At 37.7% G+C, this 288,358-nt stretch overlaps 14 protein-coding genes across 20 annotated transcripts in view; 10 read left to right on the top strand and 4 right to left on the bottom strand.

Annotated features, from left to right (window-relative positions):
* Positions 1-5,513: 5,513 nt before the first annotated feature.
* On the top strand, positions 5,514-18,875 carry LOC133523019 (sialomucin core protein 24-like). The gene is made up of 3 exons (XM_061858520.1): positions 5,514-5,714; positions 16,051-16,438; positions 17,140-18,875. The coding sequence occupies exons 1-3, from the start codon at positions 5,648-5,650 to the stop codon at positions 17,255-17,257; spliced, it is 573 nt and encodes a 190-aa protein (XP_061714504.1). The 5' UTR covers positions 5,514-5,647; the 3' UTR covers positions 17,258-18,875.
* A 678-nt stretch (positions 18,876-19,553) lies between these two features.
* Positions 19,554-22,453, bottom strand: LOC133523018 (crossover junction endonuclease MUS81). 2 transcript variants are annotated; one of them, XM_061858519.1, is made up of 4 exons: positions 22,260-22,453; positions 21,133-22,154; positions 20,356-20,782; positions 19,554-19,895 (listed from the first exon to the last, which is right to left on the bottom strand). In XM_061858519.1, the coding sequence occupies exons 2-4, from the start codon at positions 22,137-22,139 to the stop codon at positions 19,557-19,559; spliced, it is 1,773 nt and encodes a 590-aa protein (XP_061714503.1). In that variant the 5' UTR covers positions 22,140-22,154; positions 22,260-22,453; the 3' UTR covers positions 19,554-19,556. The 2 variants fall into 2 exon arrangements, with proteins under 2 accessions (XP_061714503.1, XP_061714502.1); XM_061858518.1 differs by having other exon boundaries at positions 22,247-22,453.
* A 513-nt stretch (positions 22,454-22,966) lies between these two features.
* LOC133523020 (RNA polymerase-associated protein CTR9 homolog) lies at positions 22,967-43,579 on the top strand. Its single transcript, XM_061858521.1, has 20 exons — positions 22,967-23,141; positions 23,219-23,317; positions 23,615-23,854; positions 24,223-24,491; positions 25,488-25,683; positions 26,253-26,480; positions 27,458-27,664; positions 28,684-28,838; positions 30,231-30,401; positions 31,511-31,725; positions 32,384-32,541; positions 32,892-33,020; positions 34,137-34,399; positions 35,821-36,031; positions 36,294-36,517; positions 37,837-37,948; positions 38,879-39,117; positions 40,363-40,593; positions 41,000-41,077; positions 42,201-43,579. Exons 1-20 carry the CDS (start codon positions 23,109-23,111, stop codon positions 42,352-42,354), a joined length of 3,612 nt encoding a protein of 1,203 aa, XP_061714505.1. The 5' UTR covers positions 22,967-23,108; the 3' UTR covers positions 42,355-43,579.
* A 3,932-nt stretch (positions 43,580-47,511) lies between these two features.
* Positions 47,512-48,776, top strand: LOC133523021 (carbonyl reductase [NADPH] 1-like). The gene has a single exon (XM_061858522.1). It carries the CDS (start codon positions 47,714-47,716, stop codon positions 48,683-48,685), a length of 972 nt encoding a protein of 323 aa, XP_061714506.1. The 5' UTR covers positions 47,512-47,713; the 3' UTR covers positions 48,686-48,776.
* Positions 48,777-49,606: 830 nt separating this feature from the next.
* LOC133523102 (uncharacterized) lies at positions 49,607-64,196 on the bottom strand. Its single transcript, XM_061858612.1, has 15 exons — positions 63,866-64,196; positions 63,598-63,789; positions 61,654-61,711; positions 61,457-61,614; positions 61,180-61,313; positions 61,038-61,145; positions 60,896-61,003; positions 60,754-60,861; positions 60,612-60,719; positions 60,470-60,577; positions 60,350-60,435; positions 60,044-60,287; positions 58,109-58,476; positions 57,661-57,797; positions 49,607-56,449 (listed from the first exon to the last, which is right to left on the bottom strand). Exons 1-15 carry the CDS (start codon positions 63,922-63,924, stop codon positions 56,308-56,310), a joined length of 2,118 nt encoding a protein of 705 aa, XP_061714596.1. The 5' UTR covers positions 63,925-64,196; the 3' UTR covers positions 49,607-56,307.
* A 145-nt stretch (positions 64,197-64,341) lies between these two features.
* Positions 64,342-65,690, top strand: LOC133523022 (THO complex subunit 7 homolog). The gene is made up of 3 exons (XM_061858524.1): positions 64,342-64,454; positions 64,532-64,655; positions 64,757-65,690. The coding sequence occupies exons 1-3, from the start codon at positions 64,445-64,447 to the stop codon at positions 65,226-65,228; spliced, it is 606 nt and encodes a 201-aa protein (XP_061714508.1). The 5' UTR covers positions 64,342-64,444; the 3' UTR covers positions 65,229-65,690.
* A 13,995-nt stretch (positions 65,691-79,685) lies between these two features.
* On the top strand, positions 79,686-153,133 carry LOC133523030 (5'-3' exonuclease PLD3-like). 5 transcript variants are annotated; one of them, XM_061858531.1, is made up of 12 exons: positions 79,686-80,130; positions 122,591-122,703; positions 124,122-124,283; positions 125,799-125,976; positions 127,252-127,386; positions 128,076-128,198; positions 128,632-128,700; positions 135,991-136,122; positions 147,719-147,858; positions 148,206-148,371; positions 149,214-149,375; positions 151,865-153,133. In XM_061858531.1, the coding sequence occupies exons 1-12, from the start codon at positions 79,867-79,869 to the stop codon at positions 151,994-151,996; spliced, it is 1,776 nt and encodes a 591-aa protein (XP_061714515.1). In that variant the 5' UTR covers positions 79,686-79,866; the 3' UTR covers positions 151,997-153,133. The 5 variants fall into 5 exon arrangements, with proteins under 5 accessions (XP_061714515.1, XP_061714520.1, XP_061714518.1 ...); XM_061858536.1 differs by lacking the exon at positions 79,686-80,130 and adding an exon at positions 81,170-81,361; XM_061858534.1 differs by lacking the exon at positions 79,686-80,130 and adding an exon at positions 120,142-120,349.
* Positions 153,134-157,710: 4,577 nt separating this feature from the next.
* LOC133523028 (structural maintenance of chromosomes protein 3) lies at positions 157,711-203,412 on the bottom strand. The gene is made up of 23 exons (XM_061858530.1): positions 203,321-203,412; positions 203,096-203,210; positions 201,501-201,640; positions 200,605-200,763; positions 199,515-199,640; positions 198,014-198,181; positions 196,719-196,964; positions 195,940-196,169; positions 195,282-195,491; positions 194,268-194,367; positions 193,310-193,456; positions 192,429-192,587; positions 191,689-191,847; positions 190,754-190,965; positions 189,361-189,523; positions 188,225-188,388; positions 187,226-187,433; positions 179,207-179,383; positions 168,832-168,968; positions 163,028-163,208; positions 161,374-161,556; positions 159,724-159,864; positions 157,711-158,617 (listed from the first exon to the last, which is right to left on the bottom strand). The coding sequence occupies exons 1-23, from the start codon at positions 203,333-203,335 to the stop codon at positions 158,546-158,548; spliced, it is 3,612 nt and encodes a 1,203-aa protein (XP_061714514.1). The 5' UTR covers positions 203,336-203,412; the 3' UTR covers positions 157,711-158,545.
* On the top strand, positions 166,673-168,317 carry LOC133522553 (lysosomal acid lipase/cholesteryl ester hydrolase-like). The gene is made up of 2 exons (XM_061857907.1): positions 166,673-167,304; positions 167,617-168,317. Exons 1-2 carry the CDS (start codon positions 166,686-166,688, stop codon positions 167,964-167,966), a joined length of 969 nt encoding a protein of 322 aa, XP_061713891.1. The 5' UTR covers positions 166,673-166,685; the 3' UTR covers positions 167,967-168,317.
* On the top strand, positions 171,593-178,512 carry LOC133523023 (uncharacterized). Its single transcript, XM_061858525.1, has 2 exons — positions 171,593-172,033; positions 172,176-178,512. Exon 2 carries the CDS (start codon positions 173,063-173,065, stop codon positions 178,016-178,018), a length of 4,956 nt encoding a protein of 1,651 aa, XP_061714509.1. The 5' UTR covers positions 171,593-172,033; positions 172,176-173,062; the 3' UTR covers positions 178,019-178,512.
* Positions 203,413-203,958: 546 nt separating the features above from the next.
* LOC133523032 (histone-lysine N-trimethyltransferase SMYD5) lies at positions 203,959-215,676 on the top strand. 2 transcript variants are annotated; one of them, XM_061858540.1, is made up of 7 exons: positions 203,959-204,097; positions 204,543-204,670; positions 206,400-206,636; positions 209,469-209,706; positions 210,211-210,388; positions 210,870-211,084; positions 211,839-215,676. In XM_061858540.1, the coding sequence occupies exons 1-7, from the start codon at positions 204,068-204,070 to the stop codon at positions 211,950-211,952; spliced, it is 1,140 nt and encodes a 379-aa protein (XP_061714524.1). In that variant the 5' UTR covers positions 203,959-204,067; the 3' UTR covers positions 211,953-215,676. The 2 variants fall into 2 exon arrangements, with proteins under 2 accessions (XP_061714524.1, XP_061714523.1); XM_061858539.1 differs by lacking the exon at positions 203,959-204,097 and adding an exon at positions 204,104-204,464.
* Positions 215,677-230,450: 14,774 nt separating this feature from the next.
* On the bottom strand, positions 230,451-242,375 carry LOC133523024 (organic cation transporter protein-like). The gene is made up of 7 exons (XM_061858526.1): positions 241,771-242,375; positions 237,084-237,279; positions 234,832-234,932; positions 233,242-233,393; positions 232,178-232,804; positions 231,185-231,366; positions 230,451-230,631 (listed from the first exon to the last, which is right to left on the bottom strand). Exons 1-7 carry the CDS (start codon positions 241,941-241,943, stop codon positions 230,473-230,475), a joined length of 1,590 nt encoding a protein of 529 aa, XP_061714510.1. The 5' UTR covers positions 241,944-242,375; the 3' UTR covers positions 230,451-230,472.
* A 34,726-nt stretch (positions 242,376-277,101) lies between these two features.
* LOC133523025 (organic cation transporter protein-like) lies at positions 277,102-284,147 on the top strand. The gene is made up of 7 exons (XM_061858527.1): positions 277,102-277,725; positions 279,567-279,795; positions 279,975-280,230; positions 280,560-280,882; positions 281,155-281,455; positions 282,186-282,367; positions 283,695-284,147. Exons 1-7 carry the CDS (start codon positions 277,463-277,465, stop codon positions 283,863-283,865), a joined length of 1,725 nt encoding a protein of 574 aa, XP_061714511.1. The 5' UTR covers positions 277,102-277,462; the 3' UTR covers positions 283,866-284,147.
* A 3,971-nt stretch (positions 284,148-288,118) lies between these two features.
* LOC133523026 (organic cation transporter protein-like) overlaps positions 288,119-288,358 on the top strand; it is a 2,978-nt gene continuing 2,738 nt past the window's right edge. Inside the window, exon 1 of the mRNA XM_061858528.1 lies at positions 288,119-288,358. This exon is cut by the window's right edge and continues 887 nt beyond it. The gene's annotated coding sequence lies outside the window, so the exon portion shown is untranslated.

Here is a 288,358-nt window from a genome sequence, read left to right on the forward strand (position 1 = left end):
TTTGTTAACATTAAAATTAAGTTCATACTTATACTCATCCTCATTAATTTAGTTCATAAAATAAATAATAGCTATAAAAAATACACCACCATCTTCATTGACGAGTAACAAATAATATGAAGGTAAACAACCCCATAGAATTAACAATCAATATCCATAGAACACGTAGCTATAGGAATGAGTTCTTCAAAATCTTCACATGGTACGTGTACGTTGTTTATTTCATCAGTCCAGTTGTAAAATGTGTAAATAATTGAGACTTTTTCCATGTTCTCTGGAGTGAAACATGTTCTATGTTGGTCAAAAATCCACTTATGACACGAAAAAGATCTTTCCACATCGACTGAAGTTAAAGTAGCATGTTTTAGAACTTCCTCAAATTGTTGTGAGCTTGCCATCGTTCGTATTTCATTAATATCTGGGTTCCTTTGGAGAACTTTTACAAATTTATCTCTAATCGTGTCAGGGCCGAAACATGTAAAAAATTGTGTAATGTCGTCTATTACTTGAATACACATATACATATACATATACATACACATATACATATTATTACTTTTTTATAATATAACATTTAATTAAATATATGTAAACAGAATTAATTACATATAAGTAGTCTAAGTATTTATAAAACGATTCGGACGAACTTAATTAATGAGGATGAGTATGAGTATGAATTTAATTTTAATGTTAACAAAGACTCCATAGCTCTCCTTAGTCTTACCGTGCTAAAAATACTCCGAGGCCTGTATATAATCTATAAATATGTATAAATAAATACTTAAATACATAGAAAACACCCAGGACTCAGGAACAAAATATCCATGCTCATCACACGAATAAATGCCTTAACAGGATTTGAACCCGGGACCATCGGCTTCATAGGCAGGGTCACTACTAGGGTTGCCAACCTAAATGCACAGTTTTGCGGTACATTTGCGATCAATTTGCGGGACTTGGGTATACAATGCGGGACTCCTTCACCCGGCCTACTGGGAAATGGTAAACCTATTTGCCGTCAACGTATTGAAAGGCATGAAAAGACAAGTTAAAGTCACGCGCTGGTGCAACTTCCGTTTCATTGCTTATAATCCAGTCTAGCCAGAAAACGGGACAATCGGCGACCCGCACGGAACTTTTGTTTTGCGGGACGCATACTTTAGGGCTCCAGAAACGGGACGTCCCGCGTATTGCGGGACGGTTGGCAACCCTAGTCACTACCCACTAAGCCAGACCGATCGTCAAGCCAGATCGGTCGTCAAAATATAATTTCGTAATACAAGATTTACACATCAGTACATCACAAATAAATAAAGTTTTTGCATTTGTTACACTCATTGAGGTGTACGTAGTACATTGTATTATTATATAATTTACAGTACATATTACATATGTCCTGTATAATGTTGTCGATACATGTGCGAATAGGCAATTCGCAACTCGTATCGATTTAAAACACTCCCTTCGGTCGTATTTTATTTTATCTCCACTCGTTGCGAATTTCCTATTTTTCGCAATTGTATTGTAATTGTAACGTACTATTATGTCATTAGTTACACTTGGTTAGGGCTTGTGCACAAATCACGCGAGGTTTTTTCGACTATTTTTTTGGCCCCCCCTCCCCCTTGGTGATATTTGGTGAGATTCTTGGTTAACCCCCCCTCCCCCACATAACCTCACGTGTATTTTTATTTTATTTTTTCATTCGACGTAATAATAATTGTATAGAGCAAATCTTATTTATACTCGCTATTTTGAAGTGCCAAGTGAAGATTTATGTTTAACGAAACCGAGAAAAAGTATGTAGTAGATATTTTATCTTAGTTTCGTTCACTATAAAAAAATACACTTGAGGTCTTCTTGTACCCCCCAACGTAATCTGTCGTGATTTTTTCGTGAACCCCCTCCCCCTTATATCGAACCTCGCGTGATTTGTGCACAAGCCCTTACACTGATGTTCGATTTTGTTATTTTTATTTTTTAGCGTCGAAATTATACTGAAACAGCCAACTTATCAGTAGAAAAAAAAAGGCAAAAGTGCCCAACTGTCAGCTATAAATAATAGTTCCAAATCTCTCTAGAGTAGCGCTAGAGTAGCTAAGAACCTAGGCGTTATTGACGGAGTGAATTGCGCTGTCTATGATTTGATTTTTTTGTTCAAGTATTCTAGGTATTGTAGCGCCACCTATTTAAAGTTTTTTGATGACACTTTTTGGTACATGGAGATTTCGTTCCTTATCTCGACCTTCCGTAATGCAGTGCCTTTCGGCTATTTAGGGTTGTCAAAATTCAAGTCATTCTCATTCGCTTAGGTACGTCCAGAGACATGTCAGTCGCTTCGCTTGACAGACAGATGAAGTGTGCGAAAGGGAAGCCATGACGTATATGAACAAGCCATAAGTGCAAAAGAGGCAGACTACATAACCACTCACATGATTCCGATTTTAACGAAAGGTGCCCTGAATTGCTCTGCCATTTCGCAGATACGACGGCACAGTGTCGTGATATCTTCAAAAATCGATAACTTTGCTTCTGCTTAAGCATTTGGAATAATTCTTTCGGTTTTATAATGGTAAAGAAACAAAGAAATTTATTTTCTTACTTTAGCTATTTGCTGTTATAATAAAAATAATTATTAAAAATTCACGAAGTTTACCCAAAGGAATAATTTCCGAGTTATAGTAGAAAACTATTTTTAATAAAAAATCGAAATCGATAACATATCTTTTTTTTGTATTCAATTTAAAGAAGGCTTAATAAGCTTTTAATTGATACTAAAAACCTTGATAGCTCACCTATAAAATTGCAGAGTAAAACTGATTCAAATTCTGATAAGGAACTTTCGAATTGCTCCACCTGGCGTGTAACTATGTGCTATGTTCGTGATTTTTTTGTGGCTAATTTAGACACTGAAGTACAAAAATATAGTAAAAAACCGTTTAAGACACTAATTACCTTGAAATAAAATACATAATTTATGTAATTATCACAATGATAGTGGCTTTATAACTTAAAATAACAAAAGAGTATTTACATACCTACTAAACTTTGGTGTTTTTAAAACGGCCGATCACCAACAACCGAACTAACTTATAACTACACTAACACGTATAATATATACACCATAACATACACTTTACAACAAATTAAGCACAATAAGCAAATAGGATCTATTAACACATGAAATTATACTGATTACAAACGTAAATAAACAAACAAACTGACCTGCGCCATGTCAAAAACAAAGATGGCTACCTATTTAGGTCGGAGACACAACAGTCGCGCGGTGCAGATGTTCAACAGAAATAGGAACTTTTAACACATTCACTGCCAGACGAAAAACGGCAAGCTACCCCAGGATCCGGGCAATATAGCAAAGAAATATTAGTAAATAGAAATTACAAGTAAGTAGTAACAAACACCCCAAAACGCGTATGCAACGTCTTGTGTACCACATGCCTTACGATGTACAAAAATGCTTTAAGCAACCAGAGTTGCTGTGTTTGTACTTACAATTTTCCGTCACATGGTTTGTTCGCTAATCCTGGATAATACACAGTGATTTAATGCATTTTATTATTTATTAATGTAATTTAATAATCGAACTATTTAATGACTATAGGTTGCTCAAGATATATTTGGTAATCATAGAAATCTAGGGCATTAAAATAGGAAACACGCCAAAAATCTACAGAGTTATTGGTTTGAAGTGAAATTTTATGGTCATCAATATTAAGTAGGTCTAAAATATAGTTTTAATCTAATAGACCAATAAACGCGGAGTAATTTAATATATAATACTAACAGAAATATGTAAATTTGAATACTTACAGCATTTTAAAACACGCAGCAACTTTTAACACACGCACTTTTCCGAACAACTTGCAAAGTGACATAGATAAAAAATACTGTGGTTATGTCTATGTGGTTGAAACATTTTTTAAATATTGTCACGTTGGTATTCTGTGTTTTAATAATTGTTTACACCATATCTGTGCAGCCCTTCACAGATAAGAAATAAAAAAACCGCATACACTCCGTTCGCAACTCGAGTTGCGACGATCATTTTAGAGGTGCGAAATGTTGAAACCTTAGTTGCTGGAATCATGTGAGTGGATAGGAGAAAACGTAACCAATTTTGAGTTCGAAGGCGGCCGAGGCGGCCAAAATCATATTGCCGTATTTTTTAACGTGAAAAATATAAGCGAATCAAAAAGAAAATTATACATTAAGTAATTCAGTGACGATCGTGTCATGTTGTGTCCCGGGTTGTAGTATTTCAGGGCCAAAAAACCCAGGAAAATACTCATTTCACAGGTAATTATGATAATCCTAGCGAAATTTTCGTAACGATATTTTATCAAATTAACAGCATAAAAAGTTTAAAAAACCAATTATAACAGTTCATTATAAGTTTTTCTTCAATTGTGTGTTAATATTTCATCATATTAGTCAATAATTTAGAATATTTTGTGTAAAAACCTAAACTGTTACTTTACGCTAGGGCTTGACAAAATGTTCATATGACTGTATCGATAACTTGTCGGTATATTAGTAGGTATGGAATTAGTTGTTCACAAGACATCATTAAGATATTACCTTTATAACCGACTTAAAATAATAACGATTGTTATAATACCTTTTTTGAACGTGTAGGTACATGTTTAGCGATAAATTTAAACTTCACTTTCCAACACAGTACTTACATTTTAACCACTTTTCCACGGCTTTGCCGCCAACACAAGGAAACACAAGACAGCGTATACTTGTACACAGCGTATACACATCCAACCCAAGTTGTCAGCAGGAAAAGGCGAAATTCAAATTTTCTTTGGTAAGTCAACTCTTTGCGAACACATTTTCAAACAACTTCAACTTTTTCAAACACATTTGAAAAAGTAGTCGATAAAGCAGTTAAACATCGATAGATTATTAATATGTTGTAGCATGACATCACTATTTTTGTTCGCACATAGACAATTTACGCACACACTTGCATTTCATTTTTGGTCACACTTTCCAAGTTTGACAGTCGTTCTATACTATCCTATTTCTATAGGTACGTCAAGTTGTGCCAACCCTAATAATTGCTCGGAGCAATGCTGGGCCAATAGAGCCGAGAATACCCGAAAAGAAGAGTTCGCCCCAGCAAAAATTTAATTTGCGCGCCATCTATTAGATTGCGTAGGAAGCGCTAGCTATTCAAGCTATTCAGGGTATCTTATAATACCAAAAATAATAATTATAATACTTACTTTACTCTTTCATTTTATGTCGTTCATCCTTTGTCACTTAGGAAAGGTTTAAATTTTGACTATATTAAATAATAAAACTAATAAAATAAAATGCGCACAGTTAAATATTATAAGGTTGAAGTATTGAAATTGTTTTTCAATTTTATTTATGCGTATTCAGCGTGCGTATTATATTCAAAGTTTATAAATAAGGCTTGAATAGTCTGTAGTATTACCCAAAGAGCATAACATAATCACTACGTTTTAGTATTACCTACCATCACCAATGCCAACAATCTGGCAAGAGTGGCAACATTGCGTTCTTGGATTCGTCAAGTCAACGCAAAGTGTAGCGTAATTTTGGAATTCTTGAAATAGTCTTGTAAGAAGTAGCTAATAAAAACTCTTTCAAGATGAAGAAAGTAATTTTTGTTTGCTTGTTGACCGTTTCCGTTTGCCTGAGCGAGCCCCCGAAGCCTGGTGAGTAAATCTCAAACAATCAGTTAAATGCCAATCGGTCAATTGCGTTTGATCAGATTCCAACAAACAATATGAGGATAAAACTAGTGTTTGCTGTGCCTGTATTTTCTATGTATTTTTCCTAGCCCATTATTTAGTTTTATTGTCAATTATAAATGTATTAATTACTCCCAATTACATATATGTAACTGTTTTCACAATGTGGGTATTCTAATTTACCTTATTTACGCTTCTTTCTATACGACGTCGTGATTGAATTTTAATCAGCAAAACAGGTTGCTGCAGAAAAAGACAATGTTGTGACGTAAATATTTTTTTATTTTGCGATAAACTTATTTCTGATATTTTTTGACTATGAAATTAAGCATTGCCTATTTCCTATCAAGTATTTCATCACAACCAATTAGTATGGCAGTTGGTCCTTGGATATTATTTATCTCGGTAGCAATGTATTTCTGACAGTAGGACATTTGATGAAAGTAGGGTTGCCATCCGTCCGGGTTTCCCTGGATTTGTCCTAGTTTAGAGGGTGTCTGGGGAGCATCCAGGAGGGGCTTCATTTGTAGTCAGTTTAAAAATTTAAAGTCTCTGGCCGCCCGCGACACATGCACAACCTGATAAAAAAAACCTGTTGACAGGTCCGGGTTCTGGACTCTAAAATCCATAAAAAAACCTGATGACATGTCCGGGTTCTGGACTCTAAAATCCAGGGGTTTTCATGCTTTTTGTCCTGGTTTCCAAATTTTAGAGATGGCAAAGCTAGATGAAAGGCATCATTAATACAAACATTATCTTTCACTCAATGACCTTTAAAACCTCGCTTAATTAATCTCAGTACAGAGGTCAGACACAGGTTTAAATAGCTTATTATAGCCCTGGTTTATCCCAAAGCAGTGCCATATAACAGGGAAACCATTACATATGAATAGATCCTTAACATCTTATAGTGTATGTGCCGAAGTCTAGTCAAAGGTCCCATTTAGATACATAATAAACACACCTAGCATGTGCTTGGCAGTGAATATATTAAACCTATTTTTATATAATTTGTTCCTGTTTTTTGCATTGGAATACTTTTTGCTGGGTTTTCCCAAAATTGTATGATGCTATATTCATTCAATGTATGGGAATTCCCAATGTCACAAATATTTTTGATCATTATGTAAATAGCCACTTAGGGCAGGGTTACAAGATATCGGGAATTTTGGTTGTTTGTCAGGAAAATGTCAGGAACTTTAATCAATGAATAGATTTATATATAATACCATATGCCACTAGGGGCCCGATCTCCAGGGTTTAACTCTACTGTTTAACTCAGAGTTAAAACAGTTAACTCCTAGTTAGTTGGCAAACCCTGAAATGCGCAAGTGTCCCATAACTCTCTTATTTCATCATGTGTTGAAATAATACTAACTTGAATAACATTTGGTGAAATCTTATGTTTTTATAAATGTGCAATACAGTGATAACAAATGTTATTAGCTAATTTACACATGAACCACTTATAGTTTATACCATGTTTTGTTCCTTTTTCAATTTCAATATATTTATTTCTGACTCTGGGTCCATAAAATTGTTAGTATTACAAGTACTTAAATTTATGAGTTAGAGCCTACATGCTACTAATATATACATTCAAATAATAAATAATAATCAAAAGTAACATAAAAAATAATATTAATAATCAAACTACATTCATATGATTGATTATTCATATCCCATACAATTATTCATTCCTATTTAACATTAAAAATGAGAGGTCTGTTGCTTGTATAACATAATTCCAGTGCCTCCTAACAATTTTCAAGTACAAGTTTTTAGTTAGTTAGTTTTGTATAGAAACTTTATTCCTCAGATTGCCAAATTGAGATTGTAATTTGTTGCACAATATTAGTTGAAACCCAAGTTACTAACAAGTTTTTTTGAACATATTACTAAATATTGTTTGAATTATCTGTTGCTTTTTTGTGAAGGAAAAACATTTTGAGGAAACATGCAAAGAATGTCAAAGGTATGTGTCAAGTCCCCAATCTGCACTGCAATGAGCATGGGCAGGTTTCCACAACTCGATGACTGGCTCCAGATAATTTTGTGGTCACCTTAGACATTTGGCCTGAACTGTATGATTTAAGCTGCTTTTATTTATTTTTATTAATAAATTAGGTGTGTTTCATACAGTTGAATTAAACCTAATAGGCGGGGCGCGTTTTCCTCACCCGTGCGCGCCTCCTCGGTCGAGGCACGTCTACACTGGCCGGTTTGTGTGTGAGGAAATTGCCTCGCGCGTATGCTCGCTCTGTGTGGACCCGTCTAATCCTAAATTAAGGGCAACGATTTTACCTTATCAAATGATACGTTGTTTTCAAATGCTTTATGGGATGGCTCTAACGAAGGTTGTTAGATCTTGATCCTTAAATGCTTAAAATTGCTGATGCCTTAAAGCAGCATTTCCCAAACGATAGGATGCTACCCATTGGTGAGTCGGGAGCGAATATTAAGTGGGCCCTGAAACTACTAGAGAATTCAGATAGAGAATCTGCCTAGAGAGCCTAGCCCAATGATAATAAGCGCTACCAATAATATTTTATGCCTCCTTTTTAAGACGGCCAAGAGGTGGGTCTCGAATTTGGCAGTGGTTTAGTTGTTAGGTGGGTCGGCTGGTCGGAGCCCAGTCAACTTTATGGACCACTGCCTTAAAGGATTGCTTCTACTTAACAAGCTACACTGACAGGCGTAACAAATGCAATGTTATGCTGTATATTAAAAATACCTACTATTTTTTTGTATGAAAAATTATACGGATTATTCTGGAACGTAACTGAATATTATCATTTGTGACGTTCATGGCGGCCGGCACTTACGCTATTGCTCTAACTAATGCGGTGCTACGCAACGAAACCACCGACTGCCATAAGGTACCTTTACCGTGTAACGTCACATTTAGAAACCAATGTCATTGACACCCTGCAGGTAACTACAGTTAAGTACATTATTTGAGTTTGTAATCCTTGAAGCTCTTCACATAATGACTGTTCACAACATTTGTCATTTTCTGTAATGTTTTACTTGTTTATTCGTATGATATTAATTAAAACAAAATCTTATAACTTAGTTTGATATTAAACACACTTTTCTGACTACACTTTGTTACTGGAATCTTGCTAGTCAATTAAAAAAAAATCTAATAGAATAGTAATATTAATTATACATAATATACGAGATATTTAGTAACTCTGGCGATAATACAATAATTTAATACCATCAAATCTGATGATGGAGCCAGGGGGCGAAAGGAGTTATTCTGATACCTACAGGTAAACTTCTCGAAATCGGGCATACATTTCAGAATCAATTACTAGGTACTATTGTAAGTATGTAGCTGCAAAGTACAGTCGGCAATAAAAACGTGTTTCAAAACTTATTTTTGCCATAAAACTTCTAACTTGAGTATCAATACACGTTAAACTGTAAATTGATCTCACATATCATTCACACTCATGCTCCTAGCAGTACGTGTATTACAATGATCTTTGACCTACTCCATATTACTGCTATGGTTGGTAATTCGCACACAACTGTACTTAATTGACTTAGGTCGCCTATTGTACAGAAATAGCATGCATATTTTTAAAGCATTCGTTCTTTTGATAAACAACTAGTTAGAAATGTGGTTATTTACTCATTAAGAGGAAACATTAGTGGTTATTTTTCCATGCAATTATCGACATTTTCCTCTCTGGACTTTGGCCCTAGATGTTTTTTTTTTAATTAGGCCAATATTACTAATTCCTGTGTCTGTATCTGTACGTTTTGCTTTTTTTGATATTCTTGTTTTTATGGGCAAATAAACGCACCGTAATCAAACGCCTATTAACATACAAAATCGGCACAATAAACGCAAAAATAAAACGGTCAGTCACAGCCAATTTCTTTCTCATTCCGTTCCTAAAATTTCGTTACGATTGGTTAAGTTTTGGAGGAGGAAAATGTCGAGAACGAAACCTCGATTTCTCCAATTTTAACGCAGGATTTTTCGCCCGAGCTGCAGTTGTCCTTATCGCACTAATTTAAGGAGCCGCTCCCGTCAGCGCGACGGAAATATTTACCTAAAATTCTCGAATCTGAAAAGGGGCTCAGCTGAGTCAGCTGGTATTTCCTCTCAAAAAAGTATAAACTCGCAATAAACATTAATCAATGTGTAACAAGCCCCGATCTGAACGGCTAGCAACAATTACCCCGCAGCCATATTTACCTGTATTGACCTTAAACTTTGATTTGTGTGATTATTGATTATACCCAACCTTATGATAGTCCAAGAGAAGAGTTCACTGTCGAGTTCATTGGCCGAGAATTCGAATTAGACTGTACTTACATCATACATCAAATCTTATGAAAATGATGAATTTCCTTACGTTTCCACTTGATCATCATTCACAAAAACTAGAGAGCCGTGCCTAGTTCTTTTTGATTTCGAAACAAAATAAAATCTACCTTATTTCAAACATTGGTAGGTTTATATTTCAATAAAAAAAAATTATATCGTGGGTGTAACTAAGTAGGATAATATCTTTAGCTGGCGTTAGCTTACATAAAATCTATATAGGTAACATATGTATAGCAAAGAAGTCTCGCCGAGCCAAGACTGACGTTGACCTAAACTAATGCACATTGGTATTTACTCGTACACTATTTACCAACTATATGTGTTGCGTTTTATATTTCACGCGCTTCTACTACAATGATTTGACAAACAAATTATATCGCCGTGGCATAATTAGTGGCGTTCTGTGCCTAAAGGGTCCTAATGCTCCATGTACATAAGGACCCTTCTCTGATAGAACTTCTCTTCATTGAATTAGACGAATTAACCTTGGGAATCTCTAGTAGGTGATTCAGTAGACGCGAATTCAGCAAAATTACAAAGTGATCTTAAGACTAAGTTAACCTCAGGATACTCTTAACCTCGTAAAGTCCACCATGCAATTTTTCTTTTGAACCTTGTTTTATAGTAAATTGGGATATATTTCGTTTGTTTGGGAAAGAAATGCTACTTTCTTTGGTTTATGAAAGATTCTAATGTACGTTGTAACAGCGTAACCCTGTATTTATTTATTGTGAGGGCCCTCATTGAGGGTGTCACTCTAACTTAGACAATCAAGCACTCTCAGCTTTTTAAGATACTCCAAGCTTTCCAACGGTTGTCATTCGCTGTTCTGCTCTTGGGTACCATAGTAAGTATACAAATTTGACACGTGGTTATGGAATTGGATACTGAAGGCCTATTGTCTGCTCTGATTATCTTCATGCACCTTATTATTAACATCCTGCCATTATCAGACGCCCTATGACCAGTATTATGAGCGATATTTATCTTAATAATTAACCACTGTACCGTAGACGTCTTATGCTGTTTATGCTTTTGCAGCTTACTCCTTTGTAATAAGGCGAAAAATATAATCGTGGGTAGTATATCTTTGAAGTGGACTGTATAGTCGATGCCCTAAATAAGTATCTTTCCTATACCTACCTATATCTAGTATGGCAACGTGGGTATACCCTGACCAGTAATTTATGATCACGCGCCATATTGCGGAATTTCATTGGAACTAAATTTTTCATACTAAACTGAACTGTCACATTATACATGAGAATAACAGCGCCCTCTTGACAATGGTCATATATTTCTGGTCGGGCTTTACTTATGTTGATTGTTGGGACACTTATTTTACTACGAGTACACCAACAGCAAGATATTTGTGTGCAGTGATAGTCATCTTTATGCACACCTACAAACTTCCTCATACAAAAACCAGACTGACAAAGCACGTTTTCTGCAACATGACCTTGAAGTTTTTGCCGCGCGTGAGAACTAAATATTACGCAGCTAGTATGCAGACATTTAGAAGTATGTTATGCAGGTAGATATAATAGGCACCGCTAGATTGTATAAAATTATGTTTGCCAACGGCAACGGCCGCACGTGCTTTGTGTTCTGCTACGCTCTAAGACTTCTTATCCGATAGAAACAACTGCATATTGCCTTGTTTTATTTTTCTGTACAAAACAGTTGCCGATTTTTGCGAGGAAGCGGCACGTCAAATGTATTCCATGGATAGCCATGTCAGATAAACGTCAGTCACTCCAGTTGTTAAATCCTCCAAGACGAAAACGGTAACCGAATTGCATTACTGTCTGTCAAATATTTTTTTCTCGGAAAATTTCAGACGAAGCTTAAAGTACTATGTTGATTCTATCGTGAGGTCTTAAAAAATTGGTCTGATGCTCAGGATTAATAAATGTTATCCTAATCTGATACAAATTATGTCTTCACCGGGTGCCCATGGATAACCTTCTAAATACCGACAGATGCCCTTAATAGGCTGGTCCAGATAATGCACTAGTATAGGTCTAGTAAAAGTTTCGTGGATTTCGAGATAATCGAACTTTTCTGTCTTTTTTAATACCTTCGATCACTAAGAAGCGTAGTAAAAGATTTGCTTAAAAACAACATGGTAACATAGTTACTTACACAATTCCATTATCTTGTGTCTGTTCAAATATTTTAATTCATAACTTAAATAACATTGCGAGGCTTATTTTGTTTTGACTAGACAATTGCTTAAAACTAAAAACGGGAAGAAAAATCTCAAGATTAAACACCGCGGTTGACAGTTTGTCGATTTGTTTATTTCTACGTAATCATTTACGTAACATCCGATAGGTCAAAGGCCCCATATACTAGGTATCTGACGAGCGGACGGAAAGGGATGGTAAAACCGATTAGAATGAGAGATAACTATAAATAAATTATAAGTACAATCGTATATTGTAAACTTATTTCGATATGCATTTAAACTCTCAATGAAAAAATGTTTTAAATAGAGTGATATACAAATCTAACCTTTAATAACAACAACAATACGAGTCAAGGCACGCGTCGTGAATGACACGATATATCCCCCTTATTCATAAACGTCTACTAAAGTTGACAAGCCGCTAATAATCGTTTGTCCCTTTCCGACGTATCGGTATGATGGAAAGGGAGAAACGATTATTAGCGGCTTGTCAACTTTAGTAGACGTTTATGAATAAGGGGGTATATCTTTACATTTAAATCAGAGGTACTTAAACTTTTTTTTACCATACAAAAAGTGGGTTTTGTTTATGCTGCGTTCTTTTAACACGAATTTACGTAAATAGATACGTTTTTTAGATACAAGAATATCCGAGAGCTGGAACAAAAAGCAAATTAATTATAAATGCTTGTTTGACGTCACGACTGCACCTTAAGGAGCCGTAGTAAACAGCTTTAAAGCAAGACGTTATTTTGACTGCGATGGGTTGCGCAACCTCACGGTGACAGGTTTTCGACGGTAGACACGCCGGCTTGAAACACTGGCCGGAATACATTTTTTGTATAATTACTTCACCTATCTTGTGTAAACTTTGAATTGGATGTTATAATGAAGCTGCCTATGTGAATTGTGATCTAAGTATGGCGTCATTGCATAGACACTGTATTTATACCATTAGTGGATGAATACATGCATTCAGTCACGGATGTAGGAATAGGACTGTATAGGTACTTCTTCATATTAGAGGATTAGCTATTACCAGTATATATAATATAAACTAGCTACTCGTCCCGGCTTCGGGCGGGTACACAAAACTTTAATTATATCCGCCTAAGGACCACGGGCCTACCCATAAGACTAATTAGTTCAATGCAATAGAAACTTTTTACAGTTGGAACAAAGCTGCATTTCTTTGTTTCATTTCATTTTAAAACAAAAGAAACTCAACCTTATTCCCTACACTATTAATTTCACATTCAAATAGCATATTTTTTCAATGGTGTGCCGCAGGTTAACCTAAACCTTTCTCAAGAATCAGTCTATTGATAGGTAAAAACCGCATGAAAATCCGTTCATAAGTTTTTGAATTTATCGCGAACATACATACAGCAGACAGACGCGGCGGGGGACTTTGTTATATTAAGTCTAGTGATAATATAAAAGCACAAAGCCCATTATAATAATACAATCGACAACATTGTTCTTAGACGTCAGAGGCGCCAAAAATTTGGTCTAACTCGAAACAAACTCCATTTGTTTAAAAGAACGTATGTTATTTATAGAATACGAGTACCTATGTAGAAGTATCACGAATTTCCTGCTGATCTTGACTTGGCGTAGTTATCTAAACGGCCAATATTTAAAGAAATAACATTATATAAGCTTGTGCAGGGTGAATTAAGTACAGTCGCCATCAGATATATCGGGGCGGCCAAGGTGTTCACAAATATCTGAACACGGCTCTTTCACGGCGTTAGAGTGCGTGTTTACATATTTTTTAACATCTCGACAGCTCCGATATAACTGATGGAGACTTTACCGTACCTACAATTGGTGTTTTAGGTCATTTTAGCGCTACTGCAAAACCTAACTTTACTTATAAGTTTTAGACGAAAAATTCATTTTTGGTACAAGCTTTTATCGCTGACTGTAGTTTTCTTACCACAGGCTTCTAATACTCATCGAGAAAATTCTAAAAACCCCAAACACAATTAGGTTGCGTTGTTTCATCCCAGAGTTCCTATGGCCACCTCCTGTCTCCATCATAAGTTCATAAGATCAGCTCAACGGTGCCATAATATTGCATTGTCACCCGAGTTACATATGTATTTATGCAAATTTCCAGCTCAATCGGAAATCCGGAAATGGGTCAAATCAAATTTGGCTTCCGGGATTTGACCCACACTAACATACATACTTACTAACAGGGCAAGTTAAATAAAAGCTTGTAAAAGATACGGAGCATGTCAAATATAGGTATGTTTACATTAATTATCGCTTTACTGCAGTTAAATAAGATGGAAGTGTAAACATTTTGACTTTGTATACTGTACAAACGAAGCGTTCAAAATAATGTACTTATGAATTTTTTTTTACGCTCTTCATTGTGCAATATGACACGATCAACATCATTACCAATCAAGAATCATTTTTTAATCCGATTTGACTACCATTATTATTCTGATTACCATTTTGTTATAAATTATAGATGCCATTACAAAAATAAACTAACGAGATCTCGATAAGTGAAAGGTAGGTACTTATCTACTTATTTACAATTTAAGGCCCGGCGGCCACTATCGAGGCGTCCTCATGCAGGCCGTAGCGTCCGTACCGCAGGCATGCCGAGGTGTATTTGTAAATGCCCAGTCATCCCTCAGGTGTCTTGGACATGCCGAGGCGTCAATAACGATAATTAGTCCAAAATCAATAGAGATAACTAGTTTTTACCTGTGCGGTAATTGATTTCCGTGAAGTAGTAATTTAATGTAAAGAAACTGCAGTTTTGTTGCGAAAACCGATTAAATATGTATTAAGTTCCACTGTCGATAAAGTTAACGAACTAACTAACGTGCTAGTCAATCAGTGCCCGTTATACTTATGTATTTTTGCCTAAAATTATTATTGTTCCCACCTTCCCACCACAAAAATAAATATAACAAGCCTCCACCAAAAGTACAAAACTCGACACCGCAGGCGAACTGCACGTAATTTCATTTGTTCCATGTCACTTCCATGACACTAAGGTGTATTAGTTTAAGTATCCCGCGATACAGGCCTAAGCTAGTACCTGTGCACTGCAGAGTAGGTTTGACTCGTTCTGCCATTGACTGCTGATGTTTTTATGTTTTTTTAGAGTGCTCGGAAATGCCTGCAATTTAATCGTAATGTAAACACGGGAAATACCCAATTTGTCTCTAATTTAAATGGCTAATACGCCGCTTCGCGCAGTTTTTTATATGAATATTTATTTCTAACAGTAAAATAATCCTATGAAAATCATAAATTAAAGTATTCCATTCAGGTGCAGTATGTTTGTGTTATTCTTTCACCCTCACTAAGCGTAAGCGAGATGGAAGCGTGTGCCCGGAAGCGCGGATATCATGTTTATTAATTTAAATTATTTGTGTTCTAAAAATAAAAAAGTAATCGCCGAGTTTCCTCGAGCAATTTTTTTTTATTTTAAATGTTTAGCTTTTGTGCAAAATTAATTGTAATTTTTTAATGCGCATTTTAGACCTAATGTTCGTGATTTTTTTCTATCGGGCGAAAGTCAAAACTCAAGATTAGAGATACTCCTCAAGATTGCAAATTCAATTTATGGGAGCCGTATTGTGATCCGAAAAAACGCTACGTTTGTTTTAATCCGTGTTTTGAACCTACTGCACCTTCGTTGCCAAGCCTCGGCATGGCAACGAAGAACCTCGTTAGCCAATTTCAATGTTTCCGTCCCTCTAATGGTATATTATTTTTGATTACAGCGGAAGCTGCGGCTCCCCCAACTTCTACAGTCCCCACGGCCGCTGCGGGCGCCCCGGCCGCTCCGGGAGCCCCGGCCGCTCCGGCACATGAAGCGGCCGTTCCAGCGGCCGGCGCAGGCCCGACTACTCCAACCATACCCACACAATCCGCTACCGTCCCAACCAGCCCTACCACCGCGACGAACGACACCAAGAACGCTACAGTAACATCGACGACCGTTGCTCCGACGAACACCAGCAACAATACTGACGATAAGAAGAACGCGACTACCGTCAAGCCCGATACGACGGTGACGACGCCGACTGTCCCGCCGACGCAGAAGGCGACGACTACGACGGAGAAGGCTGCTGTCACCACGGAGAAGCCACACGCTTTGCAGGCTAGAGGGTATGTTTCATTTTACCTTAATTTGGTGTTGTGTGTTTGTGCGCGTGTATGTGTGTGTGTGTGTGTGTGTGTGTGTGTGTGTGTGTGCGCGCGCGCGCGTGCGTGCGTGCGTGTGTGTGTGTGTGTGGAGGTCAAAAGTCGTAAGCTGAAACCTCGGCTGAGCTGTATTCGATCACGAACGAATAAAATGCAAAAAAATATTAATTACCGGCAGGATCCTTTCATACATACATAGATACGGTTAAATAATAATAATAATAAAATGCTTTATTGCACACTACAAAAAAAAATGGTACAAAGTATGTAAAGGTATAAATAGATATTATATACAGGATGATTTTTATAGTAGTGGAAGTGGCCAATATTTTCTGTATTATTTGAGACCAAGAATAAAAAAAAACATTCATCTGACAAGTGACAGCTGCCAAATATTCATATTCTTCATTTTCATACCTACACTGTGCGTTGAAGTCGCTTGTCGCTTTCTCCTTTGCCACGCACTTTGCTCAAAACCAATATTTAATATATATACCTATCAGATCGTATACATTGTTGATATAGCAACACAATCACCAATGGTCAATGCAATCCAAATATTGCAACCTTTCTCGCTTTAGGCCTCTATTTATATTTTGGCTGCGAAATCTCAATAACAACTTCCAATCTTAACACCATTTAACACGCCATTTTTTAATTTCCAGTTTTGACGGCGCCAGCTTCGTCGGCGGCATTATCCTCACCCTGGGGCTCCTCGCCATCGGCTTCATGGGCTTCAAGTACTACAAGGCCCAAACTGAAAGAAACTATCATACTCTCTAAGCTTAATGTCTAGCTTCACTTCAATAATCTACGTAAGTGCACCTAACTTTATTTTATTTCACGTACACTTAGAAGTATTTTCATTTGTTTGACACTGAGTGAGTGCCCTAAGCACATGTTCAGGATACAGGGTGATAACTTGAGTTTATCGAATTCATTGGCGGCTGGTCATTAAGTGTTAGTGCTGTATAGCAAGATAGTCAAAATTTGTGAATCTGATACAAGCCACTGATTTTATGTTTTAATGTTAGGTTTAAGTGTATTTGGCATTTATCTTGCGGGTTTTTTTATTTTTGCGTTATTATTGAAGTAGCTTCTTTTGTTTTTAATTTTGGTATTTATATGGCTAAGAATGCACTGGGATTAATAAAATTTCTTGCAGTTTCAGAATTCCAAATGCGTGCGCTTATGGTGCATGCCCTACGTTACCCTATTTGTGGTTCTGAAACCGCAATAAATTTCAATTTTCCTCTCTCTGGATATTAATTAACATTATTAAATATATTTTGACACATTTTGTTGTATATCAACCACAGCTATGCGCCTGTTCGATTATTATTGAATCTTTAATTAATAAGAGTTAGGAGCATTTAAAATGTAGTATGAAATCTGTTTTTCGCTCCTAATTTTGACATGAATAAAAAAATCAAACATACGGGCATAGTTATGGTTAATATACATCAAAATATGTTAAAACATTTTCCATAATATCCATATCCAGAGGCAAATGAAGACTATGTTTGTATGAAGAAGTGGCCGAAGTGTATCCTCTTAATCGCAGTGCGTTCTAAGCCTATGTTTAAAAAATATATGTATAAGGATGCAATCAACATATTTTGTAAATTTTATCTGATGTTAAAAAATGTTATAATAGTCGATGTTTATAAGTATCCACCTTTTCTAAACTAAATCTGGTGTCATGGCCTCTCAAACAACCATAGCACTTTCTACGATCTGCATTTTCTTACTTTCTTGCATTGAAACTTCAAACAATTTTAGTTTTTAATAGAGATATTATTATTGTTAAGTGTAACTTTAAGGAAACGCAATGTGATGATGAAAATAAGGGTCTAAAATATTAGCTATTTTGGTTTGGCACGTGAAAGATGAATCTCCTACGAAATTAATCCTTTTATGAGCGTGGCTCAGCGCATGAACCAATCGTAACTCCTAAGAGTCCTTTGAGTAAATGATTTAATATAAAGTATTACTCGAGATGTAACAACGCAACGCTCTGGGGAAAACAATTCACTCGAATATTGTATTAATCAAAAACATCTCAAAGATGGCGTGACGTCAACATATGTAAAGAAATTGTGGTGTCTTGTTATTACGCGCATTTACTTATCTGCATTTGTATGATGATAACGTAAAGACAAATAACGAATGAATCTCTTCTTTATAGTGTCAAACCAATTCTGTATATTTTGGTTTTGTAATTTTGCACGCTGATATTGTGAACTGGAAAGATTCCATCCTAAAGTGCTCTTAATTGATCTGAACTATTTATGTATATTCTGAAGCTTTACAACCACTAGAAAAGTTTCCTGTCATCTAAACTACTGCTATCAGCTAAATGTCACAGTCAATAGTTATATGAATAAATTTATATACCAAATATTATTGTTTTATTTAGTAAATGGTAGAGTCAGACCACGCTAAGTTTTCATGCTAAGAGCTACGTCAAGTATGAAGCTTATAAGGATATGTATGCATTTTAACTGCCAAGTTTGTTGCAAAGTTAGCGTGGTCAGAGTCTAGGTACCTTTTTAACGTCATAACCCGTATGATAAGTCTCACCACACCATGCCAACCAATCCTATATAATACTGAAAAACTAATTCAAATGGTAGGTACTCTATTGATGATGATGAATATACAGTCGTTACGGCTCCTTTAAACGATGGGCCAGCGAGATGGCCATGCAATAGTTATGGCTCCTCTACACGATGGACCAGCGAGATGGCCATGGGATGGTTATAGCTCCTCTACAGTAAGGCCCAGCGCTGGACCACCAAGATGGCCATGCGATGGATGAGGGCACGAACTATCGATTGGGCCACGTATAAATGCGTACGCACCATCACTGACCCACTACCTTTGATGAGTGGATGAAAAACCGACACCGTGGACATCCCGCCGCACATAAGCCATCGACACCACTAACCTCTACACGCTGGCCCATCTTAGTGGACCAATTTGATGGCCCATCATGAAGACATACAGCTGTATTTTAAATGCACTTGCTGCACCTGTTTCCATTACTTTAAATAGAAATATATCATAAAAAAACATGTTGTCAAGCAAGATTTATATTAGAGAACAAATGGTAGACAGATTTGCTAACCATAGGGCCCACATTCCTGTTCAAATCGCCATACTTCAAATTGGCAAGTAAAAATTCTCCCTCTTTCTGACTACAGTTTTCATATGCCTCAATAAGGGAGTGTGGGGTTTTATATACCTCAGTTATTGCTAAAGCTTTTTCAACAGACGCGCCTTTGAGCTGAAGTAGAAGCTTGATGAAAGTCTCTGTAACCGTTAGAGGCTTCGTTTTTTTAGACGCCTGGTTGAGAAATGAGAATGTCATTAGGTCGTCCCCTTGTGGTTCTCTGTTGTATCCTTTTAAATATTTATCCTGAAACAAAGAGTATATTTCTAAACAAAAGCAGCTGATGTTACTTCCTAAAACCTGTTATTAGATCATAATCAAAATGCTCTCTGTTAAAAATATGAGGGTAGTCAATATTTGACTGGAAATAAATTAATACAAATTTATTTACATAGCAGCTGGCCGTTAACCCTTTGAACGTCATGCCTATGCGCTATAGTTCAAGATGGTGCCAAAAATGGCTCACGAGCAAAATACAGATTTGCTGCGGTCGAACAATGCTCGCGCGGCCGCCGCGCGATATCGTGACACGCTACTATCGGAATACACGGAGATTGATATTGGGCTGTAGCCGCGCGCGTCAGTTGGCGTCATTGGCGGTCAAAAAGTTAAAAATTAGAAAGCATTGCCATTTTTTTCTACAAATCTCTTGCCAACTTTAATTATGCATAGATTGCAAGGGCAGTGAGAAGATATAGAAACTAACCTTATACTCTATAGTCAGTCTTTTTGTCATCATTGCTAAAAACCGTGCAGAGTTCTTCAATGAGTCTGTCTCGTGCACTTTAAAATTATCCTGCACCCTCGTGTTCTGCAAAGCTTGCATCAAAGACTGTATTGGCAGACCCACATGTTTATTAGAACCATAATTCTCAACTAGATAAATAACATTTTTTAATCCAGACTTCCTTAATCTAAACTTCTGCTCATGGAATCTGCCATCCTTGATGCTAGACCCAAGATCATCCATGCGCTTTCTTTCTACAACATATGGAAGAACAAGTTCTTGGTCCTTGTTGACTTTATGCTGAGCCACCCATGTGAAGTCTCCGACTTTTAAACTTCTGTACTCATGTTTTAAGTCTGGGTATTTCTTGAACTGTGTAACTGTTGGATCATGTTTGTTTGACAATCTGAAACACGACATAAAATTTAACTGAGGCGATGGAAAAGAAGTTATGGTCAGTCACCAACTGGTTGAAAGTTAGGCAGCATGAATCTGATTTGTATCATTATAGTAAGTCAACATGTATATTTATTAGTGGCGGCGCGTCACAAATATTCGTAGGGAACCCAGAGATTTCCTTTTCTCCATGAACCGATTGTGAAAGTACTCAATGGGCTGGAATCAGACAAGCCGGTAGGAATCGAGTTCTTTGCACGATCCCCCACTGATATAAACTAGTTTGTCAAAATAACTTCAAGATAATATTACAATATCCTGAAGTTTATCATTTTTTTAATACTTTGGAAGTGTACTTACCCACTTGTTTCACATTTATCAATTAACAAAATGATATCAAAGGATCCAGGAAGCATTTCAATAGCATCCAAATTTTGTATCTCTTCCATGGGAGATTTTACAGCTTCTCTCACAATTTGCCCATCAATGTCTATATCTAATTCTACATCTGGCCTCTTTCTTTGTGGACTGGCACCATTAAAAATAATGTCATTAGCTGTAGGAGTATTGGCATATTCCTTTAAAAGTTCTTGTGCCTTTGAAATTCCTTGGTTTGTTAAAAAATACTCAATTTTCCTACCATTTTTCCTTTTATCAACAAGCCCTTTAGTGACTAATCTTGTCATATTACTCCAGGCTGTGTAGAAAGACTCTGGCTTTGGCCTGGTGAAAGATTCTTCACTGTGTTTTTGTGCTATATCAATTAGATCTTCCTTTTTTAAAGCTGGAGTATTAGGATTCTCTTTTAAATGTTCAAGGAGTCCAACAAGAATAGCATAACTGCCAGACCGGAATGCTGGCTTGTATACACCCCTTTGTTTCTTTTTTGTAGCTTTGGGCTTGCTACTGCCAGAAGCATCACTGCTTTGTTCAAGATTTTCTAGGTTTTCTGACCTCAAATTTGTGTCTACAGAACTGTATGAGTTTGAATTACAGGGTACATTAACTGGTGACTGTGATTCACAGTCAATTCTCACAGGACTATCTAGGTCATAAGTTTCTGTGTCAGAGCTCCTTGGAGAAGATTTATTTGTGAGCAAATTTTTGTTATAATTATGTACTTCCAGCCGCTTATCCAAATAGGCACATAATTTTTTATCAAAACCTTTAAGAATGGCACACTCAGTACCACTCTGCAAAGGTAGGGGATACTTAGAGAGCGCAATCAGGGCTTCCTTCACAACCGGCTCGAAATTACTTTCATTCTCAACGGCTTCTTTATGCAATTCTTCCAACCAACCCTGAAAAAGAGGATTTGGCTTCGCTTGTTTGAAGGTGATTCTGCTTCCTTGAGGTAGTGCGTTCATTTTATCACATTATAACTAAAAATTAAAAGGAACAATGAAAACAAAAGATGAAAATGTAAGTAAACCTGTATATACCTGTAGTATGTGTTGCTTATGAAAATACCTACTACTTTTGTTTACCTTCCTTAAATTAGAAGGATGCAGGCATGGTGTACCTTATCCAACTCGGATTATGATTCATTGATCGCAGCAAACCTTTCTTTCGTACTCATTAAATCTATAATTAAACAATAACATAAGTAAAAATAAAAACAAGCTATTTTTGTCCTAACTTTTTTTCAGCTGCCAGCCTGCCAGTTGAAGTGTCAATGTCATTGTAAACGTTCAAATATGATAACACCTTTTTTAAAACAGACCAAGACGACCAAGAGCCTTTCGTCTCCATGCTAATATTCATGTAATTGGAAATATATATATATAAAACAGTCTTAAATAAATCCTTTTTCAGTGCCAAAGGTAGTAAAATTATTTTCATACACAGTACGGCAGACACTTTACACAACACACCTTTTGTTTTTGAACATCCGTTTAACACACCGCTCAAAAATAATTTCAGAAAAACTTGTTCAACTTTACACAATACTAAATATTAAAATGTATTTTACTAAAAATAAATAATTCATTTATTCATATTAATTCATATATATATATCAATTATTTCGATTATTCAATTGACAATTTGGACTACCATATTTTTTTTTTTTGGTTTTCCCTAGGTGTTTCAATTACCGATTGATTTAACAAAATGGAACGAACAGCGTTTGACGGTAAAGTGACAATTTGCAATAGCCGCCATCGCCCGCCATTCGTCGCGACGAGCCGACGAGTCGATTTGCATCGCATCGACAAACAAAAATGGTTGTTGCGTCGCCTTGGTCGCCTTCGTAAATCGCATTATTAATGGTGATGTGTAACCAGTTGCAGTGTTTGTGATATTCTTGTGACGAGCAGGAAAAAAACAAATGCAAAATGTTGGAAATTCCGTTAATGACAACGGATGAGGTAATTGAATATAGATCAGTGAAACGTAGCTTTCTTTTTACGGTGCAAATGTTTTCAATTCTGTGTTTCGCGTTCAGGTGATTGAATTAGATCCGGAACAGTTACCGGCTGGAGATGAAGTGCTCGGTATTCTGCAGCAAGAGCGCTCGCAGCTCAGTGTTTGGATCAATGTTGCGGTAAGTAAACCTAACCTAAAAGTCATGTAATCAAACTGTTTTTATTGCCCTACGTACACTAAAAATAATCACTCGTTCACTAAAGAACGTTGTATATTTACATTATGGAACTATGCGGTATTTATGAATTGCCTAAATCGTTTATTTATACTAAATAACGAATATTGATAGCATTTAATCTTATACCAAACTAGGTCATAAATATGTACTCATAAAATTTTGTGGTGTATATATTCTATTCCTTAACATTATATTGAAAACATGAATAACACGATGAATGATATCTTATGTGTTCAGCTTGCCTATTACAAACAAAAGAAGATTGATGACTTCCTCAAAATCCTGGAGGCGTCCCGTGTGGACGCCAACATGGAGTACCGGGATGTTGAAAGGGACCAAATGCGAGCTCTCGACATGCTCGCCGCTTACTATGTTCAAGAAGCCAATAAGGAGAAAACCAAAGATAGAAAGAAGGAGCTGTTCACAAAAGCCACTTTACTGTATACCATGGCCGATAAAATCATCATGTATGATCAAGTAAGTATGGCACATAAAAATGCTTACACACCAAAAACCATAGCTCGGACTTGTAACTCAAAAATAGAACAAGATGTTTTAAAGTTGTGTTATTTACAGTGTTTTCTATTTATTTTCATTGGTGCAACAGACAAATGTACAAAAATATATAGAACTTGGCAAAAACAGACCCATAAAGTGGAAAGTAAAAGATTATGTAGTCATTTCAATTAAAATGATTAGATTTCATCAATAGCAGTGCTGTCGCGTAATCACTGATACTGCTTAAATCATCTAAAATGATTATCAAGGCCTGATAAGTGATATACTTATACAAATCTATTGCCAAGTCAATAATTATCTCGTACTGATCTTTTAAAAAATTTCAGAACCATCTCCTTGGCCGAGCCTATTTCTGTCTACTTGAAGGAGACAAAATGGAACAAGCAGACGCTCAATTCAACTTCGTACTTAACCAGTCTCCCAACAATGTTCCCTCTCTTCTCGGCAAAGCCTGCATAGCCTTCAACCGCAAAGATTACAGAGGAGCACTGGCGTTCTATAAGAAGGCACTGAGAACCAACCCTGATAGCCCTGCGGCATTGCGGTTAGGGATGGGGCATTGCTTTATGAAGTTAAATAATCAGGAAAAAGCTAGGTAAGGAGGTTATTTATGTTTTGGTTCTTAATCTTCTTTGATATTACATACAAATATTTTTGTGACTCAATCATTCAAGAAATTAATTTGTTTCTCATAATTAAATTTACGTTAAAAATGTGAAAAACAAGTACTGTCTCATGGAGGGTTTTGGTCTGGTTGGAGGAAGTCTTTGCCAAAGGGCAAGCAGACAAAGAATGCAAAAGTTGAGAGATAATAGAGAGATAATGTGCAAACTGTCTGTTCTGTAAATAAAGGCTATTTTATTTATTTATTTTACTGTTGAATGATAGAGAATGTGTTACTTATAACTTTGTTCTCAAATTTACTTGGCAGGACATCCTACTGCTTTTTTGCAGAGCCAATTAATTATTTATTAAAGTGTACAGTTGCTCCATTCTTGAGAACATGCTTAGTTTTGTATAGGAAATATTCTTACTAGACAATATTTCCTATAGCAAGAATGTTCTTGAGAATGGCACAATTTTAGTAAAGTGGTTGTTGTCTTGTTTTGCCCACATAAGATACATCTTGCTTAGAGCTTTACAGATATATTAAAACATATTGATGATAAACAATACAAGGACTATAAACATGTTAAAAACATTTAAAACCTGCTCCAATAGGGAGTATTACTGCAATGTTCTGCCGTGAGAGAGCAGAACTATCACATATCTAAACCATAGAGTAACTTATACATACTATGCCTGAAACAGTTTTTTGAGATGCTTTTACTATGTCATTGATGCATCAAGGCGGTTTGTTTACAGACGCCTACCGCGAAACGTGATCTTTATTGCTTGAATTAGCAAGAGTTATACAGAGGCAAATAACGAAACTTCGATTTTCGTGTTTCGCGGTAGGGCCTCAGTATATGCTAGAGGCGCAGAGTTTTCGTAATATCCTCTATTGAAAATCCTAGAAACGGAACTAAATTTTATGTTTGTCTCGAGGAGTTCTGTAGTTCATATAACGTATAAATTAATTTATTCACAGGATGGCTTTTGAAAGAGCTCTACAGTTGGACCCACAATGCGTGGGTGCGCTAGTCGGCCTATCCATCCTCAAGCTTAATCTACAAGAGAATGAGTCAAACAAGATGGCTGTGATAATGTTGTCCAAGGCGTACGCCATAGACCCCAAGAACCCCATGGTGTTGAACCATTTGGCGAACCACTTCTTTTTCAAAAAGGTGAGGCTTCATTAACTGGTATCTGGTTGTAATAGTCTACTAAAATCGTATTTAATTATAGGTTTACTCAGCTTTTACTTGTTATTAAGACCTGTTCACCAAAATATATTTGTGGCATAGTTTCTTAGAAAATTACTCACACCTGGAGTTAATTCTAGTTAACATTTAAAACTTTCGCGTTTTTAAATTTTGTTACCTTTACATATTTCCGAGGTTTCGACGCAGAATAAATAAATTTGCGACAGACCCGGTTTTAAATGGTTTAAAATTCTAGTTACTAATTCCATGGCATGATAAAATGAATGATTCATTAAAGCAAGATACAAAATAAACACAATTAAATTATAAAATGTAGTTAATTATTATTATAAAAAATGCCTAGCATTTCGATTTTTTCTTTTACCCTTTGAATGGCAACCCTTTAGTGCGCAGCGCGTCTTCGTGAAACTTGTCGGAATGCACGAATGTTGTTATTGGGGTGAAGCCGTGCGCGTCAGTTGACGTCTTTGACGGTCAAAGGTTAAGAATTTTTTTGCCTACTTTATTGTTAAATCCATTTTTTTAACCAGGACTACAGCAAAGTGCAACACTTGGCTCTTCACGCGTTCCACAACACGGAGAACGAGGCCATGCGCGCAGAGTCGTGCCACCACCTGGCGCGGGCGTTCCACGCGCAGGGCGACTGCGACCAGGCCTTCCAGTACTACTACCAGGCCACGCAGTTCGCGCCGCCCAACTTCGTGCTGCCGCACTACGGCCTGGGCCAGATGTACATCTATAGAGGAGACACTGAGAATGTAAGCAAACAGAATTTGAAATAGAGCTGGATTGTCAAATAAAATTTACTGTCATATTTCGACGCATGATTAATACTTTTAGAATGTCAGTTTTATCCTTATTCTTTCACTGATATGTGTTAAATTTCTTAAATATCAAAAAGTGGCATGGCGCCATCTTACCGGGCATCGGTTAAAGTTGTGGCGCCGACGCTCAAAACGATGCCGCCATACCTTTGGCCTTTGATCTATTAGATGGCGCCACTTTTTGATATTCAACAAATTTAACACATGAGTGAAAGAAGAAGGATCAAAGTCAAATGGCGTTCTAAATGTTTTAATCATGTGTCGTAAGCTGACAGTAAATTTACTGTGGCTACAAAGTTTTTTTTGGAAATCCACCTCTATTTCAAATTCTCTTTGATGTAAGTGACATTGTCTGGGGTAAGGTAGCTTAATCCATAAAACATTGAATATTATGTCAGCCGAAAGACTCTCCTAAACGAGACCTAGCTTTCCAACAACACAACATTTCAAACGACATTTCCATCTTCACCACTTAGATGGCTGGCAGTCCTCAACTGTGTGTTTCTCCAGAAACTTCCTACCTCGCACATATAAACGGTGGAATGAACTGCGGCATTCAAACCTTGAATAAAACAGCGTACTCCCATTTTTAATGCCGCGCAAAACACTTGCATCTCCTCTGGTGTTGCAGGTGTCCATGGGCGATGGAAATTCCTTACAATCTGGCGATTCGTATAAAAAAAGACACGATTCGGAAACTTCTACTTACTAACCAAAAAAAGTGGTAATCAAAGCATAACACATTAAATAAATGTTGCTCTCAACGCTAGTTTTACGCTATTGATTTATTTCATGGAACATCACTTGTCTCATCATAGCGTATTCGTATACACTAAAGATCTTTGATTTAATTTTCTACCTTAGATTGTTAGCCATTAAGCCTTAACTACAATAATCACTTTTCAAAACAGGCTGCCCAATGCTTTGAGAAAGTCCTCAAAGTTCAGCCCGGCAACTACGAGACCATGAAGATCCTCGGGTCGCTGTACGCCAATTCAGCCTCGCAGTCCAAGAGGGACATAGCCCGGCAGCATTTGAAGAAGGTCACCGAACAGTTTCCTGATGATGTGGAAGCGTGGATAGAATTGGCGCAGATATTGGAGCAGAATGACTTACAGGTATCTCGTTCTCTCTCTCTCTCTCTCTCTAGTCATTCATTATCGTGGCTCACAGCCTATTTGAATGCGTAACACCAAAGTGCTGTTAATGTTTGTTTTTGGAATAAAATACCGTGCTGCTGATACTCAAATGCCGCCCGTATTAAAAAAAAACCAGCCAAGTGCGAGTCGGACTCGCGCACGAAGGGTTCCGTATCAATAATAAAAACTGCAAAAAAATCACATTTGTTGTATGAGAGCTCCCTTAAATATTTATTACAGTACATATGGGGCTACTTTATAGCACTAGTGCGAGAAGTAGCATATTACGTTACTGTGTCGAACATTTAAAGGGCCATATGTACTGTAAAACGTTGTACGATACATGTGCGAATAGGTAATTCGCAACTCGTGTCGATTTAAAACACTCCCTTCGGTCGTGTTTTAATTTATCGCCACTCGTTTCGAATTTCCTATTTTTCGCACTTGTATCGTAATGTACTATTTTATACTATTTGTTGTTACAGCGGCAACATAAATACATCAACTGTGAAAATCTCAACTATCTAATTATCACAGTTCATGAGATACAGCGTGATGACAGACGGACAAACCAACAGACAGACGGACGGTCAGCGAGTCTTAGTAATGAGGGTCCCGTTTTACCCTTTGGGTACGGAACCGGTTGGTTTTCACCAAACAAATAAAAATATGCATAACAGTCAGGTTAAACTGGTTACGTACATACGTAAGGTTATTTGTAAGAGCTGCAACTGGACCCATGCTGAATACGCATCTGGTCTTTGGTAGCCTTAAAAACAAAAATATATATAAAATAATAAATAAAAACCGTTTATTTCAGATCACTGATCCATAACGACTATTAGTATAAACTTAAAACTATGTTAACTGGGTACTAAGAGAAATATAAAAATAAAATGTATATCATACCTATAGTTATATTAAGTTTAGGTCGTCTATTTTGTCGTATTTGTGGCTTGTAAAGTTCTCGTTGCTAACATTTTATAAAATGTTTCCAGGGATCCCTGAATGCATACAGCACCGCAATGAAGATCCTGAAAGAGAAGGTGAACGCAGACATCCCTGCGGAGATATTAAACAACGTAGCAGCCCTGCACTACCGGCTGGGCAATCTACATGAGGCCAAAACTTACCTCGAGGAAGCGCTAGAAAGGTACTTGATTGTTTGGGTCAAAATTTTCGTTGTTTTTATTATATTGTATTGTTCAATACACTAGCAGCTGAAAGCGGATGCGTGTATATCACTGCACTTTTTTTTTGTACGATTAATGTTCATATTGATAATTTTAAATGTTTGTCAAGTCTGTTTTTAAAACTATTCACTGAAAGAGCATTCATCACTGCTTCTGGTAGTTTGTTCCACTCGCGCACGACGCGGTTCTATAGAAAGTGCTTTCTTGGATTGCTTGTGTTGGGAACGCGAGTAATCTTTAAGCTGTGGCCTCTTAGACGATGTTTCGTGTTTTGTTTTATGTCCCCAGAAATGTGACGGGAGTGTAACGTTTTGTATGGGATGATTTTTACTTTTTAATTTTTCTCAAGTAAAATATAATCTACACTGAAAGAAATGTTTGCATAACTGTAACAAAATTTTGGTTACTGTTTACACAAAAATTGGGACTTGCGAACTATGTGTTATATGTTACAAAACCGTGTTTGGCTATCAGTGTTCAGGTACTGGGTATACACTACAAAATAAGTTTGTAAATTTATGCAAAGTTTATTTTCTTATAACCGTAGTTTAGTTATTTAGTAAAGTTACAAAACCAGTTCGGCTATCTATTTTTTTCAGTGTACAGCTATAAAGACATGCACTACTTGTTTATTTACTTCATAAAAGACACCAATACGTGACAGGTCAGAAACACGAACGAAAAGAATTTTGAACCGTTAACCGATAGCAGTAACTGGACTTCTCTCTATGTTCAATTTATGTATCAAATTTTAATAAGTTTTTGGCAAAGTAAAATTTTTGGTACAAGGTTTTATCGCTGACTACTTTTTCTTCCACAGGCAACTACACATCGAGATAATTCTAACATTCCTAAACACAATTAGTTTGCGTTATTTTATCACGGAGTTCTCATGGCCACCTCCTGTCCCCATCATCAGATCATCATCATATTGCATTGTCATCTGATTTACATATATATGCCAAATTTCTGCTATATCTGAAATCGGGAAGTGGGTCAAATTTAGCTTGCAAGATTTAACCCACACGTATTAACAGGGCAAGCAAATAAAAGCTTGTTAAAAATCTTAGTGCTTATTGGCTATAAGAGGCTGGGAGAAATGAAAACGTAGCTGAATGCTGGGTGGATCTGTGCCTTCGATGCCTAACCTGTCAAAAATGACAAAATGGCGGATTAATGTTTGAAATGTCACCGTATTTAAGAATTATTTCGCTTAAAATTTAGTTTTTTACTCAAAAGTGTGATGAAAAACGTTGTGTGTGCCATGGGCGGTACAAGAATTACGAACTAGTGTTAAGTAAGCCCTTAGGGCTTAACTATGTACTAACAATTTAATCTAATTTTGTTTTCAGGGAGAAAGTAGACGCGGAAACTCTAGACGCCCAGTACTACAAGTCCATAGCTGTGACCACCACGTACAACCTGGCCAGGCTCAACGAAGCGCTGTGCATGTACAACAAGGCCGAGAAACTGTATAAGGATATCCTGAAAGAGCATCCCAATTATATTGATTGTTATTTGAGGTAAGATTGTCAAACAAATGTTTAGTATACTATATTTTATTGGCACCTTTTTCGATAATCTTCTTCTTTTCGTGTCGAGGTTCCTTTTTTTTTATACGATGGAAGCCCAATAGGCAGCGGTGTTGACAGCCCTGGCTGTCGCGTCCCACAGATCCAGCTCCCAGCAGTGATGCGGGCATGTGGGGCACGCCAGTAGATGTGCCATGGTTTGCGTTGCTGTGTCGCAGGTACATTGAGTCGAGGAACATTTCGCAAATTCATCAAAACACAACAACAATATTTAAATCATATTCTAATTCGGAAAGAGGTTTGTGTTCTTGCTACCTCTAAACAAGTAGCTAAATATAAATGAGAAAAATGCTTTAAAGGAAAAGAAAAGGTGTCACTTTCATCTGCCTACTCCAAAGCCAAAATTCCTGTTGGTTTATGTGGTGTTAATTATTTTTAATGTAATGGCCTACCAAAAAGTACTAGAAGCCTAGGATTTAATTTGAAAAAATCTATACTCTGAACATACATCGGGGTTTTCGGTGCGGGAATGTTTTCGTGTATTTATAACTTTGTTTATTGTAAAATAATTACCAAACTATGAATTAAAAATAGACAGTAAGCTCGAAATGCGCTTAGAAATATTAAAATAGTATCGGTTTTTATAGGTTTTACCTATTTTTTTGGCTAGTGTAAAACATTCCATGTTGAGTTATAATAGGGAGTATTACTGCAATGTTTTGTGACCAGAGTGCAGCTCTAGCGCACATCCTAAACCATGGAGTAACTTATACATACTACGCCTTAAACAGTTTTTTGACAAGTTTTCACAAATAATTTGTTGCGAATAAAATATGACATTGATGCAACAAGGCGGTTTGTTTACAGCTGCAGTTCTCTCGCTCCCCCTACGCCGAGTTTTGCGTAATATTCCCTATTACTTGTGCCGTTCAAATTATTTTTTGATTACCAGATAATCTTACTAATCCTGCCAAACTTCTTTTTCAACCTAGCGTTTTCTCGGCCTAGCGCCAGGGTCCGCTTTCCTACTTAATCTTCTCCACTTTTCCCGGTCTTCGGTATCCTCAGATGTGAGGACTAATGGCACAAGATGTTGACAGGCTGGGTTGCATGGCGCGCGACAAAGGGCAGATCTACGAGGCGTCGGACTGGTTCAAGGAGGCGCTGAAGGTGAACACGGAGCACCCCGACACGTGGTCGCTGCTCGGCAACTTGCACCTGGCGCAGCAGGAGTGGGGCCCGGGCCAGAAGAAGTTCGAGCGCATCCTGCAGAACTCCTCCAACGCCAGCGACGCCTACTCGCTTATAGCTTTAGGTCAGATTATGATTAGATCATCACACTGGATGAGATCATGGTTCCCATCGTCCATCACACAAAGGGTATCTCCCAAGGATTCCACGACGACCGAACGTGCGCTGCTTTGTCGCAGTAGTAGTTTAGTTACTCCATGTTTTTAATATGAGGTATAAATTTCAACCCAAACCTATTGTAGATCCATCTAGTGCAGAAAGTATGATTAATTATTTAACGCAAGTGTCATTACCAGGATGATGCTTAAAACATCTCACACAGATGAAAAAGCCTATTTAGTACTATACCCGGTTTATGGTGGTTTTCTTATTTCTAGACTTAAATTATGGTACAGATTTTCTGAAATTATTTTTACGCGTAAGATTCTAATCTGTTAATATATATGTTGCATATAATATATAACAGCTCATAAGATACTATGTTTTGGTAATGTAGGACGATCGGCCACCCCAATGTAGGCGAGCGCTCATATTATTAGTTATTACATAGATTTGAACCTTAATACAATCACGATACAGTTGCTGTTTAAAGGACATTGTTGCTTTGGACAAAGAAGCAATGGTTCAGATTAGGGTCTGTGGCCTAAAAACAATTTAAGAAAATTCATACTATAAGAATACAAAATAAAATTGAACCCTCAATTTTACCATGTCTTTATCAGGAAATGTTTGGCTCCAAACGCTACACCAACCGTCCAGAGAGAAAGACCGAGAAAAGCGTCATCAAGAACGAGCTTTAGCCATGTACAAGCAAGTTCTGAAGGTCGACGTCAAGAACATCTGGGCCGCTAATGGCATCGGCTGCGTTCTTGCACATAAGGTAGTTAATCGGCCCGATTCGAAGAATGAGATACGATAACGATAAGTTCTGGTTTAGATAAGTTCTCATTTATAACCTTTGTACGTCGTATAGAAGCAGATCGATTTGGGCAACCAATGTGAAGTTGACGTAAGAAATATCGTAGATAGATCTTATTGGTATCGCAACGGAATCGAAATAAACGTCAATTTTGACATGTCGTTTAGTTATCGATCTTTCCAAGATCTAAAATGTGTCTTAATCATTATTTGAATCGGTCAATATTACATTTCATCTTAATATTTGAAAGGATTGTTATTATACACGTAAAAAAACTAAGTGCTTTTCTATAATACCACGTTTTTGTACAGGGTTGTGTGAACGAAGCCCGCGACATCTTCGCCCAAGTGCGAGAGGCCACGGCTGACTTTCCGGATGTTTGGATGAACATCGCTCACATCTATGTGGAACAGAAACAATACATCAACGCTATCCAGATGGTAAGTTCTCAGTTCACTACTCGATTCGTTACATTCACTACTATAGTATGAATTATCTGAGATGATTTTTTGGCCTCAAATCCTAAGTTGTTATACAAAAGGCAATGTTTCTTTTGTGCAACGCGGAGGCTACCAAGTTTTTCACTAGTGACTAGGATCAGGACCATATAAAAGACAGTTATAGCGTTCTACTTATACTCGTATATTCAAAAAACAGCTATTCAGCTATGTGTTACATTTGTGTAATGTAGTATTAGTGAGAATATTCGGAGGTAACAAAAAGCTGTTACATAAATTTGAACCATATGTGTAGAACGCTAAAATTGCCTTTTAAATGGGCTTGCTAAAATTCCTTCTCACTAATGAGAAATTAGGTAGCCACCGCGCTGCACTAAATACATAATGCCTCTGGTTTAACAGCTTATGGTTTTAGGCCAAAAAATCATTTCAGATAATTCATACCATAATATTATTTATTGTACCTATACACTCGTAAGGCCCCATTATATAAAATTTTCCTATTTTTAATTTAAACGTTGTTGTATACTAAATTAGGTTGAATTTCGTTTGTTTGAGAACGTAATTAAACAAAACAAAAATTATACTTTAAATCGTTCATGAAAGGCTTTAATTAGATTGACACGGAATGTATACGAGGATACATGTTTGACTTACAGTGAAATCAACCATACTGAAATAATAAATATACTTGTAAGAGTAATCCAAAAGAAAGGACAAAGGTTAACCGAAAACACAACACAGATCCAACCAATTTAAAATTCAAAATGCCTTATATTGTTGCAATAAGATTTAGAATGTTAAGTTAACTCTGTCAGTGATACTTATTCCCCGATCCGAAGCAACGAGAATTGATTATAATATTTAAAGTAAAACGAGCTCCTTATTCAGACATCCAAAACAGATGGCGCACTATGCGGCCACTGAAATGTCAAAAGACAACTTTTGATAGTCAGAGTTACCGCAAATTGCTATAACGCCATCGTTTTCCTCTCAAATTCGAAGCACGAAATTGTCTTAGATTTTCACATCTCATTCGATCACTGTATTTTTGCTAATAGTATCCAATTGTAATATAAGACTGTTTCCTGTATCCAGTACGAGAACTGCATCCGCAAGTTCCGCATGCACCACGACGTGGAGTGGCTGACGTGGCTGGCGCGCGCGCACGGGCTGGCGGGCCGCCCGCAGGCCGCGCGCGCCGCCCTGCTGCGCGCGCGGAGAGTCGCGCCGCACGACGCCGCCCTCTTGTACAACGCGGCGCTCACGCTGCGGAGGCTCGCGTCGCACGTCTTGAAGGACGAGCGGAGTTCTTTGGATGTCGTGTTGCGAGCGGTGCACGAGTTGCAGGTGTCGCACAAGTGAGTATTATCAACCTGTACTGTTATTTTAGCGAGGAATGAGCCGATCTCGATCGCAAGAGCTGCCTTATTGCGAGACAAGAGTCGCGTCGCCAGACACGGCCCTTTTGTACAACGCGGCGCTCACACTGAGGAGGCTGGCGTCGCACGTCTTGAAGGACGAAAGGAGTTCTTTGGATGTCGTGTGCACGAGTGCACGAGTTGCAGGTGTCACACAAGTAAGTATTATCAACCTTTTGAGCTTATTTTAGCGAGGATTGAGCCGATCTCGACCGCAAGAGCTGCCTTATTGCGAGCCAAAAGAGTTGCACTACACGATGCAACTATACAATTTAATGCTTACGGATGAAAGGAGTCAGATGTAATGTTGAGAATGGTACGTGAGCTTTAAGTATCACAGAATTATGTATTACTTTAGTCACATTACTATCTTTATCCTTTAACTGCAGCCAGTTTCTGCGGTTCAAAGATGTTTTGAAGCGGCATGTGAAGAGAGGTTATATAGAACCAAAAACTTGGTAGACTAGCTGGTGACCGTCCACAGTGGAGGCATATTGTGCAGACGCAGGTGCTTGAATTCGAAACCAGGCGACGCACAGAACTCGACGCTAAGCGTGACGAGCTTATGGCCATGACCGAGGTTTTCCCGAGGGTATACAGTTTGGGGTTCTTCAAAAAAGGAGTGTACAGGTTTTTAAAGGGTCGGCAACGCGCATGTAACACCTCTGGAGTTGCAGACGTCCGTAGGCTACGATGACTGCTTACCTTCAGGCGGGCCGTATGCTTGTTCGCCACCGACGTAATATTAAAAAAAAAACCGTCGGAAGGGCGCACATTCGCTGCTAAGATTGGCTACGTCAGTCACCTGAGAGCGCACTAGCGACACTCCGCGGTAGAAAGCAGTCGCCGTGGCCGTAAACGACTCGGAAACGATGATGACGATCGTTATCCTTTAGTACTACGAACCTCGCGTATCTGACAATCAGACTGACCGACGTATAATGTGGAGCGAGAAGGGTACCACATGATACCGTTTGGCTATATAATGGTGCGCTGACGTTGAAGAGATTGGCTTCACATGTGTTGAAAGATGAGAGGAGCTCGTTGGATGTAGTGTTGAGAGCGGTACATGAGTTGCAGGTGTCGCACTAGTAAGTTTTTTTCACGTAATTCGCGGTATCATTTAGTAATATTAAACTCGTGGTCTATCAGACTAACCACAGGCCGGTAGGGTTGCTTTACTACGTGCAATATTCTTTGGCATGAAATAATTATGTATACTACACTCTTCTGGGGAGTCTGTAGGATTTTCGCCTTTAGCGGAACCTTTTTGATTGCTCGCGACCATTGTCGCTATTATTTGAGTAACGTTATACGTTTCCAACTGTATAACGTAATTCATACATAGTCTTTATTCCCAGATACTTCCAGCGCCTGGCCTCAACAGAGAGCGGCGAGGGCGCCGAGCGAGCTCGCTACGAACCCGCGGCCGCCGCGGCCGAGGCTCGGACATGTGCCGACCTGCTCTCTCAAGCGCAGTGGCATGTGGCCAGAGCGAGACGGCAACACGACGAGGAGGTCACCATGCGCGACCGACAGAGAGAGCAGAGGGAAGCCTTCAGGAAGCAGCAGGTAGATTTTGTAATGGTTTTAGGAAGTGGCATGCATCTTCGAAAAATCAGGATGTCCTGACCTGTTAGAAATAATGACAATTATCGCATTCACGGGTAAGTACGGCGATGATTTATTGTGTAGTCAAAAAACTTAATTATAGAAGAGTTGTTTTGTCTATTACAATCTATAATTTTTGTTTTTGTAAAAGACAACATTTTACTGATGCTATTTATTTTTACTTTATCAATTGCTCCATTAAAGAAAAACCTAATTCTAACAGGAAGAAGAACGCCGCCGCCGCGAAGAACAACAGCAAAAGAGCACCGTCGAGCAACTACAGAAGCGACAAGAATTCAAAGAGAAGACCAAAAACGCTCTGCTCTTCGCCGACATGCCGCTTGAGGAGAAGAAGAAGGGAGGAAGGGGGAGGAGAAAGGACGAATATGTGTCTGATTCGGGGAGTGGCAGCGATCGGCCTAATGAGGAGAAGTTAGTATTGAAATTGTTAATTATACAGTTGTTAGGGTTTGATCTTGAAGTTTGCTGAGAATGACTGCTGTATGACGATATGCCGCTTGAGGAGAAGAAGAAGGGAGGAAGGGGGAGGAGAAAGGACGAATATGTGTCTGATTCGGGGAGTGGCAGCGATCGGCCTAATGAGGAGAAGTTAGTATTGAAATTGTTAATTATACAGTTGTTAGGGTTTGATCTTGAAGTTTGCTGAGAAATGACTGCTGTATGACGATATACCGCTTGAGGAGAAGAAGAAGGGAGGAAGGGGGAGGAGAAAGGACGAATATGTGTCTGATTCGGGGAGTGGCAGCGATCGGCCTAATGAGGAGAAGTTAGTATTGAAATTGTTAATTATACAGTTGTTAGGGTTTGATCTTGAAGTTTGCTGAGAAATGACTGCTGTATGACGATATACCGCTTGAGGAGAAGAAGAAGGGAGGAAGGGGGAGGAGAAAGAACGAATATGTGTCTGATTCGGGGAGTGGCAGCGATCGGCCTAATGAGGAGAAGTTAGTATTGAAATTGTTAATTATACAGTTGTTAGGGTTTGATCTTGAAGTTTGCTGAGAAATGACTGCTGTATGACGATATACCGCTTGAGGAGAAGAAGAAGGGAGGAAGGGGGAGGAGAAAGGACGAATATGTGTCTGATTCGGGGAGTGGCAGCGATCGGCCTAATGAGGAGAAGTTAGTATTGAAATTGTTAATTATACAGTTGTTAGGGTTTGATCTTGAAGTTTGCTGAGAAATGACTGCTGTATGACGATATACCGCTTGAGGAGAAGAAGAAGGGAGGAAGGGGGAGGAGAAAGAACGAATATGTGTCTGATTCGGGGAGTGGCAGCGATCGGCCTAATGAGGAGAAGTTAGTATTGAAATTGTTAATTATACAGTTGTTAGGGTTTGATCTTGAAGTTTGCTGAGAAATGACTGCTGTATGACGATATGCCGCTTGAGGAGAAAAAGGGAGGCAGGGGGAGGAGAAAGGACCGGCCCGTGAAATTGAAGGAGATACAATAATAATAATAAAAAAATACTTTAATTGCACACTACATAATAAAACTCAAGCAATATTTTAAATTACTTAATAGTTAAGAAAAAATATTGCTTGATTTTTTGTAAATCGAGCCCAACCAAAGGGACTCGAAGGAACCGTCATAGGGGAGCCGGAAGATAGACACTGGCATTCCATGATGGAATTCCATGGATCATAAGCGTGTTTTTCTAGTGTTTTTTAAACTATTAATTTATTGACACCTCATTGAACACTCATTGAACGAACCTTATGTTGCTTGCGACGTGTGTTTCAGACGGGAGAGGAAGAAGAAGGAGAAGGGGTCGCGCGGGAAGGGCAAGAAGCGGCGCGAGCGCGGCTCCGGCTCCGACAGCGACCGCCCGCCGCACAAGCGCGGCCGCGGCCAGGCAAGCTGCTCTACAGTCGGCAGCTTAGGAGCTGGCCCTCAGCGGCTTGTCCATTGCCTATTGTTAACTAAAACGGCGCGTGCCACTACCTGCAAAAAAAGGGGCCGTATGATTCTAATTGGCACCTGAGCGCGGGCTAGTCCAACGCTCAAAAAACCAGTGCAGGTGCGCTCTCCGATAACGCGCGTTTGTTACGCATATCGAGGACACATTTTAGGCTGGTTCGGTAGCGTACGACTCGCCGGCACTCAGTATAGGGACCACACAAGCACTCGCAAATTATTTTTCCATTTGTTCATTTTGAATCTTATTTCAATTACCATAGGAGTTATAATTAAATAACCGGTTAAAGTGACCGGGCCCTTTTTTTGCAGGTAGTGGCACGCGCCAAAGACAATGGATAAGCCGTTGAGGGCCAGCTACAAATCTAACGACTATACCTCTAAATTCCTATTTCTGCCGACGCTCCCCTGAAGAGTGTCGGCGGATTGCTTGCGCGCTTGTGTACTCTGCGGCGGAGTACTGCGCTCCAGTATGGCTGGGGAGTGCACATACCAACAAAGTGCACGTCAAACTGCACGAGACCATGCGCTGCATGTCCAGCACTATCAAATCTACTCCGGTCCACTGGCTTGGCGTACTAAGCCATGTAGCCCCGCCTCACACTTCTTTCTGCTACCCTCCTCCACAACGTTTGGTCTCTGGAAACCCGCTATAGCGCCAAGCACTCCGCACCCTCGTTGGGCTCTGGCAAACTTACACACCGGCAGAACCACAATGCTATGAATAGGGTCTAATGTCGTTAGGCTAGTTCTGAACACTTTGTCAAAACTGGATGCCTATAACGATATTTTGAATGATAATCAATAGGCGTTGAACCGAAAATAATATTATTTTCCTTATATTTTATTCCTTCCTTCATTCTTACAGAAAGAAAAAGGGGGTAAAAAAGATAAGGCATCCAAAGCGGCCGACGAGAAGCTCAGCGCCAAACAGCGGCTCAAGATTGTCTCGAAGGAGACTATTTCCACGTCCGAGTCGGAGTCTGACGCAGGCAGTCGCCGCTCGCGCAGTCGCAGTCGCAGCGGCAGTCGCAGTCGCAGTCGCAGTCGCAGTCCGCCCGCCAAGGGAGGGAGGAAGAGGATTATGTCCAACAGCGATAGTGATAGGTATTGCAGAGTACATTATTGCAGAGGCCGGGAAAGAGCAATTCGTGGATGAGTTTCGAAAGAAGACGAATCCACGAAATGCTGTTCCTGCCGAGGCATATATAGTGGTTTTCTACAAACATGCGAGGAAATAAGGTAAAATAATCATCAACCAGCACTCAAATCGAACCTTCACGTCAAAAACGTCAAAAGCAATTTCCCTCTTTAATTATTTAAAAAAAGTTAAAGGCACAATTTATTCTACCATTCAGTACCATTAAAATATTCGTTCATTCAATATAATTGTGCAATATAAGTTGTAAGTGCACGCACGAGATTCTTAAAAATATGTATAAGTTATATAGTCTTTGATTTTATTAAGCAGTATTCGCACAGCTTGAAATGATGCCCGAACTAAGTTGCTTTAGTTCCAAATGATAATTCGGGTGGTAGCCAATTTTTCTTTAGAACTAAGTTGACGCTCATTACAGGTCTTGTTTGGACTCGTGTAACTTGTGAAGTGTTTTAACCTTTTCAACGCTGTTCCACACGTGTCAAGAAATGCCATGGACGCCAAAAAGTTAACTGGTGAAGAGCGAATATGAAGCTTAACTGACAGTAGGAAAGTCGCTTTGACAACGTCCGCCATAGCCTTTTTTATGGTCATTGGCGTCGCGGGCACGACAGACGATGACCGTTTTAGTGGTCTTTGGCGTTGAAAGGGCTAATATTTTGATGTCAACTTTTAGCTGATATCCTGTACTATCATTTAACAATTAAAAAAACACCGGTCAACTACCTCGTTTTCGAAATAAAGATAAAATGTTAAAAAAAGTAATTTTTTGAAGACAATTTTTATCTTTGTTATTAATTCTCGAGTACTTGTGGAAAATTCTCTGTGACATTTATGCTTTAAATTTATGCCCTAATTCATAAGCTATCGCATGGTTTACATTTTTTAAATGTGCGATAGATAAATGGACAGATAATGGTACATTAACCAAGTGCAGTAGTGTTTGGCGCCATAAAACTTTGAAAGGGTGCATTTTTAAAATGGTTGAGAAAAAACATAGGTAGGGGGGTTGATTTTTCGATAAAATTCATCGTACTACACGTGGTTAATGGCTCCACTATACGTGGACAAACATTGTATAAAGTCAACTGCAATGTGAAGTTGACTTTACGTACATCGGTCGCGTTACAAAAGAAAAATCAAATATGCATTTTTGTTTATCTTCTTTCTGACTGACATTTATTCCTCTACAGATCACGTTCCAAAAGCCGTTCGAAATCCCGCAGCCGATCTCGCTCCGGTTCAGCCAAGAGCCGGTCCCGATCCAAGAGCCGTTCGCGGTCCAAGTCTGGCTCACGCTCGAAGAGCCGCTCCCGTTCCAAGAGCAGATCCCGGTCGAAGAGTGGTTCAAGGTCGAAGAGCCGGTCGAGGTCAAAGAGCAGGTCGAGATCGAAGAGTCGCTCAAGGTCTAAGAGTGGGTCAAGGTAATAATTCTAGATTTATTTATATCACGATAAAAGCTAAGTAATAGTAATCTATTATATTATACAAATTCCCATGATGACTAGTGTTGGTTAAGACTCGAGTAATTTGAGCTCTCTGCTTTAAGACTACTATGCTTTTAAGCTCATATAAATAAGTTAATACTTGAGTTATTTTCAACTTGTTAGAGGTATCCATGCCAAAATACGGCTTTCTAGCACTAACGATCACGGAGAAAAGCCGCGGACGGATAAACGGAAGGACATAGCGTAACTATCAGGGTTCCTAGTGGACTACGGAACCCTAAAAACTAGCATTTCAAGGAAAACTAAACAATGCATAAATGATATAATTATCTATTGACGCTCGTTTGATGAAGGCAGATTTTTTAATGCGATTGAATTGCAGGTCCAAGAGTCGGTCAAGGTCGCGGTCCAAGAGCCGGTCGAGGTCACGGTCGAAGAGCGGCTCGAGGTCACGGTCAAGGTAAGTAGCAACATTGACAACTTATTTGCAGAGATACCTGAGGGCCTACCACGAACATCGAATTATGATTCTTTGTCTATATCCCTGTATACTCGTAGCACCAATATGAAAGAGTGACAGACAGGGAATAGTATTTTTGATCACAGTTGCACGAAAAAGAGCTTATTTCATGCAGGTGTACTGAAGGCCTATTTTGCTCTCGCGGGAGTTATGAACTGTGATAAAAGCTATAACTTCCTAGGGAGTTTTTAATATTTTAGTTTTTTTTTAATGTCTCTAATTCATAAAAAACCAAGTAGCATAAATGAGATTTATTTTTAAAATACTGACGGATGTAATTTAATATTTTTCACTTACTCCCCCTCGTTGTATAATGTACTATTATGCAACTGTTGTATAAGGGTTAAACAAGGCGAGTGGCGTGGGTGGGCGTACAATGTGAGCCAGAGCCGCAGGCACGAGCATTTTTAGACTTACTTATTCAACGTTGCAAACAACATTTTTTTCTACGATTACTGACTTATAAAAGTTATTAATAAAATGCAACCATTAATAAGCCAAAATTACTAATGAGTGTGAATTGAACGAGTGTAATAATTTCTTAATTCCCTTGGCACATAATGTTTTTTGTCACATCTGTGAGGGGAAAAAAAGGAAAATAAATAATAAATTAATATTATAGAACATTCTTACACAAATTGACTAAGTCCCACAGTAAGCTCAATAAGTTTTGTGTTGTGGGCACTCAGACAACTTAAATACATAGAGAACATCCATGACTCAGGAACAAATATCCATGCTCATCACACGAATAAATGCCCTTACCAGGATTTGAACCCGGGAGCATCGGTTTCATAGGCAGGGTCACTACCCACTAGGCCAAACAGGTCGTCAAATAAAGTAATCTCTATATATACCAATATAAAGTTAACTCTAAAAATCTCAACCATTACAGTCCGTGACTGTACATGCATTACTTGCAGCCCCCGGTCCAAATTTAGGATTTACGGTCGCATCGCAAATCACGCAGGTGTAATAACACCTTTTCCGAGCAAGGGTGGTAAAATACTACAGCATCAAGACGATATTTAAATAGTAAACGGTTTTCTTGCTTTAATTCCAGATCAAAAAGCAAGTCCCGTTCGAAATCCCGCTCCCGATCCAAGAGCGGGTCTCGATCTCGTTCCCGCTCCAAGAGTGCGTCCAGGAGCGGCTCGTCGCGCCCCGCCACGCCCGTGTCCAGGAAGTCCGTGTCGGCCAGCGACGACGACGACTAGACCACGCTGCTCATGCGGGAGGCGAGAGCCTTCACAAGTGTATATAGGTTTACATTACTTTACTGACATACGAAATAATAGCAAGTTTTATAACAATGCGATGCTGGAAAAGACAAAAATACTAATTCTGAATACTTGAGAATGCTTGAATTGCTCATTCTGAAAATCATCCATACTTCCATATCCGACAATCGTAATATACGCGGGTGCGTACCATCGCCCTTATTACAAATGGCATAAGGTCTACCGATGGAGAGTTAAGGGTATTGCTATGTTTGTATACCTTAATAAAATTGTACACTTACAGACACGGCCAGCGAAATAATTCCTTATTTTTGAATTATGAATATTGTATATTTTTTGCAAGTCACTAAAGGCACCGGTCAATTCTAGATAATGACGTTAGAAAACCTCTTCTTTCACACACTAACACATGTAAGAAAGTACAATGAGTGTTGGTAAAAAGTAATTATGCTGCTACTAAACCACTTAAAAAATACACCGTCTGTATATTCGTTGATCGCGCTTATGAATTTTTGTAAAAATAGAATACCAAATATTTTAAACCATGACAGAATCATCTAGAAAACAAAACGCGCTGATTTTTTTGAAATGAGTATTTAAATTTGTGCTATTCACCAACTTTTTCCCTGGCTCCAAAATCAGAAATCGTGGACTCGTCGGCGCAGATTTCTCTGTCTCAAAAAGTGATAATAATATTAATAATTAGCCTGAAAGTTCTTCCATCTCGTATTGCTCCGTAAGGTCATGCACACAATACATCGTGTATATTCATGAACAGCCACCACCATATTCAACCTAGAATTGTTATCTTACTCAGTTACCTGTGTTTCTTTTGAATATAATATATATATGATTGTATGTGTCATTCGTTCTATTCCATTCGCCTCTTAAAATACGAGGCCTATTTGAACCAATCAGTATTGTTTTACATTACTATGTCAATTCAGAATGTCATGTCTTACCCATTTATTTACCCTATGTACTATTACCTACGGAACTATCAACTGCATATTTGACATATTTCTATAATTTTACTGTAGATAGATATTTTATTATTGACCTTTCTTCCCTTACATCTGTGAATACCTAAAAGTGATATTTGTTTGATGTAAGGGTCATACACATACTTAGGTTCTAATTTGTCTTTCCTGTTACTGAAAATTAGGGACTAACCCCCTTATTCATAAACGTGTACTAAAGTTACGATGCCGCTGATCATCGTTTGTCCCTTTCCGACGTATTGGTATGATGGAAAGGGACAAACGATGATGTTACATGTCTTTAAAGGTTCCCAGCAAGCTCGGTTCTCCATACAAACGTAGTTACGCTCTCATTTTAAAACGACTAGCTAGATTGCTCTGAAACTTTGTACTTGCAATTAGATAAAGTATATCTAGTCCTGTAGTGTGTCCTAGGGTTAGTGTTGGACAGCCAGCTAAGGTCTGAGAAGCATATAGGAGAATTAGTGAAGTCGTGCTTTTATCGCTTGAAGGTTTTGTACCAAATTCGTAACCTCCTAAGCGAGGAAATCCGTAAGTTGCTGTGCGAATCACTAGTTCTCTCTAAGTTGAACTACGGAGATATAGTGTATGGGCCACGACTGCTGGATAAGACGCGCCGTCTTATCCAAAGAGTCCAAAATGCCTGTTTCCGCTTTTGTTGTTCAATCCCGCCGAGAAGACATATTACGCCTTACTTAAACAAAGCATCCATATTAAATATGTCCTCTCGTAGACATCTACATCTTGCGAATCTTCTATTTGGCGTGTTGAATAGCGAAAGGCCCGGATATTTGTACTCCAAAATACGTATTTCCTCTTTCCATAAACGACACGGTACTCGATCTACCAGACGATGTCTTTTGTTTCCACAAACAACCGACAAACCGTTGCTTTCACAGGCTGTTTTCGGTATCTCGCAACCAGGTGCTGGAACAATATTCCTCCACCTATTCGTCATATGAAAACCAAGCAATCTTTCAAATTTCATTTAAAAAAATACCTTTTGGAGAAACAAACTTTGGGAGTCCCTCATGGTTACCTGGTTGCTGATTACCGAATTTAGTCTTCACTAATACTATTATTTTATTTGGTTTTAGTAATTCATAATGTATATAAAATGATTTTCTTCTTATAATTACACTTGACACTACGTATTACTTAAGCATGCTAATCACACTGACACTTCAATATCATAACTTTGCAAGTACTCACTTTCAATGATAATTATGTCACTAGTTTTATAAACAAGGTATTTAGGTAAGTACTAACTTTGAATATTGCATATTTTACACTGTATCTTGGTTGACGTGATCTGGTCCTGGCAGAATATCAGTGCCTCTCCCATAGGGTGAAGCGTAATACTGAGCCAGAACCCTTTTGTTTTGCTGCGACGCACACAACATTTCCTATATGTATGGAACAGTATTATTTAAATGTGTTATTTTTTTTTTCTCTTTCTACTACTATTTTGTATAAATGTGTATTTCTCTCATATAATTTTGTATTATCTGTTTTTTTTTGTCATTTTATTAATTGTATTTCCTGTGTGTATTGTGGCAAACAAATAAACGGATTATCTATCTATCTATCTGTAATTTGTTTATGTAGCTTAGTTCAAAAAAAAATACAGCGAATTTAAGTTTTTCATATAAAACTTGTTTTTGCTATATTTCGTTTGTTTTATAAACTGGAGCTATATAAACTAATTACAGGACATAATATACCTCATGTCGTTACATGTGCATAGTTTCATTACAGTCCAACTCGTAGTTTAAAAATGAGAACGAAACTCCGTTTGTATGGGAAGGTGAAATTCGTCCGAGCTTGCCGGGGACTCTTAAAGAAAGGGATCTTAATATTCTTAGTGCATGTATTTATTTAGACTTGTTAGAAGACCTGATCTCCCTGTGCGACGAAGCCATCAAATGGCTGACTGGTCTTTGTGTTGACATTTATTAATTTTTGGATATTATATGCTTCTGTATTATGTTATGCCATACGATTAAATAAATAAAGAATGCAGTGTCTCTGATTTTCAGGAACATGAAAGTTTTTTTTTGTTTAATAATCTGTGTATTGTCCTGTAAAAGAAAGTAGACCCGAATGAAACGGCAACTTGTATACTTTGACTCTTTGAGCGTCAATAGCGTAAGCGTTTTTATACCGTCCAATCCGATATCGGATAACACTTGGAGGAAGAAAACTGCTAGAAAGTCCCATATGGTGCCAAGTCCTTTTATTTTTGAATTAACGTTTTTTTTTAATTAATAAATAAAAATGTAAATGCACTTATCGGATCGGACAGTGTGAAAACGCTCTAACACGTGGTCGACGTATCCTAGGTTCTGTTTTATATTTCAGATACAAAATGACGGTTCGCTTAACCAATTTACTACCCAACCGCCCTGCTTTATACCAATGTTTTGCTAAAATGATAGGTTAGTCGAACAAATTAGTATCTGGGATATTATAGAAAATGTTATAGGCGTTTTATCTAACTCTAACAATAAATTTTGTCGAAGTCTAGGCAAAGGTCCCACTTCGTCGCTTGCCATAACAACGAGATTTGCTTGTATCTTTATATGAATAACCTGTCAAAGCGTCCTTATGGCAAGCGACAAAGTGGTACTATTTGCTTAGAAACGGCCAAACGGCACAATTACTCTCCAAGTATGTCTAAACTTTTATTATAGTACTACTCCTACAAGTATTATAGTACAACACCTTATTTGCCTTATCTATAATTTTGAATTGGGTGTAAATCAATAAGCAGCTGATTTTAAAAGTATTTTTAGTTCATTTCGATTTGCGTCTAAAATATGTGATTCAGTTCAGACTTCAGACGCTCAAGAGTTAATGTATGAGTATGAATGCTCTAAAATTGCTTTACTTATTTGTAGGAAGGCAATATTGTTTGCCCCGGCATCGTTTACTCCGACGTGTTAAATATTTATAAAATAAAGATATATGAATTGAAATATGTTGTTATATTTTCAAATGTCTATCTGCTTGTGTTGTGAAAACTAAAACTACCTAAGGATATATCCTTATAGTCCGTTTTTTAGCATTAGAAAGAATTTGATTGAAAACCACTTGAAAATAAGTTACGGCAAATATGCACCAATTATAAATCATATACAATCTTATACATTATTTTGTCTTATGTTAACAGTTACTGATTTTCAAAAAGCGTTTTTAGTTCCGTAGCCAAATGGGAAAAAACGGAACCCTTATGGATTCGTCAGGTCTGTCTTATTGTCTGTCCGTCCGTATGTCACAGCCACTTTTTTCCGAAACTATAAGAACTATATTGTTGAAATTTGGTAAGTAGATGTGTTCTGTGAACCGAATTAAGATATTCACACAAAAATAGAAAAAAAAAAAGATTTTGCTGGTTCCCCATACTTAGAACTGAAAACCCATACGTGTGGGGTATCTATGGATAGGTCTTCATTGAGGTTCCTAATGTAATTTTTTTCTAAACTGAATAGTTTGTGCGAGAGACACTTCCAAAGTGGTAAAATGTCCCCCCCCCCCCCCCCCCCCCCCCGAAACTTGTAAAATAAGAGAATGATACAACTAAAAAAAATATATGATGTACATTACCATGCAAACTTCCACCGAAAATTGGTTTGAACAAGATCTAGAAAGTAGTTTTTCTTAATACATCATAAATAGTACGGAACCCTTCATGGGCGAGTCCGACTCGCACTTGGCCGCTTTTTTTTAATAAATGACTAATCAAGATTGTTAACCTTTTTTCGAACGCTAGAAACAACTTACCTATATAATTCCCGGGGCCTAGCCAATAAGGCAATCGCTCACAAATGCTATGAAAAGTCCCATGTTATAGGGACCGTGCGCGTTGGAGGGTCTGCCATCTTGTGGCCTGAATCGGAACCATAAACATGTTCATTTACCCGTCACGTGTTTTCTGATTTATTAAATTAAAGTTTATTACGAAAGGCATAAGGTCCACCGATGGTCAGTTAAGTGTGTTGCTATTTGTACCTATGTATTAGGTCGCACCTATTCGATCACACGTAGCAACAGTAAATATAAAATTAGTGTACATACTTATATTTGATCAAAGTTCGATAAATTGATCTCAGCTCAAGGTATAATGCAATTAAATTGAATCACGAGTCAGTATAAACTTCATAATGCCTGTCAGCCTTACCATGCACTAATATGAATCACATCCGACTTATCAGCTTTCCAAACCGGTTATGTGCTCATTAAAGATAACCTTGGATATACATAACTAGTTATCAACGTTTGTCGTGTACATACCTAAACAGTTAGTCTGCGCCACGCGCTCATCAAACGCGGTCATGAAGGTCGCCGTAGTCACCGGAGCTAATAAAGGCATAGGGCTTGCTATAGTCAAAGCCCTTTGCAAAAATATGGAAGGAATAGTCTACCTTACATCTAGAGACGTCAATCGAGGTACTGAAGCAGTCGCTGAACTCCGCTCCCTAGGCTGGGCACCGTCATATCACCAGTTAGACGTCTCTGACGAAAACAGTATTATCAAATTCAGAGATTATTTAAAAGAAAAACATGGAGGTATCGACATACTGATAAACAACGCTGCTGTAGCAGGAGATGGATTTAAAACAACATATGAAGAAAGCAAACAAGTTATTGATATTGATTACAGAAGCTTGCTTACGATTCAAGAACATATATTTCCACTTATTAGAGAGAATGGAAGGATTTTAAATATTGCAAGTGATTGCGGACACTTATCTAATATAAGGAATAAATATTGGATAGACAAGTTATCGAGTAAAGACTTGACAGTCAGTGATATTAATGAGTTCGTAAATTGGTTTTTGGATGGCGTTAAAAATGGTACGTTTAATAAGAATGATCTGGCTGATGGAGGTTCGGCGGCAGCTTATAGGATCGCTAAAGTGGCAGTCTGTGCTTTGACGAGACTTCAACAGAAAGAGCTTGAATCTAGGAAGATTATTATCAATGCTATGCATCCGGGGCTGGTTCAGACTGATATGACAAGAGGAAAAGGTTTCTTCAGTCCTGATGAAGCGGCCGAAACGCCTGTGTATTTAGTTCTTGATGCCCCTGAGAGTATCAAAGGAGCGTACGTGTGGTTTGATAGGAAAGTATTGGATTGGTTCGACTATAAAAGTGATTGTTACTTTAAGATTGAGTCGGTTTTTAAGTACTATGGTGCTATTGGACCGGTGCTGTACTTTGTGGCCAGGCATGAGTGGTGCCGACATTTGATATTGTTCGTTTTTACAATTTTGTTGATCAGTATTTTGTGTCGTTTATTATGAATTGTCAATACTTATTGCAATTTTGTTTGAAAATTCGTGCTAATTATAAGGTTTTAATTATATGATGGAAAATAAAGTATTTTTTTACCAAGCTTGTTTTTGTATGTAGGTATTGAGGAAAATACATTCTATAAGTATAGTCGCTATCAAATATATACATACACTCGTTAATGTTAGGTCACACTGAGTAACTTTTACTATGGGACCAACCCTGAAATCGCGAAAAAAATTGGCTGTTTCATACATTTTGCTGGTCTGAATTTGAAATTTCCTATGGGAGAGTAAAATTCTTTTCGTGATTTCGGGGATAACCCCATATAGTAAAAGTTGCTCAGTATGACCTAAACGTTACCGGGTTTGAGTAATTGCTTTTCGTTGTTACATACTGTATAGGTACATCGAAGTGGCCAAGGTGTTCCCAAATATCTGAACGAAACCTCTATTATAAAAGATGTTAACGTGCCGGTTCAGGTATTTTTGAGCACCTTGGCTGCTCCGATATATCTGAGGGCATACGGTGAAACACGAACTTTCGTTATCTGTCTCTCTCGCTAGGCAAGATATGGCGGGTGTACGGTCACGTCTTAAAATATAGATACGAACGATTAAGTGCCAAAAATATGTATACACCTTAATATATGGGCAATAAGGTCGTGTATACATATATTTGGGACTTTGTTCGTATCGATATTTTCAGACGTGACTACAGACGTAACAAAATAATGACTTCAAATTGAATCCTAAAGTTCGTCTAATTAAGCTGACTGTCCAATTGGAATAGAACAAAATAAGGCTGTGTCATTATAAACGTCATAATTTCATAGAAATTTCACGTTAATGATGACATGGCATAACTTTGTCATTGCACATCTCATGCAGTCAGCCAACACATTTTTCATTGGGATAAAATAAAAATCAATGTCATGAAAATGTTGTATATTTATCTAATTTTAAAATACATATTAGATAATTTGTTCTCAAGACGCATTATCTAGAGATGCCTAGACAACCACAGGCTAACAAAAAGCTTAACAAAATCAATTAAAGTATCACAACACAACCATTCGCTATATTTATATTTTTGAAGGAATACACATTTCTTACTCGGCTAAATAACTTCAAATCCTGACTACAAACAGATCCAGACAAAAACAAGGAATTTTAAACTTTAACGTAATGAGGAAAGGTTTTTTTTATTGTAGGTACAACCTATATAGTTAACGGCATTGCCAGCCTCAAAATTCACATCATTTAGTTAAGTACAGGGACCGTACATTTCATGCCGTTGACACAAAAATGACGCCACGCTACATAGAGTACGATTCCAATTAGTATTTTAGTAATATTTAATCATTTGTCAACCTCTTTAGTTAACTGGTACATATACTTGATAATCCATCTTATTGTCACTTAACTAAATAATATATTGATGTATTAGATAATATTTATTTTTATTTTTAACAGCGCATTTCACGTAACAAGTATTAATTTTTCTACGCGTCAATAGATTAGTTATCTCAATTTGTAGTGTTGTAAAAAAACTGCCTGTATGTTAAATTACGTAATTTTTGCGTCAACGGCATGAAAAGTACAGGCCCTGGTTAAGTAAAAACAATTGTTAGCTAAGTAAGATAAGTTGACAGCTATTTTGATGGCCCAGACAGTGCAAGTGTCAAGTACACGTCATCATTTCATAAATTTTGACGTTTAATATAACCCGTGCACCGTTTGCGCTATCAAAATCGTTGCCAACTTATCTTAGTTTGACTCTAGTTTTTTTGTATGCTATTTACTTATGCCATGATTCAGGCAAAAGTATCTACACATATCAAGTAAGAATATTTTGAAGTTCCGATGATACCATGATATTTTGTACTATCAACAACACACTTATCTGAGTAACGATGGTATCTCTATGACCTTATCTCGATACTATATGATAGCGTATACGAACGGTGCGCAAAAAAAAACTTTACTTTTCTTGTTTTTTGACTGGATCCGATCTGTAGTCCCTATTCAGGTATATTCGATCTAATGGACTATCAAAATGTTCATTAAATGCACATTTAAAACCTTAAGATTAATAATTGAGCGTCATACGTAACACGGCTAAACTTTTTCAGACTAAACCAACGCTAAATAGACTAGAATCTAACCGCCATCCACGACAGAGTAAATTTTACATTAAAATAACAATTGCAAAGTATAGGCTTGTGTAGTACATGTACTAAAGTCAAAAAGACTCAATTCCCTCCGATGACCGAACTATTCCCTAATAATTCTTAGAATCGGAACGGGAGCGAGAAGTGACACTGACAGCAAAGCGATCCGAGCGATCCGACCGAACTAAAGCCAAGCGCGTGCAAAGACGACTGAACGGCTCTCGGATAATATGAGCGAGAAAGCACATAGCCGTCAATCCCTTGCAACTGCACGGAAGAAAACGAGATAACAAATTTCGAATTGTACTACTTTACAAAACGTCCGCACAAACCATTCTGTTACATTATTATGCTCAATTTCTCTCAATGTACTACTGTACGAAATGTACTAAAAAACCGAAAAAAACAAAAGAAGGTTGCTTTACAGGCCTAGGTCATCATCATTCATCGCACCGGATAGGTAGTATTTCCGGACCTAATTTGAAGTAGGTAAGTCAAACACATTCATTGCAAGTTTGAAGAAAATAAAATTACGAACCCACATTGGTTGCCTTTTCGGAAAACGTTTCGTGGATAGCGGCCTTTACGACTAGATCCCACAAAATTATATAAAATTCTATAAAAGCAACTAGTCCCATAGATAATCTCATTTGAAAACATTAAAAATAAAATCACAGCTGAAAATTACAATAGGTACCTATCGTTCGAGTAAAATGTTAACTCTATAAAATGCTAATTCTAAGTTTATTCTTATCAATCCCAATACATTTCTCTCAATAATAAACTAATTTACAATTACTTATAAATATTTAATTCTAAATCGCAATATTGGATTAAAAAATCGAGTAAAAATTCAAGAAATTATCATGGCAGTTTTCGTTATTAATTTCTTTATAATTATTATAAGTATGGTCATTTATTGCTTTGACTAGTTTAATTGGTGTATTATTATGAGGTGTATAATATGACAAGTTACTTCTAAGTGTAAGCTAGGAATAGGTTTTATAAAAAATTTGCTACATACGACTTTAGGTTTAAAAGGGCAGTGATAAATGTTGTTTTAGAGTAGTCCACAAAAATAACAAAGTACATGATTATATGAAAACTTTTCGCGAATTATATTTTTTGTAATTTGATACGAGTAGCAAAATCTGTAAAAACTTTAGTAGTAGATAGGTATATTTCATAACCTTCATAAGTTGTCTCAAAGAATAGACATTTGGTTTAATTTTTCCTACATAAGTAATAAGTTATAATAAATTGGGATGAATTTCTGTAGTTGAAAATGACAATTAAATTCCATTGTATTTAATTAAAACTAGGTGTTGGATTGTAATGAAACAGCACATACAAAGACATGAGGTATATCTAGTCCTGTAATTAGTCTATAAATCTCCAGTTTATAAAACAAATAAAATAGAGCAAAAACAAGTTTTGTATGAAAAACTTAAATTCGCAATATTTTTTTAACTATGGTATCTGAAGCTACATAAACAAATTACAGGACTAGATATACCTTATCTAATTGCAAGTACAAAGTTTCAGAGCAATCTAGCTAGTCGTTTTAAAATGAGAGCGTAACTAGGTTTATATGGAGAACCGAGCTTGCTGAGGACCCTTAATTAATGTTAGCTAGGAATATGCAAGTCCTGATGTACTCTGTATCTTTTGGTATTTAAATATAATTAAAGATACAGAGTACAGGCACACGTAAGTACAGTCGGTGCCCTAATATAATTATCTACTTTTCTATACCGCTAGTATGGCGACGTACCTAGAGGTATTTATGTTGGGGCTCCTACTGTACACTATTTTAATATACGTGTATCGCATTTGTTATTTTTGTGGAATATCTATGTATTTCTACAAACTAGACAGGCGAAAACAGGCAGTAGTTACAAATAACTTTAGGAATAATTTACCTAGGCTTACCCCCTTATTATAAAACTTAGCAACCTCTTACAAACCTCTGTTAAAACTTGTCTCTTTCTAACAAACAGAAATGTCAAAATGATGGATAGGGACAAACGATTACCAACGGTTTGTTAGATTTGACAAACTTTATAAATAACGCAATTAGACTGAACAGACAAATATTTTGTGTATTATTTGTATCAGCTAAATCAAAGAGAAAAAAAAAGAATAGAATACAATATGCAATAGAGAGGTAAAGTCTAAGAAAATAACGTCCCCCTTAGACATCCAAAGCGGATGGCGCTGTACTGCAAACGTCAACATTTGACAATCAGAGTTACCGAAAAATGTATGGAGCTGTACCTCTCCATCTCGTTTACCTCTCAAATTTGAAAATGTCTTAGATTTTACGCATCCTACTCAATCAATGAATCTTTGGCTAAATTAACACAATAATATATCGTTTATTTATCGCCACTTTAATTTTGGTTTAAAATAAATATGTATATCTAAATAACAAAAGTATATTACTACTTAAGGAACTCCGAATACCTCCAGCCGAGGTTTTAGTATTAGAAAAAACTTCGCAGAAACTAGAAGAAACTAGTATTTCACCTAAAGTCTATTTCATACGGATTTTAGAATAATGTAAACAATTTTATTGTATGTAGTGTCCGACCGAAACTGATTTTTATGCAAACCTTTTTTCGGGGTTAGGTTTCTCTCTAGTTCCGACCGAAACATGTTTTTATACCAAAATCTGCCGAAACCGAAACTTCAGTCAGGCGCGAATTTTGTCATTGGCCGACCGAGTCACGTGGTTTTTCTTTACATTATTTAAAGATCAATATAGAATAACTAGAATTATTCCGCTGTAACGATATTAGACTTACATAAATGATGATAGTGTATCGTGTAATAATGAAGTGGTTATGATTGTATTATAGTACATTACGATACAAGCGCGAAATTCGCAACGAGTGGCGATAAATTAAAACACGCCCGAAGTTATTTTAAATCGACACGAGTTACGAATTACCTCTTCGCACATGTATCGTACAACGTTTTACAGTACATATGGCCCTTAAAATTTTCGACATAGTTACGCAATGTGTTAATTATCGCAATAGTGCGATAAAGAAGCATATGTTCTGTGAAATTAATTACCCTAACGCACGGCAACTATCATAATGATCAATATTAATTATTGAATGATTTTGTACACTGAAAATGTTAATATTATTTTCATTATTTTTGAGTTACAATCATTGAGCAGGGATATTTGATACCTCTTATTGTGTAGACAAAGTTATGAATTCAGGGCCCGTACATTTCATGCCGTTGAAGTAAAAATGACGTAATTTCACATACAGGCAGTTTTTATTACAAATTTTGATAGCTAATATATTGACACGTAAAAAAATACTTGTACATAGGTATGTATCATTTAAATGATAAACTAACAATATATTATTTTGTTGCGTGACAGTAAGATAAAAGTTAGACGTTTCTGTACTGAGCACGTACTGAGTGTCAAGTATCTATATCAGTTAACTAAAGATGTTGACAAATGATTAATTATTGCGAAAAGACTAATTGGAATCATATTAAATCATTTACGTCATTTTTCCGTCAACGGCATTCAGTACGGGCCCTGGTTATGATTGGGGAATGTTCTAAATTAGGTACATGAAGTCCAGTCACACCTTCCCTCTTATTGGTCACTAAACCCGTAAAATCGAGGCGCTTAATTTTTTACAGATATCGAATCTATTATATATATTTAAATCTATAGAGTTACAGTTCGTTATACGGGTTAAGAAATTGACATTACCAATTTGTTTAAAAATTCACATGGTTATGTAGTGCTTCAAACGCCCTAACATGTTAGTATTTATTAATAAATATTCATATTATTGCATTAAAACTTTGTTTGACTATTTTCTATGTAAATATTTTAAACTAGCAACTAAATATATTTCTGTCTCTCATTCAATTGTTTGAAATCACATTCAATAACGTTATAAACAACAAGGTACAAGGTATACAGCGTGGAACATATTACAATGCAAACAATATTAAGTTATCCAACAAATATTTTTTTTTACTTACAAATGTAGAAATAAAAATTCAAGTTCTGTTTTAAGTAGGTGATTCGGTTTTGGCCAAGTATTTTTTATTTGGCTAATTTCAATCTTATAATAATGACTACAAGGTACAATATTCTCTAATGCTTAGTCAAAACCGGAGCACTCACTGTATTGGTCATGATTTGTAACAAAGCAAGCAAAATTGGGAAAATGATTTGCCTTAATTTTGTAGGTACAGTCAGCATCAAAAATAGCGGATCAAACAAGGTGTCAAAAGTATCTACCATTCTGTAACAGCTTAACAAAATTTGATGGTTGTATATATAGAACAATTAAGACGGTAAAAGATATACTTTTTAACGTGAAATTTTAGAGATTCATCTATATTTGGAAAAGTTATACGGAATATCAGATACTTTTGGCGCGTTATTTCATCCGCTACTATTGGTGCTGACTGTACAACATTTTGTAAGAATACCAGGTCCGAAATCTTAACGGCATGCTGGTATCATTTGAAATTAGGCCTTTCTCCAACGTAACAAGGTTTAGTGTCATTACTGAAGAGTAGAGATTTAAAAGTGTATACACGTATCGACGTAGAAAAGCGCTTGAAATGTTTCAGTATTTTAGGAGAAAACCTTTTCGTTGGGCTGCCTTTTGTACAGTCTGCATCAAATAGTTGAAGTAGCCAAATACACGGTTATCCCGAACACCCGAAAGATTTTAACCACGCATTTCAGAGGCCGAAAGAAGGAAAAAATATGATTGTAGTTTGGTCCAATTTATATATTTTTTTGTTTTATTCTTTTTTTTATGAACCTTGTTATTAGTAAACCTATCACTTAAAATGAATTTTGACTTTATTTCGTGTTATTTGTCATTTTTTGGAATCTATCAATGCGGATATATAGACTAGGTCCCTTAGTAGCAACACCGCCATGAAAAAGTCGTTTAGCACTAAGTAACAATATAAATATTTTATTTTCTCAATCGGCATTAACTCTGAAACTTAGGACATTTTAAGTCTTTTAATATGATCAGGAATACACTATTAAAATCTTTCGCAGCCCTCATGAAACATCGTGTATGTGTTGTGTTACACAATGGGTTATATAGTATAACCCACACGATTTGACAGTTCGTCGACTAATAATATTAGTTTAATACCGTTCGAGAAATAGGCCCCAGGGGGTAGGGTTGTCCGTTAGTTGAAGCCCTACTGCAAAAACTAAATTTCTTTATCTTGCCTCTCTATCGCTCGAATATCCAAGAGCGATAGAAATGCAGATAACGAAATTTCAATTTTCGGTTTTCGCTGTTACGGCTTACCGTTCGACAGTTAGGGCTTCCGTAGAGCTGATAGGGCTCGTTTTAATACTGGTAAGGTTTGTCATTAGGCAGATTTAATTATCCATTGAACTGCAAAGACCGGTAGGGTTGTACCTGGTGTTATGTTTTAGCAAACGTCTTTCCCGTCCGCTGCGGGCTGCGGGTGGCCGTTGTGCGCGCCGAGGAAGGACGTGAAGGTGGTGTCGCGCGACATGGGCGGCTCCAGGCCCGAGATGGGGATGCAGTCCAGGCTCGGGACCGTGTACTCCCTGCATGTGCAATTCATATATTATTTATTTTGATTTAGTTTTAGACAGGCAGCTGATGCTGGTACGTCTAAATCAGAGTTCACAGCACGATTTCACTATTTATATAGTAAATCAAGATTGTTTTTAAATTGATTCACACTACAAGAGTTCACAACTTCAAAGGGTAATTTGTTCCAAGAACTTCCTATTCGTAGTATCCGTGAATTATTTTGAAAGTCTCGATCAAGTCGCCAGGTTCACGCCTTTTTAGGGTTCCGTAGCCAAATGGCAAAAAACGGAACCCTTATAGATTCGTCATGTCCGTCTCTCTGTCCGATTATGTCACAGTCACTTTTTTGTACAGTTGTCAAGCCCAGCTCGACTAATCTTTCCTCATACGAAAGTGGCTATTCCTCACTTTAAAGTCGTCGTTACCGTTTCACAACATTCAAATAAGCTTAACTGGTAGATAGAGTGCTAAGTTTTGGAGGAAATTTTATCTGGAAGTGAATTTGTTTGTTAAATAGCAATCCAATTAATACTCTACTTGAACTTTGTGAAACAGAAAGAGCGACTGAGGGTCAAATGACCCTCATCGTCAAGAAAAAATATCGTATCCCACTATTATTCATTTTCTTTTGACTGTCAGTACAACATAGGTTTTTTTTCCGAAGTACTGAATAGTTTCTATTAATTATCCAACTAAGGGTGGGAAAAAAACGTAAAGGGTTTTTATTCTTTTTGCTACCGAATTTGTGTTTAAGAAAAACCCGATATTGTGTTTAAGAAATAGTGAGTTGCCATCACTACTTTCACGGTCACAACATTGTGACTTGTATTATAAATATCGTCGGATCGTACATGTCGTGTATGTTTAACGCACAATATAGTTAGGACAGGGCGACGCCTCCTGTCCACAGTGTGGTAAAGAGACCAGTTTGCACTTACTAGTAGAATGTACTATGTATGCGGCACCGCGACAGAATACATTCGGTAGTGATACACTAAAAGAGCGCGAACTAAAGGATGTCGAACTTAAAGATGTCCTTCTGTTCTGCAGGAAAACGAGAAGATTTGAGGAGAAGTGTGGGAATGCCGCCGGGGCAGTAACCTGCAGCTCCAACTCCAGGGAATTGGGCTGAGTGAACGCAACGAGCGATCGACAGCCTGCCTGCTTCCGGCCTGGCGTTTCTGCGCTGCATCTATATCTACATCTAGGACAGGAAACTTACAGAGACACGTTATCCTGCGACTGCGCGGCCTCGGGTGCGGCTTGCGGCAGCTGCGCCCCCGGGGCGGTGCGGCGCGCACTGAACAGGAACACGCCCACCATGGCCAGCAGGTACGACAGGAAATATAACGCGTGGAACTGAACGAAATGGGACATTTTTAAATCAATCATTAGCGGGCAATCACACTGGGCAATTCCCCTACTGCGGGCCTTGAACCAAAGTATAAGGTTGTCAGGCAACATTTTTTTATGCCACACAGTAAAAGTATTTAATCTAGATATATCCCATGACACTACAGAAAAATAATCTTACAATATTTTTATTTTATTACCATTTGCATTTACATACTTAAAAAAAACAATCGACTAAACAAATTAATTTTATTGCCACAAATATATTTTTCAAATAATTTTGTGCGAACATAATGGCAATATAAACTAACACTCACCTTAAATTGAAAGATGTACATCCCAGCAATAAGAGTATAGTAATCCGACGACAAAAACGACAGATGCAATATGATCGCTCCGGCGTCTCTCAACATGAAACTCTGCAATATCTGAAATATCGTCTGCACTGAGCAGTAACTCCCAAGCTGTATGAGCGTTTCCAACTCATACCAGTTGAAAGTAATCAGGTCACTTAGTTCTAGGAAGAAGGTTTGTGTGCAAGACACTATGCTGCCGATGAGGCCTAGGAGGGCCAAGTATTCGGGGCAGGATTGGACTTGGAGCATCATCTCTTGCAGAACGGTCACCAGGGCGAAGAGAAGGGAGCCGGCGAGGCAGAGCATGTCGCCGACTAGTTGGTTTTTACCTGGAAATATACATTATCATAGGGTCATAGTTCAAATGAATAGGCGGGTCCGCACAGAGCAAGCAGGAAATTTCCTCGCGAGGCAAACGACGGGCCTCGCACGGAAAACGACGGGCTTCGCGCGGCCGCGTGCTCGTGTAACTTTTGTCTCAAATCAATTTTGTGTCAAATTAAACATCAATCCTCTCTAATTCCCCTATTCGTATAGTTGGGATCTCAAACATTGATCTTTATTCAATTTTCCAATTTGATGTACGGAACAATATAACCACGCGCACCAAACAAACACATCCCGACCGGCGCGCGGCAAACGACTGAGGCGCCTTTGAGCATGCCGAAAAACCGACACCAAGCGGCTCGGCCAAGGTCGCGTTCGCCCGAGGAAAACGTGCGCTCTGCCTCGGCCGAGGCACGTCTACATTGGCCGTTTTGTGCGCAAGGAAATTGCCTCGCGCGTATGCTCGCTCTGTGTGGACCCGCCTAATGCATACATAGCATGGCAAGTTATTTCTGTGAGTAGATAAGAAAAAGGAAGCATGTTTCACACCTTATTTGATTTAATTGCCAGGCTATACAGGCCTAACTCAGTAAAATTTGTAAAAAAAGACGAAATCTGGAGATTAATTTAATATTATTATTATATTATATAGCCCTTTGTTCTGAACATGATTGTTCTTTTTGATAGTCTTGAATTATCATATGAAGTCTTTTAGTTCAGTGTGCCTGTCGGCAAAGGCCTCCTCCAACTCCTTCCAGTATCTTCTTTCTCTTGCCACCCTTGTCCAGAGTGGTCCCACTGTACGAATAATTTCGTCTTCCCATCTTGTTACTTGAGGGCCTTGCGATCTTGACCCGTCTGTAGGGTGCCACATGAGAACTCTTTGGCTCCACTTTTCTGTCTTACATCTTATAGTGTGACCTGCCCACCTCCATTTTTGCATATCTATGTGAGTGAGGATATCTGCTACTTTTGTTCTAGCTCTTATGTCAGAGCTGCGGTTTCTATCCTGTAGTTTTACCCCGAGCATGCTCCTCTCCATAGCTTTCTGGCACTTTGCAAGTTTATCTCTTTGTTTTTTAGTAAGAGACCAAGTTTCGCAGCCATAAGTTAGACACGGAAGGACACATGTGTTGAAAGTTTTGCTTTTTATTCGTATACCTAGGTTGCTTTTCATGATTTCTTTAAGTGACCAGTATTTGCTCCAGCCGGATGATATTCTCTTTTCGATTTCTTTGTCCATTTGGTCCTTGAAAGATATTATTTGACCTAGATACACGTATTCCTCAACGTAATCTAAAATGTATCCATTGACTGTGATTTCTTGAATGCTAGAATTTGTCATCAATTTAGTCTTGTCTGAGTTAAGCTCCAGTCCCACGGCCTTGCTCTGTTTTGCTATTTAATATACTGAACTAAATATAAGGACAGATAATACTACTCCTCCACGTCGGCCCACACGACGCACACGATGGCCATGAGGCCGAGCGTGGCGCCGGCCACGTGCGCCGCGCGCCCACATCGGACCACTATAGCTATGAGACCGAGCAAGCGAGCTGTGCTACGTACCATCAGTAGGCGCGCCCTCCACGTCGGCCCACACGACGCACACGATGGCCATGAGGCCGAGCGTGGCGCCGGCCACGTGCGCCGCGCGCCCACATCGGACCACTATAGCTATGAGACCGAGCAAGCGAGCTGTGCTACGTACCATCAGTAGGCGCGCCCTCCACGTCGGCCCACACGACGCACACGATGGCCATGAGGCCGAGCGTGGCGCCGGCCACGTGCGCCGCGCGCCCACATCGGACCACTATAGCTATGAGACCGAGCAAGCGAGCTGTGCTACGTACCATCAGTAGGCGCGCCCTCCACGTCGGCCCACACGACGCACACGATGGCCATGAGGCCGAGTGTGGCGCCGGCCACGTGCGCCGCGCGCCCACATCGGACCACTATAGCTATGAGACCGAGCAAGCGAGCTGTGCTACGTACCATCAGTAGGCGCGCCCTCCACGTCGGCCCACACGACGCACACGATGGCCATGAGGCCGAGCGTGGCGCCGGCCACGTGCGCCGCGCGCCCACATCGGACCACTATAGCTATGAGACCGAGCAAGCGAGCTGTGCTACGTACCATCAGTAGGCGCGCCCTCCACGTCGGCCCACACGACGCACACGATGGCCATGAGGCCGAGCGTGGCGCCGGCCACGTGCGCCGCGCGCCCACATCGGACCACTATAGCTATGAGACCGAGCAAGCGAGCTGTGCTACGTACCATCAGTAGGCGCGCCCTCCACGTCGGCCCACACGACGCACACGATGGCCATGAGGCCGAGCGTGGCGCCGGCCACGTGCGCCGCGCGCCCACATCGGACCACTATAGCTATGAGACCGAGCAAGCGAGCTGTGCTACGTACCATCAGTAGGCGCGCCCTCCACGTCGGCCCACACGACGCACACGATGGCCATGAGGCCGAGCGTGGCGCCGGCCACGTGCGCCGCGCGCCCACATCGGACCACTATAGCTATGAGACCGAGCAAGCGAGCTGTGCTACGTACCATCAGTAGGCGCGCCCTCCACGTCGGCCCACACGACGCACACGATGGCCATGAGGCCGAGCGTGGCGCCGGCCACGTGCGCCGCGCGCCCACATCGGACCACTATAGCTATGAGACCGAGCAAGCGAGCTGTGCTACGTACCATCAGTAGGCGCGCCCTCCACGTCGGCCCACACGACGCACACGATGGCCATGAGGCCGAGCGTGGCGCCGGCCACGTGCGCCGCGCGCCCACATCGGACCACTATAGCTATGAGACCGAGCAAGCGAGCTGTGCTACGTACCATCAGTAGGCGCGCCCTCCACGTCGGCCCACACGACGCACACGATGGCCATGAGGCCGAGCGTGGCGCCGGCCACGTGCGCCGCGCGCCCACATCGGACCACTATAGCTATGAGACCGAGCAAGCGAGCTGTGCTACGTACCATCAGTAGGCGCGCCCTCCACGTCGGCCCACACGACGCACACGATGGCCATGAGGCCGAGCGTGGCGCCGGCCACGTGCGCCGCGCCGAGCCGCCGCCCGCGCCACGCGCCGCCCACCAGCGCCGCGCCCACGCCCGAGCACGCGAGCAGCTGTCAGCTCAGCACCGACGTGAAGCGCTGCGACAGCACCAGCAGCCAGCTCGCTTCCACGTCCAGTGTGCACGCGATTATCACTATACACCATTTTCTGAAATAAAATATAGCCAAATCAAGTATTTTTATTTCAGAACTTGCAGTGACATCATAAATCTAGATAGAACAAAATACTCTTTATGGCACACTTCAATAAGGAACAGTTAATTACAGATACAGATCGGTGGTCTTATCTTTAAAAAGCGATCTCTTCCAGACAACCTTTATGTTAATTAAATTTTAATCAATCAAAACATTTATAATCCTAGTTATCATATTAGTTATAAAACAAATCCTTAATTCCTTAACCTATACTATATTATGTCCGTCAATAATTTTTAATTTTTATAGCCAACAGTATCATTTGTAGCAGCTTATAATACATGTTTTTTGTAGTGAAAACTTCTTTAGCGGCGCTGTGAAATTTTTTGTTATGGGGAAAAATAGCGACCCGGGTTGGGTGATTTTGGACCCGGGTATGTCCTTAAACTACGTCCAAAAGAGAGGTATGGGCAATGTGAATGTCATCTCGCCTTGTGTGGTAGGGCACAGCACAGCAGATGTCATTCCAGATCTAGAGCAAAGCCCAACTGGGGAAGTACCTCCACCTTACAGAAAACCGCAGCCAAATAACACTTGACCCTACTCATAGTGTTGTGTTCCTGCCGGTGAGTAAGGTTGCCAGAGCTCAACGAGGGGGGTGGGGTTAGGGTCGGCAACGCGCATGTAACTCCTCTGGAGTTGCAGGTGTACATAGGCTACGGAGACTGCTTACCATCAGGCAGGCAGTATGCTTAAAACTGACATAGTATATAAAAAAAAAAAGCGATGACGCTGATTACACCGCCACCGCCGGTCAAAATGTCATTGGACGCCGCCGCCGATGATTTTGCCATTGGTGCACAATTCTATACCCTACTCTACTATTACATTGCATTAAGAAGTCAGCAATTAATAAGTTAAATAACAATATAGGCAAAAAAACTTACGTAAGTCACCTGTTGTATGTAGTTGTGACGTGTTCAAATAGACATTTGTTTTGTTTGTGTGTCTTTTAAACATGTATTGTCTATTCGAACACATCACAACTACATACAACAGGTGACTTACTTAAGTTTTTTACCTATATCTTTATTGTTGTTGATATTCTAATTGAAGTGATCCAAAAGCTCGAGAATGTATGGAAAAATTATAGAAGTGTATTATGAAGTGAAGTTGAATTTTACGACATCTTGGCTTGCAACTCCATGTATTGCATATTGACAATCCTTTATAAGTTTAAGGGTTAGGGCTGTCAACACACAGGGTGTGAGGTATCTTGCAATCACCTTTTGCTGGCCATAAATTGCTTACTTTGATAATGATAACCAAATAATAATAATAATAATAAATTATTTATTCACGACCAACTTGGATCATTATGTGTTAGTGACAATTTTTATCTTAATGCTAATGTTAATATATAAATATGTATTTAATTATAGCAAACTATATACTATAAATGTATTACATAATAGATTTTAAGACATGACATGTAAAAATATTTTTTATCAATAAATTATCATATTCTTTTGTATGCTAATTAATACATACTTAATATATTCTTTATTGTGCACCACACATTGAAAAAGACAGAAAAGAACACAAATTTTGATGAATATAAAAATATCTTGCTGTATAACACTTTCAGTGCCAAGTGCCCCATTTCCAATACAAAAGGATTTTAGCATGTTCTTGGCAGGGAATGTTTATTGTATATATTAGTACTAATTAAATTAATTCCTCAACTCCCGCCATTACAATGTCACATCGGCAGAAAAGTTGCCTCACACATCCGAAAAATACAAACTTTATGCGTTTATGCATACATTTAGAGGATTTTGGCATTGCTGGGAGTTGGTCGAGGGTTTAAGAGTAATCACTATATTTAGGTATACTTACTTGGATAGTTTTGTTACTCCGTTACATAGCAATGTAGGGACGAATAAAACGAAAAGCGCCAAATAAGGAATAACAAGCTGGGCCGTCGTAGGAAACTGCCAGGTCGCGCTCTGCAGTATCGTCGTCAGAATACATTTCGCACTCATCAGTATAGACAACACTTGACCCAACAGTATACTTCGCCATACTTTCCTGAAATGTATAAAACGTAAGTAACACAGTTTATGTCTCACAAATAAACCCATAAAATAAATAACCAAGTACGAACCATCGCCCTAACTCCGAAAAGTATGCCTCGACTTTCTCACTGAAAGTTGAACTTTCCATTGCTTATTTGGGTAATAAATAAAACTTCAGGTGGAAAACACCACGAAAAGGAAAAAATCCTGGGGAAAATTGGAAAAATAACGAAATAATCCCATTATTCTAGAGACATGGGCTGGGAAGCAAAACACCATCTGACATTTCTGTTTTTCGTTCTGAAATCAAACGAAATCACACATTCAAATACAAACCAAAATACAAACTCACTGAATTTCTGAACGTATAATAATAGTGATGTCATTTATTTATTTAAATTAAATCGATCGATTCTTACAGTAAAGAATTCATTATCGAGTAAACAATCAATCGATGGATTCAAATATGGACTGACAAATACATAATCTGTGGCATACTGTGTGTAGGTTATGTTTTGTTTATTTGTTGCAGAAAATTAGTGATTATATGCTCTTTGCAGAAAATTAAAAAGAATCACAAACATACGATTGAATTAAACATTAACTTTAAAACAGTCCTAGATAAAGTCAAGACTTGGACCGGTTTATTGCTTATCACGAGAAAAACCATGGGAGACGGTGAGTGTCACCTCAAATGTAGATGTTTTTAAACTAATGTTTTACGTTTTACTAATTCTATTGTGAACAACTTACAGAAGATGTTATCCGTAGACGTCTTTTGATTGATGGCGACGGCACTGGAGATGATAGAAGGCTGAACGTGTTGTTAAAAACACTAATTAAATGGTGTAATAGCACAGACGATAAACCGGAAGAGAGGTTAGTTTTTAAAACGATTTCTTACTTTTTATTGCAACTACATGTCGTTGGTTAGTCGTTATAGTGCAGCTCAAGTACATAATAAACGAAATTTGTTTCAGTAAGTCGACTCACGACCGAATGCTAGCACAACTAGCGCAATGTGAATTTGCCGTCACCAAATCCCAACTCGGTTCAGAAATGATGAACGCTGAGCTAGCCAGTTACGAATCGTTGTCTAAAATACTTGAAAACGGCATAGAAATTGCTAAGACAAATATAGAGAAGAGCAAAGCTGATCTACTCCAGGCTAAAACTGTCCGGAAAAACAGAATAGAGTATGATGTGCTTGCTAAAGTAATAAGTGAACAGCCAGATAGGAAAGAAACATTGGAACGTCTCGGAACTTTGAAAACAGAACTGGCCGGTTTGGAAACAACAAAGCAGCAGTTGGAAAGTAGGTTGGCTTTAAGAAAAAAACAATTCCATGTGTTGGTTACTTCCATTCATCAGTTGCAAGCACTTTTGGATGAACCTGAGGATACAGAGTCCATTTCTGATATTGAGATGAAAGATATTAGTAATGAATCTTAGCAATAGATGTTTGCCATGTTGGTAATATTGTCAGCACAAAACTTACTAACTAATACCCAAAAATTACTTATTATCAAATTTAAACTGTTGTGAGACATACTAACATTAAACTAATTTTACGGTTTACACTTACATATTGTGTACCAAAATGTGCACAAGGTTTTAAAGATTATAACACATTCAGGAAATAAGTAAAGACATGTAATCATATTTGATAATACTATGGAAGTCTTGGTGTCTGTATCAATTTCCTTGGATTTGTCGTAATCTGGGGCCAACTACAGGAATATTAATGGAGGATATATCAAGTTTCTTCTAATACATACTGCTTGTACATTTTAAACAGTGATGGTGTCCAATATGAAAAAATAATTGTGTATATTCATTTGAAGAAAGTCTCTTGTTCTTTATGAATCCTAGGTAAGTATCTAACATTTTATTGCAATAAATGTTTTAAAATAATTATTTTTTAAAAATTTCACCCAAAAATCAAATTTCTATGTCAAGTTTGCAGCTATTGACATGTAACCAAATAGAGAATGCTATCATAAGATCTATCGTGTTTTGCAAGTATGTCCCCGGCAAGCTCAGCCGATTAACCATCCCACACAAATAGAGTTTCATTCTCATTTTAAAACTATGTGCTGGATTGTAATCCAACTTTGCACATACAATGACATGTGGTATATACAGTTGTGTGCAATATAATAGCAGTACACTCTGCGAGGAAGATCGTCTTATAGAAAAGTTTTTTTTTCTGGATGACTTGGGGTTAGATGTAAAGCTTTGATTGGAAACAATAGGAAAGATTCTAAATTACAATTATAGTACACAATTGTATTTTTTCGTAGGATTTTACATTTTTATAGGAATTTCCGATTTTTTTTTTAACTTCCAATATCATTTAAGTAAAGGTTACAGTTAATTTTGAAACAATATCAAGTAATGCAGAATAATTATATAAAAAGATACAATATTATTGATCTAAAGTTATAGTTTTCCCTTAATTTACATTTTCTTATGTACTGCTATTATATTGCACACAACTGTAGGTCTGAAATTGTTTTTTATTTCTCCTTATAAAACAATCAAAATAGAGAAAAAAAAGTTTTGTATATAAATTTTAAATTTGCTTAATTTTTTTACTAGGTATCTCAGGCTACATAAACTAATTACAGCCCTAAATATACCTATTCCTATTCTAAGTACAAAGTTTCAGAGCAATCTAGCTGTCGTTTTAAAATGCGAGCGTAACTACGTTTGTACAGAGAACCGACATTGCTGGGGACCCTTAAAAATACCTAAACACAGGTCTACAAAGGTCAAGAGAAGTTAAGTTCTTTACACACTGTGTAGAGATACAGTCACTATTCAGCCTTGACGCATTAACAATAGAATAAATTACGCGCCGTTGTCGCGAATTCGCGATGAAATTGTTCGACTAAACGTGTGTTAGTATAGCCGCAAATGTTGCAGTATGTGCTCTATAGGAGAACTCCAGCCACAAAATCTCTTTAACCTTTGATGGCAAGACCAAGCCTTGGAACCGGTTTATTTCGGTTTTCCTCCGAACTTTTGTAAGAACGCGAACGTTTTATGAACTTTATTGTAACCTTCAAAAACTGGTTCATTCGACGAGCGACGAAAGGGCCGGCCGGCCTGGTGGTGTGACAAGTAAACATAGATACCGACATAGGAAGAAACTGGTTTTTTATTGTTCTAATTCTAAACTGGTAAAGACAAGAAACAAGAATTCTTCTCATAAAAACCGATTTTAAAATAATGGTTTTTGGACTGAAACCGAATTTAAAAGGTTTTGCGTTAAGTACATAATAACGGTTTGGAAATTTAACCGGTTTTCTGCGCCTTGCCAAAGACGTCAGCTGACGCGGGCGGCTAGGTACACCCCAATAACAACCTTCGTGCAGTTAAAAGTCTACACCTTGACATTGGCAGAATCCACCTTGCTAAAATTGGCGAGAAGTAAAAGCTATTTAGGAAAAAAAACCTTCGTGCATTCCGACAAGGTTCACGCGCCGTGCACAATAGGCGTGGCGTTCAAAGGGTTAAGGGCGGTGGCATGTCGATAGAATTTATTTAATCGTCAATACAATTGTTAAGTTTTATCAGATTGCTTTAACTTGTGGAACCACTTTGGAACACGAATGAATAATTGAATTTAACCTCTGCTCCTTAGGGCAGTCATCCATCATATCTTTTTAGGGTTCCGTAGTCAACTAGGAACCCTTATAGTTTCGTCATGTCAGTTTGTCTGTCTCCCGACGCTTTGCTCCATGATCGTTGGTGCTAGAAAGCTGAAATTTGGCATAGTTATATAAATCAATCAATCCGAAAATGTTGTAAAATAAGATCTAAAAAATATTTTTTACTTTAAGTGTTGGATAGGTCTTTCAAAACAGATAAGGGTCTCCAGTAACCATTTTTTGATAGTGATTATTTTCGGAAATAATCGCTTCGAAAGAAAAATATGTGTGTGTACTCCCAAACATTCGTTTGTGGCTTCGTTTAGCCTATTCTGAAAGAATGGTACCTACGGAATCCTACACTGAGCATGGCCCGACATGCTCTTGGCCGATTTTTGTTTGAAAGATTTATGCACCTGCCTATATAATTTAATGTTTCGTACAAAAGTTAAAGGGTCAAAAGTGTAATAAAAGTGGGCGTAAATGCTATGTTACCATCATAATATAAACATCACGTCAATTTGTTACCTATTTCATAGTCACAATCATAATCAAAATCTTGGAAAATTCCTGCCAAATAACAACTTAAAGCCTTAGGTAATAAAGTACAAAATCAATTGAGTAAAAGTCAAATTGCGGTCAGTGTAACATCGTGGTCGGTCAAGGACGAATCACTTACGGTAACATATTCTACGTACAAAATGTCTGAAGAAAGCATAATAGTGCTATTGGTGCAATTTGTTTACTGTGACGTGATAAGAAAACCTTGGACTTTGATTGATAGGTGGGCAATTTCAGAAAAAAAGTGTACCGTTAGTAAAAAATGCGTGAAAAGTATTTCACGAGAAACTAACTACCTACTTTTGGTTTAAGTATTTCTATTCAGAATCACGGTTTAAAAAATAATAAGAATCCGATTTTTTTTGTCTATTTTGTGATGTATTTTCACAAAAAAAACCGGACAAGTGCGAGTTGGATATGCCCACCGAGGGTTTTATTCAAATTAAACTACCATTTTTTTTACAAATTAATAGTTTTTTGTTTTTTCCCTGTACTTTTAGTGTAAGACGATATGACTTGCCAAATTTCATAGTTCTAGGTCAACGGGAAGTACTCTATAAATTTTGATTCCCTTGATGGTGCCGAAATATACGTTTTTTTGCGACATAAACGGCATAATTAAAGGGACTGTGGACCTGAGTATCTGGTTTTCAGTTCAAATATACTTTATTCATGTAGGCCTAGCAACAAGCACTTATGAATAGTAAGACAGTATTACATATACTTTTAATTCCAACTCGATACCTCCACGCATTTCCGAGATAAAGGACAAAACAAAGGGATAAACAAACAGACACGGACGGACGGATAATAAAGTGATCCTATAAGGGTTCCGTATTTTCCTTTTGTGGTACGGAACCCTAAAAACTGACTCGTACATAAATTTCGTATCGAAAATGAGATTACTTTTTTAAATAGTAATAGAAATAACCCAAAACTTGTTAGTTTTTCGAAAAAAATTGTACAATTATTATTCCTGCTAACACCAGGTACTCCTTTAAACATTTGTTGAAAAAGTTTTTGGCAAACATTTCATTTTTGCTACAAGCTTGTATCGCTGACTGTACTTTTCTTTCCACAAGCAACTAATACTCATCGAGACAATTCTAAAAACCCCATACACAATTAGGTTACGTTGTTTTATCACAGAGTTTCTATGGCCACCTCCTGTCTCCATCATCAGATCATCTCGATGGTACCATAATATTGCATTGTCACCCGACTTAGATATGTATGCAAATTTTCAGCTTCATCGGAAACCGGGAAGTGGGTAAAATTTAATTTGCAAGATTGATTACAGACCGACACACAGACAACGGGACAGGTGAAACTAAATAAAAGCTTGTAAAAAATAAGTTCAAAACGGTTTCATGGAGGATAGGTATTAATCGCAATAATGAATTAGGCCCCATTATCCCTACATTGCGGGTAAGAACTTTTGTTTTCCTGCGCGTGTATGACCCACAAACAGCTGTCCCCAGTGCGTCTGCGACATGAAACGGGTTAATTCCCTGCGCGTGTATGACCCACAAACAGCTGTCCCCAGTGCGTCTGCGACATGAAACGGGTTAATTCCCTGCGCGTGTATGACCCACAAACAGCTGTCCCCAGTGGGTCTGCGACATGAAACGGGTTAATTCCCTGCGCGTGTATGTATGACCCACAAACAGCTGCCTCCAGTGGGTCTGCGACATGAAACGGGTTAATTCCCTGCGCGTGTATGACCCACAAACAGCTGTCCCCAATGGGTCTGCGACATGAAACGGGTTAATTCCCTGCGCGTGTATGACCCACAAACAGCTGTCCCCAGTGGGTCTGCGACATGAAACGGGTTAATTCCCTGCGCGTGTATGACCCACAAACAGCTGTCCCCAGTGGGTCTGCGACATGAAACGGGTTAATGCCCTGCGCGTGTATGACCCACAAACAGCTGTCCCCAGTGGGTCTGCGACATGAAACGGGTTAATTCCCTGCGCGTGTATGACCCACAAACAGCTGTCCCCAGTGGGTCTGCGACATGAAACGGGTTAATTTCCGTAGCCATCGCAAACTTTGCAGTGACAGTCCCTGAAACTTCAAATTGTTCGTGACGTGCCGGAAATGGAATCACTTCAAACTCGTGTTCAATGTCAAATTTTATTTTCCACGTCTCTTTGAAGGCGAGGTCGATTTGATACGTGCAGTCACATAGGAATAGTTTGAAATAGAGCATTTCATTGGTGTTGCTTACGAACGCTAATCTTTAGATTTTTTTATTTGCTTATTTTTAACCTTATTGCATATAAAAAAGGTACAAAAGACGGACTTGACACCTAATGGCATTCTGTACCAGTCAACCTTTGGGCTAAACAGAAAAACGACCAAGTTAGGTTGAAGCAGAGAGAAGCGTTCTAAGCGTAATTTTTTGAGAAAGCTTGCCCAATAACAATTTATTTTTGTAATCAATACCTGCTGGCGAAATGCTGCTCTGGGGCCTAGCCAAGATGACAATCGGTTGCAGAAAACGAAACGAAACGCTATTGGCTCTCTATCAGTCTTCGATTCCATATTAGTGCGATAAAAACAGATAGCGTTTCGTTTCTCTGCGAACGATTTTCATGTTTGCTTGGTTTTCACCAGGGGCTCGTTTCTTAAAAGCTAATTTTTTAGCACCTTTTAGAAGAAAAACTTCCGCCATTATTACTTACAAGTTCTCTTTCTTTATACATACCTAAATGTGCATCCCCGCTAAAACTTGTCAAAATATTTGCTTTTGGTATTGGCATAGAAGATTACTTATGCCAAACAATAACACATTAACCCTTTGACCGCCAAAGACGTCAACTGACGCGCGGGGCTACAACCCAATATCAACCTTCGTGCTTTGCAACAAGGTTCACTATGACGCGCCACACATGACAAGCATGGTGTTCAAGGGTATACCGAAAGCACATTGGGCCTCGCACTTTAAAAATTTGTTGTTGATTTGTTTGTTATTGTAATAGCAGGGGAGCCGGCGATGTCAAATGTGTAGTTACTCGAGCGTCATAGAGACCTATTGGAATCGAAAGATTAGATGATAAGAAGAAAAAAGTTACAAAAAGTTTTATTTTCCAGCGAGCAGCATTTTTTAATGTCGCGGGGTTGGTGGCGGGTTAAAGAGCGTTACGTAGATTGTGAATTTGGTCATTTTGGTCCAAATTTCAATGCTATCATTTTTCTATAACTTATTCTGACGATCACAAATTCGACACCCGATTTTCACATTATAACCGTCAGATTAAGGAAATGCGTGGAAATAATTTACAGGTTCACGGATTTAGTAATAGCACAATCATGGCATTCATTTGGACTAAAATGACCAAATCCATAATCTGCTTTAGATTTGTTGAACCCAAGGCACCAACAAACGGTTCAACATAGATAGCTAAAAGTGGTTAATGGGTAGCAAAATATCACTCATATCTTAATCTGACGCGCTCGAGTAACTACAAAAATCCCCTCTGAAACTCCCCAAACATAAGATATTACTCGCAGAACATCACGGTTTTACCAATATATAAGTCCAGCCAGCTGCAAACATTTGTTACGCAACGAAGCGCGCAAAAATTTATGACGCGCTTCTATGGATCTACAAATAAGATAGTGTCAGATGTTTTTGCACGCTTGAGATATTATTGCAGACGAAATGACTTTACGAGTGAATTAGATCAAATGGGTCCCTGACCTGAACCCCGTAGCGATATTCGAAATTCGATTTTGAAATCTGCTGTTGATATTTTACTTATTGCTGCCAGCACGTATCAATATCAGGCGGGCCGTATGCTTGTTTGCCACCGACGTAGTATAAAAAAAAGAACATTCCTCTCGCACCACTACGAGTGAAATCCACACGCGAATAATGTCAAAAAATCTAATTTAATTTATATATGTAACGATTGAATCGGCCAAATATTTTTAGAGACACGCATTGAGCGCCGGGAACCTGCTCGGCGGGTTCTCTGTTCGGAGTCGCTTTCCTCTGCAAAGCAAAAACGCTGATATCGGCTACTACGAAACGTTGGCAGTGAATACGTTAAATCAGGGGTTCCCAATCTTTTTCAACATGCGGCGCAGTTACAAGTTTAGTATTTTGCAACGGCGCCCTTGTAAATTTAAAATCACGGTCGAAAAAGAGTGACACGACGCTATATTATTTAACGCTGCGAGCTCTCAAATAGGTACCCGCGAATATTTGTGGTTTCGGATAATGACAGAACTCACGGCGCCCCTCTTTACTTTCTACGGCGCACACTTTGGGAACCCCTGCGTTAAATAGTTCGAAGAAACAATATTGTAGAGTGCTACGCCCCGTAGCTACGCCATTAACGCTACGTCGTAGATAGCCGCTACGCCGTTTGTTTGTATAGTTCAAGCTTTGATATGCAAATCGACTGCGCTAAAGAAAAACTTTAATCAGCCGCCGGGTATATGCAGTTTTTTTTATATTACGTTGCCGGCAAACAAGCATACGGCCCGCCCGATTGTAAGCAATATGCGTAGCCTATGTACGCCTGCAACTCCAAAAGAGTCACATGCGCGTTGCCGACCCTAACCCTCCCACCCCTCTCGTTGAGCTCTGGCAACCTTACTCACCGGCAGGAACACAACACTGAGTAGGGTCTAGTGTTATTTCGCTGCGGAGGTACTTCCCCAGTTGGGCTCTGCTCTAGATTTGGAATGAGTTTAGTATTGATTTCTCAAAATTAATAAGATATTGGTTAAGTACCTGTATAATCCAAACCGAACTTCTTGTGACGTTCCTATTTGTGATTGTTATATAACGCTATAACGGTAAGGTTGCATAATTAAATCTTGCATTAATCTTGGGTTAAAAAAATGCGAATGAAATGTTCACCTTACGACCCGATAATTTGCTAAAGATAATACGATATGGTTTAGATGTCATATCCAATCCATATCGTATCTTTAGGAAATTTTGGACATATCTTAAATTTCGAATCGGATCGTAAGTTGTAAATATCGCCAGTATTGCCACCTATCCGCTGAAGGCTTTATAGTACATTGTTGGAAAGGCTGAAAAGTTTGTTATATAGTTAGATGGACGATAGAGTTAGCTTGAATACCATCTAAAACAAAAAAAAAATACTTTGGTCTATCTTTAGCCATGTCCGAAAGACCGGCGAACATTCATAAAAACGCCTCATCGCATTGAGAACCTCCTTTATTAAAGTCGGTTGAAAACGCACACAATTTTATTAGGTATGAACCTCACTGTCCAATGTTTACCAAAAGTACATATCGTTTCGTCGATAAATTTCGTGGTAACGCCACGACATTGGATCGTGTGAGTCAACGCCGAATAATAACATATTCAGTAAACCCATTTAGTCGTTTTTAGGGTTCTTTAATAATCTAAGCTCTCGTTCGATGATATTTATTTGTCCACCATGTGTCACAACTCTCACAAGCACACTTCAATCAGAAATAATGAGTTATATACGACGAGCAGTCTGGCCTAGTGGGTAGTGACCCTATGAAGCCGATGATTCCTGGTTCGAATAACGGTAAGGGCATTTATTTGTGTGATGATCACAGATATTTGTTCCTGAGTCATCGGTGTTTTCTATGTATATAAGTATGTATTTATCTATATACGTATGTATAGGTCGATCTGCGTCAGATTGTCCCCATATATTAATTTATTTATTCCTGAAATTCGAAACGTATGCAGCTGTTTTAAAATGTTAATATATGTGTTTTAATTATTATAATTATATAACTCTCCCTCCCTTTTCTAACTTCTTAACCCTAAATCCAACAAAACAAGACAATCCCGATTTTATACTTTCAACGAAAATTCTTTTGTAAATACGGTTGAATCGTCTTTGAGTTATTACCGAAAAACCTCTGTCTTAAAACGAAGTAAATTCCGCCATAAATGTCGTCATCTTAAAAATGGGCACTTAAATATTAAGTAGGTATAGGTATATAATTGATTTAGTTACTAACTTTTGACTTTAATTTTGATTTATTCCTTCATTCTTTTTTCTGACAGATTTCCCACGAGTTTATTGTAAATTTTTAGTAATATAATAAATTAAACAAGTTTGTATTTTAATTTTAAGATGTATGTTTCAAAGCTATGCATAATAATTTTATTTTTGCTATTTTCATATCGTGTAAAAGCACAGAACCCTCCACTGCACGTCCAACACGCTTGTCCGGTTTAATAGTCAACAAGCAATTACATACGTGTGTACTTAAAAGCCCAAGGGATCGTAGATCTTGATGTTTTTAAAATAAGGATCATAATGGCGTTTTGTTAGAGCATGCATTAGTTGGTAGTGCGTCGCGTGTTATTAGACTTCTAGGTATTCCCTAATGGTGTTAACGTAACAGTTGAAATGTCCATAAAACGGTTTTAATTATTCAGGGATTCGCTTGAGAATTGTACTTTCGGGAAACTTGTTCGTTACAAATATCGTAGTTTATCTATCGCATGGGAAAAATTATAAAGGGCTTAAATCGCATAGATTTCCATGAGAACTTACTGATAAAAAGCCGCCCTATCAAATTGTAAAATCTGGTAATTAGATCGATTTTCCGTCGTCGCCTCACCCTATGTAGGTATTGTAGACGCGGTGTACTTACATTTTTCATGACTGCTGCACGCTTGTCTCCGATATACATAGAATAACGATACAAAAATAATTATAGCCGTTTTCGAAGACAAAACAATTATAGAGATATACAAATATTAAATATCGACACGAACAAAGTGCCAAAAATATGTGTACACGACCTTATTGATTAATGTAGTTTTTACATAATTTTGGCACTTAGGCCGTGTCGATATTTAATACCTTGACTGTGCGCAGTTACTAGTATAGTTAAATAGATTCCATTTGCTTTGATTAAACATTACCCACAACTCGGTTTCGGATTTTTGGAGAGAATTCCTCGTGACGTCTTGTCTAGATATGTGACGTTTGTTAGCTATCTGGGTAATGTGTAGTGACGTCACAAATCCCGCCGACCCCAACGTAAGTGTACTTAAGCGGTCATCAGGTTAATTGCAAGTTAGAGTCAGACCAAGGTAAGTTGGCAGCGATTTTGATAGCACAGCCCGGCCAAGTGTTATTTTAAACGTGAAACTTCTAAGAAATTATGACAATTACTTAACACTTGCACAGTCTGTGCTATCAAAACCGCTGCTAACTTAGCTTGGTCTAACTCTAAAAAAATATTTCACGAAATCACGAGCATTTATTTACTTTCTCTCTGTCGATGCCTATCTGTTATTAAAATTTCAGTTTGACGATTACTTAATTGTTTAGACGAAGCTATGGAAAATCACCAGCCCAAAGATTGGCCTTTTATTATTTTACTAGCGTTCACAGATTGATTAAGTCCCCCAATAAGCACAATAATGTGTTGTGGGCACTTAGACAACGATATACCTATATAATATACACCGTGTTTTTATTTTATTTGCGTTAATTTCAAGGGTGCATTCCTGAGCTTAAATTAAGTAACTTTCGCAAAGACACTGGTATTTTAATTAACTCTATTTCGGAGATAATCAATATTTTATTTTTATCTTATAAAGCCCTTACGAGTGTGTACACTTACCTTAGGGCCGGTTCACATATTGATTAGTGTTTAGTACGGGTTAATACATTTGCTACTAAACGTAAGTACTATCTCGGACGATCGATGTTCGAAATGACATTGACATGTCACAGTTATCAATTGTTTGATTGAGTAAATGTAATGCCCGTGCAACAACAACGCTATATGCAACATTTAATTGCTTTTTATAACAAAAAAATATTAAAAAAAAAAATTTAAAATTTTTTTTTTTAGAAAATTACTATGTCATGTAGTTTCCTTAAAAGTACTTACCAATACCCAGAAGTTAACGGAATTCAATAAAAACATGGTGTATACATATTTATAAATACTTAAATACATAGGAGTCATGGATGTTGACTCAGGAACAAATATCTGTGTTCGTCTCATCACACAAATGAATGCCCTTACCAGGAACACTGGCTTCATAGGCAGGGCACTACCCACTAGGCCAGACAAGTCGTCAGGTATTATAATATAAGACTACCTACCTGACCTGACATTCGAAAAGTCACTCCTTTAAATTTTTCTTCTTCACTATGCTCGGAAATGTTCACCTTATTGTAGCAAAACTAGTACGGGAAGTTCTCCATTATGGTCAAACTCAAATTAAAAAAAATCAAACTATTATTGTCGTGTTTTAGCGGACGGGAAAGTTATTACTGTATCAAACACAAACAGCCAATTAATATAGCCGCCGGCTGCGTCTACACGACCCGGTCAGCATCATTTCAAGCTATAGGATAGAGTCGTGTCGTGTAAGATCGTGCAAATATTGCTTAATAAAATCAAAGACTAGGTATATTACTTTTATATTTTTTAAGGATCTCATGCGTGCACATACAGCTTATATTGCACAATTATATTGAGTGAATGAATATTGAATGGTACTGAATGGCAGAATGAGTTATGCCTTTAACTTTTTTTAATAGTTAAAAATAAAGAGAATTGATTTTGACGTTTTTCATGTGAAAGTTCGATTTACCTTATTTCCTGGCATGTTTGCGGAAAAGCATATATACCTCGACAGAAACAGCAATTCGTGGATTCGTCTTCTTTGTCGATCGAAATCGAAACTCGTGCATCCACGAATTGCCCTTTCCCGGCCTCTGCAATAATGTACTATTAAATTGCGCGCCCCTCCAAAGCACCTAAGCTCACAGCCACAACGCAAAATTCTGTACTTTTCCGTATTTGTGTTTAAGTTTACTAACGTAACTTTAGCTATGACGAAGTGCTCTTGGAATGAAAATGTTTTATTTCTAGAATGCTCGTTTGTACAAATACAAAGTAAAATTTTACTATTGCCAGATGTATGGCTTGGTTGAAAACGTATGGATTTATATAATGTGTGTTATGCATAAATTGCATAATAGTTAAATTAAAACGTACATGGGATATTTCTGGATATTCTATTGTAGAATCCACCCGCATGCTGAGTGGGAAGGGAATGAAGGGCCGCCGTTGAGCGACTCCTTTGTCTACCCATGCAATTTAAATATAGTTAAATTATACTAGTGGGAAGACAGTAGTGCGTTCGGGCATTCTCAGCCCCATTCGGCTCAGCATTTCTCCGAGCAATTATTAGGGTTGGCACAACTTGACGCCCCTTTGCGTGCACAACCACAGATAAGATAAAGACTTGAATTTTGACAACCCTAAATAGCCGAAAGGGATAGTGCCATATATTAGAAAGCGGCAGCATGATTTGTCCCTGAATCGCTGTCAAACTTCGGTTTTGTAGGAAGTGTCATTTCTGTACGGTAGTACTATTATTTATGAACTATTCTGTGATTATACGGCTCATTGTTATGAGTAAATGGGTCATTCTGTCGTTTCGTGCCGATATAGCGGTTTTTTGGAGAAATTGCCTAGAAAAGAAACGGTCCAGCCATATACGTATTTTGACTAAGGTGTAGAGTTTATGAAGTTAGGGCTTGTAGAGTTAGAAGCTTGGCTCTACAAGAGATCTGATAACTTTTTACAGTGCGAGCCTTATGGTTTCGTCTTGGCAACATTTTACATGAAAATGTTTTTGTTGGGATTAACAATACAGAAAATATCTTTACACAATTTGATGTATTTTTTTTATTTCCGTTAATTTCAAGGTTGCATTCCTGAGCTTAAATTAAGTAACTTTCTCAAAGACACCGGTATTCTAATTAACTCCATTTCTGAGATAATCAATAATTTATTTATTTTCTTATAAGGCCCCTACGAACGTGTACACTTGCCTTAGGGCCTGTTTACATATTGATTAGTATTTAGTACGAGTTAATACATTTGCTACTAAACTTAAGTAGGTACTATCTCGGTCAATCGAACTTTGAAGTATCATTGATAATGATACTTCCCGTAATGCCCGTGTTACAACAACGCGATATGCAACATTCAAATACTTTTTATAAAAAAAATAAAAATAAAAATAAAATTAAAAAATGTCTTTTTTGAAAATTTCCAATGCCATTTAGTTTCCTTAAACGTACTTACTCATGCCCCGAAGTTAACGGAATTCATTAAAAACACTGTGTAATTGACCATAGCTATGCCCTTTCGTTTGAATTTTTTCGTTTTTTTTTAATTATTATAAGAGTTAAGAGCTTTTGAAAATTTGTATTGAATTTGTTTTTCGCTTTTTAATAATCTTATAAACAAAACATCAACACACAAAGTCAAACAAAGGGGCATAGCATAGGTTTATTTACATCAAATTGTGTTCTAACATTTTTCATAATGTCAATATCCAAGGAGGAAAATGGGGACTACGTTTGTATGGGAAGCGGTCGTCCTCTATCCTCTTAATACGCAAAACAATAAGAACACAATCTTCCGTAATCATTTCCTAGTAATTGTAATTATATATCCCTTTACACCCTTGTTAGCGTCAAGGAATTCTGCCTTTTAAGTGCCGCCCGCTTATAACCCGGGGCATCGGATTCAAGTTCCCATCGTTATCGGGTGTACAGTTGGCGTATGCCACGTTTGAGTTAAACCTGTCCCGGTTTAATGTTATGTACAGTCAAGGTATTAAATATCGATACGGACAAAGTGCTAAAAATATGTATGCACGACCTTATTGCCTACATATTAAAGTAGTGTGTACATATTTTTGTCACTTTGTCCGTATCAATATTTAATACCTTGACTGTACCGAAAAATCGGAAATAAACGTAAAAAAACGCACTTTGAAATGAACTTGTAAATTTTTCCTTAGTATAGGTAAATCAAGTATGATATGAATAATAAATAATAATAAGTTAGGATAAAAGTTTAATTTCTTTCCCAAAAAAATCTAAAAATATGAAAAAAAAAGAAACTATTTTTTCTAAAATTTTCAACCCTAACCGCAACCAAAATGTGTACAGTTTTCGTTTGTTTTACATGCATATATGTCTCAATCTAAACAGTTTTGAAATATACAAATAGGGAAGCCAAACTAATCTACACTTTTCCGTCCATTGCAAAACACTGTATAAATTAAATTATTTACTGAGTTAGATTTCCATGTTTTTTTGTACCATTTTTTGCAGTGAACATTACTAAGAACGAAATTAGTTTCAAGTTACCACTATCCGTACCTTTGAATGAAAGCACTTTTGTACTGTTAACTTAGGATTAATACGATACAAGTTAAATATAAAAAGGCTAGCCTTGAGCTTCTCTAACGCTAAAGCGACGCGTGTACAGAATCAATTTTAAATATTCATTCAATACATGTTTTTAGAAAGCTTTTGTAATTTAAAAATAAACTGCACTATTACTCATGCATTACTTGAAATAGCTTTTACATTTTAGTTAGATATTCACGAAGTCAATTACGTAGGTAGATATACTGCATGTAACAGAAGCTATATAATTTAATTAAAATAATGTATCTTTAGATTATCTACAGTTATAACACATCTGATCATAATATTTCAATTTAAAATAAAATAATCGGTGTTATTTTTAGTCTTTTAATCAGATAAAAGTTGAAACCATTTGAAACTAAGTGAGTAATTCTAGTAAATAATTGCTAATAAATATGTACTTTTAATCTAACTATTCACTCCTGTTACACCAAATGGCATTATGTCAGCGTTATTATGTTTCTGACTGTTAGCAAAAGTTCAGTTTTATCTTACCTAGCTCGAATCAGTCCCACAGCGTGCAACAAAACTTTTTACCGCGCAAGTCCGCCTGTTTCTTATACATGAGGCACATTGGTCTCGCCACCCGCCGCGCTCGCTCGTGCCGCCACTCACTCGCGCGCGTAAACCATGCCTTCCTGGTGGGACTATCTACACTTCAACCGGCAATACAACAATAAAAGAAACCTAGAAGAAGGACTCTTCCAAATCGCATCCCAAACCTGCAACATCCTCGTCAAAGTGAATAACACAAACAATATAAACTTAACCAGAAATAATCGGAGTGACGAGTACGGTTGCGCCGGGCCCCCTGAAGGCAAAAGTTCCATGCAAATCTGCATCCCCAAGTTCAGGAAGAACTCCTTGACAGCTGGCTGCAACCCTGGACTCTCGGTAAGTGTCAGCTGTTGCCCTTGTGAGATAATATGTAAATTATAGGTAAAGAATATTTTTGACATGAAATCGATAGGTTTAACTACTTGGAAGGTTGAATTAAAAAAATAGCAGTTAATTATTTTAGTTTGTGCTTGCGTGGATTTAACAAAATTAGACGTTAATTTTATAGTTACAAGAGCGGCAAAATCAGGATACATAAAGGTTGATTCATACTAAAAAAATAAACATCGTGAGTTGTTTGCTGACGTGTTTTTCCACGGAAAAATATTTCAGCAAATAAGTATGTGTTTAGACTCATAAAATGTATTAAGTTTTATGTTCTTATTTTTTACTTTTTATACAGTAAAATATTTTAATGCAATATTGTATTGACGTATTTACAATATTTATATAATATACGAATACAATATTAGGTATATTTTGTGTCAGTTGAAATGAAACTTCAACCTTATGGATAAGTTATTTACTTAATCCTGAGTTATTCCGGCGCTGACCTTTCCGTTAAAATAATGAATTGTAGCTGGCCTGATTCAAATGTAAATGCGTTTAATTTTTTATCAGAGTTAAGTATTTCTGTGCCTAATAATTAATGCAGTTCGTGATAATGTTAAACCTTTTACTTGTTCATCGAAATGACTACCCTATTAACTATGTTGATTTAATTTGCAACGAATGTCCCTTTCAACTGATGGCAGATATAAATTACTTCCAAAATATCAAGCTTTTATGTTTTATTCTAGTTTCTGTTCGTAATGATTTGGTACAAGCTTAATAGTAAATTTTCTATTGTCCTAGTTAAAAAACTTGACACAGTCTCCTCATTATTTTACATAAAACGATTGTAATTAATACTTTTTATTATTAACCCCAGCTGTTTAGTGTTTAAGCAAAAGTTGTTGCGGTAACTAATAATATACACGACTAACTATGCAATGTAAAAAAATATACAATATGGAAAAAAGTTGAATACACTTAGCTACTTCCATTAAAAATGTAACATCGAACGTCTATTATATCAGGACGCTCCACTCGCAACTCGCAACCGCTGACGATGCATTACAAATAAAACGTTTATCGCTAGCCTGTCATTCAGTTTAAAAGATGCAACCATAGCTGTGCATCACTTTTCGCGCCGCGTCCGTCGACTAACCGCCACGCAAGTACCAAGTGTCAAAAACTGGCAAAAAGTGAACAGTGACACACAAATAACAAGCTGATTCGATTTGAGGTGAGTTTGTTAACTTAGTTTCGCATTTTATCGCGATGTGACCGTCCGTTTATCGATTTTGAACTCAAAGACGGTCGAAGTCACCGTTGCTAACCTTGTTCCATTTTATACTGCTTTATGCAGGCATTCATTATTTTGGGCAGGTTTTAGTCATTAATCATTGCGTGTGAATATTTAATGACGATAAGCGATAACTGACGCATTAGATTCTTATAATAACCATTGTCCTAATTTAGAAGTTGATAGCTGCTTTGTTTCTCTATGACACATATTAGCTCGAATTACTAGTACAAGGCCTTGTGCTTACTTAGATACCTATACGTAGTTGGACAGCGTAGCATGGCCCGCTTCCTCTTTAGGCTCTTAAGTAAACGGTTATCAGCAGGGCTATCTTTTAATAGTAAATCTTTTTATTTTATGTATCTGCCTAAAGACGCCTAGAGTCTTCCCTAGGTATTGTATCCTAGGGATATATTTCTGCAGTGTCATTGCAACTGATAAAATTTCTTATCGAAATTTAGAAGTAGAAGTAAAGAAACTTCACTATAAACCTATTTGCTCGTATTCTACTGCTTAAATCAGACAACTATAGTCAGTCATTTTACGTACGGTAAGTAGGTATGGCGAATAAGAAATATTTTTTTATTTCTCATGCTCTGAAAGTGGGTCGTTGTTGCCCTACAAAGTGTGCCGAAAATGATACTGCACTAGAGAAAATGAAAAGTAGAGTGTTTAACTCCGGTGAAAGGCACCATTTCAGTCTCGGACTATTGGCACTACCACCTCAACAGAAATGGGTAATGAGTGCCTGTCATCCCTTGGTTAACTATCTACTATAATAACAGTTAATGTTTTTAAATATATATCATAACTCTAATATAAACGAACTAGAACCGAACAAAATATCGTTATATGCTTTCAGGTACAAGTATGCATGCACCTATTTACAACTGTTCTACAAAAGTTTTTTTATGATTTTTATGAAAATATTTTTCTAGGTCGTTTAATACTAAATACCGTACTACTTATTCGCATTTGTTTCTAGCAAATTAAGACTCGCGCCGTACATTTGTAGATTTATTAGCTTTACATATAGGTTTAAATTTTCATTCTTTACGCTTTTTCTGATTTTAGGCTCAAATTTCGTTATGCTTGTAAATAACAATAATAATTGTTTGAAATAAAAAAAATGTTTTTTTTTTGTTTACCTACTTTCGGGCTATTTATTTACCAACCTGATTTAAGTGGTATATGGTTCAGAAGAATCACTGCTGTTTAAACAATTATTTTAAATAGTTACTTATATACACGTTAATAGTAAAGTTAATATATACAATAAACGCTGTATTACCCTTGCCTATGCCCTTGGTACTGTCTGAAACACACTAAGTCTTCGTTGTAATAAATTTAACGACCTAAGAATTTAATGTTCTTTTACTTTATTAACAAAGAGAACTTCGCATACATTAAAATTGCCCGTGAAACAGGCACTTTTGTTATGGACTGAAATTTGATGTTGTTAAAAGAAAATGATCCAATTCACAAAAAAATTAATAAAATTAGGTAACAGTAGCTTTTATTTATTTATTTATTTAATCTTTATTGCACAATACATGAAGGTACAAATGGCGGACTTAATGCCTTATATATAACTTTGCTTCTATGTCAGTGCCTCCACCAAGACGAGCAAAGCGAAGCGCAAGGGCACTACTTACCTATTTACGAAGCGCTTCGTCGTTTTTTTGAACCCACAAAACTGGGGTTTGGATTATACCAGATAAGCAAAATTCTAGGGATGTGATGTCAATAGTGGACCTATTAAACATAAAAAGTTTCAATTGTATAGTTCTTATACTTAAAATTTTATTGATATCTAAAAAACGATGTAAGTATATGTATTAGATATTATATATTTAATGTCTATCGAATTTATGCACATCATCAAATGAACACTCCCATAGTTACAAACTTCAAAGTAATGAGATATACGCCATATTTAAATAGCATTAAAGATAAGTTAATTAGATAGACAAGTAATATCTAAACAAATTTGCTTTTTTACTTAATTTAACTTAATTTCTCAAAATACAACATTCAAAAAGCGAACTGAATGTCATTCTCTACCAGTCAACTATCGCGGTAAAACTTTTGCATGGAATTTCATTAGTCTTAGCTTAAAGTAAATTGACACAATTGCAATACACAAAAGACCCGCAGCGGTTAAAATATGTATGGGTTTGAGGCCTTATTCTAGTAATGTCGCCATCCAGTGGCGGATTTGCAGTCTTGGCCACCCTAGCCCCAGGCCCTATAGTAACCACTAACCGCCTCTTTCTCAGCACGCACCATATACGAGGCACATTGTTGCCACCCTAGACCCGGGCCTACTGTCGCGGTGTCGCCATCTACGAGTATGACAAAGATGAGGTATTGACAGTCTGTACTGTTCGAATAGTCTCTCATTTTAAGCAACAAAATCTCGTGTATCTTATTTAAGCAGCGCATACCTAATAAAATGAGGCTATTCCATTTATAGTGTTCCTCAAATAAATTGAACCTGGACTAAAGCGAAGGTTCCAGACTTTATAAATATAGATGGTTTTGATTGTTCTCTGATACAATGGTGAAATAGTCTTGAACTTAGTGTAACTTAGTAATGGTTTATGTTATATGTTTATTCCGGGAAAGTTATCAACTTTAAGGCCATACTTATTATATTCGGTCAAACGCGTGCTAGCGGAATTCTATTAAAAGATAAATTGTTACCTATGGTTACTATGTAATATACAAAACTCACAAAAACTGTCTGGAGAAAAAAACAGTCGGCTTGTATAAATAAATAGAATAAAAAAATTGACAAAACTTTTTTGTTATTTAACCAATGGAGCTGAATTACGATTGCATAATATAGTAGAGAGCTTTTTAGTCGAGTACCGTGTTAGGCAACGAGTTGCCTAAGTAATAAGGTACGAGATTGAAAAGCTTAATTATGTCACTATTGTAAACAAAACTTTTTTACGAGTCATCTAAAATAATACTTTTTTACCATAAAACCTAAATAATGAATGAAAATTGGTAAGTATCTCAGTAGATAAAATTGTAGACATAAACGCCTGACTCCCGCCCCGCGTCCTTTTAGTCATGTGTGCCTTCAATTTTGGTACAAGCTTAACCTTATTCGGAGGTAGTTTTGGCCGACAACGACATAATAAATTCGGCCTTAACTTTAAAGAATAGGGGCTGTAGCCAAGATGACCATCGTACGAGTACCTATATCGCCAACCGCCAATCTCAACTAAAAGTGCCACGATCATTTCCATACATTAGCACATTCACCGCTGCGCTCAGCCACGGTCCTAGCGCTGCATTGTAGCCGATAACATGGATTTCCCGATATGTAACGGAAATGCTTCGTAAAGGCAAAACGACAACGTGTCGTAATTAGCGCTGAATGGGTTAAGTATTTAGCTTTAGTTTGGTGGACTTTGGCGTAAGCTTTAAACAATTGTCACTTAGCTATAGCTATTTTATTTAATAATCTTTTACAGGTATATAACACAAGTGCCGTTTTTTATATTTTTCATGGTCCACTTTCAGCCACGAGCTCTGCTATCTCTTTAACATAAAGCCTTAATTACGGGCTTTACCGTTGGCGAACCTTTTACAATATAGTTGCGTGTAAACTTAGCCGTTGCAAGTTTTCTCTTATTAAAGTAAAGCTTTTTCTCCTTGACAATTTTACTTATTAAAAGGTTTTTATAACCAGGTAAACTTTTTTCTATCAAATCTATTTTATGATTCTGACGTCTTCACCGTTTATCGTTCAATTTTGACGAATTTGAAATTATTACATGAAATAACTATTTTTAAATAGGTAGGTAAGTACATAAGTAAGGGAAAAAATAATCTTACAGGACACAATAAAAACACATTATTCTTGTGTTTTGGTCTCTTGGGAAAATATGTACATATAATAATAATAGAATAATAGTATACTCCTCTCCTCTTCCTCGCGTTGTCCCGGTATTTTTGCAATGGCTCATGGGAGCCTGGGGTCCGCTTGGCAACTAATCCCGAGAATTGGCGTAGGCACTGGTTTTAACGAAAGCAACTGCCATCTGACCTACCAATCCAGAGGGTAAACTAGGCCTTATTGGGATTAGTCCGGTTTCCTCTCGATGTTTTCCGTCACCGAAAAGCGACTAGTAAATATCAAATGATATTTCGTACATAAGTTCCGAAAACCTCATTGGTACGAGCCGGGGTTTGAACCCGCGACCTCCGGATTGCAAGTCGCACGCTCTTACCGCTAGGTCACCAGCGCTTATAAATAAATAGTAGGTACTCCTACGGTTGAAAAAATTTAATCCTCTTTCGGGCACACCCTTTCGCCAGGGTCCTTTATGTACCTATGTATCATACTGGTATGCAAATAAAGATCTCTAACTCTATCTCTAAATTAAATTGAGTAGGCTCATCACTTCGACCACTTTATTATTATTATCGGAGTTTATCAGAATTAATAAATATTACCTTTATCTAAAATAGCGTCAGATTGCGATGTGCCACATCATTTAGTACCAAAAAGTAATTATTACATACCTAGAAAGGAGGTCCAAAAATAGGTATAGTTTATAATTTCAAGAAATGTATGCGTTTGTTTTGAAGGTGATTAAGTTTGCTTTCAGTAAATAAATAAATAATAAATAAATAAATATTATAGGACATTATTACACAAATAGACTAAGTCCCACAGTAAGCTCAATAAGGCTTGTGTTGTAGGTACCTAGACAACGATATATATAATATATTATAATTATAAATAATTAATTACATAGAAACACCCATGACTCAGAAACAAATATCCGTGTTCATCACACAAATATATGCTCTTACCAGGATTTGAACCCGGGACCATCAGCTTCATAGGCAGGATCACTACCCCATAGGCCAGACCGGTCGTAAAATGACTGTAGTTTTAATTTTTAATGGCATTTTGTAAAATATTCCTAAACAAATTTTGTTAACGTATTTTTGAACCAGACTGTAGTATCCAATATAAAAGCTCTTATTACTTACTCGTTTTCGTGAAACCTATATAATGTAAGTTTAATCATGACTTCCTAGACTTTGAAAGTAGGTAATCGTATTAGGGTACCTACGTGAGCTTGGATTTATGTCGGCTTAAATAAGCATCACGCAATTATACCTAGGTACCTGCCTGGGACCTACTTATAGGATTAACTACGGTAAAATGAAATAAGTTAATCGTGATGCAAAGTATGTCAAAGAAATAGGCTGATAGAAAAAATACTTACTTGCATATTTACTTTTGCAAATTTCACAAATAGGTAGTGTATTAAATAACATAATTTCTTTTAAGATAGTTATTTATTTTCTTCTACTAAAAAATTGGCATAAATACGTTCTCTACTCAACAAAATAGGAATGAAGGTATAATAAGGAATAAGGTAATTATTTACTTCAAATCTTAGAGTACTTAAAGGTTATTAACGTCGAATTTTTATTAGAAATAAATAGGTATAAAATAATAAATTCTAGTTTTTCTCAACACCTGATTTCTCAACATCTCTGTAGCTGCAATATTACTGCTGCTACTTACGTAAACTAATCCAGTAATGAGTAATTAATAGTGCATAGATGGTGCATCAAACTAACTTTTCAACATAAATCAATAAATATTATAGGACATTATTACACAAATAGACTAAGTCCCACAGTAAGCTCAATAAGGCTTGTGTTAAGGGAAACTTAGACAACGATATATATAATATATATGTAAATATTTATAAATACTTAAGTACATAGGAAACACCCATGACTCAGGAACAAATATCCATGCTCATCACACGAATAAATGCCCTTACCAGGATTTGAACCCGGGACCATCGGCTTCATAGGCAGGGTCACTTTCCACTAGGCCAGATCGGTCATTTAACATAACATTCTCAGTGCAAAAATCTTTTCAAAACTATTTAAGAAACCCGCAAGTCAGAAGAACGATGAAGCGTTCCAAGTGACACAACTAGGCCAAGTAGTGATCGATGTGTTTGTGTCCATTTAGTTTAGGAGCTTTTAAACTGCGACAATACAACGTGATACGACTTAGTGCCTAAGTGGCACCATTATTGAGCGCTTTGAAACTCACGGCTGCAATACTGAGAATTTGCAATATTTTTGAGAATATTCTTCATGATTAGGGAAAATATTTTTGTGTACATTACCTTATTATCAGAGGTAGACATATTTGCGGCCAGTTGGCCTAGTAAGATAGCAGTCGTGTGCCCACAAACGCCAATTGAAAAGTTTCTTATGCTTAAGCGATGAGAAATTAGCACAATCAGATTAGGACAAACCTCGAAATCTCTAGAACAGTCCTGAAATTTGGTATGTATGTAAATTATAGGTCCCTTTTTCATATTCGCGCAATTTGACATTTGGGGATCTCGAGGAACCGCAGCCATCTTGGAAAATGTGTACCATCCTGGGAAAATTCGTGTTTTACTCTGAATCCACGAACTGTATGAGAATATGGTGTTAGGTAAAATTAAAGCTTATTACATTCCATACAAAAAAGTCCTACATATTTTTGCGGAAAAAGTACATCTAAGGGCCTGTTTCACAATCTCCAAATCCTGTATAAGCAATGTTCTTGCCACTTATCTGATGAATAAAGTCATCGTTGGCGTTACTTTATTTGTAAATTAGATATCCAATACTTTACTTGGATGTTATGACCTGTTTCACTAACTATTATATATTAAAGTATAACACTAATTACACTATATATTAAACAAGGTAGTTTAATATATTACCAACATTAAAATGTAACTTAATTAACATAATACTAATCCGCTGGCCGTAGCTCACCATAATAATTTCTTACCAACCGCATCAGTATCATGGTAGACATATAAAAGAAATGGAATCCGGATAAATAACAGGCACGTGATCACTACACAGGATGCTTGGTATAGGACCTTCATAACAGGTTTGTCTAAACTCTATAATTTATTTGTACCTATATTCTCGCGACATTTTATAAGTACCACGGCGCTTTCCACTCTATCGAAACTTAGTCAAGGTCAAAGGAAGTTCGCTTCAGTTGTCCAATGGGTGTCGATTATTGTAAGGCTTGGCCTTGATCGTGACATTTAAACAAAAAAGGTGGAAAAGTTATTAATGTAGGCATAAGTTGAGCAATTAGAAATACCCTTAGCAGGTTTCTTTGATCAAATTATTTGATCAAATAGATATTTATTATTTAACACGCCTACAATCCTAGTTAAAAATAATATTTATAACTACGTGTTATGTAAATTTACATTGATCAAATTCCTTATAAATAATGGACCATGATTCTGCCCGCGATGTTTTCTGCGTACAATGATTTTTGTGAATAGAAACTATCATATATCCTCCCCGGGGCTCAATTTGGTTCCATAAGAATACTAAATTTCAACTAAACCAATTAAGACAAGAAGGGTCTTTCACATTGATTACAAGCTTTTATTTAACTTGCAATGTACCTATGTAACTATGCACGTGTCAATTCTTGCAAGTTAAATTTGACCCACTTCCCGACTTCCAATGAAGCTAAAAATTTGCATAGGTACATATGTAATTCGGGTGACAATGCAATATTATGGTACCACCGAGCTGATCTGATGACGGAGACAGGAGGTGGCCGTAGGGACTCTGTGATAAAACAACGCAACCTAATTGTGTTTCTTCCACTTTTATTCCCACAGACAACTAATACTCGTCGTAGCTGACTGCAACTATAAGACCTTATACCAAAAATGAAATTTTTGTCAAAAACTTATTTTAATATTAGTAGGAATCTTAAACCAGCTTGGCCAATGTTGTTTTGTCTAATCTAAGGCTTAACTTCTCAGCCAACCAGCTGTTGAATCGTCTACGAAGCTGATAACAACTTTGTAGAACTTGTTATTTAACCGTTAAATCTTAGAAAGTGGTTCCAGTGGCTGTCTTGTCTGTTTAGTTTTAGACTCATATAATGTAAATGTTCTTAGGAGTACCTATGTGAGAAATGTAACTATTCCTCATTGCTCGCAGTGAGCTAATGCGCTTCTGCACACTGTTTATGATCGCTATAATCTGAGCTATTGAGCAGAATAAACCATCTAACCTTCGAATTCGAAGTATACTTTATGATGTTCCTATACGTTCCAAAGGAAAGACAAATCAATATCATTACGTTTATACCTTTTTATACAGGTAATGGCTCTTATCTTTTAGCGCCATACATAATCTCAATACGAAGAGATGATATCATTTCCATTACGGATTCCATTAAGGTAGCATTAATTAGGAAAAAGCGAGTTTTATGAAAGCGCCTTTAAAAGCTTTCGTGAAAAATATCAATGTCGTTAAAATATTCGTAGCAATTACATTGCACGTCTCCGTATTTTCAGAGAACATTTTATTTTATCCGGCACATAATCAAATTATATGTCAGAATCTCCTCTTTGAGAGTAACGCCATTGGATTATTATAATACACTTTAATATTCTATATATACTAATAATACACCTACATTTAGACTACAGAAAAACGTATTTACAGTAAAGTGCCTGTAGTCACTCAAGCTTCATAAATCACAAGTACCTACCCTTTACAGGTATATTTTATAGTATTTACTTACTCATACTGTCAAATTTTGTGTACGTGCTTTCTGTAATACGAGTATGTGTATTAAACCTAATACCTACGCTTTTTATACGCCGCGGTAATCGGTAAATTTATCTATATTCATGCCAAAAGAGGGATTTGGAAAATAGCGATTCCTAGAACGCATAAATTAAATTATACCACCAGTACCACCACTCCATATGTATACGTAGGTACATCATTCAATTCAAATAAAAAACGCTCTTACTGAGTCTCAGCTGGCGTATGCAAAACTTTTATTCGAATAATACGTAATCTAATGACGTCTGTTCAGGTTCGGCTCAGATATTGTGTTGTTATTATGCTTTTCCTTACTTATGTAAGTATATTCGCAATTTGATACACCTGAACCTTACATGCGGGCTCATATTAACACTGCAATATTATGTCTTAGCTGTGTTCGAAAGAATTATAGTTAGAAATTTTGTGCTCTAGTATAGTATACTATAACGAGTGTGGATGTACACACTCGCTATCGCCCGATTTCAGGCCCGAAGTCGGGCCCGACCGAGGGTATTTTTCCGTTTCACCAAATATCAGCACATCGTTAACAATGTTTGAAAAAAAATATCGAACATTTTTGGCAATTATGGACAAAGTATTTTTTACATGTCAAATATTGTTCAAGATGTGCTAATATTCCGTGAAATGGAAAACGATTATCTGGCCCGACATCGGGATTGTCTTCGGGCCCGATATCGGGAACTGTTGACTTTGACGTTTAAAACGTGGCAACCGGCTTATTTACCGGCAGGAACACAACACTATGAGTAGGGTCTAGTGTTATTTGGCTGCGGTTTGAATGACATCCGCTGCGCTGTGCCCTACCACACAAAGCGAGATGACATTCACAATGCCCATACCTCTCTTTTGGACGTAGTTTAAGGACGTACCCGGGTCCACCTGTTATTTTACACGTCAAACTTCTATGAAATTATCACGTTTAAATAACATTTGCACTGTCTGGACTATCCAATTCGCTGATCTAACTCTACCTGTGTGCTTAACTTTTTCGAGTAGGTAAGGTCATAATGAAATCAATTTAACCTTTGTTCGATACTATGCTTGTGGTCTATGATCTGTGCATACATATTAGGTATATTATCTTTAGGCTCCAGAAACAATGTACAAGTTTATAATAATGCCTATTCCTTCAGTTAATCGTACGATCGCATGCTACGCCTTATTAAGGCTAAGCAAATTTTACAGCTTTCGCTACGAGTGTAATAAATTAAAAGGTTATACAACAAAATTGTTGGGCGGCAACTAACGAAATAGTCAATTACTTAGTAAACATATCTTGCATTACAAGCCAAGCCAATTCGAACATACAATGACGTCTAAACGATGTCATTTATTTATCGTGCATTTCTCTCGTACTTGTCCGTACATGTATTGGCGCGTGCGAGACGCGTTATCGTGTGTCATCCACTAACTATGTACACGTCACTGTGAATCAAATACTGGGTGACATTTAATAGGTAATTTAAATGATCAACTTTTACTATAAAAAGAACACTGATATCACAAAAAAATTTGGTCTCCATACAACTGTCGAATCAAACGTTGCTACGGAACACTGATCAATTTTTTTGCGATTTCAAAGTTGCTCTCATAACAATCACACAAGCTCAGCATGTCACATAAGTTGCTCACAGTAGTACTTTATACAATCGTCATATAATAGAGAGCTTTTCAGTCAAGTACCGTGTTTGAACGAAGCTTGATGAGTTGCCTAAGTAAGGTACGAGATTGAAAATCTTGATTAAATCACTATTGTATACAATACTTTTTGTACGCGTCATTAATGAAAATTGGTAAGTTTATCAGTAGACAAAAATGTAGTACAAAAGACATAAACACGCGACTATTTAGTCCTGCTCCGCACCCGTTTAGTCTTTTCTATTACAGCGTATAGAAATAAATATTATAGTTGAATTGATGAAATTACATCCCGTATATCCCGGCAAGGGAAAATTTCCAACAGCACATCACTATTTCGAATATCAAGACTTAGATATTGGCAAACCTGGAGCCTGATCCAAAAACAACTTGTTACGGTTGTGATCTTATTTTGATTTTGCCTTGAAGATCGCTCACACTGATTGGTGCATGCGAAATGAAGTAAATAAATAAATAAAATAAAAAGCATTTATTTCGGACAAGATCCATAATACAAAAACACAAAACAACAAAACAATCAAAAGATTTCCATATACATTACAAAAAATAAAATTAAAATATTAATTAAATTAAATTAGAAATACGGATAAATTAAATTAACATTATTCATTACATTAAATCAAAATTATCAATTAAATTACATTAAAATTATCAATTAAATCACCAATAATATCGTCAACGTCGTATCAAAACGAGATCAAAATCATAATATTTTTTTATTAAAATTCGTCCTCTTGCCATTACAATCCGTATACGATGTAATTAGATGATACGATGGATAGTCTTTTTCCAAGCAGATACGTCTGCGAGCGATACTCCAAATTCCTGCCCTGCCGGGAGCGTAACTTTTTCCATTTTTTCGTTTAATATAAAACTTGATAGTCTTTTATTCAAGTAGGCATATTACAAATTACAATGCGCTTATGAACGTCAGATAAATCTATTATTTTATATTACTTTATTTTGTCATAATACTTAAAATAATATAAGTATAGTACCTACAAGGTATATGAATGTGTATCAGGCCCATACGCGACACTGCGAAACGATTGAATCATCTAGTGAATTTATTTAGCCTACAGGCGATTGTCTGCTGCTGAAGCAATTTACGTGAACATGCGATGTTATCGACCTTTGGGTTTACTTAGAACAGTTTAAAACACGTACTGTTTATACTGTAGGGAAACAAAGAAAATGACAGTCTGGGTCATAGTAAGACGCATTTGATGCTAATTTAATAGAGAGTATATATCTTTCTTTTGTTTCGAAGTTCATTCTTCACTTATGTGTGAGTTCCTGCATTTTGATCTAGGTTCGTAGATAATTTTCTTTCGGTTTAATTTACACGTCTTGTATCAAACTATCTCTTAAATGTTTAAAAAAATATATCTTTATAAACGATTGACTAATAATTGATTGATTTATGTACAATTGTACATGCAGGCTCCTTATCTCCCGTAATGTCAACGTTGAACGCTTTCCTGGGTTTTAATGTATTGTGTGAGTGTCTCTACCCTAAATTACGCAAACATTATAATAACCAGAATCGATAGCTGCCTATTTGTGCCGTCGGCTTCGATTAATTGGTATTGGATCTTTCAAATCCTCCCATAAATCAATAACATCAATCGAACAAGTCAATCGAATACATAGTTCGGCAAATAAAAAATAAAAACGGATTTTTCTTTTTATTTATTTATTTATTATAATTAAACGTACATTATGAATATTTGATTTTTAGCCAGGGGCGATCCGATTTTACTATGACAATCCGTCCAGGCCCTTTGAATTAAAATTGAAATTGAATTTGTTTTGTTTCAAATTCAGACAAAACAAAACAAAAGCAAGTCAGTCATGTGATAATGATTCAAATTTTATTGCAGGTAATTTGTACTAGTATGAGGACTTGAACCTCATGGAGGTTCTTAAATTCTCACGCCTGTTACAAACGAGTGAGGCAACTTTACTACTACTTTTAATATTTATCAATAGGTATTAAAAATATCTCATAGCACTCGAGAATCCTGTCATAGCAGGCAGTTTTTCATTATTAATGCGAAACGACGAGAGCTGCTAAAATATGAAAACATAATCTATAAATTCTAACTTTAATTTCACATTGGTCAAGTATATTTTAAAGTTCTTAATTGTTTTGAAATATTTAAGTAATGCTGCACTCTAAACGTGTCATATGTCAACGGCCTTGGGACATTGCATTGACATAGCGCCTGTTAATGGTTCATTAAAGCGTTAATAGGGTCAAACTTAATGGCTTACGGTGACGGCCTAGTGCCTACATACACAGAGCTTACAAATTGAAGCGTAAAACAATTAATTCGAAGTACAGGCTTAGCCAAGATGACTATAGTATATTGCCACAACACAAACGCCAGACGCTTAGATTTTTTTTATGGGATGACAGGAAGACAAACGCTAGGAAAAGTCACGTCACGTCACACTTATAACTTTAATTAACACAAATTTATTTATTACTGCCATCAGTGACCACATTGCATTCATAATTCAAGTTTTGAGTGGCGTTTTATATCAACGATTGTCATCTTAGCTAGCCCCCCAGATGTGCAAGTTGCGGAAAGTTTCCATAATTTTGGAATTGTTCTTGGACATTTTGGAAACATCAAAATTTTTCCTGTGAAATTTTCTAAAATTGGCGAGAACTTTTCCAAGTTTTTTTAAACTTTTCACAGTTGTAGTTCGATGATTTCTCAGAAAAGATATATCGAATGTCCATGAGTTTTTATTTTCTTAGTATTCTTATGAACGGATTGAACACCTGGGTATTTTTTGAGTACCGTCCTGTATATAGTAGTAGTGGTACTCATCTTGGTGTTTTTTTTTTTCAATCCTTAGCCATTTTTATTTATTTTATTTAAAAAAAATTGATTCAGGAAACAAGACCCATATTAAAAAAAATACCTTACCTACTTACCTTACGTATTTTTACTTTACAACACTGGACAAAATGGGTTCAATCAGATGTGGATTTTTTCAAAGACAATCAACTTTGTTTGCGCGATTTTTAGAGTAGGTCCCTTAGTTGTGCAGTAGGTTAACCTAGAATTTACCTTGTAGAATATGGCCGTGGGTTGAAAAACCTCCATTTTATATTCATTTAATCGCCGTAGATGCAGTTCGATGGTATCTCAGTTTACGACTCATTTGGTGGCGCTGCCATTTTATTGCGATCGCATTTAATGGTTCCCGATAACCTTGTAGTTGTAGCTGTCATGGCCAATTTTAATTGAAACTTTAGAGACCGAATACCGTTAAGTATATCGAGTGTTCTTATATACCTTAGACTGAAACGTATTAAGATACCTGTACTTCGAACTATGGAACCAACCCCGAAATCGCGTAAATTCCATTGGCTGTTACATATTACGTCGCTGTTTTCTATAAGTTAGGGCTAAAACTGATGTCACGATTTTGGGCTTGCTGGCTAACTAAAAAATTTCTCTGCAGCTGACTGTAAATTCAGCTCGTAGAATTAGGGTTGAAAAAACACTGTATGATTTTGTAATTTTGGCATCTCATGAAGGTTCAAAGAGATTAAGAGATATACGGACACAGTCACGCTGGTAAACACTACGAGTATCATAAAAGGATACACTGGTTTTCCTATTAATTATATTAGGCATTGAATAATGAACATGTTAATTTGATCAATCGATATACAGCAGGAACTATATTTACATCATAAGAGCCTTGGACAACAGACCTTAATCGAATAATCGTCAAATTCTATACAACGTAGCTACAATTCATAAAAAAAATATTAAGACGAGCGAGGTATTCAATACAGTTACTGGCATTTTATAGATTACAGCTAGTAAGGTGGCAATAAATAAAAGAGAATTGAAGGGAAGGGATGTGGAATACAATTGGTTTATTTAGCACCTAATTGTACACCACACTTAATTTAATAGTTTAATTATAAGTAATAACATGGGCGAAAAAGGTAAGTCGTGTTTTCTTTTGGTTCTTTTAAGATTCTTAAAGGAATAGATAACGGATCACATTGCTTGACATAAGTTCTCTGCAACATATCGCCCAGGGGTCTGTTTCGCCACACTGACAATTGAAACCCAACACTAAAAAACTGTCAATTTCCGGTCCATTTCCGGATCGATAACAATGGCACCTAGCGTCTATATTATATTAATTCTCTCCCGGCTGGGTTGGACCACGAAGACGGTCTCAGCTCCATTGTTGAATACGTTAGGCTTAGGTAGGTATAAGTATTGTACTTGTTGAACCTGTAATGTACAGCGAATTGTCACTGTTGTGAAACACAGACCGTGAAACATACTGTCGCACTTAAATGTTTGGATGAACTAATAGGTTGGGTTTTCGTGTAAGGCTGTTTTATTTACTTCCCAACCTATGTGGATAGCGTGACAAGATAGCGAAGTTTACATAACAGTGACCTACTTATATGGCGTTCAAGTGAACTCCTCAGGAAATGCCGTCGAGCTACTACGAAGCAGAGTCGTTATCGAGTAACGGCTTCTAGTAACAGGTACAGACAGTAACATGGAAATAGTAGTACATATTCTCTATTAGTAGTAGTCTCTATAAGAAAAAACACGTAGATGGCTCTAGTGAGGTTTTTGTTATATGACAGCTGTTGATTACCACAACGCTAAATGGTTTGATTTTAATAATATTTTAATGGGTTAAAGTAGAAATCTTAATTAATTCTCGTATGTCCTGTAGATGTCGCAAAGAGAACCAAAAGCATTTTCTAAGCTGCAGCTGCACTCTTGCAGGCGCGATACATTTTCTTAATACTCTACTCAAATAAAAAACATTAACTTTTATATTTTGTACACTCAACAGAAAAAAACTTTTTCTTAAATAAGTTTGTTCCAATATGCATATTTTGCAAGTTTGAACTCACTTAGGTACCTTTTTCTGTTTTGAGCAATAAAGTTTTAACAAATGAATTAATAGCTTACCAGCTACTTTGTACGGCATTGACAGTTTCCCTTTTACTTGTCTCTGGATTAGCGAAACAGACGAGGGTGACGAAGTCGCAACGAATCAGAAACTTTGACCAATTACGGCTCAGAGTGACGTAAAACCTTAAGTAGATTATTGTGCAGAGTTGCCTCAAACTTTGCTCAGACAAGACAAGAAAGTTGGTGAACAGTAGATATATACGAGAATGCCTCTATACTTACGTACATATACATAGTATAAGTAGATAAGTAAGTAGTACGTGCGTTTATTTAAGTCCTTTTAAAATACCATGTTATTTTTCTGCGCGATCAGTTCACAAGCATTTATAAAAGTTTTTATTATTTGTAAGTAATCAGAGTTTTTATAGGTTTTTGTATTTACCTTAGTAAAGGAATCCGAGTACTTAATGAAGTTATGTTGTTAATTGTTATGCTTTCCGCCAAGAATGACCATACTTTTAACATTATTTAGAGATTTTAGAGCTTGGAGCCGCACTATTGGCATATTATTGCCATTCAGTTGTTCTTGAGGACCCACCCTACCATCTATTGTCTGGTCCACATTTAACGATTTGTGTGTTTTCTTTTCTTTGTATTCAATATTTATTATGTATTACATTGCGTCGTAAACTAAGTAATGTACCTATCTATATGCTTCCATAGTTGAGTTTATGATACAGAATACGTGCCTTCCTGATTCTGATATTGCATAAATAAAGTCGGCAGTGGGGAAAAGTAATTAGGAATAGGTAGTCATTATCTTTCAAGGAAATACCTGTAATAAACATGAAAAAGAGTCGGAAAGGTTTGCCCAGTAATCAGGGATTCAGAGATGAAGTAATTGCTCATATCTCAAATGAAAAAAGCCCTTTGTACATATATAAAAGGATATCTACAAAGACAAGGATGTTAATTATTCGAGTGCTTATTATTTTATTCACGTTGTCCGTGGTCCGTACAATTAAATGGACAAGGGACTTAGATTAGATAACGGTCACGTACGTATTCTTTCTTATTATTTTATAAGTTACAGGGCGTAGGCAGGTATTTTATAGGTATACAATGTAAGCCCCTTTGCGCCCCCCCCCCCTAGGCCTCCGTCGATATCAACTTTGCCCCCCCCCCCCCCCCTAATTCATTGCCTGGCTACGCACTTGGCTAACACTCCATAGCGAACAAAGCGCAACTGTTTCTGTCGCACTAATACGGAAGAGTGTTAGATAGCTACGCTACGCTACGGAGCGTGAACGGTTGGCATTTTGTCGACGCACCCAGTACTGACTTCTGGCGTAATTACCTCTGCTGGTCCTGAGTCACCATGTATCTACAGTAAGCTGCAGATGTAACTGAACCCCTGCCAGTGCCGGATTAAGATATTTTGATGCCCTAAGCATTTCTAGACCATGGTGCCCCCTCATCAAGATAACATTGATTTTTCTTAGTAAATTGAGTGACGGTTATTGCCGCAGTACTGCTGAGAATGGAATTTTCAAACCGTCACATCATTTTATCACGGAAATTGACAGTACTGCAGCAGTAATGTAAAAGTAGGTAAAGTCAAGTGTAAGCAAGTACGATGACCGTGTTTCGCATAAGGCCGGAAGTCAAGCCAACCAATATCGAAGTGTAAGCGAAGACGTAAGACAGGCCGTACTCCGCACAGGGTTTTGCAACCTCTAGAGCTTTCCTGTGAAGCTCATTCATCTGAGGGCAAGGCCTTCAGTAGGGCCTTAGCCATGTCTTAAATAGCAAATTATTGACCTGACCTGACGTTTCAAGGACGGCGCGCGGCGTTGTCCCCATGGTCTCGGAGAAGACTGGGTAAAGTCGACATCATTATCTTGACGTTGGAGGTAATTTTGGAACTTAATCAAACGCGATTAAGTCCCGTTTTCTTAAATAATAATGTGTCACAATTAGGCCAATAAAATTAGATTTTTTCGAATTTTTTCCTAAAAATGCGTGTAATCCGAGTTCGCTCCATCCCAGGAGGTGTGCATAAATGTTTCCTCTTTTTCAGTTTTTTGCTTGTAATTCGAAAACGATACGTCCGTTGGAAAAATTGTTCTAATTATGACTAAAATTGATATCTGAGGATCCGAAATGTAATTTAACTATGTTCTTGCAATAAAATTTATTGATTGATTGAAGATACCTTAATATGTATTCGTAGTAAAATGTAAAAAAAAGATTTTTTATAGAGACATTTTTTATTTTTGGTAAAATCATGTAATAATCCGAAAACGCCTTACCAGTGTCTGATCCACAAAGTGTTATAGTTTGGCAATCCAAAGGAAAAAAAATATCTCTTAAGGATCCCAAAAGATGCACCTCTTGGGATGGAGCAAACTCGGATTACACGCATTTAAGACCAAATGAAAGTATTAAAACAATTTCCAGTTTGCTGGGAATTAATTATTATTTATTATTATTTTTCGATCTAATTTGATTGGCCTGAATCGTGAAACTTTAAATCAGTGTTTTTAAAAGCAAAGGCTGAGCTTTCCATAAGGCTGAACGTGCGGAGCGTTCGATCGGCGCTGACGGATAGGCCAAAGGTCGAGCTGGAAGAAAGCCAGGCTTGAATTTGACCAATGACGAGGTAAGAATGGCTGGATATCCGGAGCGTCCGATCGCGGCGCGTTATCATACAATACAACCAACGGCGAGGTGTGAGCAAAGCAGAAGGCCCAGCTGCGAGAGAAGACTTGGATTTGGATCCATGGCCAAGTGAAAGTGAGGCAGTTTGCATAAAATAGAAGGCCTAGCGTCGCATAAGACTTAACGCCGAACTGCAAAAGAGTTGAAATCGAACCTATGTAATCACGGTTCTCCTACTGGTCGGCCTACTTTTGGTTTTCGGCCTTCGCGGGGCCCTTTATAACACTTTGACAATTAGGTCGCAGGATCGCGGCTCTGCAGAAACTCGGCCTGGCCGACACATCTGGTGTGCAAGAGAGCAAAATTCGCTACAAAATCGGTAATCTACGTCGAGAAAATCGGTTGGCCACAAGCCCAACGCTAAGATTTTTTCACCATGAGCTTTGAGGGCCTCCGCGTAAGGTTGGAGATGTGCTTACGTGTCCTCACTCTCTTACGACCCTTCGTTATTAGATGGGTACACACATACCAAAAAGTTTCGTGTACATAAGTACTAAGTACACTACGACTGCGATGCTGATGCAGCCTGTGCGTTTTTTTTCCTACGATTTTGGTGCCCCCCTAGACGTGGTGCCCTAAGCAAGTGCTTATTCTGCTTAATGGTTAATCCGGCACTGACCCCTGCATATAAATTTGTTTGCATGGGAGGTTCGTTATCTCTGCAGCTTACTGGGGGCCTACCGCGAAAACCGAATTTCGCAAATTGCGGGGATCTTTCTCTTTTACTCTCACTAACACGTAATTAGAGTGACAGAGAAAAATGCCCGCAATTGACGAATTTCGATTTTCGCGGTTGTAGCCCTGTACATCCGACTGCAAATATTCATGGCCACCTTATGAATTCATTCATTCATAATTTGTCCACACAAATTTGCAGTTCGCACACGCTACTCGTAGTTAGTTATGAAGCTTTTTAAACACGTAGCCAGGGTCTTTACTTGCTCCATCTCAATACTCCACGTGCAAGCTCCGTAAGAATTATAATTTGCATTTATATTATAAATGCCAAAGTTTAAAATTCGTCCACTTTTGAAAATCTACCCTAATACTCATACAATCGAAGAGAGAGGTGAAATGACAACAGACCAATTCCTACGCAGCCGTAGCCGCGAGAACATCTGGTTTAAATTATCAATTTAGGTACGCGGTACGCGAAGTACGCGGGGTTGGACGGCTATTTGTTTGTGCCTCTGGCGGTTGAAACGGCTGGCTCTTGGTGCTTAGAGGCTAGAGAGTTCATCAAGGAGGTTGGGAACCGTTTGCGAACTAGAGACCTTGATCCCCGCTCCGGGTCATTCTTGGTGCAGAGGTTATCCATCAAGATTCAACGCGGTAATGCGGTGAGCGTTCTGGGATGACGCGGGGTGGGATTTCTGGCTGATGGCTTTATTTTGGATTAGTGTTTGTGGTTTTTTTTTAATTATTTGTTTTATAATTTTTTTGTAAAGTGATTTTAATAATTTATTTTAATGTATTGTTTTAATTAGGGGAAAACTGTAACAACTATCAATTATGAACAACTATATATATATTGGAGAATAATAAACAGTTCCCTAAATTCAGGCAACCAATATCACAATGAATCGTTCCTTGCCGCCAACTTGAAGGCCTGAATCGATGGCAACTGTACCATTCATGTTTAGTCAGCTGTCAAAGCAACCTTACAAGCGTCTCAATAGCTTCTGGTTTGTGATGTCTATTGTTTACCAAGCGCATCGCTTTAGGTACACTCCCGGCCAAAAGTATGCAGACAAGGTTAAATTTCATTAGAAAAGTGTGATTTTATAAGCGATGTAATTTCACTACTCATTGACAGTTCGAAAAAATGGTAAAAAAAATAATAAAACATTTAAAAATAAATTACTCAAATTCTGGCTATGATAATAAAATTGCCAGTTCAACATTTTGTAAGGTAATTAAAAGGGTACAATTATGTTACTATTTCCTAATTAATTTATTGGTATCTGTTTGATAATAATTTAGGATGTTTTGATATTTAACATGCATTTTTAATCTTTTGGGATTGCCTAATGTAAGTTTTAGGTTTTACAAAATATCAACAAAGATAGAAACATGCGATATTAAAGAAAACAACATATTCGTGTTTAGAGCTACATTTCTTAGGCTCTAGTCATTCTCGAAACTAGTTTTTTAAACTTGTTAGGGCCTCAAGTCTTCTGTAAAAACTAGGGACCTTAACGATTAAACAAAACCCGTAAAAAGGATTCGGCTACCGCAACCGTAAAGCCACCAAGAGCCACAAAGATAGCACCACAAAAAAAGAATTTTAAGCATAGTCACGTATAATTTACACTGATTAGACTAGAGTTTTATTAACTTTATTAATGTCTTCACTATGGATCTTAAGATCACTCTTTTAAGAATTCGCATAAAAATTGGTCTTTTTACACGTTTAATGGAGGGTCTATGTGGGTGATACACTTTTTATATAGCTTAACTCATTTGCGTGTTTCCTGTAGGTGTAGGCATTCGTAGACAAGCTAATTTTTACGCTGCATCCTTACCTCAGGCGAGATGTACGAGTAGTAGCAGTATATGAGATCCAAACAAGAAAAACGGGATATACCGGGTGTTTCCTGTAACACGAGCAAATAATTAAACCATATACCTATTGTACTTCTAAAACGATATAACTTGTGATTTTAACTTTTTCATACAATGTAATATTATTTTCAATGTGCAACAATCTGATTTGCCCGCGTTTTCACTACATATGAAACCGAGACGAATACACGGCCTATATGTCTGGAGGCAGTGAAGCGCGGATGGAGTTGAGTGTATAATATTGTTAGCGCCCCAGGCTTCGAACATTCATCTGCTAGTCTGTCAGTGCCTATATGTTTCGATAGTCTTCATTTTGCAGTTTCCAAAACACGTATTAAAAAGAATCCTTCAGTTTAGTTGCCTATCAGACAAAAGATTGTATATTGTTGTTAATTTTAGAGCATGACACAGTTGTCCACATTTTTCGTGAAAACAGGACGGAGAAAAAAAAAACATGCAATCCCGACGCCAGATAAATGGAAAAAGGGTAATTGGATAAGTACTTAAATAGTCAAAGAAACTTTACTGTCTGTAAAGCGATCGAGTTATGATACGAGAACACTTGTTTAATAACAAATATTAAATTCAATGTTGCCAAATTATCGAAAATAACTTACCAAAGTATTTTAAAATTATAAACAACTCTTAATACCAAACACCTGAAGATACCCTTCATCCGTATGAATGGATATGAGACCTGATTGTAAATTCCACTCCCTCATTTTTGTTTAGAACGCACGTAACCATGGGAACATTAATTTGCATTTCGACCGACTAATATTCACAACTTTGCATACGACCTTGAGGTAAGAATTCCGAACATACAAGAAACCACGACACATGCCGTCATATGAAAGCCAAATATTTTAGACGCTCTCACACTTGTTTGGCCTTTAGCTCTTTAAAGAAGGACAAACATATATAAGGAATTTGCGTGACTTGTGACCTTCCAATAAAGATAGCATTGCATTGTTATTTTCAATTTTCCTCGACCTTCGAATGCAACGTTTCCTTTGAGATTTAGAGATGTAATAATAACGTTTCTTTGAGTCAGTTTTGAAAGGTCTTTGTGTATTTCCACAATGATATGTTTGTAGAAAATGTATAAAATGGTAATCACGTGGTTATATGAGAAGATAACTCAGTTTGTGGGGTATTTTCTTTTATTTCTGCATGAATATATAATAATCTACTATAAAATCCTTTATATTTTACTTTATACCTAATTAAACATTATTTTTGTTTTTAGACAGCTTTATTTAAATCTACTCTTTCTGCATAAAATTATGCTATAAATAATGATCAAGAATAAACAATTTTCTACCATAAACCAAGTTTAAATCGAAACTTAACTTCGTTACATTCATCATTATAACCAACCGACATGTCTCACTGCTCCTGAGATTTCTTTGAATTTCATCACACATACCCTCACTATTTTACTGAGTACTTTTATAGCTATTTTTTTTACAAGCTTATATTTAGTTTCACCTGTCCCGTTGTCTGTAATCAAATCTTGCAAGTTAAATTTAATCCACTTCACGGTTTCCGATTCAGCTGAAAATTTGCATACATATGTAAGTCGGGTGACAATGCAATATTATGGTACCATCGAGCTAATCTGATGATGGAGACAAGAGGTGGACATAGGAACTCAGTGATAAAACAACGCAACCTAATTGTGTTTGGGGTTTTTAGAATTGGCTTGATAAGTATTAGTTGCCTGTGGAAAGAAAAGTACAGTCAGCGATAAAAGCTTGTACAAAAAATTAAAATTTCTATAAAATCTTTAAAAGATCGATAACTAAACGACATGTCAATTCCGCTGTGATCTCAATAAGATGAGTTGTAAGTGCGTTGCCGGCATTTAAGATGGGAGTACGCTCTTTTCTTGAAGGTTTAAAGGTCGTATCAGTCCGGAAATACCGCAGGCGACAGTTCATTCCACAGTTTAGCTGTGCGACGCAGAAAGTTCCTGGAAAAACGCACAGTTGAGGACTGCCAGTCATCTCATCTAAGTGGTGAGGATGGAAATGTTGTCGCGTAGGGCGATAGCGAAAAGAAGTGGCAGGGATTCATCCGAACAATTCCTCAAAGTGACATTGGTTGCCCGAATTGAGCTCGACAGAGGGGTAAACTCTTCACAACGTGTCGTACACTGTGCTGTCCCGCACACCCAGCTGGCTCCACATAAAACCAGCGCCGTTGACCACGCTAGTCGTGCCAGCTGCATTGCTGAGTGAAGACCATTTCGGCTTCACATCTCTGTTTCTACTGTTTTGTTTATCTTTGCCCTGTATTTGCTATATGTGTTATTTGTATTGATGTATTGTTCCTATGAATAAATGATTTCTATTCTAGGTTGGTTTAATGCTCTAATCTCGCACTCATAACTTGGTGTAAACAAAAAGCCTAAAACCCTCGTACAGTTGTTCAACCGAATAGGTATCGGTCCGGCTATAAATTAGGCGGCTATGTACACAACGCGGTGTATGTTTGGCGGCCATTTGGTCAACCGATACCTTTTATGTAAATACGGTGTACACACGCCCGATCGATGTTTCAATTTGCATCAATTAGAATATCAGTTTTGATGTAGGTATCGCACGCCATTGTTGTTAGGGTTCCGAGACTAAAAGATGAGTAAAACCCTTCGGTGTGACTATGTCAGTCTGTTTGTGTGTCGCATGGCTTGAGTTACTTATTGTCAAACTTTTATAGTGAAGAAATGGTGATTAATGAAAAAAAATCCAATTTCACCATGGAAAATATTTAAATTATTCTTTAACATTATCATCTATGAACATCACCAGAAAAAGTACAACTATGTTTTTTTATAAACAAATATCGTGTATGGACCAAGTTTGTAATATAACCGCGGTTTTTTTACTAAATAATTTTAATCGGTTCAAAGTTTGTATGGAACCCTAGTTGCGCGAGTCAGACTCGCACTTGACCGGGTTTTTCACGGCTGATAAGTAAGAGGAATCATGTTTTACGATAAAACCACCCCCACTGTGGAACCACCAGTAATCTGCGTTAATAAAACTACAGCAATGGACAGAAATCTATCATAGTGCTTCGCCAGACAAAAGGCTTTTAAAAACCGTTAAGTACTAACAATCGATTGAAAGTCTAGACATCATTAGATTCATTAGTAACACTAGTATTATATGTATTATGTACGTTACTCCATTTTACTACCAAAACTGTCACGTAGCGTCTCGTAGCGTAGCACCGTAGCGATGCTACGTGCAAATTGCCACGGCTACGACGCTGTGTACACAGTTTAGTTTGTTTGCTACGTTCCTACGTTTGCGTTACTTTATAGCCAATATAGCTTTTACTGCCAATATAGCACTTATCACATAGGACCAAGGTTCTATATTTGTACAATATTTCACATCTCTAAAAGTAAAAAAGCTTAAGTCGCAATACAACACGCGGTTCTGATTTGAACCTTGAACCCTTCTTACTTATATATGAGTTGCAATGGCGGGAATAAAATTGGTAACTATTCAATTGACCGTTATTATATTTGCTAAGTGTTTGACAGTAATTGATGTCTTAGATGATCAATCATGATTTGTGCAATCAATCAAAGGTAGTACCTATCTTTTTATATAGAAAGTAGAGATCTTTTTCGATGCAATGAGTTTGAAATTATATTGGAGATATAATCGAATTGCGTGCGTTTTAAGGTTCCTTGAATGATTGATCCCTTCCAGCTTATATAGAAATGGTGACATTCGTACAAAAATAGGACCCATAGAACTGTATGAAGCCAGTACTTCATAGGGTCAAACATTGGGTACCCTACGTACTATGCTAATTACTCTAAATAAGTCTAAAAATAGATGCTATTAAAATAAAGCTAACTAGAATAATGCTATAAAAATGTGGCTTTATAGAAGAATGTTAATATCTTGGGTAGATAAAGAACCCTAGAAAAAATATTCAACACAATGAAAAAGAAAATGGAGGTAGTGCACAATAAAAAGAAGAAAAACAGCTTACTTCGGCAATATCTAAAGAAATAGTTGTTGTTGTCTTAAAGCACCCTAGAGGTGCAAAGGGCCTTCACAAGCTCACGCCACGCCTTCCTATCTTCAGCTCGCCTTCTGGCCTCGTTCCAGCTGAACCCGACCCTCGTAGCTCTCTTGAACGGACCGTCCGTAAAGAAATAGTAAACTACATATTGAGAAAAAAAATAGAAGGTATAAGAGGAAAAGGAAGACTTAGAACATGGAGTAAAAATATTATATATCTAGAGAATCTAGCCTTATTGCGGATCTAGCTCAAACTTTACCTACTATGGTATTGATTTAGCCAGATTTAGCTAACCACGACCTCGTTTGTCGGTACGGTATTAGAATTAGAATAGAGAGCAGAAATTAAAACTAGACAAATTAATGTATTCATTTGGGTTGGGTATTCATTCTGTAGCCCTAATTAAAAAAACGTTTTAGTGCCTATTACTAACATTTGGCAATAATACAGAGAATAAAATATCTTTTATAAATTGACCAAATTAAAACAAGTAGTGTTTGTAATAATTAGGCTTTAGTATTTTTTTTCTGTGCGGAAAGAGCTGCTAAACTTCCAAAAATGTCTACAAACATTTTAAGTGACAGGTACTCCATATAAAAATACGGAACCCTAATGAACTATCATAGGGACCATCATTCGACGCGAGACAGAGGTTTAATAACTCTATAAGTATTTACTGGTAATATCCCAGTATCAGTAGAGCTGAGATGGTCGGTTTTTTATCATTTGTCAGCATGCCTGTCACGTTCTAACAAGTACGTAAGTGCGAAAGAGACGCATGACATGACAAGTAATAAAAATGCGACCATAATACCGCTGTAGGATATCATGAGCTGGTATTTATACTAGTCGAATACGGCCTCTGTTTATGTTAAAACAGCACACCTATAAAAGTCTTTTCGCTGGAAATAGCCACAAAGCTTTCTTCCGCGCGAGCCTTGACTCAATTTTTCTGATTAGAGCCAATGATGTATCATTACAGTAATTTTGCCGTGCGGCTTTATAGCCGGAGGCCGGTTCTGATGTAACATTTAGTTACGGTGGAGTAAGTTCGTGTTCTTCTGTCACTCTCACTGAGCGTAGGCATGAGCGAGATAGAAGTACGCACCCGGCAGCGCGTCATATCTTTTTTTTTGTGTTAAAAAAAAAAATCACTGAGCTCATCAAGAATAATATTGCTCATTTTTAAAAATAATTTACAGTACATATGGGGCTACTTTATAGCACTAGTGCGAGAAGTAGCATATTACGTTACTGTGTCGAACATTTAAAGGGCCATATGTACTGTAAAACGTTGTACGATACATGTGCGAATAGGTAATTCGCAACTCGTGTCGATTTAAAACACTCCCTTCGGTCGTGTTTTAATTTATCGCCACTCGTTTCGAATTTCCTATTTTTCGCACTTGTATCGTAATGTACTATTTTATATGTTTTTACTTTTGTGCAAAATTTATTATATTTTTTTTTATGCAATTAAGATGTTCGTGGGCGGCAGATAGAGATACTTTTTGCAAGTTGATACATCTGCTACTTATTAAATGCTGACGTACCTATTCTTATCTACCTGTAGAATTTTCGTTTCATACTTGGCAGAAAAAAATCAATCAAATAGTGAATCGATGGTCATTATGTGTAATGTTTATCTTCAATATGAAATATTTGCGGCCGATGTGGACTTTGCTCCGTTGATAATAAATGTCAAATTAGAGTGCTAACAGCTCGTGGCAATTTGTTGTTGTACGCACGCGAGCGGAAGACACAGATCATTTAATTATAAAGACTGTTCTTCTAACGGTGTTGTCCAATATTGTGTAAGCTTCTGTCATATGTACAGTCGAGTTCATAAATATGTACCCATTTATTCGCCTTAATCTATTGCAATAAGGTGAAAGAATGTATACATAATTACATATTTATGAACTCGAATGTACCTATAATTAATTTAAATACTAATGCTTAGTGTATTCTTGTATATAGTGTAGTGTAGTGTAGTAGCTTTAAAAATAATAATTATATTCTATTAAAATAAGAGCCGCAACATTTCGATATTCCTCTGAGATTCTCACGTTACAGGATGAGCCTAGTGTGGAGATCATTGTACTGAAATTATGTCCGATTATGGATTATTTCGAATTAAAACCTCTTTGAATTTTTTTAAAATATGCCCTTTATATGACACATTAAAACACTGACAATATAGGATACAAACATACACACAATATGTTAACGCGTCATCTTAAAGTACCAGGGAGGGTAGCCAACGTGCCATTCGTTTACACTCCGTAGCGAATGAAACCCAAGTTCGTTTAATCCTATTATTATTTGGGCGACAGAGATGGAAATACTGAAATACAGTACAACAACAACAGCGTAACTTTGTACTGTAGGTGTTTGCATACCTACCATCGCGCAAATAATGATAGAATTAAACGAACTTAAAGGCAAGGTCACATGTTCAAGAAGTTTGTCGGCACCTGTTTATTGTTTATTGTTGTTATACATACACACCAGCACTTACAGATACACCTTACGTGCTAATAGTGTTGTTATTAATATGTAGGTAATTGTATTTTCATGTGATTATACACTCTAATATTATATTCTATCAAAAATTTAATTGCATATTACATTATTATGTTATTATGAAATTACATTAAATTGTCATCATTATGTAAGTATGTCACATTAATAACTAATTTTTATATTAACAAATATTACAGTACAAATAATCCAAACGAAATTACGACAAATCATCATTATTTCACAGTAAAAATAAAATTCACAGTAACAAAATAAATAACACATCATAATTTAAACTGACCATAATAACAAACGATTATTAACATTATGTCACAGATTTTACAACAGAGCTAGGAGTTACAATACTTTCCAAGTAACGAGATGACGCACTTAAAAATTTAGTTTCTGAGGAGAAGAAAATGTCAAGCTGCTTTGTCTCTGTCCAGTATGTCATTTATCAATTTCAACGCGTGGTGCAGAGGAGAGGAGGCGAGCGCGCGCGTGCGCGTAGGAGGGATGGCGAACAGATCGCGACGGCGAGTACGCAGTTGTTTCGTTGATAGACGGGGGACGCGCAACGTTATTTGTGCTAACAGCTGGGAATTTGTTAATTGACCGCGTATTATATGGAAAAAATATATAATCAAGTATATGTTTCTTCGGGCTTCAAGGGCTGTATAGTTTACCATACAATATATGAAAAGCGTTAGATATAGGAAAGGGTAACAACGTACATGTCTAAAAGTACCGGTCTTTGTTCTTAACTTGTCTCTGCTGATGGTATTTTAATCATAGATTCATAGATTTTTGTCACGCATCGAAGGCTGTAGAATAAATTGTTAACACCCTTTGTGATTGACCTTGAGTATTCCACGGAAAATGCAAGGTCGCTATCTATTTACTTTGCTTTATTACACAGTGTTTATGCGTCAAAAATGGGACAATGGGAGTTCGAATGTAATTTCCATGTGAAAAACGATAGAAATAGGGTAACTCCAGGTATACCAACTCTAAAAAAATCTAGCAGGTTTACCAGTTCTTTGGTATCTTATCTTAAGAGGGCAATTCAATCTTGTTGATAAGTTGTAATTGGAATCTAAGAGTCACAAGAAACAATCGAAGTCGCTCTAAGAAATAACGCCATTACAAGTTTTACTTGCAAAGCCTCACTTCGCTCTATTTTCATTATATGTATTACAATATCATGCCTTACAAAAACTAATACCAGACCAGACATATAAGGTAGAAGTACTAGTGCTCGACGCTGCACTAGTAGTCGACATGGGCACTTTATGTCAAAGTGACAAGGATTAAGTTCGAATACAGAAAAATCTTCGTTGTTCAAATTTAACCTATATTTCCATGAAATAAAGTGCCCATGTCGGTGAATAGTGCAGCGTCGAACACTAGTACTTCTACCTTACGGCCCGATTTGAACTTTAAAATATGTCAAATATTATTTTTGTTTGAAGAAACGCCAATTTTGACACTGACATATCCAATCCATATCGTATCTAGAACTAATATTTGACGTATCTTAAAATTCTAATCGGGCCGTTAGATATATGTTACTGTATTACAGTAATATTCATGTTCATCCTTAGTTTTATGTTATTTCAGCATGTCGATTTAAAATAAGATCGTAACTTCTATTATGTATATGGCGGCGACTATTATGTTCTTGAGACTTGTGAGTGACAATAGTATTAATTTATACAATAATATATATTATTTAGGGGCAGTATAACTGACTTCGCTCGAATTTCACTCGTTTAATTTGAAATAAGGTAACGCTGTATTGAATGAGAGAGATAAAACCTAAAACCTCTTTAGGTTTGGTTAAGTGACTTTGCATTTAATAAATTAAGTAAAAAGGCTACCCCGCCCTACCCCGGGCAGAATTAGGATTTAATTAATTATACATCAACCATAAGCACTTAACTCCTCTTATGCGACTTGTATTTACCAAAGTACAAAATATCTAAGTATTGGAAAGAAGAAAGTTTGGATATTATTACAATTGCTCGACGGGTGAACAAGTTGATCATCTGGCCAAACCATTATAAAGAACTAGTAGTTACGTGACGTACCGTGCGGTCCATGGGCCCGTACGGCCTGTGTGGCGAGCGAAGTAGGCATCGATATCGATATGTTGATAGTTCGAGCGCTTTATTGCTACTAGTAGGTTCCCAGTCCACTATAATTTGGATCTTTTTAAATCGAGAGTGAATATACATCTTTTAGGTAAGCATGTTCCATCCTAGACTGCATCGGCACTTACCATCAGGTGAGATTGCTTACCTTTTCCTAATAAAAAAAAAGTGTAGTTCATTCGATACCCTGGGAGGGTATGAGAGGTTTCGCCCGCGTTTCTGCCGTTGAAGGTGCTTCGAGTCGCACCCCACCGTGTTGGGCGGTTATTCGTCATCGTTGTATGGAGAGAGGCACAGACTGTGCAATCCGGCGTGGGCCAGCTTTAGTATCGCTACCGGCCGTTATCCATCCCCGCGACCTCTAGCCTGGTGATACCACTTGAGAGGGGCCGTGTTTCGGGGCAATTGCTGCTGTCTTATGCCCACTACAAGCGGATGGTTCGGCGGAGCGGTAAGTGCGGCGGCAAGCGGCATTGAGCTCTGTGTAGAGTGCGCTCTAGACGCTTGCATCCGTTTGCAATTGTAACAGTAGGTAACACCGCAAAGCCCCGCTCGAGCGTCATGCAAAGACAGAGGTGAGCCAGTGATATTGCAATCCTAATATATTCGATAGGTACGTCCTGTAGGCTCGACAAGATTCATCCAACATATAGTAGGGATTTCAAAAAGTCTCAAGGTCATGTAAAAATGGTTTGCCAGACACCTTGATTCGCCTGTTGGATCTAAACCAGTACACGGCTTGACACTAGAACCGTTCTAGGTAATCTCAAGCGTAGCATACGTCTGATGTAATTTTAATGAAGAAAGCTTAATATGAGAAACTGAAGAAGCTTATTGAAAACCCAAATAAGAGGTACTGAATAAATAATGAAAGAATTTGAGAAATTCCCCTTGACGACATCGATCGTAACAATAAAAGTAATCTGTCTACGTAAGTTAAGTCCTTTCAACAATCCCTTTCTAGCTCAACTTAAAGGATGTTAAGCCCCAGACAAAAGAAAGTCGCGACATTACATCGTACCTAAAGTCCTTTGGAAACATCTGAACATCTCGTCTAATATTCACGACAGAGGCACGTCTGGGAGACGCATTGCAATTTACCTTAGTTAATATTTTATTAGGAGTCGAGTCGTCTCTTTCAGTAATAAGGCTTACCTGACTGAAAGTCACTGCATGTGTAATTGAAGTTTAGTAATTTAATGAGTAAGTATTAAATAATCGAATATAATATATAATAATTATGGTATTAAAATAAAGAAAAAGCTCATCATCATCCTGGCGTTGTCTTGTCTTTTTGCCACGGCTCATGGGAGCTTGCGGTCTCGTGGCATAGGGACTGGCATAATTGCACATAAGAGTGTTAGCCCGATGTGTATTTTAAATAACGTTATTACTTATTAAAATAAGTAGTCTGAAACGAAGTCTTTAGTTTCAAGTTGTGTTACTTGCTCAATAGCAATAAAATCAGCATATTTTGACAGTAACTTGTAACGCTTACAAATCATAAACAAATCATGATCGAATCAGTCGATTCTACGAGTAATAGTTATTTCTTACATGTGAGATGTTACCGCTACTTATGTCTGGTCGGAAAGCTTCCAAAATTGCCCCTCGGAAATTTCTTATATTTTTGTATGGGAATCGGATTTTTCTATTTCTAAAATGAACGTTTTTTTGTTTCTTGTGATTTATTTCTTGAAATTGCCGATAACTTTTCAACTTTATGCATGGAAAATGGAAACTTGTTGTTATTACGGACACGGACACATTCTCATTTAGAAGAAAATTACTAATATCCTTCAAGTTCAAGGCACCAGCACGGCAGCTTGAGAAATTCGTATTCCAGCAATGGACGTCTTGAAATTCAATGCAGCACTTTTACTATTGGCACGGATCGTATTGGAGTGGCCTTCCGTAGCCTTATACTGGCAATGGCTGAATTGTATTGAGAGCACGTACGTACCAATTTTTAAAGTGGCTTAGATTCAGCCTTGTTAAAGGAATAAGTTTATGAGCAAGGCTGTAGGAGTACTAGGTAGGTAAATAAATTGCCACATAAATTTTCTTGAATATTATGAATGATCACCGCTCGGGATCACGCAAAAATAAAATATTTGAATAAAAAGATCAGAATATGATATTTGTTTTCACTTACCTATCCATTTCAATAGAGAAACGGGTGAAGTCTCTAACCACTAGTCACAGGGCAGGACGGCCAAAAAGTGGACTTATAGTATAGCTCCTTTGCCAGACTGAGTTCTATCTGGTAAGCAAGAATCCTACGGTATTGAACGGGTGACACACAACAGAAAATCAACACCAGGAACTTTGTCGGGTGCTCTGACCGTGGTAGAATTGACGTCACAATAACCAAATCATATTTGTTTACACTTACAGTCCCCTCGCTTCTTTCGTTTTGTTTCGTTTCATACTACTTCGGTGGCAAACAAGCATTCGGCCCGCCAGATTGTAAGCAGTCCCCGTAGCTTATGGACGCCTGCAATTCCAGAGGTGACGTGAGGTGGGGTGGTCGTTTGAGGTGACATGACATTTTTTTATCTTATCTTAATACGCTTCTTGCCACAATGACTCGATATAAAAATCATATAGCGATTTTAAAGTAAACCACCAAACCACTTTACAAAAGTCGAATTCACATATCATTGATCTTACAGACGCTCCCATGTTTAAACAAGTGTGCAAGTTCACCGGCCCCGAATGCTCGGCAACCAGACAAATATAATAGATAGGGATCACTAGTACCTAACTCCGTGCCACCCATTTGGAACGTAAACTTTCAGACAATGAAAGCGTAAATCTTACAGGGTGGCTCATGAAATAGTTTCAGTGTTTTTGAATCAAATGAAAACTCTTTATCTCAGGCAACTAGTGGCCCATAGATAAATACCTTAAAACTAGCAAACATATTACAAAAAATATGTATGTCAGGGAGCCGGCTGTGAAACCGCCAGAACATGACACCCTTCGGCCAAAACTCCTCCTTGGTTCAGGCTAGAGGTTCAGTCGGAACACTCGCCACAAAAGTATTAAAATTTATAATATTTTATTTTAGTTCTGACTGTCCATAATCCCACAACTCTTGGTTCCTGTCCCCACGCATCAGGTTCTTAACGCTCTGCAATCGGCTATAGATAGGAAGAGATATTAAGCATATGATCATAATATAAATTTTTTTGAGTTGTCCTTGCAACGTTGCTACGAAATGTAATACTTTACTCCGGGGCAAAGACTGCTTACTATATAAATCGCAAGTCAAACCCCACGTGGAGTACAACTGCTGTCACCTTCGGGCAGGAGCACCTGAATGCCAGCTTGGACAGACTCAGTCCAAAGGCGTGCTGTACGAATCGTCAATGATCCCAAACTCTCAAGCGGCCTTGAACCTTTAAGTCTAAGGAGGAGAGACTTTGCCTCTTCGTGAGTGTTTTACCGCTTGTACAATGAGCTGTGCTCTGATGAATTGATTGATATGATGCCAACGGCCACTTTCTATCATCACACCGCTCGCCGTCGGCAGGGGGTTCATCCTCACACCCTAAATGGTCGCACACTGTGTGGTTTAAGAGGAATGTGCTCCCGCGGACGCTTCGGCTGTGGAATGAGCACCGTGCCGAGGTTTTCCCGAGGGTCTACAGTATGGGATTCTTCAAAAAAGTAGTGTACAGGTTTTAAAGGATTGTCAATGCGCATGTAACACCCCTGGAGTTGTAGGCGCCCATGGGTGGTAAGGTGGTATTAAAGAAGATGCTACGCCAAAACCTATTGGCGAAAATGCTTTCGTATGTCAGGTCGGGTGTTCTCCTCTACAGGTCGTGTTTCTCAACTGATACTTGTGAATGTGAAATTCTCAATCTGGTGAGCAGGATACTAGTCTCGTTTTTAGAAATGTTTCAAAATAGTGGGGTCATGAGGGTTCGCAAGCAGACAAAAAAAAGTTACTTAACAAAATATATTTATAAACTTGCTTGATTGATTCTTTAAGACTCATGATAAGTGCGTGTCCACTTTATGAATGAATTCCATCCATAATGTGTCTGTGCAATTTTACTGTACGCTATACATGATGTTGTAATGCAACCAAGTACTTACCTACCCTGTATAATTTAATATCAACCGACCTAAACAAGTAATAGTTTAGGTTCGTCGATCCCTAACATCACCGTGACACGAATGTTTATGTTTTTGTTTACACTTTCCACGATGCTAACGATCTACCGTTTAGTCTAGTCTCGTACTACAACTTTGCTCGTAACTCTCAATTAGTGAATCACGCTACGAAGTCCGTAGTCTGCAGTTAAAATATAATGTGACTAATTCAATGTTAGAAATAGTTAATTACAGACACAGACACTAGTCGTCGTAGAGACGTATTATATAGGTTATTACTATAGGTACTAGACGTTTCATATATTTAGTATCTATTTTGTTTCTCTTCCTGCCTTTAAAAGGCAACAGCAGGACATTTTGAGGTTTCTTTAAATCTCTTGAATACATATTTACGGGACATATGGTTACTGTGCTAGTTTCCGTCCAGCTCTAGTTTTCGTCCACTTGATGGAGTTACTACAAAGAACCGTGTTAAATTTGAATATTTTTTTTATACTACGTCGGTGGCAAACAAGCATACGGCCCGCCTGATGGTAAGCAGTCTCCGTAGCCTATGTACGCCTGCAACTCCAGACCTCCTCCTGTGGAGGAGGAGTTTTGAATATACGAGTATATTCAAATTTACCTTTACTTACCGCACAATTTTGGACTTATTGCATCCTTAATGTCTGAACAATAGATCTTTCTACATAAAAATGATATTTCGCAGGGAGCGATTTAAATATTAAACAATTTTTTGCAGCTTCGCATCCGGCTCTTTCAGAGGTCAAAAACCAAGAAAAAAAAGTGCAACTGGGAATGTTTATGGAAAGTTTAATTACTGTTCCAGTTATTTTTTAAGTATTGTTTTTGACACCCTACATACGTAATATACGTATTTTAAAGTATAATAAAACTAAACATTATTAGTTATTTTAAGAAATTGTAAAGAAATTTAGTGAGCGAGAACTAAATTTTTGTGAACTAAAACTAAATAAATAAATAAATATTATAGGACATTATTACACAAATTGACTAAGTCCCACAGTAAGCTCAATAAGGCTTGTGTTGAGGGTACCTAGACAACGATATATATAATATATAAATATTTATAAATACTTAAATACATAGAAAACACCCATGACTCAGGAACAAATATCCATGCTCATCACACGAATAAATGCCCTTACCAGGATTTGAACCCGGGACCATCAGCTTCGTAGGCAGGGTCACTACCCACTAGGCCAAACCGGTCGTCAAACTAACACTACTTTTGAAAAATAATTAAGAGTAGTTAAGTGTAGTAAAATTTTCTGTCATACATGTTTTAGTGAGAGCTGTTAAGGAAATAATTGAATGTCCTTTGTGTGTATTTGAAACCTTATCTCCTGCTCACTTATTTTCTGCTTGCTTTCCAAATAAATAAAATAATATTAAAATAGTAATAAATAAGTATCGTTTTATAGAAAAAAATAGCAAATATTATTTATGGTTACGTATTAATATTAACCTTAAAAAGACAATAAGATAAAAAAAAAAACAAATACAATGAATTCAATCAAATTCACGCCATGTACGCAACTTAGTATTATTATTTATTCTGTGCTAAAGCACCTACCCTATTGCCTACTTAGCAAAAATTGTCATAATATAATCTAATTTTCGAGCGGTTAATAAGTATTAACAACATATTGCATACCTATTTATGTGTTCATATCCTTGAAAATATTAAGATGAGTTAAAGCGAGGCCATTAGTGGTCATTACCTACTCAGCTACATAAAGTTCGATCAAGTAGAAAATTGCACCGAAATTTTGATTTCGCAGAACTTTATTGCCCTAAAGGGCTTTAAATAATGTCTAAAACACGCTGAAATGTAAATCTTCTGCCCACTGATTTTATAGCCAATAAAAGCTCCCTTAAGATAACTTTCTATTCAACTCGTAAAGTCAACGTTTGGTTATTTGCATTAACCTTCCATAACTAGCTGAGTTAGCGCACAAACAATTATCAGATAGGTACTTAACTTACAAAGATTACAAGTGGGTTGTTTTGCAAGATATAACTACTTTACTAGCTTTCATTTATTTACCAGGATCATATAAACTATTTATTAAACACTTATTAGGCATAAAAAAGCAGAATCAATACATTTTACAAGTTCTCGTAAAAAATATACCTATTCACCCGCTCCCTGTGCCGTTTCCGTTTACTTGGATAGGATAAATTTTATAAAATTGGTTTACTTGCCTACAAACAATGAAATCAAAGCCTGCAGAATTTTAACCAAATCACTTTCAATTATCGACTCCAACATAGCAGTCGTCAAAGCTACCTGTGGCATTGTCCGCTCGATAAAAACATTACAGGCCAACCCAACCCACCGTTAAATCGGAATCATGGAATATATTTTTTACATTACCTAAGTTTTGTCACACAGTGTGATTTCGACCGCTGCCTGGTTAACACGGTCAAAGCGCGGGATTTTCGCAACTTTTTTTTTTGACAGCTTAAACGCGGGAAAATAAGTAATCATTTTAAAAAAGTGTTGTTTATGGTCTGTAGCGTAATAGTGCGGGGACACGCGATCGGGCGGCCCGACGTCGACTTATCGCAGGTAAATGTTGTTTACAGTGCCAGCACAATTACGAAAGTTAATTGCCCCAAGGGAGGGAGGGAGGATTATGAAAATTTCCGGCATTGCATGTCGGAAAAGTTAGCAAATTAATTAAAAATGTATTTTATTGTATGGCTTGTTAGATGGATTGCAATCAAATAGTAAATTAATTCATGAAATCAACAGTAGGTAGGTAATCTTCAAACACACTACACACATAAATGTAATAAATACTATGCATATTATGCATTGGTAGATATCATGCAACATGCAATTTTATGCTTATCCACGACAGTTAAAGTTGATTCAGATATTTTTGCGGCCTTCATAGTTCAAAATATTTTTGCAAGTCAACGAATATGAAGAAACCCAAAAACTCAGTAGAAAAGTTTATTTATTACATTTTAATTTTAACTAAGTTTACGCGTTTGGAGTCAGCTATGAGTATGACATCATAGAAACCTGGTTGTTGTTTTGTCTTTAATCTTCAACATACATGGCTTCATACATTTGTAAAAGTCGCTAGTTTCTGGAGTTTTAAAGCAACACTAATATTGATTCGGTTTGCTTAAATTAAATGGTATTTTTTAGGAACTAAGTAGAGCTGCAATTGTATACTAAAGCCACATGCGGTTCGTGAAACAAGGTTTGTCGACCCCTGTCTTATTGTATTATAGTATACATTACATACACTGTGAGCTGGTAAAACCCGACAGTTTTTTGAGGTGTATTCATGACCGCATTTAGAAACTAAAATGTCATACATAGTTTTCTGAAATCGGTCTTGTGTTATAGAGAATGACAATTTTTGTAAAAATTTGTTTCTGTACTGCAAAATGCATTTTTTGCTGCGATGCTACCAATATATGACTTGTTTTAGACATACCTATTGACTAACATTAAAATTTTATGAAAAAGTCGCAATTTTTATCTGTAAATTAAAAAAAAAACTTTACTTTCGACAAGATTTAAAAAATGTGTCGTGTTCAGAAACCGCAGTTTTTTTTTCATTCGGCAATTTTTATTTTTCCGAATTCACCAAAACTCATATAACATTATTTGCTCCTTATGAGCTCAGGAATGCGTGGTTAAAAACTGTCGGGTTTTACCAGCCCACGGTATATGATTGATAATACTGGTGAATGTTTCCCCACCGCGTTGAAAGGTCAGCATTCGCTTTCATAAAAACTAGTGCCTATGCCAATTCCTTGGATTAGTTGCCAAGCGGACCCCAGGCTCTCATAAGCCTTGGCAAAGCCAGGACAACCGGTGTATCATATATTTTAATGATATTATAAGGTGCTCACGAAGAACCCAAGAGATTTTAATCACGCATTTCTAAGGTCAAAAGAAGGAAAAAAATTTACATGAATTTAGGTCAATTTCAATAAAAAAAAATTTTTTCGATTTCTTGTATCTGGGGGTACGGGAGTGCCCCGTCAAGACGAGCAAAGCGAAGCGCAAGGGCACTACCTACCTTTTCTCGAAGCGCTTCATCGTTTTTTTGAACCCTCATAACTTGGGTTTTGAATTATATACCAGATAAACAAAATTCTCGGGATATAATGTCAATAGTAGACTTATTAACCATAAAAAATATCAATGCCATAGCTTTCATACTTTAAATTTTATTTATATAAAAAAGCCCCGATTTCGTCACTCATTCACTCACTCACTCACTGATGATCATCAAAATCCTTAGGATACTTCCTGAAGTCTTAACAAGCTGAAATTTGGTATGCAGGATAGTATTAGTACACACACAACAAAAAAAAATCAAAAACATAAAATTTTCAGCCACTAAGGTGGTGAAAAGGGGGGGAGGGGGGGGGAACAATAACCACTGAACCGATTTAGTTGAAAGTTGGTATATAGATAGTCTTCGTTATGGGGAAAGATATAGAATAGTTTTAAACCCCAAAATCACCCCTTTAAGGTAAAAAGGGGGGGGGGGGGTTGAAGTTTGTATGGGTAATTAGTACATAAAGCAAATTGTATAAAAGATGCCCCCAGATACGTATTTCAGGATTTTTAATACCTGGTGAATCACCATCAAAAACATTTTCATGTAAAATATATATTTTGACTAAGGTGTAGAGTTTGTGAGTGATAACTTTTTGACAGTGCGAGCCTTATGGTCTCGTCTTGGAAACATTTTACATGAAAATGTTTTGATGGGATGTATTTGTACGTACATAAAATGTAAACGCTATTTGTAAAACTGTAACTCAAAAAGAATTTTAACTTTGTTTTTGTAAAACCTATTAGGTATTTGCAAAGGTGTTACTTGTCAGTTTTTGACATCTATCAATAAGGATATTTGGACTAAGTCCCAAAGTGGCTACATCGCCATCAAAAAGGCATTTTGCACTAAGTAACAATAAAAAGACGTTTTTTTGTAAGTGGCTTTATCTCTGAAATTAAGCGAATTCCAAAAAAGTTTATGGGATATTTTAGTCTTTAAATATGATCAGGAATATAAAAATTACAAACATTAGTAGCACAAAAACCCTTGTACCACAATGTCCTATCTACCTTCTTTAATTTTAATAAACCAGAACAGAAAAAATTCCATAGTAACATTCATAATAACAATAATTAGCCCTAACACGAATCTAAATATATCTGCTATAAGTAGTCATATATTGTCGGAATCGCTGTGCCCTGAATAGTTACGGTTTCAACTAACCTAGTATTTAAAATGCACATGCACAATGCAGTTGTTGTCGACGTCATTTACTTTGCAGTAATATTTTTGCCACTAATGCGCCAACACGGTTTCTAAAGGAACGTAAGGATTAACGAAAATGCAGTTTAATACGCGTAGTGATCGTGATTGCATTTAGGAAGTTTGTTCAGTGACCTGTTCAGTTTAATTATAAATCTTAATTCTTTGGTTACCTAGTTAGAAACCAGAAATATTTAATAAATGGTTAGTAGATCGTCATTGGTTTATCAGTTTTGACGTTGTTTAGTAAACATTTTAGTTTGAGAAGTGGTAAAGTGTAAACGGCGATTTTTATATCGAGTGATCATTTTTATCGATAAAATTTAGACACTAGTTGATTGTGCGTTTGTGTTTCGTGCGGAACGTCGCGTCACTATTTATGTCAAATTCCGCTGCTAGTCAAAATGTCAACAACGTCAGTTTGTTCATTGAGTTGATGAGTCCATCAGTTGTTTGTTGTTTGGTTCAAATCGTAAAATTGCTACATAATGTTTTTTTTTTTATATTAGGCATTTGTGACCATTAAACAGTTACATTTTCATAAATATTTTTAATTTGTGTTTGCAAAATGGGGTACATTCTTATGATGATTAAGACTGTATTGGAAACGTTTAAGGTTAGTGGGAATACTTAACAAAAATGGTTTAGAAGATAACAAAAGGACAATAGGTACTAAAATGAAACAATGCAGGAACTTGGTATTGTAAAGCGCAACGTCCTCTTACATGTGCATTATTATTTTATTTTGTAGTTCTATCTAAATTTAACTGAACATAATAGGTACGTATTAACAGTAGGTATATGTGACTGCGGCCGGCAAACGTCCCACTTTGTCGCTTGCTATAAGGACGGCTTGACAGGTTATTCGTGTACAGATACAAGCAAATCTCGTGCTTATGGCAAGCAACAAAGTGGGATATTTAGCCAGCCGCAGTCACATATGTAGCTGTAAAAATGCGGTGGTCTTGATTATTGTCTACCAACTCGTAGCAAAATTCTTGTACAATACAAAACATGCACCAAACAGATAATTTTTATTTTGCAAATTAAATTAAAAATTGCTAATTCCAAGTAGGTAATTTTCACATGACACCTTGAAATTAAATATGACAAATCTGCAAGTGTCATTGTGGATGGCATGAACTATATCTACTAGTGAATTTTCTTAACATAAGATTATGTACCAATACAGGACCAGCAGTATTTTTTCTGAATCAAAAAGTGTAGAGAATTAATTGGCATTCTTTAGTGTTGCCTCTTTAGTTGCAGGCGTCCATAGGCTACGGAGACTGCTTACCACCACCATAGTATAAAAAAAAGATTGATTACTTTAGTCGTTTCAGCAAACATTTTATTTAGAAGAAACATTTGGCATCAAAGTACTGGGATCACTGCTCCTGACTGACACAACAAGATAACAACAAAACAGTTTCTCCTTTATAGGATATTGAAAATGTTTTGAAGTGTACCTTTTTACAAACTTTTATTTAACTTGCCATGTTAGTATGTATCTAACTATGTTTGTACGGGCTAAATCTTGCAAGTTAAATTTAACTTCACGACTTCCAATGAAGCTGAAAATGTTATGCTAAGCAATGTAAGTCCGTTGACAATATATTATGGTACCATCAAGCTCTCTGATAAAACAACGCAACCTAATTGTGTTTGATTGGGGTTTATAGAATTGTCTTGATGAATATTAGTTGCCTTTGGAAAAATATGACAGTCAGGGTAATAAGCTTGTATCAAAAATTTAATTTTTGATACGAGCTTATTGTTATAACATGTATACAGTCACTGATCACTTTGTCGATCAAACTATATATTCATGTAAAAAAAGCCCACGAAATAGTACATTGTGCAACGAGGGGGGTTAATGAAATTTTGGATTCGAGGGTGGTAATTCCCGACAGCTGCAGGCTGGAGGGAATTAAAGACCCGAGTTTGCCATATTCTTACCCCTGGAGTTACAATGTTTTTCATCACACTTGCGAAGAAAAAACTAAATTTTAAGCAAAATAATTCTTAAATACAGTGATATATCAAACTTTCGTCCGCCATTTTGTAATTTCTTGGCAGGTGAGGCATCAAAGGCACAGACCTATTCGGCATTCAGCCACGAATGAAAAAATATTTTAAACGGCTGTTAAATTAATGAAATTAAATAATTTTAAACATAAACAACAATATTAAATTATACACATTAGTATTTTAAAAGTAAAACTCATTTATGCTATTTGGTTTGTATGAATAAGTGACATAATTGAAGGAAAAAGCTATAAGTCCCTAGGGAGTTTAAGCTTTTTTTTTCACAATCCATAACTCCCGCGGGAACACAATAGGCGTTTGTCCTTGAGCACACCTGCATGAAATAAGATCTTTTCCGAGCAAGTGTGATGAAAACCTATTAACTATCATTGTCTGATGATATAGTTTTGTTGGCAGACTGTGCTCGAGTCAGGGAGTGTGGGGAACGCTTCATCATCTGATGAGGAGTTGGAGCAGTGGGAGCAGATCTTCATGATGAGAGATGAAAACGGCAACAGTTATAATGACAAGTGAGTATCACTCCATTAGCATTTAGAGGATGCAGTAACAAATTGTGAAAGTGTCTACAAAATTCAAAATAAATTTGTAAAAAAATGGACAGCTATGGTGGCACTTTGGCTCTCTGTCACTTGCCAAATTTTGATCTAATTCTATGGCAGTTCTAGGTCTTGGTTAGAACCTAACCAACTTAGAACGTAGTTGGGTAGACCCTAGTTCTAGTTCAATCCTTTGCATGAAGACTTCTCATGTTAAATAAAAATACAGGGTGGGCAAATAAGAAGTATACATATTGTTTTCAAATTTTAACTATATTAAATTCAAAGATTATTAAGCATTGTTTTGAAATATATTATTCAGGGTTGGCAAATACACGCGGAACAAAATGTCCTTCATATGTCCACCAATAACAGCAGGCAAATGTGAGCCCTTATCATCACAATTTTCAGCATATTTTCCCACATTTTCTGGGTCATCTTAGTAAATTTGTGTTGGATGGTCGGCTATAATTGTTTAAATTTCATCGGCTTGTTAGCATAGACACGTAATTTTAGATAGTTTTACAGAAATAAGTCAGCAGCTGCAATATTTGGGGAATTTGGATGCCAATCACTGTCACTGTTTCTCAAAATTAATCAACCGAAAAAAGTGTTTTAAACAACACAAACATTTAAGAAAAAATTGCTTGCTGCTAGAGGTAGACATTTGGTAGAAATTATCTTCCGTATACATTTGCCAATCCTGAATAATATATTTATGAATTTTTTTAAATCAATTTTGCACTTAATATAATTAAAATTTTAAAACAAGCTGTATCACTCTTATTTGCCCACCCTGTAGTTATTTAAAGATCGTATTCACGTGATATCTAGTAAATATCACAGTGTCCACTTGCCTTTAGCGTAGATAGACAGACTTTTACCCATTTATTATATTCTAAGCTTATCATCTCCTTTAATTATTCCTTGAATCTTTGCATCCCTTTGGAATGGTAAACTAAATACAGAAAATTTTTGCCTTCAGGAGCCATTTTTTTAGAGATTTTTGCTTAGTATTTTATTCCGTTCTAGATATACATAAAATTATAAAAGTTAGGTTATTATACAGGATTTTTATTTAGTCACCTGCAATAATTTTCGGAGTGAATATACTAGTCATACTGAGCAACTTTTACTATGGCACCAACCCTGAAATCACGAAAAAAAATTGGGCTGTTTTATACATTTTGGCTGTCTGACCTTGACGTTTTCTATGGGAGAGTAAACAATTTTTTCGCGATTTCGGGGTTGGTCCCATAGTAAAAGTTGCTCAGTATAACCTATATATTCACCCCGTAAATTATTGCAGGTGACTAAATAAACACCCTGTATTAATTTTTGTGTCATTGTATTCTTATATAAACTAAAATAAAAAATAATTTATCTTCCAGAAGAAAGAAGAAAAGCATATGGTGTCGGCCATCATGCATCCCTGTCTCCATAGTAATAGTGCTCATAGTACTAGTAGTTCTGGTCCCGCTACTCGACCAGCCGAACATCGCGCCCGCGCTCCCGACCGCCCCGGCGCCCTTATATTGCTCAGACGAGTGTAGGTAAGATCACTAAACATTGTCTTGACCCATATACTGTATTTGGAGTTATCCATAAATTACATCACACGTTTACGGGTGGGAGGGGGGTCAAGAAAATGTGACATGTTGTGACATAGAGGAAGGGGGAGAGTCACAAAATGTGTGACGTCACTTTCACTTCATCTGTAACCGATTTTTTTATTTTTTATTTGACTTACAGTTAAAGAACTACTTTTTGCAATGATAATCGTTATTATTCATCATATTTTTTATACCCAATCGGGTACGTGTTATAAAATTTCTAATATTGCTTTTATATAAAAAAATATATATTTAAATAATAATAACTAATTCAAATTGCCGATTTCATTAAAAACTAAATTCCCAAATATGTGACGTCACACCAGCGGGAGGGAAGGGGTCGCATGTGACCAGATGTGACAAGGAGGCGGGGAGGGGTAAAAAAATCATGAAATTCGTGTGACGTAATTTATGAATGACCGCTTTGCCCATTGTACCGTAGTAGGCAGAAGTGGTAAAGCCAAAAAAGTATATTATTTCTCGCGCTCGAAAAGTTTATCTGTCAGTTATGCTAATATTGCTAATTCATGTCATACACACATATTGGGTCCGTCTTAACTAGAAGTTAAGGGGTACGTCTTGTTTTGACACCGCGCTAGTAAAAGACGAACACATTCTTGCTACCTACGCGATAATATTGACCATAACAAGATTCACATCGTATGACGACATCACTTTACACATGAACAAACAATAGCTGTTATGCTTGGCTGTAACATATCCCAATATTTCCAGCTAAACCTTCTTTAATGATCATAGTCATTAATATATTTGTTATAATTGAATTTAAACTGTCGTGTGTCATACTAACTTACTAGCCGGGTCCACACAGAGCGAGCATAGAGCATGTTTACACTAGCCGTTTTGCGCGCGAGGCAATTTCCTCGCGCGTATGCTCGCTCTGTGTGGACCCGGCTATTCACGTATTTTAGTCACTTGCGGGACATGTCAAAAATATCGTGAGTTAAACCGTATTACAAAATAATTTTTAGCTAATATATGCAGAATGACTCTAGCTTCCAGTAATCCGAATTTTCCACAAATCCGGCTCTCATGTGTCAGCATTAATGCCAGATTAACGAGTTTGTGCAGTCGCCATCGGATATATCGGAGCAGCCAAGGTACTCAAAAATATCTGAACACGCATTCTACCGCCTTAAAAATAGCGGCGTTTTCAGATATTTGTGAGTACTTCCATCGCTTCGATATATGTGATGGCGACTGTACTGTATTAGCTTAAGTTATATTTATATTTGTTATAATGTTTAAAAATGTGTTTAATGAAATGCTTAACGTGGATATACCCAATTTAATAATTATAATGCTAATTTTCATATTGTTCCCTTCCCGTACTGGGGTATAAAATGATATTTTTTTACTATCGTCTACAGGTGAAACAATTTTTAAATAACGGGTCAATAAAATTATTATTTATGTAATATTATTTTGTTACAGGTTATCATTAGTAGAAACAATTCCAGAGGGTCACATGTACCCTCCAAACATAACTCATACTCCCACAAAGCAAGTGTGGCTAGACTTAATAGATGAAGCTCAATCAACCATAGAAATAGCGTCTTTTTACTGGACCCTTAGGTTTTATGAAGAATATCCATATAATTCCTCCATTGAAGTAAGTTTAATACTTTTTTTATAATATGTTCAGTCAAGAAATTTGATTTGTATGATGATGTGAAAGAATTTTTCTTTTTGTATATATCTAGAGGAAACATGTCCACAGTTCCAAACAAATTAATTTACAAATTATTACTGGTGCTTAATGTATTATAAAGGGCTTAAGCCCTTTAGGGCAATTTCCGCAATTTTTAATATTTTTCAAAAAACGAAATGTCAGAGAAATTCTATCCAACTATATCACAAAATTTCACGAGAATCGATTGAGAAATGCGACCTGCGGAGAAGAACATCCGGACATACGAAAGCATGTTTGCCGAAGCTGAAACTGAGACCTTCGTTAACGCTCCGTCAATTAAGAAATGCATACATTCATAACCTTTTTGTAATAACTGTCACCCACATACACATCGCTCATCGCACTTGTTTGTTTGTTGCACAGAACGACGCCGGTCTGACACCTGCCTTATTTCACGGAATATTTTACTATAGTATTTTTCACATATCTTGGGTACGGTGACAGCTTTCATCTCCATACAATTTACAGCCTTAAAACGCAAAATTGTATAGTGATAAGTTGATAACCATACCCAAGGTATGTCAAAATGTTTTAAAAGGGACATAATCGCGTAAAATAAAGCTTGAAATACTTCGACGTTTCAGAAGAAAGTGAAGGTTTACGAAACAAATCCATTCCAAATTTTCACTGAATAAACTGCTACTACTACTTCACTGGCTCAGTGACCCAAACAGGATCTTGGCCTCTGACACAAGAGAGCGCCACTCTGCCCTATCCTGCGCCACTTCGCGCTAGTTGGGTATTCCGAGGGCGAACAGGTCTTTTAGCGCTTCGTCACTCCAGCGGTATCTGGGCCACCCAGACAGACGTCTTCCACCCGGGTGCCCCACATACGCTCTTCTCACAGCACGATCCTCTCCCATCCTCTCTAGGTGACCGAGCCAGCGGAGTCGTGTGCCTTTGATCTCGCCAATTATATTGGGCATCGCTACCAGCTCCTCTAGCTCCCCATTCTTCCTACGCCTCCAAGTTCCATCTTCATCTCTGATAGGTCCCAGAATCTTCCGCCAGATTTTCCTCTCCGCCACTAAGATCCTCTCTTCTTTCTGAGTCAAGAGTCCAAGCTTCACACCCATACATCAAAATTGGCCTAATTACAGTCTTGTAGACACGAATCTTGGTTGGTCTATTAATTAGAAGATATTGTAATCAAATGATTTATAATGTTTTTAATTAGAATTCATCTTGTTTTAGGGAGAACAAGTGTTCCAGGCGTTATACGCCGCTGGGTCAAAAAGGAATATACATTTGAAGATTGCTCAAAATTGGCCCACTAAGTTATTCCCTAATATAGATACTGACTATTTAGTTAAGAAGAAAGCTGCACAGGTAACCTATTTAATTTACTACAGTTTATACATTTAATATTTAATCCACACTACCTTCCTCAAAGGCCGCATAAGTTTTCCAGAGTAAATATTATAGGGTAGAATTTCCCTAACTATGGCTCGGCCCATTGGTGGGTCACGAGCGAATATTGAGTGGGATCTGAAACATAAGACGACATTCAGACCGATCGGGCTATCTGAGCGTTACCGATAATATTATATGCCCCCTTTTTAAGACGGCCAAGAGGTGAGGAGGGTTTTACATCCATTGTGACAGAAGAAAACTTCTATACCTGCAAAGGCTGCAATTCTTCAGAAAATTCGCGTTTGTGCGGAGCAACGGCAGACAATTACGTGGAATGCTCTTATACTTTAGGCCTTTTAGTTCGAACCCGGCAGAATAATTGCTGTAGATAGGCAACTATGGAATGAGCTCCCTTCCGAGGCTTTCCCGCGGGTCTACAGGTTTTTAAAGGGTCGCCAACGCGCATGTAACACCTCTGAAGTTGCAGGCGTCCATAGGCTGCGATGACTGCTTACCATCAGACGGGCCGTATGCTTGTTTGCCACCGTCGTAGAATATAAAAAAAAAAACTAGCGTTACCTACGGTTACAAGACTTATAAAACGTGACCCTGTCATACGGACTGTAATGCGAACTGGACAAGTATAAAATACAGACTGCTTTCAGGTGCGAAGCCTGAACTTCTCCAAGCTGTTGGGCGGGGGTGTGCTCCACACCAAATTCTGGATTATCGACAGGCAGCACTTTTATATCGGCAGCGCCAATATGGACTGGCGGTCGCTTACACAGGTAAAAACACGTTTCGATCTGTCTAATATAAATATGTTTAACAATACTTAGGTTAGTAGAAAAGGCTTGCCAAAGATCCACCTACCTATCTAGAAACATCTACCTACTTGGAAACTCACCGAAAATATTTTTCTGTAAAGTGTTGCTGGGACAAAAAATCGCTAAAAGCTTTTACTAGCAATAAATCTACCTATAAAAGCTTCTTGTGTAAGCTGTAACGCAGACAATCCCCTTGAGTCCCACGGACATAATATCACGTCGGCAATGATAGTCAAAATTCAATTTTAAATGTAAAACCTCAAGATCTAAAATCCACTACCGATGTAACATTAAATTAAATAGTTATGTCACTTTTTTATGTTATTGCAACAGTTTCATGAAATGACCAAGAGATACGGCTTGACCAAATGTTTATGTGAGGTCGTATTTGCAGGTGAAGGAGTTGGGCATCGTCGCCTACAACTGTTCCTGCCTAGCCACGGATTTGGGCAAGATATTTGATGTAAGTACAATTTTAGAAACCCTAATTTTTTAAGCTTTTGAACCAAAACTACTGTGGATTTTAGTGTATGATAATTAAGCGTCGGTCTAATTACGAATCTGGTGAAGTCACGTGCTCTGTGCATTCACAAGCAAAAATATTTTTCTATCATTATTATTCTTGTCATAGCAGGCATCGGGATCGGCGCACCATGTTTTTGTCTTCCATACACTTCTGTTACTCTCATTACTTACTTATTCTCTATCGTTTCTTACGCAGCCTTAGATTTGCCGGAGACCACAGAGGTCGTTTGACATCTGGGGCCTAAATCGAAAACTTAAACTCTGCCCTGACGCTTGATGTCAATTAAATAATCAGGTGCGCCTACGGTCCACGCATGCTCTCTCGCGCGATGAAGGTTTTACCACATATTGGCCTTATACTTAATCTTGAGAGTGCCACTTCGCGCAAATAAACAGGGGGCTGCTTATGCTGCCCCTACTTTACGGACATGCACATTCAGGTTTTTTTTTATGATTCCGTACCCAAAGGGTAAACGTCTTTCTGTCTGTCACCAAGCTGTATCTCATGAACCATGACACTAAACAGTTGAATGTTTCACAGATATGTATTTCTGTTGCCGCTATAACAACATATATTAAAAACAGAATAAAATAAATATTTAAGTGGGGCTCCCATACAACAAACGTGATTTTTGCGTAATGGTACGGAACCTGTCGTGCGCGAGTCCGACTCGCACATGGACGTTTTTTTTTCTACATCACTACATTTTGATACGTCAAATTAACTTACGATGTAATTAAGAATGACGTTAATCTAAGTTATCTGAGAATTAGGTCACGAGACATGTACGTAAAGACACAAGCACTAGGTATTAGGTATTAGGGTGTGAGGTGGGCTAGAACGTGCAAGGCAGTGTAATTAGCTCGCTGCACGGTAGAAGACTCATTAAGCTCGGTTCACAAGAAACTAGAGACTTCGCTTTAAATGGCGAGTATAAAGTATCGTTTATTTTTAGTATAATGCCTTGAAGGAACTTTGTAGAAAGTTTTTGAAATAATGGGGTCGTCACCGTCGACATTGAGTTGTTTTTAGTCTTCTAGGATTTTTATATTTTTTAAGCTACTAACAATTTTAAAGGTTTTCACCGGCTCTTAAGAGCAATTCCTAGCTGAGCAACTTTTCAAATCTGGAATTTTTAAACTGCAACTGCAGCTTGGACTAAAATTCCTATGCAAAAAACTCAAAAATCGAGCTTCCGCTCTCGACTGTTTCCTCCTCCAAAACGCAACCATTATGAAATTTTGGAAACTGCAAGAGAAAAAAATAATCTATGCCGCTATGTTTTGATTTTTTAGATATTTGTTGTCATATTTGTGTACTGCGCCTTTTTTTGCAGCCAATGCAATTGAGCCGTTTTTTGCGATTTTCGAGGCGCTGTAAGTTTCTTCAAAGTAAAATAATTCAAAAAAAAAAAAAAAAACAAAACAGCAGTACAGATATTGATGATATTGATTTTATTTGAAAAAATCATTGCCCTAGGTTAAAAATCCAGGGAGGAAACAGTCGGGAGCGTTTGTGTGGAAAAATCGCAACTAGGAATTCCTCTTAAGAGTCCGCAGCAAGCTCGGTTCTCCATACAAACGTAGTTACGCTCTCATTTTAAAACGATATGCTTGATTGTAATGAAACTTTGCACATGAGGTATATTTATGCCTGTGATTACAATATTATCGTGATCGCGAAAAATAAAAACTGAACACTTGTACAGTTTTAAATTGTCTCTGTCCGACTCGGTACCGACAAACGGCCGGATTCGAAGAATGAAATACGATAACGATAAGTTCTGATTTAGATAAGTTCTCATTTAGATATCGTTTGTATGTCGTATAATTGTCAGAAGCAGCTCGATTCTAGCAACCAATGTCACTTTGACGTTAGAAATATCGTACATAGATCTTATTGGGAATCGAAATAAACGTCAATTTTGACATGTCGTGTAGTTATCGATCTTTTAAAGATCTTTCCAAGATCTTAAACGTGTCTTAATCATTTTTCTAATCGGGCCGTATGTGTGGTATAAAGGTCATATTTCTACACAGTAGAACCTCGATTATCCAAATCCTCAGTCATCCGAAAGCTGACTTTGTTCACCTGATCCCTCAATCATCTGAACGCTGCAGCCGTTCGTCAATTAAAAATTTACGATTTTATAGAAAAAGAATACAGGTGTTTTATATTTCAACCATAATTATATGTTAAATTTTAATCTACTGTACTGTTTTTATATAAAAGGTTGTTGTTATTGTTTGATCTTGTCTCAAAAACCCACTTTATCCGAATTTTTGATTATCCGAACTAATGTCGGTGCCAATTATCCAGGTTCTACTGTAGTCATTTCACGTTTATAGGGTGTATTCCCATTTTCCCCCGTTCCAGGGATATGTCCCCGCCCCACATGTACCGTGTACAGATGGGAACTATTCATTCCCATTTGTCCCCACCGGTACAAGTGGAATAGGTAGTTATATAATTGATGTAATTCACCAAGTTTCAATTTATGTTCAAAGTTACACAATATTAAAACAATTAGAAGCTTCAAATATTGTTTTTGTTTAACATCCTCCTTGAATATTGGATTGCCCCTAAAATATTTAACGATGACCCCTCTAAAGTCTAAACGACGCCCGCTCCGCTAGGATTATTTTAAATTTTACGGAAAATTAATTCTTCATTGCCTAAGTCTTTTTTAGACGGTTCAAGAATTTGCACGCAGTTTTCGTTACATTTCGTTACGCTGTATTTAATTACAGTTGTAACCGGGTCTATAGCAATTTTTTTTTTACTGACGAAACACTCCAGAAATTTCAATAGGGAGGATGGATTTAACTTATCGTCAACTTGGGGACCAGTGATCTAGAAGGTAAAGCCAAGGGATCTCTCTTCGGATGAGTCGGGGGACATTGTGACATCGGACTATTGACAATAATTAACATGTGTGTAGTACACATTTTCAGACCACGCACGGGTGGTCTGAAAATGTGATGTCTACCCCAAACTATTTCATAGACATCGTCGGGTAGTTACACAAATCTCTATTTTGACATTTTGCTGGGACATCAGTTAGCCGCAACCATGACCAGTAAAACCTGGTAAATAAAGGTAATAAAATAAATTCGCTACGAGTATAGACTCGAATATAAATGTAATTTAATGTGTTTTAATTTTTTACATGTTATATCGATCGACTGCAAGTTCTTCCGTCTAAATGGGGCTCTACACTCAAAATTAAGGGAAGTTTTTTATTTAAATGTGTTGCCATGCGAAATTGCCGGTAGTGAGCAAACTTATATTGGAGATATTTTGTGGTATGTGGACGAACTATACGTGAAATAATTTTGTATCCCTCAATGCAGTTGTGACTCTCGTGGTAGTTCAAACTCTGACTCGTTTTATGATTATATGGTATGTAGTATCCAAAAGTTTTTGTACTAATGTTTTAATACATTGAGAATAAAATTGATTATCGCCCAGTTTCTCATAATAAGGGTGTATTCCCACCTGACATGCTGAGTACAGATGGGAATAGGCGGTTCATATAAATCATTCCCATTTGTCCCTGCTTCATGGCGGCGGTATCGTGGGCAATGGACAAATAGGAATACACCACAAAAAGGTCTTCCATTCCATTATATTTTGAATCTTTATTTTGAAAAATCATAATTGCATAATTGCCTTTGTCTTGTCAAGTTTTGATGCATACATGTTTATGCAGAAGTGCTAAGCTAATAGTTTTGCTGACAGTACAAAGTAAAACGCAAAGTCAAACATGCCTGTTATGACAAAGTAAATGCTAAGTATTTTCGTACTTTTTCATCAGAAATTCCAATGGAACCTTAGTTAAACTTTGAGATTCCAACTTGTATTAACTCTGGCACTTTCGCGTGACTAAAGGAATTCCTTATCTACGTAAATGATCCGAATTTTCAAGAAATTCGGATCGTTTACGTAGATAAGGAATTTACCGTTTTACGAGTATATCTATACTGACTAAAATAATCACATTAATTCTTGGATAGATGACCAGTTAATGGTTCGAACCAGTGGGAGATATCGTTAACTTTTTACGAGGAAATGTAATATCATAATGTCATTGCTGAACTTTCCTTGTTACTTGTAACGGATCTTTTGATGTATAACTTACAACGAAGCTTTTCGTTGAGCAAAAGCTTTACGAGTTCCGACAAAGCCCTGTAACTTTATACTGTACGTGTTAAGTTGCGAACTCTAGACAAAAAGCTCTATGCAAACCTTATAACAAAGGATTTGAAGGTCTTTTAACTTAATCCTGAATATTACATCCAAAGATATTCCTTAGAGGTATAACTTGGCCTTTGTTCTTTTGTATATTCTTGTGTTTATTATTTTCGTGATTGTGTCTTATTTGGTTTATAAACGTATACATACAAGACACAATAATAGTGCAGTGTAGTGTAGTGAAAAGCGGTGGCCTAGCGGTAAGAGCGTGCGACTTGCAATCCGAAGGTCGCGGGTTCAAACCCCAACTCGTACCAATGAGTTTTTCGGAACTTATGTACGAAATATCATTTGATATTTACCAGTCGCTTTTCAGTGAAGGAAAACGTGAGGAAACCGGACTAATCCCAATAAGGCCTAGTTTACCCTCTAGGTTGGAAGGTCGGATGGCAGTCGCTTTCATAAAAACTAGTGCCTACGCCAATGAGGCGTGGCAAAATGCCGGGACAACGCGAGGAAGAAGAGAAGACACAATAATATAGTGTTATATTTACTTTACTTTTTGGTTCAATCTTCCTTTCCTCTTAGGTATACTTTGGGTTTTTGGGTTTAGGTACTTTGACCTAAATAGATAATTTAATTTCTGACAACTAACTGTCATCAATCAGATATCGTTTTGATGTCAGACGCTCATTGGAGCATCAGACAGGGAATATTACGCGAAACTCTGCGTAGGACGCGCCACTACCACAATCCATCATAATCTGAGGGTCGATCGTGAAACAAGAAAATCAAAATTTCGTTATCTTACCTCTCTATCACTCTTGCATATTCGAGTAATAAAGAGGCAGATAGCTAAATTTCGATTTTTGCGTTTCCTGGGAGGACCTTTGGAAAGAAACCGCCTTGATGCATCAATGTCATATTTCACTATCTGTGAAAACTTGTCAAAAAACAGTTTAAGGCACAGTATGTATAAGTTACTTTATGGTTTACTATAGGTGCTAGTGCCGCATCCTGGCGGCAGAATTTTGCAGTAATACTCCCTATTAGCATGTTGGTTTTTAAACCAATTAATAATGCTTAGATGTTTGCAATTATTTATTATTCCTGAAAATATATGAAAAATACCTAACCGGACGGTATGTTTGCGATAGTTATCCTCTACATATTACGTGCCACGTTCGTCATGTAAACAAAACCTTGTAGAGTGCCACCCCTACTATTTATAGTACACTGCAATTAAATATGCATCAGTGACCTCGACCATATTAATTATATAGAAACATTTGCACGATATGTGGGATTAACAAAAGTAATCACTTTATTGTGATGGGGGCTTTTTGCTTTGATCGTATGTACTATGTTTTCACTGGATAATCCAGCGACAAAGGAACGTTAGTGATTCTATATTATTAATACATTATTATTTAATTACTTTAGGTACTATTTATTCGTGGATTAGCCCGCGTAGCCAACGTGCCAATCGTTAACGCTCCGTAGCGTAGCGTAGTCATCTCTCTCTATTACTCTTCCCCATTAGTGCGACAGTGACAGTTGCGTTTCGTTCGCTTCGTAGCTTCATGTTAGCTATGCGGGCTGTTTCTAAAGGCTTTAGTTTCATTGTACCTTAATTTCGTTATACCCACCCATTTACCAAAATCCCTTAATGTCAAAACGGGATTGTGTCAAAATGCCTAAAGCTCAGAATGCCCATATTTTTTTCTCAAAATAATTCACTCTCAAAATGTCTAACTTCAATTCGACATGGTGTTAAATTACCTGCCTACATTAAAGAGCATCTTTGTACAGAATATCTATGCTTTTGCCGCACACTGGTGGAATCCCGCCTTTATAGAAATATAAATAGTTATTCGTGGCAAAAATTCAATGCAGGCAAATTAAATTATACAGACAAAGAAAGGAACAAAAAACAAACTTACACATAACATTGCACATATTAGCCACGAAATGGTCCCGACTCAGCATGGTGTTAGCCTGGATACTTACCTAGGTACCCTTTACGAAACAACATTTAAGCTGTTAAGTAAACATACCATATTCGAAAGTAAAACACCGGACCGAGCAGACGAGTAGCAGACGATCCCATAACTTTTACCTTGGCCGTCCAGTTAGCGGTCATGGACTTGTTCTTATACGGTATATAGAATTGATACAATATAGAGATACTACTCGTAATACGATATGTTACTGTAGTTCCAACATCCACAATAACCCCCAAACACACTATATAGTCAAAAGTAAAACAACATCGCACTGAGCAGATAAGTTGCACTAGCAGATGTTTCCATAACCTTTACCTTGGCCCGCCCAGTTAGCGGGTCAAGGGCGTGTTCTTATACGTTACATACAATATAGAAACTTACTCGTAATACGGCGTATTGTAGTCGGTATCAACAGGGAAATTAAATTGTAACATTTACAATAACAGCCAATCAGTATGGTAGCCGAAAGTAAAACATCGCACCGGGCAGACGATGCCATAACCTTAACCTTGGGCCGTTCGTTTAACGGGTCAAGGGCGTGTTGTTATACATTGCTCATAGTATTGTATACTGTAGTCGGTATCAACAGCTTTGTCGCGTACATGTTTACAATAAATATTAAAGTGTCTGAAAACTAAACAACTCGCGTCTGATTAAAATACCAAGCTCTCGCTCAAAACAAAAGTATTCCAAATCCGGCTGCCCAGTGCGACTATTTCCGTACTTTACCTACTTTCCCTCCTCTTTAATGTCCTGGTTTCTCCTACTTCCCCTCCTTATCTCTCGGAGACATTAAAATTTTCAGCAGACGGCAGCGGGCACCGACTTCGTTATGTATGTATGTTATGACTTCGCCAGTGCGAATCTCTCTGTGTATCCCACTAAGTGTTTAAGTGATAATAAGTAACAAATAAGTGTTTAAGCAACAAAGTCGGCCTAAATATATGCCCTGCCCTAATCTTCCACATTATAAACCTGGTTTAAGTTATGATTTGTGCGTATTAAAGATTATTTTTTGTTTAACCAGGTTTACTGGAGCCTAGGCGACAAAGATGCAGTGGTACCAGATACGTGGCCCGCCAACCTCAGCACCAACATCAACATCGAGAACCCCATCAACATCACCGACAAGTATCACAGCGTCGGCGCCTATATCACTGTAAGTTACATTAATGAAGGTATACTGATACCTGGGCGGCAAAGCTGCAGTGGTACCAGACACGTGGCCTGTCAACCTTAGCACCGGTATCAATATCAAGAACCCCATCAACATCACCGACAAGTATCGCAGCGTCGGCGCCTATATCACTGTAAGTTACATTAATGAAGGTATACTGATACCTGGGCGACAAAACTGCAGTGGTACCAGACACGTGGCCTGTCAACCTTAGCACCGATATCAATATCAAGAACCCTATCAACATCACCGACAAGTACGAGTATCACAGCGTCGGCGCCTACATCACTGTAAGTTAATTACTGCAGGTATTCTGAAACCTGAGCGACAAAGATGCAGTGGTACCAGACACGTGGCCCGCCAACCTCAGCACCAACATCAACATCGAGAATCCCATCAACATCACCGACAAGTATCACCGCGTCGGCGCCTACATCACTGTAAGTTACATTAATGAAGATATACTGATACCTAGGCGACAAAGCTGCAGTGGTACCAGACACGTGGCCCGCCAACCTCAGCACCGATATCAATATCAAGAACCCGACACCACCACGACTTCACCGACAAGTATAACAACGACGGCGCCTATACCACTGTGAGTTATTATATTTCTGATACATGATTTGGTGGACGGTATAATTTGATAAACTAGATTTTCTTTTAGTTCTTACACTTACACCTCTAAAGAATTTTAGATTCATTTAGTACCTGACTGTTTATTTGTTATAGCTTAATTTGTATTTCGACATTTAGAGGACATCTCTAAGTAATTATACTATTCAATTGAATTGGTATTTGCAATTGTATTTTATAATAGCTGTAACTGTAGTAGTATACAAGTCGTAGATAGATACAATAGAATAGAATATAATAGAATATCATTTATTTCAGTAAAAGTACACAGTTATACAATACATACAGTATTTAGGCTTACCTATAGACACTAGATCCATATAGAAATAGTTTGTAATAAACTAAGCTAAATTTTGGCAAAATTAATTAGTTTAAAAAAAATAGTAAGTAGAAAATTTATGCACACCCTGCATGACTCGTTAGCTGAGTCTGTAATTAATTACTTATGGATTAATTGCATATGGACGTACATATAAGAGGTACCTTGATAAAATTTGTAATCTCGAGCAGTGGCAGCATGGTTCCATTTTTATCACTTGTCACTATGCCCGTCACTTTCGCACTTACATACTTGTCAGAACGTGACAGACATGGTGACAAATGATAAAGAGCCGACCATCTTAGCCCCACTGATGAACAGATGTTATATTTGAAGTACGTTACGTTGATACACGTACATTTAAAGCAAGCAAACAAATTAAATGCGCTCCAAATCAATGACCACGTACGAGCAATATGACCACGAAGGAAACATAACGTGTATAATATAAACTTTACCAGACAGATATAAACCCTATCAAAACCGTCAAAACCGATCGTCAACTTTTCCCCATAACCTTTATACCCTAATCTCCGTCAGCATTTACGAGTTGTATGTAGTTAATATGAACAGTAACGACCAATAACGGACGTCATATGGCTAATGTTGCTTGTATGCCATAACATGGGTCGTAAAGGATGGGACTTGAATTGGCAATATTGTGAGTGTGGCGTGGCCGTTGTAATGGGTTTACAGTTGACATGCGAGCTTGGTATAGGTTGTTACTAAACCTATTATTGAAATAAGCTAGATAACTTCATTTGGTACAAGACATAGCAATCTGACAGTACTCAACAGTTAGAAAATATTTCATACACGAAACAAACTGAAATTTATTTTTATTAGAAAAACCATAACCTTAACTGAAGTAAAATTACGTTAAAACTCATAAGTAATAATATTATTAGATGCTATTTCATCCAACTATAGGAAAGATTTTAACAGTTTATATATGTATTAGTGTTTGACTGTGTCGTCTATTTCTCCGTGGTGTTAGCTGATTTTGGTTGATTGAGGTATGATTTGCAGTGATCGGAACTATGGGAGTAAAACTTTAACAAAACTTGTTAAGCGGACATAAAATAGTATACAGCCCTAAAAATATTCATGTCCATAGGCATAGTATAGTACTTACAGCTATAAAAATATTTACATTGATAGATATTCGAATATGTTTAAGGCTATAAGCACTCTTTTTACGTCCGCTTGATAAGTTTTGTTAAATCTTTACTCCCATAGTTCCGATCACTGATGATTTGCTTCATTTTTAATCGGCGGGGGTTACGTTTTAAGTGTTATTTCATCACACTTTCTCGTAAGCGATGTTATTGTATGCCAGCATACTGAGATGGAATGACCTATATTATGCTCACGGGCATAATAGTATTTTTTTAATTTCATTACTCCCATGGGCATATTGGGCTTAATGGTTTTTTCAGGTAGGTATAAATGAGTTTTACAATACAATACAAATCCTCTTTATTGCACGTCAGAAAAAAATTACATGGCAACACATATAATACATGAAGATAGAGGTAAACAACAGGCGGCCTTAAGTAAATGAGTTTTACTTTTAAAATACTGACGTATATAATTTATTTTCTTATGTATGTGTATAAATATTTGATTTGATTATTTTAATAGCCGTCTGAAATATATTTACACAATTTTCAATCGTGGCCCAATGCCGGATAGGTGAAGGCACAGGCCTTCGATGCCTAACCTGAATTATTTCGCTTAAAATTTAGTTTTTTCCTCACAAGTGTAATGAAAAACATTGTGTGTGCCATGGGTGCGTTAATTAAGCCTTCGGCTTCGGGCTTTAAATTAACACTTGTTCGTAAATCCTTATTTACCGTCCTTAATACACAATGTACTATTAATCACCAAGGAGTTAAAAAAATCGTTAAAGTTCTGATACGTTTTGCTCGATTAATGCCAGTAAATAGATGTTAATTATAGGAATGTAAACTTATAAACAATTTTAAAAGATCTATCCCCTGGGTGCTTACCTTTAATGCATTATATCCAGCTCTCATTTTGTAGTTCTAAGCGTTAAAGTCAGTTCTAATAATTTCACTAAAGCTTTATATGAGAGTCGTCAAAACGTTGGCGCACTGAAGTGGATTAGCCTTCTAAACGTTTACGATGTTTGCTGCACCGGCCTTATCTTGCGATAGCTTTCATATCCACTATATAATGGTAAATGAAGTTTACGAGTTTAATATACACTTTAAGCGTATTACACAGTAAAACCGACTCGTATCAGCGCTCTTCTGAGCATCAGCATGTTATAATAAATAATAATAATAGCAAAGAGAATTTGAAATAGAGGTGGATTGTCAAAGAAAATTTTGTAGCTACAGTAAATTTCCTGCCATCTTTCGACAGATGATTAAAACTTGTAGAACGCCATTTGACTTTGATCCTTATTCTTTCACTGACATGTTAAATTTGTTAATTATCAAGAAGTGGCGCCATCTTACCGGATATCGGTTAAAGGCAATATCGTTCGAAACGATGCCGCCATACCTTTGGCCTTTGATCTAATAGATGGCGCCACTTTATGATATTTAACACATATCGGGGAAATAATACGGTTCAAAGTTAAATGGCGGTGTAAAAGTTTTAGTCATGTGTCGAAAGATGGCGGTAAATGTACTGTGGCTACAAAGTTTTCTTTGGCAATCCACCTCTATTTCAAAATCTCTTTGATGGTGACAGTAAATATGCTCCAGGGGTGGAAGTGAAATATGCAAAAGACGCATGTTGGTACAGTGGCTGTTATCAGCCACTGGGTAGAAAGCGGCGTACACCTTTCGACAACCCTGTGCCGCTCACACCGATGTTGCTTCTGGTTGTCTTCACGACGGCAGTTTCAGGGGCCCATCAAGTGGGCGGCAAGTCACCGCCTCCTCGATAACGCCTAACGAAACATTGTTATGGCAGGCGTCCAGACGTCTTTGCAATAACCCAGTCTCATTGTCCACCCAAACTTCAATCCATAGACCGTTATACTGTTCATTTCTACAATAGTCCCAATGCCTGCTGCGGCCGAGGTTTAAAGAAAGCCAGTTCTTCAGTTTTCAGTTCTCTCATGTGCAAATAAACATTGAATTATTAAAATCTAATTTCAAACGAATATTTAAACTTAATGCTCAGCGTGAACTGCAACCATTTCATTCAGTGTTTTAGCCCAACACAGATAGTGCCACGACACTGACGGGTTTAAAGCAGTCAAATAACTAAATGAGCACATTAGACTCCGAGGTCGTTGTTGTTTGATTAAACTGTAGTTGGCTAACGCCAACGAATCGCTTGATTTATGGCTAAAAGTTTGGGTGCATATGAATTGCAATACAGTTTTCAGGGTGCCTGGCTAAGATGCCAATCGTTCGCTCCGTAGCTACCGATAAGGTAATCCCTATCTATCATTCTTCCATATTAGTGCAATAGAGACAGTTGCGTTTCGTTCACTACGGAGCGTAAATGATGGCTACGCATCCAGTTAGGTAAAATAATACCTTGAATCGGTTTGCTTAGAATCAGCCTAATCTATGTGACCTTAATCCCAGCAATAATCTAAGGAATATTGTACAGTCAGCGTCAAATACTTTGTAGCAGTCAAAGTGGCCAAATAGTTCGGTACATCATACTAAATATATGGTGTACCGAACTATTTGGCTACTTTGGTTGCTACAAAGTATTTGACGCTGACTGTACATATACGTTTATAGTACATTATGATACAAGTGTGCTAAGTTGGTCATTACACACGAGGCGATATTGTGCGCGCGAGCTGTAAGCGAGCGCGCAATAAGAAAGCCGATGTGTGTAATGACCAATGCTTACGCGTTTCATACGACGTTTTTCAACACACTTGCGAGAAAAAAAACAAAATTTATAAATTAGATTTTTTTTGTCAAAACAGTAAAAGTTTTTCAAAATGGTGACTCACAGTTTTAAAATCGAATAATTGCACCAAAGCGTGCTGGGCTTGTAGGCACTTATTCGCCAGTTCATTGAAGTAAGCTACCAACACGTTTTCCAAGAAAGACTGGGCGTTTTTGCTGATTTTCCATTGAATAAAAGTTTCATATGCCGCCAATTATTTTTCACCCGTTTTTGATGGTAAACGGCTATCGTTCTCGACTCTTGCCTCTTAGTATTACTGGCAGCGTCAATTTTATGTGTTCTACATTTTCAATGCTTGAAAATGTCATTTTCGTCAATATATAAACTAAAAACATGCATAACTGAAATACTAATACTGCTGACAAATACGGAAAATGGCTGGCGCGTTATTTTTTTTACGAACGATTCCAATGCGCGCGCAAGGCAAAGGCGCGAACGAAATCGACAAACAGCCAATTGAAAAAATGTAAAAAAGCTAATATTTTCGTATTTCTATTCGACGGATGTAGGTCAAATCGATAAAATGTTACGTTTATTCATGAATGTAATTTACGAGATAACTTAATCTATAAATTATGTTTGGTGTGATAAAACCTCTTTGAAGTTGGTTAATTTTTTTTATTATTCGACCAAATTAAGAAGGCTCCGTTTCTATGCATATTATTAGCAATCTAATACCTTCTTAACTCAGTCGGATAATATAATGAAAAAGCCCAAGTGTTATAATATACTGAAAAAGCACGCGTGTTTAATATCTAGGATTATGAGCCAAAAATCGGTGGAACAAAAACGCCGTTTTGGGCAAGTGTGTTGAAAAAGTTATTATTTCATTACCCTCCCCTTTCAGGTTGAACAAAACCATTTTCAACAATAAAGAATAAGTAATACAGTCAAATCTAATCGACCTTAAGCCAGCCATATGAGAACTTTAGAAATTAATGATCTACTTATTGGTAATAATGTTTTACTTAAAGTGCTAAAATCCAATATATAGTAGATAAATAAGTTTTTAGTGAATTTTTGTCCTAAATAAATATTCTAAAATGTACCTGAAAATGTAAGAGATAACATTCGCCCGTGAACGATAAAATAGCTGATCGTTTTCTACCAAACGCCAAAACTTTCAAGAGCGTTGGGATTAATCCCCAACCATCATCTAAAGCAATAAAGCTTTTCATTGTAATCTATAGTCGGCCTAAATCCAGCAATATGCTAACTAGTAGAACCTTGACCAGTCGAGCCCGCGGCCGACAATGACCCTATTTCGGTTAAGTGGGCAATTAGCGAAAAGGATACCCCAAGAAAGTAATTGTTAGAAGGGTTGTTATATAAATTAAATCGTTTTACAACTGTCATTAATTCTGTTGAATATACTTAACTTAATGAGCTGAAAAACCCACAGATTATAAATGGTTTTAATTTTAACTGTCTCGAACGAAACAAAAGTCTGTCGTCTGTGATTAATGGATTTTATATATCTAAAGATATATACATATATACCACACCGCATATATACGTCCGGTGTTTTCACCTCAAAATTGTCCGATCGGCGACGATGTCTTGTTTTTTCGGGTGTAAGTAGCTGTTGTGTCTACATAAAAATCTGGACGTAATCGCGTAACACGATCTGTTGTCCGGTGAAAACAACGGACGTATACAAGCCGCCTTAAACGATTGTAATGGTCTGTGCTTATCTTCATTAAAATTTCTTAGTTGTCTGTGAATTGTCATAGGTACTCTGAAACGTCTACGTTGCCCGCTCTTTATCATAGCTTGGCTGACCTTTGGCATCGCTCACCGATCACCCTTAGGGCGTAGTTGGAACGAAATGTCACACACTTAGACTTATTGAGGCGTTCACATGCTGGTCATTTACCGCTGATGTAGGTCGATCATTGTAATCTAAACATAATGATTAATGATATACTTCAATCATCGGCACTTTGGATGTGAGTAACCGACAATTAGATTAGTACGGTCGCCAAGCCGCTCCGAGGCCAGATTTAATTGACTCAGCTCGGCCTTACCCACAACCGGTATCAATGTGTTCGGACAGTTCTCCTGATCACCGTACATGCGGTAGTAAAGCGGAAAAATGGTGGAGGGGATAGTAATGACGTCACAAAGATGGCGGCCGGACCTATTCTTTTTGGCGGTGTATCTCGAAAACCACTTAACCGATTTTAATCATCGAGGTGTCAAATAATAGCTTATATTATGGAGATTATTTCCTTTTCTACAAACATTTACGTGAAACCTATAGGAAAAAAAATAATCACAAAAAACAGTTTTTTTATAAAATTATTATTTTTTATTTTGTAAAAATCTCCGTAAATATTAGCATTTCGCAAATTTTGTTTATTATAAAACATATTGCTTCATTATCAAGGAATATAATGAGCCTTAAAACATACAGATCGAGTAATAAACAATGAAGCTACACTCATTTATTTGCGCATGGGTAACGATAACTGGCTTTTACCGGTCGAAACTGTGGTGACTGTTACGATACGTATTGAATGGAATTTATAGAGTATCGGTTTTAATTACTGAAATCATAATTAAAATTATAAAAACCAGACACAATAATGTTACCTTACTTCGACGTTTAGTCTCTTTTTTCGTCTTAATCATAGGTAGGTACATATTTCTTTTTACTTAAAAATTTTATACAGGGTGAACTTTTAACCACCAGTCATACTCTGCGCAGCGACTTTATAGGTCATACTTAACAACTTTTACTATGGGACCAATTCCGAAATCGCGAAAAAAATTTTGACTGTCCCATATAAAGGTGCCACCAACTTTACCAGACCAACACTTTTCCAAACTGAGCTACAGCTGTCCGATGAAGTTAAGTACTTAGGACTAACTCTCGACAATAAACTCAATTGGAACAACCACATCAACAAACGGATAGACAAGGCGGGAGTTGTCTTCTGGCAGTGCAGAAGGATGATTGGTAAGAGGTGGGGACTCAACCCGAAAATTACCCTCTGGCTCTATAAGACGATAATCCGCCCCTTACTCTGTTACGGTGCTCTGGTTTGGTGGCCAAGAACAAATCTAGGCAACGTACGAGACAAACTACAAAGACTTCAAAGGCTCGCATGCGCGGCCACCACTGGCTGCACGAGGTCTACCCCGACTGCAGCCATGGAGGTCATGCTAAACCTTCCACCGCTGCACCTACACATACAGCAAGAGGCCAGTCTCTCAGCGGTAAGGTTGCGAACCCTCAAGATATGGTCTAACATCACAGGAGCTCTTCACACAAAATGCCTGGAAAAGGTGTATGACGAATTTCCAGTGCTTAGGTCAGGCACGGACCGGATTCACAAACAAGCTATCTTCGATAAAAGGTACAAAATACAGTTATATGAGGACGACAATCATGAAGGACTCAATCCCCGGGAGCTGAGAATCTTCACTGATGGGTCCAAAACAGACAGCGGATCGGGCTCTGGAACCTTCTCAGAAGATCTGAACATGTCGATCACCACTCCGCTAGGAGCCCATAACTCGGTATTCCAAGCTGAGTGCATGGGCATCATAAACGCGGCGGCTGCCATCACTGCAAGGAAGGTAGTAGGATCCTCCATCCGCATACTCTCCGACAGTAGAGCAGTCTTAATGGCTCTAAATAGCCATATAGTTACATCCAAACTTATACACGAATGCCACGAACGACTAATGGAGGTATGTCATAATAACAAGATCACCCTACAATGGATCAAGGGACACAGTGGATCCCGAGGTAACGATGCTGCGGACGAGCTTGCCAGGCAAGGATCGAATGCGGGGGCGATTGGTCCGGAACCGATTCTTCCGATACCATTTAGCAAGGTACGCTCAATGCTGCTGGAACGTACAGGGAAACTACACACAGAACACTGGCTGAACCAGACTGGATGCAGACAGGCAAAAGAAGCCATGCCTGGCATTAACGGAAAACTCACAAGGGCGCTCCTGCAACTAGGGAAGGTCCGACTGAGTATGGTAACCAGTGTCATAACAGGTCATGGACTATTTAACAAACATCTTTTCACAACAGGTGTCACAGACAGTCCCCTGTGCCGAGGTTGCATGGAGACAGAAGAAACAGCCTCTCACGTGGTGCTGGAATGCAGCGGAGTGACCCCATACAGGGCTAAACATCTCGGATCTCCGAGAGACCTCCCCGAGGTCCTACTCAACATCAAAGGTTTGATATGATTCCTCGAGGAGCTGGGCTGGCAGGACTAGCCCACCCCCAACATATGACGCAAAATAGGCGCAAGTCGTCGAGTTGCGGAAAAATCGCCCGAATACAATACAATACAATACAAGGTGCGACCAGACCGCAGCTTAAAAAACGGTCACGATACGGAATCGCAGTGACGCGTCGTATGCGTACCGTTTTTGACGCATGCTCCCCACACCGCTGTTTAAAAAACGGTGACGGTACGGAATCGCAGTGACGTGCTTCACGCGAATCTTTTTTGTTCGCAAAACAGTTGCGTCTTTTACGTCACCGGTACGGTGTCTGCCATAAGATCTCCGTGTAATATTTTTTGCGATTTTTACGCAGTTCAATATACGGTGCGTCAGCTTATTTTAAGCAGCGGTGTGGCGAGCATGCTTCATGGACCCGGGTACGTCCTTAAACTACGTCCAAAAGAGAGGTATGGGCATTGTGAATGTCATCTCGCTTTGTGTGGTAGGGCACAGCCAGTGGGTGTCATTCCAGATCCAAATTTTCTTGCGTGATTCGGCATTGGTCCCATAATAAAAGTTGTTCAGTATGACCTGTAAAGTCACTGCGCAGAGTATGGCTGGTGGTTAAAATTTCATCTTATACCTATATTCGACACAAGTAGTAAGTACTTACAGACCAACTATGATACACATTTTGCCTGTATAGTGATACATAGTGAATAAATTAATACCCGATTTAAAAAATAAAACAAAAATAACAAATAGCATGTTATTTAATTCAGTAATCACTAATCAGTCTTAAACAATGAACATCATACTTTTAGATTAGACAACAAAATGTATATTTATACTGTGTTTCGACTTGAAAGATTTTACTGCTTTAAAACATAAGACAAACCTACCAACCAAATGTATAAAAAAAAAATGTTTTTTGTGATTATTATTTTCCTATAGGTTTCACGTAAATGTTTGTAAAAAGGAAATAATCTCCATAATATAAGCTATTAGTTGACACCTCGATGAATACAATCGGTTAAGTGGTTTTCGAGATACACCGCCAAAAAGAATAGGTCCGGACGCCATCTTTGTGACGTCATTACTATCCCCTCCCACCATTTTTCCGCTTTACTACCGCATGTACGGTGATCAGGAGAAACGCCCGAACACATTGATACCGGTTGTGGGTAAGGCCGAGCTGAGTCAATTAAATCTGGCCTCGGAGCGGCTTGGGGACTACTAATAGTAAAAGTTGTTCAGTATGACCTATAAAGTCGCTGCGCAGAGTATGACTGGTGGTTAAAAGTTCACCCTGTATAAAATTTTTAAGTAAAAAGAAATATGTACCTACCTATGATTAAGACGAAAAAAGAGACTAAACGTCGAAGTAAGGTAACATTATTGTGTCTGGTTTTTATAATTGTCATTATAATTTCAGTAATTAAAACCGATACTCTATAAATTCCATTCAATACGTATCGTGACAGTCACCACAGTTTCGACCGGTAAAAGCCAGTTATCGTTACCCATGCGCAAATAAATGAGTGTAGCTTCATTGTTTATTACTCGATCTGTATGTTTTAAGGCTCATTACATTCCTTGATAATGAAGCAATATGTTTTATATTAAACAAAATTTGCGAAATGCTAATATTTACGGAGATTTTTACAAAATAAAAAAAAAATTTTTTATAAAAAAACTGTTTTTTGTGATTATTTTTTTTCCTATAGGTTTCACGTAAATGTTTGTAGAAAAGGAAATAATCTCCATAATATAAGCTATTATTTGACACCTCGATGATTAAAATCGGTTAAGTGGTTTTCGAGATACACCGCCAAAAAGAATAGGTCCGGCCGCCATCTTTGTGACGTCATTACTATCCCCTCCACCATTTTTCCGCTTTACTACCGCATGTACGGTGATCAGGAGAACTGTCCGAACACATTGATACCGGTTGTGGGTAAGGCCGAGCCGAGTCAATTAAATCGTGTTTCTAGAGGGCTTTTGAGATTTGGCGACCGTACTAGATAGAATACGAGACGTTTAGTGCCTTACATAGAAATTAAAATGGAATAAAGGTATTTGAACTGAATTAAGTGTTATTCGCCTGCCCTCATCTAATTGAAGCGGTGTTTAGTAGGTATGCTTTTTGGTTATCTGTCTTATATCCCTAATCGTAAGGGGTCAGCTGAAGACGCTCGTTCAAATGTAGCCTCGACCAGTGTACGCCTTTTTTATTAGGTATTTCTCTTTAGTCTCTCATTTGGCCTGGTTAATTGGGTCCTCAGCAACCGCTTCGCAGGGTCCGCTTTTAGAGCTTTTCTCCTCCACTTCTCCCGGTCTTAGGCATCCTCTTTTGTTAGACTATTTGTGCCCATGACATTCCTCGCAACATCAAGCCAGCATCTAGGGCTTTCTCTTTTACCAGGCTCAGGCAGAGGCGGTATAACCAGACATTTGTTTTTATTACATTTATTATGTGGCATCTATTCATAATCTTATTCTTTGCTCCAGAGCTCCCCTCCGCCCTTCAGCCCGCACGGCCGCACCAACGACGACGACGCAATAGTCTCCATCATCGAGTCTGCGGAAGAGTTCGTCCACATTTCTGTCATGGACTACGCGCCCGTGATGGAATTCACGCCCAAACTGAAGTGAGTGTACATAATGCGTGCGTTTAGCGATGCATCGTGCTTGGCTTTAAAAATAATTATATAACAGTTGCGTGGGCAATGAAAAAAAAGTAATGATAATAGATAGATTAACATTGCGTTTCCGTAGGTATTGTGTTAAATGTAGAGTGGCCTTTGGCCACGCAGGGAACTTCGATACCGCTATAGTTTGGTACACGTCCTCACTAGGAAGGTAAACATTTAGTATCAGAAATAATAAATCTATGCTTGGGATTGAGAGCAACATGCATAATTATAAAAATCCACTGTGAATCTCAAGCGTTCCCAATACGTAAAAGACTTTATAGTCTTATCCATCTTATTCGCAGATTCTGGCCAAAAATCGACGACGCGATTCGTCGCGCAGCGCTCGAACATCGCGTGAAAGTGAAGATGCTAATCAGCTGGTGGCAACACTCCGCGCCTTCGGAAGAGAACTTCTTGCGCTCGCTCGTCGCGTTAGCAGCGGCGTATCCTCGCGTCGACTTGCAAGTTGTAAGTGTAGTGGTCGAATAACTTGGCCTAAAACCAACAAGGTGGTCTATAATTTGGTCTAGGTCGCAGAAAACTGTTGGATGATGACAGCGCATAATCGATTGGTGTAGACATTTTTTTATGGGAGGCCTGTGTTTAGCAGTAGACGTCTTTCACGTGATATAATGTTACTGATGAATTGGCAAATAAAGTTACCTACGGGCCATGGGCATCTTTGTATGGAGCCTAGTCTAAAAACGAACAGAGATCAATCAGAGATCGATGATGGGAGTTAGGTCATTAAATAGGTATTTCTATGTACTTAATTTCATTATATAGGCACCAAGCGGAATCCCAAGTTGCAAAATTGAGATATTCGCATTATAGTCAAAATGTCGTCACCCTTATTACCTAGACAATAGAGTCCAATAAATTGCTGGGGGCAGATGTTCGCACACCGTTGGGTGAGCGCGGCGAATGGTTTGACCGATCGAAGGAACCAGAATAGACGCACTTCTCGATTAAAACATGATTATTTCAGTTCTGCAATTGAATTCAACTTGGTGTCCATATAATGAAATATAGTGGATAAAAATACCTATTAAATAACTCAACTGGTTGGTTTTGGGACCATTTTGACACAGTCCTTTTAAGTAAAAACTTTTCAGTTTACGTTTATCAATAGAGTGCCATACGTCGCCGTAAGTTGTCAGTCACCGTAGCGACATCTAATGACTTATATCGATCTAAAGACTATCATAATCTTATGCAGGAAACCGCAACTAAATCAATCGGAGATAAATTAAGCACAAACCTCACAAAACAAAACAGGTCTGTCATATTTCAAACGTATTTAATTCCAGAAACGCTACATCGTCCCATCGACGCCGGAGCAGGCGAAGATCCCGCACGCGCGCGTCAACCACAACAAGTACCTGGTGACGGAGCGCGCCGCCTACGTCGGCACCTCCAACTGGTCGGGGGACTACTTCGTGGACACGGCGGGCGTCGCCTTTGTGTTGCAGGTAATTCGTGTTGTCTGTCCAACCTAGACAGCGAGTATTTTTGATACTTACTTCATTAAGTAAGTATGTATTGTATGTATGTATTTGGGTCGATCATTACGGAAGGTCTCGTTTGGACTCAGGTAACTTGTGATATGTAACTAGGGCTATCATTTTGATATCAACTTTTAACTGAAATCCTGTTCTATAAAAATAGTACAGGTCAACGACCTCATTTTTGAATTTATTATTATACTTCAAATTTATGCCCTAATTCATAAGCTATCGAATGATTATTATTTTTTAGATGTGCAATAGGTAAATGGGCAGATAGTGATACATTAACCGAGTGCAGTAGTGTATGGCACGATAAAACTTTGAAAGAGTGCAGTTTTAAATTGGTTGAGAAAAAACATCGATATGGGGGGTGATTTGTCGATAAAATTAATTATACGTGGTTAACGGCTCCACTATAGACAAACACATTTTATTAACATAACGACTCTCTTGCCATTATTTATTTGTAAATTTGTAATTTGTGATATGGGTACATTGCCTGAAATAAATAATATATTATTATTGTATCTCCTTGGATTTCACGGGCCTATAAATCCTGGTCTTTTGATAGGCTTGCGTGGGGATATAGAACCAACACGTAGAGGCCTCTTGGAGAGCTTTAATGTCATGTAGAACGCCTGCTGGAACCCGTTCACGGGCGCAACAATAGACACCCATGAACCGGTCGCAACAGGCATTGGGACTATTGTAGTAAAGTGAACAGTATAACGGTCTATGGATTGAAGTTTGGGAGGACAATGAGACTGGGTTATCTAAAGACGTCCGGACACCTGCCATAACAATGTTTTCACTAGTTATCGAGGCAGGCGGTGACTCGCAGACGACCAGGAGCAACACCGGTGTGAGCGGCTCAGGGGTGTCGAGAGGTGTACGCCGCTTTCTACCCAGTAGCTGATAACAGCCACTGTGCGGTACTTTATCATACTACCGACACATTGCATACTAAACGACCACTATTATAGTTTTAACGGAAACAAGTAAAAATTAACCCATTCAGGGCCAGCGACTCAGCATATGGGTCATGCTCAAACAGTTCCGTAGGGCCAGTGACTCACATGTCAGTCATGCATAAATTCTGATTTAAACATAAACCAAACGTAATTTGACGTAATAAAGTACGTATCCACTAAGTTGACAACCATTTATATAAGGTATATTACGATAAAAAATTATACATGCGTTTTTTTAAATGAAAATAGAGCCTTGAATATTCCATTTTGGTTTACTTTGAGTGCAATATAGTAAATATACTGAAATTCTAGATACATACGCGTTGCAAGCAAACAGAAAAATCCATATTTCAAAGATACCAACAATATGTATATTTTAGAAGTTATTGACATGGCTCAAGGTATGGGTCACCGTGGCCTGGCGCTACTTGTAAAAACTAGAAATATTTCCGTAGCAGGCTAAAATAAACTTTATTGGCTGGTTTTAAAGCTTATTTCGTGTTGAAGCTGTTTGATATTGTACCATTTTACAACCGATTACTGTTTGGATGATGGCACGCAACATTTACCAACCTGTAGTATAATAATATTTTGTTTTGTGTGAGGGGTAAGGCAACGAGGATTTTCTCCCACTACTTTTATGTCATAATATTTGGTGATCGTTGTATTATATCTTAGGCAATTATCTACTAACAATGATGTTAATATTCATTCTTTTTTTTCGTTTCTATATTAACAAGACAGTTGAAACAGTCACCACTAAGTAATATGGTATTATCATAATAGTGTGTGACAATTATTTACAAGTTTTTTAAAAATATTTTGTTTGGTGTGAGGGGTACGGCAAGGGAAATGGGTCAAATTGAACTTTTATTATTATATTATATTAGACCCATAAAACAACAACAAACCCAGCAAGTTAAATATGTAAAAAACAAAAATGTCCATTCCTACATCTTTTTTTCGATAGGCAAAGAAAAAGTTGTTTAGTAAAAATGTTGCATAATGTTGTTCAACTGGCTGGCTTCATAAGCGGCGATTTATTTACCGTGCGCGCCAGGCCAGAGACCCATGTATGGTGGCCCGGCGTATTGTGTACGCTCGACGGGTCTTGGCCATGAATGGGTTAACGATGGGAATTCTGAAACCCCCTGGTAATCCAAGTCTGAAACGTTTCGCTACTTTGATAGTGACACTCCTTGTATAAGTGTACAGGTTTTTAAAAGGTTGGCAACGCGCATGTAATACCTCTGGTGTTACAGGCGTCCATAGGCTACGGTGACTGCTTACCACCGGCTTGCATACCGGCGGGCCGTATGCTTGTTTGACACCGTCGTTGTATATGAAAAAAACTATAAATACGAGTATATTAAATAATTCCACCATATCTAGCCTTTGTTTTAGGAATCCACAACTTTTCTGATGTAAAATACAACTAAGTATAATAGACATTTTTAACTTATTCAATATTCATCTTTACAGGAACCCCGCGCCTCCAACGTGACCCAGGATATCCGGGCACAGCTAGAAGATCTATTCGAGCGCGACTGGAACTCGCCCTACGCCGTCCCGCTGCCGCTCAGTCCCCTGGTGCCGCTGCGGCCAAGGTTATAGTGGAGGAGCACATGACCTCCAATAGCCATGTAGGGTATGTTGAGGAGTTGGAAATAGGGGAGCTTGGAGAAATCAGGAAACTGATTGCAGCGGTTATGGGCTGAAAACATTACCAGTGAATATGAGCTACATACCTCGAAAAGACAGGCACGTTCAGCTCAGTCAGGGAATTAATTGATCTGTCGTTTGCCGGGACGTTGATCCGATATTAAATCATAGTTAATTTAAAGTCCTAACGGGGTTCAACGTTCGGCATATGGATTAAACTGTAAAAGATTTGGCAACATATTTAGCCATTTTCAAAAAAAATTGGAAATTAGAGTGACCTTTTTAGTTTTCATATAGATTGACGTTCAGTTATTTAAGATTGATTTGTTCCCTTTGATAGGGATCTCAGTCCCTGTGCTCGTTCTAGAGCTCAATGTTTTCGTTTTTCTATTTTAAGTATTTTTTCACGACGGACCGCACTAAATAATTACTAATACTTGACGCGTCATCAATAAAACAATATAATGCTTGCCTATGGGACGTAGTTAAGCCACGGAACTGTATGCCATATGGCTCGTTACATTAACCTGCATTGGCTCCACATATATACCGGTTATTACAAGATACACATTTTCGAGAAACTGGTCCCAGCTTCGAGCAACGCCGGCTTCCGACACGTCGGAAGAGAGGAGCCTAAGCGATATCTCGCCGAACAAATCATTCTGACATTTTTTGCGGGCGAAAAGTGCACACAGTCGCACTTCTCACTCACTACATACAAAATCCAATCTGTAATGACGACACAAATACATAGAAAATGACACACGTCAAAGACAAATCTTGCACACCTCGATCTCTTTGTGTACGGACGAGTCACAACATGCACCGCCATAGGTACAGTTGTACCTATGCTTCGGCAGAGGGGAAATAGTATGAATGCCGTGTCCCTTCCCGACGTTGCTCGAAGGGTCTCAGGTTCGCATTTTATAAAAGGGTTGTACAGTTCGTATCATCCACGATGACGCGCAAATTTGTCAAATCTAACCTTTAATAACTTGATAATACAAGTCCAGGCACGCGTCTTCATGAATAACACGATCTATAATCTGTAATCGCCGTTTCTCTATAACAAATGCAAGGTGCCCGTGAGCATTGCGAGACATTTTAACTAAGCATTCCTGGTAATATTTAGAAAATAAAATGTCATATAAAATTTTCTGGATTAGGCCTAGTTTCACAGATAATTAAATGTTTTTCGAAATCATTCTTTCGCTATAAGTCGGTACAAAACACATTTTTGACTGCGGTATTGCCACTTTGAGGTCTAGTCCGGACATACCTATTGATTGACATCGAAAAATTAAAAAAAAATATTCGTTAGGCTACCTCCAAATAAAAAAAAACTTTTTAGTTAATTTTAGGTTGTGTTTATCAATAAAAATTACGTTTTATGTTCGTTCGTGTTTAGTGTTCATAAAAAGGGGACAAAAAAACAAAAAAAAATTTTTTTTGTCGAATTTCACAAAAACTTATTACATTTTTTGCTTCTGTCGCCATCAGGAATGCACCGTTAAAATCTCTCGCAATGCTCACGGGCACCTTGTATGTGTACTTGCGGTCAATCCTGGAACTATAACTTTATTGTATACGGTTTGGTTGTGATTTGTTTTTTTTTTTTTTGACTTTAGTATTAAAACTAGCGTAATTCTGGAATATTAGGATTAAACTTTTTTATCTTAAAGTATATTCGTGTGTTACGTTTTATAAGTAGACTGCATTTTTCCAACTTGTACGATTGTGCCTTCGAATGTTTATGGAGCTGTGTGACTGTTATCCTAGATTTTTATATCCTTGTAGTTATGTATATAAGATTTTAAATATGTACGAGCATTTATTCAGATCTATTTAAACTATGTAAAACTAAAGTATTTAATACGTAATCTCAGCAACAGAAAGCGAGCGAAATGTCCAAAATTAAACGCAACTTTATTAAGATTGTAATAGCGTGTGTAAATCATTTTGAACACGTCAGCCGCTTAATTACTTCTGCTGCTGATTGTACAGCCGTTAAGAGTTATTATGGGTAACCTGCTTGCACGGGTTTTTGTTTATATTCTTTAAAAATCCGACGTATGGTCGGTGCTCCAACTTAAGTAACCAAATACGTATATTAGTTGTATAGAAAAGTGAATACTTATGTTAGGGAACCGACTGACTGTACAGTCGCCATCAGTTATATCGGAGCGTCCAAGGTGCTCACAAATATCCTCTATTGTCAAGACGTTAGGTGCGTGTACAGATATTTTCGACCACCTCGCCCGCTCCGATATATCTGATGGCGACTGTACATTTGACAAAAAGCCAGTAAAACTTCATGAAAAACATGTGTGGAGGGTTCCGCTACCAGTAGTGAGTGCATATTCGTCACCTGACAATATGTGAAAGTTTTACCTAACTATCTAAGGATGAGACGAACTGGCCTCTGAATGCAATAGTAGCATAAGAGACGCGGTTAGTTTTCTTAGCTTAGATGGACAAACTTTGGTGTACGATTTTACATGAAGTATTGAAAGTATTTTACATTTACTTTGGTCTACGATTTTACATGTAAAGTTGCGGACTTTAAATTGTTTTTGTTTAAGCTTACTTTATATTGGACTTTAGTATTAGCCAAGATAGTTTGAACCCTAACTGCCTCAACTATTTATCTCGAATCGAAAATTAACTGTTTCTATACGAGAATATCTATTTTTTTGCATTATGCATATCATAAGTTTTAATTAATAATTACATGTAACAATTATCTAAAATATAATAAATATTTTGAATGTTTTCTATAGCGTAAGGCTCCAAAAGCAATAGGCCGAGGTACCTGTCGGTTAATATTGTAAATACATACATACTTCTACTTACTACTGCGTTTCATTTATTTCCATTAAGGATCCCCAGCAAGCTCGGTTCTCCATACAAACGTAGTTACGCTCTCATTTAAAACGACTTGCTAGATTGCTCTGAAACTTTCTGTGGAGCAATATAAACTGATTTCGGCTCTAGATATACCTCATGTCATTGTATGTGCAAAGTTCCATTAGGGAGCGTGCATGAACTGTTGTGTTTATTGTTCCGGTGTAGCCCACAAGATGGCAGAACCTCCTATGCACAAGAAAACGCGTGACGTAAATGTGCATGATTATGGTTCTAATTCAGGCCACAAAATGGCAGACCCTCCATCGCACACGGTCCCTTACAATCCAACACTTAGTTTTAAAATGAGAACAAAACTCCGTTTGTATGGGAAGGTGAAATTCGGCCGAGCTTGCCGGGGACTTAACACATCCACTGCCAACGTTTTCGTAGCGCTACGCTCGTAGCCGATCCCAGCGTTTCCCGCTTTGTAGAGGAAAGCGACTACGAACAGAGAACCCGCGGAGCGGGTTCCCGGCACTCAATGTGTTAAGAGGGAAGTGATCGTCAATACAAAAGGAGAAAACGTTTTTCCACGTATAAACATTTTCCATTGTCTATGATTTTTAGTATGTTATTGACACAATGAAAAACTTGGTTTATAGGATTTCCTTCTTTTTCAAAATTTGTAAACAATTTTTTTTTTAAAGCGAAACCTATGCCACCTAGAATATATTATGCTGAAGCGATCGACATCAAAATCAAAGTGATTTGTTAAGATTTAGTTAGTGGATAAAGTTTTCTCCCGAAATGGAATTTCATAGAAAAATTACCGTCACTTCGTTACATTCAAAAAACTATTTTTCCCTCTTAATCACGGGCCTAGGCATAACGCTTTTTTTAACGCGCGGATTTGTATCGATACACCTAACTAGGCTTACTAGACCCAAATTCAGATTTTTAGGAGCATTTTCATTTATATTCAAATACAGGATATCAAGATTTTTAAGTGAAAATTCGAGGTACAGTCAGCGTCAAATACTCCGTAGCAGTCAACGTGGCCAAATAGTTCGGTACACCATACTAAATATATGGTGTACCGAACTATTTGGCTACTTTGGTTGTTACTAAGTATTTGACGCCGACTGTACGTAAAATTTTAAATATTAGAAGGCCTTCCCACTGTACACTTCATACTGTGATAATTTTTCCCGTTCCTTACCTACTGGGAAAAGTGCGGTCGCGGTCGGCGCCTCTTACACCTTTTTACGTTTTCGTTGGTCTTTGATTTTGAAATCCTTTTTCCTTATTTTGGGAAACGCATAAGAAATACAAAGCACTTTTTAAAAATAGAAATGTATTTTTTACTTTTAACTTATTTATTCTAAAGTCGACAATAGATCTTTTTCATTTTCAACACCACAGGGTCTGCGATGCATGCGATAACCATAGAGGGTATCACTATTTTGATAAGTTTACAGAGTTGAAGATATTTTAAAATGGAAAACAATTTTTAAAAACTTCTGCAATCTTGACAAAAATACAACCCATAATTACAAAAACATACTTCTAAAACATGTCTATGATAAGTATTTTATAAAACAATACGAATAAAAAACTTGAATCAGTGGCCAACTATTTACTGGTATTTTAAAATTATAAATAATAATAATTCAGCCTATATACGTCCCACTGCTGGGCACAGGCCTCCTCTCATGCGCGAGAGGGCTCGGGCTATAGTCCCCACGCTAGCCCAATGCGGATTGGGGACTTCACATACACCTTTGAATTTCTTCGCAGATGCAGGCAGGTTTCCTCACGATGTTTTCCTTCACCGGAAAGCTAGTGGTAAATATCAAATGATATTTCGTACATAAGTTCCGAAAAACTCATTGGTACGAGCCAGGATTTGAACCCGCGACCTCCGGATTGAAAGTCGGACGTCATATCCACTCGGCCACCACCGCTTAAAATTATTTTAAAATTAAATAATCAAAACCTAGAAAACATAATTTGAGTCAGTACTCAAGGGAGTCAGGCTGGCAATTATATTTCCATATTCAGAGTTCACATAAACTAAACAACAATACGTGTGCGTACACCAGGGGTTCCCAAAGTGTGCGCCGCGGCGCCCTGGTGCGCCGTAGAAAGTAAAGAGGGGCGCCGTGAGTTATATCATTATCCGAAACTACAAATATTCGCGGGTACCTATTTGAGCGCTCGCATCGGTAAATAATATAGCGCCGTGTCACTCTTTTTCGACCGTTCGATTTTAAATTTACAAGGGCGCCGTTGCAAACTACTAAACTTGTAACTGCGCCGCATGTTGAAAAAGATTGGGAACCCCTGGCGTACACAATTTTAATTGAGAACCATCCTTCCGTCCATTTTTACTCGTATGTATTTTATATCATTATTTTCATTCGTCTCTTCTTAAAATGCGAGACTTTGACACTATTTTACCATGTTTAACCCTTTAACGGTCAGGCGAGTATCAGAAATTACGCAAAATTGAACGTTGCCATTTTGAAATGAAGTTTAAAATCATTGTTATAGAGTGGTCATTTATGCCACATAAAATCGAAGTTTGTCCGTTAAAGAGTAATGAATGAGATAAAGTCTATCTTGTCAGATAACTGTCGAAATTCGAATTTATTTTATGTATAAGTAAAATGTAGGTTGTGTCGATAAACTTAAGAAGTGGCTCTCGTGTATGAAGTCGTGTATGACCGACATTGAATGAACATCAACTCCCATTAAAACACGTTGCTTTTACATAGAGGCAGAGGCAGTTATTTAGTTTTTGAGGCCTTTCACGTTCACAAACATGTGTCAAAATTTCAAGACAAATTTATAGCATAAAACAATGAAATACATAAAACACAGCCGAGCAGACATCTAACTAAACACGCACCGTTTACAGAAAAAAAAACAATTTATATTATGTGAAAACTGAACCTGTTAATCACTTTTTGAATGATACCATTAAATACTTTAAGATAAAACATTCAGTGCCAGCGAGCTACGAGCAGATAACACGGGATAAACCGTATGTAGAGCAGAGAACCCGCCTAGCGAGTCGCTGGCAGAGAATGTGTTAACCCAGATAGATCGCGTTTTATAAAAGCCTACAACTTTAACAAATATGATTAGATTTACGAACAGAGGTTACAGAATTAAATCTCTTTATAAAAGGCTAGCGCAGGTATAGGTAGGCTAGTACAGCACACACATTTTATAGTTTTCATCTGTGAAGATTGTGAATCATTTCGAAATACCAGATTCAATACATTTTCCCGCGAAAACGCACGAGTAAGTGCGCTAAATTGCTCTTTCTGGAAACAATGAAGAACAACTCTGATTTTGCGATCAATTCGAAAAATCACGAAAATTAAAAAGTGTCTACTGACAAATAAAAAAAACGGACATGTGCGAGTCGGACTCGCCCACCGAGGGTTCCGCACTTTTTAATATTTGACGGATTAGACGGACGGACAGTGCGAGTCTTGATAATAGGGTCCCGTTTTACCCTTTGGGTACGGAACCCTATAAACTAAAAACCTACACAGCGGTACTGCATAAAAAATGGTAGTGAACTGGTAGGGCTGTAGTAATGATGTATCCGTACTCCACACGGGTGTAGTCACGCGCGAGGGTTCAGGCGTGCGTCACGCTGTCCTCCACGAAGTCGCGCGCCTCGTCCTGCGTCACACAGTCCACGTGGGATACCTACAACAGGGGATATTCAATTTTTATTCTTTTATTTAAAAAATTGATTCAAGCAACACAAATTACAAAAATTAATTACAAATTTTGTAATATGGGTCTTGTATAATGTAATTTACTGTATAATGTATAAATAAATAAATAAATAAATATTATAGAACATTATTACACAAATTGACTAAGTCCCACAGTAAGCTCAATAAGGCTTGTATTGAGGGTACTTAGACAACGATATATATAATATATAAATATTTATAAATACTTAAATACATAGAAAACACCCATGACTCCGAAACACACACACATCACACGAATAAATGCCCTTACCAGGATTTGAACCCGGGACCATCAGCTTCGTAGGTTTGTAGGTTGTATTTAATACCTTATAGACTAACATTATTGCCCCGGAACCTCCGAAATACGATACTTTAAATGTTCGCTGGACGTATACGACTCTATTACTTGATAAATAGAGTCGAAAACCACTTTCTTGGCTGACTGTACGTATACGTAATAAAGCAAATGAAATGGATTAAACTTTCTGATATTCCGAACTTTTTTCATCATCGACCGTTGAAAAGAGTACGGTTTATACTTCAAACTTTAAGTATTATTTCATTTAAACACAAATAAAAAATCTCAATTTATCGATAGCATCGATAAACAGCGGTATTCTCTCCTTAGATTGTCAAAAACCGCACCCAAAATACCGGATCCTACTAAATAAAATACCAAAATCTAAAATAAGAACTTATACAAGAAACCGGATTAAACCAAGAGTAAAAACCGGCCAAGTGCGAGTCGGACTCGCACAGGAAGGGTCCCGTACCATTATCTATAAAACGGTCACCCATCCAAGTACTGACCCCGCCCGACGTTGCTTAACTTCGGTGATTGGATGAGAACCTCGAGATTGGAAAGAAATATTTGTTTTATTCTGTTTTTAGTATTTGTCGTTATAGCGGCAACAGAAATACATAATCTGTAGAAATTTCAACTGGCTAACTATCACGGTTCATGAGATACAGCCTGGTGACAGACGGACGGACAGCGGAGTCTCAGTAATAGGGTCCCGTTTGACCCTTTGGGTATGGAACCCTAAAAATTACCTTATTCCTGAATTTGACGCCGTAGAACTTGTGCGCGTGCTCGAGCAGCTCGGGCCGGAAGGTGGTCGTGATGAACTGCGCCGAGTCCGACAGCTCGTGGATCATGTTGGCGATCGCCTTGCGGTGCTGCGCGTCCAGCGCCTGCGCGGGACGGTTCAGTATTATTCTTTATTCTTCCTTTATTGCACCATGGTAATCACAAAATGGTATTTACATGCGAAAGAGTAAGTATCTCATGGACCCAGAATGGGTATGGCAATTTTATCCTTAAAACTAACTTAAGTGCTAATACATACATAGGTATTTACATTTAAATTTATCAATAAGTATTTGAATAGGAACATAATAACACTGATTAATTTACATGTCATTATCATTTATGAAATCCTCAACGGTATAATAGTTTTTATGGATAAGAAATGTCTTCAACATTTTTGCGTAAGTTTTGTCGTTCTCCTCTGACCTAATATAATTTGGAAGTTTGTTATAGTATTTTTCAGCGGCATATTGAGGGCTATTTCGGAATAATTCTAACCTTTGTGCAGGTAGGTGCAGTTTATTTATTAATCTTTCATTTTGCTGCTTTTGAAATAGGTGCATATTTTTCCTTACAAACATGGTCAGTTCGTAAATGTAAAGGCATGGTAACGTGAGTAACTAACCTAACCTAACCCCCTTATTCATAAACGTCGACTAAAGTTTACGAGCCGCTAATAATCGTTTGTCCCTTTCCTTCATACCGATACGTCGGAAAGGGACAAACGATTATTAGCGGCTTGTCAACTTTAGGAGACGTTTATGAATAAGGGGGTAATACTTTCGTCGCCACATGATGAGCGCACACACAGAATGAGGATCTGCGACCGAATATTTTTGGCAGGAAAATATTTATATAAGTTCACTCAACCAATCTTAAAATGCATGCCTCGAGACTATCTTTTTACGCTTACAGTTAATTTATGAATAAAGTTTGCAATCCAGTTCCAACCTTCCAACTACAACTATGTAGTACCAAAGAAAATTTGAAATAGAGGTGGATTGTCAAAGAAAACTTTGTAGTCACATTAAATTAGAAATAGATCCAAGGCCAAACGGTACGGCGGCATCGTTTTGAGCGATGGCGCCACAACCTTTGGCCTATGCCCGGTAAGATGGCGCCACTTTTTAATATTTAACAAATTTAAAACATATCAGTAACAGAAGACACGACCGACAGGCGTGAGCATTTAAAAAGTGGTTATACCCTACAAATTTATTAATTTAATAAATATTGTCTACGTAAAACCTAACCAGCATTGTACAGTCGCGATCAGATATATCGGAGCGGCCGAGATGCTCAAAAATATCGGAACACGCACTCTAGCGCCTCAACAATAGAGTACGTGCACGTGCAGATATTTGTGAGCACCTCGGCCGCTCCGATATATCTGACGGCGACCGTACAGACTACAGTCCTTAGAGGTAGGTCGCATTTCTAAACAGAAAATACGTGAACTATCATCGCAAGTGGTCACCACCGATCACAGTATACAGGGCGTCCCAAGACTACGGGACATCAAGGGAAAGTATCTTAAATATAGTAGATAGGATATTTTGCTGAAGGAAGACTTTGTTATTTTTAGAGTAGTGTATCAAGAAACAGCAACCGACCTGATCAATTTCGTCGAACAAGTAGAACGGCGCGGGATCGCACTTCTGAATAGCGAAGATGAGAGCCAACGCTACTAGCGACTTCTGTCCGCCGGAGAGCTGGTTCATCTCCCGCATGTCGCCCTCCCCGCCGGTGAACGACACTTTGATGCCCACGCCGGTGAATTGGTCTGCGTTCGCCCGCTGTAAATACATTATTTAAGTAAATTAAATGGCATTGGATTGGCTGTAAGTAAATTGAATGGCATTGGATTGGCTGTAAGTAAATTAAATGGCATTGGATTGGCTGTAAGTAAATTAAATGGCATTGGATTGGGCATATCCTCAGGAATAAATTTAAAAGTGGAAAAATTACTGCCTTGGGTGAGATTTCCACCTCAAATCCCACCGAAATTTATTCTAAGCTTAATAGCATCGTTGGCAGACGTTTCTGCTTGTTAGAAATTAATATCCTCAGGAAGCCTGACACCCACCTATCCAAGGTGGCCCTGGCCTGGAAGATGACTGGAAAACGGAAACATGGTCGCCCTAATTCTACTTGGCGCGCTTCCGTGGAGCAAGAGTTGAGTGTATTGGGGATGGGATGGGAGGAGGTTACCCAAGCTGCCCAGGATCGGAGTCAGTGGAAGAAAATAGTTCGAGCCCTATGTACCCCAGTAGGGGGTAACAGGATGAAAAGAAGAAATAAATTATTTAACTAAGAATTAGATCAATTATCTCTGTATCTTTAGGTGTTTAAATAAAAGTAAACTAACAATTTGTACATTTTCGGTTAGTTATAATTTATTGGTTAACGAACCAGATACAAAACCGCCTAGATCTGTCACTGAACGACCTGACTTTAACGTATATTATTTGATCATGCAATGTTTTCATCTACCCTCAACTGGCTTATGGAGCCATTTGAGGGTAGATTTTGTTAACTTTTATTCAAATACCTAAAGATATAGATTATAGGATTCGTAGGTTCAAATTTATGTCAGTGTTGTTATCGTAATTTCAAATGTATGTCACAGATATAACAGTCCCTGATATTTGTTTAAATTAGAAGCTTATCACTGGTGTCCACGCAAAGCTTAACCGGTAAACGTTTAACATTAAGAGCTCCATTCCTAATACAGTTTGATGCCTTAGCATCAGCACCAAAGAGTGTGATAAGCACGATAAGGCTACAGACATAAATTGTTAAACTGAAATGGTCACAGACAAAGAACCTAAATCGTAAACATCAACATAACTATATTCGTATACTAAGAAAAAGTGACCAAGGCCTCCAGTGCCCCAGGTTGGAATCGAACTAGCGTCCTCTGCTATCGCGGCAGGTGCCTGAGCCACACGGCCACAGTGTCACGGCGGCATAGATCGAATTTTCCAAGTATATCGTCGGTTAAGACTGCTAAATCCATTTTTGAATTATTATTATTTTTGCTTTAATGTCTATAAAATGGCTTTGTCAGATTTACACTCTTAGCCAAAGACATGCATTGCTTACTGAAGGCTTATTTTATTACAATATGACATTTATTTCAATTTATAATTTATATAGTAGTGTTTCTACTTGAAATAAAAACAAGTGAAAATATTTTCTGAAAATAATTTAATTTGTTCTAATACTTCTAATAGGCCAAATATAATTTAAAGAACAACTACTCACGTCAGGGTTAAGTTCCTGCCCGTCGTCAGTGGCTACGCGCATGACGAGACTGCCTCTTCCCTGCGGCACTAACTTCTTGAACACCTCTGTGAAGTTCTTGCTGACTTGCTTGAACGTGAACTGTATAGCTTCGAGTTTTCTGTGCTCGAGGGTTTCGATGAGCTCACGGATTTTTTCGCCGCTGAAAACAAAAGGAATTGTTAAGATAAGTCTAAAAGTAGCTTTATTTTCTAATACCCAGTCCAATACCTATACAGGATGGGCAAATAAGAGTGATACACTTTGTTTTTACATTTTAATAAAATTAAGTGCAAAATTTATTAAATATTTTTTTAAATATATTATTCAGGGTTGGCAATTGTACGTTACACTGAGATAATTTCTGCCAAATGTCAACCTCTAGCAGCAAGCAATTTTTTCTCAAATGTTTGTGTTGTTTAATAGTACATTACGATACAAGTACGAAAAATAGGAAATTCGAAACGAGTGGCGATAAATTAAAACACGACCGAAGGGAGCGTTTTAAATCGGCACGAGTTGCGAATTACCTATTCACACATGTATCGTACAACGTTTTACAGTACATATGGTCCTTTAAATTTTTATTTATTTATTTATTTATTTTTTCAAATATTTACACGGCATTACAGCATATGCCAATACACCGAATAATTAGACTATACAAATACAAAACATATATAAAATAAAAAACAGATATTCATTAAAAATCACATGCAAGTGCTGGAAAGCCTATCATCCATCATCTCACAGAACCTCAGACACGCCTGGCACACATTCGCCCATCTCCCCGCAAACAAGTCACACTCTGGTGCTGATGTCAAGAGTGCATTGAGCAGCGATAACGCGCGGAGGAGTGGCGAGTTCCTGCGCGATACTGTGCGCGCCACCGGTACGGCCAACAGTGGACGCGTTCGCGGCCTCAAGAAGACTCGAGGAATATCCGGGACGTACAACCTCAAGACTCGATCTACCAGTTCCGGGCAGTCCGAGTCACCGCGCAATATGCGACAAGCTGTAGTCAGCAAGATGTTGTTGCGCCTCACCTCTAGAGAATTATATCCAAGGCAGCCTAATAAGAATTTTGTTGGGTACAAGAATGGGAAGTACCCATACCTTTTTTTGTACAGAAATCTCAAAAAGGCCTTTTGGATTCTCTCCAGAAGTAAGGCGTATGAAGACTCGTACGGATTCCATATAATAGATGAGGCCTCAAGCTTGCTCCTCACTAAGGCGTTGAAAACCATCGCAATAGCCCCAGTGTCACGAAAATCCTTGACATTGCGGATCACGAACCCTAGTTTTCGAAAACAATCTTTGGCGAGTGTCTGCATATGCTCGTGAAAAGTGAGGCGCTCATCAAAAACCACTCCAAGATCTTTGACAGAGAAAACTCTATCAATAGTTTCGGTCCCCAGTGTGTACTGAGCAAGAAGAGGGGTAGAGGAACGACTATATGTACATACACAACACTTCGCTGTGTTAAAAAGAAGCTTGTTTGCAATACTCCAGTTGACCACCGAAGCAATATCGTCTTGTAAGGAGGCACAGTCTACGCTACTCTTAACATCATAAATAAGTTTCAGGTCGTCGGCATATAGTAAACATTTTGCATACTTGACGACCGATTCCAAGTCGTTAATCATTATCCCAAATAAGAAGGGACCCAGTATCGAGCCCTGACTTACGCCGGATCTGGTATGGTACGGAGCTGAAATAAAACACCCATGTTGAACGTACTGCTGTCGATCGCGTAGATAACTGGCGAAAAAAACCAATAACTTTGGCGAGAAGCCCAAAGCATTCAGCTTGCTCATCAACACGTTATTGTCTACGCGATCGAAAGCCTTCTTAAAATCGAAATACACGACATCCACCTGATTACCCCTGTCGAGATACTCAGAGATAGTTTCTGTCAATATTAAGAGGTTGGTGTTAACAGAGCGATTTGCTCTGAAACCGTGCTGGGAGTTGGACAAAAAGGGTTTTAACTGAACTGCTAATATTTTATGGACGATAGACTCAAACAACTTCGCCAATGTTGACAACAAACGATTGACGACGACGACGAACGACGTTGACAATGTTAAATGTTCGACACAGTAACGTAATATGCTAATTTTCGCACTAGTGCGGTAAAGTAGCACCATATGTACTGTAAAACACGTTGTTTGCTCCTTTAATATCGAGAAAAAGTGACAGTGATTAAGCGAGCCGAGGCGGCGCGCTCAGGCGAGGAAAACGCACGCGCCGCCTCGGCCGAGGCACGTCTACACTGGCCGGTTTGTGCGTGAGGAAATTGCCTTGCGCGTGTGCTGGCTCTGTGTGGACCCGCCTATTGGCACCCAAATTTTGCAGCTCTTGACTTATTTCTGTGAGGCTATCTAAAATTACGTGTCTATGCTAACAAGCTAATAAAATTTAAACAGTTAAAACCGACTATCTGACACAAATTTACTAAGATGACGCCGAAAATGTGCGAAAAGGGCTTAGACTAGCCTGCTGTTAGAGGTGGACATATGTCAGATATTGCCAACCCTGAATAATATATTTTTAAAACAATATTAAATAATCTTAAACTTAATATAATTAAAATTTACTAACAAAATGTATACTTCTTATTTACCCAGCCTGTATATGTGTATATGTATTAATCTAAATGTATTTAATATAGTATTGGCTATTGTTATTAGACTATTACATTGGAATTACATCGGTGGGTAAACGTATGTTCTGCACACGCGCCCCCCTTAGAAATTGAGTACACGCACTATTTAAAGATTTAAGGGAATTGAACTATAACAAGTAGGGGAAAATGAGTTAGTTTTAGTTATTCATATTCTTATTATCTCTATTATTTCATATTTCTTATTTAATGCATGTTAAATAAAGATGTAATGTTTTGAAAAGATGTGTCCCGCCGAGATTCTTGCCGGTCCATATCGGGATACCGTCCTCCAATTGAAGGGGGATTTAAATCTTCTCGGGTCAGAGGTGTAGGGTTAGAGCCGGTGTAGCTTTATTTGACGTTCATAAGCGCATTGTAATATGCCTACTTGAATAATAAACTATCTTTATCTTTATTTACTACTCATACAAAATTGCAAGAATAAATTTGGTTACATGGTGTGATCACGATCAATTACCACAGATTTAAAAGAAAAGATGTAAACAATTTATTAACAGCAACATCTTAACTGACCATAAGAGCCAATGTGGACGATAGTACAAGTAATGTTAGATTCCCCCAAATAGTCAGATCGAGATTAATATGAATTAAACTAGTTAACTGAATACAATAAGAAACCGTGATATAGTTAATTGCCAAAATGACTCGGATAGCAAATACTACAAGTCTAATAACTTTGCTATTCAAAACGGTGTACTAGTACTTAAGCAATACGACATCGTATTAAATAGCACAAAATAGTCGTTGCAAACGAAAAAATGTATGTAGATTAGATCGACAAGTTTTAAAGAAATCAGTTAAAGGTGTCAAGACCACAATAATTAACATTTAAGTATCGTCAAAGTCAGGCTAATGACATCTTATTACACTTTAAATATATCGACATTTTTAACTAATTTCAGTAGTTCCCTAACGTTATTTTACGTTAATGTTTACTGTCAATAATCCATCATGGATTATTCGAAATTAGTAATTATATTCGCAGTTTTGTATTCAGTTTCTGGTAAAGAATACGAGTATCAGCAATCTGGTAGAACTTTCCGGTCATGGTCCGATATAAGTAGTGGTGTATCAAGCCTGGCAAGTTTTATATGGGGCGTCGAGTATATTTTAAACGGTAAAGGGGCAGATGGAGATGTGACGGCACAGGACGCCTATTTAACTATCACGGAACTCGCGAGAAAATATGGTTATAACATGGAAGAGCACAAGGTTATGACCGAAGATGGTTACATTCTGACCGTACATAGATTGCAAGGAAGAAATGCTACTCTCAATGGGAAGGTAGTTTTTTTAATGCACGGAATTATTGAGTCTTCAGACAGTTGGGATCTTCAAGGGCCTGGTAAAGCATTGGGATACATTTTAGCAGACAACGGTTATGATGTCTGGATGGGAAACGCAAGAGGAAACAAGCACGCTATGTCCCATAAAGAGCTAGATGCGAAAAACAGTGATTTCTGGGAATTTACTTGGGAAGAAATCGGATTATACGATCTCCCTGCCATGATAGATCATGTTCTAAATATGACTGGCAAAGAAAGATTATACTACGTCGGACATTCGCAAGGTACGACTAGTTTCTTCGTAATGAATTCGATGAAACCCGAATACAATGATAAAATCAACATAATGTTTTCACTATCACCGGTTGCTTGGATGAGAAACATTAAAAGCCCTTTAGTAAGAAGAGTTTCATCGTACTTAAGTTTCTTGGGATATTTACTTTCTAATTTAAAGGCAAAATGGCCGAGCATGGATTTCTTAAATAAGTTTACAGCAGCGGCTTGTAATTACGCGCCTAACGGTTGCGAGAACTTATTATACATGTTGGAAGGTAACGATCATCATATAAACAGCAGTATTTTGCCTGTAATCTTAGGGCATATGCCTACGGGAGCGTCTGCGGCTCAATTCGTGCATTTTGGGCAGTTGGTGAACTCAGGAAGATTCTCAAGGTTTGATTTCGGTGAAGATATCAACATGGTGGAATATGGACTGCCTTCACCGCCTGATTACGATGTGACGAAGATAACAGTTCCTGTAGAAATGTTCTACAGTGACAACGACATGTTATCGGCTGAGGCGGACGTGGATATACTGAAAGGAAAGCTGCCTTATGTGATCGGATATAATTTCTTGGAGGGCTTCACCCATTTGGACTTTTTATATGCGTATAACGCTAAGGATAAAATTTATGACAAGATATTGCGTAGGATAAATGAGAATTAAAGTTTGGGCTGCGGCAAGTATTATATAGTAGAAGGTTTTCTATTTGTATTAACTAAAATATAACATTTTTCTAACTCAATTACACCATTTAAATAAACGGTATTTTTAACTTACGAAATCGTTTTAATACGTTAATCAATACCAGACCTATTAAATTAGGATTAGGATTATTGTTCTTTCTTGGTCTATATTAGCGTTTTATGAGTTAAATATGTGATAAACTGAAATAGATATCACACACTAAATAAAAAGTGACCAAGACCACTGGTGGCCGAGGCGGAAATCGAACCCGCGTCTTCAGCTTACGCAGCTAACGTCCTGACCCCACTCACTCACTTGGTCACTTTTCCTTTAAAGTCACTAAAAAAAACACAAATCAAAAAATATTTCATAAAATATTTGATTTGCTCCAAAGTTGTTTTTTTCGAACTGTCAAAACGATTTTGCTACAATGGAATTTATATGGAACACTGGCATGTGACGTCACAATCAAATCACCTACTCTTATTAGTTGTATACGGGTTTTAAAATAGAAATTGTGTCTAAAAATAACTGCTGTCTACGTTTCTCTATTAATCTGCTGGAGCTTTATTTCATGCATGATGTAACATAATTTATTTTAAATATTGTCAAATACCCTATTGCCAATTAATTCAAATCGTATAAAAACGACATCATCTCTGCAAAGCAAGAAATTTAAATGCACTTACCGAGTTCCTCCTTCCGCTTGTAAGTTTCTCTTTCTGCTCGGGGAAGTTGATGAACTGGTCCAAGGTCTTCTTCTTGACGTGCTAATTGTGGTTGGTTTTGTCCAACTCTTTGAACAGCTGTGTGATGATATATTATATAATTTAACATTAGTTACCCAATATCCAGTTCCTCCTTCCGCTTGTAAAGCTTCTCCTTCTGTTCAGAGAAGCTGATGAACTGGTCCAAGGCCTTCTTGTTCACGTGGTTGTACTTCTTAAGGTGCTGGTTGGCTTTGTCCAACTCTTTGAACAGCTGTGTGATAAGGAGATCTTGTTTAAAATCTGATTTAAACAAAAATTTACAAGCAAGCAGAGAATAACTTGTAAATAAGATTTTAAGTCTTACTTAAGCATAGAAGAGACTGAGAAAGTCAAGATTGCTAAGATAATTGTCGAGGTAAAAAAAATCTTTCGACTTTCTTCTTAAATTATCGATAGTAGTTTTGTCCCCAGTATTCTTTAGTTTGCAATTCATTCCTTACGTAACTTATTGACCGAGCAAGCGCGAAGCGCAACCTAGGCGTCTTCATTTCAGTTTAGGAAAAAATGCCTTGGTATTCTGTTATTTCTCGTGAAATTTTGTGACATGCGGCTGTAGCACGGACGCATTTTTATCGCCTGCAACGTTCTAACAAGATGCAATGTTGTGACAGGCATAGTGACAAGCAATAAAAATGCAACCATGCTGCAACCGCAGTTCGATAATTATATGTTTTTTTTTGTCAAGCTAATTTTACGGTTTAACTCATGTATTTTATAGTCACACACGTTAAATTAGCTTAATGTTAATATAACTTACGACGGACAGATTTAGTGTAGGTTCAGTTTTTGGAAATTTTACAAAATGGCGAAGCCGGGTTCGCGATATCTACACCGTCTACAGCTCACAGTGCCACTATAGTCATTAAAATATTTATAATGAAAGCGTTCTTAATCGCCTCAAATACAATCAATATTTGTATTTTTTTAACAATAGTATCAGTGGCAGTGGCTCCTTTTTAACCGACTTCAAGATTTCAAAAGGAGGCGGTTACCAATTCGGAGTGTATGTTTTTTTAAAATGTTTGTTACTGCATAACTCATTTCTGAACCGATTTTAAAAATTATTATTTTGTTTGAATCTATATATATACAGATTGGTCCCGTTTTTGTCAAAACTCAGTTCTGATGATGGGATCCATGAGGAATCGAGAGAACTCTTCAAATGTGAAGAGCATACATATAGTGATTTTTGTATTTTCATCAACAAATCAAGCATTTACATTTAAAATGTGACATTTGGTGAACTGCTGATGATGATCAGAATGGAACTCTTCAATGACGCATAGTTCACGTTTGGCGTTTTGTCCTCTTCGCTGTGTTTGTGAAGCAAATTAAATTTTTAGGACAAATGTTTGTCAAGTTTGAGGGAACTCCTCAAATGTTTAAGGGATATATATATATATATAGATAGTGATCTTAGTATTTTCATCATCGTATCAAGCATTTACATTTTAAAAAGTGACATTTGATGAAGCGGAATTGCCGATGAAGAACAGAATGGAACTTGTCGCGCCAAGCGCGATGTAAGTTGGTAAGTGGTATCAACTAGGTTACTACTTTGTCATGTGGCAACACTGACTGCTCGGATGACAGTTCCGATGGCGGAAAAAGCACGATGGCGCCATTGGGAAGATCAAAATGAAGGTACGTGCATGAGGCGTGGAATGGCGCTGGGTGTGCTGAGAAATTAAGTACTCAGTGTGCCTCCACGCGGTAACGGGAGCCTGCCCTGGTGAGTGTTTATACACATATTTACGCTTATATAATCGACATCCTAGCTGCATGGGAGTGGAACAAGGGGGTTGACCAACGGTCCTTGGTTAACGTAGTTTCACTAAGGTGTAGTCCAATCTTGAGGTGTATGTACCTAGACAACAAGGACATTGGACAGGGAAGCCCGTAGCTTCATGGAGTGTGTACCGGAAGCACACAGGCAAAGCATGTAGTACGGTCGGTTATGAGTTGGAGTACAAGGGCCGGGTCTAGGGGGCAGGCTTATGGAGGACCCCGTGGGGGCATCGCCCCCACGTCCAGGTGGTGTGTAGGACACCAGGGTACTAGTCGGTAGTACCTAGTCTGGAGGCGAACCGATCGTACGGATGAGTCACTCTGGATAGGCCAGTAGACTAGACTCTCATATTGATGCGTGCGATGCCAACTCTGAAGTAAATATACTGTACATGTAACAGTGTGGTCGAAGGTGACCCCCTTCTCCTACTCTCATGTGGCATGGTATTATATGTATTGATGATGTGATATATATTTTGTTGCCCAAGCGAATTTATACCCGCTTGGATTCAGGCACTTGTGTTACACAAGGTGGGTATAGAAGGCGCGACAAAATTGGTGGAGATGATCTGAGATTTTAGATGATGGGAAGCCAGATTAAGTTTGGCTATTCCATCTGTAGATCACTTTGAAGGGCCTTGTAGCGGAGATTGTCAAATTAAGTTTTGAATTGTTTGAGCTCAAGGTACCCGGTTGGCGTATTTTCTTTTGAAAATACGTACGAAATTAATTATTATTACTTTCACAGCATGCGACGAGTTTATTAAAGAATTAAAACGGAATGTTGTTTCAATCCCGTAGTACTAATTTAACCTTTGTTTCGTTTTTGTGGTAAAAGGGTGCACCCTAGGCTAGATTAAGTATTGGGCTACATTAAAATATTACCTAACTGTTATGATTATACACTCGATCGTTGTTGTGTAATTATTATTTTAAGATATATTCATAAGGTATTTTTGTTATGTTGGCTATCATACCTTTTATATAGATGGTAATAGATAATTGTTCCTTTTTTACCTTATCTATGTCCTTAAGCGTACGTTCAGATTTCATCATTTTATTTTTAGTGATAAACGAACGAGCGTGGTATAGAATGTCAGATGAAGGGTAACTATAAATTACCTTTTATTCAATAGATTACTTATGATAATTTATATTTCTTATTCGCGTTTAATTAGATTTACTATTTGGTAAATTTACCGATAAGTCAAACAATCTTCCAGACATGAATGAGAATCGGAACGCACCACTGCGCACTGGCAATCCTAGCAAGACCCAACGTCAAGAAAAAAAACAACGAGGAAAAAGCAGAAATTTCGCGGTATTCAAAGTTACTCGAGCGACTTGAGCGAGTGGCGTCTTCAAGTTTCTTGCTTAAGCTTATCATTAAGTGTATTAGGTAGTTGATAAATCACAGTGTTGTGGGGATTGCTGTCTCAGTTCTGGTACAGGGAATCATTTCCAAAGCGAGTTGCAGCACAATTGCAGGTACGAATAAGTTGTAATGTAGTTGGTTAAGCCGCCATGGCGCCGTCGGCCTCTCGGCGACAAAGTTTATCTTAGAATTATCAACAAATATGTTAGATCATTTTGTAAAATGTGGTCATTTGGTATTCTGTGTACATTACAGCTGCACCAAGAAGCAGGGAATGTACCTGGCCAGTTCGAGACGTGTTTTGTGATATGTAGCATACGCGTGTTCATTCCACCGCCCGGAACGAAAAAAAAAAAAAGAATAAGTTGTTTACTTGTACGGCCGCACGGTTTCCTGGGTGAGTTTAAACCATGAATACGTAAAGATGTATGTTATTTGTTGGGAACATTCGACGTGAAATCACTGGAAAAAACAACATTAGGCTGAAGAAAGTAATGGGAAGCACGGTAGTGCCTCCGCCAAGACGAATACTACCTACATTTTTGAATTACATAGTATTTTGTAGAATTCTGGCGTTGAGTAGCCACGGATATCGCCATAATGGTTATTTATACGCCAAACGAGTGTAGGCTAACTGTGTTAATTATTTTCAGCTGGCATCATGGCAAGTTTATACAGTCGGGTTAAGCTGCGCCATGAAAAGTTACTAACGGTGACTGCGGACTCTCAGGCCCTCTGGGAGCAATTGCAAGCAGACGGAGTTGTCAGTGAAGACAAGTTCACGGCACTCCACCTAAAATTGAAACAGTGCTTGGGGACCTTTGAGAAGGAGATATTTCAATATTTAAGTGTGGTGCCGGATGCAGACGTGGTTAGCATGACACAGGATCAACTCAAGGCCGAAGATATATTGACAGAACTGGAAATTGCATGGCAGATTAACAAGAGGCGAAGTGGAGCTGTCAATAAGTCAAAGCTACCCGAGTTGAGCCTGCCAACCTTCTCCGGCGATAAGCTGAAATGGTGCGAATTTTGGGACCGATTTGCTGCCAATGTAGACCAGAGACAGTTACAGGAATCAGAGAAACTTATGTACCTCCTGAGCTGCCTAAAAGGTGCAGCTCTTGAAACGGTTTTCAGGAATGGCAGCTACCAACGCCAACTACTCTGTTGCAGTGGATACTTTGAAGCAACGTTATGGGTCAACTGACACTTTAATAGACGCACATTATACAGCACTCAACCAACTTCAAAAGGCAGACCATACTAGTACCAGCTGCCGGAGTGTTCTGGATAGTGTTGAGCGAAATCTCAGGGTGTTGGAGAAGCTCGGGGAACCAGTTGGAGGCAACCATTTAAGAGCGCTGGTATTATCAAAGTTCCCAGAAAGGGTGATCCATGAGCACCACCTCATAGGTGAAGGTACTGACTTGAAGGCCATCAGAAATAATTTAGACCGCATAATCACGGCAATGGAGAAGTCAGCAGCTACAGTAGTACCAACTCCAGAGACCATTGCCGTGCATGGTAGTAGCACAACTGAGGCACTGCAAGTCCGTACAGAGGTAAGGTCTTTGAGTAGCCGGAAGCGGAAACATGCGGGAAATGCTGGTGCAGGTGCACCACCTTCAAAGCGACCAAAAAGGGCATGCTTGTTTTGCAATCTGAAAGGACATGCTAGCAGGGACTGTCGAAAATACAGTACAGTTGAAGCTCGTCAGAAGCAAGTGACAGGAAGGTGTCTACACTGCCTTCGACGCAATCATACAACATCATCCTGCAAGCGCAAGATTGCTTGCTTCCGCTGTAAAGGAGACCACCTGCTCATATTCTGTCCCAATCCGGCCTCAGATGGTGAGGAACATGATATTTTAGAGAAGCACTCTTTAAAATCCTTGTGTGCTACTTCTAACAAACACACTTTTTTGCAGACCGCAGTGGCAACTCTTCAAAATCCTCTAACTAAGAAAAGTAGCAAAGGCAGAATCTTCTTAGACTGCGGTAGTCAGCGGAGTTACATTACTGTAGCAGCTGCAAAAAAGTTAGGCCTGCCTACCCTCCAGGAAGACCTGCTACTCATATTCACCTTCGGAGCTTCTGAACCTCGGGAGACGTCGACCCCCTCAACAACAGTCAACATCCTGACGAAACGCAATGTCACCAAGCAGTTTACGGTGAACGTCGTACCAAGAATCACAGACAGAGTTCCGGTGACATCCTTCAAGTATCCTGGAGTCGATATTGTTGCTGATGATGAGACAGTTGGAGAGGTTGTAGATGTACTCATCGGAAATGATTTCTTTGGCGCTATCCTCAGAGAAAGAAAGATCCAGGTGTCGGAAGATTTTTGGTTATTGGATACTGATTTTGGATGGGTGCCTACAGGGAAGCTTACATCTGAAGAAAGAAGCGAGGTCCTCTCAGTGGTCACATATTGTCAGTGTCACACTCCTAGCTGTCCGTATTTCAGTGAGCCAGATCTGCCTTTAAGAAACATAGATGTAAGGTTCTTATGGTCATTAGAGAACCTAGGGATCACAGACTCACCAAAGGCTACGAGACAAGAAGAAGCAGTTCGTCACTTCAATGAGACTGTGCAATATCAGGAAGGCCGGTACTTAGTAAAATGGCCCTGGATTGAGTACCCACCAGAATTGCCATCAAATTTTGGATTGGCCTTAGGTCGATTGAAGAGTAACGTGAAGAGACTGGACTTGCAGTTAATTAAGGAGTACGACTCTATCTTGAGGGAACAACTGGATCTAGGAATTATAGAAGTCGTTACGAGAGGGTTAGACTTGAACGGAGACCACCCAATTCACTACCTCGCCCACCATATCGTGAAACAAGATGGCGGCAAAGGGAGGATAGTATACGACGCTAGTGCCAAAAGTACTGGACAGAAAAGCCTCAATGAGTGCCTTTACAGTGGACCTTCTATGTTAGAAGACCTAACTGCATTACTTTTGAAGTTCCGAACAAAGAAGTATGGCATACTGGCTGATGTAGAGAAGGCGTTCCTACAAGTAGCACTTCAAGAGGATGATCGCGATGTCACAAGGTTCCTCTGGTTAAAGGACACGACCAAGGAAGTGACGGAGGATAACCTACTGTATCTGAGGTTCTGCAGAGTACCTTTTGGAGTTGTTGCTAGTCCATTCTTACTGACAGCGACGATCCGACACTACATAAGCCAGTCAAACAAGGCCTTGCTGAAACAAGTCGCTGACAAGTGCTATGTGGATAACCTAGTGACTGGAGCTGATACCTTGCAGGAGGCTAAGCAGATCTATGACCAAGCAAGAACGGTGTTTGAACAACTGTCTATGAATATGAGGGACTGGATATCAAACAATCAGAGCTTCATGGATATGATACCAGAACATCATAGGTCAGTCAAACATGGACTGGTCAAAGTGCTTGGACTTATGTGGAATGTCGAAGAAGATACGCTGAAACTGAATTTGACTGAGGACCACTTCAGCACAGATCCTCCGATAAACACAAAGAGAAAAGTTCTTCGGGCTCTAGCACGTGTATATGACCCCTGTGGCTTTGTATGCCCACTCATGTTGTCAATGAAGCTGATCTTCCAGGATATCTGTGAAAGGAAATGTAAATGGGATACAGAACTACCTATGGAGTTGACACAGTCTGTGAAAATTGTCATGGAAGGTCTGAAATCCATAGTGGACACAGAGGTGCCTAGGTACCTTGGTACAGATGTCTCAAGGAGTGACCTTAAGTACCACTTGCACTGTTTCACAGATGCTTCCAAAGACGCTTATGCTGCCGTTATCTACCTTAAAGTGATTGAAGATGGACAAGGAAAATCAGTCTCTCTGTTGATGGCAAAATCGCACGTGTCACAGACCAAAGACAAAGACGAATTAAAAATTCCTAAATTGGAACTACTAGGATTTCTGATAGGAAGCAGACTCCTGAAATACGTAAGGAACCATCTTGATCTTGATATTGAGAAAGAATATTTGTGGTCAGATAGTTTGGTTGTACTTAGTTGGATGAGGTCAAACAAACTGCTTCCACCCTTTGTCGCCAACAGAGTGAACGAAATCAAGCGTGACCACCCTAACACAGAGATGTTCTACGTCCACACAAAAGCAAATCCTGCTGATATTGCTACGCGTCCTGAACTGTTTGAAGAGAAAAGGCAACTTTGGTTTAACGGACCAGAGTTTCTCGTTAATAAAGAATCCTGCTGGCCCCAAAATAGACTCTACGAGGCACATCAGAACCTTCTGTCTGTTGGGGAGGTCCTGGGTGACAACCCAGGTGAGCTGACACAGGAAGTATCCATTGGTGAGGTTGCAGACCAGAGTAAGACCCCCGAGCAAGGAAGTCCCAGTGATCCCGTTGAACCAATGGAAACCCAGGATTCGAGCATACCTACAGAGAGTGGTGAATATCCTACTGATGGAAGCATGGAACTCGACAATCCTGCCGATGAAGGAGGTATCCAGCAGCAGACCATTGTGGCCAAAATAGTGTCCGAGATAAAAGATCTACAAAGGAAGCACTTCCAAGAAGAACTAAATGGCAAAAGAACACATTTAGCACGAAACTTAGATCTCTTTGTTGATGTAGACGGCTTTCTTAGGTGCCGTGGGCGTATGGCGAACACCACCTGGAGCTATGACATGAAGTATCCGATACTACTGCCAAAAAATTCCGAATTCACTGACAGAATCATAAAGGAGACGCATGAGAGTAACTACCACGTCGGTGCTCCACACACACTGAGTATCATCAGGGAACGGTATTGGATACCCCAAGGGAAAGCCCAGGTAATAAAGGTGTTAAAGCGATGTACCCAATGTGTAAAACACGGCGGCGGTCCGTATCGTTTACCAGCCACACCGGCGCTGCCTCCAGAACGAGTAAATTATAGCAGACCCTTCACTTTCACTGGTGTGGACTATCTGGGACCGCTATTTGTGAGTACCCAGACTGGTAAAGAGAAACGATGGGTAGCCTTATTCACGTGTTTGACAGTAAGAGCGATACATCTTGAAATCGTGAAGGACCTTTCGGCAGAAGAATGTCTCCTAGCCTTGCGACGATTTATAGCTGCTAGAAACAAGCCACAACGAATGTACTCGGATAATGCGACTTGTTTTAAGTTAGTCGCTGAAATGGTACAACAGCCATACTGCATTAAGAATGACATCCAGTGGAAATTCATATGTCAACTAGCACCGTGGCATGGAGGGTTTTACGAGCGGCTAGTGGCCTTGGTGAAGCATTGCCTTAAAAGAACCCTAGAAAAACACCTTCTCAATGATACCAGGCTACTGACAGTGATAAAGGAAGTGGAAACAGTACTGAATTCAAGACCACTGGCAAGAGTTGGTACAGAAGTGGAACATGTCCTCTGCCCGGCAGATTTCATAAGCCTAGGACAATGTTTGACCATGAGACCATCTGCCGTGGATATTCCGACTTGTAACACTGCTACAAAGAGCGACCTGTTTGAGAGCTGGAAGAGAGGATGCAATATCCTAGAAGAATTTAAGAGGATGTTCGTCAAGCAGTATCTTGCTAGCCTGAGAGAAAGGTACAACAACTCTCCCAAGCAGCCTAGAGTTAAATCTCATCGATCACCACAAGTAGGCGACCTTGTACAGGTTAAATCGGACCTCAAGAACAGAAACCTCTGGAAAGTGGGGAAGATCCACGAGCTGATCAGGGGAAGTGATGGTGAATGTAGAGTAGCGAGGGTCAAGGTTGACGATTCTTCCTTGACACGTTCCATTGGCCATCTCTACCCGCTGGAGGTAGATGACGAGACGCCTGTGGTAGAACCGGTAGCGGCAGACGCGACTGAGATGGAAGAGGACAGCGGGGAGTTGGATGCTCCAAACAGTTCAAATCCTCATACACCTGCACTTGATGAACGGCCGGATGTCGACGTGGATACTCTGGCTGGATGTGACATGACCAGTAACAATGAAGTACCACCACCACCAGAGGAGCAGCCAGAAGAAAGAGGCGTTGGCAGAATCAAGCGGATCGCAGCCATTCGCGCCAGGGATAAAATCCTGGAGTGGACGCGACACCTGCTTGCCTTGCTACAGTAACCTTCCTTGTTCTGGGGAGTGTCGCGCCAAGCGCGATGTAAGTTGGTAAGTGGTATCAACTAGGTTACTACTTTGTCATGTGGCAACACTGACTGCTCGGATGACAGTTCCGATGGCGGAAAAAGCACGATGGCGCCATTGGGAAGATCAAAATGAAGGTACGTGCATGAGGCGTGGAATGGCGCTGGGTGTGCTGAGAAATTAAGTACTCAGTGTGCCTCCACGCGGTAACGGGAGCCTGCCCTGGTGAGTGTTTATACACATATTTACGCTTATATAATCGACATCCTAGCTGCATGGGAGTGGAACAAGGGGGTTGACCAACGGTCCTTGGTTAACGTAGTTTCACTAAGGTGTAGTCCAATCTTGAGGTGTATGTACCTAGACAACAAGGACATTGGACAGGGAAGCCCGTAGCTTCATGGAGTGTGTACCGGAAGCACACAGGCAAAGCATGTAGTACGGTCGGTTATGAGTTGGAGTACAAGGGCCGGGTCTAGGGGGCAGGCTTATGGAGGACCCCGTGGGGGCATCGCCCCCACGTCCAGGTGGTGTGTAGGACACCAGGGTACTAGTCGGTAGTACCTAGTCTGGAGGCGAACCGATCGTACGGATGAGTCACTCTGGATAGGCCAGTAGACTAGACTCTCATATTGATGCGTGCGATGCCAACTCTGAAGTAAATATACTGTACATGTAACAGTGTGGTCGAAGGTGACCCCCTTCTCCTACTCTCATGTGGCATGGTATTATATGTATTGATGATGTGATATATATTTTGTTGCCCAAGCGAATTTATACCCGCTTGGATTCAGGCACTTGTGTTACACAAGGTGGGTATAGAAGGCGCGACAGAACTCTTCAACGCCGCATAGTTTACGTTTTCAAGGTACATTTTTGTCAAGCTTGAGTTTTGATGATGGATTCCATGAGGAATTGAGGGTACTTCTCAACTCTTTTAAGCAAACTTACAGCCATTTTTAATATTATTTTATGCATGGCGTGAAATAATTTATTTTAAGTATAATCGAACACTCAATTCGGGTATTTTACCAATCTTTTTAATTTCATTGTATGAAATCCAAAATCAACAATAATCTTTCTTTCACCGGTCTCCCTCATCGAAGTCGGTTTTTTTTTCTTAAAAATTATATTCTCCTCTTGTGCGATTTATACCTCTATCTATACCTGTTTGAGCGACATCTTCTGGTACTTGGCGTGGAGTTCAGGCGCGTTGGGGAGCGTGCCTAGTGCAGCGATTTTGTCGAGCGACTCTTGTATTTTCTCCTGCAGTAGCACCTCCTTTGATGCCATCTTTTCGAGCCCTTTGGCGTCCTCTTCCATTTTGTCTTGTGCTTCTTTTTCCTGCGTAGAATAATTGACAACACGTTATTTTTGCATCGCAGTAGCAGCGGAAATGAAAGCCTCGAAAAGCTGATCGTTGTTGGAAACACGGGGGGCAAAAGAGGCCGGGAACGGTCTCCAACTAGATGGAGCGATCAAGTAAAAGGGTTCCCATCCTCAAACAACTTTTGCTCGGTCGTCAGAGACGCGATAAACAACAGGCATTGATGCAAGCATATCATAAAAACCAGGTGTGGAGCATCCACGTCCACCGATGACCACGATCCTCAGGCATGAAGGAGCGACCACAGAGAGAGGAGTAGAGGAAAAAAATGAAAATAGTCTTTGCCTTTGAAATTTGAACGTGGAACTTGATACCACAAGAATTCGGACAATAACAATAACCAGTAACTAAATACACTAAGAATCGGTTGCATCAAACCATTGCCCAGCGTTAAAGCGTCACCGAAATATTATTGTATGGGAACTATCAGTCCGTCAAGTATGGTTGGTACAACTGGTTCTTAACTGATCCGACTTCGTACCTTATCTTGTTGCAATAAGGTCTACAAATGGTCCGTTAACAGTGTTCACAATGGTATCTCTAGTAGTTAAGGGCCTGAAATATAATTATATTATTGCTCCAGATCTTAATGTTACCTTCAAAGCTAATTTTACGGTTTAAATCACGTGTTTTTAGTCACTCGCTAGACATGTTTCGGAAAGCCTTGGTCTCCATTTTCAAGCACTAACAGTGCACGGGTAGCGTTCATGACGGCCATACGTCGCGTACTGCTGCACGCCACGCTGCGCGCTGGGCGCGAGTTAAGGTGGAGCAACCAATACAAGTAACCTTTGTCAGCACTACCCCTAATTAGGTCTTGACGTCAATGCTTACTTGTCAATACTTTATTATAAATAGCTGTTAAGAATTAGATTTAAGTTAATATTGTATTAATTATTATCTTGGACGTTACTCTGTTCGATTAAATAAATTATTTTTAATAATAAATCCAGTCTCTCCATCTTAATTGGCGCTGAGGACAGGATTCCCGTCGTATCTTGACACGTTCAGAAAGCCGATAAAATCTCGCGACTGTGCCGTGCCGGACAACGTACGTTTCTACGTTTAAACGGGAATTCGAACAAATAAATTTATTAAGAGGAAGCTGAGTCAAGTTCCTGTGAAGCTGAGCAGCCGAGCAGCGACAGACCTGGACTGGACCCGAGAACAAGTATTTTCAAGATCTACAATATTCCGGAAGGACATGGAAGCTGCGGGACTGTGAGTACACCTTTTCACCATTCCCTCGCTTACTTCCGTTATCTACCAGTAATATTTATACGTACTTTTACGGATTAGACATTGCCTTAATCGTATAGTATAAATAGTAAAGCTAATTGAGAATAAAATTCTTTTCAAATAGCGTGTAGCAGTAAGTAAACACTAGAATATAAGTCAATTTCAGGAAATCTAGATGAAACAGACGCAATACGCTATGACCTCGAGATAAGGCAACTTAAAAATGCAGAACATTCAGTACCCAGCAAACATTTTTGGTGAAAATAACGATAAAATCACCTATTATAGGTCGCAAATCTGACAGTGACCAAAATGAGTTACCTCGAATCGACGTGGAATCCACCTGGATTTCACCAAAGTGGGGAAAAAAAGCACGTGCCGGCTACGTCGATTCCACGTAATTTTTGTAATTGTGACCTAATGGTTACTACATAGGTAATGTTTGCGACGTGGATTGGACGTCGCCACGACGTGTAATGTGGTTGCAATGTACAAAATTAGTAAGACTTACTATTTTTCAACATGATTTCAACGTTTTTTTTACCATTTAATTCCCAAGAAAGGTTATTTTTTTATGAGATAGCATGAAGAGAAAGAGACAAATATATTACGAGAGTATTTTCTTTCCGCTCACAATCAAAATGTCTAACGAAAAATCAATCTTAAGTTTTGCAACGAGAATGGCGGCCATTACTTCAATTACTTGGCGTAAAATAATTATCTAGGTCGATTAAGCAGGAATTATACGATGAAATCTTGTGCGCTGAAAATTTTCTCGTGCAGTATGTTAGGTTTTTATTCAAAACTACTGATGGGCTTTCGAAATACTTAAGTATTAATTTTATTTAAGCTCATAAGTAGTATGTATTGCTTGTAATTGGGGATCGTAAATTTGTGTTCGGAGTTTGTAAATATATTAAATTGACTCTATATTTTTTTTTCGTATAAATGAAATTAAAAGTGCTGTTAGATTTTATTGTTCTAGGTATTACAACATACCAAAATTTTGCAATATGCAATAACAAGACCTAATTATAACAAAACAAAATGTCGGCTTGACTAAAAAGTTAAGTTTACCTAAAAATACGACGTACTGGTATTTAAGGAAATTTTACGTAATATATACTCAATTCTTCGACCTAATGATGCAGAGTTACCGTTTAAGGTCGAAGCGACCGCCATCACAACGTCGCTTTGACCGCGTACCGCGAGGCGAGCGCAATCGTATTCAGTATTTGTTTGACATCGCGGGCGTAGGCGGTGTGCTTACGACATAGACATATATATTACTTCGTAAAGACTGGCCTTACGAGCACTACGAATGGGGCTAATATATAGGTGTCAAAATCGCATTTAGTTACACCCCTGCACTCAGTCGTCTGGCGAATTGCGCAGTGGAAACGCGTCACGTATAGCCATTCCCAATTTAAAAAATGCCTAATTGTCTTGTGAAATTCTGTAAAAACTATAACAGGTAAATCATATCAAATTTTGTTTCATATTGACCTTGCGCGGCGCGAAACGCGATGCGGCGGTACACAGACACATATTAAAGTAGACTGCACTCTCGTCTCCAAAAAACGAGCCTAGCGAGATAGTTCGAGGGAGACTTCTACTATTACCATATTTATTAAAATAAATGTCATTTTTATTGGTTAGGTAGGTTAGGCTAGTTTATTGACTCACTAATAGTCCTTCTAAATGTTGACATTTAGTGAAAATCAAGCTTCTTTGGTTATGAAGTATTTTGTATGTAATTAAAACATAATGTATTTATCAATCACATTTTAATATGTCTTAATTTCCACTTATCCCTACTCAATATTCTTAAGTGAAGTTAATAAATATTTTTTTTCAGACCAAGTTGATCCATAGCTTGTTAGTTACAGAGTATCGTAATACTTAACTATCTATGTTAGTTGAACAATACAAAAAACAAAAATAAAATAATAGAAAAAAATTAAACTAAATATATTACACGATATAATAATATGATATCAATTGACAGGGGCAAGCAAGGCAAACTATCTCTGAAGTAGAGACTTGTCCCTGCTAATTACCTCTTCAACCCAGAAGCGAGTGAGAGGAGAGTCGAGGCGCTCCGCCAACGCCCTTAGAAGGTCGTAATAAACTAGCACGGTAAAATCTATAATAATAACATTTATATTAATAAAAATAGCAGCATGGCTTGTTTAGCTGTGGGTGGCAACGAACATTTATTCAGTTGTCACTTCATCGTCGCCCTAAAGAAAAAGGGACTAAAGCACCAATTACATCCACACTTCCCGATAACGGGCCCGAAATCAGTCCCGATTTCGGGCCTGATAATCGTTTTCTGTTTCACGGAATATTAGCACATCGTTAACGATATTTGAAATGTAAACAATACTTTGTCTCTAACTGTCTAAAATGTTCAATGTTTGATATTCTTGCACAGGAACCATTTTTTTACATTTCAAATATTGTAAACGATGTGCTGATATTTGAAATGGAAAAATTCTTTCTCCTCCCGGAAATTGATAAAGTGTGGATATAATTGGCACTTAAGGTCTCCCTCGACTCCCTCGAGCCATTTTTCTAGACACGTTTTTTGGAGGCGAGTGTGCTGTGCAGTCTACTTTGGCGTATGTCTATGGCCTATTGTATCTTTGCTGTGACCATCGGCCACGTAGTTTACTCAGTATACAACAGATGACGCTGTGTTTTGCTTAACGAAACTTTTCGGTCGGAATTGTTTGCATGGCCTTATCTTTACTTTTTTAGATCTATGGCTTACGATCAGAAGTGCCAAGGGTAAATATTACGCACACAGGTTCCCCAATTGGAAAGTTATATGTATGTGAAAATTAAGATTTTGAAAATTTTACGAGTCATTAGTGATAATTATTTTAACTGATTGTATGCTTAGTTTAAAACATATCTGCGTACTTAACGCATCTACGCAATATAGTTACCAAAACATTTATTTCTAATTGACTCTAATTTGGTTTTAGGTATTTATTGTTGCAAAAATGATATATAAGATAGTGGCCACCCATTACTGAAAGGGAATGGAAATAACGCTTTGCCCTTAGGCGTGGGAGGAGAACGGCGTTAAAAACAAGAGACATACCGTCTACGTTGAAAATCAACTCAATACTTGATATAGTACTTAAATCCATATCTAACAAAGTTTTTTGTAAACAATAGCTTATCTTACCTTGATACCAAAACTTGGCCCATAGGCTCTATAAAAAGACATCGTCAGTTTTCAGAAGTGCTCATCCATCTTTTGGCAATTTAAATCCGTGTTCAGTCAGTAAAACTAACAAGTCGTTTAGAGATGACTTGGTGTCTGCAGGTGAGAGCAGTCTTCATTTCTAATGAACTCATCTCCAGAGTCTTAATTTTCCGATTCCTTGTTTGCACCGATTTCACTTCCATCTGTCATCTCATCTATATTATCAGATATTTTATTTCCTAATTCATTATAATACGAATGCATATAATCAAGATCTTTGCCTGTGTGTGTTATTGAAACGGTATCAGTATCAGTAGATTGACACAAAGTTGGATATCCATCAAAACTGGATTTAGAAGGTAATTCACACTTTTGTTCTTCTTTTAATATTTCACTTTGAATTTTCATATTAGCCTTACACTTACTATAGTAACTGCTGGAATGTCTATATATTTTTTTGTCTTTGGCCATTGTAAATCCAACACTACTTTTGATTTAAAAACGAAATAACTATTGGGTAAACGCGTCCTATTTCACCGAGAAATGACTTATTTGTGACTAAAACAAACTTGACCTGAAGTCGCCTCGCAAACTTCAACTTATTAGTTATTTTTTAGGGTTAATTTGACTATTAGGTTATCTTAATGAAACCTTATGGTATTTTTAGTACCTTACAAGTGTTTATAACTTTATAGTCTCAATTTGGTATCTATGGAAGGTAATATTTACTACGAAATTGGTAGCAAAAGCTACTTAAATCATCGACCTAAAGGTCCCCAGTATAAGAAAAAATTACATCGCATATACACCTAATATGCACCTAGAAGTAATAATTAACTATTTGTCGAGTTTCGAAGTTAATTTTACGTTATATTTTGCTCATTCTCAACCTTTAAGTTTCTGACTTTATGGTGTTTTGATTAAGGGAAATTTACGTTTTAATGGCTCTATATTTTTACCCGGAAGTATAAATGTACGATATGTGAATTTATGTGGTGCGTATGATGTAATTTTTACCTAAATTAGTAATATATTCTAGAGTCTGGGAAAAAGCACTTAGAATGTTTGCTGGGTAGAACGTAAAGTATCTTTGATGGTGAATAGCCTAGATAAATTTGCCAATCTTGCAGAAATTACAAATTCAAACATTAATATATTAAGTAATAAAACTATTGAATTAGAGTCATTGTTAGAAAGAGAATCCAAAAGAGATATCACCTTGTCACTTATGAATAACCTGTTTCAAATATCCAACAACTTTCACATTATATACGATTTTATTCAAGAAACAGAGACAGCAATAGCTTTCAGCAAATTACATGTCCTACATCAGTCTATAATAAATTCTACAGAACTTATTCACATCCTTTCAGAAATAACGAAACATGCTCACTTAATTTACCCAGTAGATAGAATAAACTTAATTAAAATAGAACGTAACATTATTCTTAAATCCTATATAGTTAGTAATAAATTAGTTTTTGTATTAGAAGTTCCATTGATAGAACCAAGTACGTATAATTATTACAAGGTAATCCCTATCCCTATTCATAATCATAAAACCCTAAAAACGACCACAATTATCCCCAAACACCCCTACCTAGTGGTGAACAGGTTGAAATACAGGCCCGTAGCAAACCCATGTGAAGAGATCGAGGACAACAAGTTCCTGTGTTCGAGTGATGACCTCGTACCCTACGCCACTGAGACCTGCATAGAACAAATTATGATAAAAATATTTCTATTTGTATGACAGAACGTCATACAAATAGAAAAGGAAAAAATTCAAAGGATCACCGAAAACTACTGGCTGATATATACCGAAAATAACCTAATAGTTACAGAATACTGCAACGAAGAAGTTAACAAACATACCATACAAGGAACCTTCTTTCTACAACCGAAGAAACAATGCAGAACAGAAGTAGGGGACATATTCATTCCAACACCCACAAACACCTCAATGAACGACCTGCAAACGCCGTTCGTACCATTACCAGAATTACGACAGCCCATTAGAGAAGAAGAAAGACGACTAGACCTACAAAATGTGGACTTCAGCGACATCAGGGACGTCATCAACAGTGCCAAGTTCAGCGTGAGCGAAAGCAACACGGACGACTTCATTTACGTGGTGAAAAATATTAGTGTCTGGACCATTTTACTATATGTTGTCATTCTTTTAATCATTGTTTTTACTTTATATAAATTTAAACCTTATACAAAGTGTATAGGACGAAATTCTCTGAACCCAACTGTGTCGTCTTCAGATAATTTCTCTCTTGAGGAGGGAGGAGTTAAGGTGGAGCAACCAATACAAGTAACCTTTGTCAGCACTACCCCTAATTAGGTCTTGACGTCAATGCTTACTTGTCAATACTTTATTATAAATAGCTGTTAAGAATTAGATTTAAGTTAATATTGTATTAATTATTATCTTGGACGTTACTCTGTTCGATTAAATAAATTATTTTTAATAATAAATCCAGTCTCTCCATCTTAATTCGCGCGATGAGAAAACCGGTTGGGGGAGGGCTGTGGTTAAGGGGCTCCCTAACGCCAATGACCTTCGATCTGTATCCCTTATTTTTCTAATATTTTTTGTAGCTTATTATATTAACAGTAACGCCTGTAAGCAATATAGTATCCCATCTTTACTTCAAAGTTCATTGTCTTCGAGATATTTGGCATCAAAGTTGATCAATTTTAGACCAAAAAATTGGTTTACTGGCCATAAAACTTTTGTGTTAATTAGTATAAAATTAAAATTTCTGACTAGTTTTTAGAGACGTCAAAGACGGACCCAAATGTATAGATTTCATACATGTAAAATCCTTCACAGCAATCGAGTAACGAAAAAAGTGTTTTTTAGACAATGTTTAAAAAATAAAATAAGTATTCATTTCTAAAAAACCGGCAGATCAGAATGGAGATAAAAGATCCGATAGCCGTTTGTCTTATAATTCTATCTATAGAGTAAATGTAGGAGTAACGACTCGAAACTGGTCAAAAATCGAAGAAAACCACGGGGAGCCCCTTAATGTTGGTATGTTTGACGACAGTACAAATCTGTAGCCCTAGTGAAAAAGGGTACAAGTCTCTGGCAGTTTAGGTGTGTACTAACCTAACCTAACACAAGTATTGCTATACTTACCAGGAGGTATCCATTACCAATATTGTTTAAATTCTACTAGATACCAAATAAACTATTTTGATTTTTTTGACTTTGGTTTTGAATTTTTGATAAGGGCATAAGTGTTACGTGGAACTTACACCCCTTTACACCTGCGCTGCCAGAGACTTGTACCCTTTTTCACTAGGGCCACAGAAATGAGGTTACCTTATTCCTCCACTTGTCGAGCTCAAGCTTCAGGCCCTTCTCGTTCTTGACGGCCGCCTGCACCTTGCGCTCCACGTCCTCCATCTCCTTGTTGATCTGCTTGATGCGCTTCTCGGCGGCGGCCAGGTCCGACTCGCTGTTGGCGAGGCGCCGCTTGCGATCCTCCACGGATATCTCTTGCAGGGCTTGCACCAGCTCGTCTTTACGTCTGTGCAAGAAGATTAGTACATTGTGCAACGAGGGGGGTAAGTGAAATTTTGGATACGAGGGTGGGAATTAAAGACCCGAGTTTGCAATATTCTTACCCCCGGAGTTACACACAACGTTTTTCATCACACTTGGGAAGAAATAACTAAATTTTAAGCGAAATAATTTTTAAATACGATGACACATCAAACATTCGTCCGCCATTTTGTATATTTCTTGGCAGGTGAAGCATCAAAGGCACAGACCTATTCGGCATTCAGCCACGATTGAAAATTATGTAAAAATATTTTAAACGACTGTTAAATTAATCAAGCTACTTGGTTTGTATGAATAAGTGATATTATTAAAAAAAAAGCTATAGCTCCCTAGGGAGTTATAGCTTTTTCACAATCCATAACGATTATTAGCGGTATCGTAATTTTAGTACACGTTTATGAATAAGGGGGTAATTATCTTTAATAGTATTTTATACAATCGTGATATAATAGAGAGCTTTTCAGTCGAGTACCGTGCTGTTTAGGCAATGAAGCTTGCTGAGTTGCCTAAGTAAGATGCGGAATTGAAAAGCTTGATTATACAATAGTTTTTCTACGAATCATCTAAAATGATACTATTTTTACTATAAAACCTAAATCATTAATGAAAATTGGTAAGTATCTCAGTAGACAAAAATGTAGTACAAAACACATAAACGCGCGAAGTATTTCTCTAGTTCTGTATTGTCTTTTTTAGGCATGCTATCAATATAACTCGTGTAAAAGTTTCTTTTTTAAATCATTCGCACGATCTAACCTGATCAAGTTGTTAGTGAGCAGATTCTCCAGCTTGTTCTTGGTGGCCTCGAGGTTCATCCTAGCACTGAAAGCTTCCTTGTTCTCCTGAGTCAGGCGGCGGATGGCATCGTTCAACTCGTCCACTTTGCCCTGGTCTTGCGTTGATAGTTGTTCCATTAGTTCCTGAAGACCAAATTGTAATGGATGTTAGGATATTTAAAGCTATTAGGGTAGGAAAACATTAATATTACGTAGGTTAGGTACCATTACCAAAGATAATTTGTGGTAATGAAGATTTTGTAGCCACAGTAAATTTACTGCCATCTTTCGACACATGATTAAAACTTTTAGAACGCCATTTGACTTTGATCCTTATTATTTCACTGATATGTGTTAAATTTGATAAATATGAAAAAGTGGCACCATCTTCCTGGACATCGGCTAAAGGTTGTGACGCTAGAAACGGCCTTTTTGGCCTTGGATCTATTAGATGGCGCCACTTTTTGATATTTAACAAATTTAACACATATCAGTGAAAGAATAAGGATCAAAGTCAAATGGCGTTCTAAAAGTTTTAATCATGAGTCGAAAGATGGCAGTAAATTTACTGTGGCTACAAAGTTTACTTCTATTTCAAATTATCTTTGCTATTACCCCACACAGTTGTCATTTGCAAAACAGCCAATGTCGATGATAAATAATAAATATTATAGGACATTATTACACAAATTGACTCCTCCCACAGTAAGCTCAATAAGGCTTGTGTTGAGGGTACTTAGACAATGATATATATAATATATAAATATTTATAAATACTTAAATACATAGAAAACACCCATGACTCAGGAACAAATATCCATGCTCATCACACGAATAAATGCCCTTACCAGGATTTGAACCCGGGACCATCAGCTTCGTAGGCAGGGTCACTACCCACTAGGCCTAACCGATCGTCAAATGATATGTTAAAATGTTTGTTTTTTCGCTATATAAAAAGAGCTGGTTTACGAAAGACAGATGCAAACATAAAATAACAAAGGTTAACCAAGATTATGTTTAGGAGGTCAGCCAATTTTCGGAAATAAACACGCATAGCTCATTATTGTCGTTTGATTGTTTCCTAACCTATAAACATAGCGTAAAAAAAGTATTTACCTGATGAAGTTCCGACTCGAGACCTTCCTTAGTGGCTTGCATAGCTTCAAGACTGGAGCGACACTGTGCCAGCGAACGCTCCTTAGGTCCTCGGAATCTTTCGATTGATGCCAACTCTTCTTTCATTAGTCTGATGTCCGCTTTCACTTTGTCGAATATGTCTCTGTGAATAGAAAAGTGTGCTGTATTAAAAAAGGTAACAATACTTATATTACTGACTACCATGAGAAGACGAAAAAAACACTTATTGTTCATAAGACACGAATATAAAACTTAACAACCTCAAATTAGTAATAGTGCGCATTCAGTAACAATCAATATTTAAAAAAAATCGGCCATTTGCGAGTCGGGCTTGCACAGGAAGGGTTCCGTACCATTATATATAAAAACGGTCACCTATCCAAGTACTGACCCCGCCCGACGTTGCTTAACTTCGGTTATTGGATGAGAACCTCGAGATTGGAAAGAAATATTTATTTTATTCTGTTTTTAGTATTTGTTGCTATAGCGGCAACAGAAATACATAATCTGTAGAAAATTCCCCTTCGGCCGCGTACGCAACCAGAGCTTCGTAACCAGATGCGATCGAAAACTATTTCTGCCTTGTACGAAACCGGTTGCGATCAAAAACTAATTCCGTCTTACTAGTTATCAGTTACGATCGAACACTTTTCTTTGTTGTACGAAACCTTTCGACCGTTGATAAAGTCAGCTAAGATTATATTTATACACCTTGTTATACAGTATAAGTACTGTACACGTTATATATCTAGTCAAAAATCAGAACACAAAAATTGTACCAGTTGATAATATTCAAATACTTTGTTGGCAAATACAATGTAACCTTGTTCCTTAAAAGACACTGGCTTAAGAGACATGGAGCACTGACATTCAGGATAAGAAATTATCATGAGTATCATGACAAAATATTTGAAAAAAAAACCTATAGCTAGATGGCCCAGACATTGGTTTCGTATAAGAACGATAAGTGTTCGATCGTAACTGGTTACGGGTAAGACGAAATTAGTTTTTGATCGCAACCGGTTTCGTACAAGGCAGAAATAGTTTTCGATCGCATCTGGTTACGAAGCTCTGGTTGCGTACGCGGCCGAAGGGGAAAATTCAACTGGCTAACCATCACAGTTCATGAGATACAGCCTGGTGACAGATGGACGGACAGACGGACGGACGGACAGCGGAGTCTCAGTAATAGGGTCCCGTTTGACCCTTTGGGCCCTGAAAAACACTTATTCTTCATAAGACACGAAAATAAAACTTAACAACTTCAAATTAGTAATACATTCGGTAACAATCAATATCTAACACATTTCATGTTCAGAATGTAGGTACATATGTGGTAAATGTTATGGAGTAATTGATGTAAACAACATACTTGGCTTTGCCCTGCTTGGTCTCGGTTCTCTGCATCTCGGACACAATACTGTTGATGCTTGCTTCAGTCTTATTCAACTCTTGTCTCAGTGTGTTCAGCTCTTGTTCCAGCGACGTGATCTGTTCCATCAGCTCGGAGCGGGTCTTTTGCATTTCGAGACGGGAGCGGGATTGGTTGAAGTAACCTCCGGTGAGGGAGCCTTTTGATGATACCTGGGAATTTGAAAATGTTTTTAAAGAAGCTAGTTAGATCGTCATTAATGATATCAGCAGCTGGGCTGTACGGTCCAGGTATTAATATTATTTTTCAAGTTCATAACAGGTAATTTTAGGTTTTTAATTTTTTACACTGACAAAGTGCTAAATATATGTATACACCGCCTTAAAGTATAGGCAATGCGGTGGCATATACATATTTTTGGTACTTTATCCGTGTCGATATTTAATACCTTGGCTGTACAATCTGTACTCGTATTCATCACACTATTAAGCGCCGTTTAGCGAAATTGTAATAACATGTACAATACAATTTGCATCAGAAAGCGGCATTTTAATTTAACAACAAGGACATATTATCATGTTGTATCGAGTTTATTTACTTCAGAACTGGAATAACTAGTGAAGCGTTCTATCACGATGGCCTATCAATGTTCAGTCCATATGGGATGGTCGCGCTTTACTGCCTGTCGTGTCATGCGTCACTATCGATCTTACATACTTATTGGAATGTGACAGCAATGTGACAGACGATAAGCTTGCGGCCATCTTAACCTCTCATGTACCACACATTTATGTGATAAAAACGAGTTGAATGCCCCCCATAAAAACATTATTCATCCAACGTATTATAGTGAAGATCATCGAGAGAAGTTCGACAGTTGCTTAGACATTATTTTATAGATTATATTTAAATTTTAGCAAGATTTTGACAGTTACCTGGTCACCCTCGAGCGTGACGCAGTCGAGGTGGAACTGCTTGCCCAGTTCAGTGGCGCACTCCAAGTTTCTGCAGATGAGCGTCTTGCCGAATATGTACTTCATCGCCTTCGCGTACTTCGGGTCATATTTCAGCTTCTGCACCATGGCTATGGCGTTCTAAAAATAAAAACAATAATAGTATTATTAAGATGTGGGAATGTCTGTCTCTTTCAGACAGAAGGAGATAGAAAAAGGTGTGTCGCTGTTTAATATTCTTAACTTTGAAACTGACGTCCATCGAGTGACTCCTCTATATTGCGAACAACACTGAGTGGCGAGTGCATAATTTTTTTTTATACTACGTCGGTGGCAAACAAGCATACGGCCCGCCTGATGGTAAGCAGTCTCCGTAGCCTATGTACGCCTGCAACTCCAGAGGAGTTACATGCGCGTTGCCGACCGTAATCCCGTCCCCCCTCGTTGAGCTCTGGCAACCTTACTCACCGACAGGAACACAACACTATTTAAGTAGACCATGAAGAATGAAGCTTAATAACGGTTTATCCTCCACTGCACTGTGTTACATACTGTACTGTGTAAATTGAATCGTTCGTTTGAGTGGACCGAATCGCGAACCTGAAATCTGCCAAGAGAAACGAAGATGATATCTCCTGGTAAGATCTGACAATTCCTCTTCTTCCAAATCTGACGTCCACTGCGTGATTCCACTATGTTACCTACGCCACTATGCAACTTACATTGTCGTTAGGGTAGACCATGTCTCGAACTTGCAATCTGTTGAGGGGCATGAAGGTGACCTCTCCCGGTAAGCTCTGACGATTCATCTCCTTTAAGATCTTTGTGCCTACTGTGTCCGATTCCACTATGTGATGGAACAGCCTGTTACCAGCTGTAACCTGTAAATAAAAAGAAAAATCGACTTAGATGAGATTGGAGGCGCTGAAAATTTCCTAAAACAAATGATGGATAAAATTTTCCGGTGTGTCAACTGTTTTGTCAAGTCCAAGCCAGAGCTTGGGGTCCACTCCGACCGATGAAGACACGCCGTAAACGGAGACCCTAACCGACTCTTGTTATTCCTCAACAGCTCGCCACAAGCTGCCCTGCGGTTATTTATTTAATACTATTTTCCTTCTATACAATTGAATTTTAAGACAACTGGCTAACCCGTTGTCGAGTTTGTGGGAGTACTGGGGTAAAGTTGTACAGATTTGACTTTTTTGTCCACACAGTTAAATATTGATATACACACTACAAATTGAATAATTTACCTTTATAGTTTAGTTAATTAGTTTAGTTTAGTTAATAGTTTACCATATAAACTATCCTAAGATATTTATACGTTATACTTAAAAAAAGTTACCAAAGGAAGAGCGGTGTCTCCCAACACAAGCATTTATTTTGCTTACAGGGAGACTCCATCCCTTTGATCATAATTTACGTGTTTTTGTTGAATAAAGAATTTTGTATTTTTGTATTTTTATTTTGTATTTATTTTACTCTTGTCAAGGCAGAGGAAATTTAACGAGCCCAAGCAGCACTTCAATAATAAATGTTCAATAAGTAAAGTTGTCAAATGTTAACTGTCCAAGATAATGGCTTACGACATGGTACGGACCTCAACAGCAGTATAAATGGTCTTGTCGCAGGTGAAGTTCTCGATGACGGGCCCGAAGTACTGCGTGGCTATCTTGGCCCACTCGCCTCCTCGCTGCTGGAATGTCTCCAGCACTTTGCGGACACTGTCCCGCCCGTTTAAAATTGGCTACAAAACATATATCAAATTAAATTATTCGTTCGAGTAACGCTTTCGTGAATAAAGTGAGCAATTTTATTCACAACTTTCATAATTGAGATCATACATTTGTGACTTAACCACATACGTGGAAAATTCACAAACAGTGTGTTTACCAAAGAATTAAACAATACTTTTTTACTCCTTCCGCAGTACAATAAAGAATACATTTATTCATTTCGCACGTTTTCTGCCGATTAACAACAAATTGACTTTTAGTCAAACTTTGTCAGAAATGCTTAGCCACCACCAGACCACCAGACCAGATTTGATTTGATTTCCAGCTTTACGGGACAATTGCATTGAAAATACGGGATTCGAGTATAAAATACGGGACAGGCCGTTTTTATTACAATCAACATCCATTTTTTTTATACTTTTAATATTTGGCTTAGGTCTGATTTTTCAAACATCAGATAAAGATAACATGCTCCGTTTCTTTCACAAGCAAGAAGAAAAAGAGAGATCTTTATCAGTAAAACAATTAATGAAACACTGTGTGCGAGAAAATAAATCTTGATCGTATAGGTATTTTTATCATTAAATGCAAATGAATCATAAAATTACGGGACAATGTACTGTCCCGTATTGGTTATGGACAATTACGGGACGATGAATAATTTGTGCCTAAAATACGGGACACCCCGTAAAATACAGGACATCTGGTCACCCTAGAAATGCTCTATAAGCTATAAGACAAGGGTACTAAGAAAATTTAAGTATTCCCGCCATTTTTAAATTTTACTACACAGGTGCATATGGTTTTAATTTGAATAAATACCTTTCCGGCCATGGAACGCAGAGCCTGGTCAGCCTTAGCCAAATCCTCCTTCAGCGATGATAGATTCTGCGTCAAAGTAGTTTCTTTTCGCCACAGTTCACTGAAATCAAATAAATCATTAATGATGTTCATTGATACATTTAGTCTTCTTGGATTTATTTTAATCCTTTGAAGACACTTTACAGTCCCTCTACTAGTTCAAATGTGTATTTAATTGCGCTAGAACAAGATATACAATTTAAGACATATACAAATACACAATTATCTTATGTAACAAACGGTTTTTATGCCTTAAGGCAGAACTCTATTATGAGCGAAATGATTCATACCACATTGTTGATCCCCTTTATCAAATGGAAGTCATCGAAATTCAACAGCTATAAAAGAATTGGATCTCTTATTATTGAAAATCTGTTGCAGAATACATTAAACATACACGTCGTTGCGCTTGTAAATTTCGATGTGATCTGTCAAATTATGAGAAAAGAAAACCTTATGTATTGTTTTCAAGTTTTAAGTTCTGTTTTCAAAAATCGAACACATGTCAGAATTAAATAATAATGTGTCTAATAATGTGCAAGAACGATCATATTAACCACTGGAAGTTACGGAAGGTGGAAGTAAGGAAATAAATCTCCATGTACCAAAAAGTGTCATCAAAAAACCTTAAATAGGTGGCGCTACAATACCTAGAATACTTGAACAAAAAATCAAATCATAGACAGCGCACTTTACTCCGTCAATAGCGCCTAGGTTCTTAGCTACTCTAGCGCTACTCTGGAGAGATTTGGAACTATTATTTATAGCTGACAGCTGGACACTTTTGCAACAGTTCTACCATAAGATATGTCACTCCTCTTAATTCCACACTCCATACTAGAAGTTAAGGAGCTAATGTCACAAACCCACTGGGTCGTTCACCGGATCGGCGGATGCTTCTAAAAAACCATTTGACATTTAAGACGTTTTTGAACAGTCGAACTTGAGCAAGATTCAGGGATGTACTCAACTTACTTTCTAGCGCTTTGCTCTTGGTCCTTCCTCTTCTTGCATTCATAGTACTGCTTGTTATGCTCGTCTATAGCAACCCGCTGCCGCTCCATCTCCTTCGTGGTCTCCTCTATCTTCTTCTCGAGGTCCGTGAGCTTGACCCCGTCGTGGCGGAGGTCCTCGCGGAGCTTGTTCTCGTGGTCTTTCTTGTCCTTCAGTTGTTTGCTTAAAGACCTGGGAAAGAGATTTCAATAAATATAGAAATATCTAAGACGCAAAACATTGTGAAACTACAAGGGTTCCGTTTTTGCCATTTTGGCTACGGAACCCTAGAAATCAGTTTTAAGAACTTATGTACGAAACATCATTTGTCATCATTTTAAAGTCACTTTTCGTTATTGGAAAACATCGTGACGAAAACTAACCCAATGACTTAATGAGGCTTAATTTCTCCTCTGGGTTTGATGGCTAGTTGGCAAAATAGGTCCCAGTGCAAATTCTTGGCATTAGGTTGAGACATGGAAAGCTGTTAGGAGTAAGAAAGACTAGTTCAAACTGTCCTATGTGTTTTAAATATGCAGTCCATTTTATTTGCGTTAAGGTAGAAAACCCTAATAGTTTCAATCATAAACTAGAAGTAACTCACCAACCTTTTTGTGATTAACTACATGAATATACTTACTTAAGCTCCTTCTCAATCCATCTATCTCTGTCTTGCTTGGAGGTGAACTGCGTGCCCCGGCCCTGTTTCGCGTACAGCTCCTGCCTCTTCTGCTGGTTCAGCGCCAAGGCCCTGGTGCACTCCTCTTCCCGAGCCTTCATCTCTTCGTATTTAGGTTTTAGGGCTTCTAGCTCTCGCTCTTTCTCTGATATCTGTTGCCTTAGACGTTTTAATTCGGCTTCGGCACGTTCCTGAAGAAAAAAAACAGAGTGATATCCAGGTTCCTAAGTGTTTAATATAATAGCTTTAATATGCCATATGTAGGAAGCAATATCAATATGATATACGACATCAACCAGAGACCAAATCCTAAAAGACCCCTGTTTTGCAAATTCGATTTCTTTTTTGTTATACATACATACATCCATTACATTACATACATACATTTATTTTTGATACAAGGGTATACTGGTTGCGTAAGGTCGCGTTGTTTCATCGCAGAGTTCCACGGTCTTCTTCGCTCTCCATCGGTCAACAAACTGCGTGTGCGATATCGTGGGACTTACCTCCTTATTCATAAACGTCTACTAAAGTTAAGCCGCTAATAATCGTTTGTCCCTTTCTGACGTATTGGTATGATGGAAAGGGACAAACGATTATTACCGGCTTGTTAACAGTTTGTTGAGCGATGGAGAGCGAAGAAGACCGTGGAACTCTGCGATGAAACAAATGGTTGAAAAGCGAGGATTAAATGTTCACATATTCGCTCTAAATTTTAGGGGAATTAGTAAATGTCTCACCTTAGACTTATTGTCGCCATCGACGTCATCGCTCAGATCTTTGATGCCGAGCTCCAGTTTGGTCTTCTCCCGAAGCAATTGTTGCTGTTCAGTGGAAAGAATGTCCTTTTCCTCTCGTGCTGACGCCACGTCTTTGCGTGCCTCTTTTAATTTCCTGCTCGCTTCCCTGACATGTTCTTGGGCCTCTCTGACCATGTCTGCGTAGTGTTGTTGTTCTTTACCACTGTTGGAGCGTATCTTCTCCAACTGCAAGGCAAAAAAAAACTCATTAGCTTGGCATAGAAAATAGTTTTAGAATGATTGATTTGGTTTTATGACACATTAATATTATAGAATTATCCATGATCACCAGCTTATTAAACATCCCACTACTTTGCTCAAATATTAGATTAGGAACCGTACACGTTGTTATCTTTGCCTCAAAATAAATTATGATTATCAAAATTAAATAGAATAGAATTATTTTTATTCGTAAACACAAACAAGACACATTACACTACATAATATTTGTTATATTAACAAAGAAAGTATAAAGTGCCACGAAATGGCCTCATCTCAGCATGTTGCTGGTGGCTTCTTGCGCTGATCTTCCGATGAGACCACCAAGGGAGAAAAATCACGAAAGGTAACAGACAAGAAGAAGAAAGACATAAAATAATATAGAGTGAACAAAATGAAAAATACATAAAAGATAGCGACAAAATTAAGTAAAGATCATTTATATATCAAGCATCGTACACATAACACTGTATCGGTCCGGTCCAACCATACCTTGGCTGAACATTACAGCTGCATAGGCAAGAAGCGCCAACGGTAGCTACACGAACTAAAAGGCAACGACAGACCAGACCAATATCGAGCGTCCATTAGATCAATTTTACAAGATTTGTATATGTGACATTATCTATGAAAAGGGACCTTATTGTCGGTGACGCTTACGCCATTATCAACGATGTTCCCATATTACGAGTATAAACAACGCCGCGCTACGCAGTGCGGCGTAAAGGCCTTCGACAATAAGGTCCCTTTTCATAGATAATGTCACATATTGCATCAGAGGAATGGTGAACTATTGCTATGCAGAAGGAACATTTCAAACACTTTCGGAAAACTCACTGGTACATACCGTAGTTCGAACAAACAACCTTCAGCTTCGAATTGATGCAAAGTGCAGTCGAATCGATTAACTTTCACGCTTGTATTACTGAACTACCACTTCCACTTCTGATACTCCTTCAATTCCTCTTCATTGGTCTTCCTCTTATATACTAGAGACACCTGTAAACTATGCCTACCTCCTCAAGTTTCCTCTTGTTCTCGCGATGCTCGGTGTCGTGTATAATGAACTCAAGCACTCGACGAGCACGATCCCACTTCTGATACTCCTTCAATTCCTCCTTTTCCTCCTCCAGGGTCTTCAGACGCTCTTCAATTGTTTGGAGGAACTCGTTTATCTTTTCCACCTTTAAAATAAATAATTATCGCATTAGAGGGCTGATATATATGATATAGATATCATACTTAATAGTAGATTGTACGACAAGGACATAAAGCGAGCACCGAGGAGCGCCGCGAGGACCAATATAGTCAAGGATGAAAATAAATATTTATGCCCTAGTGCTTTCAACTTCGATAGCTAGGAAAATTTCCAAAAATTTCCAATATTTTAGGTTATTTCATAGTAGTTAGCTTTGTAGCTGGCCCCCTCGGCTGGCCCAGCCGGCTCGGGCCAGCTTCAAATCGAACGACTATAACTTATTCGTTCAAAACAAAGAAAATCGTACTTTGGCCGATCGCATATTTTCGAGCGATGGCGCCATACCTTTGGCCTATGCTCTAGTAGATGGCGGCACTTTTTACAAATTTAACAAATTTACCACATATCAGTGAAAGAATAAGGATCAAAGTCAAATGGCGTTCTAAAAGGCGTTAAATTTGTAAAAAGTGGCGCACCTATCAAAGTCCATTTAAATCCAAGAGAATTTGATTCTCTTGGATTTAAATGTACTTAATTTATATTCCCAATATACTCGATACGAAGCACACGCCTTTTTCCTCAGACTCCCTCAAGATCCTCCGACATCCGCCCACGTGCCAATAATGGGACTAGGTTGATTTGTGTAAGGTCTAACATTAATTTTATTTATTTAAATCTATTTATTTATTTACTTAAATTTACATTCTTACAGTTTACGCGTTAGGGCACAGAATAAATAATAGTACTAACGTACAGAAATGACAATTCCTACAAAACCGAAGTTTGACAGCGATTCAGGAACGAATCATGCTGTCCCTTTCTAATGTATAGCACTATCCCTTTCAGCTATTTAGGTTTGTCAAAATTCAAGTCATTATCTTATCTGTGGTCGTGCACGCATAGGGACGTCAAGCTGTGCCAACCCTAATAATTGCTCGGAACAATGCTGAGTCGAATGGAGCCGGGAATACCCGAAAGGAGGAGTATTGCCCAGCTAGTTAAGGTCAATATGGAGAAGATGGAATTGTTATGGTTGGGAAGACCATCATAGGGCAAAAACTCTCATATTTGTTTACGTACTTCGCTCAGACACAGTCAGAAAAGAAGAGCTTCACTCTTTCTGCTCAACCGACCTCCTGTAAGTGGAGGACGAGTATATGTACAAGTGCAAGAGTTAGAAGCGACGAGAGAGCTTGTAATCGGTCTTACCTGCTACACGATCTTCGCCACATTGAACTTACATATTACATAATAATACTTGAAGGCCATTGGCGTTGTGATATGACGAAATATGCAGTGGCTAGTTGGTTGATTCTTACCTTACCAACGGTTTCTTTAAGTATAGTGACAGATTCCTCTCTGCGCTCGTCATACACCCTGGTGCCGGCGACTTCTCGGAGCAGCTTCAGTCGGTGGGAATCTGGTGCGATAGCCATTTGGTTGATCTGGACAAAAAATTAAAAAATGTGAACGATTTTTACACATTTTTAATTATTTTTTACTGGAGTCAGGACCAAACCACTGGATCGAGCTGCATAACCCTAAAATTATTTCCACCGTTCGGCATTTCTGCAGCAGAAAAGTGCGGGAAGGTATTAAAATAAAACATTGCAATTTCAATCGGGACGAGGGTTTGGGGGATCTCATCGGCATGGAATCCAGTCATTAGTATAGGTAAGCGGAAACGAATATCGACAGTCGAAAAATCGAATATCATTGGTGTTGTGACGATAGAGTAACATTCCTAGCGCGCAAAACGTTCAAGTAGATAAACAAGACCAAGTGCGAGTAGTTCGAAAAACTCGCGCGGCTAAAAGTCTTCTCCGAGACCACGGGGACAACGCCGTCCTCGAAACTTCGGAGGTAAATTTTTAATTTGGGGATCTCATCCGCAAGGAATCCAGTCATTAGTATATGTAAGCGGAAACGAATATCGACAGTCGAAAAATCGAGGGATGTTACCCTAGTGCACAAAACGTACAAGTTGATAAACAAGACCAAGTGAGAGTAGTTCGATAAATTCGCGCGGCTAAAAGATGTTGATGTCAAGTTTAGCCAGTCTTCTCCGAGACCACGGGGACAACGCCGTCCTCGAAACGTCGGAGGTAAATTTATAACTCAATACGCGATTAAGTCCCGTTTCTATACTTTAAAAATGTGAACAATGCTTGTAACTTGGCTTGGTCGAGTTGCCGCTTTAATATGTTCACTACTCAAACCATAAATTATAAGTAGAGTATAGTATTTTAACGTCATAATTTCATAGAAGCCTGACGTTTAAAATAACACTTGCAGTCTGCTCTATCAAAATCGCTGCCAATTTAGCTTGATCTAACTTTATCATGTTTTCTCTGTCACACATTGTTATATGACAGCCAAATGTTAAGATTGTTAAGTCCATTTGATTACCTTTCCCTGTTTGACGATGTAGTAAGGGTTGGAGTTGGACAGGCCGGCGCTCTCGAGCAGGTTGAGAACCTCTGACCGCGGCACCACCTTCTTATTCAGGAAGAACTGATCCTTCTTTGACCCAATAACGCGACGGAGGAAGATCTCATCTTTCTCGATCTGCAAGTAATATTTTATACATATCAGAGTCACAGGACATGTCCTAACATGTTATGTCTTCATTTTTTGCGTTAGGCCCCGGCCTGGCTGGACGCACGTGGCGGGACCACTTTTTGATATTTACATTTTTTTACACATATTAGTGAAAGAATAAGGATCAATGTCAAATGGCGTTCTAAAAGTTTTAATCGTGCGGCAAAAGATGGCAGTAAATTTATGTGGCTACAATTTTTTTTTGACAATACACCTCTATTTCAAATTCTCTTAATGCTCACAAGGAACCCGAAAGATTTTAACCACGCATTTCTGAGGCCAAAAGAAGGAAAAAATATGAGTTTCGGTCAATTTCGCCGAAAAAATCTCTTTCCACATTCCGTCATTGGTTTTGGAAGCTGGCTACCCAGGGAGCCCACGGGTTTCAAAAGGTAATGTACATAAAAAGTAAATGTTGTTGGTTAAATTATTACTATGAGCAATCCAGATAAGTTGATTAAAATTAAAATGTTATCACATGAGAGTTCCCATTTTTTCCACTGTTCAAAACCGTTTCTTGTATTTCCCCTCCACAACTATGTATTTTGCAATCTCTAGTTCTACCACTAAACTCAGATGGTTGCTCAGTTATTTTGCTGGTTTACCTTACGTTTTGGTTAACCAGCATAACTTTACTTAAAATGTTTAGGACAGGCAAGGATCTTTTCTGCCAAACTAAAATAAATCCCCTGGACAATACTCACTGGTATCCTGTTGTCTGAATTGTCGAAAATGATTTCCACAAAGGCAGAGATGACTCTCGGCCCAGTGCCTTCATGAAGCAGAGCCAATCGCTGCTCCGGACGGAGATGTGAGAACTCATCGCTCAGCACAAACTGGATGGCTGAAAGAAAGCAAAAATATTATTATTATGTAATTATAGGTGAGCAGCTACAGCTAGTTCGCTGATGAGCAGAGGCCGGAATTCTCGTGGCATTTTTGAAGTGTCATAGGGACTTCTCATTTATCGACTTAAACGTAAACGTATTTTAAAACATATTTAAAACTGGGTCTTATGGATTATTTATCATCAAAGGCATGGCAGTTTGAATTGCCATTAGGGACTTCTCTTTTATCGACTTTCGATATACCTATATCGATACAATATAGAATACAACATGTTAAATAATTCCAGTCTCTGATCATTATCAACAATATAAAAAAAAAATATTATAAAAATCATACATTGTGGTTACATAAAAAACATTGGTGGCCTAAGTAAAAACTTTCTATGTGCATGCATGCAACTTTCAATCCCGAGGTTGCAGGTTCAAAACTTTTTTCCATACACAGACAAACGTCCCACTTAGTCTAATTGGTTAACTTTCATTTGACAACACCACCTATTTTATTTTGAGTGATAGTGCTATTTACTTGATGCTATCATGCCGGAATTACTGCAGCAATTTATATTTTAGGGTCCTTTAGTGAAAGTATCCCCCATGCCCAAACAATGTCCACTCTGTTTGTACAGCCGCCATCAGATATATCGGAGTGGCCGAGGTGCTCAAAAATAACAACAACATGCACTCTAGCGCCTTGACAATAGCAGCGTGTTCAGATATTTGTGAGCACCTTGGCCGCTCTGATATATCTGATGGCGGCTGTACACTCATTACACCTAATGGAGGCCTGTAGTACATTAATGAATAATGTAATTAGACAGTAAAAATTCTGTCAGACATTGCCTCAAAAGTATAAAAACAAATCGGAAAAGGGTTACAATTTCTTTGCCCCCATTTGGCATTTACTAGTAATCTACACTATAGGGGCCGTGCGCGTTGGAGGGTCTGCCATCTTGTGGCCTGATCGGAACAATAAACATGTACATTTACACGTCACGTGTTTTCTTGTGGGCTACATCGGAACAATAAACATCACATTTACGCCTCGCGCCAAAAATCTGACGGCTCCTGTGCTGCCTCCTACAGTTCATGCACGCTCCCTATCTTCCAGCAAATGAATGGATGAATGACATGATATGAGTGAAAGCATTTATTTCGGGTAGCTATGGACTCAACAGTGCCAGTAGACTGCACTCAAGTAATATTTTTTGGACAACAGCATGGTATCAGCAAGGGCGAACATTTCATACCAATTCCTTATCCCTAGCACATATAACTTGTAGATGTACTAATTCCAGATTTGAGTAGGTAAAATGTATATGGCCTAAAACTATACTTTTATTCTATACTAAAACAGAAAGTGATCATGAGACAAGAAATCACTCGCTGGCTTTTCAATAGCGGTGAAAAGCCAGCGAGTGATTTCTTGATTGAAGGGATTGTTTATAACTTACCGTGAAAAAAGTTGCTTTTCCCAGAACCATTACGTCCAACTACGACATTATGCCGTTTGTCAAAGGGCTCCACAACGATTTGCTCGCGATAACTCTTAAAACCCTGAATTATCACCTGTAAACAATAACATTACACGGTAACACATTTCAAGCATTTATTAAACCGACTGACTCCTTTATATCAAGTGTTAATATAAAAACCAAGTCGGTTATGTAGTTTGTTACCTGTTTTATATGCATTTTCGCTGTATTCTTATAATATTAATAAGAAATTTGCATTTATCAACAATTAGGGCGCCATTCCTGCCTGACGCGCGTTCACCGTTCACGAAAAATGTTTCCAATGCATAGACATATTCCAATGAATGACAGTTCGCATCTCATTCGCATGTCATTGGTTGTTACTGGTCTGCTATCTATTTCCACTAATCACAGCGCAGAATACTGATAAACCAAAAAATATTATTGGTCAATTGGTCATACCTCATGCCTGGTCTATTTATTACAAAATTACGTTCTGTTTGTAATATAGTTGATTAGTGATGTACAAAATAATTAGAAATCATTATTTTACGTTGAGTTCAATCATTAATAAGACACCCCGGAATCCCTTCGGTCTTGCAAATATGTTAAATGCGTGTTTATAATTATAGTTATAGAGGATTTCATGTTTCGTGAAAAAAATTAAATCAAAATTGAAAAACATTCCAAAAAGTGTTCAACTTTATGTTACTGACCAGCAATTAAGATAATTGCAAAAATAAGAATCGTAAAATCATTATTATTCATAATTTAATGATATTTAATGATGTGGGGACATCACTACGGGTATAAGTGTTTCTGTCTACGCAGACTGCGCAATATACGATTGTGTGTGTTTGGATTGTTTTTTTTTGTCGGTGGCAAACAAGCAAACAAGCATACGGCCCGCCTGATGGTAAGCAGTACGCCTGCAACTCCACATACAGACATATGTATATACACACACAAACATATATATTTGTAAGTACATTACTTTATAACAAATATTTTGAATTGAGTGTAATTTTGTCAATAGTTATGATTATTTGACTAGGCAGGCTATTTTTTATTATGTTTTGCGTAAACTTTTGTGTCAAGCTAAGCGTGAATTGGCTCTTAAAATTGACGTTATGAACCCCTCCCCGACCCGCACCCGCTATATGTCTTTTCCTCTGCCACCTCCTTTTCGCTAATAATCAAGGTTCGCGGCTTTTGCGATAATAATTTCGAAAAGAAATAAATATTTCGTAATATTAACAACCTTTGGTTGGGCTTAAAGTGAAAAGCCTACTGAATATCTAATATCAAAATGGCTGGCTTTGAAATAAAGACATGTAACAGCAAAAAGGTAAGATGCAAACACACATGTAAATTGTTACAGGACCTACAAATCATACTTATTTTTCTATTCATTATATATTCACAGGGTAAAGCGATGTTTTCTACAAAGAATTACGAACCAGGTGATATAATTCTGGAGGAGGATCCTTTAGTGTCATGCCAGTTTGCGTGGAACGCTGCATATAAATACATAGCATGTGATCATTGTATGAGGTTAGTTGTGATTATTAAGCGGGCCACTCACACACCTGCCGCAGGGGCAATACCGGTCGCACGGCGGTCGGAGCAATTTTAGGTTGTTTTCTACACACTAGCCTGCCACTCAGTGTGTAAGTGATAGTCCCGCTGAACGCACGTCGACGAGAATGGCTCCTGTGTTATCAAATCACCAAAGGATTGGTATCGCCTTGGCACTTTCTGTGCTACCGAAAAAAAAGAGAAGATATTGGGTGAAGAACTGGTTGCAGAAAAGAGGCAAATTGTGCCACATGAACATAGTGAAAGAATTGGAAGTAGAGGATCTGACAAACTTTTTACGAATGGACATGGATTCTTTTGAAGAACTCCTGGCTATGGTAACACCAATAATGTCTACACTGTTGGCGAGTTCGCGATATATTTCGAACATTAATTCGAAAGTTTGGTTTCGCATGTCGCGGTCAATTTTTTTTTTTTTTCATTTTATCCCACATGTGGGGCCGGCCTTTATATATATTCTATCTATTATCCGTGTCCAAATTTCACGTTCTTTATTCATTGTGACCTCCGTTAGGTTCGGTAGTCGCCAATGAACTGACTGGAATTGTCCCAATCGTACTACACATGTAACAACCTAGCAGGGCGGTAGATACAATCTAGGGAGCTAGGAAGGTCTTGCGCCCCTGCCGCCCTGCTGCAGGCCCAATCTAAAAGTTGCCCCTGCTTCTATACACACATCACAATTAAGGAGGCAATTAAGGGTCCAATTCCAATATTGCCCCTGCGGCAGGTGTGTGAGTGGCCCGCTTTAGCTGTATCTTTATTTTTAAAGTCAATAATATTTCTTGTATCTTCACCTAAGACCACTGAAAGCAGAGCAGTCCCTCTTCATAGAATTGTCATTGCTTAAATAACATATTTTTGCTTATGTTTCTGACTGTGTCGAAAATGAATAGGTTGGAAAGAACAAAATAAACGAAATAGAAATACTTATTATAAACCTTTAGTGTAAAAGATAAAACCAATATAATTTACTCTTTGCCTTATTTTATTAAGTAAGTATATCTTCACAATACACAATAAATTAAATTAAATTAAAAATATTTATTTCGGACTCTGGTTCCATAATTTGTTAGTATAATACACACAATACACTTACGACTACAACACTGTACAATTTACTTTACAACTAGTGTTAGTGACATACATTACTTAAACCTAAACCTAATATCTCCGGGGAGAGGCGCGCACTGGGGCATGCATCTTATCCCAATAACGCATTATCGGGCAATCTACCCGTTCAGCAAGTGAGCTCAAAATGCTGTTGGTGCTACCCAGAACTCTTCGCATCAAAGATGATATTCTGGTGCGTAAAATTGCGTGGAACCCCGGCACGCCCGCCGCCGCGAACATGCCGGACGCACTGCAATAGCGAGGGTGCCCCATCAGCATCCTGAACGCATTGTTGTATTGAACTTTCAATACATTGACGGCCCTCTGAGAATAGCTAATCCAATAAGTTCCTATGTAATAATTTGGGCTGGAAAATCTGAAAAGCATCTCTTTAAGAGATGTGGTGTGTTTTAAAAATACAATATAATCTAAATAGTAACACATTTGATACCTACTTTTAATATTGATATGGCAGTATTTTCAAGTCAAGTGATCTGCTAAAATTCAAAGTCTTTTTTCTCCTATCCAAAACATTTCGAAATTCATTTCTAACTATAAGTTTTCTTTCCAGGCCCCTAGAAACCCCCGAGCAAAACGTGAGACGTCTATCAGCCAACCCAGACATGGTGCTCCCACACCCAGATTGTTATGACTTGTGCCTGGACAACATCACCAGTTGTGACCAGTGTGGAGCGTATTACTGCTCGGAGAGCTGCCAGCAGCAGGCCTATGCGAAGTACCATAGGACAATATGCTATGACACAAATGATTTGCAGCATCCTATTGCTGTGCTGTTGGAGGCTTGGAAGTGAGTTTATTCTTTATTTGAAGCACATAAAAACAAACAGTTTGATAACTTTGAACCCTTGGTAATTTAAAGATACTCTCAAGTTTTGCATAAAAGTATAACAGAATTTTAGTAGATACTTACATTTTGGATTGGTTTTATTTTTCATAAAAAAATGTTTTGACAGTCTTCTGTTGTTGAGGACAATACAGTTAATATAAATAAAATAAAAATAGCCTTTATTATTGAAGTTTTTATGTTTGTAAGTATATTATTTATCATTTCCATCAGCAACTCCAACTCGTCCCTTGACGAAGGCCTCTTCCAAAGTCTTCCATTCTGGTCTATTTCTTGCAACACTCATCCAAGCTTTTCCTCCAGTCTTTTTTAGGTCGTTGGACCATCTGTACTGTTGTGGCCCGCTTTTTCTGGTGTTATATCTTGGGCACCACTCCACAAGTTCTCTAGTCCATTTATCTTTGTTTTCCCTCATTATGTGGCCAGCCCATCTCCACTTTTGTTGCTTGATCACTGAATACAGTTAGAGTGATATTTTAAAGGACCATGGGCAATTTTGTAAGGAGCCTGGTCCAAAAACCAACATAAATGAGACCTAGGTCATTAGATAGGTATTTCTATGTACATCATTTCATTCTATTTATAGGCAACAAGCATTCCATTGCAGAACTGAGATATTTGTATTTTAGTCAAAATGTGTGATTTCCGCTTGGTGCCCATAGAACTAAATGAAGTACATAGAAATACCTATCTAATGACTTAATTCTTAAGTCTGTTGGTTTCAGGCGCATTTTGACGCATAGTCCTTTTTTTTAGGCACTATCATAAAGCCAGGCCCTTTACACATTAGAAAACAAAAATAGAAAGAAATGTTTTAAATAAATTTGTAACTTTTTCTTATTAGGTACTATGTGTGTATATTAGGGAATGCAAACCGGTTTTAACCGAAACCGAAAAAACCGGTTAAAACCGGTTTTTTGACGGAAACCCAAAACCGGGTTTTTAGAATTTGAAAAAACCGGTTTCGGTTTTATTCGTTTTTTTTTTATTTAACTAAGTTGCATGTTTTATTCATTATAAGGGTGTAAATCGGTCCTTAGCCGGTTGAATCGACATCAAATCAAATAATGTGGTGTTGTGTTAGTTTGATCAACAAACCAAAAAAATAATTTTATATAATTGGTTTGTTCCTATTCCTAGTTACAAATAACATTAAGTCATTTGACAATTCCCATACAATACAATAAAATAGTCAGATATTCTGTCTTTAATTTCGTGTATATACGAGGGCTGCTATTTATATATCCGGAAACCGGGATTACAATCTTCTTAAATAGTATATTTGACCTCCATGGTAAAATTTGAACTTGTTTAAGTACTGGCCGGTATATTTTTTCTTTCTTATTAACGCTAGTGTTTTGTTTTTGACGGGTTTTAAATGTCATCTCGCTGCAAGAATGGAACTCACTCGTGAAAATATTCGTGCTATGATTTATTATGATTTTCGGCGTGGTTTAACGCAACAACAGTGCATAGATCAACTAACTTCAACTTTTGGTGATGAAGCTCCAACTAAAACTACTGTGTATCACTGGTTTAGTGAGTTCAATCGTGGACGTAGTATGCTTACGGACGAAGTTAAGGCAGGTCGCCCGAAATCGGTCGTTGTACCACAAAATATTGAGGCTGTGCGAAAACTTATAATGGACGACCGACATGTTACGTACCGCGAGATAGATTCGACTCTGGGTATATCTATGACTAGCATTAATAGCATATTACATGATCATTTAGCTGTAAAAAAAATTTGTTCGCGTTGGATACCGCACAACTTAACTAAGGAGCAAAAAGATGCTGGCGTTGAATGGTGCAATAAAATGTTAAAAAAATATAACCGTGGTGACTCAAAGGCCGTTTATAACATCTATACAGGTGACGAATCCTGGATCTGCATGCGATCCCGAAACGAAGCAACAATCAACGGTATGGGTGTTTCAAAATGAGCCGAACCCTACGAAAGTTACTCGTGCAAAAAGTACATTGAAACAAATGGTGGCCTGCTTCTTCGGTATTAATGGCCATGTAACTACAGTGCCACTAGAAAACCGTAAAACGGTTAATTCAGATTGGTACACGACCATTTGCTTACCGGAAGTATTTGAACAAATTTGTAAAACTAACCAGCGACGAAGAATCATTCTTCATCATGACAATGCCAGCTGTCATACGTCACGCGAAACAACTCTATTTTTGGAAGGTCAAAATGTGGAATTAACGGGTCATCCGCCGTACAGCCCTGACTTGGCACCCAATGATTTTTATTTATTTCCCAATATAAAAAATAAATTACGCGGTCAACGATTTTCGACCGCTGAAGATGCTGTCGACGCATTCAAACAACACGTTATGGAGGTACCTCAGGCGGAGTGGTAGAAGTGCTTCAAAAATTGGTTCACACGAATGCAAAAGTGCATAGATCATCAAGGGGAATACTTTGAAAAACAATAAAACCATTTTCAGCCGTGTACGTTTGTTTTTTTGTTTCCGGATATATAAGTAGCAACCCTCGTACTATACTAGCATTCGTTTTTACACGTGAAGTAATCTTTTCTTTATTCCATGGCGATGAATTTAAGAATTGTTGATTCTAAAAACCGAAACCGGTTTTAACCGGTTTCGGTTTTTTTTGTGGTGAAACCGAAGAAAAAACCGGTTTTGAAAAACCTCCGGTTTTTGCATTCCCTAGTGTATATGTATATATGTAGGTATGTGACATATGATGACAAAAAAATACTTGGTATTAAAATAACGACAACAACTCATTTCATTTTCCAGGCCCCTCCACTACCCACCAGAAACAACCAGCATCATGCTCTTAGTCCGGATACTAGCCTACATCCAGCAGAGCTCAGACCCAAGTTCAGCTGTTGCCACAATTAAGCAGTTCTGCCACCGCACCATGAATGAGGATGAGGAAATTATGCACAAATTACTTGGAGACCAGTTTGTGGATCAGCTTAATATGCTGCGGGAGCTTACAGCCAATGTTGTTAATGGGGATGCTGTACAAGAGGTAACATTGAAAACCTATACAGCATTATTATAATTATAATTATATTATTATAATAGCCTTTATTTCAGACAAGTATTTTGTATGTACATTTCATTTTGTTGTTAACATATATATAATGTATATATTAATTTCCATCTGTATGCCTTTTGTAGGCAAAGGTAACTCTTTCCATTTATCCCTATCCTTTGTTATTGTAGTCCAGCAACCTCCTGCTGCGCTCTTAATCTCATCCCATCTTGTCACGGACAATGCGTAAGGAAGTTGCCTCGCGCGTATGCTCGCTCTGTGTGGACCCGGCTTAAGAGTTGCTGACTTATGCCTGTCGCCTATTATGTATACCAATTTTCTACTTAATCGATTTTTGGTAAGTCGAGCAAATTAGCTGTGAAAGAGAGACACACAAGTGATCCTATAAGGCGTCCGTTTTTTCTTTTTGAGTTATGGAACCCTTCAAAAATAGCAGACACAACTCAGTTTTCTAAAAAACATGCTTCTTTCTTCCAGTTTCTCACTCCTGACGGCTTCTGCAGCCTAATGGCTCTAGTGGGCACAAATGGGCAGGGCATTGGCACCAGCCCCTTAGCCATGTGGGTCAACTCGGTGGTGGGGCTCACACTCTCCGATGACGAGAGGAGACAGCTGGACCTATTCCTCACCAGGATGTATGATAAAGTGCAGGAAGGTGAGCATAATCACTTATTTGCAATGAATCCATCTTTGAGGATTCCTTTGAAGTCACATATCCCGAAAGTCCAATCTAATTAGTACCTTAAATCAGATTGCTAAGGTTGAAATTCTATTGGCGCGTATATAAATCGTAAAAAAACCTGGAAATGGCTTAACACGTGTCCATAATCGTTGAGAAATTCCGAGCTGTTTCATATTGACCTCAAAATCTAGGTGTCAGCTCTGATGAATATTGAACCAATAGAGGTTAATCCTCTAGGACCTGCTGGCTTCCTGGCCCAGCCATGAGCCAGTGGGTTCCAAATGGTTAAGAAAAACATTCTAAAAAGACCTTAAACCTTCTGTTTGTGAACACGGGTCTGTTTATGCTTATACGGGCTATAAATACCCTAAGGGAACTAGAATCGTTGTAGAAAATTATATTTGGTTCAATATTCATATGACTGTAATATTAAACAAGCAATGATAATTTCCAGAATCGGGCTCCTTTCTAAACACCGAAGGCTCTGGTCTCTTCAAGCTGCAAAGTGCTTGCAACCACAACTGTTCTCCCAACGCCGAGTCCACATTCCCGTACGGCAACCATCGGTTACAACTTAAGGCCATCAAACCCATACGGCCTGGGGAAGAGATCTGTATCAGCTACTTGGATGAGTGCTTCTTGCAGAGGTCCAGGCATTCTAGGCAGAAAGTAAGTTACATTTAATAAATACTTCAAATTGCCTGCTAACTGCGCGCCCAACGGCGAGAAACATTCCCGTACGGCAACCATCGGTTACAACTTAAGGCCATAAAACCCATACGACCTGGAGAAGAGATCCGTATCAGCTACATGGATGAGTGCTTCTGGAAGAGGTCCAGGCATTCTAGGTAGAAAGAAAGTTACATTTAAAATATACTTCAAAGTGCCTGCAACCACAACTGCACGCCCAACGCCGAGTCCACACTCCCGTACGGCAACCACCGGCTGCAACTTAAGGCCATCAAACCCATACAGCCTGGGGAAGAGATCTGTATCAGCTACTTGGACGAGTGCTTCTTGCAGAGGTATCTATGCAGGTAACCATAACTGCGGGCCCAATGCAGAGTTCACATTCCCGTACGGCAACCACCGACTGCAACTTATCGAATAAGATGTGTGTGATTGTATTTTCGTCATAAACACGGCAATAGTTTTGTTTTGTCCGTGTACATTGGCCTTATACATTATTGGTACTTTGAACGGCCGAGTGAATGATTTTATCTCTATTTTATAATTGATGTGAGTAAAATTCTACAAACTAAAATAAAACCTCGAAAAACTACAATAAAATCTACTCAAAGGTTGCTTAGAAGAGATCCCTTATAGGGATAAGTTCGCCATTGCCTCAACTTCTGTAAATTTTATGTAAACCTGTGTTGTGTACAATAAAGAGATTATTAATACTACTACTTTTCCCCAACAGGAGCTTGCCCAGAACTACCTCTTCGTGTGCGACTGCCACCGCTGCCTCTCCGAGTCCTCGCAACCAGAGTGCACCAGCGAGGAGGAAATGTCCGAAGAAGACGCGGACGACTGATGCTCCAACCTGCTGGCCTTCTGCTTACTTGGCCTGTAAGAATGGACCCTATGTGCAGTGCTTAAGGTGCAATTTTAAGTGGCAGTTGACCGAAATGTGAAGTAAATTAAATTGTGTAGCAAGTGAAAAGTGACCTAATTGTACAGAGATTAAGCTTCAGTTTTTAGTAAGTGAAGGAGCCGCGAATGACTGTCGTTACAATCTGCTAGTTTTCGGCCTGAAGATAGACTTTGCGTGGATTGCAGTACTAAGGCTTCATTCGCACGGGCGCTTTTACAACGCGCGTTATAAAAGCGTTTGAATGACACAAATGGATACCCGTTTATCTAATCACACGATGGCGGTGGCGCTTTTTTATTGAGCCATTAATTCGAAAGGGGTTGGCGGGTCGAAGTATTTAACAGATGGCGCTAGCGTAGTTTGCCCTGTCAATCCCTAGAAATTGTGTCAAATTCTTGCTTTTTTTTGAGATTTTATGACCTGGATTCCAGCCCTTTACTTACCTTTTGAACGCCACGCCTATCGTACGCGGTGCGTAATAGTGAACCTTGTCGGTACGCATGAAGGTTGATATTGGGCTGTAGCCGCGCGCGTCATTTGACGTCTTTGGCGGTCAAAAGGTTAAGCCAGATCTTATAGAAAAAACTAGAGGTAGAGAGGCAAGCTATTATGATGGCACCATATATGCAAACCTTTGACTGTTGCCAACCCCATTTAGCGTACGGAATATCTAACGTCAGGTAACACGACGCTTTTTAAACTCTCGTGTGAGAGAGGCCTTAAGGGGCAATTTTAAGTGGACAGAACTGGCTGTAAGCATGTTCCCAGAAAAAGAACCTCCATTGTACAGATATTAAGGTTCAGTTTTAATTGTAAGGACAACGAGTACGAAAGTAAGTGAAATATTTTAAATTTTGCTGTTATTAATTAAGATACTAATAGGACCAATCTGCATTTCTTATTTTGTCGTAGCTATGTACCTATTCTATGTAATATAAATGGGTAATCTCATATTTAGCGTTTTTGTGTTAGTCTAGTATAGTAAAATGACTTTAGCAAAATATATTTTCTTGATTTGGTCTCCTTTATTTCCTATATTGTGAACATATAAAATTTCACTATGGCGTATATTATATGAGTACAGTGAATTTAGATATATACTAGCATATGTAAAACGTATAGCAATATAAGTGTCCAAAACCTATAGTGTATTTTGTAGTCTATGATGATATGAATAATATTTTGAGATTTACTGGTAGGTATTGTCCCAAATCATATTTAATTAGCTAAGAAAACATGTCATATGAAATACATCCTTATAACACCAGTAGGTATACAATAGGTGTACAATTTTATTGCAAATATAAATAGAAAAGTAAATTAATACTTTTAATAATTAATACTGTAAAATATTCTCATGATCACGTGTATAATAAACCAAAATTACAATCACAGAGCTAAGAGATAGGTAGAGGTAGGTTGGATCCGTTGGATTAACACATACTATTGTGTATTTCTTTAGGGATTCAACAAAACGTAAACAAACTTTGATAAGGTATTTTATTGGGCAATAATGTTCTTCAAGTCAAATAATTTAACTAATTGTGTCAAAACTTACAGAAGTTATACTACGATATATTACTTACTCAATATAACAATGAAGCTGCTATAATCGTGTTATTTTGCTAATAGGAATACGATTTGATTAATGAATAGTAATTTAGTTTTTTAATATTTGGTATTACTTCGCCTTAGTAAAGAATCTAAAACGAGACGGAATGTATAATCGTTAGGAGAGGTCGTTCAGTGATAGATCCAGGCAGTTTTCTATTTAGTTGGTTAACTGATAAATGTTTCAAGTACCCGAAAATGTAAAAACACATTGTTTACATTATTTAACTACCTAAAGAAATATACTATATTAACTGTGACTTCATGATTTTGCAGGCTTACATACCCATACTCGTCGAATTTGAGCCATTCACTACTCGCTTTCGAGTTCTGTACCCCTAGTGTAAATATTTTCGACAGCGAAACGTGACGTACGCGTTTGCGTTAAGTGTCATTTTGTATGAGATTTTTGACTTTCCAAAACGTCCCGCTTGGCGCGCTGTTTAAAAACCCATACAAAATGAGACTTAACGCAAACGCGTACGTCACGTTTCGCTATCAACTAAATTTACACTAGGGGTGCTGAATGTGTGTGTCACGCGTCAACGAGGTATATTACTTCGTTATCAAATTTTTGTCTTTGCAACCCTACATACCTTTACCTATATTTCAAATCTGATCTCAATGATCGAAAAGGTTGTAAAACATCCCCATTCTTACCTATATTTCTCATGTTATATGAAATAAAAGCAAGCGAAAGTAAAAATTTATCATGGAAAATTGGTCTTATTTAAATTATAAATTACTAATGAATAGAATTGTAATTAAATATGCAACGAAAGGTTATTATGCGCTGTGATTTAGATACGGCCTAGGAGGATTTAGATGTAGTCGGTCCAATTACTAGTAAGAAGTAGAACCTCTTCGAACGAGGGTATTCGTATTTAGACGATAGTTTCATTAGAACAGTAAGGGAAACAGTCAACAGTAAACAATACAACTTGGAAAGAAATAAAGATATATTACATAAAGGTTAAATCAATCTCACTCAATATTAGAGTTAGTGTTGCAATCTAGTTTGAAGATAAAATAAAGGTTCACGTCTGTAGGGCTACTATGGTCGGCTCTTTATCATTTATCACCATGCCTGTCACGTTCTAACAAGTATGTACGTGCGAAAGTGACGGGCATAGTGACAAGTGATAAAAATGGAACCATGCTGCCATCGCTGACAAATATGACTATTGTGACGTGAAGATAGATCAAGTCTAGGCATTTCTTCACCTCAATAAGGTGAAGAATTTTTTATATATTTATGACCTCGACTGTACAAAATAAATTGTGTTATATGAAAATGACCACTCTAAAACTAAAACACTAGTTAAATATATGGGCTATGTTGGAAAATTATAGGGAATGTAGAAACATCTTGGAAAACTAGAAGAAGAATAAATATTGTCTATAAAATAATCGTTCAATTATGGAACTTATATTCTTGACAACAAGATTTATTAATAAAGTTTTGTCAGTGTTCAGTTTAAAATATTTTTTACCAAACATTTGAAATGTAAAAATGATATGGTTAAAGAAGTCTTAACTATCAGGGTACCTACTAAAAAGTGCCAATCATACTTAAGTATTACTTGTGTATAAGCACTATAGTAATCGCTTCTGTGAGCAAATAATATAATTAATATAAAAGGTTCTTAAAGCTTGTCAATTAACATGTGATGGTGTTTATTATTTTTGTGAAGTTATTGTGTATTATGATTATGTTAGTCATGGATTTCTAAAAACATGTTACTATGTTTTGTATTTGCTTTGATTCTTTAAGGAAAATAGTTCTTTAAAAGTGTACAGTCAGCGTCAAATACTTCGTAGCAGTCAAAGTAGCCAAATAGTTCGGTACACCATATATTTAGTTACAAAGTATTTGACGCTGACTGTACAACTAGTTTAATCAAAAACGTGTTTGTAGTTACATAATTTATGGTATGTAAGTTCTGTTATATATTTGATGTTAAATTCATATGTTTCGATAAGCTTGTTTAAAATATACGACAGCTTGTTGCTTTTGTTATGTTTGTGAACATAAATAAAATTATAGAATGAATTTCTTATTAATTGAGTCCTAATTTTTGTTTTCTTAACTAGCTTTTATATCGAGGCCATTTGAGTTAATTATTCTTACTGCGTATTTATGGCTCTCAATGTAGTCCAGTCAACGAGACCCTATTTGTATTTTCGGTAAGTTCTAGGTGTTACCACAGGTAACATCTGGGAATTATTTTTTACCTGTTACGTCTGTTACCACAGGTATTTAGGTAGTTACCTAAGTGTATTATTGGTGGTAAAACTAAGCGGTAAGGCGAGAAAAGCCTATAATTTTTAGCTCAGTTGAAGACTGACTTTCCAAGGACGATCGAGTTCGAATCTATGGGTACGACAACCCACGCTTTTACGTTTACCTTTTGAACGCTTTATGTCATAAACACAAACATCACTCAAACGCCAAGATCCCGGGCGCAAGCAAGCTCCTTACTTGATGAAAGTGTGAAGGTTACGTTGACAACCTATAGTTGTCCTTGGCACTGTGGGCATGACTAGTAAAGACGCCTTTAGGAGTTCTTGGCGTATAAAGGGTTAAAGGTTCTTGACGTTCAAAGGGTTAATAGCTGATTTTGGCTGCTACCTAACCAATTCTAGTATGTATTGGCGAATCAAAAATTAACTTACCGCTTTCAAGTTCATATTTTTGAAGTGAAAACTTCTTTAGCGGCGCTGTGCACTTTTTAGGATGGGGAAAAAATGTTAAACTCGCGACAGGTCGCGTGACCGACAGATTTGACAGATTGAAAATTCGTAAGACGGCCACGTGACGTAGTCGTTGAAATTATGGATATGGATGGAAGTTGATTTTTCTGAGAGATAAACTTTTTAATGTTAAATAATTGTAATAGTTCAGAAGTGTTAAATTTTTAATGTAATATAAATTGACATGTTTGTGTACGATAGCGCAATAAATGAATATTGTATTTTACCACATAAATGATAGTACTTTTATACTGATAATTAAAGCAATTCGTGCAAAATTATTCCCTGACCATTCCAAAATATCAAAAATGCACAACGTTAATATTTAAGTTTTCACTTCTGCCGGCACTCCCGGAGTGCAAGCCGTTGTTTTTTTCATAGCTATTCTTAGAAGGCTTTCAAATAATACCTTCCGGTTTACGTTGTGATTCCAAAAAACACGCCGTTGAAATCAACAAGTCGTTCAAAATGCAAATTCTCATTCGACTGGTGTACCAATATCACAGAATATCGCTCATGACAAAATAAACGATATGATTCGGCGAACAATCTCAATTAATTAAAGTCGAAACAAGGTTCAATTCGTTCGAGCGCCTGAGGTCAGTCAAAGGACTGCTTCAGCTGATTGCTCTTGAGTATTGGAAGTCGCAAATTGTTTTAGTTTAATTTTATTGAGTTTACGGCCAATAGAGGATCATTCAGAGATTCCTAAGGGCTTCAGGGCAACTTGAAGTTTGTCTTGAAGATAGGTTATTTATGTTACCTAACTAAAGTAATGTACCTAACTTAAGAAATGGAGGCCAATTCGAACTTACATTCTGACATCGAAAGGATATCAAAACAATGTCTGTGATAAGATAACTAAATACATTAACATGGACCACTCCACGAATGTACCTACATGTACAGTCAGCGTCAAATACTTTGTACCAGTCAAAGTGGCCAAATAGTTCGGTACACCAAACTAAATATATGGTGTACCGAACTATTTGGCTACTTTGGTTGCTACAAAGTATTTGATGCTGACTGTACAAGAAGGGCTACAGTCAATCAATCAATCAATCAATCAATCAATCAATCATTTATTACTTCGTCATCATAGGTATAAAATACATTTAGTACAGGTGATAGGGTGTTTTTCATGTAGCAACTATGATGTACCTTTCCGGCGTACGACATTTTAAAACATAACTACCTAAATAAATTAATTTACAATTAAAATACATGTTACAAACAGAAAAAAAGCAAATAAAAAAAAAATGTCAATAAACCTTACATACTACACCTACAATTACTAATAAGAATGTACAGCCATTTTAATATTAAATTACATTTAGGAATAATATAACAAATTCGATGTCAATATATTTATATACTACTATCACATAGAAAATCTTGAACATTATAGTAACATTTTTCCAAAAGAAATTTGCGCAACAACCATTTAAATTTCTTCGGGCCAGTACTTTTGAAGTCAGAAGGCAGTTTATTATATAGCCTTGGGCCCATTGTCACAATACTGTTGAGCATAAGGCTAGTTTGACACGTTTCTAGGTGCACACCAGGGTTTCTAGGACGCAGATTGAAATCTTGTGGTGGCTCTCTCCTTTGGAACAGATCAGGGTTAGAGTTAACAAATACGCAGCACTCATATATGTAGAGAGATGGCAATGTTAATATGTTTAACGTTTTAAAAAGAGTCTGGTGACTTTCCACGCGTTGTAATCCGCATATTGCTCTTATACATCTCTTTTGCGCTAGGAATAATACATTCTTATATGTTGAGTTGCCCCAAAATATTATACCATATCTTAAGGTGGATGCAACAAAACCATGATAGGCTGTTAGTACAGTACTACGATCGGCTGTCTTCCTTAATCTATATAAAGCATAGGAAAACTTAAATATTTTTTTGCATACTTCTGTGCAGTGTGACTCCCACGACATATTATGATTTATGTGGATTCCTAAAAACTTTTGTGTTAGGGTTTTGTTAATAGTGTGTCCCTCGTATTTAATTCTTATGTCTGGAACTGTTTTCCTTTGAGTAAATTGCATGAATTTCGTTTTCTCCAAATTAATTTTTAAATTATTATCAACAAGCCATTGTATAATATTATAAATAGTTGTGTTAATATCAAGTTCAAAGTCACAGTCTTGATCATGTTTTATAAATACCGTGCTGTCGTCTGCGAAAAGTATCATTGGATGTTGGGTGCTACTGATGATGTCATTAATATAAATTAAAAACAACAAGGGCCCTAAAACGCTTCCTAGTGGTACACCATATTCCATTGTCATGCTTTTTGATAGATATCTTTTTTCTTCCCTAGTAATAGTACAGATCTGAGTTAGTGCAGTACGCTGGTCTCGATTACTAAGGTAAGATTTTAAAAGATTTAAGGCGTTACCACGGATGCCATATCTACTTAATTTTTCAATTAAAAGTTTGTGATCTACATGATCAAAAGCTTTAGACATGTCCATGTATATGGCACATGTCGGATTCCTTTTATCTAAACTACTAATGATTAATTTAACTAATTCATAAATAGCAACGTTAATGGAAGTGTCTTTACGGAATCCTTTCTGTTCATTGATTAATATGTTATATTTATTTAAAAAGCTATACATAATATTATATATTATTTTTGAAAACACTGACAATAATGCAATGGGTCTGTAATTTTCTGGACATTCCTTATTTCCCTTTTTGTAGACAGGTATAACAATGGCGGATTTTAATTTGTTTGGGTATAAGTCTGTGTCAAAACATAAGTTTATTATATGGCTCAGGGGCGTTGCAATAGAACAGCCTACATATTTTATGACTTTTGTGCTGATGTCGTCAAGTCCTACACTTTTTGTGTTCTTCAAGGATTTTATCACTTTAAGTACATCATCAGCCGTAGTTGGGGATAAAAATATTGTGTTTGCGTTCCGTTCTATATTTAAGGGGTGGTATTTTGGCTGTTTATTTTCATTAGTTTTTTTTATCGCTGTTATAAAATACTCATTAAAAACCGTCGCTATACTGGTCGGGTCTGTTATAAACATATTATCAACTTTTATTCTATGAATTGGTTCGCGGGGAAGGAAAGTTTTAGACTTATTTATAACCTGCCATGTCGCTCTTGTTTTGTTGTCCGCAGTTTTTATATAATGATCATTTTGTGAGCGTTGGGTAAGTTTAATAACTTTCCGTAGTCTAGCGCTATACATTTTAAATGCTACTTTATTTTTATACTTGGACTCTTTATTACTGTCTTTGCTAGATCTGTATAGCCATAACATTTCTCTCTTTTTTCGACAGCATGTTTTTATTCCCTTACTCATCCATCGCGGTTTCGTTTTAAGGGTTTTCTTTAAAGTCATGTAGGGAAAACATTGCTCATATAGACAATTAAATATACAGTAAGTGAAGAATGGCGACGGATTGTGAAGCTTGCCACCGGTCCTGATATGACAACCACGACCACTCTGGCAAGAGTGTGATGACAAAGAAGAAGAAGAATAAATGAATGAATTCGCGGGGCCATTTCGCTCGTACTTGTCGGCACGGGCGAATGATAAAATGACATAATTTAGATATCAATTTAATGTCAAAATGTAATTGGTCGCTCAGATCGATTGTCTATTTACTGTAATGCGCGATTGCAACGTTTGTAGATCTTTTGAATTGGACTTTCATTCAAAGCGCTGTAGGTAGGCATTTAAATACTCTAGAAATATTTAGACAATCGACCACAATATTTATCGTGTGTATATTTCATCGATAAATATCACATTGTCCGTTCCGATATGTGGTCCGATCACCACAAAGACGTAAAAGTTTTAAAAGGTGCGTATTTATATTTATTTATTCATCGTTTAAAACATTTAGGGCCACTTGCACCAATATCTGACCCGGGATTAACCGGTTAAACCTGGAGGTACCATGGTGTACATTTTGACACTGGCTTAACGGTTTAACAGGTTAACCCTGGGTTAGTGGGAGGGTGCAAGTGGCCCTTAAACGATGAATATTATTCAAAAGATAATTTTAAACCAAAAAAGGAAGACTTGATGACATACGGCACTCTTCAGCAGCTGCTTTTCTCCAAGGATCATCCGACATCCGATATGGGGAACGTGTATGAACTGTAGGGGGCAGCCATAAATTCTGACGTGTATTGAGCCGTTATAGCGACGTCGCGCTATCATTTGATGCGTCCAGCGTTACGTTGATGAATATTTGTTTCTTAAATTGATTAAAACGAGTAGACTGATATTTCTTGGATGTATTTAAGAAGCGAATTTCGAGTGAAAAAAATCCAAAACGCGTGCAATAACTCGATTTATATAAAGTACCAACCTAAACCTAATTTGATTTACCGAAATAACGTGAACCTACAAAGCAACAAGAACTTAAAGAAGATTGAATTGTCAGAACAAACAAGGTTTACAAAAAAACCGTCCTAAAGCACTTTAACATTATTATCCCGGACATCAAGTCACATTAAATTGTTTATTCTTTTGCGAGGTCACGGGCGGAATTCCGTAACTTTGATCTCGACCGAGAAAAAATGGACGAAAATGCATTTCAACTGTCTTCATAAAACGGGGGGAATATAATTTATTCAAGAGATAATTTTCTCCACCCCTTAAGAGGGGGCGCGAATGGATGTTTGCACTTGCATCTCCCTTGCCTGTTTAAACTTATTTTTTTATAGTTTCCGGTTGCCTGTTAACGTGGCCTTTTGTTAGGTTTAGGAGGATTCACGCAAGACAGCGCAGAACTAACAACAGTAACTTATTTCGAGGATGTCCGTACAGAATGAAACGTGAGAATCTGAGCTAGAATGACAAGCTGCTTGCGCATAGAAAAGCCGGCGTGAGAGCTCGCCGGCTACCTAAATAAACTTTCGACCAGATAACAAACCCCTCTAACAGTATGAAGTCGCAAAGGATTTTGTAGCATTGAATGCGCGTTGTATTTTCAAAAGGACACGGCCCAGACGTCATATTTAAACAGATCATATAAATATACCTACGCCAGTACAGGTCATGGGACGGGCTTCTAATTACCGACATCGAGTCTCACAACCTTCCTACTCCGCAAAATCTGGTTATTGGAATCAAAACGTACCATAAAGCAATTCAAATTCTCCAAGTTTCATCCAACACGGACGGGTCTTTGATCCTTCCGTCATAACGGCCCTTCAAAAATATTCGCAATGCGATTACCCTATACAAAACGTAATCGTAAATTGTGCAAATGTGGTTTTCAAAGGCTGGTCACCCTTTTGAATCTCTGCTTCACTAGTTGAATGTGCTAATAACGACCGATGCGAGGGCTAGATTTAAATTAAAACCACCCTTTGAAGAAGCAAGGGTATTTAATTGTGATCAGAATAGATTAGGAGCTGAAGGCACTTTTTTCACAATGTTTAGGCAAAAAATACAGTTTAAGTGGATGTGGTCTCAATTCAACATCAAGTTAGCTGTTCTGTTAATCAGTATTTGATGAATATTGATCTGAAGGTACTATAATACCTATTCTGTGTCACCTGTTCAAGTTTTTAGCCAAAATTAGTTATTATATATTGCATCAGAAACTGTCTTTCAACAAGCTTAATATAAATGATAAATATTGAATTGATTCGAGTATCAGAAGGTTACTTACGTGTAAGTAGTATTTTATACTTTTTTTTTTTTTTCTAGTGGGGAAAATGCATTCCGCATACAGTGGTTATGTGGGACTCCCATCTAGGCTAATGAGGCCCACGGTATACCCACTAAAAACCCCCCATATGCCACCTCGCCGCCTTATTGGTGGGGTTACGGGAACACTTGCGTACTCATCCGCGACCCCACCGGCGGCAGCCGCCCGCGAGCGGCTCCTTCGAGAATGCCCGAAGGCCCTTCACGCGAGGCGCGCCAGATGGTTCGACGCGCCTTCCTCCTCGGCCTCCGTCCTGCAGTGTAGCGGACCCCCCCGAGCCCGCCACAAGGAGGCCACGGGCGCCAGAAAACTCCCCAGCGTCCGGCGGCAGATGAAGTCCATGGTTCTGCCGCAAACCACAACTCGGCTGCAGAGGACAGGGAGAACGGCACACCGTAACACCGACACTCCTCTTCCTCTGCAGCCCCACCAACGCCGCTACAGCGGAACGGCCCGGCCAAGGTCGCAGGGGATAGGGAGAGTGGCGCATCGTGATACCATTACGCCTCTTCCCCTGCGATCCCACCTTGGCCGTCGAGGATAGGGAGAACGGCTCACCGCAATACCGACACTCCTCTTCCTCGACGGTCCACCTCCAAACGCGTCACAAGCGGGCTTATCAAGCCCACTTGGAGCGTCCTCCTCGGGCCAGCCAGCACCTCAAACAGGCCGGCCCTGGTTGCCTCTTCGCTTCACCGTGGGAGACCAAGCCACGGCTACTAAGCCCCTCCACCACGACAAGGTGGGCAACCCTCGGGGGGAAGTAGTATTTTATTCTTTTTTTTTTTTTTTTTTTTTTTTTTTTTTTCTAGGGGGGAAAATGCATTCCGCATACCACCCGGGTGCGGGAGGTGACCCGAGTGGTTATGTGGGACTCCCGTCTAGGCTAATGAGGCCCACGGTATACCCACTAAAAACCCCCCATATGCCACCTCGCCGCCTTATTGGTGGGGTTACGAGAACACTTGCGTACTCATCCGCGACCCCACCGGCGGCAGCCGCCCGCGAGCGGCTCCTTCGCGGATGCCCGAAGACCCATCACGCGAGGCGCGCCAGATGGTTCGACGCGCCTTCCTCCTCGGCCTCCGTCCTGCAGTGTAGCGGACCCCCCCGAGCCCGCCACAAGGAGGCCACGGGCGCCAGAAAACTCCTCAGCGCCCGGCGGCAGATGAGGTCCATGGTTCTGCCGCAAACCACAACTCGGCTGCAGAGGACAGGGAGAACGGCACACCGTAACACCGACACTCCTCTTCCTCTGCAGCCCCACCAACGCCGCTACAGCGGAACGGCCCCGCCAAGGTCGCAGGGGATAGGGAGAGTGGCGCATCGTGATACCATCACGCCTCTTCCCCTGCGATCCCACCTCGGCCGTCGAGGATAGGGAGAACGGCTAACCGCAATTTAGTAGTATTTTATCCTATGACAATCTTGATTTACTACTTCTACTTGAGCTAACTTGATTAATGTAACTAACAATTATGGATTTTTATCCGAAATAAAATCATTTTATTCATTATTAGTATTTATATTATAAAGTACAATATCCTATAATATCTTCAGCCAGTCATCGTCATGAAAGTCCACTTCTGGATCTCTCCAAAGGTGGTCTTAAATGCTCCGACCACTGCTTGATGCCCACAGTGTCATCTTGCTCTCATACATTACGTAGATTGTCTGTCATCCCAAACCCCATCGATTTGGCCGTTGCTTGTTGGGCATTCCGACGTCTGCTAAAGAATGTTACTATACGACGAAATATCGGCGCTGGCTCTTAGTACTAGAATATTGTCAGTTGCGCAGATTTAAGCGGGTTGTACGATAATTGGCGAATTTTATGCCCGACTGCGTTTGTCGCGAGGACCGCCCGACTGTAAATATTCGACGCAGAATTGCCCAGGGTAATGAAAAATAGGATGGATTTAAATTAAATAAAGTGTCCTCATGAATAAGTGGATAGAACTGAATAATTAGTATTTATTGTTGAGGTACCTACCTATTAGTTTTCTCTTAGTATCCGAAAGCGACACGGAGCGCATGTATAGGTTTTTTATTTTGCCTTTGGATGTTTCGGACATGTCCAGCCGCCATCAGATATATCGGAGCGGCCAAAACGCTCATAAATATCTGAACACGCCTCTATTGTCAAGGCGTTAGAGTGCGTGTTCAGATATATGTGAGCACCTGGGCCGCTTCGATATTAAAATAATATTTGTTTTACAGTATTATTTGCTTTTAAAATAATAAAAAACTTATCTTACTCTCTACAAATGAAACAGCACTATAAACAAATGAGGATCCGTCTCCAGCATCACCAACCCAAGAATCCGGTTCCCTCGCCACCCTGACCAATATGTCAGAACCCACACGGACGCTTCGGTCAGCCTTCCCCGGCCAACACTGAGACCTAGAAATAAAAGTTACCACCCGTAAAAATATATGGATTTGAGATTGACCAAAGCTCTTCTTCTTCCTCGCGTTGTCCCGGCATTTTTCCACAGCTCATGGAGCCTGGGGTCCGCTTGACAACTCATCCCAAGATTTGGCGTAGGCACTAGTTTTTACGAAAGCGACTGCCATCTGACCTTCCAACGCAGAGGGAAAACTAGGCCTTGTTAGGATTAGTCCAGTTTCCTCACGATGTTTTCCTTCACCGAAAATAATTTTGGGAATTTTGAGATTGACCAAAGCTAACGGCCTAAAAATAAAGTCGTGTATTTTTCAAGCACGATGTTATATGAGTCCACATCAACAACTGTATGATATAAACTTGCGACTCATAATAAAACTGCATTTCATAGCCTTCTTTATAGCAATATGTACAGAATTTAGAGCAGTATCGCAATATAAACCGTAACGCCGTTTGACCCATTCACTGACCCCTCGGCGGGGTGGATGTCATAAAGCGCCATATTGCTATCATAACTAGAAGATGCCTTATATGAGGCGCGCCTTCTGACCCCCTGTAGACTATGTATTCACGAGACATTTCATATCATTGTAGGTCTGGTGTAAATTGAGCCTTAGAACGTAATTTTCCTTATTAGTTTTCTAGTTAATTATTAGAGAAGCCTGGCATTGGTTCAGCTACCCTACCTCAATTGTCAACATTATCAACGGTGAAAAGGTGTTAGTGTTGGTGCCTCTTTTTAAGTAACAAACATCTGTGTTGAGAGGCCTTTACTTACCTTTTGTTTTTTTATACTACGTCAATGGCCAACAAGTATACGGCTCACCTGGTAAGCAGTCTCCGTAGCCTATGTACGCTGGCAACTCGCAGTCACATGCGCAACGCGCAGTTTTTTTATAATTGTAATATAGTTTAACCTCTGGTCTGTCACGTTCTAACAAGTATATAAGTGAGAAAGTGACAGGCGATAAAAAATCAACCATGATGCTAGAAGTCCCGCCCTGCGAACCCGATATCACGAACGAATGAAATTAAATACGAATAGCCGGGTCCACACACAAACCGGCCAGTGTAGCCGTGCCTCGGCCGAGGCGGCGCGTACTTTTCCTCACTCGAGCGCGCCGCCTCGGCCGAGGCACGTCTACGCTGCGTGAAAAACGCGTGCGTGAGGAAATTACCCTGCACGTACATGCTCGCTCGCTCGCTCTGTGTGGACCCGCCTAATAACACACGAATACGAGTCTTTTGAGTCTGTATTTGAAGAATCCGACTCGTTCTTACGAAACTCTGGACTTAAAAAACTTCCGAGTCTTTTAAGTCCCGAGACGAGTCATTTATTGAGTCTTTTTAAGAGAACTTAAAAGGACTCGAGTCTCCGAATAAAGATTCCGTCAACAACTTCATAGGTTTAACCTAAATAAAAGTAAAGAATTAATGCGTTATTGTACAATTTGTCTGCCTGTTCCATGAATATTACTTAAAGACAAAGCATTAACAACAAAGCAATCGAGGGCTCTCTGAAAAGGACTCAAGTCCCTACAAAAGACTCGAGTCTCTAACAAGTTGAAAATAACTCGAGTTTAGACTTAATGTGTGAGTCTGAAAAACTGAGTCGAGTTTCAAAGCAGAGGACTCAAAGGACTCGAGTCTTAACCAACACTAAGTACGAGTACACAAACAGGTAAAATACTTAGTATGGAAGATAATAATTCTATTTTTAATATGACGCTGACAGTAGTGACAGTTTCATTTGTATGGAGAACCGAGCTTACTGCGGACTCTGAAATCGCAATCTAGAACTGTGTGGGCCCGATTCGAAGAATGATTAAGAGATGCTTAAGATCTTGGAAAGAGATTGAAAAGATCGATAACGAAACGAAATGTCAAAATTGACGTTTATTTCGATTCTGCGGTGATCTCAATAAGATCTATTTACGATATTTCTAACGTCAAAATGACATTGGTTGCCCGAATCGAGTTGCTTCTGTCAATTATACGACATACAAACGATATCTAATTGAGAACTTATCTAAACCAAAACTTATCGTTATCTTATCTTTTCCGTATTTCATTCTTCGAATAGGACCGTGTGTCTAGAACGGTCTAGAGCAGGGGTCACCAATTAGTTTCGCTCGGGGTCTGTATTAAGAAATGAAATGACCATCGCGGTCCGCACAACATTTTATAGAAAAAATATTTTTTAAACAAATGTAATTACAGAAATAACAAAGGTATTTTTTTACATATCAATGAGAAAAAATTACATTTTTTGTTGCGGACTATCTGGACTATCTTAGCTAGTGACTTCGCCCGGCCGTTTTCAAATTGACGTCAACAAAGATAATGCGGGGGATACATTTTTATTTTAAATTACGTACTCTGTAGTGCAAAAGTTGCTGTGTTCTCGCGGTCCGCACAAAATGGGTCGGCGGTCCGGATGCGGACCGCGGTCCGCCATTTGGCGACCCCTGGTCTAGAGATTTGACTTATACTGGTCCGGACGTGGCAAAGAGGTTGATGCGTTGTGAATAGGGGCTTTATATTAGTAGTAATTGAGATACAATAGCATGGGGACAATGGAACATGCACACGCATACCAAATTAAGCCTTGGAGAGTAATTAACATGTCATTTGTTTTTAAAGTTTGGATTTAGAGCTTGTAGAATCTATAGCTCCCACCGGTCTGAAAGCCTTAGCGTAGTTTAAGATTTGACCTTTAAATTTCATAGTTACTACTTTACAGTTTTTAGGGTTCCGTACCCAAACGGTAAAACGGGAACCTATTACTAAGACTCCGCTGTCCGTCCGTCTGTCTGTCTATTTATACTTCATTAGTCATGTTTTGTACATATGTATTGTTAAATGTTGATGATAGGCATAATATCAGCCTCGGACTTTTCTACTCTACAGAAATACTCCGACAAAAATGAGTGCCTTTCATCCCCGCTTCTACTTTTCGCATCCGTACCCGCATCTTCTAAAAAAATGAGTGCCTTCCATCGTCTTGATAGGCGTAGCCAGGTACAGGCAGAGGGGTAGCTGCCCCCCTGCCTGTTTTAATAATTTAATTTTAAATGTTTCTAAAAACCGTTAACGTGTAAATCCACCGTTTTGGCAAAACCTTTTTTTGCTTTCGTCGTCTTGCATGTTTGATCAGGGACTATGCTACTTACTTACTCTCGACTTGGCATTGTATTCCAGTCTGTTCCTTTAAGAAGTAAGAAGATATACTGGTTGTATGTAGTTAGTGCTTTTTCCTTTCGGACATCAGTATATTCGGGCGTTGTTTTCATTTATTTTACGTAAATATATACCCGCTTTTGTCTTTTAACGCGTTTACGCCATTGGTACCATTGGTGGTTTAATCATGAAATATTTTTTGAAAATAAACTACGGTGAATACATTTCAACGTTTTTATGCATTTTCCAACTTGTAAATGATAGCTTAAAAACTTTTGTATGTTTTCGATCGTTTTCAGTTCAAATGCTATCTACTGTTTCGGCTAGATAATACGCAACAATTTCCCAAGTAAAGTATGATAGAAATAAGTGAAATAACTATAACAATTGAACTGTGAAAATCGAACTGAAATTCAAAGTGACTCTTGCTATTCTATTTACCGAATTAAATAAACTTGTCTGTGTGAATTGATTGTAAGGGTAACAATAAGGTATTATTATGTATTTTCACATTTCAATGTTTATGTAAATGATTGTTTTGAGCAGAGTTCTATTGATGCATCACCACTGATATTTATACATAGGCTTCTGGATTAAGTTGAAACACATAATCAGTTGTGTATCATCTAAAGTCGCTTATACCTAAGCCGTCATAATGTCCCCCAATTCGTACCCTTTACTCTTTAGAGTGCTTGTACTAAATTGCGACCCCCATTGTACACCAGAGGATGTATTCTTTATTATTATTAATAGATAGATTATTTTCTAAGACACATCCTTTTCCAGGTTATAAATTATATGCATGCTAAAATCGAGAATCTGTTAAGTTTGTAGTCCTTTTTGTGTTAACTTTCACGTTAATAACATTAAGTAGGAATCGAGCAATCTAAAAGCGATTTGCTCTTTTGTTCCGAATAAGCGATCTCGTCGTAAAACGCATATAAATTCCAATAGAAACCTGACCCCTCGCAATTATATTGGACAAACAAATCACGATTAAGAAGCCGAGTTCACTTTCATCTCATTAATGTCCTACGCATTTAATTAAAATTCACCCCTGTCTTACTCGTTATTAGCACATTCCAGTAAAATGCACTTTTGTCTCGAAATATGATCCGATTATTTTGAAGCACAATTGAAGTTTGAAATTGTTTTTACTTCGAATTCGGGGTTTGAATTAGGGTAGCATTGTTGATATTGCCACCAGTCCAGTGGGTAAAATAAATATTGAAAGAAGTGTATTGTAGTATAAATACGAGTATATTAAAATAGGAATAGTTTTTTGTTTTACAAGGGGGCAAAGTTGTTGTTTAATCGCTCGTGCTAATATTGATACCCGAGCAAGCGAAAGATTCCAAAATTGAACCACGAGCCTAGCAAGTGGATCAAGAGGGGAATTTTGAGCGTCGCGAGGGTATCAAGGCACGAGGGTTAAACAAACTTTGCCTCAGAGTGAAACACAAAATTTTGCACTACACTAACGCGATGAAAATACTAACTATGAAATACCAAAAGAATCAAACCAAATCAAATCCAAATGAACTTTAAAAAAATGTATTACTCAAAATGATTATTTAAAAGTCAATTCTACCAGCTAACATAAGGAAACAACTCAAAATTTGTATCTGATTAGTTTTACCCGCATGTGGATAAAATGCAACTTTGTTGTAGTTTTTGATTGAACAATCAAGAGGGCCTTACCAGTTGGTGTGGTGAAAATATATTTATTAGTGATTGAATTTAATCATTAGAAAAAAATATATCGTTGGTTGCATGTGCTAGCGCGTAGATAAGTACTAATTTGAATAGGTACACGAGAGTGCGAGGTACTCAGATAATCAGTTTTTTTTTTTAAATTTGAAATGCAATCCAAAAATTCAATTCGATTTTCTATCGACGCACTTTATGTAATCGAATAGTCATATAGCAATATTACCTAATAGTGTAAATTCCGAATTAGTAACATTGCTCTGTAATCATGCCCACCTCACCTTTATGATATGTATTGATTTATAATATAATGAATAACAAGATGTTTTCATTGTCAACACTACAATTGCTACAGTTTCTGGTTGTTTACCGGTTTGAACGATGTTGGGTTAGATAAAAGAATGCGAGCCGCTTGTAATTTTTTTTACGTTTTTCCTTGAACCCATATGCAATATTAATTGAGGCTATTCCACATTACAATTCAAGAATTCATGTGGGCTGATAGGCATTATTTTAAGCAAATGTGACCGAATTAGAACATAAATGTAAGCCAGCCGTTTTTTTGAGTTATTTTGTATTTAGCTAGATTTAGGTTATACACACACATACAGAATATCATAAGTAAGGCTACCATGAGTTGAAAATTCACATTTACGCTAACGACTGCATAAATTATATTCAGATAGCCTAGGTACAGCGAAAGTCGGAATTTCGTTTGACGAAAGTCTCGTAGGCTCTCAGTTTTTTATGATATACAGAAGCAAACAAACAGACAAATCGTCTGATAGTAAGCGATAACCGTCGCCTATGGACACCAGCAACACCACGCACTTAGCGTTCCCGGCCTTTAAGTAAGATGGGTGTACGTTATTTTCTTCAATTGTTCGAATGTTCAGGGTACTGAAGCGTAATAACTAATATCGCTCATACTGGTCCAGACGTAAATTCATGCTTCATCGAGATAGTGGAAAGTTCCACCTGTATTTTAAGCTGTTACCTACAAAACAGACAAATAAAACCTAAATCAGTGTATGACCTATTTATTTAATAAATGAAACAAAAATTATTTTTCTTGTCCATATAGTATAATTCATCTAAAGCTTAGTAGTTAGTTTTGATTTATAAGCCTCTACTTCTTCCACAGTATCGAACAAAGGCAAATTTTTCGTCTCCGGAGTGAATGTCAATAATAGAGCAGCCAACATGGCCGTCGAAGAAAAAAGTATCGACGGTAGAGCCGGCAGTTCCGAAACCTGAAAAATAAAGTATTTATTTTAATTTTATTATTAATCCTGCTTAATAACGTGATTAAATTTTTCATAAAATATGTAGTTAGATGCCTTTCATAACTTACAATACAATACAAATACAATATTTAAATTGCACACCTCAATAAAAAAAAATACAGAGACAAAACAGCATCAGAAGTAGAGGTAAAAATATTATATAATATTATGGTTATTCATATCATATCCAAATTTACCTAATACATATAAGCCTACCTATTCGTTTCACCCGAATATGTTAAGGTATATTTATCTCATTTAATAAAAACTAAACATACAAGCTTAATGTTACCATACCAGGGGGCCTACCGCGAAAACCGAATTTTGCAAATTGCGGGGATCTTTCTCTTTTACTCTCACTAAGACGTAATTAGAGTGAGAGAGAAAAATGCCCGCAATTGACGAACTTCGATTTTCGCGGTTGTAGCCCAGTAGAGAACTTGATCCGAAATTAAAATAACTTCGAAGAGATAATTAAAGGTAATAGATAAGATATAAATATTAAATAAGTTTTGCTTACTAATAAAGGAGCCAGGGGCGATAGCATACTGCCGATTCTCGCAAGCGTATTGCAAAAACCAAACAGGGATCCTCTTACACTAGTAGGAAATAATTCTAAACTGTAAGTGTATACTCCAGTAAAACAGAGAGCGGTTCCTAATTTTCCCAGTAGAAACAGTAGGAGTTTTAGCCATGGAGTTGCTGAAACAAGCGAATGTATATTATAATTTTGGTAAATGTCGTACGCATGGCATTTATGAACCGCTCGTGCACTGTACGCGAGCGAACCTTTCGCAATTGTTTCACAATAAGAGCTTAAGTGGCGTTTTCGCTAGATCTGCATGCCTCAGCAAATAACGGAATTTCGATTTTCGTGTTTCGCGGTCAAAGGCCCTCCGAAGGCATATTTTGATTGAACAGATTATGCATTTAATCTGAAATTTTTAAGGAGCGTGTGTGGACACGCTCCGTTTTACGTGTGCAGTTGATAAAACTACGCAGGTATATCCTAGTGTGTATGGCCAGCATTACGGATACGATCTGTCAGTGTTAAAAGTGTCGTTTTTGGTTGAAGAAATGTCACTTTTGGCACTGACGGCAATCCTCAAATTTATAACCTGTTGTTAGAATCAAAATACACACCCTGAAAGCATCAATCGGTTGCTGCGTTTTGTATAAAATTGTGAGGTTACTGATAAAGTAAGGACTTCTAGGGCTCTCTCATGGCAAAATATTTGTCATATGGTGGACATACAATTCTGCTCTTATGCACATCGATAAGTTCATGTAAGAATATCATTGTCCTTATAATTGGTATCTTTATTATCAAATGCGTTCCTTTATTCCGTTTATGTATCCATCTAAAAAAATGCGTTACAATTCGTGCCTACAGCTCTGGGGCATTAGAGATCCGCTGCGATATCTCTTGGAAGCCGGAACCCAATTTAAAAGTCTACATGTAAGATAGGTAAATTCATATCTATTTAGAATAATGTACAATAATTATACTTACATTCTGGAGCAAATGCCTGCGCAAGTATAAATGCGGCACAGGCAAAATAACCGCTTTGTAATGAAATTCTTCTACCATATTTAGAAAATGTGAAAAATGCCAATAGATCTCCAGGAAAAGATGTCAACGAAGTCAGTGCAAAATTCAAATATTTGTCCCCAGGCAATGATATTGCTTGTACAGCCAACCCGTAGTATACAAAGCTCGAAGTGAAAAAACAAAAAGAAATAACAGCCAGACGTATCATTATTTCTTTAGACTTGATAATATCCTTTACAGTCTCCTTTTCTTTTTGAGAAGCTACGTTGAATTTTAATCTTAAGTCATCTTCCTTTATATTGTCTATTTCATCATTTGTTAATGCTAGTTTATTTATCTTGGCAATTATTTTAAACGTTTTCTTTGCATCATTAGTTTTTCCTCGTAATAGTTGCCATCTTGTGCTCTCTTGCAGAACAATTATGTATACGACGAATATTATCACAGGGGTGTATATGGAGAGTATCAGAGATTTCCAATGTTGGAGACCCATTGCTATAAAGGCGAATGCTACCTCGCCTACGTATATGGCGTACGAAAATATGACGCCAGCTGAGACTCTTTTAGTTTCCCCGCCGACTTCAATCACTGGAAATAAATAAAAATTACAAATTTAAAACACTTTGACACCAAAGAATCACCTACATAAGTCGGATTAGGGATAGTTATATTAACCTCACGCTTGGTCGTGCGGATTGGTCACATACACCTATAACTTCGCAGTTGTATGGTTTCTTTACAATGCTTTTCTCCACTACTGCGAGTCGAGATCTACTATCACCGGTCTGGAAGCCACTCATCGTACAGCACACATAGATACGGCAAAAGTGCCGGTTTTTTGTATGTATCTTTAATATTACTTTATATATGAGCGTAGGTGCCTGCTGGAACCTACTTTTGAGGGGCCTGGTGCAGTTTAAAAAGTGCAGCAGTGGTTTACTTCTGAGAACAAATATTAATGCGAATATCTGCGTGTTTATAATTATAAGGTCATTAAGAATTAGCGATAGGCTGATTAAACTTACTCCAAACAATAGCTACAGTGTAAAGGCCGGATGCAATGAAGGACTCCAAGAATTCTATAGCCAGATAAGCGTAGAAGTTTGACATGAAGATTTTAAAAACTCCGACTATTCCTCCTACTGCACATATTATTATAGTTGGTTTTCTTCCGAATCTGAAATTAATCCGAGGTATTTTCATTAACAGTTATAGACGTTTTTGATATTTTCTGGTAATCTCATATCATTTTGGTGTCGGTTTACAGTTAAAAGAATCTGTACAGAAAATTTAAGCAATATGGTCTAAATATAAATCAAAGAGAGTTTGAAATAGAGGCCAAAGATAACTTTGTAGGCACAGGAAATTTACTGCCATCTTTGGAAACATGATTAAAACTTTTAGAACGTCATTTGACTTTGATCCTTATTATTTCACTGATATGTGTTAAATATCAAAAAAAAAGGCGCCATCTAATAGATCAAAGGCCAAAGGTGTAGCCGATAAGATGGTGCCACTTTTTGATATTTAACAGATATCAGTGAATGAATAAGAATCAAAGTCAAATAGCGTTCTAAAAGTTTTAATCTTAATTAATAAATGTAAAATAAATGTTACCAGTGCACTTTTTAGTTCGGAGCGCCCCTTTTCCAATACAAAATGAACACAACTAGTGTGTTCTTGGCAGTGAATGTGTTAACTCTAATTAATCAATTTAGCTTGTAATTGGCTCTACGGATGACTTTAACTAAATTTATTATGCTGCCTCCAAAATGCTACGGTATTACCGATATGTAGCAATAATATACCATACAGGAATATATATTTTGTTTAATTATGATACAGTGAGTATCAAAAGTGACTGATCAGACTACGCGCCAAAAATATCTTGCATTCTCTAATAACTGAAGAAAAAGAGATATGTCTCTATTCGTAGAACAATTACATAGTGACATATATTTTTGTATGCGAACTGTACGAATATGTCTCTATTTGGAAGAGTACACAGGTACTTCAGGATGGCAGATACTTGGTGCGTTGTTTCAAAACTAGTACTTTGGACTGAGTACTAGAAATAGAAAGTTGATAGGTATTTATCTACTAGACATGTTTTTGTGTCACGTAAGAGCAATTTTTTTAATGGTGAAGATTGAATGTGATTTTGAAGGCGGAGGATATGTATCCTATTGTATTTTTAGGCAGTGTTGGCCGAACGTTAATTGTCATTAACCATTATAAATTGAACCGTAACCGTAACGGACGGTTACAGTTTACGGTTCCATTTATAATGGTTATTGGCCAATAATTTTTAATTGCATTAACGTTTCGGCCAACACGGTTTTTAGGCATCAGCTGAGTCGGAAATACTGCTTTTGTACCACCTTATCAAATACTGGGTGACATGTTTTAGATGATACAAGATATCTGTACGAGATTGTACTCATTTCTATGATCAACTTTTACTAATTTGAAAAATCCTGGTTGTCGAATTGAACCAACATTTTTTTTGGCTATTGGGTTGTTTCAGCTACAAGTTGCTTATACTACTGAGAATAGTCGCGTCCCGTATAACAACCTCGTATATATAAGTAAAATAAGATGAGAAAGTGAGTTACCTGTCTGCTATCCAACCCATCAATATCATTGAAAACAACATTCCTATGTTGTGGATGCTGCCTACAAACGATGCTTTCCAAGATTGGCATCCAATATCGAGCTAGAAGTGAAAATAGTGTTATGGTAATGTCTACGTGTCTTAAGGGTCCCCAGCAAGCTCGGTTCTCTATACAAACGTAATTACGCTCTCATTTTAATACGAATAGCTTCAAAGCAATTTTGCTTTAAAACTTTGTACTTACAATAGGATAAGGTATATATAGATATATCTATATACTAATTACAGGCATAGGCCTGTAGCCTCAGATACCGTAGTTAAAAAATACAGCGAATTTAAGATTTTTATACAAAACTTATTTTTGCTTTATTTCGTTTGTTTTATAAGGTGAAGCAATTTAAACTAATTTCAGCCCTAGATATACATTATGTCATTGTATGTACAAAGTTTCATTACAATCTAACTCGTAGTTTTAAAATGAGAACAAAACTTCATTTGTATGGAAAGATGAAATTCGGCCGCTCTTGCCGGGGACTCTTAAAAGGGGTCTATTTGACCCGTTAAATTATGTGTCAACCATAAGCCCAACTTTCTTAGTTACCTACACTAGATAATTTTTTAATTAAAACAAGTAATATTACTTTGCTAATCCGCGAGAAAATAACGTGTTAGTCAATCAGTGCTAACCCGTTATACTTACTTGCGTATTTTTACATGCAATTAATGTTCCCACCCTCCCACCGCAAAAATAAATACGCAAATAAATATAACAACCCACCACCAAAAGTACAAAACTCGACACGTGTTTCGCCTCTCTACGAGGCATCCTCAGGAGAAACACGCAAACCGTAGAGAGGCGAAACACGTGTCGAGTTTTGTACTTTTGGTGGTGGGTTGTTATATTTATTTGCGTATTTATTTTTGCGGTGGGAGGGTGGGAACATTAATTGCATGTAAAAATACGCAAGTAAGTATAACGGGTTAGCACTGATTGACTAACACGTTATTTTCTCGCGGATTAGCAAAGTAATATTACTTGTTTTAATTAGCATGGATTTCCGCAAAGTAACGCCTGATTCTATTAATTAATTTTTTAATTTGTTTTTAACAGGCTCCCTTTTATTAATGAAGATATGTCAGAAAGGCGCCAATATTATAGAGCGATGTTCGGGAGTTGCTTTTAGTAAAGGGATAGCTGAACTTCACAAATTGGATGGATTGCGGGGTGTTAAGCAAAAAATAAAAATATTCTCGAGAAGACTTCGCCATTTTAATGTTACAAGGGGCCGATTTTATAATTTCGACCGTTCAATTTCGTGTCCTCCCTTTAATAATATCTCTACTACTAAGCATTTAAATTCTACTAATTATACAATATAAAACTTCTATCGCTCGTTCGCCGTTTTCCACATATGTTTGCGTGTCGAAATCAAGTGCTCGAAATTTAGAAATCGGTCTCCAGAAATCCGCATTTACACTAAAACATATGGTGGCTATGTCATAAGCTGTCCAGAATTTTGCCGTATATTCCTGTTCAGCTTACGAAACTTACGGGAAAAAACGTAAGTTGCGGTTACGCAATCACGCATGCGGCCTTTAGATAACGATATATCCGTATGAATGGATTACGTGCATAACGATTAAAGTGTATCTATTATAATAATTATTACAACAATTATCTAGTCGCCACGATGATAGGACGTGACTTAGATGTAATGATCATCACGTCTATATTTATCATCTCGATTTTATTAGTTAGTTACAATAATAGTTTTTTGTTTATGTGTATTAAATAAGACAAGAAAGATATTGCGTACTGTTTACGCATGAAAGTATCTAGTCTCGATGGTCTTTAGGGTTCCGTAGCCCAATTGTAGAAACGGAATTAATATACTTTCGTCGATATCCGTTTTTCCGTCCGTCCATCTGTGTGCCCGTGTCACAGCCATTTAGGCACTTATTATTTACCGTTCTGTTGCCATGCATGATTTATGTATCCATGCCAAATTGCAGCTTTCTAGCACTATAACGATCACGGAGCAAAGCCGAGGACGGACGGACAGATGGACATGGCGAAACTATAAGGGTTCCTAGTTGATTACGGAACCCTAAAAAGCGTAGTCTACACAATGACTTACGCGATATTGCAAGTAGGTTAATTTTCTTGATTAATAAACTTACTCTTGTTGGTAATGCAGCTTTGTCTGGCAACTATCATTAAATAAAAATATTTATTAAATCCTAATTAACTACCTCAACAACAGCGGAATTCCTATGCTCATAAATCCACTCATCACACTCTCTGAATTCCACAGCCATCTGGTTTTCGCACGTCGCCTCGTCTGTTAGGTTGAATATTGGTCTAATGCATTTGGAGTCATATGCGCTGGGCCACCATATGGGCGTTGACGCTGTGGCGTTGGTATCGTCACATTCGGGGACACGGCATCTGAAAAAAGGATTTACTCGTATTACGTAATATTATTATTTTTTCTCTTTTCGGCCGAGTATGTACGCAATATTCCGCCGTACTGAAAGAAATGTTTGCATAACTGTAACAAGATGTGTTCCACGGGAAAAGGTTTTTTTTAATACGAAGCAGTCTCCGTAGCCTATGTACGCCTGCAACGCCTGAGCTCTGGCAACCTTACTCACCGGATGGCGGCTGGCGCTTACGTCGCTTAGCACCGCAATAGTAATGTAGCGGTGTTAATAATAACGTAAGCACCAAAGGCAAAAAGGTTCCTGTACCCGTGGAATGTTAGAAATATTTTGTTACGTAATAACGGGATAACGGGGGGGGGGGGGGGGTCAAGACAACGACGAGCGCTTGAAAAGGTAGGTGGTACCCTTGCGCTTCCCCCTGGTAGTCCTGGGCTTGTCTTGCCGGAGGTACTGCCATTACATAACTACCATTTTTTGGAATATTATCTTATCTAATTAAACACAACATGTGATTCCCAATGTTACATGCTTAATTACTTTGTAAATATTTGTACAAATAGCCATATTTTTTTTCTCTGTGATATCTAATCAGTACATTTATTTCTATTCACATGGTTGTTAGATAATCATACCAGTCATTGACCTATACTACTTTTCTAGAACAAGCTTTTAACGTATTAGAATTGGATTGAAAATATTTTTTACGCAACACGTACGTTAGTAGGTAAGGTAGGTACGTTGTAAGCACGTAAGGCGACAAATTGCATGACCTCGACAGACTCATTTTTGCAGCAATAGCGCTTTAGCGCTTCAACTGTAAAGCTGTTGCCGTCGCTATAATATTGTTTGTAGATTATAAGAGTGCTCGAATGTATTAAGTATTAAGAGGTATGTGAGGCGATGGTCACGCGTCTTCGGTTAGTATTAAGTTTATTGTTACATTTGTTACTGTATGACACAACTTTATGTTTTTTCCTGTAATCTGAATAAATAAAAATTGTACTACAACAACATACAAAATGAGACTTAACGCAAACGCGTACGTCGCGTTACGCCATCGAATAAACTTACACTAGGGGTACAGAATAAAATAAATATTTCTTTCCAATCTCGAGGTTCTCAGCCAATCACCGAAGTTAAGCAGCGTCGGGCGGGGTCAGTACTGTGATGGGTGACCGTTTTTATAGATAATGGTACGGAACCCTTCCTGTGCGAGTCCGACTCGCACTTGGCCGGTTTTTTTTTCACTATCTGTTTTAACTCGCTTTGGTGTCTAAGTTAATTAAATAACAATGAATTGAGGTAAATAAACAAACAAATTATATTTGGATCGGTGCTGTCATTTTGTTTTCATTTTCCATTGTATTATGCTATTTATATTCTATAACTGACATCAAGAATTAGATACCTATTGTTAAATTCTTAGTTTGATTGTTTAATGACAATGATAAATATTATCATGGTCGTTAAAATTATCAATGAAGTGACAATGATCTTGACCGTAACCCATTGCCCCGGAAGACGTGTTTTGCTCATGGTCGTCCGTAGAGATAAATTCAGCGTATGTAATAAATATGTTAAAATGGTTCCCCAATCTATTTCGTATTCGTAGTATGAATCACTTTACATATTCTGCCTTATAATTGAAGAGACCGTGTGTAGTTCTAGAATATAAAGCCGTGAAGTGAGCATTTCAGCTCGCGACGTCCTTGAGAAAACTCCGCGATACCCTAGGGCGTTGCGACGCACTGTTTTGGGAACCCCTGTTTCAGCCCTTATTTACGTGCTAAAGAAGGGTTCTCATTTTAGTAGTCGATGTAGATACTTGTATTATTACGAGTATACCATGTGCTACCGTAGCATCTATTGCTGAACTGCATGTGTTGATGAAGATTTAGCTTTTTTGGGTCTAGGTTCGGTGAAATACTGATTTAAAATTTCACGATGTTGACACGTTTACTCCAAGACCACGGAGACAATGCCCTCCTCGAAACGTCGGAGGTAATTTTTAAGTATATGCGATTAAGTCCCGTTGAATTAAATTATAATGTGATTTTTCTTCTTCTGTACCGCTATAATTTTTCGCGGTTATACTCTTTAAAGCTTTTGAGATTAGGTTAGTTTTTCTGATACAATATTAAAAATTGTTCTGCGGTCAACGAACGAAAGGTTGCATGCGATCAAAAGAGGTTAAACTGGACTGACCAGATCAAACACAATCCGTAGGTGCGGATATGATGACTGTACTGTAATAATTGGTCGTGTCACTCTAACAAGCTTACAGCTTGCTAAAAATGTACAATACAGTACAATTCAGATTATATAATAGGATTACACACTAGGAAAAACAGATCATAATCAACTTTCGTCCATCACCTCGCAATACCGCAGACACATATGATACACAGCCGTCCATCGACTTGCAAACATATCACAATCTGGTGCCCATGACAGAAGGGAGTTCAGCAGCCTTAAAGCCCGCACAGCAGGCGAGTTTTTATGTGCTACAGTGCGTGTAATTGGGACGTGTTTAATAAATTTATGTGTGTTTATACATATGTATGTATAAACACATTTAAATAATGCACATTTAGGAAATGCTTGCTGAAATGTTTCAGCAAGCATACCCTAAAACTAGAATAGAGAAGAAATCGGGTCTCTGGAGAGATCATTTCTAAAAAGTATATATTTAGATGATATACAACGCCTGTGTAAAAGATCTAATAATAATAATGATTTATCAGCATGCACATTTCATGGTCAAAATAAATAAATATATGGTCAACTGATAGCGTATGCGGATTATAGTGTTTTTGTTGTTTCTGGGGCCAATTTTACGTAACTACAGTATAAAGTTTAGATGTAAAGAATTTGTTTACGGTAAATGGCATGCAACTCAACCTAGACAAGACGAATGTCATTCAAATCAATCTTAGGGGTATGCCACTACAAACACTTAAGATTGAGTTGGATAACATAACCGTTCCTAGGAAATTCTCCATTCTGGATTCTGGTTTAAAGTGGAGTGATCATATTGATGAATTTTGCAATAGATTGGGAAAAGCGTGCTTCGCCATCTCACGTCTAAAAATGACGGACAATGATTGTGTTAGAAATGCTTACTTTGCTTATTTTTAGTCAATCATCACTCATGGATTTGACATACAGATGACAAAGGGTGTCAATGCTCCAAAAAAGAGTAATATGGATAATGGCAATGGGATACGCCTGTCCGTGACCTTAATAAATAAATTAACAGTAATAACCATTCCAGGTCTTTATATATTAGAAATGGCAAAAGTTGTTCGTAGGAATCTCGAGGAAGAGGAATTCACAATGCGTGGTCCAATTTATGGTCATGGATATATAATATTCACCGAAATAGACTGTGATTGAAAAAAACAGAGCAATGTGTGTTAGGTCTCAAAATGACCAACTGGTTGCCCAATGACTTGAAACACTATATTTATAATTATAACCAAGCTCAAGGAGTACTTAATAGACAAAGCTTTATACTCGGTAAATGAATAGATTAATGAAATATTCCAAATGCCTGTGGCATAATTCTATGTTTTATAGTTTAATGATGTCCAATAATTTAATTTGAAATTATAATGTAAGTTAATTTTTGAATGAATAATGACATACTTATAATCTTTCTTGGTGTGTAAAGTATGCTAAAGAGAAAATGTTAAATAAGATGTAATGCTTCTTATCAATAAACGATTGATTGATATGCTTGATCTGAGAAAGCTCTTGAAATATTTTCGTCTGCCGTTAGTGTTTTAGTCAGGTTTTGGGTAATGGTATAGTATGATGTCCAGTAATATGCTATTACTGAACCGGTGAGCTCTGTCTTCACTTTCCATCAGGTGTGACTAGGGCCAATCGCCGATCAATTTATGATAACTAAAAAAATGCAGGGAGAACGTGATCGTGATGCGTGCATAAGCTTGTTTATTGCATGTTTTCCAGTTACTGTATTCCTCCGCGAAGCTAATTTTGAGATATGTGATTTCAATATTATGTATTTATGGCAAAAAAGTTACTTTTTCACAAAAACAAAATTGTATTATTTGTCAAGAACTACATACCGATTGTGTGGAAATAAATATATTTAACAAAAAGATGTTTCGTTTTAAAAAATTGCGGTTTAGAACCATAATAGATTTAGAACAACAGTCAGACCTCATTCCTAATTGCAACTCGCGCAAATCCTACCCTTATTTTTCATTCGTATTTTGAATAAGATAAGATTAGTTTTAAATACCTATTGCAATATTTAAAAAAATCTCCTTAAACTTTTATGATGAATAGACTAACACAACCCACCGGAGTTGTATGGGAGCAAAGATGCCCATTCACACTTGCCGCGTTACCACGATCCATTATACCTTATACCTAATCGCATACATGTGATATTGTTTTTTTGAACACCTTGTTACACCAACACAAGTGTTTTTTTTAAGTGATTTTTTGTAAACATTTTTCTTACCTGAAGTTGACATTTTCCGCAACAAATATATAATTCACATTCATCATGGACACCATTACCAACGGCAAACAAATCAAAAAATACTGAACAGTCTGGAACGTTCCGAAATCGCACAATTTTGTGAACACATCCTCATTTGATTTCTCATCTTTAGAAGTTACTTTAATTTTCATTATAATTTAAAATTTTATCGTTAATTTTAAATATTTTATTATATGCACTCTACTTATTGTTAGTTAAAATATTGTCTTTTTTTAAATATATATTTTTTAAGCACTATTTAAAATATTTCCTCATTGAGATCACCAAACGACTCAAATGCTTGTGTGATACTAATTTTCAACGCGAATCTCGAAACATCGCCGCTATATCAATTGGCATCAATAATTTCATATCCTAAGGCGTCGTGGTAAATGAAAAATATATAAGTAAAGACTGCTACAATATGTACGAGTAACATAGGTATATGTTATTTTATCGCATGCACATGAACACTATAAACATTAGATTAAATCGGTTAAAAGTGTTATGTAACTGCTTTTTAGGGTTCCGTTCCCAAAGGGTGAAACGGGACCCTATTATTAAGACTCCGCTGTCCGTCCGTCCGTCCGTCCGTCCGTCACCAGGCTGTATCTCAGGAACCGTGATAGACAGTTGAAATTTTCGCAGATGATGTATTTCTGTTGCCGCTATAACAACAAATATTAAAAAGTACGGAACCCTCGGTGGGCGAATCCGACACGCACTTGTCCGATTTTTATAGTTTAGCCTTTGATCTGGTCATACGAGTTCTAGCTATGTTTCACATTTTAAAACTTGATATTTATGTTAGCAGGTATAATAACATTTTTTTTTTTATTTAATACTGGATTGGATTGTTTAATATTTTTTATTAATGTTTGACTCTGAATATGACAATTGAACGAATACTTCATAATGAAATAAAGTCTGTTTTAATTCTAAAATATTTGAAAGTGTATGGGGATTCATACTTATCAATAGATATTTGTATACAGTCAAGAGCAAAAACGGGTCACTTTGAATTTCCACAGAAAATGATCCACGTTTAATTACTCTGGAATACAGTTTTGATTCATAATAGTCCGCAGCAAATTGCGGGCATCATTCTCTGTCACTGTAATTACGCCTTCATTGGAGTAAAAGAGAAAGATGCCCGAGCGAACTTCGATGTTCGCGCGCGGCAGACCCTCTGGCCTTATCATCGTTCGCAGTGGTATTCGATTAGTACACCGCACGCAGGCAGCACCATGGGCACATGGCAGTTATTTTCGTCTTTTGAATCATGCCAATATGTAGCATAAACAATATTTGCATAGTGGTGTTTCAGGTTAAACATAATAGAAATAAGTTAACTATGGCATGGCTAGGGACTGTCTCATTTCAAACATAGACTGAGAGATTCATTCTGACTTTGTCTTACGCTAGTACTAGCACCCAAAAGAAAGAGATGAGTGTTTGTTTGGTTCTTATTTACTGACAAATTAGGTTTGCCAAACTATACCTATGTTTACGCGAAGTTTCATTTGACGCCCCAAAACCGTAAAGCCATGTGTGTTGTTTTAAATAAACGAATTTAAAGTTTAGGTTTCTGTCGAAACACAATGATTTGAATGATACGATACGTGTATCATATCATATCAAAGTCCATTGATACTTTGGCACGTGGTCACACTTTTGTCCAATATATAAAGTAAGAGACTAAGGACAACCCCAGACTAGTGTCTTTTCTCTATGGCTGCTGCTCGGCGCAACGTTGGCGCAACTGCGCAGCGACGCTAATTTCCATAGCGCTGACTAGACGCTGATGCTCAAAAGACGCTAGTGTGGGGTGGCCCTAAGAATAGGGTATTTGACTAGGTAGGTAGTGAAATCAGTTTCTTTTTTCGAACTGTCATAACTTTGCCAATGAAATTTATTTGAAATACGAATACTAGCAAATGACATCACAGTCATATTACCTATTTACTCTTTAAAGTTCTATACGATTTATAAAGAAATTGTGTCCATAAAAATAAATGCTGTCTACGTTTCTCTATGAATGTTCTGGTGTTTTATATCATACATGGTGTGAAATATTTTTTTCCTACTCCTCTACTGTTATCTGTCATTTATGCATTCATTAACACGAATATAAGAACATACATAAAAGATTTCAAGAAAAGTCTATATTGTCTATTCCTCATAAAAGCTCTTGTGCTTTTAATCGCTATAACGTTACTGCGATTAATGGCTACCAACCTAACAAAACCAAAACGAATACAGTTTTAAACTAAGTGCATTGCTGCCAACTTACAAAATATTCATTTCGTTGCATAGTAAAAATAATTACTTCATAAGTCAGAGACACGAATGTGACACCCGTAATATAGCAACACCCATAGACTACGAAGACCGCTTAGCGTTGCTTGTTAGTCTCCGTAGGCTACGGTGGCCAAAATTGAGAAAAAACTGTCCAAAAAATTAATTTAGCAAGTAGCAAGTACCAGGGCCTCATGAGTTACGAGGAGGTGTCGCCGACCGGCCGGCCGCGGCCCGGGGCGGGCCGGGCGCGGAACAAGGTATGCTCGCGCGTCTTGGCTATATACTTTTGCTGTAATTTGTTTACCTAAATTAAGATTTATTTTTGTTGACTCGTAGGAAAAATATTGTATGCAACGTTGTATAAGTAGGTCAAAAAATTCTCGTGGCGTATTCCTTTACAATGTTCGCCTACGCCTTCGGCTCCGGCTCACATTGTAACTCACGCCACTCGCCTTTTTTGACCCTTCTTATACAACTGTTGCATAAAATACTATATTAAATACAATCAACATCAACATTCCTATTATATTCATTATAAATTGCTCATGTGGTTCTAAAAACGCCAACCATAATTATGATATTTATGATTAATCAACACTATTTCCGACATATTATGTCAAAACAACCATTTGTTATTGAACTATAACCGGTACGAGTGCGTTTCTAGACGCTTCCAATACAACACCAGTCGCGTCAATAATGATGATCAATGTAATTAAGTCGGCTCGTGTCTCGTATCGCTTTGAAGAATTCAACCTTGGTTATTCTTAGTCGGTCAATTTTGGCTGCTGTACTCTTGATCTTGACCTAGGTCGTTCACAGTTCCAACACATTTCTTGCTGTGACGTCGATAGATATGCATGTGACGTGAGTTTTAACTTTCGCTATAAAAACCACAGATAAACAAATACAAATCCTCTTTGTTGCACAACCTCTGAAATTTACATGGAAACAAATGAAGATAGAGGTAAACAACAGGCGGTCTTATCGCTACAGAGCGATGTCTTCCAGCAACCTTTAGGTTAGGTATACAGTGACGCATACGCTTAAAATAATTGAAGTGTGCAAAAGGGAAGACATCACTTACTAATATGAACATTTCATGAGTGCGAAAGAGGGAGACTACAAATGAAAAAAATGTGACCATTTTTGGCGCAAACGGTCATTTGAATTGAATGTAGCACAACGCAACGTAGGGTTAGCGGACTGGAAAATACGAAGAGATGTACTTATTGTATTTCTGAGATATGGTGGGTGATTATATCTTGGAGTATGCTGGTGCAAAAGCAAATAATTTACGTAACCACATGTTATTTCTGAATTCAATACTCCCAATGACACTTGATATCATTTCAATTTTGACCGCACTTTTGATATTTGACGGATATTGTTGATCTATGACAAAAACACGGATCAAAGTTCCCCAGCAAGCTCGGTTCGCCATACAAAAGTACTAGCCTCTCATTTTAAAACGACCAGCTAGATTGTTCTGTACCCCTAGTGTAAATAAATTCTATTTCGAAACGTGACGTACGCGTTTGCGTTTAGTGTCATTTTGTATTGGATTTAGAAAGAGCGCGCCAAGCGGGACGTTTTGGAAACTCAAAATCCTATACAAAATGAGACTTAACGCAAACGCGTTCGTCACGTTATGATGTCGATTAAATTTACACTAGGGGTACTGAAACTTTGTACTTACAATAGGATAAGGTATACGAGTATAGGGCTGTAATTACTTTATGTAGCCGTATCTAAGGCATAGTTAAAAAATACAGCAAATTTAAGATTTTCATACAATAATTTGTTTTTGTACTATTAGAAGTATTAGAACAAATTAAATTATTTTCAGAAAATATTTTAATTTGTTTTTATTTCAAGTAGAAACACTACTAAACAAAACCCCACCAAACAAACGAAATAGACCAAAAACAAGTTATAAACATATGTGTCAGTGCATCTGGAAAGGTACCTAGTCACGACATTTAGTTACCGACTTACATGAGTTTTTTTTTTTTTTTTTTAGGTATATAATAAGGTATATAATGCGCATGCCGCGATAGCAGAGGACGCTGGTTCGATTCCAGCCTGGGTTACTGGAGGCCTTGGTCACTTTTTCTTAGTATATGACATTTATTTCAGTTTATAACTTGTTTTTGGTCTATTTCGTTTGTTTGGTGGGGCAATATAAACAATTTTAGCCCTAGATATACCTCATGTCATTGTATGTGCAAAGTTTCATTACAATCCAACACATAGTTTTACAATGAGAACGAAATTGAAATTGAGCTTGCGGACTCTTCACTGACTATAGTAATTCACAAAACAAATGAACAGATAATGAATAATAAAATCAGGCGTTACTTTGCGGAAATCCATATTAATTAAAATAAAAAATATTAGTTTTGCTTATCCGCGAAAACACGTGCCGTGTTTTGTATTTTCGGTAGTGGGTTGTGAAGTTGTGATATTTATTTGCGTATTTATTTTTGCGGTGGTAGGGCGGGAATTCACGTTAATTGCATGTAAAAATACGCAAGTAAGTAGGTTAGCACTGACTGATTAACACGTTTTCTTCCCGCGGATAAGCAAAACTAATATTTTTTGTTTTAATACGAACTGAAACCTTGTGGGACCAGCTAGGTATACCTTATTCTAACTTTTGATTGCGCTAGTTGCCATGAATTCAAATGAAAGCGTCATCTACGAGCTCGTGTCGTGCGACTGCGATGTGCATAAAACATTTTTTCTACTCGTTTGACTGTAATGGTGGAATTAAGATTCCGTATACCAAACTAAAATTTATGTGTATGGGCTCCTAATTTAACTATAATATTCATGTCGATACGTTGTAGTCAAATATAAACAAATACCAATCACGTGCTGCCGCACTCCCATAGAAAATACTAAACGGGGGAAGAACGGGGATTCATTCATTATTAAGGTTTTATAGTAAAAAAGTATTATCTTAGATGACTCGCAGAAAAAGTATTGTACACAATAGTGATATAATCAAGCTTTTCAATATCGTACCTTACTTAAGCAACTCAGCAAGCTTCGTTGCCTAAACACGGTACTAGACTGAAAAGCTCTCTATTATATCACGATTGCATAAAATACTAATATTTGAATATGGGACTACGTCATAGTTATTTGTTTTACAAGAGGGTAAATTTGTTTTTTAACCGCTCGTGCTAATATTGATATCAGAGCATGCGAAAGATTCCAAAATTGAACCACGAGCGTAGCAGGTGACGCGAAAAGTGGAAAAAATTACTTTGCCATTTGGTCAGCAGGTGACTAAGCTTGCTTATTCGAAACAAAAAATTTGAATTATCATGAACAATAACCAAAAAACAACGTTTTCTTAAATCGTCTATTTTCTGTCTTTTTGTCAACTTAAACACCCTGTAAGTAACTCCTAAAGTATTGATCGTAAAGTAAAAATAAACAAAATCACTAGGAATTTTTTTGGTAAAACTTTTTTCGGAAGTAATTATAATGCTATATGTACAGATATCCAAGACCTCAGCACAACCCCCACAATTGAGGACTTTTAGACACTGCAAGGTATAATTGTACAAATTTGTAGTAAATATTCGTGTTAATTTTTTTGAGCTGAAATTCTAGTGTACACATTAGGCCAACTATAACTAGAAATAAATGAGTAGGAATTAGCGCTCATTATGTTTAATTATCCTGTTCTGCTGATGAAATCCATGAGGATAATGTGAAAGGGCTCTAAGAGGTTGCTGACACCTGTATATACACCGTGGGCTCGAATAACCCGACAGATATTAAGACGTATTCTTGACCGCATTTAGAGACTAAAATGTCATGCTTACAAAATTTTCTGAAATTGATCTTGTTTTAGAAATAATGACAATTCATGTGAAAATTTATTTATGTAATAACTCTGTGAAAAACGCCTTTTTGGCTGCGACGCTGCCACTGCCATTAAAGTTATTAAGGAAATTCGCAAAATTTATCTCCAAATAAAAAAAACTTTACTTATTCGTTGAAATGCTTTTTTTGCCAAGATGTAAAAAGAAATAACGTGTCGTGTGCAGAAAACACACACACAAACATACAAAAAAAAAAAGATTTTTGCCGAATTTAACCAAAACATTTTTTGCTTCTTATTATCACCCGAGTGAGGAATGCGTGGTTGAAGTCTATCGAGTTACTGGAGCCCTCGATGTATAAACTGGTATTATTAATGTCAGGACAACCCAATCAAGTGAGATTGTTATGACGGCGTCAAATACAACCTTTAAGTTTCTTAGTACCTATGTATAAGTACAAAGTTTCCTTATTTACAGACGCACCGTCCAAGCCAACTATCAAATAGTATTTTATCTACTAAACCCTGTTGTACTCAGTTTCATCTAATATCATAATTCATTAACCGACTTCAAGATTTCAAAAGGAAGAGGTTATCAATTTGGTTGGTATGTTTTTTTCAACCTACGGTTGTATAATATAAGATGCCCTTCTGTTCTGCAGGAAAACAAGAAGATTTGAGAAGTATAGTGTGGGAATGCCGCCGGGACTGTAACCTGCAGCTCCAATTTCAGGGAATTGGGCTGAATCAACGCGACAAGTGATCAACAACCCGCCTGCTTCCTGCCGGGTGGGGCGTCCTTACACTACATCTACATTCCATAGGCATTATGAGGTAAAAATGTAGGTCATTCTAAACACATTTTACTGTACCTATGATACTAACCCCAAAACAGCAATTAATACCTTAGAAAATATTGACACCTCTAGGTCATGCGTGCATTTGCCTATTTTTTAAGAGATCGTGTTTCACCGAATTAATTGCCCCTTAAAGCGCAGCTTTTCATTATCCTCTAATGGTCAAGAGCTTAAGAAATCCTCTGCAAAAACTTTCAAGTCCCTTTAATCCTATCGAAAACCTTAATCATGTCGCTATTTAATAGTTATACATAAATATCATTTAAAAATGTGGGTCGGACTTGTAATCCCGAGTTTTCTGCGATTATGCGGGTCTGAGCAAGATTGATGACACCAACCTAACGGCCCGACTCGCAAACGTACCTAACACGGCGCTAAACACTTTACCTGTTTATAAATTAGGCCTATTATCGTTTAAACTAACTCGCAAATAATTTTGTAAGCCTGTAAGTCCCGGATCTAGAAGATTATGAGGCATAAACAGCAATTCATGCGTGTTGAAACTACCCTCTTGTTTAGAAACTCAGAGCCTTTGACAAAGTGCACGCTTAACAATCTAAAGGCCAGGAGAAGCTAGATTGGCGTTCTATCATGACTATATTTATTATGTTTTCATCAGAACGTAAATGGGGAACAAATATTAAAATAAAATCTCCCCAAATTTAACATTATGCACAAACATTGGAGAAACACATGTTCGCAATTTTGGTATAGACTACGTTGGGATAAATAAAATATGTAAAGAAACAATTTATTTTCTAAAATAAATGATAACCAATAATACGGATAGAGTCAGACCAAGATACGTTGGCAGCCATTATGATAGCCCAGACAGCGCAAGTGTTGTTTAAACTTCAAACATCTATGAAATTATGACGTTTACTTAACTCTTGCATAGGCTGGGCTATCAAAATCGCTGCCAAATTATCTTGGTCTGACTCTAAGTATTATGGTTAGTAGTTACCAACGTCTTAAGTGTTCTGAACTGTAGAACTATGTTAGACTGTTTTAAAGGTAAACGAAAAAAGCACATAAAAAAAATAATCATAATCATAAATTAGACCCCCATTATCGTAACATTTCGGGAAAAGTAGAACACCTATTTAGATGCTCAGACCTGACCAAACCCGGAAACTAAGTCCACTCACCTGTAGTTCCATTGGTCTCCTGGCCAGCCTAGCTCGAAGTGATCCTTCCTTCGGGTATTTATTTGTGTGTTCATCACGAATATTTGTTCCTGAGTTATACCTAGATAGATCTTATCCATGTATCTAAATATGTATTGATTCATATAAGTATGCGTATCGTCGCCTGGTACCCATAGTAGAAGTTTTGCTAAGTTTGGGTCTATTTGTGTAAGATTGTCCCCTAACATTTATTTATTTAATCTTTTAAACTTCTGTTCTTTAGCCATTCTAGCCTATAACTTTCACTCGATATTAGAGCGACAGATATAAATATAGTATAGGTAAGCGTACTCCACCGTAGGCCGCATCATCACTTACCATCAGGTGAGATCGTGGTCAAACGCCTGCCTATCTTTGTATAAAAAAAATGTATAATGGCTTAAATTGTCTTCTTTAAAAATCAAAAATATAAAATAGAGAGAGATCGATACATATCTATAATCTCTTTCCAATTAATCGTTAAGAAAGTACCTAATCCCAATTTAGAAATTGAAACTTACTTGTAAGCATCAATGCCAAAAGTTACAGATTATTACTTAACTGCTTACAATTAATGAGAAATTCTGCCATTGTGTCGAGTTTCGGGACCGAAACGACTTAACAATGTCCGTTCAAATCACAACGACAAAATTCAGCATTGGCAAAACCATAATCATCTTTAACAAAAACTGAACAGCATATACTTTTGTCTTCAATTTAAACGTTATTTCAAAGTGGGAAGGTTCTATTTTCTACTTCATTACGGTTACGTTTAAGAGTTTGTCGAAGTAACTCATCAAAAATCAGAAATATTTTTAGCGAGTTGCAAAATGTTTTTCATTATTGAAAACAGGAGCGTTGGAATATTTCTCTCACAAATAATTATTATAATAGGAATCAATAGAAACAACAGATATCTCACAATAATTGTTATTGTTGGGTTGCTTAGCAATTACTGTTATTAGGTACGGTTGTTTCGTTCAAAACAAGGTTGTTAGTATTGTATTCATAAAATTGATGAACGTATATAAGTAATAAAAAATACAAATACCCGTAACTGAGGCAAAAGCCGTCAACACTCGTATTCTTCTCCGTACATACCTATAAGATCCACAGTATACAGTATAGATAAATACGGTGGTTGAACACTGAAAAAAATTTGATCTATCGAGCACATATTAAAGTTATTTTCATTAAGATTAACTGCCTTATACAATATCAACAAATGTTTAAAATACAAAAGAGTAACGTCAATTGGTTGAACATTTCTAAGTATTGAAAAAACGATAAAAATAAACGAACAGTCACTACATTTTAGCTACTCAAAAAAGTAAAATTTAAACGTTTTTTTTTCTCAGTATAGGTTTTTGTTGGTGGCAAACAAGCATACGGCCCGCCTGATGGTAAGCAGTCTCCGTAGCCTATGGACGCCTGCAACTCCAGGGGAGTTACATGCGCGTTGGCGACCCTAAACACTCCACACCCACGTTGAGCTTTGGCAACCTTACTTACCGGCAGGAACACAGCACTATTAGGTATTATTATTTGGTATTTTGAAATAGTTGTAAATACATATTATGTAATAACTTTTAGCTAAAGTCATGAACAATAGGCTGCGTTTTCATGTAAATATTGGCTAGAGAGATGCAAAAGGAATACTTCCGAAACTAGCGTAGAGCGTAGTGTGTTACCTATTTCCCTGAATACATTACGCGATGGCCTGATTGTGTCCAAACAGTTAGTACTAGGAAGCTTTAGGTCGCGTGCCGACGTATCAGCATCAGGCAGTCGGTGTCATTCTAGTTGCATACAGACTGCAGAGTTACTGTTTCAATTTTAAATAACAATCCACAACATCCCGGGTGGAGTCTTTACAAACCTGTAGGTATACTCTGTTTTGGAAGAACGCCTCAAGAATTAGGAAGTTGCAGTTAAAGGTTGCAGGTGTCCTCAATCGGGTGATTCGTTTGCGAAGTTTCCTCCTTTTCTTTATAATATGCCAGTGGCAAACAAGCATACGACCCGCTTGATGGTAAGCAGTCTCCGTAGCCTATGCACGCCTGCAACTCCAGAGGAGTTACATACGCGTTGCCGACCCTAACACTCCGCACCCTCGTTAAGCTCTGGCAGCCTTACTCACCGGCAGGAACACACACTATGAGTCTAGTCAGTAGGGTCTAGTTATTTGGCTGCGGTTTTCTGTAAGGTGGAGGGGGAAGTACCGCCTCTTGGGATCTGCTCTAGATCTGGTATGACATCCGCTGTGCTGTGCCCTACCACACAAAGCGAGATGACATTCACAATGCCCATACCTCTTTTAAGGACGTATCCGGGTCCAATATTATAAACCTAAATTATAAACAAATTAATGGATCTCGAGACCACGTTTCAGTGGTTCATCCGAAAACTCAGAAGCAAAACCGAGAAGCAACAAGACGATGTAACACGATTCCACGTTTGCGCGTCACAGCCTAAATTCCAATTTGCTTATTCATTCAGCCTTCTTAACTAGCTTTTATTCAGCTTTACCTGCATACGGAAGGTAAATCTGCAATTAAAACGATTTGTTAGTACATTAGGTGTTTGTCCATCTGTCTGAGTGTTTTGTATTTGTAAGGTATTTAATTCAGGTACTATTACAACGAATATTATGTGTATTTAAGACGAATTCATTGACACCTCATTTGACTTCTTTTTTATCACAATCGGATCTATCTGTAGTTTTATGCTACGGCGAAACACACGACACAAACGAACATTCGTACTAACTTACAAGCCTGCAAAAAATCATAAATCATCTTTTTGGGTTTATCAATAACCCCCCCCCCCCACACCTCGTTGAGCTCTGGCAACCTTACTCACTGGCAGGAACACAACACTATGTCGATAGAAATGGGTGCCTTTCATCCCTTGTAAGTTTCGTAAGTTTCCGTGAAAATGCGATGGAAGATAATTATGCACTACATCTGTACGTGTAACGTCGCCAAACGTCCGCCGGCGAATATATTAGATTTATGCCCGCAAAGCCGACTGCTGACAGCACTAGTTGCGTAGCCACGTGAGGCATTGCGGGCTTCGGATAAATTAATCTGTATCTAAACACAAACACATTACGCAATACGCAAGCATACATACAAACACTATCATCTTCTCATTACGTACATTGAGCTGCGAAATTGCATGGTGAAATTATCATTGATAAATTCGCCATACATTTTAATGGTACGTCGGCTAAAAGAGTGTTTAAACAGCGGCAGACAGCGAATAGGTATATTATATGTAAATTCGCAAAACCCCTTCTGTCATCAAATTAAATCAGTAGTTTAATGCTACGGTATAACACATACCACAAACATAATCACACGCCTACATAGATCGACTGCTAAAATCGATTGTAAGTTTCGTAAGTTTCCGTGAAAATGCGATGGAAGACTCTAAGTATTATGGTTAGTAGTTACCAACGTCTTAAGTGTTCTGAACTGTAGAACTATGTTAGACTGTTTTAAAGGTAAACGAAAAAAGCACATAAAAAAAATAATCATAATCATAAATTAGACCCCCATTATCGTAACATTTCGGGAAAAGTAGAACACCTATTTAGATGCTCAGACCTGACCAAACCCGGAAACTAAGTCCACTCACCTGTAGTTCCATTGGTCTCCTGGCCAGCCTAGCTCGAAGTGATCCTTCCTTCGGGTATTTATTTGTGTGTTCATCACGAATATTTGTTCCTGAGTTATACCTAGATAGATCTTATCCATGTATCTAAATATGTATTGATTCATATAAGTATGCGTATCGTCGCCTGGTACCCATAGTAGAAGTTTTGCTAAGTTTGGGTCTATTTGTGTAAGATTGTCCCCTAACATTTATTTATTTAATCTTTTAAACTTCTGTTCTTTAGCCATTCTAGCCTATAACTTTCACTCGATATTAGAGCGACAGATATAAATATAGTATAGGTAAGCGTACTCCACCGTAGGCCGCATCATCACTTACCATCAGGTGAGATCGTGGTCAAACGCCTGCCTATCTTTGTATAAAAAAAATGTATAATGGCTTAAATTGTCTTCTTTAAAAATCAAAAATATAAAATAGAGAGAGATCGATACATATCTATAATCTCTTTCCAATTAATCGTTAAGAAAGTACCTAATCCCAATTTAGAAATTGAAACTTACTTGTAAGCATCAATGCCAAAAGTTACAGATTATTACTTAACTGCTTACAATTAATGAGAAATTCTGCCATTGTGTCGAGTTTCGGGACCGAAACGACTTAACAATGTCCGTTCAAATCACAACGACAAAATTCAGCATTGGCAAAACCATAATCATCTTTAACAAAAACTGAACAGCATATACTTTTGTCTTCAATTTAAACGTTATTTCAAAGTGGGAAGGTTCTATTTTCTACTTCATTACGGTTACGTTTAAGAGTTTGTCGAAGTAACTCATCAAAAATCAGAAATATTTTTAGCGAGTTGCAAAATGTTTTTCATTATTGAAAACAGGAGCGTTGGAATATTTCTCTCACAAATAATTATTATAATAGGAATCAATAGAAACAACAGATATCTCACAATAATTGTTATTGTTGGGTTGCTTAGCAATTACTGTTATTAGGTACGGTTGTTTCGTTCAAAACAAGGTTGTTAGTATTGTATTCATAAAATTGATGAACGTATATAAGTAATAAAAAATACAAATACCCGTAACTGAGGCAAAAGCCGTCAACACTCGTATTCTTCTCCGTACATACCTATAAGATCCACAGTATACAGTATAGATAAATACGGTGGTTGAACACTGAAAAAAATTTGATCTATCGAGCACATATTAAAGTTATTTTCATTAAGATTAACTGCCTTATACAATATCAACAAATGTTTAAAATACAAAAGAGTAACGTCAATTGGTTGAACATTTCTAAGTATTGAAAAAACGATAAAAATAAACGAACAGTCACTACATTTTAGCTACTCAAAAAAGTAAAATTTAAACGTTTTTTTTTCTCAGTATAGGTTTTTGTTGGTGGCAAACAAGCATACGGCCCGCCTGATGGTAAGCAGTCTCCGTAGCCTATGGACGCCTGCAACTCCAGGGGAGTTACATGCGCGTTGGCGACCCTAAACACTCCACACCCACGTTGAGCTTTGGCAACCTTACTTACCGGCAGGAACACAGCACTATTAGGTATTATTATTTGGTATTTTGAAATAGTTGTAAATACATATTATGTAATAACTTTTAGCTAAAGTCATGAACAATAGGCTGCGTTTTCATGTAAATATTGGCTAGAGAGATGCAAAAGGAATACTTCCGAAACTAGCGTAGAGCGTAGTGTGTTACCTATTTCCCTGAATACATTACGCGATGGCCTGATTGTGTCCAAACAGTTAGTACTAGGAAGCTTTAGGTCGCGTGCCGACGTATCAGCATCAGGCAGTCGGTGTCATTCTAGTTGCATACAGACTGCAGAGTTACTGTTTCAATTTTAAATAACAATCCACAACATCCCGGGTGGAGTCTTTACAAACCTGTAGGTATACTCTGTTTTGGAAGAACGCCTCAAGAATTAGGAAGTTGCAGTTAAAGGTTGCAGGTGTCCTCAATCGGGTGATTCGTTTGCGAAGTTTCCTCCTTTTCTTTATAATATGCCAGTGGCAAACAAGCATACGACCCGCTTGATGGTAAGCAGTCTCCGTAGCCTATGCACGCCTGCAACTCCAGAGGAGTTACATACGCGTTGCCGACCCTAACACTCCGCACCCTCGTTAAGCTCTGGCAGCCTTACTCACCGGCAGGAACACACACTATGAGTCTAGTCAGTAGGGTCTAGTTATTTGGCTGCGGTTTTCTGTAAGGTGGAGGGGGAAGTACCGCCTCTTGGGATCTGCTCTAGATCTGGTATGACATCCGCTGTGCTGTGCCCTACCACACAAAGCGAGATGACATTCACAATGCCCATACCTCTTTTAAGGACGTATCCGGGTCCAATATTATAAACCTAAATTATAAACAAATTAATGGATCTCGAGACCACGTTTCAGTGGTTCATCCGAAAACTCAGAAGCAAAACCGAGAAGCAACAAGACGATGTAACACGATTCCACGTTTGCGCGTCACAGCCTAAATTCCAATTTGCTTATTCATTCAGCCTTCTTAACTAGCTTTTATTCAGCTTTACCTGCATACGGAAGGTAAATCTGCAATTAAAACGATTTGTTAGTACATTAGGTGTTTGTCCATCTGTCTGAGTGTTTTGTATTTGTAAGGTATTTAATTCAGGTACTATTACAACGAATATTATGTGTATTTAAGACGAATTCATTGACACCTCATTTGACTTCTTTTTTATCACAATCGGATCTATCTGTAGTTTTATGCTACGGCGAAACACACGACACAAACGAACATTCGTACTAACTTACAAGCCTGCAAAAAATCATAAATCATCTTTTTGGGTTTATCAATAACCCCCCCCCCCCCCACACCTCGTTGAGCTCTGGCAACCTTACTCACTGGCAGGAACACAACACTATGTCGATAGAAATGGGTGCCTTTCATCCCTTGTAAGTTTCGTAAGTTTCCGTGAAAATGCGATGGAAGATAATTATGCACTACATCTGTACGTGTAACGTCGCCAAACGTCCGCCGGCGAATATATTAGATTTATGCCCGCAAAGCCGACTGCTGACAGCACTAGTTGCGTAGCCACGTGAGGCATTGCGGGCTTCGGATAAATTTATCTGTATCTAAACACAAACACATTACGCAATACGCAAGCATACATACAAACACTATCATTTTCTCATTACGTACATTGAGCTGCGAAATTGCATGGTGAAATTATCATTGATAAATTCGCCATACATTTTAATGGTACGTCGGCTAAAAGAGTGTTTAAACAGCGGCAGACAGCGAATAGGTATATTATATGTAAATTCGCAAAACCCCTTCTGTCATCAAATTAAATCAGTAGTTTAATGCTACGGTATAACACATACCACAAACATAATCACACGCCTACATAGATCGACTGCTAAAATCGATTGTAAGTTTCGTAAGTTTCCGTGAAAATGCGATGGAAGATAATTATGCACTACATCTGTACGTGTAACGTCGCCAAACGTCCGCCGGCGAATATATTAGATTTATGTCCGCAAAGCCGACTGCTGACAGCACTAGCCGCGTAGCCACGTGAGGCATTGCGGGATTACGAGAAATCAATGTGTGTTTACACACATAAAATTATTGCGACTGTTGTTTTTTTATATTTATTTAAACTTACACGGTTTTCCCTTATAATTTTAAAAACTGAGCCGCGGCCCTCAATTGCGTCTACTTCTATTATTTATTATTAGACCAAATCATAAAATTAAGTCCCGTGTATGCGCACGCGATTAGGTGCCGTTTCAGTTGTTAAAATGCTGTTGTTTTCTTATAGAATATTTTTGGAACTCAGATTAGAAACGCCACCCGAGCTATACAAAAACGAACCAATTGACACTTACGTTGGGAAATTTCTGAAACATTTCACATATTTCCTTAACGGTGACATATTTCAACTCTTGAAAATAACATAATTGACAGGAAATGTTTCTGTTAGAAATGTTACCGAATAAATTTCATGTAAACTTTCCGCTACCTTCCGACGTCAGTAGAACGGATTGACTAAACCTACTTACATGATATTTCATTTTAATCTCTTATACATAAAATTTCATTTTACTCTCTCTTATTCGTTATCCTAATAAATCATAATATTCGCAATGTTTATATTGAGCATTATAAACTCTACTTGACGTTTCATTCTACTCAGCAATTAATTCCGATAAAAAAATGTGAACAGTTTTGAGCCAATAAAGCAGGCAGGGCTTTAACGAATTGTATATTTAAACATTTTATATAGCAAAGTCGCCCCGCCGCGTCTATCTCTCTATTCGTTAACAACCCAAAAACCAAGAAAACAAATACAAGCGAAATTTCCATTTGAACCTTACAGAAACTTAGATGAAATTTAAGAGTATGTTTCACTTTGGAAACTTACAAGCTGCCCATCACTAATTGACACCTTGCTAAAATTGTATTCTTTTCTTTTGGCTTATAAGTGTAGTCGGATGAAAAATCTATCAGGCGTTTAACCCAATTAATTAAAAATTATTTTGGAATACCCATTCAAAAAAACATATAGGGTAAAGGCACCTATTACCGTGGTAGTTAAGGAACTTTTCAAAAGAGATCCAAAAATTAAGGGTATCAATGCTGTCTAACAGCCAGGATTTTTTTTTTCATCAGAGCATTTAATGAACTTTCCTTTTCACACGTTTTTGGATTCATTTTGGGTTATTATATGTATTAAAATATTTTTTGAAGCCAAAATGACCAAATCTTCTATTACCGTGGCAAGGGACAGGCTGTGATTCTATTATCGCGAATTGAGCTTTCATTACCGAGGGTACAATTGGCATGATTTTTCTGCACTCGTTAACAGAAACCAAACTCAAAATTCGAAACCTAATACCGAGGGTTAAAACAATAATAACGACGTGGGTTCTGTATATTATTTTTGTGTCATTAAGTTTAATAATGACACAAAAATAAAAAATAAAAAAATAGAAGTATGTTTAAAAAAAAGAGATATATTCGAAGAGATTATAATTACACTTTGGCACAATCAAATACTATTAAATAGTTAACTTACCAAGTACCCACGAGTACCTGTATAACAAGTTATAAGTTGAATGTTTTACATGTAAAACAACAAAAATTATTGTTAGTAAAGTTTTACTAAGGACGTATATGACAAATAGGCCTGCCTGTTATTAAATAAAGTAATTTTTAAATGCTATAAAGATTGATAAGAGTTTGTCTTACTGACATAATTAGCTGCACAAAAAAAAACAAGTAAGTAACATTTTCTCATAAGGCACAGCGTAAATTATAGTCGAAATTTTATAAGCTGGACGTTTACCACCTGAGTGAAAGTTTACCACATTATAAAATTTCGACTATATATAAAAACATGAAAATTTTTAATTCTAATATTTTTGATAAGGTAATTAAGTTAAATAAAGTCTCTCACATATTATGTGTTATAATTTACCCGTTTATAACTAACAAATCCAAAAAGCTGTCCTCCTTTATATACGCACTACAACATCTCAAACGGGCGACCGACTTCCAAACTGCCCTTTCCGTATACTATGCATACGCGTATTCAAGAATGACTTATGGTCTCGTATTATGGGGGAATAGCAATGACATAGATAAGATCTTCATTCTCCAAAAGAGATGTATTAGAATATTAACAAATACTGATCAAATGGAATCGTGTAGACCTCTTTTCAAGAAACTCCAAATACTTACTCTACCGTCAATGTATATCCTTGAATCATGCAAATTTGTTAAAAAACATGCAGAGTTGTTTACTCCGACAGCAGCGAAAATCAAAAGGAACAATCGAAACTTAAATAAACTTCAATTACCCCTCTCAAAGCTAAAACTAGTTACATCCAGCCCTCACTATATGTTAATAAAAATATACAACCACTTACCGAACTCCCTAAAAAATATTGAAAAATTACCGATGTTTAATAAAAATTTAAAAACCTTTTTAGTCAGCAAATGTTATTATAGTGTACATGAATTTTTGAATGATAAATTTGATTAATAATGTTAATATATGCATGTTAGTTTTAAGTATATTGCTGTGCCCTTGCAGGGTGTCACATATGAACCCACCTACTTATAAGCTCCACCTAATAATGTGTAATGTGATATGCAATAAACATTTTGAATCTTTGAATCTTTGAAATCACAGTACTTTTCTTATTGGTGAATCTTATAGCTAAAAAAAATCATGTCTGAGATTTTGGACTACTGTATAAATAAAATTATATAAAAAAATCTACTCGGAATTGTCCGGCAGTTGGGTACCCTTCCTTGTCTGTCAGAGTAATAACTGAATCAGAAAACAGAAGAATTTAAATCTGATAATGATAACTGAAGTCTAAATTTTATCAACGAAATCTGTACTTACCCTAAATGCGATATTTCAATACAATACTCGGAATAGATAACTCTTTAAGAGCCTATTACCGACCCATTCGATATTTCTCTGGGTCGGTAATAGATTTCTATACATTCTATTACCGAGGGTAATCTGATCATACCATCGGTAATAGGCTTAATTTGGAGTTCAATTAAACCTGATTCCGACCCATAAAAAGAATAAAACACAGATGTTTTTTCAAATCAAATCAAACACGTATATTACAAGCTTCTTGTAAAGACAAAATCACATAACTGGCAAGTAAATTTTAGGTTTTAACTCAAAATAAAAAAAAGTTGACAGATTAAGGGTTCCCATAGAAACAAGGAAATCGGTGCTGAAGTTTTTGTTAAAAATTAAGGGTTATTTGAATACTTTCCATACCACGGAAATAGCTCTTTAATAGCGTGAATAGATCAAGATTGGAATAAATAAAAGAAATTATAAAATTGATAATTTGTACCAAAACTAAAGAGTAAATAACAAAACTACCACTTTTTCTATTAACGTGGCATACCACGGAATTACTTACCACAGAAGTAATAGGCGCCTATCACCACTGTATTTTATTTTCAATTTTAAACGTATTTCCCGGTCAAAAACTAAGTTAAAAGTAATTCAAAAACGTGTAGAAAACAATACACAACCTCTTAAAAGGCATTGCACTAGTTTATTTGCCATAACTATTACGTAAAACACTAAGTAAGATTGGAGTGCACTTACCTGTGGAGTCACGCGTCTGTATGGAACAACCGGTTCTTGCGCCGCCGTCGCACAAACTGACGAATCGCGAGTTTTTTGTTACACTCACACAAATGCACACTAATGGGCACGATAGACCAATGAATGAGCTTGTTTTGTGTATGCTTTATTTCTTAGAGAATAGATCTGTTTGCTTGCAAAATGCGTATTTGTAAACACCGCGGTGTTAGACGTCGATTTTGATACCCGCGTTAATAGCCGCCGTTACCCTATTCGTATATATGGAGAAGAGGACCTAAGGATGTCGAACAGATCTTGTAATATGGTCAAGGAAAAATCGTATGATCAATTGTCAAAAATGCCTCTATGGTAAACATAAAACTTTAAAAATTGGTAAGACTTCTAAGACTTAAGATTTTTGGTATTGTTTCTAAACACAACAATAATTTAAAAAACTACGCCAGTAAATCCGTAAAAAGAAAGGCAACATTAAAACTATACAAAACGCCGACAGAAGGGTTTTCCCCCGCGTACAATACTGCTTTCAATTCGGCGTTGCTAAATTTTTATTAGGGAACCCAGTTACAAACTAGACGAAGACGGTCCACTGATACAAAAAGCGATCTGTGAGACCTCCCGGGTCCCTCGAGGACACTTAACCTATTTTCATTTCCTTTTGTTTTTATTTGCTTCGGGCTAGGCATCGACAGCTATGGTAGGCTTAACAATTCACGGCTAGACCGGCGTTTGAGTTTTTATTGTCGATACGTCGATACTATAGGTATTTAGATATATCGGAGCGGTTGTGGCTCAAATATATTTGAACATATCTAACTCGAATTTTAGTTAAGTATTTGATCGTACCCCTAGTGTAAATTTATTCAATCGCGTAACGTGACGTACGCGTTTGCGTTAAGTCACATTTTGTATGTTTTCAAAGTTTTCAAAACGTTCCGCTTCGCGCGCTGTTTCTAAATCCCATACTAAATGAGACCTAACGCAAACGTGTACGTCACGTCACGAAATCGAAAAATTGTACACTATAGGGGCTCTGTTTGAATAGATCGAATAACTAAAATTTGGATACGCGTGTATGTATTAACTATTGTCAAGGCGTTAGCTGTACGTTGATCTGAAATTGGAATATAAAATATAAAAGATTTCCGATATCAAGTTACATGTTACAGCTTGGCGAGTTACAGCTTGGGTATTTTGCATTTTATGCGTTTTATGGATATAAATAGTGTGGAGATAACAGCTGTCACCCTTCCCACGTTATGTGAAAAATACTATACCTATTTACTATCAAAGGCACTACTATACGCAAGTACCTATGTTTTGTGGTAATTGAATTGTCCAACGGCAACTTTTGACAATCAAAAATTTACAACACGATTTTTTTCTTAAATTCTTCTAATGTTAATTATTCCTCTTGTACTCTTTGCTAAAATGAACAATTATTTACCAGGTACCTACATTATATTTTAAGAGGTGATCCCTATATACCTTATCATACATACATTTTAATGGATACATGTGATATCCATTAAGTTAGCGTTGTTATTTAGATATTTTTGCGTTAAATCTTCAAAACTTCTAAGTGCTTTATTATGTAGCGTATTCTCAAGACCTTCTTATGAATTGTTATACTTGAGAAGTGAATTATAACTCTAACCCCCTTATTCATAAAAAAATACGAACCTGATTTAGTTAAATTATGTTTTATCCCTTTCTTATAAATACACAAGTCAAAATGACGGTTAAGGACAAACGATTCATAGCTAATTCAGACAGTAACGCGTTTATGAATAAGGCCATAAAAGGTTATGGTCTAAACTACAGATCAGTTACCTAGATAATGCATGTAACGGTACCATTCAAATTCAGACTAAACCAGTATTACGGGAGTCAAACGGAGGTTGTTTTTTGTCCCCAAAAAATGTGATGAAGACGAGGAGCTTTATGCTAACGAAAAAAAAAATAGGTTTTAAATTTTCTCATGTTAAATATAATCTACAGCTAGAAAGACACAATAGCACTCGTTTTTCTTATTCGATAGAAAACACAAATACAAGCGTGACAGAGTGGTCAAAAACAAGACAACGAAATGAAATTTTTACCCAGGGTCGGAAATCTCGAAATCGTTGTTGCTGCCCGGGTTGTTGACATTTGCGGCAGCACTGTCGCATCGCAATACTGCAGCAGTAATGCTGGTGTAGTTTTAGTCCGAACAATATTTTTATACAATTCGCGTATACCATACATTGCCGATAGTAATTAAGTATGAAACGTGACCGTACTTGTGCTTACATAAATTACAAACATACTTGCGTAAATAGCAAACGTGAATTCTAGAGGTAAATTGATTATTAGTATTGTACGATAAAATGCACCGCAGACTTCAGCGTATTACTTTACAAGTAAAAGGTCGCCTGTTTGGTGACCTCGCTGGCTTTTTAAACGTTTCATACTCTCTACCCTGAGATACAGCATTTTCCTAATTCAGGTTGAAGTCATAAAAAAGTACTTATACATACATTATTTGCTTAATATAAATGTGTGCTTAAAATATATTATAAGCTTATTATATATGTTTTTCTTAAAAATAATTACTTACATACTTACTTGGCTTGCGCGATGACCCAAAATGAGTCTTGGTCTCCAACACAAGACCACGCCACTTTTTCGGTTCAGAGCGGACTCGCGCCAGCTTTTGCTGACGCCGAGCTTACGGAGATCTGCCTCCACTCTATCCGCCCACGGATATTTAGGATGACCAATAGGGCGGCGTCCAGTTGGTTGACCCAAGTAAGCCCTCTTGACTTCTCGATCGTCACCCATCCTTTCGAGGTGGCCAAGCCAGCGGAGACGATGTGGTTTAGTCTCATCTAATATGTTCGGCTCGGCTATTAGTTGTTCTATTTCGGTTTCTTTCGAATCCTCCAACTGCCATCGTCTCTTTTGACAGAATTCACAATAAAAGAAATAATTAAAAATTAAAATTTAAAAATAAAATTGATTATGTATATGTGCCTTTGAAAAAAAAATGAAAAAAATAAAATAATTTATTTTATTTTATAATACAGAATTCGTTGGAGGTAGTCCATGATCTAATCCTACATGTAGGTAATACATTATGTGGCATGTGACGTTAGGCATAGCTAATAGGCTCAAACTTCAAAGCCCTTACTAAAACTTCAACTGTCCAAACAATTCGTCTCGCTTATGTATACCGACTTGGCTTGACGTCACTACGTTAAGAAATTGGGATCTTTAATCACAGATCACCTAATATTTAAAGATACACCAGTTTAGAAAAGAGCTTTTCTGAATGTATGTTGTGTAGACATAACAATTTTCACCACCTTTGACCCCACACGACGAACATATGCGTTAATTTTTGCTTAATACTTTTACTAGATATTATAGTAGAATAGTTATTAATAGATGGCTGATGAGAGTGATGAGTGCAGTAGGCCTAAGATGGTTGGGTCTTTATCATTTGTCACCATGCCTGTCACGTTCTAACAAGTATGTAAGTGCGAGAGTGATGGGCATAGTGACAAGTGATAAAATGTAACCATGCTGCCACCGCAGGTTCGGATGTGTAACTTGGCATTACAATGTAATTGGCACTGGTCAGCGATACCTAATAGAGAATGTTCCGTCTTCATATAATAAACATAATATTCATTCATATTATTATTTATTTTAATTTTGGGGCTACAGTATGGGGTTCTCCAAAAAAGGAGTGTATAGGTTTTTAAGGGTCGGCATCGCGCATGTAATATCTCTGCTGTTGCAGGCGCCCATACGCCACGGTGACTGCTGACTGCTTACCATCAGGCGGGCCGTATGCTTGTTTGCCACCGACGTGGTAAAAGAGTGGGGTATCTGCTCTAGTGTTCTATTATCTGTGTCTTAATTAAGGGCTCCCCGTTGCTAAATAGCACCGATTTGCCCTGTTTGTAAGGCTTAGGATATGGGTGCTTTTGTAATCCCTACGTTAGGGACATATATTTAAGAAGACTACGAAAACATACCATAAATTAATTTCTTTCTATTTAGTCAGACGTTGTTAGTTAGACGTTGTCATAATTCATAATAAATTATTTGCACATAAAAAGGGTTTACATAAAAGTTGTTATAAAAGTTACATGTCCTAGCCTTTTTAGCCGTTTTTGATAGCATCAAAATGGGTCCTTATAATACATAACATTTGTACTAAATACATAAGAACTTAAATTAACTTAATTAATTGCTAAAGTACATTAACTTTAAGATAAGCTAATATAGAATGCACAATAAGTTAATTTTACAATATATACATAATTGATAATAAAATAATTATGTATATAATAATGTGTTTATAACAATGTCATGGTAATAAAGTATTTATAATACTGTATGTAGTTAATTGCATGATTTCTATAGTAATCAAAAAATTTTTTTCTTATTTAATGCATGTTAATTACAAAATGAACTGTTTTGAAAAGATGTGCCCCGCCGAGTTTCTTGCTGGTCCATATTGGGATACCCTCCTCCAATTGACGGGGGGATGTAAATCTTCTCGGGTCAGAGGTGTAGGGTTAGAGCCGGTGTAGCTTTATTTGACGTTCATAAGCGCATTGTAATATGCCTACTTGAATAATAAACTATCTTTATATTATAAATTTGCGTAATATGAATTTTATACATAAAGTCAAGTCAAGTTTTCTCATCAACCATTCAATGCGAAGCGTAGCTCGGCAAGTACAGCCGCCATCAGATTTATCGGAGCGGCCAAGGTGCTCACAAATGTCTGAACACGCCTCTATTGTCAAGACGTTAGAGTGCGTGTTCACATATTTTTGATCACCTCGTCTGCTCCGATATATCTGATGGCGACTCTACTTGCCGAACTGCGCTCCATGAGAGGCTCTCTAGTGATAGCGACGTCGCGGCGAAGGCGAATAAAATTATAAATAAAAAATACGAACGGTCAAAATTCCTCACGTATGATTTGATTTGATTTATTTATTTTCATAACGATAAATTACAGTATAAATTATTCTTATGTTAATCTATATGAATTAACATTATGATCGTCAATGATTTAGCATGCAAACATATAATTATAAAATGTCAATAATAATTATCTAAAAAACAAAACAAATTTAAAATAACTGTGAAATTAAAACTAAGAAACAAAGGAAATACAGAAAATTAAAAAGAAATAATGGGATACATGTCAAACTATTTGGTAACCCTATTTACAAAGTGCTTGTGTTGTCATATATAAAGTTTCTGTTCCTACACAGAACAGTGTTCTCGAAGATTTATGCTTTGCTTGCGAATTAGTCCAATCCTTAACCCCCGGACTTAGCCGTAGCACGCCGTAGGCTTGTAGTCTTAGACGTAGGTAATCCACCAGAACATATGGGCGCCCTCGGATGACTTGATATTTTCCACAAATTGTTTACCTTCTTTTATACTACGTCGATGGCAAATAAGCATGCGGCCCGGCTGTTGGTTAGCAGTCTCCGCAGCCTATGTACGCCTGCAACTCCAGAGGAGTTACATGGACGTTGCCGACCCTGACACTCCGCATCCTCGTTGAGATCTGGCAATCTTACCCAGCGGCACATCTACCTATTTAAGAGGATAGTGCATATATGCAAACATGGTCCCCATTTTCCTCTCTGGATCTGAATTATTATGAAAAATATTTTTTATTATTTTAAAAGTTTTCGATTTTATTATTATTTTAAAAGTTAGGAGCAAAAAACAAGTAGTTGCCCCCCCCCCATCCCCTCTGCCTGTACCTGCCTACGCCCATGAGTTGCTACCCTGCCGGTAGCAAATCAGGTATTTGTGGTCTGGCAATGAATGCTACCCTGTCGGAAATTGACTTTAACCTAAAGATCGTCTTTTAATTTTACTCTCAGAGCGTAATATGAAATCAAGTTATAAATCCTAATACATTACATCTATCGACTACTTAGTAATTAAGTCAAATGTATAATTTACGTAAAATCTTGGCACACAAATAATCAGATGCAATTTAAATTCAATTTACATAAAAAACAAAACGTCAATGTATTTGGTTGCAAATTATCTTATATAGTGATTCAAAATTCATTGCGTTCAACAACATTCGTTCTCGTATCTATTTGTTTGCAATAAAAAATGCAAAAAGAAGAATCCAATTTGTATAGAAAAGGCATGCTCAAATATGCAGTGGGGTATAAAAAATTGCTGCAAAGTCCTCCGGGATGACTGGGGTCAATGCAGGGGTTGGTAGAAGGGGAAGTTTTACTAATTAAGTAAAGGGGCCTATTATGTGTCTGTTTAATAGACACCTACTTTTAAAATTGTGAGGCCGTTCAGGTTTTTAATTATGATGTAAAAAATGGAGAAGGGTGAAAGGGGAAATTGAAGGTTGTACAAAGTTTATTATAAGATTTTGAATTTATGGAACTATGGAGCCTCCAGAACCTAAGGTCTATTTTCAAACATCCGTGAATACCCTGTAGGTGTAGTAACTTCAATGTTTTCAGTGTTGAATGTGTTCTAAAGGTATAGTTTTAAGCGTGTTCAGACTCAAGCTTTCATATAGGTATAATAGTTATTTGTTTTACAAGGGGGCAAAGTTGTTTTTAACCATTCGTGCTAGTATTTCAAGGCACAAGGGTTAAACAAATTTTGCCTCCGAAAGAAACACAAAATTTTTCACCACACCATTGTGAGGAAAATACTAAATATGAAAAGTACGAAATACTAAAAAAATCCAACCAAATCCAATCCAAATGAACGTAATAAAAAATGTGTTATTCAAAATCGTTATTATAAGTCAATTACACCACCTAACATAAAGGAAACAAGACAAAAGTTGCATCTGATTACTTTGTGGATAAAATGCGACATTCTTATTAGTTTTTGAAAAATCAAGAGGGCCTTGACCGGTGAAAATTATATCCTCTCATTGCTTTGGTGAAAATCATGTGTATCACTCGGAATAGTCTCGAAATCTAGCTTCGCTGAGGAAATTACATGTTTATCCCGTCTTGGCCATAATAAATAAGAATATATCATAGAATTATATAACGACCGAGTCACAAACTTTTTTGTTTATATCGTTTTAAAGTTCGAATGGAATAGACTATTATGTATATGTAACTACCTGAGTATGCTGTTACTATTCAATGATTGTATGTGTAGGTAATGTATTTAGTGCAATCGTCATTGCAGACATATTTACACTTACAGTGCGACTCTTATTACATTATAACCAGAGGTCGGACAAAAAGTGCGGATGACGTAAAAATGACGTAATCTTGCACACAGGATGATGTTTGAGTTTGTATTTAAACTTCCGTGTGACATGTAGTAACAAAGTAGTATTAATGAAGTAACAAAATAATCGTAAATAAATCCATGGAATTAATAATACAGGTGGTAGGGTGATGTAGTGAATAAAATAAATTTCACGAAACTTGTTACCATAAGGTACAATTATTTGAAATTAGTTAGAACAAGTCTGTGGGATTGCCACAATATTCGAGTAAAGATGACATTTTAGAGCGTTTTCTTATACATTAGTAAATATAATTTTTAGCTAAATATAATCGTGAAGATACAATAGCTAAACAATAACGAAGTCAATTTATTGTTCATCTGATTGACAATGTGTCAGTCAAAAACGTACTTACTCATTTCAAGTGGCGATATCGTTTAATAAAGAGGTTGATAAATGATAAGTGATAATTGTTTATGAAAATCAAAAATACTATTTGAAATCATCCTGTAAGTGGTTTGACGTCATCCGCACTTTTTGTCCGACCCCTGATTATAACAATAAGAAGGTGAAACTCAATACTTACATGTTTTTGAATCTGACAGTATGTATCTTCTTGTACCTTTAATATTTTCAATGTTAAGTGTGTTCTAATGTAGGCAGGAAGTAGAGAACCAGCCTCAGCTCCCTACTGTAATCTTCCATTTTACGGGCCGCGCTACCTTCACTTGGGATCTAATATAAAACTTGCCCCATTGAAACCGGAGTGTTTCCTTCCATTACCCTAAGTGGTTACAGGCCCGTTTCAACTTTTACTTACTAATTTCGAGTTTATTTATTAGCTGTGTTGTGACTTCGTTCTGTAAAAGTAGCTTATAAATTAGATAATAAAGAAACCACCATAGAAACTTGCTTAATACTTGCATATAATTATTAAACCTGCTGGCAGAACTATTCTCAGGCAATAAAGGCCTTTGGCACTTTTCCTGTATTATTTTGGCTAGAGTATAAATAAAACACATTACGAGCAATAATTAAAGAGCTGGGGCCTTATTCGAGATGCACAACTGTCAAATTTCGCGTCCACATCAAATCAACACTTGATTCTATCGCATGTTGATTGTATCAAGTGTTGATTCTATCAACTGTGGATATTATCATTTGGAACAATCAAAACTCATTCATAGAAAAAATAATCAAACTAAAATCAACTTTGTTTATTACTACTATACAGTTTGTAATGGCTCTGAACTCGAAGTGGATCGGTTTGATTTGATTGTCACCTGACTGTGGATTGCTAATGTCAAATTTTGACAAGTGTTGATTTTATTGCTAGACTTTTTTGTCCATGGGCTTGGGCACCATCTTGGATTTTTTGACGTACGACAGGGAATACCCTTCCTTTCATACAATATATGGCATAGAGTAAGGCGTCTTTTTTTTTAAAACATAACTTTACAAGAATCAGCGACATCTTGTATCCGATAGGATAAGTAATGCGCTATGAATAATGCGGCGGCGAGTAGTGAAACTATACCTGACAATGTCAATCAATTAAAAAGTGACCACACAGTTGATGGTCGATAAAGGCGATTATTAATTGAATTTTAACGACAATAAAGCACTATTGACATGCGATCTTTTTGTTGAACCCACACCTACACGTCGAATAATGCTCGCTCCACATATTCTCCTAGAAACGCTCAAAATTCTAAAAAAATTCAAGCAATTTACTCCGCACCCAGTTGCTTCTAAACCACGTTCACGATCCAAGTTGTAAGTATACCGTAACACATCTTTCAGGCATATGATTTAAAGTCCGTTTTTTAAAAATTACGAGATGGTTCATGAATCCTTTATTAGTTTTCCAAAAATTACGCTATTACATTATTTATAAAAAAGATATAATATAACTGTTAGTAACTCGGTCACTTGGTCTATCACCAACTATTTGAATGCTCTTTGTATGTATACGCAACCCCATTGTACAGTCGCCATCACCATTAAGACCTACTGTATGGTCTATATTACACGTTTGGCGGGTAGTGAAATTTGTTTAGGTATCCTCCTTGTGACTAGTTAGAACAGTTTGACGGGATGACGAATAGGAACAGTACCCCTAGTGTAAATATTTTCGACAGCGAAACGTGACGTACGCGTTTGCGTTAAGTGTCATTTTGTATGAGATTTTTGACTTTCCAAAACGTCCCGCTTGGCGCGCTGTTCAAAAACCCATACAAAATGAGACTTAACGCAAACGCGTACGTCACGTTTCGCTATCGACTAAATTTACACTAGGGGTACTGATTTGCAGTTTGACCAATAGCTACAAAATTACGATGTGTCCTAATAGAACTAAATCTACTTGTGACGGGTTGAAACAAATAATACAGCTTTTGGCGGTGTGACCGGTTAGAACAAAATTTTGGTGTGATGAGTTGATGCCTAAATCGACCTAAGTACTTACTGTTTATATAAACCTACAAAAATACGATTCCTATGTACAGGAGATTAAATACATATTATGTTATTCAACTACGAATTAAAAAATATATATTTCTGTTTACACATTTTTTTAACGTTTTTCTTTAATAAAATAAAACATTAAAGTTTTCTGTGACTATATTTCATTTTCTTGAGTGTAGCTGTAGATTATTAGTTTCAGTTTCCAGTTGGTACCAGGAACTACACCTCTTCAAAAACTTTGCTGGTTGTTCGACATCTGTAAGTTTATATATAAAATATCATAAAAACACTTAAGATAAAAACTTATAAATAAATTCTGGTCGGTCGGTGGTGTGTCCAGAAGGCTGCTGCCCCTCTGGATAACAATGCTGATCCGCCGATTGAAATATAGGCCAGGCCTCTGGTCACCAGAAACCTTTAAAAGGCGTTTTGACATTTCCTCATAGACCCACGCTAGGACCCCAGGGTTTCAACTTCAACCCCAAGCGCCACAAATATGTAGCTAAGGTTTTAAATTCTAGACTATGAACATGAAATATTGTTCGCTAGTTAGGGAATTAGAAAAAAATAGTAATAGGAGACGGCCGTGGTCGTGGTAGGTAGGTACATCATGCGTGGGCCAGGCAAGCCCTGAAATTATGCACCAATTTTACTATAACTTTGTTCACCTATTGACTGTTTCCAAGATAATCGTTTTTAATATGTAGTCCGTATAATCGGGCAGTATAATTTGCCTCATATTTTTAACACAAAATAATTATCGGTACATATATATGTACCTATTTTGCAATATTTTCTTGTTTGCATCATTTAGTTACTTGTTTACTCCGATTGACGTGTTTATCATTTTCGTTACTATGACAGCGCAATACTTTAAATATTGTAACGTGAAGGTTGAGTCCGGTGCCAAAATAACTCACACTAATTTAAGACCCACCTTACAGTTTACATAGCGGCATTGTCCTACGATGCTTTAAATGAATACGGTAAACATTTAAATACTACTACTAGGCGTTTATTGCGCGTACTCAGTCGAAAAAGTTTGAAACCGATTTTGACGAAGAGTGCATGCGTATTGCATATTCGAGCGATAGAGAGGCAAATAAAGACAGGATATAGTTGCCTTTTCTCAATACAAATTTGAATACTCAAGCCGTAGCCATTTTGGTGGTTATACTGCTTTGTATATGTGCGTAAAAATGTGTATGTGTGGATTTTTAGGGATGTGGACGGGTCGATTTTGATCATATTATATATCGATAAGTGCTACACAGCGAAACTTCGATATCTTCACAAGAAATAAACATCACAGATGGATAATAAATATTTTATAATATAATAAGATAACTAATTTCTTGCAGAAAACATGTTTTAGTAGTTATTTATGTATCGTAATTAAAATATCCTGGTCCTTATTTTACTTTTTAGCTTCTCTATGTGCAATCGGTATGTCAGGCTTCTGTCCAGTGTAACACCGAGATACTTTGGGGAATAGTTATGTTGTAAGGCTGTACCCCGGAATCTAACTCTGAGGGTCTTATGTGCCAGCTTATTGGACAGGTGGAAACAGCAAACTTCGGTCTTAGAAGGATTTGGGCACAGGCGCCAACGGGTGAAAAAGTCGGCGGCAGAGGTCATATAGATATAGCTACATGATAAAAGAAATAGAATCCTCCATTATGCGTGGTCGGACGCCTGTTTTTCTGCCAATGCCTATTTATAAATCTGTTAAGACCTTTTTTCTTGATAACACCTAAAATAATAAGTTTATAATTAATCTCAATGTCTCCAGTTTGCTGTTTATTCAAACAGAAAAATCCAAATTTCTCAGTCATTATACGACCGCTGTCTTATATTATACGCCATTAAAAATTCAACATTAATAACAATTAATTAGGCATATCGTCCAATTTATAGTATGGCACAGGTATTAGTTCTTACAAAGTTGACCTTAATTTACAAATTTATAAGGAGTTGATGTAAAAGTGAATTGGAAGAAGTTGATAAGCAGACGCAACCAGCTAGTCGCCGAAGCTCCGCTTCCCTCGGATGAGCCAATTAAGCCTGCACCTAACAGGCTCTGGCTCATAGGGGGCTTTGAGCTTGCTGTTGCGTCAATTTTCATATTAACAAAAAAGCTAGTCTAACAACACAATTAATGATTATTTTGCCGCATTCTTCACTATCTCTCCCTGTCTCACTGCCATCTGACCTTCTAACCCAGAGGGGAAAATATACCTTATTGGGGCTACTTCTTCCTCGTGATATTTTATTTAACCGAAAAGTAATTGGTAAAAGTTAAATGATATTTTGCACACAAGTTACAAGATGTTCATTGTTAAGAGCCGGGGTTAGGACCCACGACCATTGGTTTTAAAATCAAACTTTATATGTAATTTGTATTTTTATAATAAATCAGTTTTCTTTTTGACATTTATTAATTGTCAAGATTTTTTTAAATCCTGGACAATTGTCACATGTACGTTTTTATGATAGATCTACATCGACGCAACTGCATGTCATTGTCATGGTTCTTGCGGTTTATTTTTATAACGCCAAGATCGGAATTTGGCAGCTAACTCCATCTTGCGTCGAGTAGAAGAATCAAAATCGTACAGAAAAAACTACTCTCTGCCTTAGGATCCCCTTTCAAATGTCATAAATCCAAACATGGCAGCCATACCCATCGACAAAAAAGTCTACCGTTGATCTAATTTCATTTGACAGTTAACTAATACGTATTCGACACGCTTATATTTGACAACTAGAATCCTGACTAGAGCTGGGACTGCGTACCAAAAGTACGTCTCTGTTACTCGTACCAAAAGTACGTCTAAAATACCACTTTTACGAGTATGACCCCCAATAGGCAGTTTACGTATTTGCCGGTCTTAGGCGTCTTACAAATAAGGATTATTTATGCAAATATCGACTTATTATTTCGGTAGGGGTCGGAAATATTATGACGTTTTGAGTGAAGGCTATGAATCCATTGACATATTTTTATTATATATTATTACACTATTTTAAGATACAACAGACGCCCAGACGACCGTCTGTTAACAAAATTTTGTTTTGCTTAAAGTAACGGTAAGAATGGAGGTACGAGGTGATGAAAGTTTCATATTTGTTTTATTTCAGAAATCAAAGTTCGTACTTTTAAATACTCGACAAGCTAAAAGTAGTCTATTACAAAAAACCTGTTCCAAAAACTATTCCGGTACAACGCCCCGCCTCTAGTGTGGATATTGTTCACTGACAGGTGTTGATGATAGCAATTCGACAAGTCACAATATTTCCCACATCAAATGGAAATCAACACGAAACGTCACTTTTAGCATGTCGAATAAGGGCCCTAATAGTATTATGTTTTAAATGCGCCTGTTCTATGTGTTATGGCAATATGTTTGAAACCAAACGTTGGCACATATAGTAGTGAAGCTCAAGAGGAGATTTTTGTAGTGACTGGTTGTCAAAAGTTGACATTTGACAATTCAGTACCCCTAGTGTAAATAAATTCGATTTCGAAACGTGACGTACGCGTTTGCGTTTAGTCTCATTTTGTATGTGATTTAGAAAGAGCGCGCCAAGCGGGACGTTTTGGAAACTCAAAATCCTATACAAAATGAGACTTAACGCAAACGCGTTCGTCACGTTATGATGTCGATTAAATTTACACTAGAGGTACAGTTACTTACCACAAAACATATGCTGAACAGCACCATCTTTTTCAAACATGAAGGTACGTTTTTTTCTAGACTCACGCATACTATACAATCAATGAAAATTTGATGGTACTTAACGCATATATAAGGTACCTTCATACAGATAACCAATTAGGATGCATGTAAGATTTCTTATCTTAGTTTGCAAATGTCGGCCACCACAAAGACAATGACGGCAATAAACTTTGTAAAAAATAAGTGCTGCTTAATTTTTTTAGACTGATCAATGTCGTAGATTGTTGATTTTACTGGAGAGTAGCGTGAAGACTGGCACTAAGAACCTACATTATTATTGTGTTTCTTTTCAAAGATTCTACCCCAAAATAGGTAGGTACTAAAATACACAAGAGTACTGTTTTTGCAAAAAGAAACAGATCCTCTTGTAGTTAAATTAGTTTTTTTCGTTGCCTATCACCAACGCTCTCCTTCGACGGCATAAGCTTCCCCACCTATCTTTCAACATTGGCTTTAGGCGGCATAGCCGGCTGATTATAATTATCCCTCTCCTATCCCAGAGCGTGTCACTCCCCAAAAAATTACGTTCGCTGATATGCCGGCTGGTCCGGAGCAGGCATATCCCTGGCTGGGTGCGGGGTCACTTGTCTTGACTCTTGAATTTAGGTGATTCAGGAAAATCACTTGAAATATCACAATAGCTCGAATGAAACGGGCGTTTGCGATGGGAAATTATTGAGTTCTATTTATATTTTGTTTTGAATAAGAAGCATTATTACTGTTATAGATAAGTTACACAATATTTGGTAATCGTGAAATATGATTGAGATAACAAGGACCTACAAATAATAAATTTTATAACACTTATTACGGTAATTATTTTACTATGCGGCCTATTTTTTTTTTTATAACCCAACCTATCACGTTGGGATATAAAAATATAGATAAAGAAGTAAAGTGGAGTACAGAAAAGGCAAATAATATAAAAAAAAAAATGACTGATTTAGTTAGCATTTGAAATATAACCTAACGTTTTTATGAAGGTTGTTTTCAAAGAAATAGGTATTTATAATTATAATATATTTTAACTAGAAATATTTTCATACATCGTTACATATACAGAAATTAACTATAATTTTACTTAAGTAGGTAAGGAATATTTAGTCAAATAAATTACAATTAAATGAATTAGAAGGAAAATGAAACTAGAGTTTAACCTAAACTTAAAATTGATATGAATAAAATATTTAAGTCTGGGTTGGAAGGTCAGATGGTAGTCGCTTTCGTAAAAACTAATGCCTACGCTAATACTTGGGATTAGTTGCCAAGTGGACCCCAGGTTCCCATGAGCCCTGGCAAAAATTCCAGGACATCGCGAGGAAGAAGATGATGATTTAAGTTTTAATTAGCTTTTTCCAGCAACGATTGTAATTTTGGCTAGGTCGGTCTGTTTGTCTTGACCTGTCTGTCGATCCGGCGATATCGATAGGCGTCGCGTTCAAAGGGTTAATTAATGGTGTTAATCAGTTGTTATTTTTACAAGATTTTTATTAACTTGCAATGAAATTACGAGTATGTATGTTTGTATGGGTCAAATCTTGCAAGTTAAATTTGACCCACTTCCCGACTTCCAATGAAGTCGAAAATTTGCATATATATGTAAGTCGGGTGACAATGCAATATTATGTATCATCGAGTTTATCTGGAGACAGGAGGAGGCCATAGGAACTCTGTGATAAAACAACGCATCCTAATTGTGTTTTGGGTTTTTAGAATTGTCTCGATGGGTACCTATTAGTTTCCCGTGGAAAGAAAAGTATAGTCAGCGATAAAAACATGTACCAGAAATAAAATTATTGCCAAAAACTTATTTCGTTATCCCAATACATTTGACAAATTAACACATAATAATATATTTAACAATGTCAAGTTAATGTTTATGCCTTAAAAGGAAGAAAATACATGTATTGAATGCGACAAAATAGTACATAAAAAGGAAGGCATGCACACATAAAAAAACCTTGGGCACAAAAACAAATTAGCCAAAAAGTGCAAAGGCCTTTGACAATCGAAGGACACAAAGGCGCTCTTATCTAGAGCACAATAAAAATAGATTTACAGATAATCGAGGTAGATCAAATCGATCAATAGTTACAATGATATGCAATTATGTTTGTACATGTTATTTTAAAAATCAAGAGATTATTTTAGGTTGTTTGCGGTTTCGGTAGGTTGCAATATAGGTATAATTTTTATGCTTAGGTACTAACCCTTTTGAAACTTTTTTTTTTCTAACAAAATTTATGTGTCACAGTTACATGAAATAAAATGTTTTCAAAAAAAAAAGTATTCGGCTTTTTGTTTAGCAGTGCATGTAGGTACCTTACATTAGTAAAAAAAAAAATCTGTTTATTTCATAACAAAAACCATGCATTTTTCTAACTTAACTACTAATCTTAAATTAAAAAGATTTTTTGAGTTAAGGAGTCTAGGCTAGGTGTGTAGAATTAATTATACAGTACACTACATCTTTATATAATATTGCATTATTTTCGCATTTTAAGCATGTGTTTCTTTATCATAGATCTAACTTGCCCACACCTTCTAATGAGCTTACTAATTCATATGGAAATCTATTCAATATACGCGGTACAATACATTTCCATACTCTTCGACCATATTCATTGTTTGTTTTTCGGATCTCAAACGTTGGAATGTTATCTAGGTTACGTAACCGTAAGGGTCGCGTTTTTTTGTGTATTTTATGCTATTGTTCCTATGAAGATTCGGTTTAATTTGTAATTATTTACAGAACTAAAGCTAATGCACCATGCATTAAAACATAATGATTTTATACATGTAGGAAAAAAGTAGAAATAAATCGTCGATCCTTCGTAGTTCCGGTTTCGTCAAGTGGACACAAAAACAAATCAGCTACTAACAAATGATGTATGATGAAGGCTTTGTCAATAATGATTACTAAATTAAACTAGGCTAAGGTGCTACCTCCGACCGTAGCCCAAATGTTCCTATGACACTGGTAACGTTTCCGCGTTAAATTGACATGAAGATCTGTTGGACCGGATACGATCCGGAGCAGAATCGCAACCCTTATTGGTCGTAGGTACATATTATAATTTTAAATTATAACATCACAAGTAATTCGTAAACCCGCGTCAAATCGCTAGTCAAGAGCAGTTCTGGCTATGAGTCAAAAGCAGTTCTCACCGGACGTTCCGATAAATATAAAACTTTTTATCAGACCAATAGTATGTTTTTTATTCAAGTGGAGATCACAGTAGTCCCATAACCGTCTAAGTAGCATCATGGCTGAAGATAGACCAGCCTCAAGAAGACATTCAGAAAAAGAATCACGAAAAATAGATGGTCCAGGCTGGCATAGCAACGGCGGAGCAATGAAGCCAGATGAACCTGAAGATCCAGCAATAGACCTTGATTGGGTGCTTATTAATGAGCTGGGACAGTTTGGGCGGTTCCAAATTATTAATGTTATCCTATTAGTGTTTCCCATAATCTCTCATGCGTTTTTGAGCGAATACGTATTTTCCGCGTCTGCTATTCCGCATAGGTAGGTGCGTTAAAGTGAAAAAGGTGTTTGTCGTATTTTAAATAGTTCCTGGAGGATTTTGCATATGTTGGATAAGACAAATTAAAATCCGTTATTAAGTAGGTAGTGATAGGATAAATGCACCAGTAGTCAGCCTTTTAACGAAATTTCTTTGTTCAAGGTCGTCTAATTTGACCACTAATTGACCAATTTGGAATTAATGTCTTTACTATTCAAGAATTTAATAAAGTATAATTTGTGTGAATGTAAGGTGGGCAAATAAGAGTGATATACCGGGTGTTTCCTGTAACAGGAGCAATAAATTAAACTGTAGGCTGTACTCCTCAAACTCACCAACATTTGTTCAGCACCTTTTAAAAATAACTTACGTTTTAATTTTTATTACACATTGAAGTTAATTATTTGCTCGTGTTACAAGAAACACCTGGTACTTTGTTTTAAAATTTTAATTGTATTAAGTGGAAAATTTATTCAATATTTATTCACAAATATATTTTTCAGGGTTGGCAATTGCATACGGAAGATAATTTCTGCCAAATAACTACCTCTAGCAGCAAGCATTTTATTTTCAAATGTTTTTATTGTTTAACACGTAAACACGTTATTTGCTCGATTCATTTCGAGAAAAAGTGACAGTGATTGGCAGCCAGATTCCCCAAATTTTGCAGCTCCTGACTTATTTCTGTGGGGCTATCTAAAATGACGTGTCTATACTAACAAGCTGATGAAATTTAAACATTTAATTCTGACCATCCGGCGCAAATTTACTAAGATAATACCGAAAGTGTGCGAAAATTGCTGAAATTGCGATGATAAGAGATCACATTTGTCTGCTGTTAGTGATGAACATTTGTCGGACATTATGTTCCACATATATTTGCCAACCCTGAATAATATATTTTTAAAACAATACTTAATAATGTTTTAATTTAATGCAGTTAAAATCTAAAAACAAAATGTATGTTTCTTACTTTCCCTATCCTGTAATATAATATAACATGATTGAATTTTGATTTTGGAAATATTTCATTAAATATAATGAAACGGCCTTTTTGCCAGTAATCAGCCCCAGTATCCAGCCAGCCTAATTTATCGGCTGACTAGTGGGTTCTGAGTTCTGCGATCTTTATTTCCAGTGGTCAGCCCCTGGCTGATTACTGGGTATTTAATGTATTTCAATCAAATAAAGCCATAATAATGTATATATTTAAAGGTACTTAATTTATCGACTTAAATTTTATTTGAAAATTAAAAAGTCTTAAATCCTACATATGGTCAGCCTCCTCCGGATGACTTCTGGGTTTATGACCTTTTTAAAATTACTGCCTCGAACCCAATATTCAGCCAGACTGTTGGATTTTGTAAAGAAAAGTAGTTCCCAATAGTTAGCCGCTTTGAAAATAATGTTTCTATATGGATTTATTATTATTAATTCTTTTTTTAGAACAGATTAAGTTTTAATTAATTGAAGCGGTCCACAATATTTTAACAAGAAATTATAATTTGGCTGCTAACTTCTTATCAAAATACCACATGCCATTCCAAATAAATAGCGAATATCACATAACCGTTCATGTCAGAAGATTTCTTTTAAGTAGTGTTGTGGTTAATGCTAGACTATTTAAAAAAAAATAAAGCTATTAATATTTTATCAATCTATAATATAACCTACTTTTGATATGAGAATTACAAAAACTTTGCTAATTACAGCCTAAAATAGGCAAAAAGCTGACTATTGGTAGTACTGGTGCATGGCTTGGCTGAGCTGGTGCTTTTACCATATGTGATTCTTAAGAACAATCGCACTTTTACGAGCCTTTGCAAAAAAAAATCTTCTGTAGGTGTCAGATTCCTGAATGCGGAGAGACTGAGGGATCAAACTACGAATTGTTCCCAGAGTGGATATTAAACGCTGTTCCCAACAGCAACGGACAACCAGACAGTTGTTCACGCTATGCGCCGTCTGGTAATGGCTCGCTGGAGTACTGTCCGGCTACCATTTTCAATCAGGCCGTTACGCAAGAGTGCGATGGATTCGTGTACGAGAGAACCAATTCAGTCGTGTATGAGGTGAGAGTTGTTCTCGGATAGGTATATACTTAATATAGAGAACATCTTTTCAATTTATTACTGACTGAGGTATTCTAGTTATCATAGATGTAAACATGTATAAGCTACAGACCATGTACATAGTGCTGTAAAATTTGTAGGTAACCGCAATGATTTAACAACGATTGAACTCGTTACAGTTTGATCTCGGCTGCCAAGAGTGGATGCGTGCGCTGGCTGGAACATTGAGCAGCATTGGCACCCTACTTGTTCTCCCAATCACAGGGTACATATCCGACAAATATGGGAGACGTATTGCTCTCTGCATCAACGTATTTAACCTGGCACTCTTCGGTCTTATCAGAGCGTTCTCTGTCAACTATCCCATGTATCTGGTGCTTCAGATTGTGCAGACAACTTTTGGGGCCGGCACATATAGCGCCGCTTTTATTTTGGGTATGCTAATATATATTGCTATAAAATCTACCATAATATAACGATATAAACGATACACACTACGAAAAAAACGATAGGCTTCGTGTTTTTTAAATCAAAAATATAGTAATATATGAAATATATTCTGGGATGTATTACACCTGTAAAGGTTACTTAATTGTAACAAAATACAAGGTGATATCTAAAGGCATGAGAAGCTTAAATCTTAAGCCTTGACAGCTTAGAGCCTAACTAATATTCAATTAGCGCTGTGGACGATCTGAAAATTTTATTCATTTGTTTTTATTTATTTATATGGAATTACAGAAGATTAACAACATCCATTTCAGGGGCTGAACTGGTCGGCCCTAAATACCGAGTGCTGACAGGCTCAACATGCTTATCGACCTTCGCTGTGGGCCACATCACCATGGCCGGATTAGCCTGGCTCGTGCAGCCATGGCGCTATTTCATCATGACACTATACATTCCCTGCTTTCTAATGATCGTTTATTATTGGTGCATTTCGGAAAGTGTTAGGTGGCTTCTTTCTAAAGAAAGGTTCGACGAAGCTAAAGTTATTTTGGAGAAAGTGGCAAGAGTAAATAAAACGAAGATCACTGAGAAATCTATGCAGGCGCTGTTGACGCCTGCGCACGTGAAGGAGAATCAGGTAATAACAATAATTCAATTATGAACGTCGTATTTTAAACAAGGAACTGAGAATACTTATAAGTTTAAGGTTGGAATAAGTCAAAGGCTCTTGTTGTAATACGGTTTGAGAAAACTAACCAGGTCCCCCGATTACCGCCAATTTTTACATTTTGACATGACCTTATCATACCTTAACGAAGGTAGTACGACACTCCATTTAAGTGTCATGCCATTGACGTCCCAATTGATATAGAAGTCCTATATTTAATAATTGGATTTTCATGTTTTCAGATAGACAACTCCGATGGCTTGGTTTATACCATTTTCAAATCACCAATACTGCTTCGACGTGTCTGCACTACACCAATCTGGTGGATCGCAACCACATTTGTCTACTATGGGCTATCCATCAACTCCACTGGGCTTCCGGGCAATATGTACGTGAACTACATGCTGGTATCTGCCGTGGAGATTCCTGCCATTTATACGGCTGTCCTGTTGCTGGATCGTGTTGGCAGAAAGGCTGTTCTTACAACTGGGTTCTTGCTCAGCGCTGCTTGCAACCTTGCGTTCGCTTTTATTGATAATAATGGTAAGTAAATACGTCATAATTTAAGTGACATGTAGTTATTGTGTAAGATGAGCGAAAGTGGAGTAGAATTGAACATAACTCTATTGTCAGGCGAATGAAGAAATTTGAATTTAATTAAACGGAACTAGTTCTGCTGTTACAATTTGTATAGGAAGATGTATAGATTCAGGGGGTTTTAATCCTTAGGTATTCGGGTTTAGTTATACACACAGAATAACAGACAATAGGTACACAGGTAGGTAGGTAGGTAGGTAATAGGTATAGGTACAGGTAGGTATAGGTATAGGTAGGTTACAGAGAATAGGTATTTGAATTTTATTACAAAAAATTTGCTAATTACAGCCTAAAATCCTATACCTAATAATCCGTGGAATAAATAATAAGTGGAATGTAGATACCACATTTTCTAATTGTACAGACGATAAATACAAAATATTTCCAACATTTTAATACAATCGGTTTATGATTATTATCTCTTTTGTAGAATATCTTTGTCTTTAATATTGGTATTCTTAATAAAAGAAAAGTTGTACTTATCAAATATATGTATGATACTTATCTTTAAAATAATTGCAATATTTGCAACTGCGTAGTTATAGTGGGATAGTAAGCTGCGATATTAGGATAATTTTTTTTACAGACCTTTTTTATATTTAGATTATCAAAAAATAACGCATTCTTATTGTATAAACCACATATTGCCAAATCAAAAACTAACCATTTTTTCCAGAACTAGTGACATTGGGTCTTATACTGTTTCTGTTCGGCAAATTTGGAATCTCGGCAGTGTTCACGTCTCTTTACATTTACACCTCTGAGCTGTACCCAACACAGTTCCGTCACACACTTTTGGGATTCTCTTCAATGGTCGGACGTATTGGCTCCATCACTGCCCCGCTTACTCCTGCTTTGGTAAGCACACAGTCTTATTTTCTTTTTTTATTCAGTGCAGTACATAGGAAGTTTGAACGCTTACTGCCAGTTCACATATCTTATAATAGTAGCAATGTTAAGATTATTTGAATTGTTAATTTTATACCCTTGTCATGGAAATCAAAATCTCAGAAATCCAAAGAAATTTTATGAGCATTACTACAATTAGACTGGAATTTTAGATTTGCATTTATTTGTGACAGTCAAGTAACTTCTTGTCTTGTCCGTCTCCAATTATTATTTTACAAATTCGCGTACCATGTTTAGATACAAATGTACAAGTAGCGGAAAGTTTCCAAAAAAATCTCAGAAACTTTCTTTCTTTTACGAAAAATAAAGGTTTATTTTAGAAATGGAAAATTTCACTTCCAATACAAAAACTGTGAGATTCCCGAAATTATGTCATGTAGAAATGTCATATTATATTACATAATTATGTACCTAAGTAATAAGATTAAGTCATAAATTTAGAAGGTCAAGATTATCGGTGATAAACATGCGTTTTACAGCAACATTGTTTTTGCAACATGTTTTATAATAACAATCAATTTATTTAGATTAAAATGTAGGCTCGCATATCCTTGAACCAACAGAATATTGATAACGTTAGTTACTGGGCAAAGTCCGTAATAATTATTTAGTTTTGGTGCTTAGATGCACTTTACTTAGTAGTTTAACAGCGAAGTTGTCATAGATAGAGTAAACATACAGCCCGATTCGAACATTAAGATACGTCAAAAATTTCCTAAAGATACGATATGGATTGGATATGTCCGTTTCAAAAGTGACGTTGTTGTTTGAAGAAACGTATCTTTAGCAAATGTTTGACGTATTTAAAATTCGCATCGGGCCGTAAGTTGGCATATTGCGTAACCGCGAAAATCGAAGTTTGTTAATTGCGGGCATGTTTCTCTGCCACTCTAATTACGTCTCAGTGAGAGTAAAAGAGAAAGATTCCCGCTATTTGCGAATTTCGGTTTTCGCGGTAGGTCCCCAGATGCACACGCGCGCGTGCTGTGTGTAATCGCATTGGCATTCATCACTACCCCTTTTGTAAATTATTTCGATAACGAGACGTGACGTACGCGTTTGCGTTAAGTCTCATTTTGTATGGGATTTTGAGTTTCCAAAACGTCCCGCTTGGCGCGCTGTTTCTAAATCCCATACAAGATGAGACATAACGCAAACGCGTACGTTACGTCAAGCTATCGAATAAATTTATACTAGGAGTTCAAATCTGGACGCACAATAAGACAAAGGTTAACTATTGGCGCTCAGTAGACTTATATCAGAATATTCTTCACAGGCGGTATACTGGGCCGGGATCCCATCGGTGATGTTCGGCGCCATGGGTCTATTGGCCGGCGTGCTGGTCCTCACACAGCCGGAGACCCTGGGCTGCAAGATGCCGGACACCCTGGCTGAGGCAGAGGCTATCGGCAGACAAAAGAAGAAGACAGTCATGACTGCTCTCTAGATTTAAAACACCTTCCGTACAGCGAAACAGTGTATACCCATAGCCAAACATTCAAATAGAAATTAAGGCTCACGTAGCGTATCTACGGCATCGATTCGAGAATAAGCCTTAGGAATAAGCATTAAGTACCTATGTAATTTTTTGACGTAACATAATTGAGGTTATTTCTTTGAGGAAGTGTGCATGTATGATTAAGAAGAAGAAATCTGGAAGTTATCTTTTTCAGACTATTTGTTACTGTCGTAATCATTTCAATTATTTGTGGAAAGATTATGGTGTGTATTATATAGTATGTGAATGGATAAATATGGAAAAACATGTGTTAGAAAATATTTTTGTTTGTTTGATGTTATTGAAGGTATATTGTTAATCATTTCGAAAAACCTTCTCAATAAATGAAAAAAAAAATTGTTAGTAATTAAACATTTGTTTCAGTATTTATAAATATAAGTTCTATCGTATCTCAAAGTTTTTACTTGCTTCAGTTTAAAGGTATATTCGGATGTCGTCTTCATCCTCAGTATCATTAATGTTGCATAGTTACTGCTTCAGCGATAAGGCGGGAGATGTAACTTCCTATTAACATTTACTTTACAAATATGGACATAAAATACTTATATTTACAATACACTTTAAGAGGGAAATATAGCACGTGATCGTCCATACAAAAAGAGAAAACGTTTTTCCAATTTAAACATTTTCAATTCTCCATAATTTTTAGGGTTCCGTACCACGAAAGGAAAAAACGGAACCCTTATAGGATCACTTTGTTTTCCGTCCGTCCGTATGTCTGTCGGTCAAGACCCTTTTTCTCAGGAACTCGTGGAGGTATCAAGCTGGAATTTATACCAAATACTCAAGTTTACTGTCCCTTAAGGCTGTGAAAAAACCAAACTTCTAAGCCAACGCAATCAAAAGATACAGCCGTTTATGCCGCAAATTTCCGAAAATGTTCGACACTCGCAAGCACAGATAAAGGAAAAATTGCGAAAACCGTATATTTTTGTACGAAACCTTCAAGGTTCTAGGCTTAAGCTCTGGAGCTTAAGCCATGCCAGTGACCTACGGTAAAGTGGCACGGTATTACTGAGACACGACAAATTGACATGACTGACGGCAACACGTGTCGTCAGTGCGCGCCATTAATCGTGCGTGCGGTGCGACCAGGGCGGCTACCGGGAAAATCATAATTCGTCAATTGCGGGCATTTTTCTCTGTCACTCTAATTACGTCATAGTGAGAGTAAAAGAGAAAGATCCCCGCAATTTGCGAATTTCGGTTTTCGCGGTAGGCCCCCTGATATCTCAGACGAAGTGTCGCCAAGTTGCACAGCTTGATGTTGCTCCCGAAGTCCCGACAGAGGTCACTTGTCGTACACTGAAATAAATAATTAGACAATCTCATTGTTTTTTGTATCTGAAAAGCGGCCTTATCTAAATCGCAATATAGATAAATTTGCAATTAATCCTCGTAGACCGAATCAATAATGCATGTTACAATAATATACAATAATATCACTTTGTTAATTTGTTTGGTAATTTAGTTTCAGACATTAATGGTTAATTTTAGATTGTCAATTTGGATATATTGGCGTCGCGCAATATATGTACTTGGCGTGAAGGAAAAAGGTACCCAACACAAGCCTTATTGAGCTTACTGTGGGACTACGTCAATTTGTGTAATAATGTCCTATAAAAATTTATTTATTTATTTATAAAAAAAAATTCGGTAAAATGTAGAAACGCTGTTTTTTTACGCTCTCTGCCGTCCGATCATCGTCGGTTTTGGCGGTTCCATAGGAATCTGCCGAATCCTACACCGGAACAGGTGACGCAGCAGAAGACTGTCGCCAAAATTATCTTTATCTTTTAAGATTTTTATTATAGTATGTATGTTAGTCTGTAAGGACATCTAATGACCTTAGATGCCTGAAACTAAATGTTTTTATTATTATTTCGATTTCATAAAGCTAGGGTTACACTAAGACAAGAAATGTGTCGTGACAATAGTGTCGGGCACGTTTCGGGTGAAGTAGCGCGGCGTTGCCGGACTTCGCCCGTCATTTGTGTGGGGACACGTGACGAATTCCACACCATCACCACCAGTCGTGCGATATCGCCAGATATGTCAGACGAAGTTTCGCCAAGCCCTACGATTTCGCCTGACGATGACGTTGCTGCTGTCGTAGGTTTGCCCCTTAGTGTATCTCTGTCTTACAGAATATTGCCCGTTTTGCTATCTGGAAGGCGGTCTTGTCTAAAGCACAATTTAAGTATATGAATTTGCAACTAATCAACGTAAATCAGATCAATCAGGCATGTTACAATAATACACAATTAAATACATATATCACTTTGTTTGCTAATTTCATTTAAGACTTGATGGTATACTTTAATTTGTTATTTTGGATATGTTTGCATCGTGCAAAATACTTGGTGTGAAGGAAAGATGTTACCTGGTTCATATATTTGAATACATCAAATATATAATGTACTGCGTTGAAGATTTAATTGGATATCACGTTATTGGTGCATTCAATTTTAGTTAAATTCAGGGGGGCGACACTTAGAAATGTAGTTAAAATTAGTAAAGATAGCGGCGATTTCTATTAATGGGATCCTATAACATACTTTTGCGAGAAGTTGACTTCCGATTGTGTAAACTACATCACCAGATGTCACTATAAAATTGCTACAAAAGGCATGAATACAACATTAAGAATGTTGCATATACCTCGTATGTCAAGACTTATTTTTATTCATAATGTTCTTACCTAGCAACTGTTGTTTACTATCAAAAAAATGTAAACAGAGATATGATTGATATGAACTTATTATTATTCTCTATGAATTTTAAAGTGCAGAGCAGAGTAAACTCGGAGCAAGTATTAAACACGAGTCAAATTCAAATAGGGAAATTAGAATCCCAACAGTCCCAAAGTTACAAAACTTGGATGTTTTAAAATTTAACAGTGTTTAAGGCAATGCCGATGCCGGGAGGGTTAGATATTTCGAAGGTAAGAAGAAAATACCATGATTATCATGAGATGAAAACAAGAAATGATTATGTGACATAGCCATGTCACCAGCGCGCCATGTCACCGCAGCGACGCGCCCTGAACGGAATCCGGCCACACCGCGGCGCGGGGCGCGACGGAGGGGAACACCGACCGCACCTATATAACCGCGAGCAGCGCGCATTCAATCCTTTTTCCGTCCCCGCCGCTTCTCGGCAACACTCCTCTCCTTTAGTCGCGGCCGGGGTGAGTTTGTGCGCCTAGGCCAGGCTATCCTCCCCCCACCGGCTGGAGCGGCCACCGCCCGCCAGTGGTAACCTGTCACCAGCTTGGAGCGGTCACCGCCCGCCAGTGACTTCCTAACCTTTCCGGATGTAAGGCCCGGAGCGGACACCGCCGGCCGACATAATCCCCGCCCGTCGTCACCAGCTTGGAGCGGTCACCGCCCGCCAGTGACTTCCTAACCTTTCCGTATGTAGGCCCGGAGCGGACACCGCCGGCCGACGTACTCCCTGCCCATCGTCACCAGCTTGGAGCGGTCACCGCCCGCCAGTGACTTCCTAACCTTTCCGTATGTAGGCCCGGAGCGGACACCGCCGGCCGACGTACCTCCTAGCCGTCGTCACCAGCTTGGAGCGGTCACCGCCCGCCAGTGACTCCCTGACCTTCCCATAAACTCGATCCGTCAACCTAGCCCGGTTTTAGGTCCGAGCCGCGCGATCTAGGCAATCCGCGTCTCTAGCCGCTATTGAATAATCTCGACCGGCGGGCATATTTAGTTATAAGTAATAGGATAAGTGTTTACAATAAACGGCATAAAGCCCCGTCTATAATAGCGTACTCTGAGAGTTTGTATTCACCCCTTTCTCCCAAATCTGAGACTAGCTCGGTGAACCTCCCCAGCCCTTAAGGCCAGGAGGATATGTGACTCCTGCTCAAGCAGCACATCACAATTATTTTAATTTTGTTTACGACAATCATGTCCGATGACACTTTACCAAGATTTGTGCAATTTGATTCCGCTAAGATGAGATAGAGTGCATCTATGGAGGTAGGTGCGTAGACGAGACATGAGTCCTATGCCTGAAATTTCATTTTCACATTCGTACAAGAAGGACCCGAACCACGACATCATTACTCATGTGTTTATTTTAAAGAATATCTGGAGCGAATTGTTTACGGAGCTAGAGAGCGAGACGAAATTACCAGGAATTCTCCTAATATACACTTTACTTTACCTGTCATTACATTACCTCTGGAATATCATGAATTCAAGTCCAGTTGGATGTTAAGGTCAAAGAAAAAACGCTCAGTTGAGAACTAGGCAAGTCAGTTATGCGCACATGTCAGAGTTCTAGGTCAGACTGAGACACAAGTCACAAAGACGACGCTAATGCAGTTTTGTACACAAAGATGAACATAGGTAAAAAAGAAGAACAATTCCAAACAGAATCAGAAGCTACAAGTACTTACAACA

The sequence above is a fragment of the Cydia pomonella genome, chromosome 11 (genome assembly GCF_033807575.1).
Source record: "Cydia pomonella isolate Wapato2018A chromosome 11, ilCydPomo1, whole genome shotgun sequence".
In the NCBI taxonomy this organism is placed as follows: Eukaryota; Metazoa; Arthropoda; class Insecta; order Lepidoptera; family Tortricidae; genus Cydia; species Cydia pomonella.

Coding starts and splice junctions, on each gene's coding strand:
- LOC133523019 (XM_061858520.1), top strand. CDS start 5,648: ATGAAGAAAGTAATTTTTGTTTGCTTGTTGACCGTTTCCGTTTGCCTG. Junction 5,715..16,050: donor GAGCGAGCCCCCGAAGCCTG/GTGAGTAAATCT, acceptor TTTTGATTACAG/CGGAAGCTGCGGCTCCCCCA. Junction 16,439..17,139: donor CACGCTTTGCAGGCTAGAGG/GTATGTTTCATT, acceptor TTTAATTTCCAG/TTTTGACGGCGCCAGCTTCG.
- LOC133523018 (XM_061858519.1), bottom strand. CDS start 22,139: ATGAACGCACTACCTCAAGGAAGCAGAATCACCTTCAAACAAGCGAAG. Junction 20,783..21,132: donor GATAAATGTGAAACAAGTGG/GTAAGTACACTT, acceptor GTCGTGTTTCAG/ATTGTCAAACAAACATGATC. Junction 19,896..20,355: donor GACTGACTATAGAGTATAAG/GTTAGTTTCTAT, acceptor TCTTTGTTTCAG/GATAAATATTTAAAAGGATA.
- LOC133523020 (XM_061858521.1), top strand. CDS start 23,109: ATGTTGGAAATTCCGTTAATGACAACGGATGAG. Junction 28,839..30,230: donor CTCGAGGAAGCGCTAGAAAG/GTACTTGATTGT, acceptor TTTTGTTTTCAG/GGAGAAAGTAGACGCGGAAA. Junction 32,542..32,891: donor GCTGCGTTCTTGCACATAAG/GTAGTTAATCGG, acceptor GTTTTTGTACAG/GGTTGTGTGAACGAAGCCCG.
- LOC133523021 (XM_061858522.1), top strand. CDS start 47,714: ATGAAGGTCGCCGTAGTCACCGGAGCTAATAAAGGCATAGGGCTTGCT.
- LOC133523102 (XM_061858612.1), bottom strand. CDS start 63,924: ATGGAAAGTTCAACTTTCAGTGAGAAAGTCGAGGCATACTTTTCGGAG. Junction 61,004..61,037: donor GGAGGGCGCGCCTACTGATG/GTACGTAGCACA, acceptor TCGGTCTCATAG/CTATAGTGGTCCGATGTGGG. Junction 60,862..60,895: donor GGAGGGCGCGCCTACTGATG/GTACGTAGCACA, acceptor TCGGTCTCATAG/CTATAGTGGTCCGATGTGGG.
- LOC133523022 (XM_061858524.1), top strand. Junction 64,656..64,756: donor GACGATAAACCGGAAGAGAG/GTTAGTTTTTAA, acceptor AATTTGTTTCAG/TAAGTCGACTCACGACCGAA.
- LOC133523030 (XM_061858531.1), top strand. CDS start 79,867: ATGCCTTCCTGGTGGGACTATCTACACTTCAACCGGCAATACAACAAT. Junction 128,701..135,990: donor ATTTGGGCAAGATATTTGAT/GTAAGTACAATT, acceptor TTGTTTAACCAG/GTTTACTGGAGCCTAGGCGA. Junction 147,859..148,205: donor GAATTCACGCCCAAACTGAA/GTGAGTGTACAT, acceptor TCTTATTCGCAG/ATTCTGGCCAAAAATCGACG.
- LOC133522553 (XM_061857907.1), top strand. CDS start 166,686: ATGGATTATTCGAAATTAGTAATTATATTCGCAGTTTTGTATTCAGTT. Junction 167,305..167,616: donor CTACGTCGGACATTCGCAAG/GTACGACTAGTT, acceptor CTGTAATCTTAG/GGCATATGCCTACGGGAGCG.
- LOC133523023 (XM_061858525.1), top strand. CDS start 173,063: ATGGCAGCTACCAACGCCAACTACTCTGTTGCAGTGGATACTTTGAAG.
- LOC133523028 (XM_061858530.1), bottom strand. Junction 196,965..198,013: donor ACAAGAGGAAACTTGAGGAG/GTAGGCATAGTT, acceptor TTTGCCTTGCAG/TTGGAGAAGATACGCTCCAA. Junction 161,557..163,027: donor GGCAGGAACTTAACCCTGAC/GTGAGTAGTTGT, acceptor ATGTATTTACAG/CGGGCGAACGCAGACCAATT.
- LOC133523032 (XM_061858539.1), top strand. CDS start 204,426: ATGGCTGGCTTTGAAATAAAGACATGTAACAGCAAAAAG. Junction 204,465..204,542: donor AGACATGTAACAGCAAAAAG/GTAAGATGCAAA, acceptor ATATATTCACAG/GGTAAAGCGATGTTTTCTAC. Junction 211,085..211,838: donor CCAGGCATTCTAGGCAGAAA/GTAAGTTACATT, acceptor TTTCCCCAACAG/GAGCTTGCCCAGAACTACCT.
- LOC133523024 (XM_061858526.1), bottom strand. CDS start 241,943: ATGAAAATTAAAGTAACTTCTAAAGATGAGAAATCAAATGAGGATGTG. Junction 237,280..241,770: donor GCGGAAAATGTCAACTTCAG/GTAAGAAAAATG, acceptor TCCTTTTTTCAG/ATGCCGTGTCCCCGAATGTG. Junction 233,394..234,831: donor ATGGGTTGGATAGCAGACAG/GTAACTCACTTT, acceptor GATTAATTTCAG/ATTCGGAAGAAAACCAACTA.
- LOC133523025 (XM_061858527.1), top strand. CDS start 277,463: ATGGCTGAAGATAGACCAGCCTCAAGAAGACATTCAGAAAAAGAATCA. Junction 277,726..279,566: donor GCGTCTGCTATTCCGCATAG/GTAGGTGCGTTA, acceptor AATCTTCTGTAG/GTGTCAGATTCCTGAATGCG. Junction 279,796..279,974: donor CCAATTCAGTCGTGTATGAG/GTGAGAGTTGTT, acceptor AACTCGTTACAG/TTTGATCTCGGCTGCCAAGA.